Genomic DNA, 227,017 nt, shown 5'->3' with positions numbered 1-227,017 from the left:
GGGTATGCTTGGGAAGGAAAAAAATTTTTTTTCCTTCCCAACCAACCCTGTGTTGTTGAGTAAACACTGATCTCTACCCACACAGACAACAGAAATCCAGCTTTCTGCAGCCCCACAGCCTAGAAGCAGCAACCTGGGGAGTTGTTTGTTAGCAACCATTGCACAGAAGGACCCAGCACACGTTCCTGAGTGCAGGGGTGTTGTTACTCTTAGAAAAGTGTCTCGTAGTCCAAAGAGAGGAACTTCCCCACTGGTTAATTAGTAAAGCCTGTTGAAATTTACATGTCAATTACCTTTCATAGTCATGGTCTGAAAACAGCTAGAACAGCTGTAAATCTGGTACATTTTCCTTCCCTCCTCATCTACACGCACCCGCATCTTCACACACACTCATGCCCCTCTTTCACACGCAGTTTACTGCACACAGTGGGATTTAGCAGATAGAATGCATTCTCTTGTCCTGTGTAGTCCAATAAGACATTTATTGAACACCTGGTACTATCTATGCTAAATGCTCTGAATAGCTCTCGGTGCAGAGAGAAGAGTAAGGCATGGTAAAGTAAACTTAGCCTACCATCATCTCTAAAGGTTTTATAACATTTGCAAAAGTAATCCTTTCTCAGTAAATTCAAGTAATTGAAATGTATATGAAAAAAGTAAACTTGGTTCCTCACCAGTCCCACTGCGTGGAGCTAACTGCCATAAACAGTTTGCTTTATATGGTCCCAGCTTTTTCCACTCCTGGAGGATGTATCTATATAAATAGATTTAGAAGAACAAAGACAGGATGGCACTGACATAGGATTTTGTAACCTGCTTCTCCAAACGAACAAAATGGATCTCTTTGCATTTCAGCACTTACAGATTTGCCTCATTCTATTTAGAGGCAGAATATTGCATTGGATGCATGTCATCATGGACTCAGTACTTCTCCTATTTATGGACAGGAGGTTTTTTCCCAGTTTGCTGCTATTACAAACAATGCCACAGTGAATGATCTGAAACATAAAACTTTGTGTTGTGTGGTAGTATTTTGGGGAATAGATTCCTGGAAGTGCAATTTCAAGATCCAATAGTGGGAATGTTTTTAAAATTTGAATAAATATAGCCACATTTCCTTTTGTAAAAAAAAAAAAACTGCATCAGATACAAATAAGATATAATAGTACTTGCTTTCCTCTCCCTCATAACATTGTATTATCATTAAAATGTTTTTGGCAATGTAATGTGTGAAATATTTTGTTTTATATGCATTTATTAGTGAGATTGGACTGTTTTTCATATATTCAGGATTTATTTTATTTCTTCAGCGAATTGACATTCATGGCTGAGCTGTTTTTAGCACAACACTTTCTGACACCGAATGTTTGAGGTTTTATCTCACACCAGCTATTCTCTAACTCTTTCTTTGGACACCAACTGTGTGTCCTACAATTCAGTTCTATTCTGATACTACCCTGGAGTTAGCGTCAGACTCCATAGGTTTAAAGACTCCATCCCACAAGACTTCCCTCACTTCAGATGCCAGTTGGAAGGATCTCACTCGGTCACCCAGGCTGGAGTGCAGTGGCGTTATTTTTTTTGTTGTTTTTAGAGGTGGGGTCTTGCTATCTTGCCCAGGCTGGTCTCAAACTCCTGGCCTAAAGGGATCCTCCCACCTCAGCTTCCCAAAGTGCTGGAATTATAGGCATGAACCACCTTGCCTGGCTCCCAGGTTACCCAGTTTCTATCTGACTTGGCCACAAAGTCAGGGGGTTGCCACAATCCCCTCACCTTCATGTTCGGTAATTTGCCAGAATGGCTTATCAGAGTCCGGAAAACATTTTATTTCCTATTATTGGCTTATTATAAAGAATACGAATGAACAGGCAAATGAAGGGTACATAGGGCAAGGTCTGGAAGGGTCCCGGGTACAGGAACTTCCATCCTCATGGAGCTGGGATGTGACATCTTCCTGGCACATGGACGTGTACACCAACTTGGAAGCCCTCCAAACCCCATTGTAGGGGGTTTAAATCATTGATCATTTAATGACTTAAATGATCATTAGTCGTTTAATAAAATCATTAGCCGTTGATGACTAAGTCTGCAGCCCTTCTATCTTCCCCACAGGTTGGGGAGTTGAGGCTGAACATTCCAAGCTTCTAATTAAGGCTTGGTCTTGGGGGTCACCCCTCATCCTGAAGCTACCTGGAGGCCCACCAAGAGTTGCTGTATTAGAACAAAAGAGACTCCTGTCACTTAGGAAATGCCAAGGGTCTTAGGAGAAGCTGTGTCCCAGGAACTGAGGACAATGACCAAATAATCTTTCTATGACACTAAAGGACACCCTTGGTCTCTGACCACAGATTCCTCATTAAAAAGGATATTTACTGGCACATTTCTAGCTTCCCGTGTAGTCACTGACAATCCAGTCTATCATCCTACTGCATGAAAATGTCTCCCTAGCTGAGGCCACTCAGGCGTACAGGCTTCCATTTGATCTTGTCAGGTTCCACAGGCGAGAGTGATCTTGGCAATATGTCTTTACCCTTTCAGGCCTCTGGTATAATTGAGCTAAGAGACGACAATATCATCTCTTGTTCTGAGCCTTTTTCAAGATGTCAGCACGATACTGGATTTCCCCTATTACATAACTCATTTAATCATTCCTTTGCCCTCAGCTGCTATTTCTCCTCTCCATTTATCCCCTAACTTTGTTCATTCACCTTTGGAAGAGACATTAGGTTCCACCTCTGTGCTTGTCTAGGTTGCAGACAGCAATACTAGTCTAACAAAAATGACTCCCCTTCAGTCCACTCCCTTCAGGTAGGGTAGGATTCCATAGCTACAGAACTAATGGGCTGTTTCTGACACTAGGCAATAGAGCTACATTCACTGGTAACCCTGATTTTGCCAGATAGGATGAAGGCCTGACCTGCCCCATAAGGCCCTTAAGACTTCTGACATAAAAATTTAGAAACATAGTCCCAGTTTCTTGCTTAGAAATCATCCCTGCTTCCAGCACTGGTAGTTGCAGCCCTGGTCCTGGGACCACTGCATCAGGAAAAAGAAAGTTGAGATGATGTAGGGAAGGAAAAAAAAAAAAGTATGGTTATACCAGTATCTTTTCCTTGCGAAGAATGGTGGTCATACCAACACCCTTTCCCAACCCTTCTGCCCCAGGTTCACCAGGACACAGGACTCTCTCCAGTGGGGACACTCCCTTAGGCCCCCCTTATTTTATGTGAGCACACACTTGTGAAGGCATGGAAGCCAGCCCTTGCTGCCTTTATCTCCCCCCATTTTAGACAGTAAATATTTCAACTGCCTGTTCCAATTCTCTATTAAGCCATTTATCTGAGGGTAATAATGCAACACAAAGCCCCCATTTGCTGAGATATCTCTTCCCCCTGGAGGATGCGGTGGGCTGCAAAGTGTGTCCCTTGGTCTGGAATGGGTGCAATATCTTCTAGTTCTTTTGTAGCACTCTAAGCATACTTGCATCTACCACTGGGTAAGCAAATCCCGGTCCAGAGTCAGTGGTGATTTCTCTCAGGACCCAGTTGTAGCCTCCTGGGCCTACTGGCATTAGCCTGACTTGTGAGCTATGTTCAGGGCCCCCCACCCCACCCAAAACAGCCCTTACTGGCATTTTGTTTCTTAGAGGGTGCAACAGGAATATGTCTCGATTGAGTCCATCTCTGCATTATTGCAGCCTGTCCCTGCCATGTCCACTCATTTCATGGGCCTAGGTGGCCACCTAGGTGAGCACATGAGGGTATCTGCTGTTGATTCCATTTACCTTCGATGCCAGAAGGGTTTTCTTTTGATGGGCATCGATACGTCCTACTTTAATGCACTCTTCAAATTCCCATGGTGGTTCCCATCTGTGTGGCCCATCCCTTTAATGGGCCAGTTTTCCATTCCCCTTCTGCCTGGCCATATTCAACGGCACCAGTGAGCTGGTAAAAACCAAAACGTGGTGGCAAACAGCAAGCAGTTCAGTCCACCAAGCTGACTTTTACCCTTCTCTGATCAGAGTAGTGACCTTCCAGTCCATTCACTTTGCAACCGTAGGCCATAAACCAAGCAGTTCTTTGTTGGTTAGTGAAGGGCTGTTTCTGGGCACCGTCCAAGTGACAATAGATCCGACAGCTTCTCATGCAGTACCAGTCAGTCCTAGGACAAAACAGCTTCCTGTTTGTGAATATGTCCTTGCATTCCTCAGGTAACAAGATCCTGTATAAACCATTTCATTCTATGATGGAACTCTTCTGGGCACTGCCATCCACATTAGAGTGCTTCTCCAACATCATCTAAGGCATTCTGGGTATTTCAGGTTTCAAGATTATTTTATGCCCTTCAGTCATAGGAGTATTTTCAATTAATGTCTGATGAGATGAATTGCTTCTCAAATGGAAATTTTCTAGCCCACAGTCCCAGTAGTCATCGCTGGGAGGTGCTCACAGGCTTTTGCCATAAGTCCCAGCCTGTGTTCCACGGAAAACTATCCCACAGAGATTTTGTGTATATCAGCCTCCAGCTTTTATTCTACACTGTGTGGGCTTGGGCAATCTTACTGGTTCCCATTTAGCATGTCCAATTAATATTGCTTGAAGATGACTTATACATCTTCTTTGCAGACACAGTTCCTCAGTTAAACCTAATGTCCTTCCGCATAATACATTCAGATGCAACTTTTTGTACAAATTTTCACCTGCATCTCATCAACCCTTATAGTCCTAACTGTAGCCACCATCGGACATCATCAACAAGTTTTAGTTTTACAATATTAGGTAAAGAAAGTGTTCCCCAAGATGACATAATATCCATTTCCACAAAACATTCAAGTAAAGGAGACACTATTTTACAAAAAGCCTGTTTAAACATTCTAACTTGCATAATCCTGTCAACTCTTCTGTATTCCCTCAACCTAATTCTAGCTTATGTTAGAGCTTCACCAGTGGGTTTGGATACCACAGTCCATGGAGCCCCCATGTAAAGGAGTTCCAGAAATTTCTCCACCCCCTGATCACTTAACCCATTCATGTACATAAAGCTTTGGGTCCCCAGCAGGGGGTTGAAGCAAAGAACTCTGACCTTTTTGTCAATCTTTGTCTTGGTTAATCTTACTATTGTTCTGTGATTTCAGGTCAGGTTTCTCATTGTAATCTTTGCCTTCTGGCTTTTAAAATTTCTCCAAACTGGAGTAAATAGAGTGGACTCCTTTGGGACCCATTAATGTTGGGTGACTGATATGTTTTTGCTGTGTCCCCACCCAAATCTCATTTTGAATTGTAGCTCCCATAATTCCCATGTGTTGTGGGAGGGACCTGGTGGGACATAATTGAATCGTGGGGGCGGTTTCCCCCATACTGTTCTCGTGGTAGTGAGTAAGTCTCACGAGATCTGATGGTTTTATAAGGGGAAACCTCTTTCCCTTTGGCTTTCATTCTCTCTTATCTGCTGCCATGTAAGACGTGCCTTTTGCCTTCTGCCATGATTGGGAGGCCACCCCAGCCACATGGAAGTGTGAGTCCGTTAAACTTCTTTTTCTTTATACCCAGTCTGATAAAGTCATACCCGAAACTGGGTATGACTTTATCAGCAGTGTGAAAATGGACTAATAACATTATGAGACACTTTGGTCCACCCAAACTTTAATAGTGCTGTATTAAGACCTTTATTTTAACCCCGTCAATGTCTGTCTTATTCATACCTTTTTTTGTTTGTTTTTTTGAGATGAAGTCTCACTGTGTCGCCCAGGCTGGAGTGCAATGGCATGATTTCAGCTTGCTGCAACCTCCGCCTCCCAGGTTCAAGCGATTCTCCTGCCTCAGCCTCCCAAGTAGCTGGGATTACAGGTGTGCACCACCATGCCCAGCTAATTTTTTTATTTTTAGTAGATATGGGGTTTCACCATGTTGGCCAGGCTAGTCTCAAACTCCTAACCTCAGGTGATCCACCCACCTTGGCCTCCCAAAGTGCTGAGGTTACAGGTGTGAGCCACCGCACCTGGCCTCATCCCATTTTTTAATAACCATTCAAGGTTTTCACCCTGCTGGGACAAGTCTCTTGACTCTTTCCCTTTCTTTTTGCTTTTTGTTTTGCCACTATCAATGTTTTCTTTATTCACTCCATTTCTTAACCATTTAAAAATTTCTACCCTCTTAGGATGAATCCCTGGACTCATCCCTCTACCTTTCACACCTATGCCTAATTCATATTTTCCTGTGAATTAGTCTAGTGTTTTAATTAGCATCAGTAAGAACCATGAGAGGAAGCAAAGACAGCAAATTTGATAGGGCTTCTAAGACTGTTGCTCAATTTTGTAGCAGTAAAGTTATATGCGACACCCATGCAAAAGGTGCCCATGCCTCTTAATCATAACATTGACCATGATCTTGGCAATGGGCATATTCAATGGGTGAGTGTCCCAATTACCAAAAAGCCAGTCCCACATGACTTGCAAACACAGTTTATCAGGTGCTTCATCAGAGTGTTGCTTTTAACATTTATAGGGGGAGTTGGACAGCCTCACTTCTCAGAGTAAACATACCTCATAGTGCCTTTTATCCAGTCCATCAGGCTGGTTGTCCCTTCAGGAATACCTGTGTGTGTCTCTGTCAGATATAGCCATCTGCGATTGTTCCACAGTGAGCAGTGAGTCCTCTGTCAACCCAGACATGCTCTTCTATTCTGCAGCATTCAAAACCAAAGATACTGTCTCTAAATCAGTTACTCTCAGAATCCACTTAAGTAAGGGTTTTTCAGGAAGCTGATGATATTGATCTACAAATGCAACAACTTTTCCACACTATCCCCCCTGGTTTCAATAGTTTATTGGTTGTACCTTCCCCCTACACCCACCACCTTCTTAGTGACCAGAGGTCTTAGAGATACCCTTTGCTGTCTCCACATAATTCTACCCTTTGAGGGCAGCTTCAAGGCTAGTGGCCAAAGTTCAGACTGACCAAAATCTGAGTTTGGTTTAGCATCGAAGTCCATCCAGCACTCTTTTAATTTCACTTTAGCTATTACAGACATAACAAAAACCAAGGAGTTATATGTTCTGCTCTTTTCCTATTCATTTACATTTCCTTATCCATCCAATGAACCAATTCCTCAGCAGTTAGATCCACTTCCAAATTCCATTTGTAACTTAATTTTAGTCACTGGTAACAGCACAGCTGTCATGCTGGTCCATATCATGGGTGACCACATGACCACCCAGGAATCAAAGTTTCTGCATCTCCCACCCTTTCATCCTTTTTCTTCCCAAACCACTTTTCCATTAGCTAGGACCATTCTAGTGAATCCTAAATTTTCTGACACTAAATAATCAGGGTCTTTCTAATCCCACTTCTGACACCAATATGAGCTGTTTTGACTCACAACAGTTCTGAAACCAAATGTGTGGTGTTTTTGTTTTTATGCCCCACAGCAACCATTCTCTAACTCTTCAGACACCAACTGTGTGTCCTACAATTCAATTCAACTCTGACACTACCAAGAGTTAGTGTCAGACTACACTGGTTTAAGGGCTCAGTCCCGCAAGACTGCCCTCACTTCAGATGCCAATCACAAGTTATCAGGTTTCCAGGTTAACCATACTTCTGTCTGACTTGGCTACAAAGTCAAGGGGTTCCCACAACACCTCCTCCCTTATGTTCATTAATTTGCTAGAATGGCTCACAAAACCCTAGAAAACACTTTACTTTCTATTACTGGTTTATTATAAAAAAGACATACGAATAGGCCAATGAAGAGGGTGAACATAGGGTGAAGTCCAGAAGGATCCTGAGAGAAGCTTCTGTTCCCACGGAGTTGTGGTATGCCACACTCCTGGCAAGTGGATGTATTCACCAACTCAGCTCTCTGAATGCTATTGGTCAGGGGGTTTTATGGCAGTTCCATTACATAAGCATGATTGATTAATTAACCATTGAAATTGACTCAATCTCCAGGATCTCTTTCTTTCCAGAGGTTGGGGATGGGGCTGAAAGTTCTAAGCTCCTAATCAAGTCTTAGTCTTTCTGAAGACCCGCCCCCATCCTGAAGCTACCTAGGGGACTACTAAGAATTGTCTCACTATGGCCGGGCGCGGTGGCTCACGCCTGTAATGCCAGCACTTTGGGAGGCTGAGGCGGGTGGATCACAAGGTCAGGAGATTGAGACCATCCCGGCTAACATGGTGAAACCCCGTCTCTAAGAAAAATACAAAAAATTAGCCAGGCTTGGTGGCGGGCACCTGTAGTCCCAGCTACTCAGGAGGCTGAGGCAGGAGAATGGTGTGAACCCAGGAGGCGAAGCTTTCAGTGAGCCGAGATCGCACCACTTCACTCCAGCCTGGGTGACAGAGCGAGACTGCGTCTCAAAAAAAAAAAAAAAAAAAAAATTGTCTCACTAAAACAAAAGAGGCTCCTATCACCCTTGATATGAAATTCCAAAATTTTCTGTGATACCACATGGCCATTGCTTGTTTCGCTATTTGTTAATGTCTTTCATAATAACTTCTGAGCTCTGTATATATTGGGGTATTAGCTCCTTGTCATATATTAAAAATATTTTTACTCTAGTTGTCCATTAACTTTATTTTTCATGACCCTTGCTGTACAAAAGCAGATTGTTTTCATCTTTAAGTGAAGAAAACTATTACTGGTTTATTGTAAAAAGTAATATTAATTTTTATTTAAATCTTTGATCTAGCTAGAATTTTTTTTTTTTTTTTTTGAGACCGAATCTTGCTCTGTCGCTCAGGCTGGAGTACAACAGCACAATCTCGGCTCACTACAACCTCCGCCTCCCGGGTTCAAGCGATTCTCCTGTCTCAGCCTCCTAAGTAGCTGGGATTACAGGCACGCGCCACCACGCCCAGCTAATTTTTGTATTTTTAGTAGAGACAGGGTTTCACCACGTTGGTCAGGCTGGTCCCAAACTCCTGACCTCGTGATCCACCTGCCTCGGCCTCCCGAAGTGCTGGGATTATAGGCGTGAGCCACCACGCCTGGCAGAATTGTTTAATAAGATATACAGGCCAAGCATGGTGGCTCACGTGTGTAATCCCAGCACTCTGGGAGTCCGAGGTGGACTGATCACTTGAGCCCAGAAGTTCAGGATGAGCCTGTGCAACATGGCAAAACCCCATCTCTGTAATAAATACAAAAATTAGCTGGGCATGGTGGTGCATGCCATAGTCCCAGCTACTCGGGAGGCTGAGGTGGGAGGATCACCTGCACCCAGGAGGCACAGGGTTCAGTAAGCCAAGATCGTGCCACTGCACTCCAGCCTGGGCGACAGAGCGAGACCCAGTCTCAAATAAATAAAAATAATATCCCATGGTATTCCTTAATAAATTTTAATTTTCATTTATTGAATTACTTGTTGAATTATTATTTTCCCATGCTGATTTGGAAGGGTACCATTATCATTTCTCTAAGACTTTGGTTTATTTCTGCAGTATTTCATTCTATTGATCTATTCTTGTGCCAGTAAAAGACTCTTTTATATTGTTGCACTGCAAAACTTTTAGTATGTACTAGGGCTAATCCTTCTGGGTTCCCTTGAATTTTTCTGGTGGTGTTGTGATTTTTTTATTGGACTTGCACTAGAGTCAGTGATATACAGAGAACTGGCCTCTTCATGAGTCTTCCTATTCAAGAATGTGGTAAGTTTATCAATTTGTCTAAGTTTTGCCTCAGAAGGAGTTTTGCTGTGTTTATAAAAGTCTCATTTATTCTTTTTGTTAGATGTTTGTTTTCTTTAGCTGAGTTTTTTTTCCCCCATTATGTTTCTTAACTAGTAAATCTGGCGAGTTTTTCCCATTTATTTTCATTAAATAAAATAAGAGGTAAAATCACACAAAATAGCCATATTTGGTTCTGGTATTGTCATCTTACTGCATATTTGTGTGTGCACGTTGCTGTTTCTTATATTTATCTTTAGTCTTGTGGGGAATTATTCTGTTTCTCTCTTTTTAAAAATTTTCTTCCCCAGCTCTGCTAACAGTATATTTGGAGACAAATACGTCTACTAGGTTACTGTTTTCTCTCTCAATTATCTAACGAACCTCTACTTTTTCTGTTTATCAACCAAAGAAAAGAAACTGGTTCTATTTGCTCAGCTCACAAAAGAGAAAACGAATTAGTGTATCTGTTCTCCTGCCATTCTACCTGATTTATCTCCATTTTCATTGGCCTATTTTGTCTATTATCATCTTTTTTAACATTATGTAGCCTTTCTTTCAATAATTATAATTGCTTTGTTGCCACAGTCGCCATAGAGAATTAAGTGTATGTTTAATGAGATTTGCTTGCCATATCCTCTCACCCCAGAGTGGCTTACAGTATTCTCATTTTTTTTATGTGAAACTAGTTGGGATCTCTGGTAGTTCCATGACCGCTTGTATAGTCATGGGGTTGTCAATGCATTACTGGGAGAAGTTGTTAAACTTTTCTGTTACTTACCAAGGATACATAAAGCATCTACCCACATACGAGGGGTTCACCGTGTATGTGCTACGGTGGTTACTGGCTGAAAGTCTGCGACAGGACGGCCACCTTTAAACCTAGAGACCAGTTGAGCTGTTATAAAGCTGAAAGGCAAAAGCAAGAATTTAAATTTTCTACAGCAGCCTGGTTGGTGCCTGCCTTTTCCACATCAACAGTTTGGTACCTGAGTAACTGACAGTGAAGGAGGAGTGAGGAGGGGCTTGGAGCTTAATGAGGCTTATTGCTGCATTTGTGAGAAAGACCCATTTCTATCTATTCTTCACTCCACTTGCCTAGTGATCACCCCTTTCAGGTTTCTTCTAACAGTGACAACCTTGGGAATTTCAAACTAAATCTTCAGTATGATAAGGTTATGCAGGACTAAAAAGTGGGTAGCAATAAATGGGCTTTAGAAAACAAAGCATGCAGGTTTTCCCAGGCACTTTCAACTAATGCAAACATATACAGTACAGAAAAGAGAAGATGTAACTGTTTTCTCTGAAAAAAAGGTTTATTGCATATGGAAATCAATAGATATCTTTTACAAAAAAAGGTTAGAATAAAGATCTCATATTTGTAAAGGCACATATGAAACATTTTATAGCAAGCACAAGGGCAGTGAGAACATCAACAAGGTCCAATATCTAAATAAGACTTTATAAAAACATAGGAAACAGTGCAAAAAATACTGTCAAAGTCAGTTCTATACACCTCGTAACTGTGTATACAACTGGCAAGCATAAGCTTATTTACTGATATAAAATAGCACATAGAATAGCATGCATAGTTTTATTTTAGGCTTTTCATATTATTGATAGGGAGTCTATACCAAAGTACAGTTGACATGAATCTTGATAAAAATCACTCCCCAGCTTAGGGAATGTCCTATAAACATCTCACCCCTCCCTCTGCTTACAACTACAGTTTGGTAGTAAGGAGACTGGGCTTCCATCTTGCAAGGTGGCAGGCGGCCACCACAGGGGGAGAATGTGCTCTCAGGATCCCAAGTCCCAACCTGGAATGCATTTCTTATGGCAACAACGTAAGAGATGGTGATTAAATGTCTGTGTCAGCCCACAAAAGCCAACCAGATCTGGCTATCACAGCCCTCCATTTGGGCTGTGGTGGAGGTCAGTGGGCTTCTATGGGCTGACCCAAGAACCTTAAGAACAAACCAGTTTCTAAGTTGGGGACTTGTCTGTACATCGTTTCAAAATGAAACCTAATAAAGGTCATTTGTTTTGAATGATACCAAAATTCACAACAGTTTGTGAAACAAAGATCAAGGAAAGCATCAAAATACTGAAGTAGGGAGCACAAGCCTAGTCCAGTGAAACAAACTAGATTAGCTTGTTACTTGATGTAACACAAGTTACATAAGGTTGCACGTTTATTAGTAATCTGTATATTTAAACCTTTTTTTCCACTGAAGTATCCTCAAGCACATTAATTAGCTATTGAAGGAACAAAGGACATACATAGGAACTCATCTCTGATGAAGAGTAACTCAGAAAGGAGAAGGCTAATGAATTTTTAAGATTCCAAACAGTGGCAAGAAAGTTCAAAGGAAATTGCAGTAAAATTGTACAATGTTCAAGTTGAAAAAAAAATGGCTCTGAATTACAGCATTCAGTTCTATGCTCAAGGTATGTATTAGCTAACACTGCAGTTGTCAGAGGTGGGAGGCCCCTGAGAAATGCTGAGAACGCCAGGTACCCCAGCTCTGAGAGCCACCCTAGCTAAACTCAAAGCAGCATTCTTGAGATTTTAGCAAAAGGCTCTGCCCCAAGCCACAAAAAGATCCCAATCCAATCTTTTCAGCTTTATCCTCTAAAACCTTTTGTCAGATGAGATAGCATTTGTGTTTCCTACGAGGAGAAGGTTGGGGAAGAAAATGAAGATAGCTTACATACAGATTTTGGATGACCAGCTAATCTTACCCCTTCCTAGATAAGTGAAAACAGATAAAATGTTTCTGGGCAGCCCAAAGGTTTACCACCTGTTTCACTAGAATGGCCAGTCTGTGTAAAGAGGCTATAATGAAGAAAGCATTCTCCCTGCAGGGAGAAGCTAGAAACAAATGGTTCTTCCTACACATCAGTCTGCCAAATGTAGCCTCTCTCAATCTATATAAGTTCACCTCGAAATAAATATTAAGTACTGCTGTCATCACTATTTTAAACAGAGCGTCTTTCATTTCTTCTAATAGTAAGTGACTGATTCTATCAGCAAGGGAGCAAAAGGGTGAGAAAGGGAGCTTCCTGCTTGCTGAGTTTTCCAGCTATTTTCATTCTGGTTATTTTCATCCGTCAGATTTTTTTTTTTTTTTTTTTTTTTTTTTTGAGACAAAGTCTCACTCTGTTGCCCAGGCTGGAGTGCAGTGCCATGATCTCGGCTCATTGCAACCTCCACCTCCCGGGTTTAAGCAATTCTCCTGCCTCAGCCTCCTGAGTAGCTGGGATTACAGGCATGTGCCACCATGCCTGGCTATTTTTTTTTTATTTTTTTATTTTTAGTAGAGATGGGATTTCACCATGTTGGCCAGGCTGGTCTTGAACCCCTGACCTCAGGTGATCTGCCTGCCTCAGCCTCCCAAAGTGCTGGTTTGACTACGGGTGTGAGCCACTGCATCTGGCCATTTGCCAGATCTTATTCTTTGAAACTATACAAGCAATTTTAAAAAAATTAAAATTAGATTTCCTAATTACATATTTTGGAGAGGTTTAAGGCAATGATTCTCTGACGAGGTTTAACTCTTTCATCTGGGTTGCACTCATAGGGTAGGTAAAGAAAAAGTGTACTGTTGAGAGTTGATCCATAAAGCAGATGGGGAAATATGAAAAGGCAGCAGAGGCTGGGTGTGATGGCTCACACCTGTAATCCCAGCACTTTGGGAGGCCGAGGCAGGTCATCACGAGGTCAGGAGTTTGAGACCAGTCTGGCCAACATGGCGAAACCCCATCTCTACTAAAAATATAAAAATTAGCCGGGTGTGGTGGTGCACGCCTATAATCCCATCTACTCGGGAGGCTGCACTCCAGCCTGCGCAACAGGAGTGAGACACGATCTCAAAAATTAAAAAAAAAAAAAAGAAAAAAGAAAAAGAAAAAAAAAAGAAAAGGCAGCAGACCCTAAGTGAACAAGGTGCTCATGGAATGAAGAGGGTGACAGCACACAACAGTCCCACCTGTTCCCCTGAACAAGACAAGGAACACCAAAGTCACTGCATGTACATCCCAGTTTTGTGGCCTGAATATAAACATGACTTGCTCTAAAGGGGAATGTGCTCTGCAGCACCTCTGAGATCACAGGGGAGAAGAATCAAGAAATGCAAGAGCCGGGGCTGCTAACTCTGGGAGCCACCTGGGTAAGCAGAATGCTCTGCTAACAAGCAAGGCAAGGAAAGGCTGCCAGCAGCAGGCGAGGGAAGATGGTGCTTTTGATCAGCAAATCCAGGCAAATATGATACACCACACATCATAATCCATGACATTCATCAAGCTCCACCTCAACAGTGAAGACAGTTTAAAACTATGAGCTAGGGTGAAACAGACTCCAACACTGCTGCAGGCTTTCCCTAGCATGCCACTTGGTGGTTTCCATCACTCTGACATTACAGAAAGAGAGGCAGGGAGTAGGAGAGGCATTCCAGAGTTCAGAAAATTATTTGTGAAACAGAGAACTTTTGGATAGCAACTTCAGGACTGATGCAAAAATCCTTCCTCTCCCTCTTCCCATTTATAGAAACTCTTGGGCAAGTTTATGGCACTTCTGGGAAAGAATGATCCTGATGGCCCAAAGTGTGGCAGAAGGAGCAATGACTTTCTACACAAATGTTTGTCATATTCAGGCTGCCCAGTAGCTCCAGCCCTCCTGCCTTGTAACTCAATGTCCTTGAATTTTTAAAATGAGAAGGCTAAACAAAGCTCCAAACGGTAGGAACTGATGCACATCCTCCTCTTTACTGTACCAAACAACAATCATTTTCTAGTCTATGAAATTGATGGATGCCAGACACTCAATGCTAGGCTCATGGACATTTTAATAGGGAATATCTTAGTTTGGCCTCGAGAAAGAAGATGCAGCTATATTAAGCTGGAAAGATAAGAAAGGTAGTCTGCTGAATAAAAATACTTACCTATCTGAGTTTCTAACAGAAACACAAAAGCTGACAGCAGGCTGGATAAAGGCTGAGTGTTGATGGGGCAAGCTGGTGGTCAAGTTTCATAGGGCCCCCTGAATACCACTGACTTCTGGACAACACATTTGAGGTGGCAGAATTTGATGAGATTTCCCCAATGTTTCTCCCTGGCATGTTGCTGTTACTTTCAACAGACACCATCTGTAAGGTCCTTTGCCCCAAAATGTCTTAGAAGCTTAAGTAAAGACAAGAACTATTTTGCTTCCTTGCTCAGCATTCAAGAGAAGTATCAAACGCAGTTTAACATCTTACAGCTTTATTTCCACCCTATAGGGCCAACTAGTTTGCCAACCATAAAGCTGTAGACCACTGGAAAATTTGTGTGGTTTCCATGGAAGACCCAAATTTCTCCATTTGGAAACCATGCTGGATGAGCTGTTGCTCTGCTCACGAAAAGAAATCACTAAATAAGAGCATGATGAGTGTCTCAAAACCATTGGCAATACAATAAAACACAGCAGCAGAATAATTGTTGGTAAAACATGGGAATGCTCAATTCCCTAAAAGGGCTACCCTAAGAGCCCAACAGTAATTATGTGGTGCTTCCGGAAATTTCTTACTCTAGGAGCTCCATAGAGTTATTTCTGACACTGAGTAAGAACACAGGTCTGACCCAATCCCATCCCTTGAATCTGTGCTCCCTGGCACACATCCTAGAATGCCCTGTACCCTCCATCCCCCCCAGCCCCCCCACCTCAAGGGATTGACAGATCTTCCCCAAACGAAAATCGGTAACAAAACAGTTGTCCTTTACCAAAGGGGGCAATCAAGGACCCTCTGCGAATACCAGAATCCATGGATGTTCAAGTCTTTTATATAAAATAGCATAGTATTTGCATATAACCTATGCACATCTCTTGTATACTTTAAATCATCTCTAGATTATTTACAATACCTAACTCAATGCCTACACATCGCTTCATTTGCGTGAATTCAATGTAGTATTCAGCACGTGGCAAATGCAACTTTTGGTTTTTGGAACTTTGTAGGTTTCCCCTCTTTCCCAAATATTTTTCAATCTGTGCTTGGTCGAATATAGGGATGTGGAACCCACAGATAGGGGTGGTCAACTGTACTCATCTTCACCATCGAATACACCATTAGATGAGGAAAGACAGACTAGAAGGCACATTCTGCTTTTTGACAAAGGACACTTTTGGGACCCATACGTCATGTAACAAGTAGGCTGAGGTCAGCTAATACAGACTGCTCATCGGGAAAGGACAGCAGCTAAAAACCCCAAGGTGATATGCCTGATGGCCAATCCGGCTTAAGAGAAGCTGCAGTACACTATCTACCTCTGCGACTTCCATGTCCCAGGAGACGGCCCATTCACCAAGTGATGCAAGGATCACTATGAGCAGGGCAGCAGGTTCACGAAAAGAGCTGGGCCACCCAGGGTACACCTTTTGTGTTCATGAGCACTGCTCTGGAGAAATGACATCTGGTGTTGGGACCCACAGTGTATCAGGGGGAAGATATAGGTGATCCACGCGAATACTGTCTATTCATAGAAAATATGGTCCATTATTGGAAATTTCATATGGGTCAATCTATATTAAGCTGGAAAAATAATCAGCTGGATGAAAAGGCCAGCCTGCTGTACCCACTGGAGTTTATAACTGAAAAGCACAAGCTGAAAGAAGGCAGGATAAAGGTTAAGTAGGTGTAAGCCGTGGTCAAGTCCTACAAGGCCCACCCTCAGCAGTCTACAAAGACCCTCTCTTCAGGCTGATGAAAGAGGGGGCCAGAGATAGCCAAGTGACTCTTAGGAAAACAATGGCAGTTTAGTTATAATTTTAAAAAGTGGTTCCTCTTTTCAATCTACGAAATTAAAAGTAAAATTCTCTCAATTTGAGCTCCTCAAAAGCTTATGATTCGAAATATTCCATATAGGTGTTTTTAACTTCCCTGATCTTATTGTTTAGCTCCGACTGAATAGAGCAGCTCATTCATCTTTACTCCTATGTAATCAATGTTTAACATCCTTTTTTCATGCAACTAAATCCTCCTTTACTTCCTATCTGGGGAAAGAAGTGCATACCAATGTCTATGCTATCTGTAAATGCTACCAGAGACTCTTGCTAAAAGATGGTATATCCAGTATATCCTTAGAACCCAAGGAAACCAAAGAAACCTCAGCAGGACATTCCTCAGCTAAGCCAGCAGGCTCATCTCAAGGATGAAGACATCAAATTCAGCCCCCATGATTCAGGGACCACAGTAAACAAGGATGAATACCTCGGGTCAATGTATTCAAATGAGTGTGGATGAAAGAAACCAAACAGTTCAATTGGAAAACCTCGAAAACAGCGGCTGGAAAATGTTTGATGGCTTTGTTGTGAGATGGTAACCTTTTTTTCCTCCATTTTAAATTTTCTCCCTTCAAATCCAAACTGCAGCAATAGACACTGACAGCTCCAGCTTCAGACTTGATACATCATCAGGAAATCATTCCAAAAGCTCTAACTAGATAACTAATTTAATATACTTTGCTTCAAGGTTTATTCCTTGGCTTGCTTCCCAGATATAAAGCATCTCTGGGCAATTATTATGCAGATGCCACTGAAAGGACTTTAAATGGCTGCTGCTAATTTAACAGGAGATATGTTGGCATTTACTGGAGATGTGAAAAGGAATGCAAAATGTGCTAAAGAACCAAAGGCATTTGTTTTTAAAAGTGAAATATGTGGAACAACTCTTAAATGCTTTCTTTTGGATTTCAATATAAACTTTGGCTAGAAAGTTGAATATTAAACCTACTTCCTCCCTGCATTTTGTACACTAATGAATATTCCCGTAGCATACAGCAGGGACAGTGGATGAATTTCAAGGAAGCCCATGAGCTCTGATGACCTCAACGACACACCAGATCTATATGCTGTTCACATGAGACATTCTAACAGTGCCCACCTTGGGGCTTAGAGATAAAAGATAAATACTGATGTTGTTCATCATGCAATAAACCAGTAACTGAGACCACTTGCTAAAACATCCCTAACAGTAGAATATCCCAAGGATGGAAAAACCTCCAAGGAAACGAAACGAATACCTTTTTGCTTATTGATGAGCTTCTTATAACAAGGGTTTTAAGCTCTCTTCACTGAAAATACATGTAATACTAATGGTTTTCTTTCCAGGACAGACAACAAAACTCCAGAATCTACAAAGATCAGCAGATTACACTCCTTCACTGAGTCTTCAGACCTTGAAGTAGAAGACAGAGGGGAAGCCCTCCATCCCCAGATATTCTGAGTCTAACTTAGAGTACAGCCACCACAACACCTGGCCAGGTTGAAACAGAGGATTCCTATTCCGAAGAACTTAATGGGGAATACGCACCTGTTGGCATGTGGTGATGGGAAAGGTGTACTTTTTCTGGTTGATTTGATGTCACTCCTTCATCTTTTTAGCTCAGGGGGGGACAAAAGCAGCAATGAAGAAAGGCATATGGAAATCTCACAGCAGTCACTTCTAAGAAAAAAAACTGCAATTAAATTTTCCTTTCTCCTACATCTAGTTTTTCTTGACAACCTTTTTTCCCTTTTTTTTTTTTTTTTTTGGAGGCAGGGTCTCTCCATAGCCCAGCCTGGACTGCAGTGGCAAGATCACGGCTCACTGCAGTCTCGAATTCTTAGAATCAGGTGATCCTCCCGCCTCAGCCTCCTGAGCAGCTGGGACTACCAGGGCATACCACCACGCCTGGCTAATTTTTGTACTTTTTGTAGAGACGGGGTTTCATCATGTTGCTCAGGCTGGTCTCGAACTCCTTAGCTCAAGCAATCTGCCCGCCTTGGCCTTTCAAAGTGCTGGGATTACAGGTGTGAACCACTGTGCCTGGCTGACTACAGTTTTTTAATTGCACATTTGTTCTTTGAACTGACCACTGTGGGCATTCCATGCCTTCCTCCACGGCCGCCTTTTTCCCAAGCTGAAAAGACAAGGAAGATGTGGCATCAAATTAACTAGAAAGAGCACGCCCTGTGACTTCCCATCACCACGTAACAACAGGTGCATATCAAAGCTGTACTCAAGAAAAGGTAGACATACAATGATAAATCCCCCAAAATGCAGTAAGAGGAAAAAAGTACAAAACATGATTTATTGTGTACCAACCTTGGAAATTCAGAAGGACACTGACCCATGAAGCCACAGGAAGAAACTAAGAACTGGGCTTCAAAGTGAAGATAACTGACCAGAGAGTGGATTTTATGAAGAACAGGAAAGAAGCACAGGGCTTTGCCAATGACAATTCTACCATCGTTCATCAAGTGGCCCCAAGTTTGGACTATGGGGTCCTGAGTGGGATTAATTCTGATCTTGCAGGCCAAAGCCTGAAGATGATACCAGCACAGTGGGGGTCACATTTGATGTGTTTCCTGGCCAGGACCCCTGTTATGTAGCTAAATGCCATACAGCTCCCATAAATCAGCTTCCCCATCTGTTTCCTTGATGACCTTTCCAATGACTTAGTGACCTCAACTTTCAGCTCTCTGTCCAACACACACATCTTATTTAAATAAAAAACAATGATCATCAAGGCCCTGCCTGAAAAACACAATCCTCAAAGGCCCTGCCCAACTCCTTTCTCTTTCTAGGTCTGCTATCCTCTCTCAATCAGGGTAGAGCCTTAACTGCACAGATGGCCTGGTCCAGAGCCTCAATGCCACCAGACAGGGTCCTACTGAGCAGACGGGAGAGGTAGCAACAAATACCCAAAGTACAGTTGCCAGCAGGGAAACACAAGCTCCAGAGCCCAGAATAAGGGGTTGGTCAAGAAAAGCACAACACAGAGCTTGTCTTTCGGCCCCAAAGATGGCAATTACTGCACTGTAAAGGCAGCACTGTCTTTAGCTATTCTGTCTTTAACTCAAGCTTGAGGGGGAAGTTGGGGTGGGGTGTGGGGGAGAGGAGACTACTGAGGATGAGGGGCGGAAATGAAGAAGAGAGGAAACTGTCTATCAAGGCTCATGAGCCCCAAAATATGAGATAATCGTGTTTGTTCCTTCAGACCCTTTTCTTTATATTTCAGGACGAATTCATTTTCTTACCGTCTTTGCTTTGGATATAAGCAATGAATGATGAACGAATCAAGCTGATAAATGAATTAAGCTGATGAATTTCAGCTGGTTGGTTACAAATCTGGCTGCAACTTCACAAGAGGTGTGCTCCCTCATGCCTCTGTCCCCAAAATGATCCAGCAGGCAACCTTACCTGCTGACATATATTACAATACAGATTAGTCAAGATGTGGTTCAAATGAAAAGTACTATATTACCAGGAAAACTGCATTATAATAATTCACAAAAGTTATTCCAAAGGGGAAAAAAATAAATTATCTCATATAAAATAATACATGGTATTTGTGAATAATCTCGGCTACTGTCTTCAGAGAGCCTGTTTGCTGCCAGCCACCTGCACCCCTGCGGGGGGAGCAGGTGTTGTCTGGAGGTGACTCTCCTCCAGCACGATGGAGCTGGGTCCCTCCTCCAGGAGCTGGATTGGGGGGATTAAATGAGTCTGGAGTTTTGGAGGAACTGGATGAGGACTTGGTAGACAAACTTGTACTGAGCGATGGTCTGGATCATGAACATCCTCTGCTCCCTGAGGAGCCTTAGCATCATGGGCACTTCCACCTTCTGCAAGAAAAGAGAGAAAGCACAAGGTCCTGAGACAGGAGGCTTCCCTTTGAGCATTCCTCATTCCCTCATTCAGGAAGCACTCACCCACTGCCCATGTCCAGGTACAAGAGAAAGCAAGGGACTCTGCCCTGGCTGGGTTTTATACATCAAACAGTTTATACCAGTAACTGGAGAACCTGGTCATCATGTGTCACTGGTGGGATATTTTATTTTTATTTAATTTCAAATTTTCTGAGAGGGTCTTGCTGTGTCACCCAGGCTGGAGTACAGTGGCACAGTCATAGTTCACTGCAGCCTTCAATTCCTGGGCTCAAGCAATCCTCCTACCTGAGTCTCCCAAAGTGCTAGGGTTACAGGCGTGGGCCACCACACCTGTCCTGGTGTATTATTTTAAATACAGACTAGTCTGCTGGATAAAACATAAAGGCTGGAGTTAGACCTGAATGGTACTCTCAACTCCCCCACAACCCAATGACAGGATTTAAGACATCTCAGGGTCTTAGTTTCCTCATCTGTAAAATCAGGATAATAATGCTTTCCTCTAACAGCAGTGTGGCCTTGCCCTAGTTAGTTACATTTCCTCAGCAATAACATGGGGTATGAAATAACATTTGCCTCATGGGATCAAATGATGAAACACATATCAAGCATTTAGTGCACAGTGAGTGCTTAATAAATATTACTCATCATTCCTTTTTTTTTCTTTTTTTTTTTTTTTTGAGACAGAGTTTCACTCTTGTTGCCCAGGCTGGAGTGTAGTGGTGTGATCTCGGCTCACTGCAACCTCTGCCTCCCAGGTTCAAGAGATTCTCCTGCCTGAGCCTCTGGAGTAGCTGGGATTACAGGTGCGCACCACCACGCCCGGCTAGTTTTTTGTATTTTTAGTAGAGACAGGGTTTCATCCTGTTGGCCAGGGTGGTCTCAAACTCCTGACCTCTGTGGTGATACGCCCACTTCGGCCTCCCAAAGTGCTGGGATTACAGGTGTGAGCCATCACGCCTGGCCTCATTATTCCTTTATTAACATTAATAAATGTTACTAATGCAATTATAATCTCACAGGACTGTGGTCATGATCAAGTGAGATAATTTAAGTGTGAACCTTTAAAATGTCAAAGTGCCATCTCTGAACACCGGTCCTACTTGGAGTAAAAGCCTTTAACTGAGAACACTTTTTTTTTTTTTTTTTTTTTGAGATGGAGTCTCCCTCTGTTTCCCAGGCTGGAGTGCAGTGGCTCAATCTCTGCTCACTGTAACCTCCACCTCCCAGGTTGTAGCAATTCTCTTGCCTCAGCCTCCTGAGTAGCTGGGATTATAGGCACGCACCACCATGCCTGCCTAATTTTTTTTTTTTTTATTTTTAGTAGAGACGGGGTTTCAGCATGTTGGTCAGGCTGGTCTTGAACTCCTGACCTAGTGATCTGCCCACCTCGGTCTCCCAAAGTGCTGGGATTACAAGCGTGAGCCACTGCGCCTGGCCGAGAACACCTATTTTGAGACAAGGTCTTGCTCTGTCACCCAGGCTAGAGTGCAGTGGTGCGATCATAACTCATTGCAACATCGACCTCCTAGGCTCAAGCAATCCTCCCACTTCAGCCTCCTGAGTAGCTGGAACTACAGATGCACAACACCACACCCGGCTAACTTTTAAAATTTTGTGTAAAGGTGAGGTCTCACTCTGTTGCCCAGGCTGGTCTCAAACTCCTGAGCTCAAGCAATCCTCCAGCCTCGGCCTCTAAAAGTCTTAGCATATGGGCATGAGCCACTGTGCCTAGCCTTGAGTCTTAAATGAGAACATTTTGAGTATTAAATGAGATTGCCTATGTGTGAATTCTTTGAGAATATATACGATGATATATACTATCATTAATGAAGGGAAATTAATAAAGTGTCATGGGTACTTGAGCAGACCAGAGGCTGTCACAGTGTCCTCTCCCCTCACCTTCACCATGTCCATCCTTCTGGACTAGTCAGGACACATAAGGCTGGAGCACCCCTGAGCTGTGGAGGCCATGGTGGCCTCAGCACATTCACTCTGCTCTGGGAGCTCTTAACCCCGGGCAAATGATGGCACCCAGGAAGTTTTCAAGGGCTAAGCAAGTGTTTAAAAGAAAATAATAAAAACTCAGCTGTATGCCTGACTTTGTAACCTTTGAACCTTAAAAAATAATTTTAGCTATTTCCAAACCGTGTATAGTTATGACATGACACGTGCCATCAGTCACTCTTGTTCAACACCAACTAAGGAATGCACATCACAAACTTGTGATGTTGCCTGGGCTACAGTGCAGTGGTGCAATCACAGTGGTGCAAAGGGACAAAGTCAAGTCCCTGCCTAATAAGAAAGGAAAAAAAAGGCATGTGAATCTTCGAACTATGAATCAAAATACAGAGCCTAGGTTATAAGCTTCTGGTGGTAACAAGTAGGTCTCTGCCTAAATTATATTGCAAAGTGACCAGTATCATGAGATGTGACCTAGAGCCACCTAATAATGAACTTAATTTCATGTTTGATGAGGATTACTCTGTGGCACTGAAGATAAAAGAATAGAGAGAATAAAGCTGTTCCTCTCCCCTACCCACCAAAGGTTTTAGCCAGGAGGCAGGATCACACTGGTGTTCAGAGCATAGGCTCTGAGTAAGGCTTCATCTGCTGAATTTCAGCTCTACCACTTCTTGGCTGTGGGCAGTGGGCACATTACTTCATTTACCTATGACTCAGTTTCTCTTCTGTTATGTGAGGATACTGATATGGTCTTGGCTCTGTGTCTCCATCCAAATCTCATGTTGAATGGTAATCCCCAGTGTTGGGGGAGGGACCTGGTGGGAGGTGATTGGAACATGGGGGCAGATTTCCCTCTTGCTGTTCTTGTGACAGTGAATTCTCATGAGATCTGGTTGTTTAAAAGTATGTTGCACTTCCCCCTTTGCTCTCTCTCTCCTGCTGCCATGTGAAGACGTGCTTAATTCCCCTTTATCCTTCCACCATGATTGTAAGTTTCCTGAGGCCTTCCAGCCATGCTTCCTGTATAGCCTGCAGAATTACGAGTCAACTAAACCTCTTTCCTTCATAAATTACCCAGTCTCAGGTAGTTCTTTATAGCAGTGTGAGAATAGACTAATATAGGTACTAACAGGACTTAGCTCACAGTGTCACTGCAAAGGCTACTTGTGTTAATACTATCAGGCTCTTAGAATAGTGTGTATACATGGTAAACACTAGACACAAGTTAGCTGTTACGATATTATTTTCAATGTTGTCACCATCACCACCTCCTCCTCCTCTACCATCATCCCCATCTCAATTACCTGTAGGACTGAGCCTAAATGATAGTATATTGTCTGATATGGACAAGTCTGGGGGCATGACAAAGCAAGTTCTCCTGGTCTTCAATGAAAGGGTCCCAGCTGGCTTAAAGATTCATTCACTCCCACAGGCTGTGCTCTTAACTGCCCCTGAGCCAAGGAAGCACAAAGCAGTTGACACTTGCTCAATCTTGTCTAGAAGACATTTTCTCCTCCTCACTTTATGAAGGAGGTATAACTTAGTCAGAAAAGCGGCAAGATCAAGACATCTGCCCTTTGGCTACTGAGATCCTGACCTTTTGTAATTAGCTGTAGCTGGAGACAGCTACATCCAGGGGACTGAGTGTCCTGCAGACCATAACACGAGTGCTTTCTCAAAAACTCTATGCACCTTAAAAAGTCTCAGCTAACACTCAGTGACCAAAAGCACTGGGCCACAGGGAGGCTTCCCAGAGCAGCCTGGGACAGCCGTCCCCACTCCCCACCATACAGCTACCAACCTCATTGTAAGTGTCTGCGTTTCATTGTTTCTGCTCAAATTTTCTGTATTTAGAATGAGACTGAGAGGGACAAGTCCAGGAAAAAGAAAGGCCATTTCATTGACAGAATTAAAACTGCATGAATTATGACTAAAATATAAAGTATGCTAAATCCACAAGCTGTGGAAAGAAGGCAGGGAGTTTGGACAGGAGAAAAATGGGACCCATAATTTAATATATATTTGTTAAAATCTTTGCTTGAAACACAAAATAAACTAAACATGGTCTACTCTTCTCCTGAAATAGGGGCTTGGATCTTACTAGCCAGGCCTGAAACAGTACCAGAACAAAAGGAGAGCATTTTTCCCCCCTAACCATCTACCAATAGCAACCATGGGAAATAGGACAGATAAGACTGGCTATATTTGTGCTAGGGGAAGAGAAGTGAAAAATATGAGTCATCTTGCTATCTTTGAATATCAATGGGAACAGAAGTTCTTTTTGGGTTGACCACGTCCCAGCAAAGAATGTTCTGGCATGCAGTTGGGCACTGAGGAAATCCGCTATGTTTGGACACACCATAGAGCATTTAACCACCCTGAGCCTTCACCAAGTCCACAGGAGGCCACACTGGCCGAATCCCTCACTCCAAACTGTTCCGGATTTGATATGCCTTGTCTGTGTTCTGCCAGACCAATAACATCTGGTGTTCAGTGAGCCCCCATGTCATTGTCTCACTGAGGCTCAGCCTTTGATGGGTCTCCAAAGAGCTCAGAACAGAATAGTCTTTCATGTCAGACAAGACAGAATGGCTTCTTGAGTTGAAAGGGGAAGTGGGGAGCGGAGCACAGGGAGTGGGGAAAGAAGTGGAGTGGCCAGGCTCACGCCTGTAATCCCATTAACTCAGGAGACCGAGGTGGAAGGACTACTTGAGCCCAGGACTTTGAGACCAGCCTGGGCAACATAGCAAAACCCTGTCTCAAAAAAAAGAAAAAAAAAAAGAAAAGAAACAAGGGGGGAATTTGGTGACAAAAGTGATATGAAGAGAAGGAAAGGACAATTAGGTGGGGGAGGTGATGATGAGGCCCTCAAGCCATGCACACACTGATTCTACCTCATCTTATTTTGTCTTCCTAGCAATGGATGGATTGAGACTCAGTGGCAGGTTACTCATTGTTCTAGAGATTTCTAGAGACCTCTAGTAGTGACAGGAATAGAGAGGCAAATAATAAAAAAATCCTATGTGGGACAAAATGGTAAAACCTCAGAGGGCAGTGACATTTCTGTTATGTAGTTTCAACTGATTCCATGATGAGCATTTCGCTCAAGCTTTGTTTTATGTTTTTCTAACATTAGGCTACAGTTGGGATTGCCCCTTTTCCAATTTTTAGCAGCACAAACATTCATTCCCATGGACAGCCTAGAAGATTCTCAAAATTATCTTTTCATAGGCAGAGAGTTTAATGTCTAAGCTTAGCATTTGTTGTTTTCCTGGATGATTCAATATGACAAACTTCATGTAGCAATATTTAATCTGATTTTCCAACAATTCATGCTATTGAATAAATAGGTATATTATCATATAAATTCCTCCACAGAGTTGCAACAAATCATTCTGTAATTTTAAAACTACCAAACCACAAGTTTCCTTTAATTTTTCAAGCCATATAGTTTGAAAACTGAGTAAGAACCAAATCTTATTCAGAGTTTGGAGGCACAGTGAAGACAGGAAATAACTCTGGACCCAGACACAGAAGACCTTGCTTCTGGCTTCAGTACCACAGTGTAAGAGCCACATGGCACTAGACAATGTAATTATTTCCGTGCCTCAGTTTCCTCTTCTGTGAAATAGGAAGAGTGACATGTTCATGGCTCCTCTACTTGGCTGATATGGCAGGCAAAAGCCCCTTAAAACTTCTAGTGTCCCACATAGCTAGAAGGTAGAACTATTCCTTAGCTTTTGACTGCTGTTTGTCTCACCTACACAAAATCGAAAGTCTCTCAGTGTAACTCCCTAATCCTAAAGCAGCAAAGGAATGCCACGTACCTTGTGTGCACAGGCTCAGCAGCACCCCACTTCTGCAGGGAGAAGGGGTAGGGTGACCCGCTGATGCAAAGACGGGGATGTTTGCATGCTCAAAGTATCTACTCTGCTCCGCTACACCACACAACAACCAGACTAGACAAGCAAACAACCCCCCAAACCTCACTCTGAAGAATGAAAAACATTTTCCAAGTAGACACATTTTCGCCTAGGATTTAGGCCAGAACACATCCTAGAAATGTAAGACGCATCGAAACTCTATGGGGTCAAATAACTCACCATGGAAAATTACCCACAATAAAACCAGGCTATCTACAAAATGCCTAAGACTTCTGGAAGTAGATGCCGACTAAGATCACATTTTCTAAGTGTTTTCTATTGCACACCCTCATTTCTCCTCCTTTATCTAGGTATCTACACGGAGCAGTGGGAGGGCAAAAAGATAAGGAGGGCTGTAAATGTCAGTCAAACTAGGAACCAGGAGCCTGGAAAACTCTGGTCGGGAGAGAGGAAATTAACCACTGAAAATGCAAGGGCGCAGGCAAAGGTTTGGCCAGGGTGTAGACTTGTCCCCAAGGTGGAGTATCCGGAGAGAAGCCCAAAATGACTCACTTCGTTATGCTCCAAGCAGTAGATCATCAGCTCAGAAAGAATGAGCACGCCGGTCCTTCCCACCCCAGCACTACAGTGGACCACGATGGGCGGGTGCCGGTTCTTGGTACCTTCCAGCATGCTGTTGGTATGGCGACGGACCGACTGGATCTCCTCCAAGTAGGCTGCAGGACAAAATGCAAATTCTGTCACCAAAGTCCTCCATGGCTTCGCATATAAGTTGGGGAGGGGGGAGCGGAAGAGAACTGATGGTGAATGTGTGTGTGTGTGTGTGTTTTTTTTAAGTGACAATAATTTACAGTTCTTACAAGACACTAATTATTTGGCTGGTACCCAACGTACAGTCCTGGATCCAGAAAGGACCAGCTGGGAGTCAATTAGTTCATGGGAGAATTTGTTCTTTAAATTAAATAGTTCTTTTTTAAAAATTAAATTCTGTTTTCCCCTCTGCAAATCCCTAAGTCCCTCAAGCAGATGATTCTAGACATTACTTACAGCAATTCCTGCTATTAACAGACTGGGATCAGAACAACTGCTAAGTCCCCTTGAAATGCCCGCCTGTCAGAGCCAATTTCTGGTGGGGAGAGAGCATCCATCTGCCCCTTCTTCCTTCCCCTCACTGATGAGTGAATGTCAACTGAGGCTTGACTTCATTTTTGGATTTTAAAGTAGACTTCGGGGAGTCTGCTTTTCAGCATAAATTCCACGGGGCTATATGAGTAGCCCAAGATGAACCCCCTTTCTGGAGGCAACATGTGTGTGAGGTGGAGGGGGTCATGATACCCCCCATGCCTTCTAGCATCTGCTTGGCTCAGCAGGGCTGTGCAGGGAGGGGTGTGTTCATGACTCCAACTGGACAACAGAAAAATCACAAGATTCCAAGCCTTAATGACTTTTTTCACAACCATGACAAAAGAGAAAAGTATAGAAATGTAATCCTCAGACACTCCAAAAACCCCCAAAATTTAATTAATAATTTAGATTTTGTAGTAGCTCAGGACAGAAACAGGTTTAAAGGTTCTTGATACTCAGTGAACCTCATCCTAAGGCAAAAGTGTAAACCAGACTATAGGAGAAATGTTTACATTGTTGAAGAGAAAAAAGTAGGTTTGAACCATTCAAATAATTTCAAAGCACCTGTTTACAGACATATATAAATAATCCATAATTTCCTTTATAAACTTATCTAATTACAAAATAATCTGAAGTGGTTTACCAAAAAAGCAAACTATTATTATCACTACTACTACTACTACTATGATGATGATGACTAGTAGTAGTTATTAGTACTAGTCATAGCAGTACTACTAGTAGTAGTAATGTACAATGAGATACGATAAAACAAAAAAGAAAGAATGGCCGGGCACGGTGGCTCATGCCTGTAATCCCAGCACTTTAGGAGGCTGAGGCGGGTGGATCACCTGAGGTCAGGAGTTCAAGACCAGCCTGACCAAGATGATGAAACCCTGTCTCTACTAAAAATACAAAAATCAGTCGCACGTGGTGGCATGAGCCTGTAATCCCAGTTAGTAATTCCAGCTACTCGGGAGGCTGAGACAGGAGAATTGCTTAAAACTGGGAGGCGGAGGTTGCAGTGAGCCAAGATCCTACCATTGCACCCCAGCCTGGGCAACGAGAGCAAAACTCCATCTCAATTAAAAAAAGAAGAAAAGGAGATGTCGTGAGATGAATAGAGGGAATAGTTACTATTAGGTACCAATACAAGCTAGATACTGTGTGTGGAATCTTCTTTACAATTTTTCTGCGAGGGGGAAAAGACGGCAACTGAGTATTCTATCTGACCAAAGGCAATATTTACATACAAGAGACAAAGCTTTACTTGAGCTAAATTTAAGAAGAAAAATAAAAGGAATGTTGGGTAATACAGTAGATCCCACTTTCAAATAGAGCTTTTCATGTAATGGAGAGAAGGTGGATTCAAAGGATGTTTCCTCTGTCAGTCATATTAATAAAGTTCCTTATGCTGTAACTCAATAAAGACTTCTGGAGAGCAGTAAACAATTTGGCTCAGATACTCTGCATCCAGGTAATCCAATTTAAACATGGGCAAAAATCTTTTACAACCTAGGAGAAATACATTCAACATTTCTAATGCCCTGCACAGAATACGTGTATTGACTTTCCTAAAAGTATAATACATACATTTACATTCTTTAAAAATACTATGTATTTTTTGGTAATTTAGACAAGATTTCCTTAATTGGTTCTGATTTAGAAGACTATACTTTAAAGTGCCTTATAAGCTCACTCTTTCATCAGAACTATTGGCCAATCAACAAACTGATCTATTTATATTATTTCCCTCTTCTGCTTCTTGGAGAAAATTTTAATAAGTCAATTAGCATGTGATAGGCTGAAAGAAATACAATGAGCACCGTTAGGAGGAAGGGAAGTTCTACAAAGGTCACTGCCCTTATTTCAAGCTACAGATAACAAGCCATTTGACTTTAGGCAAATCACGAGTCCTCTCTGGATCTTACTCTAGATTCTCTGACTCCAGTTATCCTTCTACTCTCTGCTTTCAGTGCCAAAATCCTCAAGTACCATCGTCACTTTCATGGAAATGAAATGCTTGTATTGCTGGATAAGTACACATCAGAATATTTATTGGAACTTGTAAATCAGTATTTTTAGGTCTTGAGAACCTGTTCTCTCCCTCTCTCATTCCCTTTTCTCCCATTCTAAATGAATACCAAAATAAAATCAAGGTTTTGACATTATCCAACATCCGGATCATGGTCCCTCCGTGGTAGTCACAGGTCTTCCACTAGCTGGAGAGTCAACAACAGAGCAGGCACAAGGCTACAGGGAGCATCTGGGGCTCCTTTCCAGTTGGGTGAGTAAGGAATGGGGTTTCCCGACAAGCACAGGACAGTTAGGCAAGCATGTGGAAAGAGGGAGAGCTCCAGCCACCACTGAAAAGCAGAAGAGGGTATCAGATCTCATCTTTGGACGATGATGATTAGCCTGTCTTTCCCATTAGGCTCTGAGTACCTTGAAAGCGAAGACTGAACTCAGTGTCATCTCTGCACTCTCAGAGCCCAATCCAGTGCCTGGCATGTAGTGGGTACATGCCCAATTTTGGGCCTTTCAAATAAAAATATTGCACATAATCTGGTGAATTAGTTTCTAATATAACCACATTCTAAAAACACACATACACAGAAATTAATGAATTTGCCATTGAGCAAATTTCAGTTTTAAAAACTACAAGAGGGTTTCAATACTTCTTAGTGTCTTCATAAAAATATGAGAAAGTATGAGAAAGTACTGAGATTTATGACTATAGGAAAATATAGGGCTTGTGAGATGCAAACCTTCATGAAAAAATTTTTTAATGTTATTCATTTATTTTTATTTATTTATTTATTTATTTATTTTTTAGATGGAGTTTTGCTCTTGTTGCCCAGGCTAGAGTGCAATGATGCAATCTCGGTTCACTGCAACCTCCACCTCCCAGGTTCAAGCAATTTTCCTGCCTCAGCCTCCCCAGTAGCTGGGATTACAGAGATGCGCCACCACACCTGGCTAATTTTGTATTTTTAGTAGAGATGGGGTTTCACCATGTTGGTCATGCTGGTCTCCTCACCTCGGGTGATCTGCCAACCTCAGCCTCCCAAAGTGCTGGGATTATAGGTGTGAGCCACCATGCCTGGCCTATTTTTAAATTTTATTTCTCCTTTTTTTTAAATGTGCTAAAGCGGACACAACATAAAATTTACCAGTTTAACCATTTTTAAGTACACAGTTCAGTGGCATTAAGCATATTCATAGTTGTGCAACCATCACCATCATCCATGTCCAGTACTTTTTCACTGTCCCAAACAGAAATGTTGCACCCATCAAATGGTAATTCCTGGCTGGGCACGGTGGCTCGCACCTGTAATCCCTGCAATTTGGGAGGCTGACATGGGCAGATCACTTGAGGCCAGGAGTTCAAGACTAGCCTGGATACATGGTGAAACCCTATCTCTACTAAAAATACAAACATTAGCTAGACGTGGTGGCTGTGCCTGTAGTCCCAGCTACTTGGGAGGCTGAGGCAGCAGAATTGCTTGAACCTGAGAGGCGGAGGTTGCAGTGAGCTGAGATCGTGCCACTGCACTCCAGCCTGGGTGAAAGAGTGAGACTTCACCTCAAAAAAAAAAAATTGTAATTTCCCAATCCTCCTTTGCCCCAGCCCCTGGTAACCTCTCACCTACTTTCTATCTCTGACCTTGCCTATTCTAGGTACCTCATATAAGTGGAATCACACAGTTTTTGTCCTTTTGTGACTGGATTATTTCCACTCAGCATCATTCCTCAAGGTTCATCCTTGTTGTAACATGTGTCAGAATAGTTACTGATTAAATGAGTAGCTAAAGGTCTGAATCAAGGTAGAGCCAATATGTTGATCACAGTCTTAGCTTACGTGCATGAAAGGTAAACAGAATAAGTGACATGTATTATTACACTCTGTTCTACATAAGAAAGGAATAAATATTTCAATATTATAGTACTTTTGCCATTTAAGAAAAAGCATCCTGTTTTTCCATTTCATCTCCAACGGATGGATTATTGACACAGATCGTAAAAGTCAGTCAGGTAGCAGACTGGGAAGAAAAACACTTACATAAAAATCCTTGGACATCCTCTGGACAGCCGTGATCTGGCCAGTCAGTATATTGTAAATGCCACACTGTCCTTTCTTGCCCAGACAAAAGGTGCTTGACCTTCAAGCCCGTGGTTGCATAGCAAACAGAATCTGTTCGAAACTTCGTGGTGACCTTGAACTTGCCATAGGTGGCTGAGCTGTGCTTGGAACCCAGTTTGGGCCAGTATCGGTGGCTTTTGGTTCGTCCACCCTCCTAAATCACATATAAAAGCAAAATTGGAAATAGGTCAAGGGAAGCTCTCATCCTTTTAATCCTAAGGTATGAAGACAGAAGAAAATGCAAATAGCTTCTAAATCTCTAGTTCAGTAGCACTCTGCAGTGTCTACCACAGGGTAGATCCTATACATGCTAGTTAAGACCAATAACACAATTTACAATGACAGTTACATCAATGGAAAATTTAAAAGATTCACAACCGAGGTGCAGTAGAATGTTAGAGAGAAGTGCAAGTGCAAAGTCTAGAAGCAGGAACAAGCTTGGTGCATTCAAGAAACAAAGGTCGGCCAGGTGAGGTGGCTCATGCCTGTAATCCCAGCACTTTGGGAGGCCGAGTCGCGCAGATCAGAAGGTCAGGAGATCGAGACCATCCTGGCTAACACGGTGAAATCCCATCTCTACTAAAAATACAAAAAAATTAGCCAGGCGCGGTGGCGGGCGCCTCTAGTCCCAGCTGCTGGGGAGGCTGAGGCAGGAGAATGGCGTGAACCTGGAAGGCGGAGCTTGCAGTGAGCCAAGATCGCGCCACTGCACCCCAGCCTGGGCGACAGAGCAAGATTCCATGTCAAAAAAATAAAAATAAAAATAAAAATAAAGAAATGAAGGTCTTCGGGGTGGCTGGAGTGTGACATGTGAGGGGGCAGGCAGTTGGAGAGGAGACTGGAAAGGCCTCACAGTCCATGGTGGAAAGTTTGGATTTCACCCCATGGGCACGGGAAGTCATTCAAAGGTTTTAAACAAGGCGGGAAGGGGTTCCGACAATCGCTGTAGGTCACGCTACTCCTTTCGGATGTTCAGCGCAGAGCTCTTTCTGTTACAGCACACTGACTGCTGATGCTGTCTTTATCTAGTGTTGATCTCACATTTGTTTCAGCCTGACCAATGCGTTTTAGTTCAGTCTACAACTAGAACTGAGAACAGCTGGTTACATCACCATTCTTTCTCCCTTGATTTTATAATCTTTTCTGAGAATATGTACTCTCAACCATTTACACAAGGTCTACGTTTCAGCTTTGCACAGTTTTAAAATCCCTGGAGAAGGGGCGGAGTGCGGAGGAGGTGGTAGCTGAGGAGATTCAGGGCAAGGAGTAGGTGGTGAGAGAGAAGGAGCACTGAACACATAGAGCTGCAGTGGTGACAGGCTCTGGGAACCCCGATGGCTGTTTAGAGGAACATTAGCGTTCCTCTTGTAAAGCCCACTTGTAAAGCAACGCATCTTTGCGGAATATATAAATTACCTTGCCTGGCTTCATTTGGTTTAATTGAGTCTCCTTCAGTTGGAAGCATACCTTCCTCTTTTATTTACCAATCCTGTGAAAGCAGATTTATCTCGAATTTACATTTCTGCTCAGTGTCTAAATCAGTTATGGACTTTAAAAGACTATAAGTCCCCAGCGGTCCCACAGATTACTAGATGCTACTTTGTCTTGGCAAGGCTGGCCTCTTGTCACTCTGGTCTCACCTCCAATGCCACTTCCTCAGAGGGTCCTTGGCCACCCCCCTGATCTAAAGTAGCCCCCAGTTACTCTCTTTCTTAATCCTTTTTCAATTTTTAAAAATTTTCTCCCTCGAATTTATGCTTCTATTAAGAAGGTTTTTACTTCCAGCCTTCCAGCAAATGTGCAACATGATACAGAGCCTGGACCTCAGGGTTGCACATCGTGAAGCCATCGTTTAGTAGGAGTCCCCTAGTGTGAATGACAGTTTTGCAGCTGAAACCCACACAAAGAGGAGGAGGGATGAGGCAGGAGGACCTGTACTCACCCAGGCCCACTCTGGACTGTAGTTTTCCATTTCTGCCACGGCACTTACTGCTACCTGCACTGATTTTATTTGTTCACTTTTGAATGTCCCTCCCGCTAGGACATAAGCTCTATGGGGACAAGGATGGTGCCTGTCTCGTTTACCATGTACTCCTGAAATTAGCACAGATGGTACGCTGTATTTAGGTGAATGAATGCCTTGCAATGGTGTGATCTGATAAGGTGATAAATCTATTCTAGAAGCTTTAAGGAGGATTCATTCTCTTTGTGGGAAGGTCAAACAGGTCAGCCCAGGGAAGTACAACTGGCTTTAAAGAGCCTGATGTCCCTTTCATTATTTTCTTCTAATGGACTGTGCTGAAAAGCAAATGCTCAACACAGTCAATGAAGGAAAATATGACTTTTTCCTCCCCGATTTTCTTTGTTCCTGACGCCTTTAACATAGCTAGGAAAGGCCACTGCAATACCATGGATATTGGTAAACACACATGAAACTAGTCCCTTGAATGATTTCAAAACATAAACTGGAATTTAATGAAAGAAATAAAAGAAGGTGGTTAAAGAAATTTTGAGAATGTGACAAGAGAAGAAACACAACACTTCTCCCCGCAAAGACAGCAAGCTGAACACCGACTGGACTGACTGGCAGTGTAGGCTGGTTTTTTATAACATCACATAGAGTTCTCTAGTTACAGCAGAAAAACTATGTTTGGCTTGGCAAAAGAAGAAACAGATATTTTTTCTTCCCCCAAAGAACAGAGGCCTCTCCAGGAACAACAGCTTCTGGTCTCTTTTCAGCTGATAAGCATGATGGCATGTGGAACTGGGTGCCTGGAGTTGGGCATCTATGTCGATTTGCCCAGAGCAGCCTGAGACTCCCAAATTCCAGTGGAAAGATCACTGTTTTCGTTTGGCACAGAAAGTCAGAGGGTTGAACGAAAGTCTGTCATTTTTGGTTTTCTGTTGTTTTATTTTCAGTTTAGTGCATTACAATCCAAGGAAAAGAGTTAAAAGCCAGATGAAAATGGGAGGAGGAAAAGCTACAACAATCAATTATCTCTAGGGGAAAAAATGTCTATCTGGAAGTAAGAAAACAGACGTATACCAAAGAGAAAAGCATGTGCAGAGAAACAGCACTGCAGGAAGAAGGACAGGGTAGTAAAGTTGACAGCACAAAGCCCATCTCTGGCCACCCTTTCCCCTGGGGAAAAGGACGTGGAGTAGGCCATTCCCCTTACCTCCTCTGCAGTGACCATGGCAATCACATTCACTCCCTGCTCCCACACCATCTGCCAGAAGTCGTGGCACGTGTGTGGCAGGGGCCCCTGGGTGGCTATGTAGTGCCATTCTGCCCCGCCAACCACCACCTAAAAACCAAGAAAAGTATCAGTAAATAAACCCCAAGTCCGGACAACATTACCTGCTGATCACCTGTCCATCTGTATCCACCTTAAAACCTTGGATATATTTTTGGGGCCAAATGAATTAGTTCAATTAACAAAAACCCTGAGACTACAGAGGCTAGTGTAGTGACACATTCTCACATGAAAATACTTTTTGCCACTCAAGCCTATTAAAATATTTACCCAATCCTGGTTTTTGAGACTGAGTCTCGCTCTGTTGCCCAGGCGGGAGTGCAGTGGCACAATCTTGGCTCACTGCAACCTCCGCCTCCTGGGTTCAAGTAATTCTCCCATCTCAGACTCCCAAGGAGCTGGGATTACAGGCACTTGCCATCATGCCCGGCTAATTTTTGTATTTTTGTAGAGATGGGGTTTCACCATGTTGCCAGGCTGGTCTTGAACTCTTGACTTCAAATCTGCCCATCTCAGCCTCCCAAAATGCTGGGATTACAGGCCTGAGCCACCAGGCTTGGCCTTTACCTGATCTTTGTTTGCAACTCACAGTATATGCAAACTAGTGCCTATTAAAAACCATACACATACACACACACACACGTATATATGCATATATATGAACATGTATAACTTAGGATTGACTTGTTACAGAAATAATAGTTAATGCTTACTATGTGCAGTGTACTCTGACACTTTCCATTCTTTTCTCTTCTCTAGCCTATTTCATTAAAACACATACATACACACATACACACACACCTGGTCATGACCCCTAAACTGATTTCGCATTCTACCACTGTGTTGTAATCCAGTTTGAAAAACAGTGCTTCATGGCATCCAATTAAACAATTAAAAAAAAAAAAAAAAACGACCATGGAACAACATCCATTTTGGAGCACTGTCTTTCTCCTGTGGATCTGAGATGAGGTGCATCATAAACCTCTGCTGTCAACTGCTGCTCTGTGGTGCCATGCACGGCAGAGATGCTACGAATGCGCTTGTCAACAGCATATAATATTTTATCAATAACTTCACCTTGGTAGTACCACAGCATCCAACTGAACTACAGTCATTACATGACTTTGGATAATAAAATTATTACCCCTGCAGTTCAGGGTGATCGGGGAAGATAATTCTACAGCTATAAATACTAGCTGCAGAGAACCATAAATAAGAAGTTGTACCCAAAGTGTTAAAGGTCATGCTGTCAAGGTGAAATGGTGGCCTTTGGAGGAATTCTTTCTGTTCTCCCTTCCAGCTCTGTGCCTTGATATTGCAAAGTCAGGTCCCTTCTACATCTGTGCAATGCAGATCTCAGGAGAGTTCAAAAAGCAATGAAGTAATCATTGTTTGAAACTTTTTTCCCTCATTTATTTGATAAAACTGTATGTTAACTTGGTTCAAACAAAAACAATGTAAGTTATTGTCTCATTACACAAGACATGTTTAGGTCAAAGCTGGCAAGAAAAATCCATTTTCCAAATACCGGTGGGAGATAACATTCATATATTTGCTGGCTAGGAGTTTGTTTTATCCGTGGAATTGCGATTTTAAACATTAGCCTCTCTGGCACCCAACGTATAGGAAACATAAATACTTCCAGAGAATGCTGCTGCTGCCTGGGGCCTTTCAGTACATTCCAAGTATTGACAGGAGGGTATTAAAAACTGCATTAAAAACACAACAAACAGTGCTGCTGAGGTAGATTTCACAGATGTGATTCCACCTCTGGAGCAAATAAATTTCTGTTCTGTGTTAACGGCTGCTTGGAACCCAGGCGGGAAAACATTGGCAAAATATACACCTCTATTCCAAAACACAGGGGCAAGTTGTTGCAAGCTCCATGGGTCTATTAAATGCACCCATGTCTAACCCGGATCCACAGGATGAAATGTGGGCCACAGAGAATACCAAGGAAGGGAATGCTTCTCGGTTAACAATGCCCGATGGGCACAGTTTATACAAAGTGACAGCTTTTTTCAGAGAGCAGATGGAAAATAGTGGAAGAGATCTGGCCAAAAGAAGAAGATAATATAATATTGCTATGTAAGATTTTCATAGACACTCTATCAAGAAGCAGCTGTGTGATCTGCATCTTTGTTTGAATACATTACTTTGGTCATTGTTTCATAATCTAAACCAAGCCCATGAAACCCACCACTGACAGTTTATTTAAGAGTTTCCTAGAGTTCATTTTTTACTTCTCACTCTCAAAAATCCAAGTTAAAACTAGTAATATGATCTATGATAGTTACTCTTTTATATTTCTTTTGACAGTACTTTCTAATTATTAAAAACTATGGTTATCTGTGTATATTAATAAAAATAGTATATACCCAACCATACTATACTTTTCCCATTCTGTATCAAAACTAGTTATAATTGATACACAAACTAGATATCTAACTAGCCTTTTACAGCCTCAAAAAAACCTGCTATTAATTCTGCTACAGTTGAAAAGTCCAATGAAGAAAGCAAATAATTCTAGACAAGGCCGAAAACAGGTTTCTAAGGCTATTGATCACAGTGGACTATTAATTGAACCTTGTGTTATTTAACAACATCCTATAACAATGACTTTAACATTAATAGATGAACAAATCTCCCACTTCAGAGGTCAGAGCAAATGGTGACATTCTAAATAAGTGTCCTCTGTTAACAAGGCCTCTGAGGAAGGTAAGCTATTTAAAAAACATTTAACTACAGGTACACGTGTATCCATAAGTCAAAGTTTTAACTGCAGAAGTGCTAAACTATGTAATACTGACATATAAAGGTCTGAAGTATTTGAAATAACAAATTTAGTAACACAAATTCATTGACTAATGTGGCAAATCTTTCAAGATTCAATATTAACCACACTTTTATAGTGTAGGTGAAAATTACTCCACTCTTCTAAATATCATGCAATAATAGTGTGTCCGGAATTGGTGGGTTCTTGGTCTCACTGACTTTAAGAATGAAGCCGCGGACCCTCGTGGTGAGTGTTACAGCTCTTAAGGTGGCGCGTCTGGAGTTGTTCGTTCCTCCTGATGTTCGGATGTGTTGGCAGTTTCTTCCTTCTGGTGGGTTCGTGGTCTCGCTGGCTCAGGAGTGAAGCTGCAGACCTTCGTGGTGAGTGTTACAGCTCTTAAGGTGGCGCGTCTGGAGTTGTTCGTTCCTCCTGATGTTCGGATGCGTTCGGAGTTTCTTCCTTCTGGTGGGTTCGTGGTCTCGCTGGCTCAGGAGTGAAGCTGCAGACCTTCGCGGTGAGTGTTACAGCTCTTAAGGCGGCGCGTCTGGAGTTGTGCGTTCCTCCCGGTCGGCTTGTGGTCTCGCTGGCTTCAGGAGTGAAGCTGCAGACCTTCGCGGTGAGTGTTACAGCTCATAAAAGCAGCATGGACCCAAAGACTGAGCAGTAGCAAGATTTATTGCAAACGGCAAAAGAACAAAGCTTCCACAGTGTAGAAAGGGACCCGAGCGGGTTGCCACTGCTGGCTCGGGCAGCCTGCTTTTATTCTCTTATCTGGCCCCACCCACATCCTGCTGATTGGTAGAGCCGAGTGGTCTGTTTTGACAGGGTGCTGATTGGTGCGTTTAGCATCCCTGAGCTAGACATAAAAGTCCTCCACGTCCCCATCAGATCAGTTAGATACAGAGTATAGACACAAAGGTTCTCCAAGGCCCCACCAGGGCAGCCAGACACAGAGTGTCGATTGGTGCATCCAACAAACCTCGAGCCAGACACAGGGTGCTGACTGGTGTGCTCACAATCCCTGAGCTAGACACAAAGGTTCTCCACATCTCTACCAGACTCAGGAGCCCAGCTGGCTTCACCCAGTGGATCCCGCACTGGGGCTGCAGGTGGAGCTGCCCGCCAATCCCGCGCCGTGCGCTCGCACTCCTCAGCCCTTGGGTGGTCAATGGGACTGGGTGCTGTGGAGCAGGGGGTGGCACTCGTTGGGGAGGCTCGGGCCGCACAGGAGCCCATGGAGGGGGTGGGAGGCTCAGGCATGGCGGGCTACAGGTCCCGAGCCCTGCCCCGCGGGAAGGCAGCTAAGGTCTGGCGAGAAATCGAGCACAGTGCCGGTGGGTCGGCACTGCTGGGGGACCCAGTACACCCTCTGCAGCCGCTGGCCCGGGTGCTAAGTTCCTCATTGCCCGGGGCCGGCAGGGCCGGCTGGCTGCTCTGAGTGAGGGGCCAGCCAAGCCCACGCCCACCCGGAACTCCAGCTGGCCTGCAAGCGCCGTGCGCAGCCCCGGTTCCCGCTCGCGCCTCTCCCTCCACACCTCCCTGCAAGCTGAGGGAGCCGGCTCCCGCCTTGGCCAGCCCAGAAAGGGGCTCCCACAGTGCAGCGGTGGGCTGAAGGGCTCCTCAAGTGCGGCCAAAGTGGGAGCCCAGGCAGAGGAGGCACCGAGAGCAAGCGAGGGCTGTGAGGACTGCCAGCACACTGTCACCTCTCAATAGGGCCTGCGCTTTTATAAATTGCATAACCTGCGGTATTATAAGGGAGAAACAATAGTTTCTATTGTTATTGAACATACACTTTAATGTCAGTAATGTAATACCTGTAACTTCCAAAGTTTCCATCACCTGCTAATTACAAACTGAAAAGGATAATCTTCAGTTTTTCCTGTGAGTATAGAGAGTTATAGCCCACAGAGAGAAGGAAAAGTTAAAGCCTCTGTAATGAGCAAGCTTCAGAAATCGCTGACCTGAGGTTCTTCCTGAGGCTACTAGACTTCCTTCTCTCTGCAGTGATAGACATGCCCTTCCACTTGACTAAGAAAAGCACAGGAGTTCAAAAACAATCCCTGAGGGTCTGGGGACAAGCCAAAAGGTACAGTTGCAGCCCACACATTTTCTTCTCCCCGCATTTTTACCTTTAACCCAGCCATCTTTAACAAACCTTCTAACAGGCTTGCCTTCTTACCTTGATGTGGGAGGCGTTAATGTATCCTGTGTTATTTTCTTTGGTTGGTATCAGCTCTACTCGATTCTCCTCATAGGGGACAACTTCACGGATTCGGCTGCGCTCGGCGTTTTCTGGCAGAGCTGCTGTGCTGAAAATACCATTCGCCTTTTTCTTTGGAATTTGCTCATATTCTGTGAACACCATTCCCTCTTCTAGTTTCTTCTTCAGGGTTCTGAACTGCAACAGAAATTGATCTTCAGCTCTCTAAATTATCTGATCCAAAAACTCAATGCAACAACCAAATTTCTTTAAATATTTAGCGATTGTGTTAATAGGAGATTTCAACTTGTACAATCAATACTTGGTTTGTCTCATTATCAACCATATTGATATTTTCCCTTGTCTAATAACCATTTTCTTTCTTATTCATATTATAAGTAGAACAAATCTGCAAGAACTAGCAAGAGTTGAAATTCAAAAATCAATATTTTTGCTATTAACAACTCTGTTTAAAGTCCTAATGATAGCTGGGCGCGGTGGCTCAAGCCTGTAATCCCAGCACTTTGGGAGGCCGAGGTGGGCAGATCACGAGGTCAGGAGATCGAGACCATCCTGGCTAACACGGTGAAACCCCGTCTCTACTAAAAATACAAAAAATTAGCCGGACGTGTTGGCGGGCGCCTGTAGTCCCAGCTACTCGGGAGGCTGAGGCAGGAGAATGGCGTGAACCCGGGAGGCGGAGCTTGCAGTGAGCTGAGATCGCACCACTGCACCCCAGCCTGGGGGACAGAGCAAGACTCCGTCTCAAAAATAAAATAAAATAAAATAAAGTCCTAATGATAAAGAGACTGTTAATCTTAATTATCCAAACATCCTTTTCTCCACCTATATAGCTGTTTTTAAGATGATACTGGTCCACAGTTCCATAGCTCTGAGGACTAAATCTCTCTCTTTTTTCCTCCTCCCTGGCCAAACTACTAATTACAATAACATGGTATTAATTGGGTTAAATGATTCCTCTGAAGTCCCTTCTGGCTTTAAAAACATTCTAATTCTGGATACATACTAGCAGAAATCGAACACCCTGGTGTTATTAGTACTCTATTACATTTATACAACCTGTTTCTTAACCTTCTGACAGCAATTTCGGGAACTAAGGATACATTTTTCTTCACTTCTGAAACACTACCATGCAGCTGCTTTCTGCTTTTCAAAACCCATGTTCTCACAATGCATTATCCAGACAATTATAAATCAGCCTCATTTTATGGTCATAAGAGGGGACAGCATTTTTTTTTTTTTTTTTTTGAGACAGAGTCTCGCTCGCTCTGTTGCCCAGGCTGGAGTGTAGTGGCGCAATCTCGGCTCACTGCAAGCTCCGCCTCCCGGGTTCATGCCATTCTCCTGCCTCAGCCTCTCCGAGTAGCTGGGACTACAGGCACCCGCCACCACGCCCGGCTAATTTTTTTGTATTTTTAGTAGAGACGGGGTTTCACCGTGGTCTCGATCTCCTGACCTCGTGATCTGCCTGCCTCGGCCTCCCAAAGTGCTGGGATTACAAGCGTGAGCCACCGTGCCCAGCCGGGACAGCATTTTTAAAGAACTCCATAAATGCTTGGATACGAGGTCATGTCTTTTGCAGGAAACATGGATGGAGCTGGAGGCTATTATCCTTAGCAAACTAACGCAGAAACAGAAAACCAAATACTGTATGTTCTCACTTATAAGTGGGAGCTAAATGATAAGAATTTATGAACACAAAGAAGGAAACAACAGACACTGGGGCCTACTTGAGGGTGGAGGGTGGAAGGAGGGAGAGGAACAGAAATGATAACCATGGGGTACTGGGCTTAATACCTGGGTGATGAAATAATACGTACAACAAACCCCTGTGACATGTGTTTACCTATGTAATAAACCTTCACATGTGCCCCCAAAACTAAAAGTTTAAAAAAATTAAAAATAAAAATAAATGCTTGGATAAAATAATCACTTCCTAAGAAGTGGCAATTGCTCACAAAAATCATAGAAATTCAGAGCTACCGCAAGTGTTTAACTTGTGCATTTTACAAAACAGGAAGTGGGCCCAAAGAAATTGAGTGACTTGACCAAGTCATACAGTATGTTAGGGGCTGATGGTTTTAGTCAACCAATGATCCGCCAACCGGACAAAGCAGGAAGACCGGAACAGAGAAACATGAGATACTGGAAGGGACTGATTTAATGCAACACGGTTATACCTGATTTCCTAATCTCAGATTGAAGAAAGAATACATCACACAAATCTCAGTGCTGGCATATTCAGGCAAGGAGGGTGTTTTGGGATCCTAAGACTACAGAGAATGAATCACATTTGACAAGCCTGCCACTTACCCTCTCGTCCATGGGAACCCGGGTGGCATCAACTCGATTATCTTCCCGCCCTGAGACTCGAGCCACCGAGAGCCCGTTCAACGCTGCCAACATCAGCGGCCTCTTCTGTGCCTCCAGGCCTGCCATCTTCTGCTTCTCTAGATTCTTGCGGCAAGAAAAGGCATGTGCTCATTGTTTATAATACTAGTAGAATGTTGGAATGTGTTTTAATCTCCTCAAATCTGTAACTCCCCAGCCAAGGAATGCAGACAATCACCATCAGTAGGGCAAATTCAAACACAGCCTTCCCACTATTCCCACTGGGCCCCTGGAAGCCAGTTCCTACAGGACTCCTGAGCTTTTATTCTTAATTAACTCCTTAGCTAGATAGACCAATAAGTAAGAAAAAAGACTCCCTACAAATACACCCTGCCATAGGGCAAAACAAAACACAAAACAAAAACAAAATAGGGTACATGCGATACACTTTAGAAAGATAAGGATGACAGGACAAGGAAAAGAGAAACAGGATTATATGAATCATCTAATCCAATCACAGTGACAGACCTTTTGCACAGATGGAATGGAGCAAAACTTGTAAAACAGTTTGTTGTTGTTGATTGAGAGATCCACACCCGTAAACTGTAGAGAAAAATCTTCCTAAGTTTCCATCCTGAGGGGCTAATGCTGAGGATGTTAATTCTATAATTAATCTCTGGTCCTTGGAATACCTAAGGGTGGTGTCATCCCCAGAATTGAGAGCTGATGTGGTTTAGCGAACTCACTAACACCAAAGCCTGGCTGGGGTCATCTAAGATGATCCACAGGCATTACCCTTCAGGCTTCAACCAGAGGGCCCACAATAACAGAGACTGTGCCTCCCAACACAGATGGTGGGACATCACTGCATGCCACTGAGCTATGGGGGAACATGGACTCCGGAACTGAGCAGACCACTTAGGGAAAGGTTTTGATGTTTACACCTGGTCCTGGTTTGTGGCTTTTTGATTTCCATCCTCTCTGCCCTCACTTCTAAATTGAAATTGGACTGGGCAGGGCTGGTTTTTAGCCTCCTGCTGTGCTTCCTCAGGTCCTTGAAACTGACCGAGTATGAAAAAGCTCTCTTTATGCTCACTTCAAGCAAGCCACGAAGGGCCTTTCCTAAAATTAAGTGTGTCTTGGAAGTTAAGGGAAGAACACAGGCATTCCTCATAGAAGCAGATGAGTTTTGCAGGGTTTAGGATTTTGATTCACACTGAAGGGCAACCAATTTGCAGATTCATTTGACTGCCACAGATGAAGAGCCATTGAATCCTTGGTTTCTTTTCAAGCCTTGAGAGACTTTTTTCCTTATTCTATGATGTATAAATTCACTCCCCAGGAAGAGGTCTTGACGGAGCCATCCCACAGGGTTATGAATTATTCTAATTGCGGGTGGGAGGACTGCATGACGCCCTTCCATGTGTCTCCACAATGTCACCTACAATCAGAATGAAGCCTGTGTGAGTGACACTGACAACAGGATGCCTGTCCTGGTTGCAGCCGACTCATCAGACAAACCAAGGGAGTATCTCAGAGGAGGTTACTGGGAGAAAGTGAGAAAAGCACTGTGAAAGGAAAATATCTTGGGCTCCAAATCACTAAGCTGAAAGGAAAAGTCAAGCTGGGAACTGCTTGGGCAAACCTGCCTCCCATTCTATTCAAAGTCACCCCTCTGCTCACTGAGATAAATGCATATCTGATTGCCTCCTTTGGAGAGGCTAATCAGAAACAACAGAATGCAACCATTTGCCTCTCACCTACCTGTGACGTGGAAGCCCCCTCCCTACTTCAAGTCTTCCTGCCTTTGCTTCAAGTTGTCCCACCTTTCCAGACAGAACCAATATTGACTGATGTCTCACGTCTCCCTAAAATGTATAAAACCAAGCCATGCCCTGACCACCTTGGGCACATGTCATCAGGACCTCCTGAGGCTGTGTCACAGGTGTGTACCCTCAACCTTGGCAGAATAAACTTTCTACATTAACTGAGATCTGCCTCAGATTTTCTGGGTTTACAGTACCCAAGGACTTACCACCAAAAGATCTAATATTCTTACAAATGGCCCTGGTCTCTTAATTCTTGGGAACCCCCTGGGGGAAGATTCTGGATTAAAATTTTTAGGTCTTTGTTTGCTTGCTGCTAGTTTTGGGGAGAAAGAGTTCTTCTTTTTTTATTTCTGTCACCTCTTTCACTTGGGAATCTGTTTCCACTGCTCTCCAAAGTTTTGAGAAGGCAATAGTTCTGGAAAATGGGTCCTGAGCTCCTCTCAGCAGTCCTGCTTTCTTTCCACCTGCACTGTAAGGCGACCCTAACTGGGTCTAAGACAAAAAGTAATTAACTTTTCTTTCTTGGGAAAGGATTATTACTCAGTGATAAATCAAAGTATGTCTCTTTGATCCTTCTCACTCACCCTATCAGCTTGCTACCAGAGATAAAAAAAAATAATAATAATAATTCACAAGCTCTGATCTGTGATCAGAGGGCCTTTTCTTCTCAGTGCATCAACTTCTGGCTAGGGGACTACAAGCAGGGAAGTATCTTCAAGGAAGCAGCAGGAGCCAGAATGAGGAGCTACAAAAGCGGCTGAACCATCCATCAAATAGACAAGCAGCTCCAAGAGAGCTGGCCAGAGGGCAAATTCTCACCATACCTGCACACCCCGCCAGCCCCTGAGTTTTCTTTTGCTAAAAGTTTCTCATTGTGTTCTGATCAAGAGGGCCCTTAGAACGGCCATCACCTCTCATGAATTCCCATCAAGCTGGCAAAAGCTGCCCATAGTGAGAAGACCAGAGAAGTATCTGACCTGTGGGAATGCTGCTTAGGCTATGGGGTGAGTTTTTGCATTAAAAACAAAACAGATGGAGACTCATCTTGGGCTCAAAGCCACTGGCATTGTCACCACCTTGCCTGGCCTCCTGGCTCAGTGAAGAAGCTCCTAATCCACCTCTAAGGTCTGCTGGTGTCCTTGAGCTCCTGAGTGTAGCAGATTTGGGGAAAAAAGAAATCAACAGGGAAAATGAAGTAGAAAATGGGGTAATTATTTTCTTGAACTAAAGGTTAATGGCTAAAATTTGCTAGTCATTATTACCCACATGAATGGAATGGAAAAGCATCTGGAGAAAAAATAATAGTGAAAATCTCCTTGTTCCTTTGTGATAATGCAAGGAGCTCTAAGGAGGAGACCCGTGCCAAGATTTTGGCTACAGGCTATTTGTTTAATATGAGTAACAAGAGAAGAGGATGAATACAACCAAAATGAGGTTATAGGACCATGTGGACATCATTAAGTATCAAGTTGGCAGGGGAAATAGCTAAATTAAATGCTTAGACTGATAGGTTCTTGATGCTAACGTTGCTTTTAAGTGGTCTGGAAGAAGTATTGAAAAATCATTTTCCACCAATAAATTGCTTTCTTCCATGCTGGGAAAGCTCTCTCCCAATAGCACCCACCCACACATTTCTTCCATTCCAAGCCAAAGGTTTTCTTTGCTAGAGGCAAAGGTACACCTTGCACAATTTCCTTCTAGGTTTGCAAAAAGTCATGTCTGTATAAAAATCTCTTAGCACTACTCTAGTGGGGCTGGCCAGAACTGTGACGTTGAGAATGTTCTTAAGGTTTTCCAAAAGTAACAAGGTTGCTACAGATTCAATTTCCGACCCCGGGAACTTGGCTTCCTTAAATCTTTGGGGCTTGATTGTTCTTTTCGGGTTGAATCCCAGTGATGGGTTAGGAAGACCTGGAAATGAAGGTGGCCTAATGGAATCCATCAAAGCAAATTTTAAGTTACAACTGTTTCGGAGTTCCTAAAATTAGGCTTGGCTACCTTATGGTGCAGCCATGGTGAATGAAGAGAAGTCAATCTGGCTTTGATTAGTTCTAGTTAATAGGTTTTTTTTTTTAAGAAGTGAAAATGTTCATGGCAAGCAGCAATGGAGATTTTCTTTGTTTTTCTGAGACGAGGTCTTTCTCTGTCATCCAGGCTGGAGTGCAGTGGCGCCATCTCGGCTCACAGCAACCTCCGCCTCGTGGGTTCAAGTGATTCTCCTGCCTCCCTCCTGAGTAACTGGGATTACAGGTGCACGCCACCATACCCAGCTAATTTTTGTATTTTTAGTAGAGATGGGGTTTCACCATGTTGGTCAGGCTGGTCTTGAACTCCTGACCTGGTGATCTGCCCGCCTCGGCCTCCCAAAGTGCTGGGATTACAGGCGTGAGCCATAGCGCCCGGCCGAGATTTTTTAAAGTAGCTATAATCCAGGCATTTTCTCATTAGTAAGAACAGATTCACTTCGTTGTTCTACATGCACCTGCGTAGTCCTGTTCTGACAACTTAACTGTCTCCCCAAATTGTACAATATTTTTTTTTAAAGCGATGAGGTCTAGTCCTGTCATCCAGGCTGGAGTGCAGTGGCAAAATCATAGGTCACTAAAGCCTTGAATTCCTGGGCTCAAGCGATCCTGCCACCTCAGCCTCCTGATTAGCTAGGACTACAGGCTCCTGCCATCATGTGTGGCTGGTTCTTTTTTTTTTAATTATTTTATTTTAGAAATGAGATCTCATTATACTGCCCAGGCTGGCTTCATACTCCTGGCTTCAAGTGATCTTCCTACCTCAGCCTCCCAAGTAGCTGGGACACCTGGTGGGCGTCCCCCACCATACCTGGCTCTGTACATATTATGAAGAAGAGCTATTCATGTCTAATACTAGGATGGATCTTCAAGTGGTAATATGTATGTATATACATGTATGTGTGTATTCACATATGTGTGTGAATTTTTGATAGAATAAGTTCAATGGAGAATTATTTATCCAATTACTGAGTTATATATCCAATTACTATAATTTTCTTGAATCTGTGTGAAACATCTATTGAAAGAAAATCTGAATATAAAGCTAGACATATCATAGTCCAGACAATATTGGTGAGTCTTGACTTATGGATCTATACAGAAGGCGGTATAGGGATGTTGCTCTTTAATTTCTAACTGGATGTGGGAGACAGCTTTCCTTCAAGAAAACAAAACACTAAAAGACACAGCAAGGTGAGCTTCCCCAATACCAGCTTACCCAATTGGAAGTCGAGCCTTGAATAAACAGCAAAATGCTGGCTGAGGCACTGGCCTCAATAACGTACCAAGTACACCTGTTAGAAGCCACAAATGAGAATGGAAGATTTATCTGAAAGGGCAAAAACTCAACATTTTGTGTAATAAAGTACTACCTTTTAAATGCTCAATGATTCCTTAAAAACCTACCACGTTCCCTGCATAAGCCCTGCCCCTTGCTCAGTGCCTGAAGCATGTGCTTTCACACTGGAAAATGCCCCGGGAGAGGAGGACACTCACCCTGATCATCATCTCTCTCTCTATAATGCTGTCCTCCAGGGAAAACATTTCAGACACAGGTCTCTCCTTCACGGGCTCTTTTTTGACCCGCTCCTTCACACTAGTCAGGTCGGGTTCCGAGATGGATGGGCCAAGAGAGGCCCCGTTGACAGCTGGCGGGTCGGTCCGAGACACGCTGATGGCCTTGGCCGGCCCATGCCTCAGCACCCTGGCTCTGGCCATGGCGGAAGGAAGGCTGGCTTGGTCCTGCCTCAGAGCCCCATTGCTCACACTCTTCCTTGGGCCGGGGTACTCAGGCGGGGGCTTGTTGGGGATGCGGGCCAGGGCCGCCTGCAGCTGGGCACTGTACTCCATCTTCTCCCGGAGCATGGGGATCTGGGGCACCGATTCTGGAGCCTCCTCCTCCTCCTCCTCGCTCTCGCTGCTGTGGATCAGCATGGTGGCATCAGAGAAGGTCTTCTTGTGGTGATACTGAGGGAGCTGGGGGACCTCGTGGCTGCCTGACCCCTCCTCGGGCGGTCCCTGCTCCCGGAGCGTGTTGCGGCGAGCCATGGGGAGGTGGAGAGACTTGAGCGTCATGGCCTCCATGCCCCGCACCATGCTGTTCATCACCTCCAGGCTGTGGCGCTTGTTCACCGTGCCGTGGTGCTTGGTGGCCGTGAGGGGCTCGCTCACCTCCTGGAGAGACTGATGAACCACCGGAGAGCTGTCCTCTTGGAAGGTCTTCACCGAAAGCTGCACCTTACGGGTCACCAGGTCCGGGCTGCTGCCGCTGACATACTTGTGGCGGTGGCTGGCCAGGTCTGGGGTGCTGGTGGCAGGTCGTGGCCGTGGGTAGGGGGGCGGTGGCCTGAAGAGATAGTTCTTAAGCATGTGGGCCGTGCTGTAGTTATGGCTGCCCTGCAGCTGCATGTTGGCCAGCTCTGGGGTGCTCACTGTGTGCGAGATGGCGCTTGCCCCCGGCTTGCTTGGTACCACATTATTCTTTGGGTTCCTCTGGTCAGATGGACTGACAAGTTTGTTGCTGTAGACCCCCTGTGGCCCATAAGGGACAGTGTAGGGGTGCCTCTCCCGCATCTCCGGTTGGCTGTACACCAGATCCTCTGGCTGGTTGTAGGCATGGGTGTTGATGATGTTAAGGTTTCTCAGAGACTGGCTCTGGCTGTCTGTATGCAGGATCCCCCTCTTCATCTGGCGCATGACTGTCTCATAATCTGGGGTTGGCCTGTACGAGGGCACGATGATCGCGCTGTGCCGGTGGCTCGGGATGTAGTCGGCCCGCATGATGTCACTCCCAGGGATACTGAGGTTGGAGGATACAGGGGAGGCCTGGATGAAACTTTGCGAGCAGTTGAGGGAGTTGACGCTGTGAACGCTACACACGCTGCCATTGGTGACAGTGCCATTTAAATAATTTAAGTCCAGGCTGTTGTGAGAGTTGCAATACAAGGCTTCTTCATTCCCATGAAAAATGCTGTCTACAAGAAGTCAAACAAAGGCACGTGAACCTCCAAGCCATCCTGCCACAACAAAGTACATCCTCACACTCATGAGGTGACTTCTAATTTAAATAAGTCATAAAAAGTGAAATCCCATGGTCTCCACCCACATGTTCCATAGAATAACCGATACTATCTTGGATGAAATGCCAACATACAGAAAGAACACCTTAAGACATACTGAAAAGAAAAAGGGAACCTATTGGAAGAAGGCATGCACACATTTGGAGTAAGTGTTGCTTGAGGAAGTTTTCAATTTTGCCATAAGCTTTGAAATCAGGCACCAACAACGGCCCTCCAGTTGGGGAGACCTGTCCTCTTGTGCAGGGCTCGGCAATAGGACTGAATATTTAGACAAGACAGTCAAGAACTTTAAATAGGGCAATAGATTTCAATTACTAAGTACTCAGAGCTGCTCTTCCTGACGGCAATGGAAAAAGCCCCTTCACCCAGGGGACTGCTGGGCATTCTAAAGACACAAAACAAATGATGTAGCCAGGGTGTCAGCACAGCTAGTTCATCCTGAGCAGCAATAAAGGGCAAAATTAGAATCAAGAGTTCTTTTTGGTAATTCCCCAAATCCCCTCTAGATCTGGTTTCATCACTTAGGTCAATTCGAGTAAAAATTAATTATAGTTTAAAGAGGTACCTAAAGAGAGAAAAAGTAGATTTCTAAAATCAGGCCCATTCTAGGTGTCTGGTGTTCTTTCACACACACACCCCAAGGAAGGCAACCTCTTGCCTTTCTGTGGCCAAAATATATTCATTTTTACACTACAGATTTAAACATGAGCAAAACAGAGAAACAAAATCAGAGAAGGTGAAAAACAGAAAAGGTGACTGAAGACATTCAACTGTCTGAAGAGGAGGAATGTGGAAAGAGATCTGATCAGACAAGACAGGCACAAAAAACAGGGGGAACACAGAGACAAATGTGCCGCAATTTATCCGCCTCCCATAGGGTTTGGCGCCTTCCCATAGAAATGTGGTAACTTTGCCAGTCTCTTTATAAAAAGTACTATTTTTATTAAATTAAATAGTCCTGATTGTCTTGGTTTTCATGCTCACACTTTCAGACAGCAGAGGATTCAAAATAGCCAGGAGTTGATAACGCAGAAACTGTATTATCCATTTACTACATTTCCAACATCCAAGGTTTTCTACCATCTCTCTTTTTGAAATGCAGTTAGCATAATGATTATAAGTTACCGATTTTCATATATAAGTTCCATCATTAATCTCTCTGTATTCCAATTTCTATAACTGTAAAATAGAAATGATAATAGTACCTATAGGTTTATTTTAAGGATGACATAAGACAATATATAGCAAGTACTTACAGCAATACCACAATTGCTCTATGAATGTTAGTTGTTATCATGAAGTCATTACTAATAGAAGAAGCTTTTTCACACATTTTGCATGGGAGATGTTTTGGGAGAAAGAGAGGAATAAAATAGATTTACCTTACTCAGAGAAGAAAAAAGCAAGTGTACCAAGAAAGGGGCTGGAGAAAGAGATGAGAAAAACAGCTAAAAGAAAAGGCTGACTTTGTTTATTTCTTCCAATTATTCTGCATGCCTGTGTTCTATGTCACCATGAAAAGCTGAGTGACTGCCACGAGCTTTCTGATACTGGCAATGAAGGTGAAGTGCATTCACTTGGGCTGAGCTGTCACACTCTCTTCTCTAAGCTCCCTTAGGAAAGGGAGGAGAAAAGGACTTGCTGGCTGCCTTGGCCCCGACTCCCTGAGCAGCCAATACTGGGGAAATTTTTTGATCAGAGGTAACTGATAGTCTAGGCCTTCCACAAATTGAAGCTGTTAGCTACTGTCATTCAGACGATGACAAAGTTGAAAAGAAAGCATCCCTGTCATCTTTTTTTTAAAGCCTTCTTTACTGCTTACTGGTATTCAACTTTTTGTCTTAAGAAGGGAGAACGGCAAGCCAGAGTTACCTTGCGAGGTGTGTGTTTCCGAGTAGTGCTCACCACACTGGACATGAACGGGAGGCAGGATGTACGGCTGCTGCCTGGGCTGAAACAGAGAACACAGAGGAGGTGGGGAGGCCTGGGCAGACACGGCTGGTGACTCACACAGCCGACCCGGGCACACGGCAGTCCCGCCACGTCGTCACGGAGACTCACACAGCCGGCCTGGGCACACGGCAGTCCCGCCACGTCGTCAGGGAGGCTCGTGGCAGCTGCTGTCCCTGCCACCCCTTTGACTCAACCTTCTTCTACCCATCTGCACTCCCAACTCATCACTAAGTTTGGAACTGGAGAAACGGTAAGGGAGAAGTGAAGTTGGTTCAAGATCAGAAAGAGAAAGAGGTTACCATCAAAGACTAAATGTAACCATTTACTATCTATGTTCTAATATACTTGGAAAGTTCTCTATGCCTTCTTTCAAAATAATAACTTTTAGAAAAGATAAATTATTCAAGGCAGGCAGATTGACTGAGCTCAGGAGTTCAAGACCAGCCTGGGCAACACATTGAAACACCATTTCTATTAAAAATACAAAAATTAGCCAGGCATGGTGGCGCATGCCTGTAGTCCGAGCTACTCGCGAGCTGAGGCAGGAGAATCACTTGAACCTGGGAGGTGGAGGTTGCAGTGAGCCGCGATCGCGCCACTGCACTTCAGGTTGGGCAACAGATTGAGACTTCGTCTCTAAGAAAAAAAAAAAAATTATCTGGGCGTGGCAACGTGCACCTGTAGTCCCAGCTACTTGGGAGGCCGAGGCATGAGAGTTGTTGAACCTGGGCGGCGGAGGTTGCAGTAAGCCAAGATCATACTACTGCACTCCGGCCTGGTGACAGAGGAAGACTCGTCAAGACAGACAGACAGACAGAAAGAAAAGAAAAGAAAAGAAAAGAAAAGAAAAGAAAAGAAAGAAAGAAAGAAAGAAAGAAAGAAAGAAAGAGAAAGTAAATTATTATAACCCATCTCAGAAATGAGAATAAGGGGGACACCTGTTTTGTTCTCAAAATTACATTCACAAGCTCCTACACATCAGCATCGCTGTGCCTGAGACCCCAGTTCACAGCTCCACATCAACCTTAAATAGGAACAGGGTTAGTGTTAAGCTGAGCCCAGGTTGAATCTATTTAAATATCTAAAATGTGGCCCACAGCAATGAGTGTGTAGCTCTCAAGACCACTTGCTGACCTTCCCCATTGCAGAACCAAGTGTCAAAGGGCCCTGTCTACCCACCACCGCAGTGCAGAATCTTTTCCACAGTCTCTTAAAGATGGCTATTTAGACTGAACCTGAATAACTTCACGCTGCGGAAGAGGGACAAGTTTTCAGAGAAAAAAAATCAAAACAAAACAAAAAAACTTCAGTGGATTAAATATTTGGTGAACCAACAAAGGAAAGACGGTTATGCACTAATGTAATCTAGAGCAAGCTATTTAACCTCAGTCGGTCTCAGTTTCTTGTCAGTCAAATCAAGCTCCTCTCTCCCACTACCTCAAGCAATATCCACTTTATTTACGTATTGAGGTTCCAGGTAAGAATTTGTTTGAAATAAGAGTGTTGATTTGTGGGGGAAAAAACCCTCAAAACCCTTATGTTTGTAAGCCACCAAACAGGATAATCTCTCATATTTTTCTTTTTTCTTTTTATTTTCTGAGACATTGTCTCACTCTATTGCCCAGGCTGGAGTGCAGTGGCACAATCTCGGCTCACTGCAACCTCTGCCTCCCGGGTTCAAGAGATTCTCATGCCTCAGCATCCCTAGTAGCTGGGATTACAAGCGTGTGCCACCGCGCCCGGCCACCCTTCTAGTTTTTGTATTTTTAGTAGAGACAGGGTTTCACCATGTTGGCCAGGCTGGTCTTGAACTCTTGACCTCAAGTGATCCACCCGCCTTGGCCTCCCAAAGTGCTGGGATTACAAGTGTGAGCTACCGTGCCCAGCCAATCTCTTATATTTCTATTAGCCTTATAGATTTTAAAGGTTACTATTTTGAGAGAAGAATCTGAGATCAAACCAAGAAACCCAAATCCAGCAGAGGTCACACTTTCTCAGCATCCCTCAATGGAAGAAACACACTGGCCAAGAGCTTGAAGCTGGGTGAATAACTCACCTATCATTTTCTCTGCCACAAACAATGCTTCATCTTCAAAGGGGTAATAAAAAAAGGGATCCAAGAATTAAAAGGAATCAAGACAGAAGAAACGAAGAACTGAAATCAATCTAAGAAAGCAGTTCGGGCCTACCAAAGAAAAGGTGCTATATTCCCAAGTCTCTCTTTGGCTGATTTTTGAGTTGCAACTTAAAAATATTTTTCCTTTTCTTGGCAATACATAATTCAACTAAATTTTTCCATGGTAGCACAACCATTTTAAGGCTTTAAAGAAAAACACAGTGGAGAGGGATTTGTACAAGGGAATAGAAATACACGGCAAGGCAAAATTGGTTTACTGTCTTTTCTTGCCTTATTTAAAAAAAATCCAATAAGTAAGTTACGGTTTATGAACTGACATAAATGAGCAGACTTACGCCAGTTCACAAACAGCATTGTCAAAGGACAATAATAGCTAATCCCTCAAACAACATTTCAGGATTATATTATTTATTTCATCTCTTTATATATTCTAATACATTATTCCATTTCTTCCCAGACCTGCTAATAGAGAAACAAAGTTGACGCCAAAATATAGACAGAAGAGGGCAGGTGAAAAACAGCAATGAGAAGTCCTGGTTATCAGCAAGGAAGCCAAGAGACAATGTTATTTGGTCTTACTCACTCATTGTAAGAAACTCTTGGTGAAATGGCTTAAACCTAAAGGACAGGAGAAAGGGGGAAGCCATGAATTGGATCAGACTTCCTATAAACTGTCTTCATCCGAATAAAATAGGTAAGCCTCTGCATCCTCTCTGGATAATAAGGACAAGATAAGATCACAAGAGAGCTTTAAAACACTTTGCCTCCCATAGGGTTTCAAGGGTGTAAATGAAAAATTATTTTGCTAATAAAGACATCTATACTCTAAAGAAGGGAAAAGGAAGATAACATTCATAAAGGAGAAGAATAAATAAATCAGTGCCATGAACAAATCTATTGGTACTCGGGGGAAAGCCCAAGGTATCTCTTAGATCTCCAGGGCCCAGGACCACATGTGAGATATTGTGCATAATACTGAGAGAAATAATATTCACACAGGCACTCAGGAATTACTGCGATGATATAATGGCTCAACTCAAGAATTCAGAGTCCACATCTAAGCATTTTCCAGGAAATAAATTTTTCTCAAAACGTTCCCTTCAAAAGACAAGTTAAAGACATGCTATAGTGTATACATTGAATATGAAGAAAAATTCAATTGCATTCTATCAACTTGAAAGAATTGTTGATCTAGAGAAGTTAAAAGGTCATATGTTTATTTTGATTTTGTGTAAAAAAATCATAACCTAAAGTAAAAGAATTGTGAGTTAAAACAAGTGGAAAACATTACAGGAAACCAATTCTTAACATCTGTTATCCTTGAGTAATCCTCAAAATAAAACATAGCCTAAGACAGAACACATGCATTGAAATTAATTGTGTTTCCTTATTCACACGATGAGGAGAGCAGCTTAAAACAAACAAACAAAAAAACTGCAGCTAAAGCTAGGTCAATTCAAACTCTGGCTAATTAAAGCCTAAAATTATGGAAGTGCTTTGGAAATCTGATTTTTTTTAAAAGGCCTAAAATTAGGAAATATGCAATCAATTTTCCCCATCAGATACTCTGCCTGAGACCATCAACTAGATCCGTTCAATTTTAGCTCATTTAGAAGGCATTTTCTCACTAGTTTATTAAGCTCTCTGTACAGCAGTGAACACAAAGGAATTTGTGGAGCTCGTAACTGAAGATGTATCTTTACACAACAACCAGAACAGATGAGCGAGGGAATGAAAACACACCATGGGCTGTATGCTGATGGAACATGGTCCCATGGGCCTGGAGTAAGACCTACTCTCAGGGTAAACCCTCAGCCTCAGCCACACTTAGGGTAGTGGTGGGCATGGATGGGTCCAAGGGGGACAAAATGGGTGTGCATCGCACTTGCTTGACAGAATGACGCCTCTGTGTTCTCACAAAATTTCACCTCCCCTCATCATCCCCCCCACCTCAAATTAATAACAAAGAATGCTCAACAGTCAGATCACTTGATCACTGCAGCTTCTATACATACCAGAGAGGACCGGCTCCAGGTGGGCTGGCGTCTGATGGGGGGTGGAGAATTTGACTGTCTACATGAAGAGGTGAAAAAATGAAAGTGGTTATTATTACTGATATAAAAAGACCAGATAGACAAGGGAGGGAGAGGAAGAGAATTGGTAATCCTTACATCAAAACATAAACGTGGCTTATTTCTGGGTGGTAACACTAAGAACAATCTTGATTTCCTTTGTTTTTCTTTATTTTCAAAATGTTCGGATAGGATACTTTTAGAATAAATTTTACAAAGTAATATTAAACAAATGGAGGCTTATTTTTATAGAAAGACTGAGGGAAATAAGCCAGACTGAAAAATATCACCATTATTACATGGATTTTAAAAAATTGTACTCTTTCTACTGTTGCATATATGTAAAATCTTTCACAGCTTTTAAAAAAATGCAAGAAAAAATATTTTTAAAATACTTCCAGTCAAATGAAAATACAAAATAGATACAATATTTTTAGTGTGACCATATAAAGATACTTTTTATTAAGATGATACATTTTACAAACATTGATCAGATATTTCCCAGACTAAGAACCAACATATTTTTAAATGTAGAGATTAAAAAATGAATTGGAAGTATTAGCAAATTCTTGAGAGTTGAAATCAAAGACGCCTTCAAGCAACGGGTCCCAAATGCTATAGTATTTTCCCTCGTTCTCAGTGTTAACATAAAAAACAAAACAAAACAAAAAACAGGACATGTACAGTTTTTTATTAAGGTAAGTTCTTCAATTTAAGGACTCTCCTTATTCTGAGATTTCATCCTTCCTACTTTTTTGGTGAAAATATCTTTTATGAAATGATAGAGGTAATATAGCAATGGTGGATTTTTAAATGACTGGCTAAATAATACAATATTATCAGACCTATGTTATATATACTGCCCCCTAATTTTTCTCCCTATATCAAGAAATTGAGGAGCCACTCAATTGAGCTATACCTCCAGATGACAAGCAGCAGCTCTGCAGGAGCAGAAAAATCAATAACGATCTTTTAGAGGTCAGAGAGTATCGCCCTCTGGAGAAGGATGCTGCTGTGCATGCGTGGAGAAGGATGCTGTTAAGATTATGCCAGTTCACAAAACTCCAGAGGGATGCCCCAGGCCATAACATTGTGCTGGGACGCTGAACTGCATATGGAATTTAATGGAAGAGACAGAGAGAGAGGGCGGAGAGAGAGAGAGAGAGAGTGTGTGAGAGTGTGTGTGTGTGTGTGTGTGTGTGTGTATAATTTTGAGAGTGTGCCCCAGGTTTTAATCAGGTAAGAGGTTAGGAAACTCTTATACTTGGTTAGGAAGAAAAAAGGAATGGTTATTACAGAAGCAGAATTGAGAAACAGAATTTCTTCTTAGTTTTCAGACTAATATGTGATGTTCACTAATACTGGAGGAAAAGACCACAAAAGAAAAATAAACCCTCCGTAAATTTTACAGTAAAACCATTTGCTGAGCTGTGGTTAAATCAGAAGACAAGAGTAAAATCCAGTTCTCAGTTTTTAAATTCACCCTACAGAAGTCAAGCATAGCATTCTTGTTCATGTCAAAGACACCCCCAGAAGTCAAAGGCAACAGCAGAGTAGAAATACACAGAAGTGACCTACCAGGAACCTGCTCAAGAGAATGGTGTGGTGGGGCACATGCAAGAATGTGTCTAGAAGAAACTTACAGCCGCTTCACTTGCCACTCCCCGATCAGGCCTTCTTCTGATTTACATTTGCAAACCAAGCGAGTAGGCCTAATACTATCAGACATACTTTCAGACCCCGACAGTGACCAATTGCAGCGACTGGCTTGAAAGAGCCTCCACAGTGTGGAGAAAAAACTCTGCCATGACCTGGAGCTCCAGCTATAAAGCAGCCGCGTTCTTCAGCAGGAACTGCTCTAGGACAATACTCTACATACTCTCGGATGTGTCCACTGTGGAAGTGGAAAAGCAGTTCTTCTCTTGCATTTATAACCCTGACACTCTTTGAAACAAAATTAAACACATTGGGCGCCCAAACCGCTGAATGTATTCGGCTGAGGAACGTCTTTTGAAGGTAACCAAGAAAAAGACAACGATAGAGTGAGCCCCAGCACGCTCCATCTGAGGTCAGGCCACATTTAAGTGCCCTCATCACACGCCTCTTTATCATCTTTATTTCCAAATTAAATTTAAAAAATACACACGGATTTGTGACACCTATGAGTGTCTTCCACATCTTCCTCTAATTACCCTGGCCTCTCATTTACAGTCAGATGACATGACCCAGGAGCACACGCAGGGTTAGCCAACTGTGTAAGCGACACGGGGCTGAGGATGACAGGAGCGTCTTCTCTTTCAAGCTAGCTCGTCACTCTGTTACCCACTTCTGAACACACTCCGCGTCTGACACGAAGGGGCACCCTGGCAAATTGGGAACTGCTCCGCTTCTCCAAACTCCTAGCAGAGGGTTGGAAAGGCGCTAATGTGGGCCAACCCATCCAGGCAGCCAAGCATTCACAGTCAATTTGTGAATTATTCTCTCTCTGGGCATATGCACGACACTAGACAGTCTTCATCATTAAAGTTTTCATTCCTGCCCTGGTTTTAGCTTACTTCTTTAGCTTCTACAAGGAACAAGGAAAAAGAGTGAATAGGAAAAGAGATCTACAGCACCCCAAAAGGACATTAATTTAATCTGACAAAGCCATCCAGTCGGGGGGGACTAAATGTTTACTTACTCAGTGCAGATTTTGTTTTGTTTGTAAAACTTGTGTCGTGTGGCAAACAACCGAGAAATATACTTGGCATTTTCGATATCATCCTTGGAAAAGAAGAGACAGAGAAAAAAATAAACATTTGTTGAATTAGTTATACATTTCATTAAGATTCTTCTGAGGAGGGACACATCCCTTCCAACCTTCATCTCAAGCACAAAATAACACATGGGCCAGCAAAGTAAACCAGCCTGCTGAATTTCAGCAGCAGCTATGCCTACAAAGCCTGCCAAAGAGTGGCAGAACCTGCTGTCTGCTAAGGAATCCCTATGTCCAAAGCGCTGGGGTTACACTGATGAACTGGCATGTCTTTATGTAATTCCCGACCAAGTGCTTTCAAAATAAATAACTGAATCAAGGCACAGCATAGAATAAACACCAGACTTCATTAAATTGGAGGCAGTGAGATGCCTTGGCTCTCGAGGAGGCACTCAACAGAAGGTCAGTCCCTCAGCTACTTCAGATTAAGCTAAGGCTATGATGGGAAAGAAAACTCAGGTCCTCCAGCAAAAGCAAATGGAATGCAATAGAATCAGGGGTCACTAGATGAGGGCTGTAACTAGAGTGCTGAGGAAGGCAGCACGCCAGATAATGTGATCCATCACACATGAGGCAGTTGGAGGGACCAGAGTCCTAGAGTCAAAAGTCAGGTTGGAAACCTGGTATTTTATTTTATTTTATTATTTTATTTTGTGAGACGGAGTCTAGCTCTGTTGTCCAGGCCGGAGTGCAGTGGCGCGATCTCGGCTCATTGCAACCTCTGCCTCCTGGGTTCAAGCGATTCTCCTGCCTCAGCCTCCCGAGTAGCTGGGACTACAGGTGCCTGCCACCATGCTTGGGTAATTTTTGTATTTTTAGTAGAGATGGAGTTTTGCCATATTGGCCAGGCTAGTCTCAAACTCCTGACCTCAAGTGATCCACCAGCCTCAGCCTCCCAAAGTGCTGGGATTACAGGCATGAGCCACTGCGCCTGAACAGAAACCTGGTATTTTAAACATGGGTATTTCATCACCACTATCCTGGAATGAGTAATGATAGCATTGACCAAGTATTATAAAGCATCTCTTCAAGGGAGTATTTATTATCTCAAGATAGGGAGAGCAAGGAAAAGACATTAGGAGTTGGAAAGTCCAAAAGCCAGTGTCTTGTCAGACCCTGTCTCCGTTTGTCTGTTTTGCTTACCGTGTGAAAGAGGGCAGTCTCTTCTTTGTTGATGAGCTCCACTAGAATGGTCGACTTGTTATGAGTGATATTCCCCATGTCATTCCACCTGGTCAAAAGAAATGTCACTGTGTTTACCCAAAGATATTCCAGGCATTTATGATACAGCAGAGGAGGGCTGTTTGCTGCTATCGAGTGTCATTTTACAAACTATGATTTAACTATTTCTTAAGTGAAATGTTCTTTCAAAAGAGAAAAGAAAATGCAACACATATCCGTTCAAATCGCTAAAAATTCTACATAAAATATGTCTAGACATCGCTATTTATAAACTATAGTTTTCTTTGTGACTAGCAATGAGGAAAATCTGCAAGGGACTTTTGCTTCTCCCTCTCCCATTTTTTCACATTTCCAAAGTGACGAAACATTTCCCATGACCACCCCTTTTTAATGATGGAGGAGCACATATTATTAAAAAGTCATGTGTTTCCAGGAACCTAAACAGAAGAATCCACATATTCTATATTGCAATATGCATTACAGATCCATGCTGCCACTAAGAAAAAACGCCTGTTGAAGCAGGAATGACAAGAGAGATCTTTCAGGCTATAAACTTTTTGACTTTTGGACTTAGTGTCAGCTCCATACGTCTGCCACTAAGTATAAATTAATTGACTGTTTAATGCCGACACTTTTGGGATCACACACACACACACACACACACACACACACACACAGTTTCCTTTGACTTTTTGACTTAGTGTCAGCTCCATATGCCTGCCACTAAGTATAAATTAATTGACTCTTTAATGTGCCTACACTTTGGGACCCAACACACACACACACACACACAGTTTCCTTCCCTGTCTTCATGGAGACCTTATCTAAAAGGAGATACACCAAAATAAGCACCAGGTGAGGAAAGATAAGCTACTGCTTCCCATCCTACTTGGAACCAATTTCTAACCATCTTTTACCCTTCACCTGGTGCCCCAACCTATAATTCCCTGCCACCGCTTTTTCACTCATATGATGCATCTGCTCATTAATACTTCTACCATCCTCTGTTTGGATAATAATTTTGAGACTCAGCTCTGGGAGTCACCTTCTCTAGAAATCCCTTCATCATATCCCCCTACCCACACGTGAGGAGAAGAGGCTGCTGCAGCCCCTTACTGGTCACCACATTGCATTATAATTTTTACTTCTGTGACGAGATCTCTAATGAGACCAAGTAGACCACAGGCCCCATACCGGGTCCAGGGATTCTGCCTTCTTCGTTTATGTGTTCCAAGCACTGAATCAAGTACCTGGCACAGATCGCTCAATAAATGTTTGCTAGAAGAATAAAAAGCAATAATGTTGCCTCTCAGCTGTATAGAGTCCGATCCTTACATCAACTCTTTATGGCAGCTATTTTTGCTCCCACTTTAAAAATGAGGCAATATAGACACAAAGAAGTACCTGACTTAGCACGTTTACTCTCTATGTCAAGGATGGATGAGTTCTTTACCTGGGGTTTCCAGCCTTTCCTCCAGTCATCATTCCCTTATACCAGTACTAAATGTTTTTAGGTAGCTCTGCTGGGGCAATACTCTCTAATAGTGCTGCACCCAGCTTGCTTCGCAGCCTACAGTTCTATCAGATTACATCTACGTGGACTCATAGCTACATGTTCCTTAGTGAAGGTCTCTAGAGATAAGAGATATTTGGTTTCCTCTGGCTTCATTCCTTCAAATCAACTGCTGAAATCCTAGATATACTCGGAGCCCCACCACGTGACTTCATCTAGTGGTATAATTAACATGACACTACAGTAGATGTGAATTTTCCTCTTGTAGTGGTTTCAAGATAAATGAAAAGGTCTGGAAGCAGTTTCTAAGGAAACTAAGCAAAACCTGTGAGTGGCTTATGCTCATGAAATTTCCAAATTGCAATTTTCTTCTATTTCACTTCAATAGCTGGTGTGCAAGACTTGCTTACTTCTCTGCTGTGCTGTAGGTTCAAAGAGAAACTGAAACATTGATTTAACTATGAAGAACTGGTAGGACACAATGCCTGGATAGCTTTGAATGGGTATAAAAATTTATAGTTACAACTCTGCACATATTTATATATTTTCCTCAATTAACTTATACTTTGTGGCAGACATATGGAGCTGACACTAAGTCCAAAAGTCAAAAAGTTTATTCTATAGCCTGAAAGATCTCTCATGTCACTCCTGCTTCAATAATGTCTCTATTCAGAGAGCAAGAGAATATCATAAAAACAATCACAGACTGGGGATCTAGGAAAATAAAAGCCTACCAGGAAGCTTTTGGTTAGAAAACTGTCTCAAAATGACCTACTGTAGTTACTAATCCAGAGAGTACATGGCCAGTTAAGAGTCACTTCCAGAAGGTGGGCTATGCTTGCCTCCAAGAGCTATCTTTGATAGTGTGCCCTGGATACACAGATCTGCCTATCAGACACACATACAAGAAAGCTGTTCTTCCAATCATGGGCCATGTTGCCCTTGTAAATGAAAGCTAGAACACAGTTTTTCAGATTGTTGGCATTATGATAAAATCTATGGGCACCAATACAAAGCAAGCATACTGATGTGAAATGCAGGGGGGAGATGGCTGCATCTCTACACTGGTGCCATTCCTGATAAATGGAAAAGAGGACTGAAGTGTCAAAATAATTAAAAGTACCAAAGCCCCCTAATTCATCATAATAAATAGACTGCTTTTTCAAAACACACTTTTAAAAATAATCACCTTTTGTTCACATAAAAATCAGTTTGCATTCTTGTGGCACAGGTGGTTCAGAACAATGGAAAGAAGTGTTTAGATTTAATGACTGACTGGAGAGCCAGTTTTCAACCAGACTCACGAAGTTTAGTTTCACCCTTCTAACTCAATAGGGTTCAACAATGTAGTTCCTGGAATCAGGTGGGAAGGGTTCCTACGAAAAGTGAGATGAATTTAACTGCTTAAATCCTGCAGAGGGCTCACCTTATATGAGCTGAGAAAAGTCAAATCTTATCCACAGTTTGGCTCTTAACTCATTTGGATGTTAATGTAACATTAACATTACAGTCCCTCAAGGTGAAAAAGAAAAAAGAAAAACAAACAAACAAATAAGACTACCTGTATATTACTGCTTGTCTTCCAATTCTGTTCCTCACGAAAATCCCCATAAAGAAAATGCCAAGGTGTACACAGTTTCCATGATTGTCCTGGGTAAGACCAACAAAAGATACTTGTGATGACCCATGTTCACTGCAACATTATTCACAATAGCTAAGATATGGAATCAACCTGAGTGTCCATCCACAGATGAATGGATAAAGAAAATGTGGTACATGTGTACAAGGGAGTACCATTCAGCCTTAAAACAGAACAAAATTGGCATTTGCCACAATACAGATGGAACTGGAGAACACAATGCTAAATGAAATAAGCCAGTTACAGAAAGACAATAACACATGTTCTCACTTATACATGGAATCTAAAAAACTGAACTCATAGAAGCATAGAGTATAATGGTGGTTACCAGAGGGTGGAGAATGGGAGGAATGGGGAGATGATGGTCAAAGGAAATCCAGCCTTGTTAGACAGGAGGAGTAAGTTCAAGATATCATTGTGACCATAGCATAGTTAGTAACAGTATATTGGTGTTTGTTGTTTGTTTGTTTGTTTCAAAACAAGGTCTCACTGTTGCCCAGGGTGAAGAGCAGTGGCACGATTTTGGCTCACTGCAGCCTTGACCTCCCGGGCTCAGACAATCCTCCTACCTTAGTCTCCCAAGCAGCTGGGACTACAAGCATGCACCACCATGCCCTGCTAATTTTTTTTTTTTTTTTCACAGACAGGGTCTTGCTATGCTGCCCAGGCTAGTGATCCTCCATCCTTGGCCTCCCAAAGTGTTGGGATTACAGGCATGAGCCACTGTGCCCAGCAACAATGTATTGTATTCTTGAAATCACTAAAAGAGTAAATTTTTTTTCTTTTTTTTTTTTTTGTTGAGACGGACTCTCACTCTGTTACCAGGCTGGGGTGCAGTGGCGTGATCTTGGCTAACTGCAACCTCCACCTCCCAGCAGGTTCAAGCGATTCTCCTGCCTCAGCCTCCTGAGTGGCTGGGACTACAGGTGCATGCCACCACACCTGGCTAATTTTTGTATTTTTAGTAGAGACAGGGTTTCACCATGTTGGCCAGGATGGTCTCCATCTCTTGACCTTGTGATCAGCCTACCTCGGCCTCCCAAAGTGCTGGGATTACAGGTGTAAGCCACCGTACCCAGCCTAAAAGAGTAAATTTTAAGTGTTCTAACCACAAAGAAATATGTGAGATAATGCATATGTTAACTGGTTTGATTTAGCCACTCCACAATATACACATATTTCAAAACCCACAGGAATCACACCCCATTTCTCACCCATGAGTAGAATAAATCATAGACAACATCATAGCAATAAGGTGACCAGCTGTGTCGGCGGGGTCAGGTCCTACAGGAACTCACCCACCACAAATCCTAGTGGACTATATATAGAGATAGATTTTTTTTTTTCCCAATTTGTCACAACACATGTCCAGTTTAAGAGAGAATCTCTAGATTTTCTCAGATTCATTGGCATTTGGATTTTCCCTTTCATGAACATCTATTAATGTCTTTTATTTTTTAATCTTACCAAAGTTTTTGTTTTTTAAATCGTTATACATGCAATAGTTTGAAGAGGTGAATATTCTTCAGGGCTTGTTTAAAGGAAGCCAAGAGGAGACCTGGCCCTACCACTTCCTCTACCCAGAGGCCAAAACTTTCACTTCTTAAAGCTCTCAATGTGTCTCTTTGCAGCTACCATCTTTGGCCCTTTCAGTGCAGAACCTCCCATTCCTCAGTGCAGGGATATTTTCTCGAATAATTACCTTTTGTTTCCCTTGTTCACTCTTTTTAGAACTCCCATTATTCAAATACTGGACATCCTAGACAGGTCCTCTTATTCTTTTATCTCCTGTCCCCGACTTACCATTACTTTGTTTTTTGGTAAGACTTTCTCAGTTTTATCTTCTAACCTGTCTATTAAGTTGTACACTTCTGATATCACATTTTAAATTTCAGAGTTCATTTTTGTTTTCTAGATGCATCTTTTTAGTATCTTATTCCTTCAAGGAGGCAAAATTAAAAGAAAATATATCCTGAGGCTCACTGGATAGTATTTTGAGCAGGGGGTTCTTCTTCCTGTACAACATCTGCATCTGCCAGTCCACTGCTGTTCTACTCTTGAAAATTTTTGAAGAACCACTCACGGAAAAGTCCATGCTAAATTCAAGTATTTTTCCTAGGATATATCATGACATGCTTTTTATTTTGTCAATAAGAACCTGTACCAATCAAAAGAGACTCCAGTCCTACTCACAGTCTTTCCCTGCATATTTTCTTGTCTGCTTTTTCACTTATTGCAGAGCTGACCACATCACCACCCCCACTGGTACTGTTGCTCCCACCCTCATCCTTGGGTCACCAGGAATCATGCGGTCTATAGGTGGTCACCTTAGATATGCACACATATGTGGGGGGAAAGAGAGGAAAAAGAGGCAGTGCAGCTCAGTTACCCGAGCTTGGCAATGAGTCAGAAGCACCTATCTTCCAACTCAGAGGAAGGTATTATAACCCTGTTGGTCCCACTAAAGAAAGAACATACTAGAAAGCACATCAGAACCAACCACAGCAGATTTCAACATGACCTCAACTGCCCCTGTTTCCCGCAGTCCACATTAAAAAACAACACAAGCAAATTGCCACCACAAAACCTCTAACTTCCAGGGATTGAGAAGTCAGTTTTCTAGAAGCAGAGAAAAGTTTACTCTGATTTTTCAATGACCCAAAATATGACTATATATGGGCTGCAGAAATGTAAGTGGGATGCAGATGACTTCATAAGGCATTATTGCAAGGAAAATGGATTACAGCCCTATGAAGGGCAGCTATTAGAGAAGCAAAAGAAAATTAAACAAATCTAAAAAAGAGCCATTTAGCCCTTTCTGAAAGCTGCGGCCACCCTGCTCGATTCTACTTGATGCACATGGGCAGTTCTCATTAAGGCAAATTGCAAACGTGCAACAGAGGGGGAACTGAACACTTATAAAACAGCCAGTGGAGCCAGTCTGGAGTGAAATGTTCGTGCTGAAATTGCAGGCATCTCCCAAATTGCTGAAATGTGCTAGTTGCTTTAGTTTTCTGATAAATCTCCATTTTTTGTAAAGTTGGTCAGCAGAGAGCGGAAAATGAGTGGATGTGAGGCTCAGCTCTATAAATGACTATGGTCCATGACCCCCCCCCAACCACACCCACTTCAGGAGGTGGATGTGCTGCAAAGGATGTGATGTGCTATAGAAGTTTCCTAGGCATAGTTTCCATAAAACACCAAAGGGGCTGGGAACCCACAATGGAGGGCCCTATAAAGCTGGAGAAATAAAGCATGATTGTATACAAGAAATGTTTCATTCTACCTCACAATTATCCCTGTATTGGCTCAATGAAGAGAAAAAGAGAATAAGAAAACTACTGACTAGAGTCTTCATTAATGTGACACATGACATTGGCTACTTGTCCTGTTATAGGGCTGGATATCAGCCTTGATACCTCCAAGGTGCCGGATTGGCTGATGCTTGGTACTCACTTAGATGGACTGTCTTATTGAACTATTCTGCTGAGGACCATGACAAACTTCAAAATGTCTTGGTTAAGAAAAAGCATTTGTTTATCTATAATACATTGGACTTGCCAACTAATGCTGCATAGCAAAAAGAAGGTCAAGCCATTCTGGCCCACTGCTATCAACACTGATTTTCCAAATGCCAGTACCAGTCTGAGAAGGTTAAAGCCAGCACAGGGCACAGCATATTACCTTTACAGGGAAGATTTCCTGTCCAAATCCATCCAAACGTTCAACTTCATTGATGTACATCAGTTCAGCTTCTGCTGGCAGGATTCCACTAAAATCAAAATAGCATCGAAGGAAGAAATAGTTAAGGGCAGCCAGTGGAAGATCCCACTCTCCTGATGGCAAATTCCAGAGCTGTGGTTTAGCTCTAGTTTCTGGGAAGAGCAATCATTACCCAACTGTGAGGGTAGGGTGCATTACTAAGTAATTCATTAACATCTTTCCCAGTAGCCTTTTACTCAACAGGGAATAATAAGAGGAAGGTAAAGTATTTCATTAAGAGCCACAGCCCTATAAACATGAAATCATTATTCCAGACATCCCTTCGAATATGTTGCCTACTTTAAAAAGAAGTTATTTTTCTCCCGTCCGGGAGAAATCTTCATTATTAAAAAAAAAAAAAAGAAAGAAAAAGAAAAAAAGGAAAAAGTTTATCACGAGGATAATATTTTGGGAGTCAAATGGCCATGGCTCGTGCCTATAATCCCAGCACTTTGGGAGGCCAAGGAAGGCGGATCACTTGAGGTCAGGCATTCGAGATCAGCCTGGCCCACATGGTGAAACCCCATTTCCACGAAAAATACAAAAATTAGCTGGGTGTGGTGGTGCATGTGCCTGTAATCCCAGCTACTCGAGAGTCTGAGGCAGGAGAATTGCTTGAACCCTGGAGGTGGAGGTTGCAGTGGACTGAGATCGCACCACTGCACTCCAGTCTAGGTGACAGAGCGAGACTCTGTCAAAAAAAAAAAAAAAAAAAGCCATGATGAGAGAACTTAGAATCACTGCACAGGCCTTGATATCAAACTCTTGGTGCTTCCTTGAATTAAAGTTTTTCTCTTTTTGTTTCCTTCACCTGCCTACCACCCAACACAGCACTTTAGGTCTTCACTCTCTCAGCACAGGCTGTCTCAGGCTTCCCAGATTCTCTGAGGAAGAAAGGAAGGGAGGGAGGGAGGGAGGGAAGGAAGAAAGTGAGGGAGGGAGGGAGGGAAGGAAGAAAGGAAGGGAGGGAGGAGGGAGGGAGGGAGGGAAGGAAGAAAGGAAGGGAGGGAGGGAGGGAGGGAAGGAAGAAAGTAAGGGAGGGAGGGAGGGAAGGAAGAAAGGAAGGGAGGGAGGGAGGGAGGGTGGGAGGGAAGGAAGGAAGGACCAGAGCACAGTTTTCAAGTCGACATTCACCTTTTCAGAAAGGAAGTACAGAGCTGAGTCATGTGGTGGAAGAAATAGAAGTGTGTTGGCTCAAGCCCCGAGTTGCTGATAGGGAGATGGATGCCTCCTGCCCCATGGGCAGTAAACATCTGTTGTGCAGGCAGCCCCTTACCCTCTGCCTGCCTTACCTGTGGCCTTTGTGCTCTTGGGCTACCTTCTGGGTGAGCTCCTCCAGAACAGCCTCTTCCAGGGCCAAATCCTATAAGAATAGAAAGTGCTTAAGGTCACACAAGGGTGTGGGCATTTGCTATTTTGCTTGCAAATCTTAAAGCTCCCTTCCTCAGATGTTCCTGATTAGTCACATTTCCTCAATATCTCCTTTACTACTGTAGAATTAAAGGGCGTAATTTTTAGAACTGAGTTATTATTTCTACTGTTATAACATGGCTCTACATTATAACAGGTTATTTCCAGGTATATTTTGGGTTGCCGCGTAAGTTCTGTGGTGCCAGGGAATAGCTCTTTTCATTCATTCTTCCCTATCCGCCTGCCTCTCAGATGTACGTTTATAAAAAATGCTTTGCATGTGCTTACATATTTCTAACGATTGGGGTATAGGCCAATGAGTTTCCAGGCCATCATCCCTTCAAAAGTTGAGCCTAGGAAGGGACTGTGCCAGGCCTTTCTGTATACCAGGAAACGAACTCAAAACCACTGAAAGCAGAGTAGGCGCATTCTGATATTACTTGATGGTCACGGGGGCAGAGGAAGCCGTGATGGCCAAAACATCTCCAGAGAGCTCTGTAAGGCAACAGGTGTGTAGCTAACTAGTCAGCATCTCTACCAGCTGAACCCCAGGTCCCTGGAACCTGTGATGTGCTGACTACTGTGGGCTCAGAAGAACCGATTACACACATCTTTTCCCAGCTCCCTTTCCGTAACACCATGGTGGGAGGATTTACATCATGGAAATGGGCTTGCTAAACGCTGGCCAGGGAAGCACTGCTTAGGATGGTGAGACAGAATCAAGAGGAATAATCTAAAATGAGCAAACCAAAGCAATACATTCTTGAGAATTTGATAGAAGTAGAAATTCTAGAGTTTGTCTCATGCCTGTGGTGGCCTGGGGCTCAAGCCTGAAGCCAGCTGCCTCTAGCTTTCCCAGGCAGCAGATCCCACATATTCCAGGCTAGTAAGCACCAAGAGGGGCACAGATGGGCACCATTTTTCTGTGAGATCCAGAGGGGATGTCAGAAGGAACTCTGAGCTACCCCCTGATGCTTACCTGACGCTCATCCTACTAGGATGGGAGGTAGGGACTGATGTTTTGGCAGAAATCATACCAAATGCCCCATTCCCTTGATTCTAAAATACTATTTATATAAAGATTCATCTCCAACTTAACTTTTCATGGATGAAACACTACCCCTAAAAATGTACACCTGAAAACTGTGAAAAACATCCCATCTCAAATCATTAAAATGGGAAAAATCAATATATTTTAAAACTGGAAAGCAAAGACATAATTATATGCTAAAAATTCTATAGCTCTGCACGTCCTGCTAATTCTAGAGTTCACGAGAGACTTTAGAGCAGACAGGGAATTATGGCAGCTCTTACTTTTCATGTAACTGATTAATTTGTGGTTTCCTGTTTAGCCATCCATTGAAATAACTCAAGTCCATGATAGGAAATAAGCTCAACATTTTCAGTTTCATGTTGTGGAGCAACAAAGATATCATAAGGCTTAGAAAGTTAGCTATGTATGCGCATCTAGGTATTGAGTAAAAACCCCATTAATTTTGAAAAGCTAATGACGGGCATGTGGCGACAGAATATAAAATAAAGTGAAGATCAAAAAGTGTTCCATTAAATCTACGTTTCCTACTTATAAAAAAGAAGCCCAAAGGTACCCCCTCTGCTATTGTTCTCAACTTAACCGCCTCCATCTGCACCTGGGGCCTCCCTGAGGTATGCGCCCCGCCAGGGAGAGTGCGAGCATGGCCCTGTGGGAATGAAAAATGGCAGAATGCATGCCTGTACACAGCCACACACCTGTGGAGCGCCCTGTGTACTTGACTTTGTTCTTTTCTCTGCTGAAGAAATGCCATTTAACAAATTCAGTTACTTTATAAGATCAAACACAGCCATTCATCCTATCTTCCCTCCCCCACCAAAGGAATGCATTCTCTTTGAAAACTCCAGTGGAACCAAGGAGAAAGTTTACACCCTTCTAAGACTACCCCCAGCCTACTCAGCAAGGTCAACACCTGGGCCTGGCATGCAGACCATTCTTCAGTGTGACTCAGCTTCCCCTTCCAGACCTCCTTACCCAAGAGGTCAAGCCCCAGGCCGATGCCTCTTCTAACACACACTGCTTTTACATTTCCATTCGGAAAGGATGGGCCTTTACATTTCCATCCCCCCTGGGAGAACCATCCCATCACATCATGCAGTGGGAAATGTCACATCATCCTTATGTCCTGTCTCAGTTAGCACTTCCCTCAATAGGGCTCTCCTCTCTCCCGAGCTGGACATAAGCATTTTCGCCTTTTGACCTACCTCTTCCCCTTGTGCGTGTCTCTTCTCGTATTCTGCCTACTGCATTTCTTACACAGTTATGTGTATACTCGTCTTATCCTTGATCCTTGTCTCCCACCCTCTATGAGAGTACAGGCTCCTCGAGGGCAGCAATTCTTCTTCATATCACTTAAGGGGCCTATCATAGGGCTTTTGTGCAATGACAGCTTATAAGGGCTAAATATATAGTAAGTGATCAATACATGCTTCTTGAACTGAACTCACTATTTGACATGTAAATTTCATATTGTCAAACAAAAGTTTAATTACACGGAGTTGTTTAACAATCACTTGTACCTTCTGCCTGTGCTCTGTCTGCTCACATAACAAAATCCAAAAAAAAAAAAAAAAAAAAGCGTAGAGTGATGTTACCTGGAAAACACACTCTTCAACGGCCTTATATTTGCAAGACATAGAGACAGAATAATAGTGCTAATAACAATAATAATATGACAACTAAATAAACAGTTAACTGAGAATTTACCATGTGAAAACAACATGTATTATGTATTTCACACTAGGTATTTCACATGTATTATGTCTTTTAATGCTCACGACGAAATTAGGCTTGTTATTCTCATTTTTAAATGAGAAAACTGAGGGTTGGAACGGTTAAATAACTTGCCCAAAGTCATATAGCCAATAAGGGGCACAGCTAGGACAGGGTCACAGCACTGCCTAGCAAAGGTGCCATGAAATTGCCAACCACAGGTCACAGTGCACCCAGGATACAATGGGGCAGGGGCAGGGGCTGAAAGTGGACAGCTGATAACTAAAGCCTAGGAATATTCACAACTCAGATAAGCCTTCTGCCACATCATCTTCAGCATCCAACAGGACTTTTTGGGATGACGAAAGTGTTCCATATCTGAGCTTTCCAATACAGTAGCCTCCAGACACATGCGGCTATGGTGCACTAAAAATGTAGCCAAGGCCGTTGCAGTGGCTCAGCCTGTAATACCAGCACTTTGGGAGGCCAAGGAGGGCGGATTATTTGAGGCCAGGAGTTCAAGACCAGCCTAGCCAACATGGCGAAACCCCATCTCTACTAAAAATACAAAAATTAGCCAGGCGTGGTGGCACATGCCTGTTGTCACAGGAGGGACTTAAGGAAGCTGAGGCAGGAGAATCATGTGAACCCAGGAGGCAGAGGTTGCAGTGAGCTGAGATTGCGCCACTGTACTCCAGCCTGGGTGACAGAGCGAGATTGTCTTAAAAAAAAGTAGCCAATGCAATCAAGCAACTAAATTTTTAATTTTATTTAACTTGCATTAATTTAAATTTGAATGTAAATATCCACACACGGCTAGTGGCTACCACCCTGAAGAGAGCCATTTTAGATCCAAGAATAACAATGTCAATATTTGTCTGTCCGATGATGAGATTTATGAAGTTTATGCTGTTTACATATCTGATTTGCCTAGAGTTTAGTGGAAACACAGTCTCATTCTGAAAGAGGTATGATGCACAAAATAACTCCTTTACTACTTCATAGCACTTTAACCTGTCAGAGCATTTTACCATCTACAAACTCATAAATATCATGCTGGTAATCACCTTTGAAAACTCTGAGAAGCACCTAAACCTGGTCTCTTCCTAAAGGCAACGTAATAAAGGCCTTTAATGAGAGTAAGGCGAATAAAATGTAGGAAGTTATCAACCCTCCAATACCAACTACCCCATTTGACACAAACATGTACACACTCTAAAATTCTAAGGTTTGAGCCTCATTTTCCTCCCACCAAGCACATTGGGAAACACCCTGACTTTTGGGATGAGCTTCTGAGACAGTAGAAATGTTGACTCAAGCATATTGACATTAAGCCCTGTGAAGAACTTCTCTGTTAAGTAATATGTTGATCTCCTTGGAGTTTCATTTAATGAGTAGAATTAATAAGCAGGCACAGCAGATAATACCACTGTTTACTTGGAGGGAACTAAAATAAGAATGGAGGCTGGACACGGTGGCTCACGCCTGTAATCCCAGCACTTTGGGAGGCTAAGGCAGGTGGATCACCTGAGGTTAGGAGTTCAAGACCAGCCTGGCCAACATGGTGAAACCCCGTCTCTACTAAAAATACAAAAAATTAGCTGGGCATGGTGGCAGGCACCTGTAATCCCAGCTACTCGGGAGGCTGAGGCAGGAGGCGGAGGTTGTAGTGAGCTGAGATGGCGCCATTGCACTCTAGCCTGGGCAACAAGAGTGAAACTCCGTCTCAAAAAAAAAAAATGGAGTTATTCATGAAAAGTTAGAGATGTGCAATATTCCCTAACCATTAAGACCAAGATTAGCTTTGGACCAATTTAGATCGACCTCATGCACTAATATGGATAATTCCAGACTTACCTATCCCAGTCTCTCAAAACCTAAAACCTTTGTCACCAGACACTCTACTTTCTCCCATATGCCATCACTGATAAGTTGCCAGATTTTGCCTATTTTACTTCAAAATATCCCTTGCTTTGCTTTCTTGTTTTTCTTTCACTAACAGCTAAATTATATCCTTTGCCCAGAACACAACAACAGATTCCCAGCTGACCAGCTTGAATCCAGCAGTTCTCAAAGTGTGGGGTCTGCAGAACTCGAAGGAGCCCATGCATTCTAACTCCTCAGAAGTTTCCAGTCTCATCTGCCACTACTCCCCACCAGTAGCTACAGTCAAACCAGCCAGTGGATGCTTTCTGAACACCCAGGCCACACTGCCCCTGCTCCTTCTCTCTCTGTCCAAATCATTCCTTGCTCCCTATCTCTTTGCCTAATAGCTCACATGCCATTAGTCTTTCAGCCTTCCCTAATCCCCCAAAGGCATGTGACCTCTCCCCATATAAAATTTTGATCACACTTTATCACACTTGGCTTTTTATTCTGATTTTGCAAACTTCCTATTTAACCAACCACACTGTAGTCTCCTTGAAAACAAGCACCATTTCTTATATAATTTCATCCCCTGGGTGTTAGTCCCCCAGGTCAGTGCTTGGGGTGAAAGAGTTGACCGAAAAAATAAGTAGTGAATGATCATGATTTCTGAAACCAGAGCCAGAATGTTGATTGGTTATAGCTGTTCCCTAAAATGGCTTTCAAAAATTTTTAATCCCTCCTCATTAACACTCTTCTCTTTTACTCTGAAGCTACCCACCAACCAACCAACCAACCAACCAAAATTCCCCAGGGGTTAAAACCTAGTCTTTTCTGTACTTCAACCTAGGAATGGGCATTTTACTTTATTGATTCATTCTGAAATGTTTGTGAGCACAGGCTGTGTGCCAGATGGCAGTGAACAAGACAGGGTCCTGTTTAAAGACCACAGAACTGACCATCTACCTAACAATAATAAATACATACATATGTACATACATAAGAAGGAATAACGCCAGATACAGAAGTACACATACGAAAACTGATTTAACAGGAAGGATGGTGAGGGTGTATGAGACAGGTGGTCAAGGAAAGGAAGAGCTCTCTGGGAGGTAATATTTGAATTGAGACCTGAGTGTCATAAAGATCTGCAGCAGGGCATTCCAGGCAGAGGAAACCCACCTACAAAGGCTCTGGGGTGAGAAGAAGCTCAGTACGTTCAGAAAAAAAAAGAGCCAGCGTGCCAGAGGGTAGAGAGTAAATGAGAGAGAGGGAAGCAAAGCAGGGAAATGTCTTTTTTGTTAAAACAAAACAAAACTTTAATTCTATTGACAAATAATAATTGCATCTATTTATGGTACAATGTGATGTTGTGACACATGTATATATTGTGGAATTGGCAAGTTAGTCTAATTAACATATCCATCATCTCTTATAATTATCATTTCTTTGTGGTGAGAACATTTAAAATCTACTCTTTTGGCAATTTTGAAATACACATTATTATCAATGATAGTCACCTTGCTGTGCAACAGATCACCAGAACTTATTCCTAACTTTGTACCCTTTGATCAACATTTCCTCCTTCCACCCAACACTCAGCTTTGGTAACCACCATTCCACTCTACATCTGTAAGTTCAACCTCTTTTGATTCCACATACAAGTGAGATTGGGCAGTATTTGTCTTTCTGTGCCTGGATTTTTCACTTAGCATAATGTACTCTACATTCATCCATCTTATGGCAAATGACAAAATTCTGTTCTAAGGCCAAATAGTATTCCATTGTGTGTATACACCATTTTTACCCATTGATCTGCTGGTGAGAACTTAGGTTGTTTCCATATCTTGGCAATTATGAATAATGTGGCAATGATCATGGGAGTGTAGACATCTCTTTGACATACCATTTCATTTTCTTTAGCTATATACCCAGAAGTGAGACTGCTGGATTATATGGTAGTTCTATTTTTAATTTTTCAAGGAACCTCTAAACTGTTTTCCAAAATGGCTGGAAGTTATACCTCCTTTACTCCTCGTGCTCAATAACACTTGTTATCTTTTACTCCTCATGCTCAATACTCCTCATGCTCAGTAAGACTTTACTCCTCACGCTCAATACTCCTCATGCTCAGTAAGACTTTACTCCTCATACTCAATAACACTTGTTATTGTTCATCTTTTTGATAACAGCCAATCTAACAGGTATGAGGTGGTATTTTATTGTGGTTTCAATTTGCATTTCCCTGATGATTAGTGATGCTGGGCATTTTTCATATGTCTGTTGGCCTTCTGTATATTTCTTTTGAGAAATGTCTATTCAGGTCCCTTGACCATTTTTTTAATAGGGCTATTTGTTTTCTTGTTGAGTAGTTTGAGTTCCTTATATATTTTGAGCCCCCTATCTGATGTATAATTTCCAAATATTTTCTTTCAATGTGTGGGTTGTCTCTTTATCTCTGTTGTTTCCTTTGTTGTACAGAAGCTTTTTAGTTTGATGCAATCTCATTTATTTATTTTTACTTTTGTTGCCTATGTTTTTGGGGTCATACGCAAGAAATCGCTGCCCAGACCAACGTCATGTAGCTTTTCCCCCATGTTTTCTTCTAGTGTTTTATACTTTCAGGTCTTACATTTAAGTCTTTTTTTTTTTTTTTTTTTGAGACAAAGTCTTGCTTTGTCACCAGGCTGGAGGGCAGTGGCACAATCTCGGCTCACTGCAACCTCCGCCAGGGGTTCAAGCAATTCTCCTGCCTCAGCCTCCTAAGTAGCTGGGACTAGAGGTGTGCGCCACCAAGCCCAGATAATTTTTGTATTTTTAGTAGAGACGGGGTTTCACCATATTGTCCAGGATGGTCTCCATCTTTTGACCTTGTGATCCGGCCACCTAGGCCTCCCAAAGTGCTGGGATTACAGGCATGAGCCACCGCGCCTGGCCACATTTAAGTCTTTAATACATTTTGAATTTATTTTTGTATAAAGGGTGAGATAAGGATCCAAATTCAGTCCTCTGCATGTAGATGGCCAGTTTTCCCAGCACCAATTGCTGAAGATATTGCCCTTTCACCGGTGTGTTCTTGGCCCCTCTGTTGAAAAATCTATTGGTTTTAGATGTGTGTGATTTAATTCTGGGCATTCTATTCTTTTCCATTGGTCACTGTGTCTATTTTTTTGCTAGTCCCATATTGTTTTAATTACTATAGCTTTGAAATATAGTTTGAAATAAGGTAGTGTGGTATCTCCTGCTTAGTTCTTTTGCTCAAAATTACTTGGGCTATTTGGGGTCTTTGGTGATTCCATATGAATTTTAGGATTGTTTTCTATTTCCACAAAGAATGATGTTGGAATTTTGATAGGGATTGCATTAATTTGTAGATTACTTTTGGCAGACATTTTAACAATATTGATTCTTCCGATCCACGAAGATGGGGTATCTTTCCATTTGTGTCACCTTAAATTTCTTTCTTCAATGTTTTATAGTTTCCAGCATACAGGATTTTCACCTTCTCAGTTAAATTTACTCCTAGGTATTTTTTTTTAATGCCACTGTAAATGGGATTGTTTTCTGCCAACTCTCACTACTTCTGTTAAACATAGTACTGGAAGTCCTAGCCAGAGAAATTAGGCAAGAGAAATAAAAAGCAGCCAAATGGGAAAGGAAGAAGTAAAATTGTGCTTGATGATGACATGGTCTTATATGTAGAAAACCCTAAAGATTCCACAAAAAAACTGACAGAACTGAGAAACAAATTCAGTAAAGTTTCAGGTTACAAAATCAGCATAGAAAAATCAGTAGCATTTTTATATACTAATAAGAAACTATCTGAAAAAGAAATTAGGGAAGCGTCTTGAGGCAGAAGGAGGCATTTTTACCTTCTCAGTGTGTTTTATAAAACTTGCCCCTACTTTATAAACCCATCGACTTTTTCTCCAGAGAATATGCATATGTAAAATCCTGAAATTTTCAAAGGAAAGAACTAAATGTCCAAAGAAGGTAGAAAACTAATTAAGAGAAATGAAATTATACTTACCATAGGAAATAGCACATACTCTCTGAGGAAATCTTGAGAATCAAACTGATTATAGTCTCCAAAATCAGCTGAGAAGAAAAGAAGATGGAAGGGCAGAATTTATTATATGAAATTAAAGATGGAATAAAATAGGGCAAACTCATCACCACATTATTCTTCACATTTCATCCTATTTCTCACTATTATTAAATAAAAATAGTGCCAAGATATGTTTGACATAGTTACTTTTATCTAACAATATGGTAAATATCAGCATGTAAGCACCACTACATGAATTTTTAGAAATAATGAAGAAATTTGAAAACAATTCCTAAAGGCCATTTAAAAAAATTTAAACAAACCTATATCTATCTGTTTGTTAAATATGCATCAATACATATCTTAAGAATATCTGCCAAGAGGACTTTTTAACTCAAGGTTAATCTGGAGAACTGAAGAGCCAAACCCATCTGCACCTTTTCATATATATGCAGCTGGAAATTCCCACTGTAAATCACCCTTGGCAAGCAACCTCAAACATCTTTACACCTTCTAAATAACTTCACATGTTACAAGATGCCAAAAATTCTGTTTTCCCTGTTTTCATGTCACCGTGGTACAGTTTGAGCACATGCAAAATGAAATATATAAAGTCTTGCTTCTTATCTTGCTTGCTCTCCTAAAAACTAAACCTGCATGAAATTTTAATTTCATGTAAAATATTTAGCATCAGATAGAAATGGATCCAGGTATCTTCAAGGTAACAAGAGATACAGGATGAGAGAATACACATACGATGCACCAATGTTGAGAAGTTGCTAGAAGGTAAAAAATAAACATCAACCCACAAACTCAGCACGTAACAAACTACCAATTAGGTGCAGCATTCAAGAATAGCAAACATCACTCGCTCTGCCTATTTCCAAGTTCAATAATTGGTTATCACATTCCACCACAACTTATATTTCTGTTGATGTATCTTTCTAAAAATGCAATAAGCGTTCTCAAAAAAAAGTTATTTGAAAAAGATTAGAGGAGGTTTCATCAGACTGAACAGCTAGCTTCAAGGACCCAACAAAAAGGGAATCCGGAGTAAGTTCACCAAATTCCTCAAGGATCCTCCAATATCCAGGATGCCCACAATAAGCCTAATGATTGAGTAGTGAGGGGAAAGAGTACATGCAGTAAACAAAGCTTTTTATTTATTTATTTATTTATCTATTTTTAGAGACAGGGTCTTGCTTTGTCATCTGGGCTGGGGTGCAGTGAATTGATCATAGCCCACTGCAGCCTCAAACTCCTGGACTCAGGTGATCCTCCCACCTCAGTCTCCTGAGTAGCTGGGACTACAGGTGCACACCACCATGCTGGGCTAATTTTTTATTTTTACTTTTTTTCGTACAGACAGGATCTCGTTTTGTTGCCCAGGGTGGTCTCAAACTCCTGGTTTCAAGTAATCCTCTTGCCTTGGTCTCCCAAAGTGCTGGAATTATAGGCATGAGCCACCACACCCAGCCCAACGAAAGCTTTTTAAAAGAAGAAAGACCCAATTTCACAATGAGGGACATATTGATCTTCCCCATTATTTCAACAATGCTACCTCTGATTTCTCTATCATAACCGGCCATTGTTTCTTCCCCTCCAGTCTTTAAGCAGACAGAGGTGATACATCAGATTTTGCCTGTTTCCATCCACAGAATTACAACAGAAGCTAACTGTATAGAAACTACTTCTAACAGAAATTGTTAAATTGTTAATACTTCAGAAGGAAAGAGGTCAGGAGAAGGGCTGCCTCTTCAGACACTTAGATCTGAGATGATTCAATTCAGTCCAATGTTTGGGATGGGAAGTCAGTTCCCACCTTCTAAAACAACAGTCCATGCAGGAAGAACCCAGCTGCTGGCTGGCTCACACTTGCAGAGAAGCTGGTTTTCAAGAAAATGACTAAAAGGAAAAGTTTCTTTTCAAAAACTATATTACCATCTTCTTGCTTTTTTAAAAAAATGTTTTTAATTTTTACTTTTTGAGACAGAGTCTAGCTTTGTCACCCAGGCTGGTGTGTGGTGGTGTGATCTCAGCTCACTGTAACCTCCACCTCCCAGGTTCAAGTGATTCTCGTGCTCCAGCCTCCTGAGTAGCTGGAATTGCAGGCGTGCACCACCATGCTTGGCTAATTTTTGTATTTTTATTAGAGACAAGGTTTTACCATGTTGGCCAGGCTGGTCTCGAACTCCTGACCTCCAGTGATTCACCTGCCTCAACCTCCCAAAGTGCTGGGATTACAGGCGTGAGCCACCGCGCTGGCCTATCTTGCTTTCAATATAACTGAAGGCATTTAAGCCACCACTCGATAAACCATAATGTATAAAATATACATATAAAGTCTCACACATAACAACTTAGAGAAGGCAAAAAACAGCTATGTAATATAAACCTATATAGGATGGGTTGAAAGATAAATTCAGTCCAATACACATTTGTTGTTTCATGTTACAATCATGGATTTTAAATGTACCTCTTTAACTGCATTAGAACACATTATATTATAATGTTTAAAGCTATCACACTCAAAGAAGTTGTGATAGTAACACCTTTGCAGCATCAAGCCACAGAATATGACCACATTGTGCCTTGGAATAATTCTGCGAAAATGTTCCACAAACCCTGAAATGTAGCCTTAATTAAAGGCAGAATAAAAGCTGCTATTTCCTCAAATAAAACTGTAATTATACAAGCATGAGCAGTTTGCAAACGGCTTTGAGAAATCTACCACCCAGCCACCAAAAATCACTAACTTTGCATTTTTCACGTAAGATAACTTGAAATAAAAAGGGAGCATTACTAAGGGATCATTTAAGTAAATCTAACTTCTCACTCTGAGAGGCCGACAACACCATGATCAAACAGAAAATGGAATTTCACATGCTGCTCATAACTATGTCTTACCTTGCACAGCTAGGCCGGCTAGCCGAATCACCTGGTCCAATGTACATCGTAATCGCCCTTCAAGCACATCTTTTTTGACTTGCAGGTAATACTGGTATCTGTTCATGGGAATAGAGGAACAAACAACCTTAAAAACACATACTTGGAATATATTCCCACAACATAGATGCCTCTAGATGTAAAACCTTGTGTACGCAGCAGGACATGCCTGTGATGCTGATAAAGGTCATTTCTATAAAAGATGGAAAGTGACCTCTGCCTGTGTTTATCTTTGTTTGATGTAGCAGGTGCCACATCCTGTTCATTCTGAGCTTGAGAGGATTCTCATCACATCACTTATTTGTAGGCCAGCAGGATAAACTACTGATAAGGACCAGGTCCTCATAACAGAGTCCGAGAATGAAAATACTTTTGCACACCTGGAGACCCACAACAACACGACTGCCAAAGCTACATTCAACAGTGTGCATTCCTGAATGCATTCTAGAAACACATCACCTTTCAGACTCAAAAGTTTGGTAAGGCAGATCACAAACAGACCAAATAATTTGTAATTCCACTAAAAAATCAGATACAGTTTTCACCTTACACATCTGTGAATCAGAAAAATCTAATCTGATGCACCTTTCCAAACTGAAGTAAATTCTCAAACCAGCAAAGTACAGATGGACAGAATTGTGCCCAAACACATCAAGTCTCAGACTAGACAAGTGCCCTCAGGAGCTAATACAGTGTACTGTTTCCCTACCAATAAAATAGCACTCTTAGAATTACCTAAAACATTTAGAAAACTTCTCACTCAAGACGTTTATTTCCCAGGACTCCACTTCCTTTGACCATACTCTCAACACATAGTCACGACTACAACAATCACACTTCTCTAGCATTAATTCCTGGTAAATGCTAACAATCCTTTTGCTCCTGGTAACTGTAACTCTGTATTTTAACTTCACTTTGGCATCTCAATCAAGGGAACCCATAAGTGAACCAAAGCCCCACTTTCCTGGAGAGAGGCAATCGGCACTGAGAGGTAATTACTGCTGGCTCTACCATGTTGATGTCACAGGCATCATTACACATCAGTCAATCCAATGCCTGTTTGAGGGAAGGAACTGGGCTCCGTGCATGCTCCAGTAGAGTCCTTCTTCTCTCCTCTTGGGTGTACTAAACAGGATAAAGACAGCCATGCCACTCTTTGGTGGGAAAAACCTATACTCAAATCAGAAGGGCAAACACCGGGAGTTACTTAAAAATCCTTTCTAGTTAAACCTAATATGGGCTAGAAAAAAATCACAAAGCAAAACAAAAAGCAAAATCTCAAGGTAGGAAAGAATGGTAAATTTCACCGATTCCTACTAATTATAAAACGTTTGAATCTCATCTACATGTCATTCATTCCTTCTCATCTTTCTGGAGTGGTTTTGACTTATTTGCTGCTCTCCAAGCCAGAAAGACAAACAGATATTTTAACCCATAGCTATCATGGATGCATTTTCTATGGGTGTAAGTCTGCTAGATGCTGAGTAGTATCTTGGAGAGTGCTAAAACAGTCTCCACCTTACAAGGATGCATATATCTTTTTGATCACTGTGATCATGTTTTTGTCTACTGTACTATCTAAGGGTTCAGTGATTAAGAACCAAGGAGTAAAACATCTGAAAAGGTGTTAACCTGGCATCATCTGCCAGAGGTAGAGCTTTGTTACCTGCTACCTTGGAGATGAAAATGATCAGCTAAGATTATTTATTAGAGAATACCTTTGGGAGTAGACCAGTAACCAATTAATCTGCCACCAAAACAATAGCTCTAGTTTTTAAAAATCTGCTGCTTCCAACTTTCATCTACAGCTATCATTTCTATAATGTGTCAGCAAGTTCTATTACAGATCCATTCTAGGAAACAGTGACTCACAATCCACTAGCAAGGAACACCAAGAATGTTCCTAATCATGTAGGTTGGGTGTAGGATTTTGCTGGAATATAAAAATAAGGAGCTGAAGCAAGCAGGGCTCTCTCCTGGAAGCCATCCAAACTAGGAGAGAATCTAAACAGCAGCAATGATATGGTGCTATTACCACGAGATTGTGGGTACTACTGTGTAAGACTGCAGAAATGAGAATGAAATTCAAACCACTTTGGAAATTGTTTGGCTGGTACAATTTTGCACAAAAGGCAGTTTTATAAAATATTATAATTCTATCGAATATGATGACTAAATTTGACAACAGGAGCTGAAATTCTATTTCTAGAATGCTTGCTCTTTGCTTATTTCTCATTAGTGATTCAATTATAACAGTAGTAAAATATAACAGTGAATTCTATTTTGGAAGCATGCAATTTCATGGAAGTATACTCCACCCTGTCATATAGCTTTGGGTGGAGGGGAAAAGGAAAAAAAAAAAAAAAAAACAATTTTCATGCCAGGAAAGTATTTGCCAACTTTCCAAAGAGATCCTCTTTGAAAATCCAAGCTCACAAGGAAAACTTTTTAATATTTTTCATATTCAAAGACTTGGAAATAGTCCATCTGACTCTTGAGGCCCAATGAATGGTTTTAGGTTAGGATTCTGCTCTTCCTCTAAGAATTGGTGAACATAATTATGCTTCTTGAATAAAGGTAAAATTTTGTATTTTCAAATTTTTAAATTTTGTTTTTAAAGATAAACTTTTTATTAAATACAGATTTCTCGGGGTGAAACGAAAAAGGCATCCTAATAATCGGTGTTATCTATTGGGAACTAACATGCTATGACCTGGTCTCTGGGGGCCTCATCTATCTGGAATCTCCTCATCCGATGGTAAGAAAATAAGTGACTTTTCCAAGTCACTTCCTCCCGTAGGAGTTTGAAAAATCAAGTTTGGAAAACTGCCCTATTGGGCCAAATCAACAGAGCCTTCAGTAATTTTGACAGAGGTATCAAAGGATCCCTTCAAAATTATAGCCCATAACAATATCTTCAACATTTAGAGATGAATTGCTAAGATCGTTATGCTCTCTTTTAAATCCATGTATGAGGAATTTATCTCAGCACGTCTGCAACTGTGTTTTACTTGCAGTTCTGTTCATTCTTCTCAGAGTGGGCAGGTCCGTGTGGTGTTCTGAAAGGCATGGGTTGTATTACCACAGAACTACAAATAAGGCACCAGGAACTCAGAGGCCGGGTATGTGTTGCTTTTAAAATATTTCACCCACCCCTCCCCACAAGTGAAATCTTCACTCTAAGTCCAGTTCAGCAGATGTGCCCAAAACAGGAGACAGCCATGTAAAATGGTTAAAGCCTTGGCATCTGATTTTGGTCATACTACCACCCTAGGATGCAACATGCTCAGCATAAGTCACAGGATGGTGAAGACAGGACGAGCAGGGCCCTGGCCATGGTTCCAAATGTCTGCTGCCTTCCCAACAGGGTCATGCCTGCCTACCTCGTTACTCCTGGGACTAGCTTTGGGGCCAGTGAAATGGGAATGGAAGCGGGAAGTGATTGTTGCTCCCAAGCAAAAGTGTCTAGAGCCAGTGACCGGTTCTCCACCTCTGCTTCCCTTTGCTCTGAGACCTGCAGTGAGCAGGGAGGGCAGGCTGCTCAGTGAGCCTGAGCCCTGGGCAAAGACAGCTGGGAGCAGAGCCTCAGACGACCCACAGTGGAACTGTCAGGTGGGCAGCAAATAAACCTTTGTTTGTGAAAGCCACAGAGGCTTGGGGGCCATACATCACTGCAGCATGATGGAGCCTAAGCTATTTAATAAGGGAAGGATTTTTAAATTCCCAGTCCAATCCTTTCATTTTTTAGAGAAGGCAACTGTGTTGAGGGAGGAGAATGACTTGTCCAAGGTAATACTGCTTCCTTAAAGACATGGCCAGAACCAGATCTGAGCATGAACAACCAAAGTCATGAAGGCAGGATCTGATCCCTGCCCATTCTGGGCTAACTACCAATTTCATTGAAGTCTAAAAATAAAAGTGAAAATAAAACACCACTACCCGGTGATTTTTATGATGCTTCTAAAGAAGGGCTTCAATCACCAAGCTTTTCCCCACCCCTACTTAGTCTGTGCTACAGCATACGACGCAAATGTTGAAATGAGAAACTTTTCCATAAAAATCCTATTCCATGACATGTTTCATACTGTGGCCAGTGGTTATTCAGATCTGTTTTTTCTCCTGGCAGCAGCCTCTGAGATATTTCACTTTTCTGCCCCAGAGATAGAAGGAAGGGAAAGAAGACTGAGTTATACATTTTAACTACATGTTAATTTTCAAAGAAGGATGGAGGGATAGAAGTAAAATCTACAGACCAGAGTTTGTGATTGTAGGCTCCCACCTGGAAGGAGTGGCTGTGTCCAACAGCAGGTACAAACTGGGCCCTTATGTGTATATATTTCTAAATGCAGATTTTTAAAAAGTAAAATGCAATTCATCGGCAGTATCACACACAGATCTTTACTTGTTTGCACTGAGCAGCTTCTATATTATCGATCATAAAAAATGTTATCCAAATTTAATAGCACATATCAACTATTCATTACTCCTTCTCCCCCTACTGCTCAAGGAGGTCTGAGTAAGAAAGAAAACTTTCTTTCCTAGTTTGAAAAACAAGTTAGTGAAAGCACTCTGTAAGCCGTAACTACCAACCTGCAGAATCGTTATCATCACACACGGCTCCTGGTCTGCTCTTCCCTCCTCTACAGTTCAAATTTAGTTAAACCAACTTATCTCTCCCCATAGGCACGGTCAGTAGGGATGTGACAATTTGGAGACAGGGGCCATCCTTAAGTGCCTCACTTTTTGAAGCCTTTCCAGAAAACTACTGGAGTGGAGGACCAGACTGGGACCCGGAAGGACAAATTGTCCTGTCACTGTTATTAAGAGCAGGGTAAGTCTTAAAATGTGCTTTCCTCACTAGAAAACTTCCTTCATAACAGGCAGTATCAGAGAAATCTTGCTAGAATGTACTGGAACCCAGTTCTCCCAAGTGCAGCATGTACCAAAGTGCCAGACAGCATTGGTTTCTGGCTGATGTTATATTCTGCAAATGGAAACAAATGGAAACGTTTCTGTACTATAAAAGACAAAAAAAAGGGAAACGAGGACAGGTAGTCCTAGAGTCCTGCCGTACAGGAGAGCAAAGGGGAATAATTTAAAATCTTAGATTGACAGAGATACCCATAGGAGGGAACCAGCACATTCCATCCATTCCAGTGGGTGTTCACAGCTGTAAATCCAGATAAAGGACAGGGTGGCCCATGCTGTTCTCGGTCTGCCAGGACCAGATAAATACTATGTATGCAGGCATGCAACCAGATAAACCTGAATGCCTCCCTCCCTCCATCCCTGTATCCTCAAAACTCTTGAGAAGAATTTCAGTTTATGACTATTAAAGTCTAACAATGTGTTGGGCACGTGACCCATGAACTATCTAAAAGCTTTTACATTTAATGACTGTTCAAGCTGACAGTCAATTAAAAGTCTGCACTGTCTAACAAACTACAAAGCGAATACTCCTGCAACTATGCAAAACTGAAATAACCCCACAGGGAGGGGGAAAACACAAACAAACAAAAGGAAAAGCTAAAACTAAAACTCTAGCAAAGATACCCTTAAAAGGGAAAGTTTTTCTTCTAGGCTTTTTCATACTATAAGCTAATACGTGTACATGCATGAGAAGAAAAGCATGTGCATATACCCAAACACAGACAAGATTTTCTTGGCAAACGTTCAAGTCTAGAAGTTTTCAACATTCACTGATCAATAAATACCCTATTTTGCCAGAGACACCCAACTTCTTAATAGTTTCAATGAGCCAAAGGATTGCAATTATTTCCTAAAAAGGATAATATTTGTTTAAATGCATACAAAGACACACACAGGCCTTAACTAGTGAAAAAAGGCCAATGATAGCAAGGTGTTGCAAAAGAGAAAGACATGCCACGACCTGATCCTTGCTTTCTGCTCTTGAACTCTTGCATTAATTATAACAAATTACAGGGAATCCAAGTACTGTTTATAAGTATAATAAATTTCCTAATAGTAGCCTATCATCTAATCAGGGGTTCTGTTTAGAAAAGAAAAACTCATTTCTGAAATACATCACAGAGGGAGAGAGAATGTCCTGACACCACTTCTTTCTGTCCTATCCTATGCTATTGGGTACAGATTTCTTTATAGCAATTAATCCATAGGATTTAAAAGAGCCCTCCCTGCTGAGGGCTGTGATGCCCTGAATTAGGAAAACATGCCAACAGAAGTAGAAATAGCCTCAAAAGAAAGTACTGTGCTACAGTGTTTGATGTTAGAATGAAATTAGTCTGTTTTGATCTGTCTTAAAAATCTCCAATGACTTGGGAAAGCTTTGCAGTTCTTTCAAAAGTTAAACACAGAATTATCACATGATTCAGCAATTATGCTCTTCGGTATATAGCCACACAAACTGAGAACACATGTTCACACCAAAACTGATACATGAATGGCAATGTTATTCACAATAGCCAAAAAGAGGAAACAACCCAAAAGTCCAACACCTGATGGATGGATAAACAAAATGTGGTCTCTTCAAACAATGGAATATTATTCAGCCATAAAAAAGAATGATGTATCGATACATGCTGTAACATGGATGAACTTTGAGGCATTATGCTAAGTAAAAGATGCCAGACACAAACAGTCACATCTTGTGTGATTCCATTCATAAGAAATGTCCAGAATAGGCAAATTCATAGAGACAGAAAATAGATGAATGGTTGCCAGAGGTTGCGGGAAGAGGAGGCTGAGGACTGCCTGCTAACATTTTGAAATTAGACAGTGACAGTGGCTGCACAACTTTGTTAAAACACTAAAAGTCACTCAACTGTATACTTTAAAGTGGTTAAAATGATGGATTTACTCAGCACCATAAGACAGGGTGAGGAGAAAAAAACAATTTCATGGTGAATTTACATTATGTGGATTTTAGCTCAAAATAAACCAGAACAAAACACCCAATGATCCTAATCAGGAAAAAATCCAAACTCTTGACATAGCACCCAGGCTCTTCACCATCCAGTCAAAACTATTTTTTTTTCCAACTTCATGTCTCACCACACACCCCATACCTGAGCTGTCATAAGTGTGTGATGCTCCCCAACAGTTGCATGTTCTTTCCTGCCTCCTCGCCATTTCCTTGGTCTAACCGCCCTTGCCTATCCTCCTCCATTCGCCCAATCATCTGTCCATGCTCCAAGGCTCAGAGGAAATGTATCTCCTCTCCAAAAGCTTCCCAAACCCTCTCAACAAGTTAGTGAACCCTTTCACATCCGCCACTATACTTCCCCCAGGCCTCTCCTGCACTGGCATCAGCACCTCCCCAACTCTGTTGTAATCAGTACCTGGCACTAAGTAGATGCTCAATAAACATTTCTGAGTAGATGAAATACTGACAGAGAGACAAAGACAGACGAAAGGAGGGAGAAAGGGAGGAAGATTAATCACCTCCTAGTAAAGCTATTAGATGTTATTTCTATAATATGAAAGAGCGCCTAAAAATTCTAGAAATGGAACTCATCACACATCAAGCAGGAAGTCTTGGGAAACTTGTCTTTATGCAAAGAGAAAACTACTCCTTCAGTGTGAAATGTTTATTTATTTTTAAATGACTTAAACTGATCTCTGAGCTACCATGCAGTAAAGAAAGAACTCAAGGATGAATCACAGTCAGGGACCAACAGCATTAAACCAGGTGGGCAAAAGGAGCACAGATCAGGGAACACCAATGCTCCATGCTAATCAGCCAACCAAAACCACTCCTCTAAATTGCAGCTGTCAGCTACGGAGCCTCATCCCTCTTACATTAGCAACAAATATGTCTTGACTCATCAGCTCAAAATACACATCTGCCTGCCCTGAAAATCGTGTGTTCTTAATATTACCTACAACTCACTGTGGGAAAAGGGAGCTTAAATTACATCTGGAAGCTGGGTGAGTCAATTGCCCAAAGATTTGTCTTCCTGGTAAACAGCCACATTCCGGGCTAAGGATTCTGCATAACATCCTTGAAGCTTTGGTGAGCTACCAGGCGGAAGTACAGTGCTGTTATTACTGATATGCCTGGTCTGAAGGATAAAATACATAAAAATCAACAAATGAAAGGCAAGAAGATCATCTCCGTGAATGGGCTCGAGTTCTTCCCTAGAATCCCGAATTAAAGGTAGTCCCTACCTTTTCACAGGTAAGCAACTGCTAAAAGACGTCAATTCTCTGTCAATGAAGTAATGTCCCAGAAACGAGTAGGAAATACTATGTGCTTAATAAATGTCTGATGAACGAATGAGGCAATGGAAGTAAATACTTAATCCTATGTCCCTCGAGACTATGACAAAAATGGAAAGAATAGAATTTCCTGCCAAAAGCAGAGGCTCATGTCTGTCATCTCAGCACTTTGGGGTGCTAAGGTGAGGAGATCGCTTCAGCCCAGGCCAACCTGGGCAACATGGCGAAACCCAAAAAAACAAAACAAAACAAAAAACCAAAAAGGAAAGGGAAGGGAGGAAGGGAGGGAGGGAAGGGAGGAAGGGAGGGAGGGGAAGGAAAGTCAGCCAAACAGCTGGACGTGGTGGCATGCACCTATAGTCCCAGCTACTCAGGAGGTGGAGGTGGGAGAATCAATTGAGCCCAGGAGTTTGGAGGCTGCGGTGAGTTGTGATTGCACCACTGCACTCCAAGCAGAGCAACAGAATGAGACTGTCTTCCCGCAACACCCCCCTCCAAAGAAAGATAAAGAAATTCCCAGCCCATGCATGTTAAGTCATATGGCTAGGCACATTTCCAGTGAGCACAGCCTCTGTATGGATGGGAGTGCCATCTACATTCCTTATTCCAGCATCTCTGTCATTGTAACCATCAGCCCACTTTCCAAATTTTGTCCCTAAGAGCCAGCCAAGCCTAACTTTAAACTTTGGTTGATGCTTTGTTTACTGGCCAGTCTAAATTTAAAAAATTTCTAATTGCTGGCTTCCAGGCTTTGGTGCTTCATCACTGCAGGTGCCTCTACTCACCCCATGCTCTCTCAATCACTGAAGGCGCATTTTCTCATATTCACAGCTTAAAAATATCTGAGTATCTGCCGGGCGTTGTGGCTCATGCCTGTAATCCCAGCACTTTGGGAGGCCGAGGTGGGTGGATCATTTGAGGTCAGGAGTTCAAGACCAGCTTGGCCAACGTGGTGAAACCACGTCTCTACTAAAAATACAAAAATTAGCCAGGCATGGTGGCTCAGGCCTGTAATTCCAGCTACTAGGGAGGCTGAGGCAGAAAAATCGCTTGAACCTTGGAGGTGGAGGTTGCAGTGAGCAGAGATCGCGCCACTGCACTCCAACCTGGGTGACACGGTGAGACTCAGTTTCAAAACAAAACAGTAACAACAAAAAATCAGAGTACTGGCCGGGCACAGTGGCTCATGCCTGTAACCCCAGCACTTTGGGAGGCCGAGGCAAGTGGATCACGAGGTCAGGAGTTCAAGACCAGCCTGGCCAAGATGGTGAAACCCCGTCTCTACGAATAATATAAAAAGTAGCTGGGTGTGGTGGCGGGCACCTGTAATCCCAGCTACTTGGGAGGCTGAGGCAGAGAACTGCTTGAACTTGGGAGGTGGAGGTTGCAGTGAGCCGAGACTGCGCCACTGCACTCCAGCCTGGGCAACAGAGTGAGACTCTATAAAAAAAAAAAAAAATCAGAGTATCACACAAGTAACCCATATTAAAAGAACATTTGAAAACACAGACACAAAAAACAAACACAAAAGCTGGATGGAATGTTTATCAGAAATAGCAAAATAGGGGCTATCTGCTCAGAAGTCAGCAATATGAGAGATAATTCAGAGATCCTGCTGGATGACTTTAATTTCCATAGCATGGACCTGTGGTGAGACAATTGAGTGAGACACCCCACTTTCATTTATTTATTTATTTTATTTTATTTTATTTTATTTTTTTGACAGAGACTTGCTCTGTTGCCCAGGCTGGAGTGCAGTGGCGCAATCCTGGCTCACTGCAACCTCCATCTCCCGGGTTCAAGTGATTCTCCTGCCTCAGCCTCCCAAGTAGCTGGGACTAAAGTTATGTGCCACCACACCTGGCTAATTTTTTTTTTTTTTTTTTTGGTATTTTTAGTAGAGATGGAGTTTTGCCATTTTGGCAAGGCTGGTCTTGAACTCCTGACCTCAGACAATCTGCGTGCCTCGGCCTTCCAAAGTGCTGGGATTGCAGGTGTGAGACACCGTGTGCCCAGCCTGCCCACCCTACATTCCATGTGGCCAGTATGATCCATGTTCAGCCTCTCCCCAATCACAGCAATTTAATATTAAAGATTTTATGCATTTGTAATGATAACATGCCTATCCATCTCTTTTTTTTTTTAGTAGAGACAGGGGTTATGCCATGTTGGCCAGGCTGGTCTCGAATTCCTGGCCTCAAGTGATCCACCTGCCTCGGCCTCCCAAAGTGCTGGGATTACAGGCATGGGCCACCAGGTCCAGCCCATCAATCTCTATTTAGCACCCTACTAGCCCAGAAGTACCTTGAAGGCGGGAACCACCTCTCTCTATTCTATAATTCACAGACTCAGTAGATGATCCTAGACTTGGTAGTTGCACAAAAAGCATTATGATCATTTACTGACTCAGAGACACCCAGTAGGTAAAAAAGAATGCTTTTCTGGAAGTTAGCCACCCAAATAGTTGGCATAAAACAACACTGGACTCAGCAGAAAGAAAAAAACAAAATCACCTATACTCTAGGTATTACATAATATAAAGCCTTTCCCCAGTCAACAAATTGGAATAACTCATTCTGCCCTCTGTGTTCCCATTGATTTTGTAACTCTAACACGGTACTGATCAAACAACTTAATTATGTGCATCTATTTTGCCTCCTTTGCTGTTTTATAAGACTGCCTTGTTCATGTCTGTATTTCCCCCAACAGATCGCCTTACTATGCATTTACATTAAAGCAGGATATTATTATGGCCACATATTTAAAAGACGGTCAATTACATACTGGCTGAAAGAAACTTTATGTCGTTCCTAATGTACTATGAAAAAATAATAAAAACACACCACATGTCTATCAAAGGCTTTGGAAGAATTGAATTCTCCACAATTGGAATTTTTATCAATTTCTCTAGATATTAAGAAATCAGAGCCTTCAAATAGTTATTAACAATGATAGCCCTTTGCATTTGTGGAGTTGTTTTCCAAGAATTGTCATGTATAATAGTTCCTGTCATTTAATATTCGCAACAACCCTGCAAGATAGCCACTATGGGTCCCATTTATCCATGGGGAAATGGAGGCTCCCGGGGGTAGGTGACTTGCCAAGTCAAGTGCTGATTTTCTGATTTTACAGTCAAGTGCTCTTTTATTACAACATTGTGCCTGTGTAGTAGGTTAGTCTATAGTCTCTACAAGTCTGGAGCATAACTCTCAAAAGAAAAAGGAAGGAAGAAGAGAAAAAACTATAGAAGGCTATAAACAGATCACAACATGAATCCATTGACAATATAATGAATTTTTAATGTTAGAAATGAATAATTTTCTTCTGCAGAATCTTCAAAGCAGCTGAAGACATCAAATGTGGCAACAACTGCCAGAGATAAAATACCAAACCAGCAAACATCTCACTGCCCAAGAATCTAGTATCTTCCTCTGCTGTGATTTCTGCCAAAATCATGCTTGATATTTTCAAGCATGGAAATGTCTCTCTACAATTCTTCCTTTCAAACCCTTCTTGAGGCTCTAGGATTAAAGGAGGAGATATTTCATTTGTTAAATGCAATTTAAAAATCATTTTGAACATCCTTTCTTCTTTCAGAGTTTTAGTTTTCTAATTGCCTCAGTTTCTACAAGATCATCATTTATAACTCTTGCACATAGTAAACTTTAAGTTAGAAACTGTAACTTCCTAGAGAAAAAAAAAATGATGGCCAAAGTGACAAGTGACTACACATAAATATAGGAAACCCTTTGTTTAGGACATGGGTAGAGGGATGGGGGATTGCCAAGCAGAGAACTATAATTCCCAAATCAGAGAAATTCTCCAATTCTTTCATTTTATGAAAGAAGGCTGCCATAAACACATTCCTCCTTTTCATCCTAGACTTAACTTAAAACTGTCTCATTAGAAACCAGAATAGGAGTGCATTAAATGTCTCCTTAGGAACCAAAAATTCAGGGGCATGAAGCTCAGGGAGGATGCCGGTTTGGGGCAGTCAGTGGCTGTACGGGGCATGCCCTGCAGGCATCAGGCCATATTCAAATGAGAGCACTCTCCAGAAAAGAAGTACTAAGTAGGTATTCAAATTCTCTCTTTAAAAACAAAAATAAAATAAAATCTCAGCAAGCTTCTCCTAAAAAAAAATTATGATTACAGGCCAGGCGTGGTGGCTCACGCCTGTAATCCCAGCACTTTGGGGGGCCGAGGTGGGCGGACAAGGTCAAGAGATCAAGACCATCCTGGTCAACATGGTAAAACCCCATCTCTACTAAAAATACAAAAATTAGCCAGGCGTGGTGTGCGTGCCTATAGTCCCAGCTGCTCGGGAGGCTAAGGCAGGAGAAGCGCTTGAACCAGGGAGTTGGAGTTTGCAGTGAGCCAAGATCGTGCCACTGCACTCCAGCTTGGCAACAGAGTCTCCATCTCAAAAAAAAAAAAAAAAATTATGATTGCAGAAAATATAAGGCCTCCTATAATTTGTTAATATGTTCATGAAACCAGCACAAAATGTATTGAATAGAAATCATTATAAAAGCTGTCAGATTCTATTAACATTAGTATAATGATTTCTTATCCTTTTATAGTACTTTAAAAAGTAAACCAACTTAGTCTACTGGTAAAATATTAGAAGTACATACATACATATATTCCATTATTTATTCATTCATATTTGACAAAAGCTTAATGAGCACCTACTACATGCCAGGAGTTATTCTAGGCACTAGGGATACCACAGTGAACAAAACAAACCTATTCTCTGCCCTTGCTCATGGAGCTCACAGCCTAGTGGCGAAGACAAGCAAAAATCAAGTAAACAAACAATAGGTCCAACGAGAAAAAAGCAGGCAAGAGACACAGAGAGTAACAAGATAGGAGGTGGTCAAGAAAGGTTTCTCTGATAAAAGCAAACTCTGAGCAAAGATCTGAAAAAAAATGAGGAACTAGCCATGTGGATATTTGGGGGATGGAGGTTTTCACTTCAAACAAAGGGAATGGCAAGTAGAAAGGCTTTCAGGAGAGCTAGTGTCGTGCATTCGTGAATGTTCAAGAGGTCAATGTAGCAAAGAGTGAGCAAGAGGATGAATTGTTGGGCTGACAGAAAAGGCAGGAAGTAGTACAAACCACAAAAGGCCTCGCAGGGCATGGTAAGGGTTCTGACTACAGTAAGATGGCAAACCAGTGGAAGGTACTGAGCAAAGGAGCTGAATAAACGGGCACCCATTTAACAAGATGGTACTGGCTGCTTTGTAGACACTGGACTGTGAGGGGCAAGGGTGGAAACGGAAATGCCACTCAGAAAAAATGACAGCAGACTGGATTAGAGAGGTTGCAGTGGACGCAGCGGAAGTAGTCAGAATCTAGACATATTTTGAAGGCTGGATGTAGTGTATGGGAGAAAGAATTCAAGGATGACTGCAAGATTTTTGGCCTGAGCAACTAAACTAAACCTTTCAGATAAAGACTTCTCACTTTTTGAAAACTGACAGACAAAACAGATTTGGGGGAAATGGATTTGACTGTCTTTTAAAAATTATAACCACATAATCTTTCATTAAAACCTACACGTTCAAAATAGTCATCAAACCACGTCAGTCAAACATTTGATCTAATGATTTTAAAAGAGGAAGTATCTTTGATATAGTAATGGATTCTCCCTTTTTCTTTTTATCATCTTCTTCCTCTTCCTTGTCCCTCAAATCCTCTGCCTATTTTTGTAAAAGAACTATCTTTATAGAATGAAGTCCACACATATTTCCATCTGATTTCTATTATTTGACTTTTGAGTCCAGATTAAGAATGGCAAAGAGAGCATGTAGTAAATGTGCACTGAATAAGTGGACAGGTGGTAGGAATCGGGAAATGAAACACTGCTCTCACCCAGGGTTTCACAAAATCTCTGGAAGGCCCAAATAAAGGGTATTTCCTTTCTTCCCGCTTGAGCCCTATTATCGAATCACTACACTTTAAAAACATCATCATTTTTTGTAACATTAAAAATGGTCTTTGCAGTATAACTTGGTCAAAAGGCACGCACTAAAAAGATTGGGGAGAAAAAACAAGTTTGTGCAATTAATAATATAGTTACTAAGCCATGCATTTCTGCCATTTGAAGTTTCTTGTTTCTATGAAAACTCATCTAGAGCCACCACCGACTTTACATTGGTAAACTAAGTCCAGTACATTTTCCTCACAGAATGAAACCCCAAATATTGCCTCACTTTTTCATGTTAGCCCGTTCCGTATAATTTTCATGGATTCTTAAAGGCATGACCATGCTTATAGACAGGATGATTTCCTCATAAAAGTCATGATCACAGATTTAAGTCTAAAGAAGAATATGATCATAAGTATATGCAAATAAGAATAAACATAATGGACTCCTTTATAGTTTACCACCCAGAAATAGATATGTTCACATGACCATCTTCTATATGTTTATCATCTTCTCAATGAAGGAGATCTGTAATAACATCACATGAAAACAAGCTATTATTTAGGAATTAAAATACATTGTTTCACAATTGAGAGAATACAATACAATTTGGTAGCTGATTTTGATGATTCAGATAACTAGAGCACTATACGCTTTTATAATTCTTAATTTGAACTCTGTAAAAACATTGACAGAGTCATAAACTACTACAAATATTTGAAAAAAGGTGACCTTCAGGAGATCAAGGACTTCATCTGTTTTGTTCAGTGCTGTATTACCAGTAACCAGAAGTTTCCTTGTATATAACAGATGCTCAGTAAATATTTATTTTTTTATCCCCCAAATGGTTTTCAAGTAAATACTTATTGAATGCATGCACGAACAATGAATGAAAAATCCTTGATATTTTGCCCAAAATGGACTATCCAAGCCAACTAGAATATTAATTATGTAAAATTGTGTTAAGTTACACTACTTGCTTCATGCTAAGGATCAATATATGGTATTTGACAAAATAATTTTAGGAAGTACTAAAGGTAGATACATTTTTTCAAAACATACGGTTTTATGAGAAGAAAGAAAAGGAATTTATTTTATAATGAACATATTGGGAATTCTAGATTAAGAAAATATTTTTCCTTAATGACCTCGTCAGATTAAAATTCTAAAGAAGAAATTACATGACTTAGTTTCAAGATACAGAAGGAGATTTCATCCTGTGAACGTGTGACCCAACAGTAATAGGGAAACCTTGAACTTTTAAGAAATTCTTTAGCTGAAATATAAATCCAGGGCTATCTGTGCTACGATTATTTGCTTCCTACCACATTCTAGGTATCCTTGAGGACTGTGCACTGCAATTTTCCTCTCCTCTGACATAATTTCCTTGGCTCGAATGTTCTCCCTTCACGCTTTCTACTCATCCATCAGTGAGCCCTTGATACTGATGGGAGCTACTGCTTTGGGTATTTGGGGGAGAAAACAGGCTTATAGCCCCTGGTCCAGGCTGTTTTCCTGCCTAACAATTCTGACTCACCAAAATCCAATGTCTTCTTCAAAGCCCCAATTCCAAGGACATCTCTTGTCATGGTTAATTTTATGTGTCAATTTGGCTAGGCCACGATATCCATATATTTGGTCAAACATTTTTCTAGATGTTTCTGTGAAGGTATTTTTTGATGAGATTAACACATTTAAATCAGTAGACTTTGAGTAAAGCAGAATGCTTGTCACAATATGAATGGGCCTCGTCCAATCAGTTGAAGGTCTTACAGAGAAAAGATGGACCACCCAGAAGGAAGAATTTGTGTTTGGACTTGAACTGCAATCTTCCCTGGGTCTGCAGCCTGCTGGCCTGCCCTGCAGATTTTGCATTTGTCAAGTCTCCCCATTTATGTAAGCCAATTCCTTAAAATAAGTTTCTCTCCCTATTTACATATACATCTCATTAGTTCTGTTTCTCTGGAGATCACTGAATAATGTCCGTCTCCAAAGCTCCTCCTTATCATTCCACCCATGAAAGGTACCTTCAGCTGGCATCCAACACATACTAATACGTTGCTCAAATATTTTTATGTGACCATCTAATCTACCCAAATAGATTGAAAACCCCATTCAGGACAGGACTGACATCTTGTGCCACTCTATATCTTGCAGAATGCCTTATACTTTGGAAATAATTAATGTGTTGATGAATGCCCAGAGATGAGTTGGAAGGCAAAGGAGGCTTCTAAAGCAAGAAGGAAAGAGGAAAAGGGAGATACTTCAAGTACTGCAAAGAGGAGAGGAAGAAGTGAGAAACCCAGGGTGTCCAGAGACACTGAATGGCACAGACAAGTAAAATAGGGCTATGTAAGGAAGCAGAAGACAAAAAGGAAGATAGAGGCTTGCCATGCTTCAAATGCCTCTGAATGTCTGTCTTTATCTTCTAAGCAATGGTAAGACATTATGTATTTTTGACAAAGGAAGGAAAATGATGAAAGCAATCCTTTAGAAGGATGCTTTAAAGTTGGTATGTACACCACATGATATAAATGGGTGGTACAGATACAACTTAGGAGGTCAAATAATAATGATGATAGTGTTAGGTACTACAAAGTGTGCTTTTCTGTTTATTAACCAGTGTAATCTTCACAAGAGCTTCTGTTCATGGAGAAACTGAGTCTTAAGAAGGATAATTAACTCACCTGAGGTCATACAAAGAGTGAATGGCAGAGCAGAATTCAAATCCAAGTCTGCCTGACTGTAAAGCCTGTGCTCTTTACCATTTCATTGTATTTAAGGCTGGAGGTAAGAAGACATAAATTGGGGGCAGAGTGGACTAGAATGGATTTAACTGGAAAGGCACAGCCCACAGTGCTAAATGTGTGGATTCTGGAGCTACACTGTGTAGGCTTGGATCACAGCTCTGTCATGTACTCAAACTGTGCGGGCAAGTTACTCAACCTCTCTGTGCCTTAGTTTCCTATTCTGTGAAATCAGAATAATAGTACTAACTCAAAAAGTTGTTACGAGGGCTAAATGGGTTAATATGGATGAAGAGCTTAGAATTATGCTTGGCCATAAACACTCATGAAATGTCAGGAGTCATCATTGTTAATATTAAGAAAGATCAGCCAAGCGCAGTGGCTCACGCCTATAATCCCAGCACTTTGGGAGGCCAAGGCAGAAGGATTGCTTGAGCCCAGGAGTTCAAGACCAACCTGAGCAATACAGTGAGACCTTGTATCTACAAAAAAGTTTTTAAAAAATTAGCCAGGCATGGTGGCACATGCCTGTAGTCCCAGCTACACTCAGGCTGAGGTAGGAGGATCTCCTGGGCCAGGAACTATGGGCCAGGAGGCTGCAGTGAGCTATGATTGCAACACTGCACTACAGCCTGGATAAAAGAACGAGACCCTGTCTCAAGAAAAAAAAAAAAATCAATAGGATTTGCAACTAAATAAATGTCAGGATACTTGCTTTTATGATTACTGATATCCCTCGAGGGCCTCAAACATAAAAGATACTTAACATTTGTTTAATGAATAACAAATTGAATACAGAAAGAAAGAAAAAGGAAACATAAGACCAAGTATTTAAGATTTCTAAGCCTTACAATTTGCTTTTCATTTCGCTGGCAGTAATACAATTTTTGGAAAACTACTGACTTAAACTAGCATACGCATATTCAGCAGAAATAAGTACATTCATCAGAGCCTGTGTGAGACTGTCCATAAGACACGTACTAGAAATGTTCACAGCAACACAGTTCCATTTGTAATAGCTCCCAAATGTAAACAATTCAAATGTCCTTTGTAGAATGGGTAAATTGTAATGTATGTCTTCCTTTGATGGAATATTATGCAGCAATGAAAATGAATGATCTCTATACACAACGATATAGATGACTCACAAAATGTTGATCAATGAAGTAAGACATCAAAGAGCATATACTGTATTACTGTACCTAAAAAGTTTTTTTTTAAAAGAAAAGCAAAACTAATATATGGTATTAGAATTCAGGATCATGGTTATCCTGATCCATAGACACTGAGAGCGAGCACAAAGAAGGATTCTGAGTGGCTAGTGATGCTCTGATTCTTGATCTAGTGACTGACTGCATAGGTGTGCTCACTTTACAAAGATTCATTGAGATGTACACTTTTCTTAGAGTCTCACTCTGTCGCCCAGGCTGGAGTGCAGTGGCGTGATCTCAGTTCACTGCAAGCTCCGCCTCCCAGGTTCACACCATTCTTCTGCCTCAGCCTCCTGAGTAGCTGGGACTACAGGTGCCCACCACCACGCCCAGCTAATTTTTTTGTATTTTTAGTAGAGACAGGGTTTCACAGTGTTTGCCAGGATGGTCTTGATCTCCTGACCTCGTGATCCACCTGCCTCGGCCTCCCAAAGTGCTGGGATTACAGACATGAGCCACCGCGCCCAGACTCACTTTTCATTTTTGCACTTGTCTGTGCGTATGTTATATTTCACCAAAAAGCCTATCTTAAAAAATGACTACTAGCACAAAGACAACAATTTGACTCCAAGTATGGAAATGTCTACCAAGCAGAGGTGGAGCTTGAAGAAACTGGCAGGGTCTAGTGTAACAAATGACATGAGGAAGTGGGGGGCTCTGGTGACAGACTTTCAATTTGTGACAATGAAAGAATCTTGGAGCTACTCATAGAAAAATGGGATATTTAAGGGAGGATTTAAAGTCAAGAGAAGTCAGCAAGTAACTAACAGTTCATCACTGTCTACCTGTCTGGTTCCTACAAGGATTGATTGAGCCAGAGTATTGTGGGTAGAGATGATTGACAAATAGTCATCATCACCACTCTGAGGACACTGAAGCAAGAATGTAACAACAAGCAGAGGGGCCATAAATATATGCTTAAGAAAAATGTTGTATTCTGCTTATATGTCCAGTTCCCAGCACACAGCAGATATTCAATATATAAATGAATGAATGACTGTCTTCTGTCAGCAAGAAATCAAGAATAAGATGTGGGTAAATGGTACAAAGTTAGGCCACATCTGTCAAAAATTACTTCTAGAGCTGGGCGTGGTAGCTCATGCCTGTAGCTCTAGCACTTTGGAAGGCTGAGGCAGGAGGACTGCTTGAGCCGAGGGGTTCTAGACCAGCCTGGGCAACATAGTGAGACATTATTTCCACACACACACACACACACAAACACACACACACACACAAAACTCAAAAAATTTAGCCAGGCGTGGTGGTGCATGCCTGTGTTCCCAGTTACTCGGGAGGCTGAGGTGGGAGGTTCACTTGAGCCCAGGAGTTTAGGGCTACAGTGAGCTGTGATTGTGCCACTGTACTCCAGCCTGGGCGACAGAGTAAGACCCTGTCTCAAGAAAAACCCAAAAAAGTACTTCTAAAGGCTAAAGACAATTGAGCTGTATTGCACAGCAAATATAAAGAGAGAAAAATTTAGAAGAAGGACAGGGTTCCAGTAAACTGGAGATTGCAGGATGAAAATAAGCAGGTCAGAGATGAGATAAGGTGAAGGTCACCAAAAGCCAAGGGAAGAGAGGATTTTGGGGAGTGGACTCTCCATGTCTAACGTTGTCTAAAAGTGAGGAAAGGCCCCTGGCCCCGGGCTGGCAGTGTCCTCTGGTAACCTTCAAGAGGCAAATATAAGCAAAATCAACAATGGACATGCTTTTTCAAGGACTCAAGAAGGAACAGATAAAAACTGATGAAAGCAATGAGTAAGTTAACAGAAAGCAAATCAAAAGAATAAAAAAGAAAAGGAATCTAATGGTAGTAGAGATATTAAATAGTAATTAGGAAGTATAAAAGTGTGAAATATTTTGTGGTTAATTTTTAATATAGAAAAAGCAAAGTGTGGTTGGAAATCAAAAGCAAGGAATCTATCAGAAGCAGAGTCGCCCTGGATGAAGTGTTGAGGACCCAGAGAAAAGGTAGAAGAACGAGAGTGGAACAGGGAGTCGGTCTTTGGGCTGCACACAGGGTGGGAGAGGGATGCCATGGCTAAACATGTTTAGTAGAGGATGTGGAACAGGATGCCATTCCAAAAGCACATGCCTGGGCTTCTTTGCCCTCGTCAATAATCATGTGACTATGAGACTGGTTTCTTGAAAGAGGGATTCAATTTGATGATTTGTAACGCCCTTATCCTTACAAAATTATGTTTCTTAAGTGAAAGCCACAAGAGGAGAATCTGTACAATGCCCATGTGAATTTGTACTGGGCTGCATTCAAAGCCATCCTGGGCTGCATGTGGCCCGTGGGCTGCAGGTTGGACAATTATGTTTGGCCAATTGATCTAGACAATTAAAAATATAGGAGTACTTCATTCCCATGATCAAAAGTGAAACTGATTCCCCCTCACCTACTTTAACGCTCTCTAATCAATTATTTATATGTTGGGCCAGGATGAAAAGAAGTAAAATGGTTCAGTCCAGTAGTGTGTCTGTTTGTGTGTGTGTGTGTGTGTGTGTGTGTGTGTGTGTGTGTGTGTTGAGATAAAATGCAAGTATCACAGAGCAACAGGCAAGAATATCTGTAATTCAACCCACCATTCTTCTTCAGATGTTCAAAGCTTTAAATGAATTTCTAATCATATTCTAGTTATAATTATGTTACAATTATACAATGTCCTAAATTAGAAAATAATCACTTTAAACCAGAAAGGAAAAATGCCTGCTTTAGAGTATAATGGTTAAATAGTTCATGACACCCTTTTTAAAAAAAGTATTCAGTGAACTGGGTGTAAACAATACAGATTTTCAAATTAACAAGGAAAAAATAAACAATCCCATTAAAAAGTGGGCAAAGGACATGAACAGACACTTTTCAGAAGAACACATATATGTGGCCAACAAGCATAAGAAAAAATGCTCATCACCACTAATTATTACAGAAATGCAAATCAAAACCACAATGAGGTATATACCACCTTACATCAGTCAGAATGGCTATTATTAAAAAGTCAAAAAATAACTGAGAAAAGGGAATGCTTATACACTGCTGGTGGGAATGTAAATCAGCCATGGTAAATCAGCCATGGTAGAAAGCAGTTTGGCGATTTCTCAAAGAACTTAAGGCAGAATTTCCATTTGACCCAGCAATCTCATTATGGGGTATATACCCAAAGGAATATAAATCATTCTATTATAAAGACACATGCACATGTATGTTCACTGCAGCACCACTCACAATAGCAAAGACATGGAATCAACCTAAATATCCATCGGTGGTAGACTGGATAAAGAAAATGTGTTACATATACACCACGGAATACTATGCAGCCATAAAAAATGACAAGATCATGTCCTCTGCAGCAACATGGATGCAGGTGGACGTCATTATCCTAAGTGAGCTAACATAGGAACAGAAAACCAAATACTGCATGTTCTCACTTTTAAGTGGGAGCTAAATATTTAGTACACATGGACACAAAGAAGGGAATAACAAACACCAGGGCCTACCTGAAGATGGAGGGTGAGAGGAGGGTAAGGATTGAAAAACTACTTATCAGGTGCTATGCTTATTACCTGGGTGATGAAATAATCTGTACACTAAACTCCCATGACACACAATTTACCTATATAACAAACCCACACGTACATTCCTGTATCTAAAATAAAGTTAAAAAAAAAATACAGTTTTCTTTTACCTGGCATTTTCCAACTTGTGGTGGATAAAATATTTTCAAATCATATTTTTTAAAATAAGTGTGAGATTTTTGGTTAAAGACTGTTAGGGCTGGGTACAGTGGCTCATGCGTACAATCCCAGCACTTTGGGAGGCTGAGGCGGGCAGATCACCTGAGGTCAGGAGTTCGAGACCAGCTGGCCAACATGGTGAAACCCTGTCTCTAAAAAAATTAGCTGGGCATGGTGGTGGGTGCCTGTAATCCCAGCTACTGGGGAGGCTGAGGCAGGAGAATCACTTGAACCTGGGAGGCGGAGGTTGCAGTGAGCCGAGATCACACCATTGCACTCCAGCCTGGGTGACACAGAGAGACTCCGTCTCAAAAAAAAAAAAGTTTGTCAGAATATTAGCTCTCAGGATAATGCTTTCAGCTACTCTTAACAAGAGTCGGCACATCATAAAATCATGGGTGTGTTTGTATGCATGCAAATGCAACACACAAAATGTCTCAATGTATAGCAAGGAAGTAGTCGCAGATGTCTGGAAAATTAAGATAACTGCTATCTAGAACCAAGCCTCTCTGTATTTTTTTTTTTAACTTAAATATAGTGTACTTCTAGTTGGTAGTTGAAATCAAGTATTTCATGAACCAGTGCCAGAAATAATATTTGTTCAAAAAACTGATAATGGAAAGAAACAATGTTTTCACAACCTTGAATTTTATTTGGCTGAAATTATTTTATTGTTTTCTTAATTTACCTATCATTTCATCTTACACTTACCTAAATGCAGTAAAAATCAATAAATCAGACAGTGGCAAAAGAATTACTGAAATCCATGTGTAGAATTCTCAGTTTTGCAAAATTCTCACTTTAAAAATTAAAATTCAATCTGTAACTTCGAAGCCTGCAGAAACAGTGGGAAGTTGTGTTTAAGGTTTTAGGGTCCTAGAGTAGTATAATTCAGGCCAGTTATTATTATTCTTATAGGAATAATAAATTTAATAATAAATAAAGGATGCACAAAAGGCTAAATTCTTACGCAATAAATAGTATTTAATATATCCCCTAAACCTATTTAGGAGATGTATTACTCATTATATTATGCATAATCTATTGTGCATTATAGAAGTTTAACTACCTAGAAGGCTAAAATATTCTGAAAGAGAGGAAATACAATCAAACTGTACAAAACTACTGTAGAAGAACCTTGGATTCTCCATTCTGTTCCTTCTAGGATCCCCAGGAAGATGCCCACAATTTTTCCACTACATAAGACCACGCCATCTATTCTCTAAATTCCTCAGCCTGAACCAGAGGTTTTAAGCTTTGCCAACTCTTTAATTCCTTCCCAGTTCCCCAAAATCCGCCCCCCACCCCGAGATTCTCCAACATCCATCTACTAACAGAAAAGACCAGCTACAGCTGAAAAGTCATCAGGATACGGTTGTCTTCCATTTAACCAAACTTAAATGATAAGAATCACCCGTGGCAATGATCAAAAACAGATTTTGATTCAGGGAGTCAGGACTGGGGTACAATAACCTATATATTTTTTAAAATGCCATAGGCAATACTGATGCATGTAGTGTGAAGACCGCACTCAAAGAACCAACAGGCCCCCAATATCTTATTTTTATTTTTTAAATAACTGTCACTCATCAGGAGTCCATCATCTCCTTAAATAATCTTTCACTGGAATCTGTTTATCTTTTCAGACTACAGTCTCTTCAAGTTACAAGTACTGCGAGATTACCATTGGGTCAGCCTGGCCCGTCCTGTGGCAGCCAACCTGGCTTCCCTGTTCTGAACAGCTGCTCTGACCATCTGGGAAGCTGTGAGGCAAGGCCCGCTTTATCCTGTCTCCTTGCACGGTCCTGATAACCTTAGCCTTCCCACACTCGGCACAGAACACAGGACCAGCCCGCGTCCTCTGCAGCAGATCTGCTCCCTCATATGGGACTGGGATGAGGGTGGGGAACCTTCCTGGGAATATATGTCTGTGATAACAACACAAAATGTTTGCTTAAATTATTGTTTGCAATTCCACTTTTGGGAATTGCCTGAGGGAATTAGGGACAAATTTGAAGTTATCTTCAATAATATCAAATCGTTTGTTTTGGGGGAGTAATTTTGAATTTTGGAACTCGCGAGTCAGTACGAAATTTGTACTCAGTAGAGTTTCTAGTAGGGTATGGTTTACAGTGATTTGGGTTTTACTAATCATTAATAATGTACGAAGCCTCACAGTGGCATTGTAATGTCTCAATCTGACTAGGCTGCACTCCATTTCCCAGAATGTTCTTCCCCTATGTTTCTGGTTAGTGTGGGTCACAGAGAATCTTCTGCCAGGTGACTGATACCAGCACAGCTCTCTGAGGGATGCAGCAGTTTCCTGCTACCTTCTAGCATATCTTCTTTGTTTAAAAAAACAAATATTATTTGAAGACCCACTATATGCTGAGCACAATGGCAAGTGCTTTCTGAACTCATCCTTACAATAGCTATGCTAGCATCATCTCCTGATTCTAAACACAAGAACTTAATTTTAGAGAGTTTACAGAGCCTGACCAAGAAACAAACACCAGAGAGTGAGGTCTTCAAGTCTTTTCTCCTTCTTTTTTCTTTTTTTTCCCCTACTTCCCACATTAATGTATGTTCTCCTTTGTAGTGTTTTTTTTGTATTGTTTTATTTCCAGCTATTATTTTCCTTGAAGATTAAACCAAAATACTAGTTCTTTGCTGATTCCAACAATCATTCAAAACATACAGAGTTCTAGCAGATACATAACTTGCTTCAAATTTTCCATCGGTATCCTCATCAATAGCTATCTTTTCACAGATGGCCATTTTATTTCAAGCATCCAAATTACTGACCTTTTCATGTTTTCCTTAGACCTATGGGTTTCTCACATTAGTCACTGTCGTAAACATCTTTTCTACCTTCTTCAAAACATTTATGCTGGTCAAAAGCATTTGCTTCCAACATTGCTTCATCTCTGTGATTTTCTACTAAAGGACCATGTGTCTAACTCGCGTTTCAGTTAAACTTACGTCAAAGTTGCTGGGATTTGCTCTGAATAACGGTAACTCATTTTTATGCTGGCAGCAAACGTCAGGCGAAATGTCTACTCACTCTCCCCAGCTGCAAGCACAAGATTGACGAGCTGACCTTGAGAGTTAGGAGGCTGTAAACTGAAACATGTTGCAACATGTCACGCTATGATTACGCCTCCTCTGCTTTTACAAAGTACACCAGAAAGCAGTATCATTATTTGAGTCACACCTGGTAACTTGACACCTGCTGACACCTTTCTACTGTTTACTTGCAATGTCTCAATTTTCCACCCTTCTAAAGGACTTAGTGTCATCTGAAAGCTTGGCACTTTCACTATGTGCCCAGGGCTGGAGATGACTGATAAAGACGTTAAATAAAACCCATTTTAGTTCCACTCTCTACATAATGCTCGCTATTTAAAGGACTCACTCAAAGAAGTGCCTGTTTCCCTCTACCCTTTGTTTCTTCTGTCTAAACTACTTCCTTCTCTTTGACAAAACTCATCTCTTCCAATTCCACAGTGTGTCTTAGCTGTTACAGCTGAGGGGAGGGGAGGGAGGGGAGGGGAGGGGAGGGGAGGATTGGCAAAGACTTTCTGAACGTTTAAATAAATCCTATCTATGGACTCTCCCATGTCAGCATGCTTGGTTCACCTAAAACCATTCCAGAACCAGCTTCAGAGCCATGCTTGTCACTAAACAGCTGTGTGACTATGGGCAGAATCCCTTTATCTGTCTGTTTCTCAGTTTCTTCATCTGTAAAACAAAGCAACTGGTCTCTGTGATCTATTGATAAGTGGGGTTTCATATTTAGATGTAAAACTCTATCATTCTGGTCTGTCTTGATATAAGGCAAAGGGCTCTTTCTCAAATAGGCTGTGTTTGTTTAAGATTTGAATGATGTCTTTATTGGCCTATAAGACGCTTGGTACTCTTCCTATGCATGAACCTTTTATGGGTAATCAGAGAATGATACAGATATTGTGAGCAATAAAGAGAGGAAATCTGAATAATTTGAGCCATGGCCGTGCAGTAGAAAGTTGACAGGGACATATAATCTAGCCCTCCAGAGCGATCTTTACATAGAAATAAAGTTTTCAAATGAGCACTTAGGGAAGTTATACTCTCACACTCAGCTCAACCACCTACAGTCTCTTATAGGCAGCTAAAGTGTTAATACAGCTGGACACTGAATGACATAAAATCAGCTGGGTCAATGAAGAGATATGGGCTGACCCAAGTACTGAGATGCACTTCAAGTTATACAGAAAGTGCAAGTATCAGCAGTTGGACCTAAATACCTACAAGGCCGGACAGGTCACAAGAATGTGTAAATGCTGCTGACTATTAACTCCCTAGGGAGTGGAGAACTAGGCCCAGTTAGACAGCACATGCCTCTCTGCAAGGCGTCCCAATTCAGTTCTTTCGAAAATGATCCTGGTGAAACAAAACCCACCTGAAGACCAGAATCAGTCCTCGTAGTACTAGTTTATAATCTCTGATCTTACTGGCAGGTCAGCCCTCTGGATTTCTTTGTTGACTTTTTAATAGAACTAAACTCCCTGTTACTCTGATAAAGCCAGTGAAGAAAGGCATGAATGGATGTATTTCTCTGGCAAAGTAATGTAAAAGACTCCATTTATGTGACGACCTAAATCTACTCCACTTGTTAGAGAAAAAACTTCTGTTTTTTTTTTTGTTTTTTTTGTTTTTTTTTTTTGTTTTTTTTTTCTTTTTTATTTTTTATTATACTTTAGGGTTTTAGGGTACATGTGCACAATGTGCAGGTTTGTTACATATGTATCCATGTGCCATGTTAATTTCCTACACCCATTAACTCGTCATTTAGCATTAGGTGTATCTCCTAATGCTGTCCCTCCCCCCTCCCCCCACCCCACAACAGTCCCCGGAGTGTGATGATCCCCTTCCTGTGTCCATGAGTTCTCATTGTTCAATTCCCACCTATGAGTGAGAACATGCGGTGTTTGGTTTTTTGTCCTTGCGATAGTTTACTGAGAATGATGTTTTCCAGTTTCATCCATGTCCCTACAAAGGACATGAACTCATCATTTTTTATGGCTGCATAGTATTCCATGGTGTATATGTGCCACATTTTCTTAATCCAGTCTATCGTTGTTGGACATTTGGGTTGGTTCCAACTCTTTGCTATTGTGAATAGTGCCGCAATAAACATACGTGTGCATGTGTCTTTATAGCAGCATGATTTATAGTCCTTTGGGTATATACCCAGTAATGGGATGGCTGGGTCAAATGGTATTTCTAGTTCGAGATCCCTGAGGAATCGCCACACTGACTTCCACAATGGTTGAACTAGTTTACAGTCCCACCAACAGTGTAAAAGTGTTCCTATTTCTCCACATCCTCTCCAGCACCTGTTGTTTCCTGATTTTTTAATGATGGCCATTCTAACTGGTGTGAGATGGTATCTCACTGTGGTTTTGATTTGCATTTCTCTGATGGCCAGTGATGATGAGCATTTCTTCATGTGTTTTTTAAAACTTCTGTTATTTAAAAAACAAACAGTTCTTTTTCAGGGTGCCCACTTTATAGAGTTCTAGTGAAGACTGAAAAAGATAATAATCTGAGATACTTAGCATAGCATCTTGCACATAAATGTTAGCTGCTACCATGACTACTGTTACATTATATCCAGTGATGGAATGCAACTACATTTTTCCACAGAACCACATAGAACTATAATATCCTCAGGCTGGGGAAGTTTTGAGGTTTTGGATTCTTGTGCTTTCTAGATTCTGCTGCCGCTCAGACACTGTGAGTTTCTTTAACATGTGGATGTAGCACATCTGTCACTTCCCTCCTCTCTCTCCACCTACTCCACTCCAACTGAATGTCCCAATGCTGATATTCAGGAAAAAGGTAGAGCAAACAATTATAAAACATCTATTCTTTGCACCTCTTCCAACGTCAAGATTTTTTTTTAAATCCATTTTTGAAATTAACACACCATTCTCAATCCCACCCATTGTAATGACACCTCTACAATCTTGAGAATCCATTATGGGGAAGCAGATGTCTCTTAAAAATTCATAAGGCACAGCCTGCATGCTTCAACATGACAAAACACCTCTTCACATAGCTTCTGCTGTTTTTCCCCCTTCTTTTCACACCTTTGTTAAAGGTAAACACTACAATGTGGCATCATCATATTCTACTCAAGCTTTAGAAAAAGTAGACTATTTTAACATTTTAACTCATGCTCTATTACAAACCTTTATTTCATGCGTTGAATTGTTTAATCTTTCTCAGTCCTGCAATGTAACACTAATAAAGAACAATTTGGAATCAATGAATGAACAAAGAAATGAATGAATGTATCTTTGAAAATCAAGGAATTCACAAAGGATAAAAATCAATACCTCTGCTTAAGAACTTATTTTCAAAATAGCTCAATAGAAGCACATTATTTTTGTTTGCTTTTGAGAAAAGTTCCAAATAGACCAAATACTAATAAACACATTAACCATGTCATTTAAAGATGTAATAATAAAATCATCACTTCTTTGAAGTATACTAAACAGGTTGAGTATCCCTTATGCAAAATGTTAGGGACAAGAAGTGTTTGGGATTTCAGATTTTGAAATATTTGCTATGCTGACCCAGTAGAGCATCTCTCATCCAAAAATCAGAAATCCTAAATGCTTCAACGAACATTTCCTTTGAGCATCATGTCGGTACTCAAAAAGTTTTCAATTTTGGTGCATTGTAGATTTTGAATTTTTGAATTAGGGATGCTCAACCTATTTTTTTGGTAACTTTTGTTTTTCTAATGGTTAAAACATACATATAAGCATATCTTGCTTTATAAAGCATCTCAATCAAACATCTCAGATGCATTAAAGAACACAAACATTACGTGAAGACTCCTTTTGAAATATGAATAATGCCTCTGATTTATTTCCTTTTGAAATTCTGAGTTTCCTCATTATAGGACACCTACAATAAATAAAAAGTTATGCCAAGTGATATTACAAAATAACACTGATTTATTTTACTATTTGTTTTCCCTAAAGGGAAAGAACATCAGAGAAACAGCTAGATTATGTTTACGGCTAAATTAACTTCATCGTATTTGTCTATACTTCACTGTTCTAGTAGCAGTAGGTTGCCTCAATAGCTAACTACCTAACTGCATATCTTTCTTTCTTTTTTTTTTTTTTTTCTCTTTGAGATGGAGTTTCACTCTTGTTGCCCAGACTGGAGTGCTATGGTGTGATCTCGGCTCACCACAACCTCTTGCTCCCGGGTTCAAGCAATTCTCCTGCCTCCGCCTCCCGAGTAGCTGGGATTACAGGTATGCACCACCACACCCGGCTACTTTTGTATTTTCAGTAGAGACAGGGTTTCTCCACATTGGTCAGACTGGTCTCGAACTCCCGACCTCAGGTGGTCCACCCGCCTCAGCCTCCTGAAGTGCTGGGATTACAGGTGTGAACCACCGCGCCCAGCCTAAGTGCATATCTTTCACACCATAATCTTTTTCTTAAGAGCAAAGAAAGAAACAAGAAGCAACTTCATGTATTTGGACAACTTGTACTATGAAGTAGGCATCTACTGTATAGTCTTGATTTAATTAAGAAAAGTATAAACTTTCTTAAAAGTCATCTTCTTCACAGTAAAACATAAGAAAAACCTAGTTGAGGATCAAGACAAGCTAATCCAATCAGCTTTCCTAAAAGAAATCAAATTGACTTTACACCACCTCCCCAATTCTTGCCAGGATTTCCCAGTGCCTCAGATCCAGAAGCAGAAATGGTTACCAGTGCTACATTTCTATTTTCTTATTTGCAAAGACAGTGAAAATTCTAGTTTTGTTCCCCTGAGGGTTTATTAAATTTACTTTGTCTCTTTGATCATACCCATAACTGTAGATTCAAATCAGTAAATCCACCAATGCTTAAGAATAAATCGCAAGATAACAACAAAACAAGCAGAGGGGAATGAACAGAGATGCATGTATGAGGCACAGGAGGCTTGTCCTGGGAAGGGCTGGTTACTTAATTTGCAGAGTCTAGTGCAAAGTGAAAATGCAGGGTCCACTGTTCAAAAACCAAAAACTTCAGGACGGCAACAGCAGAGCACTAAACCGACTACAGGGCACTTCCGAGCATGGGATACTATGCAACTAACTGCACAGATCACAGACCCATGAAGCTGGTCCTGGTCCCGGGAGACATTTGCCCTGGGTTTCACCAAAGCAGTGGCATAGCCTTCTCCTGGAAGTAAATAGGGTCAGCAATGTAGACTTCAAAGACAAATTCAAATAAACGACTAGTAAATCAAATACACGGAAATGAAATAAAAGCTGCTTGGAGATACAGCTCTGTGGTGGGAGTGGGAGTGGGAGTGGGAGGGAGGTAGGGAGGTGGGGAGTTGAGACCTGTTCGTTATTACATTCCCACTAACTAGCAAAGTGTCTAACACAGAATAGGTACTTAATAAAGATTGAAATTAAAAACAATGCAAATGACAATCAACTTATCTCATTTTGGGAAGGTAATTCTTCTTCCCTCCAAGGTTGCACTGTTTATTACAGACAGCCATCTTCTGTCATCACACTGTACATTACATTAACCACACAGAATGTTTGAGATTAGATCCCAATATCAACTGCATCTTAAAATATCTAAAATATCTGGCAGAAATAATTCCATTCTCAATAGCCAACATAAAGAGAACAATTTCCCATTCACTAGCGGGAGCTGGCCAGGAGGAGAATTTGCTATTCTCAGCAAATTATATTATCCACAGGGAATTCATGCTGCATCTTAAGACTTGAAGGGAGTCCCTATATCCCAGCCCACGGGTAGACTTTAAATATCCATTAAAACGACATTTCAAAATAATAAAAGAACTAAAAGAACTGGAGGAACAAAATAAAGGGTGTTGTAAAAGGAAATGGAAATATTACCATAATTAGAGCTTTTAAAACAGACACTTTAAACACTGGTTGAACACTAACTTGTTTACAACAGCACACAAGGCAGATTGCAGGAGTCTAAGGGGGAAAAGTATTGGTATTTATAAGAAAGAAAATGTGAAGAAAGCTCCTGTAAGGTCACTTCCTGAAACCTAGTTTAAGCACACACATGCACACACACACGCACAGACACACAGAGAGAGAGACACACACACACACACACACACACACCAAAACACCATTTTAACCCTTATGAAGATATACAGCTTCACTTAGTCTGGCTTTCCCATCAATATGCCATGGGCCCAAATGTGTAACTGGAAAAAGGGGACCCCCATCATAGTTTAAAAATGCATTAACCTAACTCCCTTGTCACTCACTTCACACACAGAAATGCACTTACCCTCTTTCTGGTACCTAAACAGCACAGCTTTAAATGTGGGCATTTATTCTCAGTTGGTTGAAAGACAACTTGTCCACTTGGTTCTTCCCAGACAGGAACTATCTTTAACATTTAAGAATGCTCCATGCAAGCCCATGCAGAGATTAAGTATTTTAAAAATTCTCCGGGTGATAACTGCTAGGCAGTTTTACCTGGCTGACTAGAATACCCAGGACTTTGGAAGAACTGGGAGATGTACAATAGATCACTGATCCTAAGAGTAGGGGATACCCATAGCTGCTGAGAAGCACCGAAAACAGACATAGCACCCACCAGATAGAGGGTACTTGGAACAGGTCCTGTGGACCTGATGTCTCTGCCAGATGTATGAGAGTGTACTAAAATCTTCCTTGGCAAATGGAATGACTGGGCTGGCTACAGCAGTAGTTTCACTCTGTCAATTCTGTAGAGTGCTCACCATTAACAGGGTGGACAGCCCCACCCAAACAGGCAGGCTACTAAGATGTCCTGGAAAAGTAGGAAATGTTATCTGACCTCATTAGGACAATTAGAAGCTCCTGTGCACTGTGCAACCATAACATTCAACAGTGAGTAATGCAAAGACAAACATGTTTTGGTTAAAAAAAAAAAAAAAACTACACAAAATTAAAAATTTTAGAAACCATGCATGCACTCAGCAACTTAGAAGTTTGTAGCCTAAATACACTCTTCAAAAAATTAAGTTTTCTTTTAAAAGTTTTCTCCTTAGTATTGAAGAAATTAAAGAGGGAAGAAATTAAAGAGGGACTTCCTTGCTTGAGGAAGACTTGGAAAAACCCCAGACCTAAACTAAAAGCAGTGATCTTGGCCAGCAATTTTCTGGCTTCCCCTTGCTATTATTAAGTATCCTTCTGTTTGAGTAAGAATTTATCCACCTCTCAGAAGCCATCTTTTTTCTTTCCGTGTCCAGAAAAATGTGAAAACCATGTGTTTATAATGAGCCTGTTGCTACGCAAATCATTAAAACACATTACAAAAATCTTTCCTTTGAGTCAGGAGAACATGCTGGGGAAGATGAACTGCTCAAGAGCCCCTTTGCTGGACAGAAAAGCTGGCAAAAAGGAATCTGAGACGCAAAGCAAAATGGAAAAAATTACAGTGGTCCCATCCCTTGAGTCATTTTAACCAAAAGGGGAAAACTAACATTTTCAAAGCCCCAAGGTAATAAATCTTACAGTTTGGAGTGGGGTTAACAAACTCGGTGGTTCTTAATCTCTTTAAATCCTATGGTTTCATGACTCATCCCCCATCTGTCTACTAGAGTGTGTCTTTTTTTTCACTATTTTCTTTTAACACTTCTATAACAATATCAAGGGATTTCTTCTTTTTTCCTTTTATTTGTAGCCCTGTGTGTATTTTCCTTTTAATATATTTTGTTTTCTCATTCAATTAACACCTTAAAGTAGGGCCTGAGTTATCCATTTCTTATCCAACACAATCATAGTGTCTTGGCAGGTTTCCCTCACTTATGGAGGGACTTGCCCCTCAAAAGCCATATCTAGCAGATGAGACACAGTATGTCAAATTAATGTCAAAAAGTGCAGTGCTTCCTAATTTTCTAATTTAAACCAATTTGGACTTGATAATTTTAATAAAGCCAATCACTTTATTAAACAATTTGCAATCAATGTCATTCTCAAATTTTTGTTGTGTTGTTCTGAATATACTATTGACCTAAAAATATCCATGGGTGTGATTCTCTGGGGACAATAAATTAAATAAACAGCTTTTAAATATACCTTCCTTTGACTCCTATGTGTCTTGATATATATATGGGTTCATACACACAGAAAAAAAAAATGGAAAAACCAACCAGAGTATTAATCTAGACTCTTTGTCCTTGTTCAGAGAGAAGAGATGGCTGGTAATGACTAATGCTATAGAACCTGTTCTCAAACAGAAGTAGCCAAACCATTGCAAACATGTGTTGGGTGAAAACAAGTTTGGTTGGCTCCAGACAAAGGCTTATTTTTTCAGCACAGATGGCTGAATGGTTGCCTCCTCCAACGGGTTGCCCGCAAATGAAAGACAGATTTCTATTTCTAATCTATGCAAATATCTTACTCTGCAGGGCATCACAAAGACTAACTGTTTTGTGTCAGACACTGCAGATCCCAGGTGCTCTCAGAGATGCCAAAGCCCATCTCCACCTGAGATGCCTGGTAACTGGGATAACAGCGGATGACTGGAGAGTTAGTCATTAACCCGCTCCTAATGAATGTTGTTGGGGCCTTCTGTGAAACATTCCTCTGGAATCCTGCCCCACCACCACTGCTTCCCCTTGGCTGAGCTGCCTGGAAGGCAGTTTCAATATTCAGTTCGGACCTCAGATGCTGCTAAAACCTCCCAAGAAGGCTGAGATTCCCAAAGGCTCTTAAGGACTGCAGCATTTTTCACCTTGTGTTCAGCACATCTGTCCATCTCCAACACCGCACTGAGAAAACTCAAGCATTTAAAAATGTTATTCTGTCCAAACCAGATCTCCTTTATCATAAGCCTACAACCCATGGCATGTCTTGCTGAATCACACCTGATTGTTGTTGGTGGCCCTCAACCTTCCCAAATATATGTAATTCCTTTTTTCTTTTCTTCCTAACAACTTTTCTTTTATTTCTTACATTTTTTTTTCTCATGTTCCTCCATATTCCCAGCTTAAATCTTTTACTCACTCTGACACCCCTTGGCACATTCCAGTTTTAGGGCCCCTTGGGGGCAATAAAAATTTCTGCAGTGCTGCAAACATACACACATACTCACGCACAGACAAAATGTTGCATGCTAATCCAACTCCTAACTTTCAACATTCTTTGCCATAAAGAGTTGGTTAGACCTGAAATCTACATAATTTAGTTCCAGTGCTTAAATCTAAAAATACCTTTCAAAGTTTAAAATTTTTTGTTAGTTTTTCTGATCAAATGTCAGCAACACAGTTTGCTTCAAAATCCTGTGTTGGAAAACACTTCTTTCCCTCCTTATTAACCTTCATCTGAAATAAACCAGGCTAACTAAGCAAAAAGAAATTCTAAAGAAAAAAGAAAAGTCCTTCCTAAATCCCACAGTTAATAACCACCACTACCAAAACTTTTTACTCTATACCTCCCTCTTTGAAATTTAAATACCTTTTGTTTTAGTCTATGAATGCAAATATTGACAGTCAAACAATGCAGCATTAAGTTTACTTCCTTGGAAAATCTAAAACTGTAAAGAGTTTTAGAGGTTAACTGATTCATTGATTCCTGAGGCTGGGTGAGTGTCAGAAACACCAGAGGAGTACTATTCTTTTTTTTTTTTTTTTTTTTTTTTTGAGATGGAATCTCGCTCTGTCGCCCAGGCTGGAGTGCAGTGGCTCGATCTCGGCTCACTGAAAGCTCCACCTCCCAGGTTCACGCCATTCTCCTGCCTCAGCCTCCAGAGTAGCTGGGACCACAGGCACCCGCCACCACGCCCGGCTAATTTTTTGTATTTTTAGTAGAGACAAGGTTTCACCGTGTTAGCCAGGATGGTCTCGATCTTCTGACCTCGTGATCCACCCGCCTTGGTCTCCCAAAGTGCTGGGATTACAGGCGTGAGCCACCGTGTGTCAGACACTGCCTGGCCTATTCATTTTAAACAATGACATCCTCTTGATTCTCAGCTCCAGACATTACAACCAGACTTCTGGTACAGCTCTAGAATCATATTTATAATAAGTGCTCCAAGTAACTATGATATAGCAGGCCCTGGTCTTTTGAGAATCACTGATCTATTCCAACATCCTACCCAATATGGTGGCTCCCTCTACAGGATACCACATGGGCTACCTGGTCCATGTGACAAAATTCACAGAGACCAGTGCTCTCATCCTTTTGTAAGTCTTGTTCCATTTTTAGATGGCTTAGTTATTAGAAACTGTATTCCTACATTGAGCCAAATAGTCAAAGTTCTTTGGCTCCTTGGACTTCACTTACTTAGACCCTAATTTTGTGCTCCAGAGCTGACAAAGAATTCCCCCTCCTACAAGAGTCTGTAAATATCTAAAGGCAGCTACTACTGTGCCCTTGTAAGACTTAATCTTTCTGAGCTTAAACAACCTTTTTCTTTTAACTTCATAAAGCATAACTTCTGAGTCCCTCTTTATTTCAACTGCTCTTTCTCACCAATAGGTCTTACAGGATAGGTCTGTCTAGAGTAACAATACTTCATTTTTCTTACACATAGAACTTTTTTCAATATGCACTAATTTCTAGCCCATGTTTCACCCTCATCACTCATTATCTTGCACTTAATGGCCGAGAGCCAAGAATCAGCAAGTATTTATTAACTTAATGCTGTGTTCCTAGCACCGTGTAAAGTACTCAAGGAGGATTCAAAACCCAATGGAAATCATCACATTTTGAGGAGTTAATAATTTCTTGTACAGGAAGAACTTGGATATGTGAATCAACTTGAAAACAGGGAATAATGGTATGCAACAGAGTGCTTTAAATGTCTATCACATGAAAGACTGAACACTAGGTTTTTTGGATCAGGCTGTAAGCTAACTCATGGCCTCTGTTTGCAATTATGCCATCTATTTACAATAGCTTTTGATTTAAAAATAAAAATATTAAAAAAAAGGAAAGAACGAAACTGAAAAAAATAAGCACTTTGGGAGGCCAAGGTAGAAGGATCACCTGAGATCAGGTGTTCAAGATCAGCCTGGGAAATACAGCAAGACTTCATCTCTACAAAATTAGAAGAAAATTTAGCCAGGTTTGGTGGCACATGCCTGTAGTCCCAGCTACTCAGGAGGCTGACGCAGGAGGATTGCGGAAGCCCAGCAGTTTGTGGCTGCAGTGAACTATGATTGTGCCACTGCACTCCAGTGTAAGTGACAGAGCAAGACTCTGTCTCAAAATAAATAAATAAATAAATAAATAAATAAATAAATAAAAGCCAAATTAAAGAAAGCAAGCAGAGGCCGGGCACAGTGGCTTACGCCTGTCATCCTAGCACTTTGGAAGGCCAAGGCGGACAGATCATTTGAGGTCAGGAGTTCGAGACCAGCCTGGCCAACATGGTGAAACCCCGTCTCTACTACAAATACAAAAATTAGCCAGCCGTGGTGGCAGGTGCCTATAATCCCAGCCACTCGGGAGGCTGATGCACGAGAATCGCTTGAACCTGAGAGGTGGAAGCTGCAGTAAGCCAAGATCATGCCACTGCACTCCAGCCTGGGTAACAGAGCAAGACTCCGTTTCAAATTAAAAAAAAAAAAAAAAAAAAAAAAGCAAGCAAGCAGATCATTGCCTTAAAATATACTTAAAAATTTCAAGAGCATCCTTATATCAGAAATTTAAAATCTAAAAACTACACAAAAGTCAGGTAGAATACTCTTCCTTCTTCAAAGCATGTCCCCGCATTGCTTCCCAAGCATTCAGAATGACAAGGTCTGGGTAAAAGGCAAAAAGTAAAGGGTTTATGTGATTCCTTTTCCTACCAGAAATATCCATTTGATGAGGAGACTTCCTAGGTATTTTAATGGAAAACTCTCACCAATAAATGAACTATACCAACACCAAAAAAATGCACTTATTCCATTCACTGAACGTGCTTTATGAACTTACGCAAATCCCTCACTTTACAGATGAGAGGGGAAAACATCGTTTCAAAGGCAGCACATGGTTTCTCTGAGCTAAAGCAGACACTGAGTAGCTGGGTGGGACCAATACCTGGTTCTCCTCTTCTACTGCTGGCTTCTTGTCTCCTCTTATTTAGTAGGGACAATCATCAAAACTCTTGCTCTCGCAACATTTTCCTCCTTAACTTTACTCCCACTTTTAGTTACCTTTCCAATCTTCAAATTCGAAGTCTGATACTACATTTTGTTTGGGGATATTTTTAGGAAAAGGGTGGACAAAACAGAATTAGGTTTTTGTTTTTGTTTTTGAGACAGGGTCTCAGTCTGTTGCCCAGGCTGGAGTACAGTGGCATGATCACGGCTCACTGCAGCCTTGAACTTCTGGGCTCAAGTGATCTTCCAACCTCAGTGTCCCGAGGAGCTGGAACTAAAAGCACAAGACACCATGCCTAGCTCGTTTTTACATTTTTTTCTTTTTGTAGAGACAGGGTCTTGCTATGCTGCCCAGGCTGGTCTCGAACTCTTGGTCTCAAGCTCTCCTCCCACCTCAGCTTCCCAAAGTGTTGATATTACAGGTATGAGCCACTACGCCTGGCCAGGTCATTAATTTTTTATTAAATTCTTGCATGCCTATTTTACTCACAGTCTCCGATGAATATTTCCATGCTGCTAGAGACGAAATTCTGCCTGGCTCAGGATCCCTACTGCCTTACCAGCATTACAGAAAACTGCTGGGGTTAGCTACATGGATTCAACCAAAACTCTACAGCTGCAAAGCAATGAGTAAACAACCCCCAATTATTTTACCCTCTCCCCCGCCACACACCCGCACCCACACCCACACACCCCTAAATCAACCAGCTCATCTACTTCATTGGAAGCTTCACAGTTAGTCAACACCCTTATATGGCACACAGGGGGAAAATGCACCTACCTTGTGGCCTCTTGCTGAAGCCATGACACATTTGGCACATAGAACATGACTCCAAAGAAAAGCAGAGGCTCATTAGCGAATTTGTCCAGATGTTTCTTCAGAGGTTTCTCCAGCTCCACCCATCGTGCTTGCTGGCTCTTGCTGAGAAACCAAAGGCCAAAGTAGTGCGTCTAGATAAAAGGGTAAAATAGGATCAGTTCGTGCTCACCACAAGCATCCCAAGGCCACACAAGAAACAAGACTCCAGCATGCTGCATCCCACCCTGGGTTCCCCAGCCCATATACAAGATCCAGCTTTGACATCTAACTTTGGGACTAATTAAAAGAAACCACAACCACACACTACTGTAATGTACATAGAGTATCCAGATGCAGTATCCCTACTCATTACTACTGTTTGTGCTTGTAGATACCAATGCGCCCATGTGAGATAAGTGGAGTCGCGCAGGGAAGGGACAGTGCTGACTTTTCCCCTGATACCTGAAGACTGCCTTTTCTGTGTGCCTTCTGCATGCTTCATGATCTCACATGGAGCACACTGGCAAAGACCAACACCACTCTTGCACCTGCTGCAACGTAACTTATTACTCAATTCCTAAGACAAAACTGCCTGCCAACTGAAAGCTTCTGCACTGTAGAATATTTTCATGCAGTACCAGATTATAACGGAGAATTTATTCACTCTTTTCGTGTGCTTTAAAAAGTATCATCCTCTTCCACTTTATTATACACGAACTGCAGCAAATCTCTCCCCATATCAAGCTTTGAGAGAGGAAGGATCGCCTCTTCACAGCTGCTGCAGGAGCCCCTGGTGGCTGTTCTTGGCAGATTATGGTGGGATTTGTTAGATGAAAGTGAGGTTTTCGCCCTTAGACTCGAAGCCTAAACCAGTTTAGTTTTGAACAACATGCTAAATGATTAAAACAGGTACTTTTATGCACCCAATCCCATCTTTTATATTAATTCATGCTAGGATTTCAGGATTAGCACAACAACCACCAAAAAATAGATCACTGCTTTTGAAGATTCTTTTACATTTCAATTATAGCCTAGAATGGTTTACAGCACACCTGGAAATCTGCCTTCAAAAGAATGTTTTCATTACAGTGTTTAATTTCCAAAGGCATTCTTATGCCGATGTTCCCACTCCAGCTGGCTGCCCCCCCAACATTACCACATATCAATCCCTGCCACGACCCCACCAAATCTCTCATGAGACTTTGACTCTGACTTTACTAGAAAACCAGACGTGCCCTTGCCTACATAAAGCTGCAGACCCAGATGCTTTAAATATATTTTACATGGATTTACTTTGAGATGGGGGTAATGATTTGATCAGCTTTCCCCCATGATGTTCCAAAGGACAAGTTCACATCAGAAATCTATGCATTTCTTGAGCAACAAAATGCCAACCAGAGCCAAGGTTATATTCCTATCAACTTAGACAAACTTACTTGGATGAATTCTGACCCTATTATTCATTTCCTAGCTCCAATAAGTCCATTAGTTGTTTCAACCTGAGTGATGACATAGAGGAAATGAAATGTGGCTGAATAGAAAGAAAACAGACTTTGAAGTCAGTCCATCTCCTATCTTTTGCACTCACTGTCTCAGTAACTTTACACAAGTCATTGAGCCTTCTAGACTCTCAGAGTTTTCTCCTCTATAAGATGGGGATGATGGTTACAACTTTTGCCCACAGGCTCTGAGAGGTGTAAATGAGATAATGCCTGTCGATCACCTGCATGGCACATGGTAAGTAACTAGTTCATAAGTGGTACCTTCTATTGCTGCTGCGGCTGCACAACTACTACTCCTGTTACCACTGTTACCACCACCACCACCATCATCAGTAAATGAAAGCAGGTAAACCTCATGAATGTTTTTCATCAGCACTACTGACATCTCTGTGAACCAGAGAATTAGGAAACAGAGGTTATCTGGGAGTCAATGAGAAAAAGCAGGCAAAGATAGAAGCTGGAACATCTACAAATAACATAAATATTTAAAAGATGTAAGAAAAAAAATCACAAAGCTATACCTCCACTAAGATTTTGAGGATCTCATGATAGATGATAATGGGACACTGGAGCATCACTCTGATGCTGTCCTCTGAGATCTATGATGTAGGCTTAAGCTAACCTTAACATGAAGTCATTTGGGTATTCAATTCAAGAAACTTATCTGAAAAGGGTTCAAAGTAGTTCTGCATTATACTGAATTCCTGTATGGAACACAGGGCTGTATGAGGGTATTCCACGGTATTTTGGATGCCTAGGAGTGAGGAGTCTCCATATAATAAATAATGTAATGTATGTAATTAACGTGCTATGCAGCAATTATTAAAGTTGGAAAAGAGCCCTTTTATAAGCATGAGTGGAGAAACAGAGGGCAAGCTTCACAATTGCTTAACAGGCTAAGCATGATTTATCATCTTTCACTAAAAGTAGTTTTGACATTTGGGAGATATTTTTATGGTCCACACTTTATTCAAATTAGTAATATTCAAATTATAGAGGGCCACAGTAACTGCATAAATGTTCTACAATCGATTTTAAAAAACGGTTAAAATTTTTATTGCTTATATGCCTTGAAAGCTATTTTAAATTTCCTTTTCTCATTCTCATCCATCCAGATCATTAAACCAGACCTGACCTCCACCCCAGAAAACCCTCAGAGAAAGAATATTCCATGGAGTATACACACATGAACATGTATGTGCACACATACGACACACACAAAATGCACACTACAGCTGCACATACACACACTGCTGTGCATACACACATATGGATATGTTGAGGAGGATGATGAGGTACAAGAGAAATGATGGTAAGGCAATAATCTTGAGCCAGAGCTCTAAATAATAAAGTAAACCACTTCTAATAGAAAAACCTAATTCATGGCATAAATTTATCACTGCTGTTGTACAGCACCTTCCAGAGGACACAATATTTCAGGGTGACTCACCAAGTAATTATCCAGTGAAATAATTACATAACTACTGAAGAAATGGGGTGTCCAGTGCGGGGCAGAATTGGGGGAGGCAGGTAATCTGGAGGACAGAGTTTGTACCTACTCACAGCCAGAATGTCCTAACTTTAGAACTGTCAAATTCAGTTCTCTAGCAGGAAGAAAAGTCCATTTATGAGATCCCCATCCCCACCCTGATTTTTGAAGCTATGCCCAAAGTAACCTTTTCCATTCCCACCCTACTCCTCCCGTTCTTCCTCTAGCTATTTTCCTGCTCTGGAGTAGAAAGACCCTGCCTTGAAAGTACAATACAGCATATGTTTATTCTTCCACGTCTACACAGTGCCTCACAGGAAATGGAATCAGAGCCTAGGCTCTCATTTCAACTAGCATGTGCACCAGTCAACTTTCTGTGTATTATCCAAGGAACTACTAATCCTGTCAAGCCCAGCTGAGACCCCACCAGGATGGTTTGTGGTTGACTTGCCAATTTAAACTCTAGCTCAATTTTGAACGCTGAGCTTAGCTGCTAAACATTGCCACATGGTTGAAGAAAGCATGGTGGATGATTGCAAATAGAAACCACCTTCTCCATGACACCAAGAGGATCCCATCATATTACCTGAGTAAATGCCTGAAATATTTGTTCTGTTTATATCTCAGGCACCAAAAGTAAGCCGGACTCATTTAATCCTCATGATACCTCCTCTGGGTGAGGTATGAATCCCATTTTATTGCTCTAGTTTACTTAAGAAAACTAGAACACACAGCTCTGGTGCCATGAGTTCTGCAATAAGTTTACTGCAATGATGAGAAAAGAAGACAGAAGAGCCAGTCCTCAGAAACAGGAACCACACCTCCGAACCACTTAGAAAAAACGCACTACGATGAAACCAAGTAGGGAAAGCCATACTAAAATGTCATTTTTATCTGAGCAGCTTCCTCATTTATTTGGTTTGGGGTATTGCATTTTAACACAGGAAACATACATTTAAGCATATACTAAAAAATCGGCTAGTTTCTTCAGTGGCAGATTGGTGTGTGGATACTACAGTGTCAAAATGTCCATCTTTTGGTATTATGGAAAGATTCTAGGGAATAAGGGCCCTTAAACGTAGTTTTGGGGGCAGGGGGCATATGAGAACTCTCTGTACCTCCTGCTCAATCTTGCTGTGCTCTAAAGAAAGAAAATCTATTAAAAAATAGTTTGGTATGGTTTTGATTTGTTTGTTCATTTATTTGTAAAGAGATGGTATAATCCCCTACATTAGCTATTAAAAGGGAAATATTTTTTGAAGGTTTTGTTTTTCCAGTTTTGTGACAATGGCACAGACTTTAATGCTATTTTTAAGAGGTTTAGATGCAGTCTTGGCGATTACCAAGGATTAAAGCCATAATCTTATCTCAAGCATTTTGAAGAGTTACTCATCCAGAAGCAAAAGTTTAAAATACCTTGCATTAAGTTGTAATAGGTTGCCTATCTCTACCCAGTATTTCAGCTGTAAATTAAGAAACAGTTGGTGTGCTTCCACGTAAAACATATGAATTACATATTATACAAGCACGAACAGTTTCACTGAGGCATGGAAAATACTTCAAAAGATGACCATAAGCAGACTCTGAAATAGCACTTCATGCAATTACATTCCAACGGCTTTGGAAAATAAGCCACTGTACATCAGTTGGATAACGGTAGAAAAGAACTTGTGTGTAATCAACCTCTACTCTGGGTAGGTCTGAGATTTCTATAACTGACACATCTATAATTAACAACTGCACCCTCTTCATTTTCCTAGCCAATCTCTTTATAAAAGTACAGGAAAAGAAACTGCAGAGTAACACAGACCCAAGAAGCAAGTCCCACAGCCAAGAAAAACCACTCTTCTGAGACTGTACAACTCACCTAGAATACACAGAAAGATGAAGAGGTACAAGTTAAGACTGGCGAATAGTTCACCTACAATCTCTATACCTAGAAAATGGAGATGCCGGTGCCATTACATTCTAGGACTGATATTAAGCTAATACTGTTCGAGGAACTGAAAGACTTTGCTATTTTAACCCAATATAAGATCACAGTTTCATCTATATCTATATCTATATCTAGAGAGAGAGAAAGAGAGAGAGAGAGATTCGCTCTGTCACCCAGGCTGGAGTGCAGTGGTATGTTAATAGCTCACTGCAGCCTTGTTCTCCCAAGCTCAAAGGATCCTCCTGCCTCAGACTCCCAAGTAGCTGGGACTACAGGGCATGCATCACCATGCCTGGCTAATTTTTTATTTTTTTGTAGAGATGGATCTCACTATGTTGCTCAGGCTGGTCTTGAACCCCTGAGCTCATGTGACCCTCCATCTTGGCCTCCCAGTGTTAGGACTATAGTTGTGAGCTACCATGCCTGGCCCCAGTTTCTAATAATTAAAGTCATCTACAAATGGAACAAGCAGACTTACAAGAGGGTGACAGCCCAGTCTCTGGAAGTGTCATGGCAGAGGCTGGATGGCTTGTGTGGTGTCTTACAAACAAGGCAGCCATATTGAGTGCTTCCTATGCCAGGCAGTGTGATACTGTGGCAACTATGAAAAACTATTTGAATCCTCCCAACAATGTGTAGAGGTGGCTACTATTACCATTTCCATTTTACAGATGAGAAAACTGAGGCACTGGGTACTTCAGTAGCTATTTAAGGTTACACAGCTAGTAAATGGCAGAACCAGGATTCAAACTCAGGCAGTTTGGTCCAAGCTGACATTCCTAGCCACTAAACTCTGCTGTGTTTCCATGTACTTCTTTTTTAAACCGTGAGAATTAGTCATAAGGCACCATTGTTTTAGCTCTTTTTCCTTTTTCCCTTAACCTAGGCTAGCTATTTTCAAACTGAGATAGGGCCCCAGATATCCTATCTCCTCTATAAAAGGCCCAGCTCCATTTACACATCCATGTTCCACCAGAGATTTGGAGAAAAGGGTTAAACCCACTGATCCAGACATATTATAATGACATTATCAGAATTCTGATTTTCTGAGCTTCCTATATCTCTGGAATGTCTTTGTTAATAGAACTCCCAAGCAGCAACTTATCCCTGATTTTTTCCTCATCTTTAAAACAACGAAAACACACTTTTCCTAAGCAGTTCATCTCATGACCTCTTGCCAGGTTTACAGTTGTGCCACCGGCATCTCTGTTCCTCCCCTCTGATCCCCACACTTTTCTTTTTTGTTTTTTTGAAACAGAGTCTCGCTCTGTCACCCAGGCTGCAATGCAGTGGCACGATCTCAATCTCGCCTCACTGCAACCTCCACCTCCCAGATTCAAGCGATTCTCCTGCCTCAGCCTCCTGAGTGGCTGGGATTACAGGCATGCACCACCACACCCGGGTAATTTCTGTATTTTTAGTAGAGATGGGGTTTCACTATGTTGGCCAGGCTGGTCTCGAACTCCTGACTTCAGGCGATCCGCCCGCTTCAGCCTCCCAAAGTGCTGGGATTACAGGCTTGAGCCACTGTGCCCAGCTGATCCCCACTCTCTTCTTTTTTTTTTTTTTGAGACGGTATCTCACTCTGTCACCAAGCTGGAGTGCAGTGGCGCAATCTTGGTTCACTACAACCTCCAACTCCCTGGTTCAAGCGATTCTCCTGCCTTAGCCTCCCGAATAGCTGGGATTACAGGCATGTGCCACCACACCCACTAATTTTTCTATTTTAGTAGGGATGGGGTTTCACCATGTTGGCCAGGATGGACTCGATCTCCTGACCTCGTGATCCGCCTGCCTCAGCCTCCAAAAGTGCTGGGATTACAGGCGTGAGCCACCATGCCTGGCCGATCCCCACTCTTTTCTACTACTGAGTTCTTTACCTAACATGCAAGGTAACCATGTCATGCTCCTCCTTGGAGTCCCCTGATGACCTTAAACTTCACAGCAATGTTTTATTCCCCACATAGTTCAAAGGAGTATTTTCTGGAAGGCTAAGATAACTGTGAAACACTTACTGGAGCACCGTTTTCTTTCTTTTACTATAGAAGTGAGGAGACAGTGTTTCCCAAAGCATTTTACCCTACTCCCTGTTCCCCCACTACACGTCTCTGGGAACTGGAACAGTGGTGTCAGCTGCCAGGGTTTGAACCGGCCTCACAACTTGCCAGCCCAGTGACTGCGGGCAGGTCACCCTATGCTGCAGCTTCCCCATGTGTAAGATAGGAACAGCAAGAGTAGGGACGCATCACAGACTTGTTATGAGAACTACATGAGCTGATACATGGAAACTGCTCAGCAGAGTATATACAATCAAAAGGTGGTAATTATCCTTTGTGACTTATTTTAGAAATACTATCCTACAGATCTAGTTAAAACTCCCTATGCAGACACAGAAAACCCTTCAAAAGCAGACTGCATCCTGCCCCTTCCTCCTCTACCCTCCTTCCCTTCCATGACCTCTTTCATACACACACATACACAACACACACACACACACATCAGTGCAAACAAACTGAACCTGCCTTTCCCTGAAAATTCCCCTCCACACACACACACAGATCAGTGCAAGCTGAACTCTGCCTTTCCCTGAAAATTCCCCTCCACACATACAGATCAGTGCAAAGTGAACTCTGCCTTTCCCTGAAAATTCTAACACACACACACACACACACACACAATCAGTGCAGACTGAACTCTACCTTTCCCTGAAAATTCTAACACACACACACACACAATCAGTGCAAACTGAACTCTGCCTTTCCCTGAAAATTCTAACACACACACACACACACACACCAGTGCTAACTGAATTCTGCCTTTCCCTGAAAATTCCATGTTCTTTCCTGTTTCTGTACCGCAGCACAAGCCGTTCCCTTTGCTTTGTTTCTTGTTTGTCCTGTTCTCTAAACTCTAGGAGCAAAGGCCCTATCTGGTTTCTGGGAGCAGGGACCCTATCACATTCAGCTTTCCCAGAGCACAACTGCTGACAATAGGAACCAGGCCTGGATCCTTCTGAATGCCACGTTAAATAGCAGCATATCATACTTGTCCAAACCTATAGAATGTACAACACCAAAAGTAAGCCCTAATGTAAACTTCGGACTCTGGGTGATAATGATGTGTCAATGTAGGTTCAATAATCATAACAAATGTACCACTCGGGGGGTGATGTTGACAGTGGAGGAGGATGTACATGCACAGGGCCAGGAGTGTATGGAAATTCTCTGTACCTTCCTCTCAATTTTACTGTGAATCTAAAATTGCTCTAAGAAATCAAAGTCTTAAAAATAAAAATAAAGTCTATTAAAAATTATCTAATAAAATTTAGTGGCAAAACAATTAATGTAAATAAAAAATTTAATTAAAAAATTTTAATCTACCATACATCCTTTCCTAATATAAAGCTATTACAAAATTTATGATATACCTAAACTACTTCTAATGGCAAAGCCAAATATCCACCATAATCTGGTTTCCAAGACTTCATAAAGGCTAAACATATTGCCCTGGGCACAGTGTCTCACATCTATAATCCCAGCACTTTGGGAGGCTGAGGTGGGAGGATCGCTTGAGCCCAGGAGTTTGAGACCAGCCTGGGCAATATAGTGAGATTCCATCCGTACAAAAAATTTAAAAATTTGCTGGGCATGGTGGCATGTGCCTGTAGTCTCAGCTACTTGGGAGGCTGAGGTGGGAAGATCACTTGAGTCCAGGAGGTTGAGGCTGTAGTGAGTCATGATCATACCACTACACTCCAGTCTGGGCAATAGAGCAAGATCCTGTCTCAACTGGAAAAAAAAAAAATTAAATATATTTTGGCTGGGTGTGTGGCTCACACCTATAATCCCAGCACTTTGGGAGACCAAGGCAGGAAGATCACTTGAGCCAGGAGGTGGAGGCTGAATGAGCCATGATCATGCCACTGCCCTCCATCTTGTGCAATAGAGTTAGGCCCCAACACCCCTCCCAAAAAAGACTAACCTTTTTGTTGTATCTTAGATTGGTTGTCACCTTCTTCTTTAAAGCAGCATCGGCTCTATTTGAAAAATGACCCAAATACAAATTCAAGGTACGAGGAGCCCAGACCCTGTGTTCACCTCCTCTTACTTCTGCTTTTGGGTGGAGGATGCATTCTTCTTTAAGGTGTGTTTGTGCAAAAGAAGAACAAAGTATCAGATTACTCTATCTGATCCTTTAATTCAGGAGTATCTAGAGGATTGATTCGCAAAAGGGCACAACTTCAATGTTATCTGTCATGGAAGGAAAGCATAAAATTCAAAAAGAAAGTGATTTGGTCGAATGAGGATGCACCCATTAGGACGTGTCAAAATAAAGTCAGTATTAAACGCAAAACCCACCTCAGCAATGGAATGTCAATCACACTACGGCACACACTTGGCAATGCACTGCTTTATTCTTTGTGATAAGGTAGTTGTGGGATGATCCAGGGTTGACTTTTGCCTTCTCACTGAGAAAACCAACAGTCTTTTGAAAGCCATTATTACCATACACATCTCCAAACACCCCTCACCATTTGTTATAAACTCTAGCTTGACCTGGTGATTCAGAGGGATGCCTTCTCAGCCCCCAAAATGTTGGCTGCTGTTTCACATCCTTGGATCTTTGGTAATCCAGTCCCCCACACTAAAGATGACATGGCCTTCTTTTCTACCTGTTGGACTCATACATATCCTTCAAGTTTTGGTTCAGACTGAAGGCTTTGTTCATCTCCATCAACTCTTTCACTCTCACCAGCAAGACTGCAGTGTTCAGTGGGCTAGATTGCACACTGCACAACACTAAGGACAGCCATTGCCTTTTGGGCCTACCCCTGCATTCTATTTTAGCTCGGACCACATTCGGTATTAACTGTTTATTTAAAGGCTGGACTCCCCTATTGTTCTGTGCATGTCTTGAAGATAAAATTGTACCTGATTTATCTTCATTTCACCAAGTTCTAAAAAAGTGCCTGGACAAGATGGTTGTTCAATATTTTCTTTAACAAAAAATTTTTTTTAGTTGTTTATTAAGACTCTCAAATTTGAACAATTATAAATTATTAAACACAACACTGTACATTTTCCATACAGGAACTCTTTTAATATTTACAACAGCCCTGTGAAGTAAGCATTATTATTCCCATTTTATAGGTAGGAAACCTATGCCTCAAAAGATTCAGTAATTTTTCCATTGTCACCCAGCTAATAAATGACAGAAGAGTAAGCTGAACCCAAGACCAAGATTCCAATGTCTATACTTGTAACCACATGCTACACTGTCCCCCGATGCATATGAGGAATAATTAGTTGCTCTAATTTGAGTGACTGGAAGTACTTAAAAGTAAAAATACTAGTTTTCTATAAGGACTTAGACAAGTCTCTTCCCCAACCAGTATTTGTTTTTCCTTTATGCCCATGCATATATGCAAATGTGTGTTTAAATGTGTGTATCCTAATGTGTTACCAACGAGAAAAAGAGAGCCAGCTACCAATCAACAAGATGAGAACACTTCACACATTTATTCTACTGTGGCAGTTACCAAGCTACTAATACATATATCCATTGTCCAAGACAGTCTCCTGCACAGAAAAATATACCTAAAAGGAATACCTGATCACTGAAACCAAAGTATAAACACCAAGAACAGCAGGAGGCAGATGCATTTCAGGTGAAACAGTTTCCCCGAGAAAAACAGCCAGCCTGTGGAAGACGTCTTTAGAAGGGACTTTCAGAGCAGGAAAGGGGAGAGGAAGACCCTCCTGGGCCCCCATTCCTTTGCAAGCAGGTGGAGAAAGGCCACATGCAATCACTTCCAACAGTGATTTCCACCCCTCTTCTGTCATCAAGGTCCTGGGCAATGCTGTCACTTGGACTCTCCAAGAGCCCAGGGACCTAGGACAATTACACACAGCTTCTCCTTGCCCTCAGGAATGTCTCAGCCTCAGGGGCTTGCAGTCATTCAGTATTGGCAACCACTCAACCATACCACCTTCCCCACTGATCAATATGTCACACAGCCCTCAAGACACAGATGCTGAAGTGTGGATTGCTCACAAAAGTCTCTTGTCCTGAATGTCTGTATGACTGAAAAAAGAAGGGCTTGGCTGTCATAAACAATATACTGCTCTGAAAGTCCCTTCTAAAGAGTGATAGCATGACTTTCTAAGTGGTCAGCCCTGCTTTTGCTTAAAAGCCATCTCACAGACAGCGTGAAGGCAACGAGGGCTGTAAGGAATCTTAAAAGGAACAAAACCTCTGTTTTACAGGCTCCCACAAAAAGCCTCACTGGTTATGCTCACTCTAAATGCTTTTTCTCTTTATTTGGTGGGTTGTTTTTTTTTTTTTAGAGGAAAATATAGAAACAACCAAAAAAAAAAAAAAGGCAGCTGCATGCATCCGTATGTGGGCGTTTTTTCTCCTTAATGTGCAGCCAGAATGCCAAAATACCAGCTACCCACTCAATTGTTTTAAAGAGAGAAAATGACTTTGGTGGTGAGTCTCTCATTTTCAACTCCCCCAAAACCTCTTCCCCAGCTGAAATAAAAGGAAACCTGCCACGCCACGCAGCTCTAGGCGGTGTTCACATCAGCACAAGTCTCCCCATCCAATGATGGATAAGATCACAGCCGTGCTAAGAATAACAGGATTCTTATAAACACATCGTCGCTTAGGCCAAAAAACATGGCAGATGCCAAGAAACAGATGGCTGGTCCCTTTGGTGAGTTCTCCTTCACATACCCAACACGCATGCACGCGCACATGCGCACACAGACACACCCCTCTTACCTCTCGCAGCTCCAGCCTCTGGGCCACAGCCTCCAGGCATTCTTGTCCTGTGCTTTCCACCGACAGTGTGCACTCGATAACATTGCTGTCCAGCAGGCGAATCCGTGTAACAAAGCAGTTCTTGCTCAGGACGTTGTAGCGCCGTGTCCGGCGGAGCTTCAGACCAAAAGGCATGGCTATGTGGTCCTCGGACGCCGCCCTCCTATCCTGGCGCACACGCCCCTGAGATGGCCTTAGCAGTTTCGTGACTGGAAAATTACACTATCACCTGTGCTCCTCCAGGCAGGGAAAAGGGTGTCCATGCCCAGTGTGGCCCTCTGGAAGACAGCTGTAAATGCAAAAGAAACGCCATGGTCATGCTCCAGAAGGGACCTGGCAATGGTACCATATTCCACACACACAGAAGCACACACAGCGCCCCCTCCCGCCGCCAACAGATCAACATTCAAGTTTGATAAGTTCTGGAGCTCCTAAGTGTCTTGGCAGAGCCCATGCCCTATGCCTTATCTTACAAGGGTGATACAATAAAAGCTACTTTACAGTTGAAGAAATGAAGGTTCAAAGAGATTAAAGAATTCATTCACAGGTGCACAGTGTAAATGGCAAAGCCAGAATTTAAACCAATGTCGGTAACTTCAGTTCACATGCTTTTTTCACTATGCAATACTGTCCACTCAAGAAAGTGCTAGGAGGTTGGGCGTGGTTGCTCATGCCTATAATCCCAGCATTTTGGGAGGTTGAGGCGGAAGGGTTACTTAAGCCCAGGAGTCCAAGACCAGCCTGAACAACACAATGAGACCCTGTCTCTACCAAAAAAATAAATAAATAAATAAAAATTAGCCAGGCATGATGGCGTGTGCCTGTAGTCCCAGCTACTTGAGAGGCTGAGATGGGAGGATCTCTTGAGCCTGGGAGGCCAAGGCTGCAGTGACCCATGATCATGGCTGCACTCCAGCTTGGGCAACAGAGTAAGATTCTGTCTCAAATAAAAAAATAAAAATAAATTAAAAAGCCCACTAGGAGTGGAACTTGAACACTGGTGTTTTGTTTTTTAAATTTCTAAATATATTGTCTCATTCCAACTTCATGAACAACCCTATGGTGTCTATTTTACAGATGAAAAAAGTAAGGTTTAATGACTTAAGTGCCTCACTGAATTTAAAATTTGATCTTGTTCCTCCTCACTCTTTGTAACACTGCCTCTTTACGTTTATTAACATTATTTACTTTTATTTTCATGTCTTATGTTTTATTATTTACTTAGAATGAATGATAAAGTGGTGGGAATATGCATTTAATATAATCAGCTAGAATATGCATTTAATATAATCAGCTACTTCCTTTTTTTTTTTTTTTCGTGAAGACGGAGTCTCACCTTGTTGCCCAGGCTAGAGTGCAGTGGTGCAATCTTGACTCAGTGCAACATCCGCCTCCCAGGTTCAAGAGATTCTCCTGCCTCAGCTTCCCAAGTAGCTGGGATTACAGGCACCTGCCACCACACCTGGCTATTTTTTTTATTTTTATTTTTAGTAGTGACGGGGTTTCACCATATTGGCCAGGCTAGTCTTGAACTCCTGAACTCATGTGATCCACCCGCCTTGGCCTCCCAAAGTACTGGGGTTACAAGCGTGAGCCAACGCACCCGGCCAGCTACTTCCTTTTTTTTTTTAATGGAAAGATATGAATTATTCAAAGCACTTAAAAATCACAACTCTTTGTCCTTTTTTTAACAAATATTTAGACAGATGTGGGGAACCACCCTTCCATCATCTTGTTCCTTTACAAAATCTTGATGCAAAAGTCCTGTAACCAAATCACAGATAATTTAATTTACTATTATAGTAACAAGACTTACTGACACCCTGATGTCCCACCAAATGAAAATGATGACATTATTGCCATGGACAACACAAGAATAAAATAACAACAAAAGTGGCCTTATTGCTCCACCCTGAGCCAGCAATATTGCTGGGAGGCTCATTAAACTTGTCTTTCAAAGAAGCCAGAAATGTCCAGAAAGCTTTTCTGTCCAAATGTTCTGTTCTCCATTAAGCCCAACGGACTATCTCTTGCTCATCTGATTGTTTTGTTAACTTGATTCCCTAACTCAGGCAGATCCACTCAGGATTTACACTCTTCATCCATCTGCCGACATAGGATTACCCCCTGAGCCCCAAGACACTTGGATGTACAAATAGGAATAGCTACTACTTGTAGGAATTCTTAAAGTAATAAATAAAATGGCTTCAATATTTATAAACCACTCCCTGCCAGTACTCATGCCTCATGGAGGTTGTCAGGTTATAACCCTGCAACACAGCAAAACACACTCCTCAGCCTCCCACAGCAGGTCTTTGATACTTGCCGTGGGCACATTCCTTAACATGACAGGTATATGTTTTATGATGGCTTAAAATACATATGCTAGAAACTCTGGCTTGGTAAAATATATTAACATTTCTAAATCACTTCATGTTGGCAGAGTATCATGTTTACCTCCAAGGTAAGCCAATCTGATTTCTTGATAGGTACAGAAAAGAATATGAAATGACCCACCCACCCCCAACCCCAAGAAAAACAGCAGGGGGAAGCCAAAATGCAAATAGACAGCCCTTAGGTGTTTACTACTCATGAATTCCCCTCAACTTATTAAAGCACAGAACACAAGAGGCCAAGATTCAATTCCTGCATTAACCACAGAGCCTCAAACAGAGAAAAATATTTGCTCTGTGGGTACAAGCCACATTTCCAACTCTGAGCCAGGCACTTTACATTTGGGTGTGTCTCACTGTAAACACCTAGGAAAGAATGTGGCTGGCTTGGTACACATTTATCCCAGCAAAAACAATCTCTACTACATATTCTATGGGACATCATTTGCAATGCATAACTAGTGAAATAAAAAGCAAACTTTAAACAACATGTATAGATGATTGCAATTTTTATGATAAACAAAAGCACACAAACAGGAAAGAATGTAAGTTCGGCAAAATTATTATCTCAGAGCTACTTGATATTAAATAGAATTCTAACCTTATATATTTCTACATTGTTCTAGCATCTTACAGCTGCCTTATATTATTTTTGTAAATAAAGATTATTTTGTACATTATCTACTGAAAATGGTGTATCAGGAGCAATGGCTTTATATTCATGGCTAGCAGATAATCTGGTAATATATCTCTTAGAAAATACATATTTTGATTTCTAAAAGACTTTTAAAATCTCCCCTTGACAAAAATACTTGCAAGATACGGTATCAATAACATGTAAGAAAACTGGTCTGATCCTTTTAAAAGTCAATGTCATGAAACAAAAATTGGGCATGGGGAGGGGGAGGCAGTACAAGCTGCTGTAGAATAAAAGAGAGTCAGGAATTATGAAAACAAAATGTAGTGTGTGAACCCTGACTAAATCCAGGTGTGAAAAAAAATAGCTGTAAAAGATACAGATAATTAGGGAAGTTTGAAATAGAAAACAGAAATTAGATGATATTAATGTGTTTTTATTAATTTTCTTCAGATTTTGATAGAATCGTGGTTATTTAGGAGAATAGATAGAATTGTGTTAAGAGATGCCAGTGGATATATCAGGGGTAAAAAAGTCATGATGCCTGTAACTTACTTACCAATGGTTTTTTGAAAAACCAACACATGGCCGGGCGCGGTGGCTCACGCTTCTAATCCCAGCACTTTGGGAGGCCGAGGCGGGTGGATCACGAGGTCAGGAGATCGAGACCACGGTGAAACCCCGTCTCTACTAAAAATACAAAAAAATTAGCCAGGCGTGGTGGCGGGTGCCTGTAGTCCCAGCTACTCGGAGAGGCTGAGGCAGGAGAATGGCGTGAACCCGGGAGGCGGAGCTTGCAGTGAGCCGAGATTGCACCACTGCACTCCAGCCTGGGCGACAGAGTGACACTCTGTCTCAAAAAAAAAAAAAAAAAGAAAAACCAACACATACGGCTGGGTGCGGTGGCTCACGCCTGTAATCCTAGCACTTTGGGAGGCCAAGGCGGGTGGATCACCTGAGGTCAAGAGTTTGAGACCAGCCTGGCCAACATGGTGAAAGCCCGTCTCTACCAAAAATACAAAAATTAGCCAGGCATGGTGGTGTGTGCCTGTAATCCCAGCTACTCGGGAGGCTGAGGCAGGAGAATCGCTTGAACCCAGGAGGCAGAGGTTGCAGTGAGCTGAGATGGCGCTATTGCACTCCAGCCTGAGCAACAGAGCAAAAACTCTCAAAAAAAAAAAAAAAAAAAAAAAAAAAAAGAAAAGAAAAACCAACACATACACCATACACACATAAGCACATCTATAAATTCAAAGTTAAAACAAATATACAAAATGTTAACAGTTGTTGAATCTGTGAGTATACAGATTCTCTACTGTTCTTTTAGGTTTTCTATATACCTAAAAGTTTTCATAATCGAAAGTTAAAAAGAAGGCAATCCTCAATGCAGGTAGTAAACATGCTCATACTTAGTCACTGCTGAATTTAAATGATGCTGCCTCTTTCTATGGATTTCTCCGATCCTTAATATCACAGGTAATCTTTTCTGTCTGAATTCCCACAGCCATTGATGCTTATTTTAATATACTAATCTAGCTTATGTTAAAAATATCAGCACACTTTGACACTAAACTCCCTCAGAGATAGAAACACATTTTTTTCACCTCTAACACACACATCATTTACCTACATTAAAAGCTCATGACATTTTCACCCAGAACTTGCATAGCCACAGAGCTGGGCTTCTGGAAAGAACTTTCAGGCACTCATTTAAGACATCTCTTACCTTTAGGAAAGGCTACACCTAAATTATACCAGGTAAACAATCTGCTTGACACTAATCTATATATAACAATAGGATTAGAGAAGGATATCTCTTAGTCCCTTTCATTTCAACATTTTTATACTGTATGAATTTATCCACTACTTTTAAGCTCTCAAAAAAGCCATTGCACATATGTTAAAATTCCATCTTTTAACCATCCACACAGGCGTAGAGTTCCACTTCAAATATAACTCAGCTCCCTGCTATATTTTATGCCCAATAGGAATACCTCTGCTTTGTTATTAGAGCAGGGAGTAAAATATCCACTATAAAATGGACTTGATGTGAAATCCACTCTAAGCATCTCCTTTCTGTTAAATAATCTGGCTCCTGGAACCTTTCCAACTTTCCCCATGTGGCTCTCTGGGGCCCCATCATATTCATTTTATCACACATACATTATAAAACCTGGAACTAAATGCCATATGCTCATAGAAAGGTCACAGGTTTAGACACTTTAGATTTTCCTAATAAAAACTGTTTTTCAAGAGATAAAAGTATAGAGCCCTCATTCTATTTACTGTAAGTTTTTTTTTTTATTTTTTTAAGAGAAAGGTCCATTAAAAATAAAAAGTCAGAGTGAACCCTAATGGAAACTATGGACTTTGGGTGCTAGAGATGTGTAATTTAGGTTCAATAATGGTAACCAAGGAACCACTCTAGTGGGGGATGGTGATAATGGGGGAGCATGGGGAAAGGCGGGGATCTGTGGGAAATCCTTAAGACTTCCTTTCAATTTTGCTGTGAACCTAAAAATGCTCCCAAAAATCGAGTCTATTTTTTAAAATAAACAGAAGTAAGTCACTTAATATATAGTTTTATTGATCTATTCTTTAAGAACGTATCTAATAAATACTATTAAGCTGCAACTCTTGCTGAGACCCATTTATAGAAATTAAAGAAACTATACATATATGGGAGGCCAAAGTGGGAGGGTCACCTGAGTCCAGGAATTCAAGAAAAGCCTGGGCAAAATAGCGAGACTTTGACCCTACAAAATAAAAATAAAAACAACAGCTGGACATGGTTTTGTGCACCTGTAGTCTCAGCTACTCAGGAGGCTGAGACAGGAGGATCACTTGAGCCCAGGAATTTGAGGCTGCAGTGAGCTATAATCATGCCACTGCACTCCAGCTGGGCAATAAAGCAAGACTCTATTTCTAAGTAAAATATAGATCATAAAGCTAACAATGCTGACTCCTAATTTTTTTCAATACTGTGATTTTTTTCAATACTGTGATTTTTTTCTAATTTCAAAACAATCTTCTAATCCTCTTTTTCCTAGGAGCATCTTATAAAAAAAAGTAGCCTGGGACACTATTGGGGTAATGGTTACACTAAAAGCCCAGACTTCACCATTATGCAATATAGCCATGTAAAAACACTGCACTTGGCCAGGCACGGTGACTCAGGCCTGTTATCCCAACACTTCTGGAGGCCGGGGTGAGTGAATCACTTGAGATCAGGAGTTCACGACCAGCCTGGCCAATATGGTAAAACCCCATCTCTACTAAAAATACAAAAAATTAGCCGGGTGTGGTGACAGATGCCCGTAATCCCAGCTACTTGGGAGGCTGAGACAGGAGAGTCACTTGAACCCAGGAAGCAGAGGTTGCAGTGAGCCAAGATCATGCCACTGCACTCCAGCCTGGGCAACAAGAGTGAAACTCCATCTCAAAAAAAAAAAAAAACTGCACTTGAGTGACCAACCGGGCCAACACGGCGAAACCCGGAAACCCGTCTCTACTAAAAAAAAAAAAAAAAAAAAAATATAATATATATATATATATATATATATAAATTAGCCGGGCATGGTGGCAGGTGCCTGTAATCCCAGCTACTCGGGAGGCTGAGGCAGGAGAATCACTTGAACCTGGGAGACGGAGGTTTCAGTGAACCAAGATCACGCCACTGCACTCCAGCCTGGGTGGCAAGAGCAAAATTCCATCTCAAAAAAAAAAACAAAAAACTGCACTTGAACCCCCTAAATCTATTTTTTTTTTAAAGACTTAGACTTTCACCCTTCTGTGATGAAAGTAATTTGGAATACAAAGTACAAGGGGAATGACAGGGAAAGTGCAGTAAACTCTGAACTCTTGAGCTTCTAGGGTCTTTGTCTCAGTAAAGCAACTGGAAACTGAAAGCTAAAGACTAAAGAGAGGGAAAAACCCTCACTTGACTGAAGTTGAGCTGAGGGGTTCTAAGAACTAAGGTTTACTATTCGGGAGAGGAACACGCACAAACTTTCGTGCAAGTACTGGCTTTAACCAGAGAGGGGCAGAATGAATGGCAAAGTACTTACCCTCTTTTAGCCTCAGTCTACTCGCTTATGAAGTTAATACATACCCTACCTATTTGTGAGAAGTAAATGAGAAAAAAGTTCTAGTGAGCACTCAGGAAGTGTGGACAAGTTCCCTTCCTACTCTTCTCATAGTTTCAGAGTATGCTAGGTTTGCTTGAAGCATGGCCAAGCAGTTGTGCAAAGAGGAAATTGAGTACTTGACCACCTACTGTAGAGAAAGTCTTTTAAAAGGTTAAAAATGAAGGTGGGGGGTGGGATGGCAAAGCATAGAGTTTAACATGAAGCTATGACAATCCCATGGAAAAACTGACCGAGTAGAATGCTGGATCATGCATTCTCTTAGTCCAACCACTGCTACCTGGTTATCCCACAAACTCAGACACCTGAAGCACAAAGGAGAGAATCTTAGACTAAATGTCCTCTGAAGAGCCCATCCTGAGTGGGAAGAAGATTTCTTATTCTAGCCAACAGCATGTATATATCATCCAGTGTTGCCCATTGTTCTTTTTTTCCCCAGGGGAAATTGATATGAAATTCCCTTGGTCTTATAAAATCCATGAAGCCGTGTCTCTACAGCTCCTGGTGTATCACAGAGTCTCTCAGCCTACAATCACTCTCATGTGTGTCTCACCTCTGCAGTCAGAGTCCTGAAGGGAAAGACCTGTGTGGGCATCAGCTTTGTAACCTTCTATAATCATAATATGGAGCTTTATACATGGCAGGAAGTGAAATAAATGTTTGTCATTGATACGGTTTGAATATATGTCCTCACCAAATCACATGTTGAATTGTAATCCCCGATGTCAGAGGTGTTCAAGTCACAGGGGTGGATCCCTTCTGGCTTGGTGCTATCCTCAGGATACTGAGTTCTCCCGAGATCTAGTTGTTGTAAAGTCTGGCACCTCGCCCGACTCCGCTCACTCTCTTGCCCCCTCCTCTCCTGCTATATGCGACGCCTGCTCCCCTCCTTCACCTTCCACCATGATTGAAAGCTCCCTGAGGCCCTCACCAGAAGCAGAGCAGATGCTGGTGCCATGCTTCCTATAAAGCCTGCAGAAGCATGAGCCAATTCAACCTCTTTTCTTGTAAGTTACTGAGTCTCAGGTATTTCTTCATAGCCATGCAAGAAGACTAACACAGTCATTATGAAGAAAGAATGAATCCGGAGATCACTGGCTTTTTGACACTAAGGCAGGGCAGGAGTCTCCAGCATGACCTCAGTGACTCTTCAAATCATTTAAGGAATCTGGAACCTGAGATAGGTCTTAAGAGACCATCTGGCTTCTTAAGAGAGGGTTAAGCTACAGAGAAAAGGGATGACAGTCAAGTTATTCCACTGACTCATGCTTTTTCAGGGGAAAAAATTGAACTTGGGTTTCCAAAAGAACATTCCCACCACCCAAGTTTTCCTTTTCTAGCCCCTGATCTGTCTTGTACTGGGGGTATTCTCACAGACAGAGATTACACATCCAGACAAGTTCCTTGCAATAAATACAATGGGACTACTGAGATGATAAAAAGTGTTTTAGTGTGCCCATGCTTGCTGAAAGCAATTTGTTGAGATATTTGCTCTGTAAACATCACATTTTAAAGGTCTTTTATATAGAATAGGCTACATTGCAAGAGAACATACAGAAAACCTTCAGTCACTTCTAAAATTCACTTCTGAGTAGTCAATCAGCTTCCTAAGCTCTAAAGTGTAAGTTTCCATCCTTACCTATTAACTGTGGATTTCCAGTATTTTATTCTCTCATTTTTAATTAAAAAAATTTTTCAAAGTTAAAAACACAAAGCAAAGAAAGACAGCTTTCTCACAATTTAGCAAAGGTCATTCAGCAGAGCAAACAAATCTTTAAATATGATGGGTAAACAGAGGAGAGATCTTTCACAAATATCAACCAAATGCAGCGTATTCCTCTTTATTGAATTACCTGCACAGTCTGTATATTTAGTCTGTTATTGAATTACCTGCACAGGCAAATGAAAGACAGAAGTTCAAATCCAAATCCTAAACATGGTCACTGCACTTTCTTTTTAGTTCCCATGCTATGCTATGTATACTTAACTCTTTATTTTTTTTTCTTAAAGATAAGTTCTGAAATCACCAAAAGAAGCTAACTGCTATTCAATTGCATCCTATATTTACCAACAGCCTTTGGAATTTCTCCAGCATTCCATATTATTACAACTCCCAAGGACATCTCACAGAACTATGTAATCTTGGTGAGGGTGTAAGAAAGGAAAGACTGATGCAACTCGTCTGTGCTGTGTATAAACCTGCATAGGGCACAGCTCAGTTTTGATAGGACTAGGTCATTTTCCTAAGGAAAGGCTAAAAAAAGGGATGAGGTGGGAGGGGATGGGAAATAAAAGAATACTAAAAATGTCTACTCTTATTTGCCTTTAAAGGAAGGCAGAAAGGAAATTAGTTTTGTGCAGTGCAAATGAGATTATTAGTTTCTTCTATCAATCAGTTTTATAGCTGTACCGTACCCAAATCATATCCATACATCAAATTATTTTTAGCCAAGTAAAGCTTTTTCTGCAAGGTTTAAAACACAAGCCCCTGACTTTAGTTGCTAATGAAAATAACATCAACAACAAAAACTTTAAAAAGCACATTTTAAGATTCCATTATTTCCCTCCTAACTCACTTTTAGTCAGTGGTGAGATGGAAACTTGTCCTAAAACATATTTTCCATCTTTCTTACGCACTAACCACGTAAATGACCTTTCAAGCCTTTCTAAAGCTGTATGTGAAACTGGAAAAGAAAGATCCCTACTGTGTTATAATTCATTACAGTAATACCTCACCTATACGAAACATGGCTACACAGCAACCTGATCTATGCAGAACACAGCCAAAAACCAAGAAATGAAGCCAAAACATCCTTTGAGCAGTTAAATATCACCAAATCCTTAATTCCAACATCATACACTTTGCTCAGGAAACAAAAGAACACCCTCAGTTCATTTACTCTGACTTTAAGTACAGTTCTTTACAAGTTCCTTGACCTGACTTCTCAGCCCTTAACAGATTTCAAAGAGACAAGGGGCTGTTATTACAGACAAGCACATTGACATAGGATAAAAAATGGCAACAAGGGAGGTGACACGTAAATGATTAAAATACACACTCCACAGCATACAAATCGGTGTCCAAAACTCCCGGTAGTAAATAGGAACAATTAAATAGTACCCAGCATAATCTGTTTAAGAAGGAAGAAAATAAATACATTTTTAAGTAAGTCCCATTCATGGTGGTTAAAAAGCCTCCATAACCTGGAAGCACTTTCCCCAAAGAGGTGGTTCTCTATCTCGTACATCTCTAACACTTTCTGTGAACTCTTGGAGTAAGGGGGTGGCTTCAGGAGGCAATCTTCTAGGAGGACAAGTTAGTCTGAAAAAGCTCCCCCGGTTATTGTTTAAAAAGATCATTTCTCCACCACCTGCTTTAAGGATTACTGTCTTGAGATTTCCAGAGAGACACGATTTTCCCACAGGAAGCAACTTAGAACATGCAGGTTTTTATTTTTGACCTTACCAAAACTTTCCTCTGAAGGCATTCTAAGTACATCTTGAATACTTATGGATAAAATAATGATGCCTGGGATTTGCTTAAAAAATCACGGGGGTTTGGGAACTGGGTGGGGGTGCAGATGAGGCACCACTAGGAGTTGACAGTTCTTGAAGGTGGGAGACAGGTATGTCAGGGGTCTCACCATTCTCTACAGCTTTGTATGTGCCTAAAATTTCCATAATAATAAGTTTGTAAAATAAAAAAATTTACTAAATGATACTTTTTAAAGTAACTTGGTAAAACAGATAACAGTGCTCACTAAAAAGGGTCAGAATTTTCCCTCCAAACTAACTCCTTTGTCCTTTGGATTTCACTAGATAAAACCAAAAGCAATAGTTTTTCCCTTCATTATTAAAAGGCAGTAGGAAAAATTCTTTCTGTAAGTAAAATGACAAGTTCTTTAAAATGTAAAGAACCATCAATTTGGGCATAAAATAAAGGACTCTTCCTGGTCCAGCTTGCATAATCAATTCCATCAGAAGAATACCTGACTCTGGTTTACTCTCAAATGAGCTTTGTCTAGTCACGCCAGGAATGCTTTGTTGTAAGACACCCCACCCTTCTTTGAGAGACGTGCAATCTGCGGCTCTTCAATTCCAGTTCTTTTTGCTGTCAGTATCTATATCCACAATGATGCATGTCCTGGAATGTCAGAGCTTATTACACCTAAAAATCAGAATGGGAAATTCCCCACAAGTGTCAGAGCACTAAGAAGGTGATATTGAGCACCACCATTTGTGAAGCAGAGACATTAATGGGGGCACTCTGCTGAGCACAATCTCAACAGCCCTACGACAACAGGGCTACTCTTACTATATCACCCCATTTTACACACTAAGGACTGAAGCTAAAGAGAGGAAATAACTTCCCCCACAATCATTCAGTGACTAAAGACAATCAAGTTCAAACCCAGAGCTCCATCTGACCCCATGTTCTTACCCAATGAACCATGCTATGACGCAGAAAGAGGGTTATCAGCTATGACCTTATGATATAAAAGTAACAGTGACAATAGCAAGCACCCACATTCTACAAAAAACAACTGTGACATACCATCAGCAGTTTATCTTTGCTCACCCACAGCGGACATTATTCAGATATGCTGGAGGGGGCCCTGAGGCTGGGACCCAATTTCAGCCCAAGGAAGCTCTATCCAGAAGGCATGGTGGAAGAATCAGGGTCCCATTCCAGCCATAGCACCCTGCAAGAGCCTCTTACCTAGATGGCCTATTCTACTGTACCAGTGTTGTGGAGTGAGAGAACCTCAGCATGTCGCATAGAACCTCTTAAAAACCAATTTGAAAAACAGAATCACAAAAGCAAATGGAAAGGTTTTCCAGCCAGGGCATATGACTCACTCATCAAATCAAAAGAAACTCGCTGAGGATAAACACACCTTTAGCTTGCTTCACTCTTTTCCGGAGATGTGCGCCCTGCAGGGACAGAAGTAGCCAAGAAAGAAGGGCTCTCCTGGAAAGACAGTTTGCTTGTGACCTCCCTCAGCAAAGCTTTCCACGCCTTCCTTTCCCCCGTTTCCTTCCTCCCATGCCTGAGTGAGTTCCCTCAACTTCTCTCCCATGTCCAGGGTGTCACTTCCTATCCAAACAGCGAGCAGCAGCCAAGCCACTCTGCCGGCTCTCTCCATCCGGGTCTGAGCATCCAGCACTGAGCTTCCCTGGGAATGTCGCCTCATTTACCAGTTTCTCCAGCCCCACCAGCGAGCCTCACCCAGAAGCAGTCATTTCCATGCCTAAGCCACTTACACACTGCATAACCATGGGTCCGAAGCTGGCTCGCTCCCTGCATTTCTAACATGGGGATGAAAACAGTCCCCACCACCTAGAGTTGTTGGGAGGGTTATGAGTTAATGATCTATAAATTCCTGGCACATGGTAAGCATTGTTTATGTGTTTGCTATCACTGCCGTTATTATCCTTGCTACTTCACGGAATACTGCAGGAAGCCCAAGGAAACACACTGACTGCTAAATACCACAGCTGTAAAAATGTTTTCCCAACAAGCCAATTGTTACAGAGCAGAGAATTTTTAAAGTTAAGGCTGTTCATCACAAAGAGAAAAAATATGAAACCAAAACATGCAACTACAGGTCCCACTGACTGGGAACCGTGACAGGGTGCCCAGTGGGTTTCAGATATGTGACCACTCCAGTGAATCAGTACAACCAAGTGGATTCTAGTGTATAACACAATCACTTCTCCAGAGCCAAGAAGCTGAATCAGAGGGGAGAAAGAATGAAAACAGGTATGAACTAGCATCAGCTGTTAAAGAGTTGTATAATCCCAACTGATGTAACCAAACGTTAATTACTAACAGGGAAAAACAAAGCTTCTAAACAGACATGGTCCTGCTGCTCATTAAAGGTATACTGTGGTCACACATGCACGCACATGCAACACAAACCCATTACAATTGTTCTTTCTTCTCTCTGTCCCCTGCCTTGTAAAGACACACACAACACACACATACCCCACACTACTTAAGTGGACACTTGGAACAACTTATGTTGTACTAAGTAGCTCTCAGTGACATTACAAAGAAAAAGAACCTGTCTAATGCTAACACAGTAACTTTACTATTGTAAAAATAATTTGTTAGCATACTATCATTCCTGTTACCATCAGTGACCTCAAAACAAGATTTGTTCAGCTGCTTGCATCAGTGCTGAGCAAGCCTGGGCCTCTAGAGACGAGATACTGCATGTGGGGATGGCTCTTCCCCTGTCTGCAACCCTGTAGGGTGTAAGCACATTAAGTAACAAGAGGGCAAAAGTCAGGTGCTTCAGTTTTCAAGTGGGACTCTTAGCTCTTAAAAACTGCAAGACTTAACTATGTACAATTTCTAACAAATTTGTATCTAATAAATACAGCAAATACTATACAGAGTAAACCTAATTCAAGAGATTCCTTTTGCTCTTCTGATTTATGTTTCAGAATGCTAAGGATTTCAAACCTCCCTGGGAATAAACACCATTTACTAAAATTGTTGTACATAAGCAAAGAAATCCACAGAAAAATAAATGCCTACTTCTTCAATTAGATTATAAAAGGGCAGAAACCAACGAAGTTTTATATAGTATTTGCACCCCAAATCCCTTTGCACTATAATTAGCACTGACTCTGAACTCAGCAGTGTCACTCTGGGGAAACTTTCGTTGGAAATAAAAGCAATGAATCTTAAAAATTCTGTATAAGGATGCTGCATTCAAAGTCATTTGTAGTAGAGGGTGGCAATTCAGAACAACCTGAGTATCCCTAATATATAGTTCAAGTACATTTTGGCACATTTACATTATTTAGACTATTCTGCAGTTATTAAAAATTAGTTCAATCTATATTAGCTCTGAACAATGCTCATGATGTGTTACTAAGTAGGAAAAGCTGCAGAGTAATATATAAGGCAAAACCAAAGCAAATAAACCAGTTACCTTGTGTATGTTTAGGTTTATATGAGCTTGGAGAAAACCATGGAGTATTTCCATACTCAGAGGGATAAAAGGAGGAACAGAGAAGAAACATCTACTTTCTCTCATACAATCTTTGGATTATCACCACTGTATTTGGAAAAAAAAGAAAACAAAAAACAAAAAAACCTTAATCACCTAACATATGCCTCTCCTAAATACTATATATAAGAAAACTTGGAAGAAGGGTTCCTTCAGTAGAACACTCATGATTCATTGATCGTTTCACCTATAATAGCCTTTAAATGATTACTACGTGCCAAGAAGTGTGCTAAAGACTTTAACGTGTATTTTCTCATTTATCTTCACATGCCCAATTTACAGATAAGGAAACTGAGGCTACATAACCTGGCCAAAGTTCTGGAGCTAGCAGGTGGCAAAGGCTGGCTCCACAGCTCAATCTTTCACCATTAGGTTATACTGTAAGATGTACGTTTACATAATAAAATAAGTAACAATATTTAATTATTTATTAATAAATAATATTTAGAGCACTCTCCCATTATCACATGGCTTTCGGCACCATATACAATCATACATTGACTAAAAGCAAAATGTACAAAGTAGTACATTTTGCTTAAAAAAAACAGGATCAAGCATTCCTTTTTAAAATTAGAATTTTTTGGTCTGGCACAGTGGCTCATGCCTGTAATCCTGGCACTTTGGGAGATCGAGGTGGAATGATCACTAGACCAGCCTGGTCAACACAGCAAGACCTACATCTCTACAAAAAATTTAAAAACTAACTGAATGTGGTGGTACATGCATGTAGTCTCAGCTACTCAGGAGGCTGAGGCAGGAGGATTGCTTGAGCCTAGGAGTTCAAGGCTGCAGTGAGCTATTGCATTACTGCCCTCCAACTGGGGCAACAGAGCAAAATCCTGTTTTTTTTGTTTTTGTTTTTTTTTGTTTTTTGAGATGGAGTCTCGCTCTGTCACCCAGGCTGGAGTGCAATGGTGTGATCTCGGCTCACTGCAACCTCTGCTTCCCATGGCTCAAAGAGAAAATAAGAACTTCAAGTAAGATTTTTTTGAGTAAAGATTATATCCAATCTCACTTTATTTCACATAAATGCAACATTTGAAACAGAAACAATTGGAGAGTCAAACAAATGCAGCACAAGAATAAAAACTGCCGGGCGTGGTGGCTCACACCTATAATCCCCAGCACTTTGGGAGGCCAAGGTGGGCAGATCATCTGAGGTCAGGAGTTCGAGACCACCCTGGCCAACATGGTGAAACCCCATCTCTACAAAAATGCAAAAAAAATTTAACTGGGCATGGTGGCATGCGCCTGTAGTTCCAGCTACTTGGGAGGCTGAGGCAGGAGAATTGCTCGAACCTGGGAGGCTGAGGTTGCAGTGAGCCAAGATCGCACCACTGCACTCCAGGCTGGGCAACAAGAGTGAAACTCCAGCTCAAAAAAAAAAAAATGAAAATGAAAATCAAAATTAAAATTAAAATATTCTAGTTATCTATTACATATGATTTTTGAAAACTGTCTCATTTACGCAGACACTGGAGCCTTATGAAGTCATTAGTTTTCTCAAGAGTACTGCTGCTCTGAAGTCAGATTGGTAAACAATGATTCCAATACAGACATTAAAATAGGCAAGAATGAGCTGGGCGCGGTGGCTCACGCCTATAATTCCAACACTTTGGGAGGCCGAGGCGGGTGGATCATGAGGTCAGGAGATCGAGATCATCCTGGCTAACACAGTGAAACCCCATCTCTACTAAAAATACAAAAAAATTAGCTGGGCATGGTGGCGGGTACCTGTAGTCCCAGCTACTTGGGAGGCTGAGGCAGGAGAATGGCGTGAACCCAGGAGGCGGAGCTTGCAGTGAGCCCAGATTACGCCACTACACTCCAGCCTGGGTGACAGAGCAAGACTCCGTCTCAAAAAAAAAAAAAAAAAAAAAAGGCAAGAATGAAGACTTCTTTCTATTACCTGTGCATAGATACTCTCAAGACACTCAAGACAAAATGAACTGATTTGGACACACAAAAAAAGTAATGGTGCTTAGTCATTTATTAGCTAAATTAGAACCTGTAGGTGATGCTAAACACTATCAAACAAAAATTATTCAAGGTGACCATCTCTTGAGAGCTCATTCCAGTAACAACTTTCTTTTTTGTGTATGTGTCTATGTGTGATAAAATATACTTTTATTTACTTTGTTGAGTCAGCGGGTTGTAAAAAAAATTATTGCTAAAGTAGATATCAGGCAAACAGAAAGGTGCTTTAGAAGTCCAGTTACCTTGGAGTTTATTTAAACTAAGAGAAAAAAGTCATAATGTTTTCATGCAATACATACTTGGTTCTTTAAATAACAATTGTGTGACAAATAGTAGAAGGAATTAAGGAATGCTGCACTTGTGATCCATACAAAACACCAACATTTTAGGTTGTACATAATTAAAGAAATATCTGAAACACTTTTTAAAACACTGTAGTAGCCAATACATAGAGGCATGCCATAGGTGGACACCCGAATGCAGTTTAGAAAAGAAAAAAAAAATCATATAGGAACTACCCAATTTCTTTAAAATCACTGAGCAAGGAAAGCAACATTGAACTTTCATACTGATTTTACACAACTGCTATACAGTACCTTGATTTAAATCCAAGAGCAAAAGTTAAGACTCTCCTCCTTTATTTTTGGTAAACAACTGCATGGTAAACTTAGATGACTCTTCCCCCTGGATTTTACCTCGGAGTGACCTTTTTACATTTTTTATTTAAAAGAGGGCAGGTTTGGCACTTTTATACTGATGTCACCAATGTTAATATTTCTTGGGATCTCAGGAAGATTCATATTCTTTACAGCTGATACAGCACGGGCTGGAGCTCCCACTAAGCCAGCCTCAGATTTTTCCAGCTTATTTTGTGCATCAATTTGTGTAACAATCTCATTCATGTTTGTCTCCAATACCATTCCCCCCATCACTATTTCTGCAAGAATACTGTGAACCTTGTCTACATGGAAAATCAAATCCAGTTCGCAGACATTTTCAAAACATTTGTCTAATGTTTCCACAAATACTTGAATTAGATCTAAAATGCCAAGTTCACTTTCTGAAGAATCCACACAGAAGACAAAATATATCGTTGCGTAATGTCTATAAATCAGTTTGTTGTCAGATCCCCCAATTAATAATCCCCCTTCTAGGAAATTACAAACATTTTCATCTCTCTTAGATACCAAATGGAAAGTCTCCCTGATGATTTTGCTGTTGTGTATCTTCACTGTAGGGCTGGTAGAACTTGGAGAGCCGTGACTTCCTGTGGTTGTTACAGATTAGGATCACCTTGATCATGGCTGTGCTGGGCCGACCGGGTGGGCACTGAGGACCAGGGCGGGAGCGGGCACACAAGCCTCGCCTAGTAAGCTCGCCGGCGACCCTTCCCCACCTGCCTCCAGTAACAACTTTCACTGTCGAAGTTTCTTCTCTGTAAAATATACTTACTCTACCGCTATTTTTATACTCTGTTATGCTACTTACAGACTCTACTGCTAATTTAATCTACTTCCTCTTGAAGTCTTTCATTTTAAAAGGGCAACTGGGTGCCATCTTCCCTACACTGCACCTTTATATATTTAACTCTCATTATGACAATCACTCCCTCATATTCTCCAATATAAATAATCCTACCTTTCTTACCTTTTCTTTTTAGGTATTATTTCTTCACATTTTAATTATCTCAGTGGTTCTCCATTAACTCTAAATTCTCCTTGTCTTCTTAAGTTATAGTACTAAAATAAAACAAATTACCTTTACCACCTAACTCATAGAGATGGGCTTATTTAACAGAAAACACAGAGCAGGCCAGTTGGATTTTCCCATAAAATCTGCATTTGAAAGAAGAGTTCTCACTAGAGAAAGACCCTTTCACCTCCAAAAGATAAGCATGCTATCATTTGTATCCAATAATAAAGAATAGGACAAAAGGAAAAAGAAATCGTAGAATGGGTCTAGAAAATATAGGTGTATTTAGTTCCTTGCCTGGCATGGTTATTTTAATCTAGTCAATCATTAGGAATTTGGTGTTGGATGTGGTGGCTCATGCCTGTAATCCCAGCACTTCAGGAAGCCAAGGCATGAGGATCTCTTGAGCCCAGGAGTTCGAGACCAGCCTGATCAACACAGTATCACCTCGTCTCTACAAAAAATTAAAAAATTAGCCAGGCATGGCAGCACACACCTGTGGTTCTAGCTCCTCGGGAAGCTGGGGCAGGAGAATAACTTGTATCTGGGAGATGAAGGCTGCAATGAGCTATGATCCTATGATTGCATTACTGCACTAAGCCTAGGTGACAGAGTGAGACCCCATCTCTTTAAAAAATAATAAATAAATATGAATTTGGAACTAGAAGTTAGGAGATGGCTGAGTTAAAGTGGTAAAATGCAGGTGTTCCCATTTTTTCCCCAACTGAAAAATCGCTTCAAATCAATGAGAAAACAAGACACAGATGTAAAGAGTTCCATGTTTGATGAAATAAGGGGGTTTCAGAAACCCCCCCAACACAAAATATAAATACAGAAGGTAAAAACCTGGCAGAGAAAGCTAAACTTGCTGTCAGTACACTTAACTTTAGTGACACAAGGTACCAGGTGTTTTGTTTTGTGAAACAAATGGGTAGGTTATGGGTAGGGAAGGACTTGAAAATAGGAGACTTGTTTGAATGTCTTTATTCCTCTCCATGCAGATGGGAACAGAAAGTCATTAAAGGTCTCCAAGAGGGACGTCTTCAGGGGAAGCAAAAGTGCGAGGTGCTGAGATTATCTAAAAAGGTTGGACAATGTGGAAAGTTATACAAGAGGCGTTTGTTTCACAAAGCAGTTGGAGGTGTGCAGGAAGACTTAGATGTTCAAAGAAAACCAAGCGAATGAAAAGGTTAGGCATTTACTCAAGGAAAAACAAAAATGTGTTCAACAAAGAAAATGCCATCTAAACACCACGCTTGTCTTAGCAGTAAACAATACTCACTTATTCACATGGAATAGAAAGCATTGAGCTGAGTCTAACCAGATTATTAGTGCTGCTAATTATCCTGGAAGGATGGTGGAGGAGAAGATGGAGCATAAATGAGATTAAATCATTTATCACCCACCACCACCACCATCCTAGCTAACGTTATTGAGCACTTACTGTGTTTTGTATTTTTATTCTGAGCACTTATAAGTGAGCCTCGTATCCCTCCCAGGAAGCTGCCACAAGACAAAAAGCACCATGAAGCCTTCTAGACTGAAAACAGAGGAATGCTTCTAGGGGAAGGAAGGATCCCCTTGACTGCCTTGAAGGAAGCTTTGGAATTCTTTCAGAAAGCGGAACAAGAGGAGCATTTCATTCAATTTTGGGAATTCTGTGATAACCACCAGGATCAAGGCCTCATTAGATCAATGGTATGAAATTCTCCTTCCTGTAATTGCTGAGAACAGATGAATATGCAAGAGCTAATGGACTCTGAGCTGGCAGAAGTGGACCTACAGATAAATTCAAAGTACGACTGACCTAGACTTCCAACTCCTCACCTCCACCCACCGAGTAATACAGAAGCGAATGTAACCACAGACATGGAGAGTTTCTGTACTGCGCCTAAATGCATGAAGAGGAACCACCACATGGCTGAAGACATCTAGTCTTTTATATTTCTTTTTTTTTTTTTTTTGAGATGGAGTCTTGCTGTGTCGCCCAGGCTGGAGTGCAGTGGCACAATCTCGGCTCACTGCAAGCTCTGCCTCCCGGGTTCACACCATTCTCCTGCCTCAGCCTCCCGAGTAGCTGGGACTACAGGCGCCTGCCGCCACACCCAGCTAATTTTTTGTATTTTTTAGTACAGACGGGGTTTCACCATGTTAGCCAGGATGGTCTCGATCTCCTGACCTCATGATCCGCCCACCTTGGCCTCTCAAAGTGCTGGGATTACAGGCGTGAGCCACCGCACGCGGCCTAGTCTTTTATATTTCATTGGTGAGTCCTTATTCACAGATGTCCACAGGTGCTGGCACTTACAATGACCAGAATTACTCTGCAGGCAGGGGTAGAGGGAGGGGTGTTAATAAATTATCATCAATAAATGTTCATGTCCCAAAACCATACCCTAATTTAACCAAAAATCATAGTTACCATCTATGGAGCACTTCCTCCATACTAAACTGTACATATGTTATCTCTCATACTCATGTCATCAACTCTGTAGAGGCATTATCCTCAGTCTACAGAACAGTAAATCAAACTTTACAGAGTCTAAGTAACTTACCTGAGATACACTAGCTAGTGGTGGAGCTCATATTGTCTCCATTAGGCTACGTGGTCTCCCATCTTCCAGAATGTCTTAAAGTATGAGCCTTTATTGTGATTCTTCCTTAGATTCTAGTGGGGTACAGGAAAGTAAGTCTCTACCAATGGAAATATAACTTACAGCTCACCGCCTGCTGACAATGTTGTATAAAACTACTTATCACATTAGAGAAATAGATTCTTCAGAGTACTTAGGGTTGGGACAATAGGAACAAAGTTGCTAGACCACCTAGGGCCCAGAATAAAAAGGAAAAAGAACTGAGATGAGAGGCAATGGGAGGCTAGAAATCAGGGTCTTTACCCAATGTATGTGTTTGCTGGAGGCACACACCCAAGGGCATTTGCTAAGTATTGTTCCCCTTCTGTTTGAAAAACAAAAACAACCTCCCTGAACCCCCTCCCATTCCCCCTAGTAGTGAACATAGGCCAATCTCAATACTGAAGTGAAAAAAATAAATCAAAACATGCCAAAGTTCTCAGATGTTTACATGACAAACTGGCATATCCCATGTTTTAACTCTGGTACATCTCCGTAAATCTGGAAAAGTTGACCCCATGTCACCCACATGCATAACCTTCAGCTATTCATATTAATTTACACACTTTGATCAGACTCTCCAAAGCATCTATGTTTTTTTTTTCATTCTACCACAAAATAATAAATAACTGGAAAAAATCCATATGCTTTGCTATTTTCACAGGTTAGTGCAGAAATGAACACAAACCGCATTGCATCCACTTCTTTTAACCCAATTCCTGTACTAAAACAAATTCAAGTAAAATATGCTTATTTTTCAAAGCACAATCCTAACGTCACTAATTCATGGGCAGTTCACATATGACTAGAGAAAGAAAAGGAGAAGGAAAGACAGGAATTAAAGTGAAGGAAGGAGGAGGAGGCAGGGAACACCTTATGAGAGGTCCCCCGAACTTAGCCAGACTAGAATTAAAGAAGGTGCATCAAAGACTATTACATCCAGCTGGGTGCGGTGGCTCATGCCTGTAATCCCAGCACTTTGGGAGGCTGAGGTGGGCAGATCAGCTGAGGTCAGGAGTTCGAGACCAGCCTGGCCAACATGGTGAAACCCCATCTCTGCTAAAAATACAAAAGTTAGCCAGGCATAGTGGCATGTGCCTGTAATCCCAGCTGCTCAGGAGGCCGAGGCAGGAGAATCACTTGAACCCTTGAACCTGGGAGGCAGAGGTTGCAATGAGCAGAGATCACGCCACTGCACTCCAGCCTGGGAGACAGAGCAAGACTCCGTCTCAAAAAAAAACGACTGTTACATCCAATTAGAAGAGCAACAGGGCAAAAAAGCTCCATCAACATATACTTTGCAAATAGTCTGTGAAGAAGGTTTGAAAGCACTTTGTTGAGAGCTAACATGTTAAGCAGTGACCTAAAAGATGAAAGATAAGCTGGCTGGGTTGAAGGGGCCCTTCTCTAACATGCCTGGGAAGAAGAGGTAGATGCTGTCCATATGATCTTGGGCCAATGGCAACATAAATAGCTGTGTTTGAGAGAGAACAAGGACCAAGCATTACAGGATCACTTTCCTAGAGATGCTATGACATTCCTCCAACGTTGCAGTTGTGTTAGCAAGAGCAGACAGATGCAGTGCAGAGTTGGGGCCTAAAGTCGACACCTAAAACACTGTACCCATTCAGCCCAAAGACCTTACCCTATAACAACAGTGAATGACACAAGGGAGAAAGCAAGGGCCCTATACACCATACAACATAGAAGCCAACCTTTTACACATTAAGAGCATCTCCACCCAAACTTGATTGAAATTTTGTACTGAGCACAGATAATCCTCTACTTCTACTTATCGGCCAAGAAAAGTAAGTTAAATTTGTTAAATTAAGATTATGTTTCGGCCTGGCGCAGTGGCTCACGCTTGTAATCCCAGCACTTTGGGAGGCCAAGGCAGGTGGATCATGAGGTCAGGTGATCGAGACCACGATGAAACCCCATCTCTACTAAAAACACAAAAAATTAGCTGGGCATGGTGGCAGGCGCCTGTAGTCCCAGCTACTCGGAGAGGCTGAGGCAGGAGAATGGCGTGAACCCGGGAGGTGGAGCTTGCAGTGAGCTGAGATTGCGCCACTGCACTCCAGCCTGGACAACAGAGCGAGACTCTGTCTCAAAAAAAAAAAAAAAAAAAAAAAAAAGATTGCGTTTCAGAGTAATTTGACGCACATTTTTAATAGAAATTTATTATTACAAATATTTATCACGTACCTTGTAGGGGCCAGGCACTACACTAGACAATAGGGATAAAACTGTTTAAGACAGACACAGCTGTGCTGCTCTCACAAAGCCCACCTACCATAAAACACTTTAATCATCTCCAAAACAACTCTCTGTACAGGCATACAAAAGAATCAAAATCACTAAAGCATCTAAGCAGGGCAATATCAGAGCTGAGCACATAAAAACCATGTAAAAGGAACCAAATAGCATGCTGTCATAAGTCTTATCTTTTTCTTAACAATATCTGCCCTTTGTAAAATGCCAAATACCAGAACATTGAGGAGCATCATTAACTTTCACCAAGCAACTGAAAGGTGTCAGACACTGTGGATCTAAAGATGAGTACAACCTGGCTTTTGTCTTCAGAAAGCTCATAATCTAGTGGGGATGAATTCTTCAGGATCACAGAGGGCAAATGGCCTTCTCTGGAAAGAGGTTTTTGACAGCTGTGCTTAAGAAGATTTTTGCAAAAGTGACACTGTAATATTATTGCCTTTTCCTCAATACAAATTTTCCCATCACAAGCACAGACATCAGAAAAGGCTCTTGACCTCTCTGCTATGTTGCAATACATTTCATCAAAATGAACTTGTTACCGCTTCTCGAAATAGGAAATTCTCTCTATCCTTCCACCCAGCATTCAAAGACATCAGAATTTCCCCTAGTTCATGGTGTGGCTAAGGCTGCATCGAAAGACAACATAAGGTGGTTTGAGAAAGGCCCTTTAAGATCTGGGCCTTGCCTACCTAAGTAATGAGGAAAAGGAAGATAGTAACAATAATAATGGTGATTAGTAACCGCAGCTTCAACGGACTGAGCATTTATGATGTGTCAAGCATGGTGTTAAGCACTTTCAGTCTGTTATATCATTCAGCCCTCATAACAGTCCTGAGGTAAGTATATTATTTATCCTCATGTTATGGGTGACGAAACTGAGGCTTGAGGAGGTTGAGATTTTGCTCAAGGACACAAAGCTAGGAAGTGGCAGAGCCAAACCCAAAACTGTATCCATCTGTACCATGCCCCCTCCCCTTGCCCACCCTTTTCCCATAGCGCGAGTCACCTGCAAAGAGCAGGAACCATGGAACCACCATACTGTTTCTAATCTCCAAGCCTTTGAGTATTATTGCTTCTGAGAGGCCACACTTCCCAATTTTCATCCAGTCGACTCCTATTTGTCTTTCAGAATGCATTTGGAGTCAACTTTCCAGGAAAGTTCTCTAAATTGCCCCTCTCTAAGGTTTGATGCCTCATCTCTGGATTTGCTTAGCCCCTGAACACGGACTCCCTCTCTCCCAGCACTTGTCCCACTGTGTCATGCAGTTATGAGCTGCTCAAGGTCATGGATCATTTTATATTCAACTCTGCAGCTCCAGAGCCTCATAGGGTACTTACTAGCAGCAGGCATCACATCACTGTGTTGGCTGACTGAACAAATGCATGAGAAAGAGAACTGAAGTTAAGGACTTATTCTAGGATGGTCTCTCTGGAGCTAGAGATGTCTGAATTCAAGTCCTGACTCTACCTCTTATCAACTGGCCAATTTATTTAACCTCTCTAAGCCTCAGTGTCTTGTCTATAAAATAAAGGCTAACAGTAGCATCTAGCTCTAAAGTCTCTTCTGAGAGTTTAGATTTTGCCGCTCAGCTCAGTAAGTGACATATATGTTAATAAATGTTAGTTATTAGTAATAAAGTATAGGCCAAAGCCAATCCTCTTATAATAAACAACTTTGCCCTTGGTTCCCAGCTTTCCTTTTTCCTCCAATCCCAAGGCTTTGAGCAAGTAAAAAGTCACTCCTCTTACAATGAGGCAATGGGGTGGTGGAATCACTTCATCAAACCAACCCAGGTCCCTTCCAGAGCTAGATATTTAAGGATCCTTTAGGTTTTTCCACAAAGTTACAAGGGGGAAATGTTTCACATATAACCTTGAAGTAAATCTTTTCTCCCAAAATAAGCATTTCCCTGGGAATTGATACCCCAGCTGAGAATAAAGCAGCTGTTGCTGTTAACATTTACCTTTGACAGAGCACTATTAATTGTATCATGTTGATCATCAGATCACAGTAAAACTGTACATTAAAAATCATATTGTTTCATGCCATATTCAACAAAGCATCTTTGGCTATAAATAGGACAAAAGAGTGTCTCCTGTTGTGTATGCATAAATGAGAATACTATGGAAGATGTTAGAATTCAGTTATATTTGTGTTCCTTTAAGAAACACAAATCGTGGCTCACACCTGTAATCCCAATACTTTGGGAGGCCAAGGCTGGCAGATCATTTGAGGGCAGAAGTTCAGGACCAGCCTAGCCAACATGGTGAAACCATGTCTCTAATAAAAATACAAAAGTTAGCCAGGCATGGTGGTGCACGCCTGTAATCCCAGCTACTTTGGAGGCTACAGCAGAAGAATCACTTGAACCCGGGGGCAGAAGTTCACAACCAGCCTAGCCAACATGGTGAAACCCCGTCTCTAATAAAAATACAAAAGTTAGCCAGGCGTGGTGGTGCACACCTGTAATCCCAGCTACTTCGGAGGCTACAGCAGAAGAATCACTTGAACCCGGGAGGTGGAGGTTGCAGTGAGCTGAGATTGCGCCACTGCACTCCAGCCTGGGTGACAGAGTGAGACCTTGTCTCAAAAGGAAGAAAGAAAGAAAAGAAAAGAAAAGAAAAGAAAGAAAGAAAGAAAGAAAGAAAGAAAGAAAGAAAGAAAGAAAGAAAGAGAGAAAGAAAGGAAGGAAGGAAGGAAAGAGAGGAAAGAGAGGAAAGAAAGGAAAGAGAAAGGAAAGAAAAAGAAAGAAAGAAAGAAAAAGAAAGAAAAGAAAGAAAGAAAGAAAGAAAGACAGACAGACAGACAGACACATTGCTTAATATGGCATAACCCCCTACCCAGTGGCATGGGCAAGGTTTTTTAAATTGTATTTTCTTTAATATGATTTTTAAATCCATAGATGATAGTAATGATGTAGGACTGAGAATGGCCTGGTAAAACTCTAAAACCAAACTTCATTTTATATGCTCTCACAATGCTGCAATGTAATGTTAGTTCACAGATAAAACTGCTGTGTATGAGCTCTATCTACAGTGGCTGCGGGCTGCCTGTGCTGCCAGGGTATTCCAACTTTTATTCACTGGTCGATAAAGCAGAGGTCCCCAACCTTTTTGACACTAGGGACTGGTTTCAAGGAAGACAATCTTTCCACAAATGGGAGTGAGGAGCGATGGTTTTGGAATAAAACCATTGCACCTCAGATCATCAGGCATGAGTTAAATTCTCATAAGGAGTGTGCAACCTAGATCCCTGGCTTGAGCTGTTCACAATAGGGTTCCTGCTCCTATGAGAATCAACTGCTGCTGTGGATCCAACAGGAGGCGGAGCTCAGGCGGTACTCACCTCCTGCTGTGAGGCCAGTTCCCAACAGGCCACGGACTAGTACTGGTCTGGGACCCCTGTGATAAAGCACAACTGGATGGCCCTCTAGGCTTACAATGAAAAACTTCAGCACTTAGAAAGCTGGATTTGGGGCCAGGCGTGGTGGCTCACGCCTGTAATCCTAGCACTTTGGGAGGCCGAGGCGGGTGGATCACCTGAGGTCAGGAGTTCGAGACCAGCCTGACCAACATGGAGAAACCCCATCTCTACTAAAAAAAAAATACAAAAAAAATTAGCCGGGCGTGGAGGCGCATGCCTGTAATCCCAGTTACTCGGGAGGCTGAGGCAGGAGAATCGCTTGAACCCAGGAGGCGGAGGTTGTGGTGAGCCAAGATTGCACCATTGCACTCCAGCCTGGGCAACAAGAGTGAAAACTCTGTCTCAAAAAAAAAGAAAGCTGGATTTGGAAGGAGACTAAAGGACAAGACAGGAATACGAGACAGATTTCCCCAAGTCTAGTTCACCTGGGTCACCTGCCAGAGCAAACATCCACCTGCCTCCTTCCATTCTTTTCTTTTCTATCCTCCCCCTCAAAAGCAGTTTAGTTACTACACTCGATCTTGGTTTAAAGACCCAGGTGTCATACCTCACAAATACAGCACTTACAGTCACATCTAGATTACTCAGTCTATTCTTAAACCCTGACTTGTCACTTCCATTTTCGGGCTGCCCATCCTCATTTCAAATAGAGGACTTTCTTTTTCTACTCCATTCTCTGCTTATTTCCATTTTGGGATGAGAATTTATTTTAAAATATGATATTCATTAATTCACTTACTGAAGACACATTTACTAAAGTAACCTATCAAATGCAGGATACTGTGTTAAAAAAAAAAAAAAACTTTGGGAGAATATAATAATGAGTAAAAGATCATCCCTGCCCCCCAAAAGGCAGAAGAAATAAGAAGACATGTCCACACCATGTAGCTATCACTTAGGAGATAGATGGCCCCTAGGAAAATCAATTTGGGCCTCTGGCATCTGCAGATTCAGCATCTGTACATTCAACCCCAAAGGTCCATAACATAATGAGTTACAAACCTGTAGAGACACACATATAACACTGATTTAATTTTAATGGCACAATTCATTTAAATGCCTTTATAAATGATTTTAGCTTTGCGTGACCCTAAGGAGAATCAGATTACAGTTTTGTGTATATGTTGGGACATTTGATGATGACAGAGTGTAACCATGGTATTATCAAATGAGGCATTCCTTGCTGGTGCCGCATGCCTGGCTACAAAGAATGTGTTGTTGGCCAGGCATGGTGGCTCACACCTGTAATCCAAGCCCTTTGGGAGGCCATGGCAGGTGGATCACTTGAGGCCAGGAGTTTGATACCAGCCTGGCTAACATGGCAAAACCCCGTCTCAATTAAAGATACAAAAATTAGCTGGAGGTGATGGTGCATGCCTGTAATCCTAGCTACTCAGGAGGCTGAGGCACGAGAACTGCAAGGCAGAGGTTGCAGTGAGCCAAGATCACACTACAGCATTCCAGCCCGGGCAACAGAGCAAGAATCTGTCTCAAAAAAAAAAAAAGAATGCGGCAGAATTCACACCATGTAGCAGGAGGGTATGAGGGTATGAGAAAGGTGCCATTAAGGAAACTGAGCTAAGGCTTTATTTATGTCTAGCAGGATTCCAACAGGCAGTGGTGGTGACTGTTTTCAGAGGGGGGATGATCATTCCCAGTGTTTCTGATTCCTAAGTGGGAAAGCAAGACATGTTTGGAGGTCAGAAGGCACAAATCGGGCTGGCTGCAGGGCAGAGGGGTCCTGGGTGCGAGGAAGCCTCAGAAGGGACTGCCTACGAGGTTCTGACTGGGGACAGCAGCAAGTGAAGCCAATGGTCAGAGTGATGGCCTGGGCGATGTGTTGGAAACAGGAACTTCTGATCAAGAACCTGCAGGTGGAAGGGCTCAAGAGATGAGAAAGAAGTGAATCCGTTTCTTGGGGAACCTCCAAGCTGTTCCTCCATGGTGGTTGTACTAATTTACATTCCCACCAACCATGTACAAGACAACACAAAGGATAAATCCTTGAGGGGATGGGTACCCCATTTTCCATGATGTGATTATTATGTATTATATGCCTGTATCAAAATAGCTCATGTGCTCCATAAGTATATATACTTACTATGTACCTACAAAAATTAAAAATAAAAAAGTATTAAAAAAAGAAATGAATTAGGCAATCAATAAAGAGTCATCACATTCCAATGAATTAGGAGAGATGGCGAGAGAGCAAAACAGGAAATTGATCTTTTATACATAACTGTAATCTATTCAGAGACACAGTGGGATCAGTGACAATGATACATGCTAACATACTGACCCAGGTTAAATATACTTTATATGCAAGACTCGTATATATAATGGCACAAATATATAGTCAAGATTTCAAATGTGAAATGACAGAATGATTACACTAGTAAGATCTTTCACAGAACATATTCTTGTTGGCATCTATCAAAAAAAAGTAAGAACAACTTCTGCACCTGTACCCCAGAACTTAAACTTTAAAAAATTTAAAAATACAAATACAAATAGTTTTTTAAAAAGAACCACTTCTAAAGGTGTAGCACTCAATTTACATGGACACATCAAAGAAAGAGAACCAAAGAAATCACTGGCAGCACTCCACCAGTGTCCTCTCCCGTCGTTAGTGCCTTCCTTTTCCGCTTCTCTCTTTCTTTTTTTTTTGAGACGGGGTCTCACACTGTTGCCCAGGCTGGAGTGCATAGGCGCTATCTCAGCTCACTGCAAGCTCCGCCTCCCAGGTTCACGCCATTCTCCTGCCTCAGCCTCCCGAGTAGCTGGGACTACAGGCACCCGCCACCACGCCCAGCTAATTTTTTGTGTTTTTAGTAGAGACGGGGTTTCACCATGTTAGCCAGGATGGTCTCTCTCGATCTCCTGACCTCGTGATCCGCCCGCCTTGGCTTCCCAAAGTGCTGGGATTACAGGTGTGAGCCACAGCGCCTGGCCCCTCTTCTCTCTTTCTTACCTTACTCCTTGTACCAGTCATCTTGTTGTCAGCCCTATTACACAGGCTAATGTTCCCCAACCTTGGAGAGGTTAGTGATTTCTGCCATATAAGCATATACTTTAATGCTTTTTGGTCAAAATAAGAACAAGCCCTGGATGTACTTTTTACCCTGCCAAGTTAGCCAACTTTAACTTTATGCTCTATTGTGTTGCACTGTTATCTAACATTAAGCTCTTTTTTTGCAAGGGTAGAAAGAGATGACACTAGGGAATTGGTCATATAAATGAAGCTTTACATGAACAAAGCAGGGAGAACTAAAGCTAACAAAATGTTTGCACGTCTAAAGGAAGAGTGACCTCTCATGCTGTTTCTAAGACTGAGTTACCACTACACTACTGAATGGAAGGGAGGGAAGGGGGAAGGGCAGTTCTGTTCCTTGACAATATTCAAGGAAAAGGAAGACCAAAGTATAATTAGAAACACTGACCATGTGTCATCTTCACCACAAGTGAACCTGACGGAAGGAGATGCCTGAAAGACCTGGAATTCTTCTTGCTTGACTCATGAAACTCAACAGGTCTTAGAGATGACTGCACATTAAAATCACTTTGGACCAAGAAGCAACTGTCTGAGAACTGGGACCAGCATTAGTGGTGAGATGTATTTTCTCTTCTCTCAGCATCATCCCAGAAAGGGACACACAGAGTTACTCATTAAGGTGAAAAAATCTAAAGACACTATACTAGTGAAAAGCTTGGGATCTGAAGAAAGAGCCCTGAATTTCAATGCTATGTTTGAATTTCAGCCAACTGTAAAATCTTTGGCATACTATTTAAACTCTCTGAGCCTCAGTTTCCTCATCTGTAAGATGAAAACAGTAACTACATGTCACAGCGTCAGTGAAAACATTAAATAAGATAATGTATATAAAGCACTATCAGAGTCCCTGGCCCAGATAACAATGCCTAATAATTACCTATTACTGTAGCTATTACAAGTAGGGGGACAGTGGTTTAAAAATCAACATGGAAGGAATAAAAAGGAGATGTAAAAGATGACACCAAAACCAAAATTTAATTCAAATCTTCTGAAGCAAACTAAGTACCATTAAGGAGAGGAATAACAATTGGTCAGAAAATCTGCAGTAATTCAAGAGTCTAAAAAAATAGTGTTCCATTAATCCACTCCAGGAGAAAAGGTACTTAGACAAGACTGATGTTATCAAATTAAGATGGGGGAAGAAAAGTGCTTCTTAGAATAGTTATCATGTGCTATTTTATTTTATTTATTTGTTATTTATTTATTTACTTTGTGATGGGAATTCACTCTTGTTGCCCAGGCTGGAGTGCAATCGTGCGATCTCAGCTCACCGCAACCTCCGCCTCCCGGGTTAAAGCGATGCTCCTGCCTCAGCCTCCCGAGTAGCTGGGATTATAGGCACATGCCACCATGCCCAGCTAATTTTGTATTTTTAGTAGAGACGGGGTTTCACCATGTTGATCAGGCTGGTCTCGAACTCCCGACCTCCGGTGATCCGCCCTGCCTCGGCCTCCCAAAGTGCTGGGATTATAGGCATGAGCCACCACACTTGGCCTCATGTGCTATTTTAATACATTTTTCACACCCACAGATAAACAACACTTCATGTTTCTTTTCTAAACAAAAAAAAACTCTCCTGGCATTCTTGGTCCTGAGCTTATAATTTGCTCAGTAATTTTCCATTTCAGTTTTCTGCTCACAGATTTAGAAACGTACTTCATTTCCTAACAAAAATACTTACGCTCTGCCGTATGTATTGCTTCTGCATAACTAGATCCCAGTGAACAGATGAGAGAGGTATCCAAGAGGAAATGTGGAATAATAGTGTGCCAAGTGTTCTAGAGCAGAAGGTCACACTACGGAACATACTTTATAACTGTAACAGGATATGGCTTAGCCCAGTGTTAGGCTTAGCCCAGGATAGGGCTCAGCCCAGCCCTGTCAGGGGAGCTCAGCCAAGGTCCTCAGGGGCAAGGAATTCTAGTTACTGCACACTGACCTCCTACATGATCCATACCAACTCACTGAAACCCCTCAGGGAAAATGAGTTACTAGTACCTGCCCTGCTCTCCAAACTTCCAATGGAATAGCAAATTATGGGTTTTCTGTTTCTTGTTTTCAGCAGCATCTTTATTTTCAAATGAAATATTACAGATAAAAGCAGAACTGATTTGATGACACCTGATATTCTTTTTAAACCCTCCTTACCCCCTACCCAAGTGCTGGGATCCCTAAGGGACCAGAGAACACTATTAGAAACTAAATGACAGCTGCAGAGAGATTTTTAAAGTCCTAAAGAACAATTTATCCATAATCCGAATTTCTATGATTCAGTTTTAACTTAATATCTAACTTGATCTATATTCCACAGAACTGCTTTGGTAAGTCATAAAAATCCTATATAAAAATATATCAATTTTCATGATTAAACTACAGAGGAAAAGAAATAAAGTTCAATCATTCCTTCATTCTAGCTCAGTCTTTGTAAGAAAACAAAATCATAAAAGTGCTAGAAAAAAAAAAACATAAGAAAATACATTTTTAAATTGGAGAGTCTTTGTAAATAAGATCCAAAACTGAGAGACCATACAGATTTTATTATATAAATTAAAACTCCTTTATGGCTAACGACAACAAGAAATAAGTTAGCAAACAACAACCTGGTCTCCAGAAATTGAGCTCTATTGAGGGGTGCGGCGGGGGGGAAGAAAGAAAGAAAGAAAACAACAACCTGGAGGAAAATACTTGCAATATATGTAACAGACCAAAAGGTTAATATCAAAGAAATCTCAATAATCGATCAGAAACTAGAAAAATGGAAAATTTATAGCTGAAAGACACACAGCTAAGAAGCATATGAAAACATTCAACCTTACCATCAGGAAAATGTAAATTAAACATGCACAAGAGGCAATGTTTTTAATCTATCAAGTTAAAAAAAACTAAAAGAGATCATTTTCAGAGATGATGAGGATAGTGAGACTATTTATTGGAATACACACAGGTGAAACATTTTTAAGCAGAAATTTGGCATTATCCATCAAAATTTAAGTGTGTATAGCATTTAACCCAGTCATTCCACTTTTAATCTATGTTACAAGGTTCTACATACATCTATGAAAAAGGATGTCACTTTTCCATTATTTATAATACGGAAACATGATATCACTGGAAGCCTATGGGACCTGGTGCAAAGGTACAAACATTTATAAGAACTAGAATGATCTATACTTACTCCTGAGACAGGCAGCTTACCACATATTACTGAGTAGCAAAAGCAAATGCAGCATTATGCATAGTATAATTTTGTTTCTAATCTCTTTTTTCAAAACTTTCTCTACATTTCATATTATGTATATATACATGCATAGGAAAAGTTCTTTGAGGAAATACCCCAAGCCATCAGCTATTCTTAAGGTTAAAAAAAAAAAAAAAGGAAAATATAAAACTATATCAGCATGTTGCTGTCAACTTCATTAGAAACACACATAAGAGAGAGAGAAACATACAATGAGAGAGAAAAGGACAAAAGAAATGATGGCCATGAGTACTCATAGCTGATAGGGTTCTGGGTGATTTTTATTTTCTGCTTTATAAAATGTTTTATATTTCTTATATTTTCTATGATGATCATTATTACTTTTATATTCAGAAAAATAATACAAGTTATGCTTAAAATATTATAACAAAGTACTGGGGGAAGTATTTCTTATTTAAAACTAAGAAAATAGTATCTACTGAATGTTATTGTTTCTGTCCCTAGAGCTAGATAAAAATCACAGGGCAAAGCCAAGAGATAAGCTCCTCCTTGCTCTTTCCCTTCTAATGCTGTGAGTCTCCTAACATGGCACACAAACATGATACTGTACAGATTCATTCTAATAAAAGCATATCACTGAGTACAGGCTCTGCTATCTCAGGTAAATAAGAGCTGGAATAATTGTGGAAGGTTTCATGGAAGAAGGCAAGACTCAGTTGGATCTTAAATAATTCAGAGGGATGTAAGAGAGAAAGGGCAAGAAACTGAAAGTTCCTCAGATTACCTTATTATCCATATTTTTTCAACCTAATAGCTCTCAATGTTTGAAAACTGCCACATAAACTTACCTAGCCTCCAAAAAGAGAATCAAACATGATTACTCAATAATGAAATACATGGAAACATTATCTAAATATACACATATACTTAACATATTATACATCTAAAGATGCATATTTAAAAATTCTCAATTTCCCATCCACAAGAAAATGTGTTCAAAGCCAATAGTCTACACGGCACCACAATATATTGCTGATAATTTGGTATAATTTCCATGGCAAACACTTTGGCCATATAAATTAAAATTTAAAATGCCCATATGCCCATACCCTTTAAAAACTTTTTTTTTCCTGTGAGATCCTTGTTCTGATTTAAGAGATAGGGTCTCACTCTGTTGCCCAAGCTGGAGTACAATGGTGTGATCATAGCTTATAACAGCTTTGACCTCCTGGACTCAAGTGATCCTCCCACTTCAGCCTCCTGAAAAGCTATGACTACAGGTATGCGCCACCACCCTTGGCTAATTTTTTTATTTTACACGGACAGTCTCACTATGTTGTCCAGGCTGGCCTCAAACTCCTGGACTCAAGTCATCCTCCCACCTCTGCCTCCCAAAGTACTGGGATAACAGATGGTAGCCACCACACCCGGCGGCCCACACCCTTTGACCTAGCATTACACTGACAGGAATTTATTCTAAGACTCATACTTGTGTGAGAAAATTCTTCGTTCACTGCAAAATCTGGAAGCAACCTAGAAACTGCACCACAGAGAGGTTATGTGGACAGTGTGTGCATGTAACAGAAAAAAATGAATGAGGAGGCTTGCTATATACTAGAATTAATGCCTGTCAAAATAAGAGACAATAGTGATACAGAACCCTAGAGAGACTGATCAATAGAATGAGTGTGTGGAAAAAGAGGGTAGGCATATATATATATATATGCTGGTATACATACAAAGTATCTCTGAAGAATATATTAATAATTATCAACTATTGGCCTCTGGAAGGTGGACCAGGAGGCTGCCGAACAGGAGTGGAACGAAAACTTTTTACTGTATGCCAAAAAGATTTGTAGTTTTAAGATTTGCATCATGTTCATCTTTCAGCCATTCAAACAAAAACAAACATAATTTAATTTTAACGCATTTTATCTCTTCCCTCAAAAGAAAACTTCAAAGCTAACACTTTAAATGGTAAAAACTATCCATTTATGTGAATTCAGAAAGTTTGCCAAAGTTCACGTAACTGCAGTTTTTTAAATGGTTAGGCTATCAAATGCCCCATAAATTTGTTATATTATTTCTAATTTAAGCATTCTTTTTTTTTAGATTGCCTATGAGACAACTCTTAAGAAGAAAATAATACTCAGTTTTGTTTTATGTCTCAAATACAGAAAGCCTCTTCACATTACAGGAAACTCAACTTCAAAAGCCATTACATTTCCTACAGGAACTCTTACCCTCCTGACACTTCCGTGCCAGCAGGCTTGAGGAAGGTAAAGAGCAAATGGTTCTACCTTCCAGAGCGTTTCAGTAACACTCCTGAAGCAACATCATCTAGAATAGAAAATGTCACACATTGTCCACAAATGTCCACAAATGTGTGACGTTTTCTCATTCTAGATGATGAATCACAATTCCAGTTTATGGCATTTTTGCTTTGTATTTTATTCTAATGTATCAATAAGGATATGCCCAAGAATCAAAGTTTCCAGAAAAATATTCCCCCAAATATGTAAGACATACCCACATGTGTCCATATTCTTGTATATTTGTGGCAATTGAAAGACACTGGAAAAATAATCTTAGCAGCCTGGGACAAAGGCAGACTCTGGACACAAACTCTTAATTAGAAAGAGCCAGAGATCTACCCCCTTCCCTTCCTAAATAAGCTGCAATCTCAACAACATCCCATGTCAACTCAAACTTTGTTTAAACACCCAGATTTTCCTAGTTCTTTGGATTCAACTCTCTACTTGAGAGGCTTCTTATAATCAGATCCATCTTTCCGGCAACAAAGAAAGCCACCAACACCCTCCTCCTTCAACTGGGTGAACTGACAGCTCTTTTATGGTTCCAAATACAAGTGGCTCGAGGCATCGGTTCACTGAGTGAAGTGCTGAGATTTCTCTCAAGGACAACCTCCTAATGTTTCAGAACCACTGAGGGGCAGACAGAAGCAATCAATTCACCACAGGTCTCACCAGATTTTAACCGATATAAGGCACCTTGGCTCTTACGGAAGGGGAAAAGGGGATAATCTGTTACAGCCTATCTAAGGTCTTCATTTAAAAAGAAAAAAAAATTATTGAAAGAAATCTGAAGCCAGCAAATGACTGCCCTGACTACCCTGGAATGACAACATCTGTGGGGCATGTGGAGCCTCAGGTCCCTCATCATTAACATGAAGAAAAGGCAGATTAGCTTGGAAGGATGGCTGTGAGCATTAGAGGAAAGGTTTAAAAACATCTGGTCCTTGGTAATTATTCATTACCGCTAGAAACTATGTAAAACACTAACAATGAAAAGATTCACCATGCCCAAGAGCAGCTTGAGAAAACTAAATATAGCAGAGATAAAAATGTATTCTTCATTGATAGGCTGTACAATTTTAAGGCAACACCAAAGTTCAAGGCATAATGTGACAAATAGTGCAATTCGTCTCGTGGAGCTGGGTAAAATGCCAAATTCGTCTTTTCATATTTTAATAATGTTACAGTGTGACTGTTATTAAGCCATATGAGAGCTGCTTAAACACAGAAAACTTAATCCATGAAAACGGAGTAACAGAGTAAGTATTCTTTTTTTTTTTTTTTTTTTTTTTTGGAGACTGGAGTTTCGCTCTTTTCGCCCAGACTGCAGTCCAGTGGCGCTCTCAGCTCAGTGCAACCTCCGCCTCCCAGGTTCAAGCGATTCTCCTGCCTCAGCCTCCCAAGTAGCTAGGACTACAGGTGCCCACCACCACGCCCAGCTAATTTTTTGTATTTTTTAGTAGAGACGGGGTTTCGCCATGTTGGGCAGGCTGGTCTTGAACTCCTGACCTCAAGTGATCCACCCTCCTCAGCCTCCCAAAGTGCTGGGATTACAGGCGTGAACCACCATGCCCAGCCCAAAACAGAGTAAGTATTCTATGAACAATTAGGCTATAAACTCCTTCAGAGGTAACCCTATGCCTCTCTTTTTCCTGTTGAACTCCCACCTAACACTGTGCCTGGAACAATAAACAATATTTAGTGGCTCAATAAACACTAATTAAGGAAATGAATTGGGATCACCAGGTGTAGTATAGAGAAAAACCAAGTTAAATCCATTTTTCATGGCACATAACTTCAAAAGTTATTTTTTAGGCCAGGCGCAGTGGCTCACGCCTGTAATCCCAGCACTTTGGGAGGCCAAGGTGGGCGGATCACTAGTTCAGGAGATCCAGACCATCCTGGCTAACACGGTGAAACCCTGTCTCTATAAAAAATACAAAAAATAAGCCGGGTGTGGTGGCGGGCGCCTGTAGTCCCAGCTACTTGGGAGGCTGAGGCAGGAGAATGGCGTGAACCCGGAAGGCGGAGCTTGCAGTGAGACGAGACTGCGCCACTGCCCTCCAACCTGGGCGACAGTGCAAGGCACTGTCTCAAAAAAAAAAAAAAAGTTATTTTTCAAATCACTTTATAAGGTATGATTGACATACAAAAAGTCGCACATATTTAATGCATAGAACTGAATTTGGGGGCTCTCATAAAGCTTTTTCATCCCTGGAGGGTTGTTAAATAGGTGCTTCTATGGGGGGGAAGAGGGCTGGACCCCCTATTCCACCATCCTGCTGATGGTGGTAGGGTCATTTTGAAAAAGTTTTACCATGATAATTAAGAGCCTGAGATTAACAGAGAGAGATCTGTGTTCAACCCAACTCTGTTCTTTACTAGCTAAACAATGATGTGCATTTTATAAACCTGTTTTCCTATATGCAAAATAGCTTCATTGTCCTGTAATACAATACAGCTCAGAGTGGTAAACAAGAAAAACATATGCAAATAGTGTCCAACACACAGCAGGTCTTGAAAAATATTTGTAATATTCATTCAACTTATTTTTTATTTATTTATTTTTAGAGACAGGATCTCACTATGTTGCCCAGGCTGGTCTCATACTCTTGGTATCAAGTAACCCTCCCATCTCAGCCTCCCAAAGTGCTGGGATTACAGGTAGAAGCCACTGTGCGGGGCCAACTAAACAGTTTTAGCATTTAAACGTTAAGAAAAAATGTTGAACACTTGGAACAAATGATCAAAATAAAGACAGAGTGATTTAGTTGTGTAAAAAAGTGTTCCATAATAAAATATAGCACAATGATGTTAAAAATAACAATATCACAGAAAAAAATAGGGAAAACATAACCGAAACTGTGTTATCCTTATGTCAATTATTTGCATAGGATGTATTCAGGCTTCCCTCAGTTTTTACAGAAGATCTTAGAAAAATTAAGTGAAAAGTTGCTCAAATCTGTCATTTTAAAAACCTATTAGTATTGATTATTGAAAATACATATTACCAGCCTAACTCTACAAAAGTTGACAAAGTATCTCAAAAGGAAATTCCAACCAAAAGGATAAAATCCAATTAACTGAGAGATTCAGAGTTTTAAATTCACACTGTGAAAATTACATTAGCATATACTTGGAGAAACATGTCATTAAAAGCAAATTTAAATATAATTTTTGTTAAAAATGAGCAATAACAATAATAAAATGGCAAACACTACACAGTGTTTATTATGAAAGGCACTATTCTAAGTACTTTACAGGAACTCATTCAATCTTCAAAACTAATATCTAATGACAAGTAAGAGACAATCTGTCCTAACTATATGTGAGCACTGAAGATGAAGTAGGGAAAGATGTTGACTCCTTTTTTAGATATGGCATCTTTGACACAGCTCAGTAATCAGAAGGACTGAATCTTAGAAGAGACTGCAGCCAGAATTTAACGGCAGCTGCCTCGCTTCCATTTTTATGTCTAATACGTAGACGTACATTTGTAAGACAAAATAAACATTTAAAATAGTTTAAGAAATAGAAAAATCAAAATTGGCGTTCTATTTTCACTTCAAATCTCAGTACAGAATTATTACATTTCAGTCAGCTCTCCTCAGGTTCATTCTTCCCTTTCCTCTCTCAAAGCAAAGTGCAGCACTGTCATATGTGGTCTTGTGATCCCACTAGGGTGATGTTGGTCAATGAACAATTAGTCGGCGTAATTCGGTAAAACCCTATGATGTATTTAGCTGCAGGAAGAACACAGACTAATGTCAGCAATGTTGTGAGTCATTTTATTTTATCTGCATATAAAGTGTTTGTATGTGTTCAGCAGCAAACACACCCGACATCACCTACTTCAATAAGGTTTGCCTTATGGCTTTTTGTTTATTTATTTTAGATCAAAGGTGAGTCTCTGAGCTTCCACAGTAAGGACAAGCCTAGAGCAAATGATGCTTCTTGGGACTCTCACCATTTTGTACATAGAGCTTTCTTGTGATGGAGAAGTGTGAGAAATAGTCAGGAAACTTGGGTGCCTTCCTCAAACATACCTCTTCTGTAGAACTAGAGAATGGTCATTAGAATGCTGTGAATAATGTCACCACTTCCCAATTCCTCCCCAACTAGTAGTGAGAATGTGGAAAACTCAGCTTAAAACTAAAGAAAAATCTTTCAATTTACATTATAGAACATTGAACAACTGCCACTAACTCTCCATTAGCCCTACCTCTGCGAAGACCTTTATACTACACTCGAGGAGTCAGAAATACATAGGAAGGCGACCCACAGTCAATCACCACATAGCCAGATAGGAAACCTTTTAGCCATGGTTGCATCCAAGCACATGGCAAGCACCTGGCAATGGGCAGCTGCCTCAAACACACCATTCCTGAGAACAGACTCAGCATCAGGTACTTCTGATGCATTATTCTCTCCCGATCTTACAGCAAAGCCCTGGAAGCCTGTGCTCTTCCTTTCGCACCAAAACTGCCTTCTGCCCTCAATCATTTTCCCATAGCTGTCATCTCCAACTTGACGCAAGCAAATGGCAGGCACCCAGGAACAGGGCTCTTAGGACCACAATGTCCACAGAGTGATGTCCCAGCCCCATCTATGAATGGCAAGAGTAGCACACCCATTAGCCATGGAATCCTACTAAGACACTTCCACTAATTACATTATTTCCAAGGCACCACCCTGCTAGGCCCTGGGGAAATGATGGTGAATGAGGCAAGGCACCAGCCTGAATGAGCTTAATTGAGGGGAGACCAATCCCAGGATAAGGGCTGAGTACAGAATGCTGGGGAATTTTCCTGCAGGAGGTAAGGTAACATACTGAATCTGCAGACAAGTAGGATTGGCTTGGACTAGGAAAAAGGAACTACCTTAGAGTAACGGCAAAGACTTGGTACGTACTGCATAAAGAGGGTGAAGGAAAATGAGTTTAGGTTGATCCAAACCCCCAGTGTGTTTAACTTCATCAGAGGTGACACCCTCACCAAGGTAGGGAATATAGGAGAAAAGACAGGTTTGAGGAAAAAGCAGATGAATTCTGTCTAAGAATTCTCTGTTTAAGATACTTGTGGCCAGTCTCATGGAAAGATCCTGACAAGCAGTTGAAATTTGGGGGCCCCCAAAGAGAGAGGTCTGAGTTACCGATGAGTTCAATGTGGCGGTCATGTGAACAAACCCAGCTGTGCACACCCGCCAGGGAAAAAAAAAAAAAGTGTGACAGGAGGACATGGGATCCAATGCTAGATGACACCTGACACCTACGTTCAATGGGTGACCAGCAGGAGGAGAACCTTCAACAGACGGTGAAAGGGAACACCCAGGGAAGCAGGAGAAACATCCTAAGCAAGGGACTACTCGAGATGGTAACGCTTCAAGGAGAAGGATCTGATCAATGTCCAATTTCAAAGGGAGGTCAGATAAGGACTGAAAAACATTCACCATGGCCAACAGGAGATGGCTGGTCCCTTTGGGAGAGGGGTGGTCAGTGCCCACACAGTGGTGGAGCTGCCAGCTGCGATGCAAGGAGCTGAGGACAGAATGGGAGATGCAGCAGCCTCAGAACTTTCTCAAGAGGCTTAGATACAAAGAAAAGAGCTCAGCCTTTCATTACTTTTTCTTAATAGTTTGCAGCTGAGTGCAGTGTCTCATGCCTGTAACCCCAGAACTTTGAGAGGCCAAAGCTGGAGGATTGCTTGAACTCAGAAATTTGAGACATGCCTGGGCAACACAGCAAGACCTCACCTCTCCCAAAACTTTTTAAAATTAGCCGATGTGGTGGCATGTATCTGTAGTCCCAGCTACTGGGGAGGCTGAGGCAGGAGGATCACTTGAGTCTGGGAGTTTGAGGCTGCAGTAAGTTATGATTGTGCCACTGGACTCCTGCCTGGACAACAGAGTTAGACGTTGTCTCAAAAAAATCAAGCTTGTAATAAGCAAAAAATATTCTAACTCAGAGCGAATAGTCAGTTCAGCACATATTTACAATGAACTCTCTCAGGGTAAACCTAAGCCCAGACACAGAGACAGAGAGACACTGGCCACGTAACCATGCATCCACTGCTTAGGCAGCAGTGAGATTACTACAAAGAAGGGAAGCCAAGGACAATTCCTTCGATTACTAAGGAAAGGAAACTAAGACTCTGACAACAAGTTAGGAATCATCAATAGCATTAATCGAAAGACCTCTCAGAACTGGGAAGAGCCAATTTCCGCTAGCTTTTTTCCTAAATATAAAAACTGGCCAGGCACGGTGGCTGACACCCTGTAACCTCAATGCTGTGGGAGGCCACAGTGGGAGGATTGCTTGAGGTCAGGAATTCGAGACCAGATTGGGCAACACAGGAGGCCCCGTCTCTTAATTTTTTTTTTCTTTTTTAAATGAGCTGGGTGTTGGTGGCATGTGCCTATAATTCCAGCTACTCCCGAGGCTGAGACGGGAGGACCACCTGAGTTGCAGAGTTCAGGGCCACAGTAAGTTGTGATGGTGCCACTGCACTCCAACCTGGAAGACAGAGACCCTGCGTCTAAAAGAAGAAAATAAATAAATAAATATAAAATCTATTTCTAATGTTTACAGAATGTTTTTTAAGTAGACAAGAATGCCAAAACCTTTAATTGGATGTGACAAATGGTGAAAGCGAAACTGCATCTTCGTAGTAGTGGGGTTCTGCCAGGTGGCCAATGCTCATTAACCAGGGATACAGGTGGCTCTCTCCCTGGAGTCAGCCAGCAGAGAACTGACGCTGCACCCAGCCCAAAACAGCCTCTGTGAGGGGAGGGAGACCTTGAATTTTTCTTCGCTCCCTTTATTTTCTTTTAAAAGTCTTTTTCCAGTCCAGATGACTGGTCTTCATAAATAAGAATGTCTTGGTGGCATGTGCAGCATAACACACTAACATCTGCTAACAAGAGCTAGGGTTGTTTTTTTTTTTTCATGTTTTGTACTGAGGAAAGGACCACTTTATATTGCCTCTACACAGCTGTGTTCAAGTTAAATGAGAATTCGATAGCAATCATTCTACTAGTCTCTAAAAGATGACAAACTCTTCATGGATATCACCTGCTTTCTTTGCCAGGAATGAGTCATAAAACTTCTGTGATATGTAAATGTTATTTGCAAAAGAAAAAAAACTTCACAGTTCCACATACTTTAAAAAACAAACTATGAAAGGTATATGGTCTTAGTCAAAGGTAAGGAATGGTTAACTATTATTCATTCTGAGCAGTAGGTCTCATCAAAGATTAGGTGTATCTCTGGCATGTTGCAGGGGTTAACCATTAACCCACTGGCTAACAATCTCCACTACCATGCCCCACCCCCATCCTTTTCAGCCCTCCACGTCTGCAAACCAGAAAGGCAGGAATGCCTCCTGTCTCTAAGGCTACAGATATGATTAATCCTGCATCAATGCTCTATCAGTAAAGGACATCTCAGAAGTCAAGACACAGCATATATACCTTTTTATAATTAATCCTGAGTCAGTATAGCTCATCCTAGAATAACATTTTCAAGACATATATAGAACACCTTTTAACAATGAAACTACAAATGAGCTGTCACAGAGTTAAATTTATTCTTCTCTAGGATTTGGGGACAGTAGACATGACCACTATTTGCACCAAACTGATGTAATCAACTTTCTTTTGTTCCAGTCAATATCAATTACAGGCATGTCTTGGAGACATTGTGGGTTTGATTCCATACCACCGCGATAAAACGAATCTCACAATAAAGCAAGTTACACAAACTTTTTGCTTTCCCAGTGCATATAAAAGTTATGTTTGTTTTACACTATTAGTCTATAAAGTGTGCAACAGCATCGTGTCTAAAAAGCCAATGTACCTTAATTTTAAAATGCTTTATTGTAGTCCCCACTACTCAGGAGGCTGAGACGGAAGGATCCATTGAGCCCAGGAGTTCCAGGCTGCAGTGAGCTGTGATTGAACCTGTCAATAGTCACAGCACACCAGCCTGCGCAACATAATGAGACTCTATCTCTAAGAAAAACAAAAAAATACTTTATTGCTAAAAAAGGCTAAGGATCGTCTAAGCCCTCAGCAAGTCCTAATGATTTGCTGGTGGAGGGTCTTGCCTTGATGTTGATGGCTGCTGATCAGCATGGTGGCTGCTGGAAGTTGGGTGGCTATGGCCATTTCTTAAAATAAGGACAATGAAGTTTGCCACATCAGTTGAGTCTTCCTTTCATGAAAGATTTCTCTGGAGAACCCAATGCTGTTTGACAGCATTTTACCCACAGTAGAATATCTTTCAAAATTGGAGTTAATCCTCTCACACTCTGCCACTGCTTTATCAACTAAGTATATGTTATATTCTAAATCCTTTCTTGTCATTTTAACAATGTTCACAGCATCATCACCAGGAGTAGATTCCATCTCAGGAAACCACTTTTTTTGCTCATCCATAAAAAGTAACTTCTCATCCTTTCAAGTTTTACCATGAGATTGCAGCAATTCAGTCCCATATTCAGGCTCCACTTCTAATTCTAGTTCTCTTGCTATTTCCACCACCTCTGCAGGTACTTCCTCTGCTAAAGTTTGAACCCCTCAAAATCATTCATGAGAGTTGGAATCAACGTCTTCCAAACTCCTGTTATTATTATTTTAACCTCCTCTCATGAATTGGGAATATTGTTAATGGCACTGAGAATGGTAAATCCGTTCCAGGCTTGCAATTTACTCTGCCCAGATCCATCACAGGAAACACTATCTATGGCAGCTATAGCCTTTAAAAATGTATCTCTTAAATAATAAGAGTTGAAAGTCGAAATTACTCCTTGATCCATGGGCTGCTGAATGGATGCCGTGTTAGCAGGCATGAAAGCAACGTTCATCTTCTTATACATCTCCATCAGAACTCTTGGGTGAGAAGATGCATTGTCAATGAGCAATAATATTTTGAAAGAAATTTTGTTTGAGCTGTAGGTCTCAACAGTGAGCTTAAAATATTCAGTAAACCATGCTGAAAACAGATGTGCTATTGTCCAGGCTTTGTTGTTCCAGTTATAGAGCACAGGTAGAGTAGATTTAGCATAATTCTTAAAGACTCTAGGATTTGGGGAATGATCAATGAGCGCTTACTTCAACTTAAAGTCATCAGCTGCAATAGCCCCTAAGAAGAAAATCAGTCTGTCCCTTGAAGTTTTGAAGCCAGGCACTGACTTCTCCCTAGCTATGAAATTTCTAGAAAAGGCTGTTTCATCCACATTGAAAATCTGTTATTTAGTGTAGCCACCTTCATCAGTGATCTTAGCTAGATCTTCTGGATAACTTGCTGCAGTTTCTACATCAGCACTTGCTGCTTAAACTTGCACTTTCATGTTATGGAAACAGCTTCTTTCCTTAAACTTCATCAATCAACCTCTGCTAGCTCCAGCTTTGCTTCTGCAGCTTCCTCACCTCTCTCAGTCTTCACAGAATTGAAGAGAGTTAGGGCTTAGCTCGGGATTAGGCTTTAGCTTAAGCAAAGTTTGTGGTTGGTTCAATCTATCCAGACCACTCAATTTTTCTCCCTATTAGCAATAAGGCTGTTTTGCTGTCTTATCATTCATGTGGTTCACTGGAGTAGCAATTTTTATCTCTTTCAAGAACTTTTCCTTTCATTCACAACTTGGCAAACTGGTACAAGAGGATTATAAATCATGCTACTATAAAGACACATGCACACATATGTTTATTGCAGCACTATTCACAATAGCAAAGACTTGGAACCAACCCAAATGTCCATCAATGATAAACTGGGTTAAGAAAATGTGGCACATATACACCATGGAATACTATGCAGCCATAAAAAAGGATGAGTTCATGTCCTTTGTAGGGACATGGATGAAGCTGGAAACCATCATTCTGAGCAAACTATCGCAAGGACAGAAAACCAAACACCGCATGTTCTCACTCATAGGTGGGAATTGAATAATGTGAACACTTGGACACAGGGCAGGGAACATCACACACCGGGGCCTTTCAGGTAGCTTTCAGGCTATCTTGGCTTTCAATACGTCTCCCTCACTAAATTTAATCATTCCTAGATGTTGCTGAGGTAACTGTAGGGTTCTTAATTGGCCTAACTTCAATATTGTTGTGTCTCAGGGAATAGGGAGGCAGGAGGAAAGGGAGCGATAAGGGAGGGAGTGGCTGGGCCACAGAACAGTCAAAACACACACAACTTTTATCAATTTAGTTTGCCATCTTATGTGGCACAGTTCGTGACACCCCAAAACAACTACAACATTAAAATCAAAGATCCCTGATCACAGATCGCTTTAACAGATATAATGATAATGAAAGCATCTGAAATATTGTGAGAAATGCCAGGATGTGACACAGAGACTTGAAGTAAGCACATGCTATTGGAAAAACAGACTTGCTCAATGCATGGTTGTCACAAAACTTCCATCTATAGAAGAAAACAGCAATATGTGTGAAACACAATAAAATGGTGTATGCCTGTAATGACATTGTAATGAAATATAAAGATCACTTATTTACTTTTCCTATAGGTCCACTTTAGTTTTTCAATCCTTTCTGAATACACTAAACTCTGCCATTATCAGATGGTTCAGCTTTCTGAAAAAAAAAACTCACACTCAGTTCTACTTCTCCTTCACCTGATTTGCCCTCCCAATCTCACCCCAAAAAGTTTAGTCAGCTTCCATAGAGAAGTGCTCTCAGGATGTAAGGCAAACCCTCTACTTTGGAGACATAGCTGGAGACCGTCTCCATATGTTTGGACTTGCTCTGGGCAGTTCTATGCCTTGGCTACCACACAGTAGGTCCTCTGTGAATGAATGATCTGTCCTCCAAGTGCTTAAAGCCAGAGGCCAGAGTCCCCAGCTATAGTTACCAATTTTTTTTTTTTTTTTTTAAGAGATGAAGTCTTGCTCTGTCACCCAGGCTGCAGTGCAGTGGCACAATCGCAGCTCACTGCAGCCTCAAACTGCTAGGCTCAAGCAAGTCTCCCACCTCGGCTCCTGAGTATCTGCGACTACAGGCACACATGCCACCAGGCCAAACTAAGTTTTTGTTGTTGTTTTTTTTATTTTTAAAACCACATCTCGCTGTGTTGCCCAAGCTGATCTCAAACTCCTGGCCTCAAGCAATCCTCCTGCTTTCCAAGTCACTAGGATTACAAGGCATAAGCCACTGCTAGTTTCTGATTCTTTAACAGCTTCTGAAGTTAGGCTGAACGGATAACCTTTTGCCTCTCTGTGCAAAAAGGCAATCACCTGAGAAGATGTTCCTGTGCTACAAAAGGTACTAATAAAAAATACGTTTTTTATAACTCTTCAAAACTCACACTTAAATTGTGTGACTCAATTTAAAACCACAGACTACCAAATTGTAAAATACAAGAGCATCACTAATAAGCACATGAAAAGATGCTTAGCATCACTAATCATCAGTAGAAATCAAAGCCACAGTGAGACAATGAGGTATCACCTCACAGGATGGCCCTTATCAAAAAAAAAAAAAAAAAAGAAAGTAACAAGTGTTGGCAAGGATGTGGGAAAAATTGGAACTCTTGTGCACTGTTGGTGGGAATACAGAATGGTGCAGCTGCTACAGAAAACAGTTCAGCAGTACCTTCAAAAAATTAAAAACAAAATTATCTTAGGATCCATGGATTCTCTTTCTGGGTAGAGACCCAAAAGAATTTAAAACAGAGTCTTGAAGAGATATTTGCACACCCATGTCATAGCAGCATTATTCATGGCAGGCAAAAGGTGGAAGCAACCCAAGTGTCCATCAACACATGAATGGATGGATAAACAACTTGTGATCTATACATACAATGGAAGGAAATCCTGATACATGCTACAACATGGATGAACCTTGAGGATATTATGCTGAGTGGATTAAGTGTTCTGTCTTTTTTTAGATTCTATAATTCTCTGTTTGGCATCCATCACAGGGCCAATTGCTATAAACTACATTGTATTATTTTCTGCCTTCTTGGATTTGTGGCCTTGCTGACTGGGGAAAGACTGCATCTCCCAGGGCTAGTCAATTCTTAGAGGGCTAGTAAATTCTGAGGCCCCTGCCCCAGCACATCTTCCACAGGCAAACTCACCAACTCAGTGCCCACACCCCCAGCCATCTCCTTTATCAAACTCTCACACACCAAGCCAGTGTTCCACCTTGCCTTAAATCCACCCAGGGCCACCCACCAGACTGCTGGACCCCAGAGCCTACCAGATTTACTCAAACTTGCCAGTTCTTAGCTGCTTACCCTGTCCTACCTCACCTGTCCTAAAGAAAACAAAATAAGGGTTTGGCCTAGGCTGTCCCCTCACTCCTTCTGCCTCCTAACCAATCCTGCTGCTTCTCCATGTGGCCCTATAGGGTCTGGCATGCTCCTTCTTCTTGGGAAATTTAATAAAATTAAAATCCCTTGGGTACAACTGACACAATCAGTCAGTCACAAAAAGCCAAATTCTGTATGATTCCATTTATATGAACTATCTAAAGTAGTCAAGTTCATGGAAACAGAGCAGAATGGGGGTTACCAGGGGCTGAGGGCAGGAGAAAATGGAGAGGTGTTATTTAATGGGTAGACTTTCAGTTTTGCAAGATGAAAATTTCTGGAGATCTGCAGCACAACTAATGAATTGCATACTTAAAAAATTTTATGTGTTTTTCACTACAATGTTTTTAGATGTTAAAAAATAAATATCATTTTTTGAGACAGCATCTCGCTCTGTTGCCCAGGCTGGAGTGCAGTAATGCAATCTTGGCTCACTGCGACCTCTGTCTCCAGGCTCAAGCAATCCTCCCATCTCAACCTCTCAAGTAGCTGGGACCACAGGTGCACATCATCATGCCTGGTTAATTTTTGTGTTTTTTTTTTTTGTAGAGATAAGTTTTCACCATGTTGGCCAGGCTGGTCTTGAACTCCTAGACTCATGCGATCTGCCCACCTCAGCCTCCCAAAATACTGAGATTACAGGCATAAGCTACCACACCCAACCAAAAAATAAGTTTTTAAATCAATTTTAAAATCCCCACCAAGAATCCTGGTCCAAACACCAATTCAAACTAGAAGGATTTAACCTTTGAAGTACATATGGTCTACATACTTAGCTGAAAAATGAAAAATAATCTGGTCTGTGATAGGAAGCAGCAAAAAAACCTAAAAGGTAGTTGGGGGAAGCAGTAGAGAAGTTGAAAACTGGCTGCCTGTAAGTGTAACGCAGTCCACAAATATTCATTCAATCATCTGTTCAACAAACATGTACTTAGTACCTACTGTGTGCCAAGCACCGTTCTAGATGCTGTGCAAGCGGCAGTAAACAAAACAGATTTAAGACCCTGCTTACAATCTGATGTTTGTTTGTTTGGCTTAGTGTTCTTTAAAAATTTGAACATGTTGCCACCATTTAAACATCAAAATATCTCACATAAAAATACTGATTTCCATTAGCTCTTCAAAAAAAAAAAAAATCTGATAGCACTGGCCTGAATTTCAGCCTAGGCACAATTATCTAGGACTTAACTGACTACCCTCATTGACAGGGCAAGCATTCTCTTCTTGGCCACAGTCCCACCACTCTCTGTGTGCTACGGGTGTGCTTTACTCATTTACTCTTCCTGCCTAGCCCCGTAGGCATTTGGATTTTTAACCTGTATTCCATCTTGTGCCTGGGCTTCCAAGTCAGATTTCACAAAGTTCAAATCCCGCATCTGCTACTACTAGCTATGTCAGTTGAGCTATATTTGTTCTGTCTCAGTTTCTCGATCAGTAAATTGGGGGCAATAATAATGGCACCTATTTCATAGCGTCATCGTAAAGATTAAATGAGATAATGTGTGCAAGGTGTGTAGCACAGTGCTTGGCAAAAGTCGATTCTCATTAAATTCCTGATATTTTTATTGTTTTTGGTTGCTGTATTATTACTCTTGTTCACCATCACCATCATTAGAACCAGCGGCAGCATTTCAAGAAAAATACTTAAAATAGGGACAGAATTTCAGGACCTGCCCAATTGTGAAAGGTCCCCTTCTTGTACCATTCCTCCCCCCTCCCTCAATTTTTCTTTTTTCTCTCCTTGTCTTTTTTTTAATCCAGGATAATTTTGAAAGTTGACTCAGTAACTCCAGGGGGTCTTTTACCATCCAGATGCTCCCAGGCTACAAATTCCAGAGCAGCGGGCAGAGTCACCATACAACCTCAGGGGGCAAAATTAACAGTCTGAGGTAGTCCTCAAACAGGATAAAACACCCTATTTTAAAAGGCAATAAACCTAGTGCTTGAAAGCCCTCAAACGCTCTACAGAGATATCATGAAGCGACGACTATGATTTTAAGACATGCCGCATGTATGGGTCCTACTGATGCATAAGAATTGCTCTGGGCCACTCACCCACTATCCCGTAGATGCAGCATTTGAGGGAAGATTTTCCAAATTTGCCATATAGACTTAGAGCAGTCCTCTATGGATAGGAAAGTATGAACCAGTGGTTTTACAACTGAAAAGGCACCAGGGAATTTGTAAAGGTGCAGAATCCCAGCAGATTCCCAGACTCTCTCTACTAGACAGTCTGATTCCCTGAGCCTGGGGTCCCCCTCGATGGTGCTGGTGCCTGAGTTTTAATGTGCTCCCAGGTAGGCAGGCGGGGCTGACTTGGGCAGTCCCCACACTACCGAAAATAATACTGATGATGTGTGCCAACTCCTCCATCATCCGAACAAGCCTTCACCCCATGACCCCAGCTCAAACCACTTTGTGCAACACCACACATTTAAGGCTGCAAAAGAGACTTGCAGTGTGCCCTCCAGTCCTTCCTCTTTAGAAGGGAAATAAGAACTGTTGAGAGAATTGAACAAAGCAGAGAATCTGAGAGCCCCTAAACCCAGCGTGTGGATCAGAGCAGGCACTGGAGGCATCGGTACAAGTCACATACTAAGCAGAACTTTGTTCGGTCGCCTGGCAGCTCCCCTCCTGTAGCCAATAATAAACAAGCATCCATCTCTCTCCATCATCCACTGCCGTGACTGAGCAGGACTAACAGCAAGAACAGAAATTCTTCCTCCTATTACATCTTCTAAATAAATCAAATGGCAACAGAGCCCAGGGAATGGCACCTTTTCCATGCCTTTTGACCAGTCAACTATCAATAAATCAGGAGAAAAACCCCTCTGTAAGCAGAAAAAAGCCTTATTTCAGTGATTAAAAGACAATGAAAAATTTACACATTAGTTAATGGAGTTTTTAACAACTGAGTTCAGCATTTGGGAGAAAAAATACTCTAAGATGTAAAAGAATCCACTAGTCACTTTTTTTTTTAAATGATAATATGTCTATCTTCCTGCCAGCACCACACTCTTTTGTTTATTGGAGATTTGTAGTGAGTTTTGAAATTAGAAAATGTGAGTCTTCCTATTTTTTTTCAAGATTGTTTGACTATTAAGGGTCTATTGTAATTCTATATATATTTTAGGATCAGCTTCTCTATTTAAGAAAAAAAATAAGCCAGTAGGGTTTTAGTAAAGATTGCACTGAATCTATATATTGCTTTGTATAGTGCTATCATGTTAATAATAGCTTCCAATTCATAAGTAGGGAATATCTTTTCATTTACTTAAATCTAATATTTCTGTCATTGATGTTTTGTGGTTTTTCAGTGTGCCTCCTTGGAGAAATTTGTTTCTAAATATTTCAACATTTTTAGTGCTATTGCAACAGGAATTGTTTTCTGAACTTCTTCTTAGCATTCTTTATTGCTAGCATAAAAACAAATGATTCTCAAATGTGAAAAAAAGAAAAAAAAACTGAGTTCAGGATACTTACTGAATTTTTAATCCCATAAAAGGGATGTTCCTTTTTACTTCCTTCTCTTGAGAAATATCTTGCTATTTCACTGACCCTGGAAAAGTTACCTTTGGCAAAGTACAATTTTCCTGGAAAAACTGCAGTTGGGCTGATATTCTCAGTTAGGCCTCCTATATCTGATAAAGAGCTTTGTACTCAACTTTTCAAAGCTCTTAATACCTAGGTATAATTTCCTGCACTCCTCTTTCAAAAACATAAAAGCAGGAAGTACACCTCCACCTCACCCCAGAGGAGCTAGATTAACCCTGCCACTGCCAGGTTCTCAAGAAAATTTCTCTGTATTGGCACCTGCATAGCTGATGAGCCCAATATTAAAATAATAACAAATTTTTGCTTCTACAGTGTCTTCACCCTTCCTTTTTTCACAATTGAAGCCACACTATCGAAGGGGTAGGAACAATTTCTCTATGTCTTTTGTGTTTTGGTTTTGTTTTCAATGCCAACAATGCAAGAGGCCAAGGTACCATATACGAATTGAAAAGTAATTCAAAGCCCTTCAGAGTATCCTTTGCAAGGATGGCAGTGACCAGTGAGAGACGTTGCTGTCCCCACTGAAATATATTTAAAAGAGTCATCACTGTGCAATGTATGCTGGGCTGATATGACATCTGCCAGAAAGCTAGCATTCCTACAAAAGCGGACAGTTTATTAAGATATGTTGACTTTCCTGCTGGACATCATTCTTGCCAGATTAGCACCAGAGCAAAACAAACACAAAATGTGGTTGGTAAAGTTTGTTTGAAGTTACGTACTACTAAAAGCTTACCGCGGCAATACATAGTACTACCAGTACTGTAAATATTTATTTTCCTTGGGAATAGATTCAAAGGAAATAGAAAGGCAGTGTTTGTTTGAAAACACTGGATTAATTTTGATATTAAAAAAAAAAAAAAAAACTCAGAGAGGCAGGCAGGTGCTAAGTGTCCCATCTAGGGAAATTCTAATCTTTACAAACAGAAAAGGCACACACATTCCTTTGTTACTATCATATCCCCACTTGATAGGAATTCCTGTTCCCCACCCCACCCCACTCCACCCACGCTACACACCAGGCATACTCCTCCCGGCTTCTGGAATATGCCTTAAACTTTAAGGCATCTGCTCTCCTCTCTCACAGTTCATGTTCCCTCTTTCCTCCTGGAGAAATTCTTTCTCATCTTCCCACCAAATATGTCCTATCCATCCTTCCAGGCCCAGCTATCTCCTCCTCTCCTAAGGCTGTCACCTGCCATCTAGGCAAATGTAATCAGTCCCGCCTCTAAGCCTTTACAATGTCATGCCCACATCCTTCACAGGGCAATCGCCAGCCCTGCACAGCTACCTCCTTCTGCCTCAAGGACACGGTCACCTCCATTTCTGTGAAGGCATGGTCAGTGTAGTATAAAATTTTCCCCATAAACAAACTTTAGGTATGTATGACAAAATGTATGATATTTCTTCCTTTCTGAAATAATTACTGCATCAAAACTTAAGGATCCTAAATGGAGAAGGGAAAAGCCTTCAAGTATGTCTCCTTGGCACACTAACCACCAAGGTTAAGATTAACTCAAGACAAAGTGCACATTGAATCTAAAGAAGCTTGAGACGCTACTGCTAGGTCAACTCACCAAATTTAATGAGCATAATATTAAAAAAAAAAAAAACTAAAGTAAGAAATATCCAAAAATCTAATCATAGCACTAGCCAGAGGCCATAAATGAAAATATGCAGAAACACATCAGCAAAGTGAAACTTACCTTTTTGTGAGATGACATGAAAAGAAAAATATAATTGGAGGCAGGGGGAGTAGGGAGGGAAAGGGACCCTTCCCTAGTCCCTTTAGACTATAGAAAGCTTTATATTCGTGATCCGAGGCAGGCGGATTGCTTGAGCTCAGGAGTTTGAGACCAGCCTGGCCAATATAGCGAAACTGTGTCTCTATAAAACATACAAAAATTATCCAGGAGTGGTGGCACGTGCCTGTAATCCCAGCTACTCTAGAGGCTAAGGTGGGAGGATCACTTGAGCCTGGGAGGTGAGGGTTGCAGTGAGCCAAGATCGTGCCACTGCACTCCAGCCTGCGTGACACAGAGACTCAATCTCTAAAAACAAAATAAAATATAGAAAGTTGATAATATAAAGACCTCTAAAGAAGGTACTTAAAATATAAAAAACTTATAAAATCCCCCCCAGAGGGAACAATGCGTTGGTATCTTTTCATAACCCCTCAGCTACCATATTTATTTCACCTAGCACATGGTAAACAATAAATGTTTGTCAAAAGATTGAACTGGGTACTGTATCCGAAAATCCATCATGGATGGGATAGATTTCTCTTCCCGAGGATGAAATTATTGTTTTGGAGAGGATGGAAAAACACATCATGTAAAAATGTCAGAGATATTTCTACCCAACTAAAATATGACACCAATATATCCAAACCACTACTCTCTATTCACCACTACTAATAAAAGAAACTCCCTAACCAGATTCAGAAACAGCCCTTTTAGAATCTGATGAATGATATCCCCAGAACGACAATACTTTATTTCACATCTTCATTTCATTAAGGTCATTAAGCATATTAAATATGGTATATTACATAAACTATTCCAAATATAGGCTTTTGTCTTGGATAGTATTATCCTCTATTATCCACTGTGGTAGATGATCTATTTCACAAAGAATGAAAAACAGTAGATAATGACCAAGGAATTTATTCATACAGAGAGGATGAGTCTTCAAAAATGAACTTCCTCTGGGTTCTCTTGAGCCCAAGGACTGAAACCATCTAAAATCCCACTGGGCAGATGGGCCGGCTGGGTGCAAGTGGGACAGAACAAGGAAGGGGTACAGTTACCCTATTATTTGTGCTACCTGTAAATACAATAGCTATTCACTTTATTTTAGATAAAGTTATATTCAGCTAAACTGAAACAAAAAAAAAGAGGTAAAATTAAGTAACTACGCTACCCCAAAAAAAGTCTTTACATTCAGGCAGCAAGATAAATAAATGTTAGTTTGAGGAAAATGTCCTAAGAATATCTGCCTTGTGTTCTGTTTTATATTTCAGGTATGTTGACTTTAAACTAATTTCCTAGATAATTTGATCATTGCCTTTAATTAAAAAGAACAAAACAAAACAGGCCAGGCACAAACGCCTGTAACCCTAGCACTTTGGGAGTCCAAGGCAAGCAGATCACCTGAGGTCAGGAGTTCAAGACCAGCCTGGCCAACATGGTGAAACCCCACCTCTACTAAAAATACAAAAATCAGCCAGGTGTGGTGGTGGGCACCTGTAATCCCAGCTACCTGGGAGGCTGAGGCAGGAGAATCGCTTGAACCTGGGAGGTTGCAATGAGCTGAGATCATGCCACTGCACTCCAGCCTGGGCGACAGAGCAAGACTCTGTCTCAAAAAACAAAACAAAACAAAACAAAACAAAACTCAAGAATCAAGAGGGAAGCACCTTTATATAGCATTGCATTCCTGTATTAAAGCCCTCACCACTCCAAAAATGATCTGATTGAGTCTGTTCCCCCATCCCCATCTCCAACTGGAAGCACCTTATTTATTTTCATAGTTCCTGCCCCATACTTGCAACACAGTGAGTTCTCAATAATGCTTGCTGGTCCATAATATACTGAAGTAATTTCCTAATATACATTGATATATTCCAGGGACAGTTTCAGATACTGAAGCACTCTTATTTGTATAGCAGGCTAACACTAAATTATTCTTATTTACTTGTTAAACCAATCCTGCCTAGCCTTCTGCTAGGTGATAGAGATAATTGCTTGTATATACTGTTTTTTGAGTAGCATATTACATGAAAGTTCTTTCAAATTAATCTGGATTATTAATATTCATAAAATTTTAACCCTCCCACCCCATGAAATCTTTTATTCAAAATATAAGCAAGCAGGCTGGGTGCTGTGGCTCATGCTTGTCATCCTAGCACTTTGTGAGGCCAAGGGGGGCGGATGGCTTTAGCACAGGAGTTCGAAACTACCTGGGCAACAAAGAAAGTTCTGTCTCTACAAAAAATAAAAAATTAGCTGGGCATGGTGGCTAGTGCCTATAGTACCAGCTACTTGGGAGGGTGAGGTGGGAGGATCCCTTGAGCCTGCGGGGTTCAAGGCTGCAGTAAGCTATGATGGTGCCACTGCACTCCAGCCTGAGTGACAGAGCAAAACCCGTCTCAAAAATATGTATATATATATATACACATATACATATATATGTGCAGAACAGCCAGGTATGAATCAAAGTCTGTCTGCCCATCTGCCCATCATTTAGTAGAGATGCAATGAGAAAATGAACAACAGCTAAGCTGGCAATGACTACTGACCCCAGAGCTTACTATGTGGCAGGCTTTCTTAAGGAGAAAATGTTATGAACGTCTTATCCAAAGAAACTGTCCTCTTTTCTTTCTTTGATTCTCTGTAAACTACATCTAAACCAATAAATATATAGTAACAATAAAAATGACGAAACTGAGAAGGTTTTAGAATGCTTTTGTTTTAAATTAGACTGTGGTAAGCAATGGAATCAAGCCATCAACTCCAGCATAACAGATACAATACTAAGAATGGTGGAACAGAAGTTTTGATTCAAGAAAGTTACACAAAAAGAATGAAGAATTTTCCGCAAAACAGAATTTAAATACTTCAGGATGCCTGGAATCTAAAAGAAAATGTCAAGTAGTTCAGCAGCAGGTGGGAACAGAAAGGGCCTCATTACATTCCTCATCAAACTCACCCATGACCACTGCACTGATGGCCATCTCTCCACGGTGGGAAGAGAGGAGCAGGCTAAATGCAATCTACAGGGCCCCCTCCAGTCCCCGCTTTTACTGTTCTGCATGCCCCATATACTTTCCTCCATCACTCTGACTTGTTGAGTTTATTGGGATCAGTCTTGTGATTAAGTGCCTTGTAAATAAATACAAAACATTTCACCAGTTCACTCAAATGTTTTACTGCCTGACCTCCTGCTTGGAGGTTACACATGGAGCTGATGAAAAAAATGTCTTAAGCATTCTTTTCTACCCACCTGGACTAAATTGTTATTTACCCCAGGCCAGTGACTCTTTAAAGAAGCTAAAATTGCCTGCCTTCTTTCTGTAACACTGGGGTAAATAAAACAGATTCACAATGCCTAACAGTTCCACATGTCATTTCACAGAAGGCATCTGAGGGAAAAAGAGTCATCTGTTTTCCTAAGTAGAAAATGAAATTTATCTTTGGAGAAATAACAGTTTTTTTAAAGGAAGCTCAATGCAATTTAAAAAATAAAAACATGTTTTCTTGAAAACACATGAATCAGTGAGAGATCCATGGCCCACATGGCATGTTAATCGCTTTATAAAAATATTTCTCATATAAATGCATACACGAGTATGTTGTTTTCATAAAGTACTTGACAGCCCCTTAGTTAATGGCAAAAAGGACTTCTCAGCTACCTGCTCTAGCCAAGGTATAGAAAAGAGCCTTCTGATATAATCATCCAATTAAAACGGCAGATCCCTTCCTTGAGAGAAAAAGATGTATAAATACTAAATATGACAGTATAAACAAACAGAAACAAGAAAGAACGGCCGGACATGGTGGCTCACACCTGTAATCCCAGTACTTTGGGAGGCCAAAACGGGTGGATCACCTGAGGTTAGGAGTTTGAAACCAGCCTGGCTAACATGGTGAAACCCCATTTCTACTAAAAAATACAAAAAATTAGGTGGGCGTGGTGACGTGCACCTGTAATCCCAGCTACTCAGGAGGCTGAGGCAGGAGAACCGCTTGAACCTGGGAGGCGGAGGTTGCAGTGAGCCAAGATAGCGCCACTGCACTCCAGCTTGGGCAACAAGAGCGAAGCTCCATCTCAAAACACACACACACACACACACGAACGAAAGAACTAGAAGAGTTCAATAAGAAAAACGACTAAAGGTAGGAAAATAATGCAGTTAGGAAAAGTGTGGGCACAACTGATGCAGCACGTCCCCCAGTTGTTTGTCAGAAGGTACCTAAAACCATGTTTCATGAGGTCTTTTTTGTACTTAATCCACAACAAAATATAAATCTGAAGCTTCTTTTTTTTTGAGATGGAGTCTCACTCTGTTGTCCAGGCTAGAATGCGGTGGCACGATCTCAGCTCACTGCAACCTCTGCTTCCCAGGTTCAAGCAGTTCTCCTGCCTCAGCATCCCTAGTAGCTGGAATTAGAGGCATGCACCATCACACCCGGCTAATTTTTGTATTTTTAGTAGAGACAGAGTTTCGCCATGTTGGCCAGGCTGGTCTTGAACTACTGGCCTCAAGTGATCTGTCTGCCTCAGCCTCCAAAAGTGCTGAGATTACAGGTGTGAGCCACTATGCCTGGTCTGAAGCTCCTTATATCATCTTTTCCCCCACAACTATGAGAGATTTCATACCAGTAATGTAGGATCTTAAGGATCAAAAGTAGCTTCAGTGGAATATGGAAACCTACGGCAAGTTTGGAAGTTGGTACAATCACTACCAAAGTAAGCTTCGATTAAATTAATATCTCGTTTTCAAAAGCAGTAACTTGCAAAATGGCCAGTCAACAAATAGCTAATTCAACTCAAATAACTATCTGTGTTCAGAAAAGGAACAAGCAGGATAGAAACATCCAAGCCTGCAGAACGTAACTACTAAATATATATGCAATACGTGTTTTCTATCAGATTCTGAAACAAATTCACTGTCCTAATTATATTCAGTTTAAACCAGCATAAAAAACAGTTAACATTCATTGAGCCTACATCAAATGGTGGTTAAGTGGAGGAGGTTGCTGAGAAGTGCAGTTAACCAATTCAAGGCCATTTTAAATAAAGGACAAGAAAAGTGAAAATGAAGACCACCATAGGGAAAAAATAAAGACCGCAAGCAGTAAAAGCTTTACTTATAAACAAAAGACAACCAATTGTGAAAATAAATGCCATGGTGTTTTAAATGACTTAATGTGGGCAACTCCTTAAGACTTATAAAATAAAATAAAAAAAAAAAAAAAAAAAAAAAAAAAAAAGATCTTATAATGAAAATAAATATGGCAGGAGGAATCAATCGGATGTGAGACATTAGGATACATAATGCTAAATGACAGTAATGGGAGAAAAAACAAAAAAAAAAAAAAAAAAAAAAAAAAAAAAAAAAAAAAAAAAAAAAAAAACAATTACATTTAAAATGCTGGCAAGATAAGACTGAGGAGAAAGAAGGCAGTCACCCGACCTATTCAGAAGCAGGGAAACACTAAATCGAGATCTTTTGAAATTGCAGTGGTGATCAGAAGCTGACTACAGACCAAAATAATGAAAATTATTCTCACTCCTAAGACTCAGTCATACTTAGTGAGGCACCTAAGGTTATGGGAGATTAATGTGCTTATTCATCCTTGGACAATCCTTACATTGTCACAATATAGGACCTACAAGGACAGGCCAGATCCATCTTCATAGAGGCAGTGCCCTTGAACCTGGCACCCCAAGGTCAACACAGTCTCTCACAGAAACACATCCACTTCCCCACATATCCCCATATCATCCCATTTTTCTTATACATCTCTTATTGGAAGTCCTTCCTAACCAGGAATGAACCCAGAGCAATCTGTCATGCACTGCATGACAACATCTCAATTAATGACGGATCACATACACGACAGTGGCCCCAGAAGATTATAATACCGTATTTTTACTGTGCCCTTTCTATGTTTTGATACACAGATACTTACCATTATGTTACAACTGTCTACAGTATTCAGTACAGTAACATGCTATACAGGTCTGTAGCCTAGGAGCAATAGGCTACACCACCTAGCCTAGGTGTGTAGTAGGCTCTACCATCTAGGTTTGTGTAAATATATTCTATAATGTTTGCTCAACGACTAAATTGCCTAATGAGTCAATTCTCAGAACATACCCCCTTGTTAAGCAACCACAGATTTGACAACTAGGGGCCCTGAGTGCAGTTTCAGTGACCCCACTTCCAGGGGTATCCGGGCTGCTGGCCCCAGGAGTACTGGCCACCGCCACAAAGCCTGGAGTCCCTCTTCCTCCTCCTGCTGTGGCTGACCAGGATCCTTGAGTTCCTGTCACTGAACACCGGGGCTGGGAATCTATTTTTGCACTGAAATAGTATTTGAGAGTAACCAGAATTTTTTTTTTTTTTTTTTTTTTTTGAGATGGAGTCTTGCTCTGTCACCCAGGCTGGAGTGCAGTGGCGCAATCTCAGCTTACTGCAACCTCTGCCTCCTGGGTTCAAGTGATCCTCCTGCCTCAGCCTCCCAAGTAGCTGGAATGATAGGCATGCACCAACACGCCTGGCTAATTTTTGTATTTTTAGCAGAGACGGGGTTTCACCAGGTTGGCCAAGCTGGTCTCAAACTTCTCACCTTGGGTGATCTACCTGCCTCAGCCTCCCAAAGTGCTGGGATTACAGGCATGAGCCACCATGTCCGGCTGACAAGATTCTATAGTATGCTACATAAGAGGCAAGAAGGCTTTTGCCAGACAGCTGAGAACTAAAGCACCAATTTTCACATCGTTCTATAAGAAAATCAATTCCTCATTGCAAGCTGATTTACAAGTTTTTGAAACCACTTCTATATGAAGTGGGCCTAGAAGAGGAAACAGTATGCATGTATCAAGGCAGTAAAAGTGAAGAGGGCTGGGCGTGGTGGCTCATGCCTGTAATCCCAGCTACTTGGGAGGCTGAGGCAGTAGGATTGCTTGAGTCCAGGAGTTCAAGACTAGCCTGGGCAACAAAACAAAGACTCTGTCTCTAACAAAAATGTAAAAATTAGCTAGGCAGGATGCTGCACACCTGTAGTCCCAGCTCCTTGGAAGGCTGAGGCAAGAGGATCCCTTGAGCCCAGGAGGTCAAGGCTGCAGTGGGCTATGATGGTGCCACTGCATTCCAGCCTAGACAACAAAGAGAGACCCTATCTCTTAAAAAAAGGGGGGAGGGGGCGGGTGGAGAAGGATTCAAAATATAATAGGATCAATGGAAGGACAACATATCTCCTGTGAAATTTATTTTTTCAGACTATGCTCCTCTCCAGCAACCTCTAACATATCAGCTATGGCTTCCTATTTCAAAATCCTTCACCCACCTCCCAATCTTCTCTTTTCTCTCTTGTCTGTCACATCCTGTTCTCTAGAGATTTCCAGCCCAGAATTTGAAACACCCCAAGTGTCTCAAATTATTTCAAAATAAGTTATGAAACTTTCAAAACAAATTAATGTAGTAAGTGTACACTATAAAGGAATCTGCCATGGAGGGTGTCAGGAAACCCAAAACCCTGGAGATCATGTTGCAATTCCCAAAAGGAAGCAAACCACAGCTCAGGAGAGGCCAAGGAGGTATATATGTAACATACAGCAGTCCCACAAACACTTTAAAGAACTACGCAGAATCAGCACTAAATCTCTGCGAAGATTCAGAAGTCGGTGCCAGCACTGTGACAGAAGGCAACGTTTTGCAGAGGGCAGTGGAGGTACAACAGAATATGTATCTTTTTCCACGGTGGAGCAAAACTTCAGCTAAATTCTACTAAACCTCTTACCCCAACCACTTCCAACCTCTGACGGGACACTTTTCTAAAATGATCCCAACAATCCTGGTGAACCTCTGAAAATATATCCAAACAAAATTAATTGTAATGTAAACAAATGTAAAAACAAGTATACTGCATACGTTATAGTCCCATTTCTCATGGGAAGGGTCAGCTGCGAATGCTAAGATCGTTCAAATAACATGAATTATCACTGCAAAACAAAAGTTTAAATTAACTACTTAAATTTGCTACTTGAATCTTTCCTGGACAAAAACAAACCTGGCAACTAGTTTCTTATGAAAAGTAAACAGCACAGAAGTTTCCTCTTTCACTCTGACCGCAAATTCAACCACAGAGTTAAAACAAAAAGTTTTCTAGAATTCATGAATCTGTACAGAGGTGTTCAGCTGGGAACCTTGGGAATCATATTCTACTAGATCAACTAAGTCAACAAAGAAAAAGAAACTGAGTCATGAGTGGCTAAGTAACTTGCCTAAAACCAAAATAGCTAATTAGTGACTTGGGACTCAGGTTTCTGAAATTCCACAGGCATGCACTTTCCACTAGACCACATGGGTGAGGATGGGGGATGGTAGGAGGAGGTGCAAAAATTCAAAATGGACTTGGCCCGTTACACATCTGCCCAGAGTAGTTTCATCTTACATGGCCTAAGGGACTCTCAAGGAACAAGCTAGAGTCAACTTTTTTTTTTTTTAAGACGGAGTCTTGCGCTGTCGCCCAGGCTGGAGTGCAGTGGCATGATCTCGGCTCGCTGCAGCCCCTGCCTCCTGGGTTCCAGTGATTCTCCTGCCTCAGCCTCCTGGGTAGCTGGGATTACAGGTGCACACCACCACGCCCAGCTAATTTTTGTATTTTTAGTAGGCACAGGTTTTCACCATGTTGGCCAGGCTGGTCTCGAACTCCTAACTTCAGGTGATCCACCTGCTTCCACCTCCCAAAGTGCTGGGATTACAGGCGTGAGCCACCACGCCTGGCCAAGCTAGAGTCACTTCTAATGGTGCCTGGGTAGCGTTTTTAGACAATAAAGTGACTAAAATTAATTTGGAGTCAGAGTATACACATACCAACAGCAATTCAAATACCATTCCAAAAGTCACTATTTGATTTTCTAAAGGTCAGATAGGAATTAAAGGAAAAATGCCATTTGAATGTATTCAATTGCCAATAAAATATACACTCCAAGGAGACTGACTACCCTTAGAATCTGTTAAGTAAGGACTCAAGGTCCCCAGATAGTTAAAAGAAAAAAAAAAAGTAGAAAAAGAGAGATAGCTCTGGTAGAAAAAAAAAAAAAAAAACACACAGTTCTTAGAGCACCACAACCACAGCAATGAAAGTGAGAGGTGACAGCGTGCTGGCAGTCCTCACAGCGCTGGCTCTCTCTCGACGCCTCCTCTGCCCGGGCTCCCACTTTGGTGGCACTTGAGGAGCCCTTCAGCCCACCGCTGTGGGAGCCCCTTTCTGGGCTGGCCAAGGCCAGAGCTGGCTCCCTCAGCTTGCAGGGAGGTGTGGAGGGAGAGGCGAGAGTGGGAACCGGGGCTGCATGCGGCGCTTGCGGGCCAGCTGGAGTTCCGGGTGGGCGTGGGCTTGGCGGGCCCTGCATTCGGAGCAGCCAGCCGGCCCTGCTGGCCCCGGGCAATGAGGGGCTTAGCACCCAGGCCAGCAGCTGCGGAGGGTGTACTGGGTCCCCCAGCAGTGCCAGCCCACCAGCGCTGCGCTCAATTTCTTACCGGGCCTTAGCTGCCTTCCCGCGGGGCAGGGCTCGGGACTTGCAGCCCGCCAATGCCTGAGCCGCCCACCCACTCCATGGGATCCTGTGCGGCCCGAGCCTCCCCGACGAGTGCCACAACCTGCTCCACGCGCCCAGTCCCATCGACTACCCAAGGGCTGAGGAGTGCGAGCGCACAGCGCGGGACTGGCAGGCAGCTCCACCTGCAGCCCCGGTGCAGGATCCACTGGGTGAAGCCAGCTGGGCTCCTGAGTCTGGTGGAGATGTGGAGAACCTTTGTGTCTAGCTCAGGGATGCTAAACGCACCAATCAGTGCCCTGTCAAAACAGACCACTGGGCTCTACCAATCAGCAGGACGTGGGGTGGGGCCAGATAAGAAAATAAAAGCAGGCTGCCCGGGCCAGCAGTGGCAACCCGCTGGGGTCCCCTTCCACACCGTGGAAGCTTTGTTCTTTCGCTTTTTGCAATAAATCTTGCTACTGCTCACTCTTTGGGTCCATGCTGCTTTTATGAGCTGTAACACTCACTGCGAAGGTCTGCAGCTTCACTCCTGAAGCCAGCAAGACCACAAGCCCACCGGGAGGAACGAACAACTCCAGACGTGCCTTCTTAAGAGCTGTAACACTCACCGCGAAGGTCTGCAGCTTCACTCCTGAGCCAGCGAGACCACGAACCCACCAGAAGGAAGAAACTCCCAACACATCGGAACATCAGAAGGAAAAAACTCCAGACGCTCCACCTTAAGAGCTGTAACACTCACCACGAGGGTCCACGGCTTCATTCTTGAAGTCAGTGAGACCAAGAACCCACCAATTCTGGACACAAAAGGAACCCAAGATTATATCCAAGTACTGACTGGCCCAAACACAGCAAAGAGGAGGCATTCTGATTATCATGATAAAGTGTTTGAAAAATCCAGGTTTAGTTTAGGTTTGAGATGTGTGGAAGAAGTGATGAGACAGAAAAGAGGAAAAAATAGAAAACCAGAGGAGAGGAAAGAAAGTCATGAAGTGGTAAAGAGAGCAGGTGGGCCGGGCGCGGTGGCTCATGCCTGTAATCCCAGCACTTTGGGAGGCCAACGCGGGCGGATCACCTGAGGTTGGTAGTTTGAGACCAGCCTGACCAACATTGAGAAACCCTGTCTCTACTAAAAATATAAAATTAGCTGGGCGTGGTGGCACATGCCTGTAATCCCGGCTACTGGGGAGGCTGAGTCAGGAGAATCACTTGAACCCGGGAGACAGAGGTGGGGATGAGCCGAGATCACGTCATTGCACTCCAGCCTGGGCAACAAAAGCAAAACTCCGTCTCCAAAAAAAAAAAAAGAGCAGGTGATAAGGCGAGAAGGTGCGGATCTCAGAGCCTTGGCAGGAAAGCCCCCACCTTCAGCAGAGGAAAGCTCCGGTCAAGGCATACACATTAGACCAGATGGTAAAGGACATTTGTAGGTTTCTGTCTGCGTGCAGGAGAGGTTTCTATAGAATATATTGGGTCTATACTTTTGCTCTCCCTGTTCCAGAACTTGATCTTATGCATTCGATCAGGAGTGACCAATGCCAACTTAGAAATTTATACTGCGAAGCCCTAATTCTCAAGGCGACTCAGCTCATTCTTAACCCAAAATGCCTACTATCTGGGGAAATCACTTCAGAATTCAAAAATTCTGAATAAAGGGATTTAATCACCCCTAACCATTATAATGGAGGATAGCCTTGAAGCATGCATCAATAATTCCACTGCCATTTCAGAATCTTCTCTAAAAATTAATTATATATTTTTTAACAATTTCTTTTTTAGCATTCCTTTCTATTAACCAAAAACTTCTATTGACATAACAGTGTTTCCTCTTACTTCCAAGATTCTGAACAGTCATTTGGCTAAAACATGGACTGGATCTCGGACTAAGGCAGAAATGCATGCTGAGGAACACATGCCTAGTCAAACACAACGAAGTAGAAAAATCTATAAGGTGGTGGGGACAGTAGGTAAGCTGAACTTGCAGACTATCAGCCAAATGCAGTCTGGTGGTTTTAAAATGTTTTTCTCTTCATAGCTTTTTTACTAAAAGTCTGTAAGGAACCTTTAAGCATCAGTAAGATACACAGAAAGAAGAATGGTTACAATATTGAAAATAGTAACACTGATAAGCACTTCTCTTGACAGCTTCTCTCTAAAGTCACTTCTCTCTAAAGGCAAAAGTTACTGAGCACCTACCAAGGATCAATAATGCAATAAGACACTCTAAGTCATCTATGAATATTTAATATTCATGTATAAAACAAAACAGTGACTAAATACAGCCTTACAAATTATAAAATCTGGCAGTATGTAAACTGGGCAATCCTTGGAAGAGAAGTTTTGGCAACAAAGAACATAAAAATGTATATGTTATTTTATTTCATGCATTAAACCTACTCCCGGGAATTCAACCCAAAGGAATAACTGGAAAGAAAAAAAGACACTATATGTACTAAGACATTAATGGTATTTTATTTATAGTAGCCAAACAAACACCTGGAAATAACCCAAATAGTCAACAAATGGAAATTGTTAATTATAATGTACTACTCAATGAGCTATACATCCATTAACATTATAAGTATATTAGGAATACGTAGCAACAGAGAAAAGTGTGACTAAAAAGATAAATGGGAAGAAAAGCAGAAAAAGTATTCTCACAATATATTGCTCTATGTGACTATTATTCTAAATATATGACGTGATTACAGTTATATAATAAAAGTTTAGAAATAATATATAAAAACGCAGTGGATATACTTGAGCGGTAGGGTAATTGGTTTTAATATTCTTGAGATACTTTAAGAACTGAGGTATGGGGGCTGGGCGTGGTGGCTCACACCTCTAATGCCAGCACTTTGGGAGGCCGAGGTGGGCGGATCACTGGAGATCAGGAGTTCAAGACCAGCTTGGTCAATATGGTGAAACCCCATCTCTACTAAAAACACAAAAATTAGCCAGGCGTGGTGGTATATGCCTATAATCCTAGCTACTCAGGAGACTGAGGCACAAGAATCATTTAAATCTGGGAGGTGGAGGTTGCAGTGAGCCGAGATCGTGCCACTGCACTCCAGCCTGGGTGACAGAGCAAGACTCCATCTCAAAAAAAAAAAAAAAAAAAAAAGAATTGAGGTATGGTTGTTTTAAAAAACGGGCTTTAGCTTGATGATACCCACAGCCTACGTAAGTCAAGAAGATAGGGCCGGGTATGGTGGCTCACACCTATAGTTCTAAGACTTTGGGAGGCCAAGGTGCGAAAATTACTTAAAGCCAGGAGTTTGAGACCAGCCTGGGGAATATAGCAAGATCCTCATCTCTACCAAAAAAGAAATTAAAAATTAAAAAATTTAGCTGTGTGTGGTGGCGGACGCCTGTAGCCCCAGCTACACAGGAAGCTGAGGTGGGAGGATCACTTCAGCCCAGGAGTTCGAGGCTGCAGTGAACTATGATCACACCACTATACTCTAGCCTTGGCATGACAGAGTGAGACCCTGTCTCTCTGCCAGAAAAAGTCAAGAAGATGGGTCCTAATCCCTGTGGTCACAGATACCTGCCCAATAGTATGTGTTTCAGAGACCAAGGTCTTCAAAGCAGCAGAGTGAAGGAGAAAAGACGATTGGTCACACACAAGTCGGCTATCTATTTGACAACTGAGTACACTCGCAAAATACAGCATGCAGCACAGGTTTTCCTTCTACAGAGACATGGGAGACATTAACACAGTTTTGGCTACCATCCTCCTTATAAACAACCTCTAACAACTTGTGGACATCAACAAACATGTGCTGGGGACGGTGGCTCATGCCTGTAGTCCCAGCACTTTGGGAGACTGAGGCGGGCAGATCACTTGACACCAGGAGTTTAAGACCAGCCTGGCCAACATGGCAAAACCCCATCTCTACTAAGAATACAAAAATTAGCCGGGCGTGGTGGCACATGCCTGTAGTCTCAACTACTTGGAAGGCTGAAGCATGAGAATCGCTTGAACCTGGGAGGTGGAGATTGCAGTGAGCTGAAGTGGCACCACTGCACTCCAGCCTGGGCAAAAGAGCGTGTCTCAAAAAAAAAAACTAACCACTATATGACAATGGATTCTAAAGAACCACAAATTTGCCATTTGTTTTAAAAAGCTATTCCTTGCATTGAACATTCACTGTTGGTAATGGATAAACCTCTACTTAAGAAAAACAGAGCTGACTACAGATACCTCATAGATGCAGGTATGTTAAAACAGACTAATAGTCACAGGCCTTCACAGGTCAACAATTACAACATATTGTCTGTTAATTACCCATCAGGTTAGGCCATAAGCAGATTTCACTGGTAGGCCAACGTTCAGGCTAGGAGGGAAGAAAAAAGGAATGGAAGGAAAATGCAAGAGAAAGGAGAAAGTATTAGGGAGTGAACATGGTAACAGTAACTCTTTGGGGGCAACACAGTGCAGGGTCCCATAAGTGATCAACCCCTAACCAAAAAGCTCTATAAATCTACAATACTTTCTTGTTGTTTTTTTTTTTTTTTTTTTTTTTTTTTTTTTTTTTTGAGACAGGGTCTCCTTCGGTCCACCCAGGCTGGTGTTCTCAGCTTACAGCAATCTCTGCCTCCAAGGCTCAAGCAATCCTCCCACCTCAGTCTCCAGAGAAGCTGGGACTACAGGGGTGCACTACCATGCCTGGCTACTTTTTGTATTTTTTGTAGAGACGGGGTTTCACCATGTTGCCCAGGCCGGTCTCGAACTCCTGGGCTCAAGCAATCCACCCACATTGACCTCCCAAAGTGTTGGGATCACAGGCGTGCACCATGACAACTGGCCCTATAATATATTTTACACCCTTAGCCTCAATTCTTCCAAAATAAATAATTCAGTGAAGGAGAATATATTCCAAAGATAAGCACTCCTTTTGTTGTCAAAACTATTAGCAGTTTACGAAAATATTTACAACGAGCATGATAACCTTTAAGAGTTCAGTAGTAACCTTCTTTTTATAAATTCAGCCAAGATATCTAACAATTCAATACAAACAAGCACCCTATTTTACTGCACTAATTTTTAAAAGCTTTTATTCTGTAATTACTTAACTTCTATATTAATATAAAACATCATCATTCCCATTTACTCTGAACCTCAGTATCAACTTTTCCCCAAATATTTACCTCTTAAAAAATCAAAACTTCATAAACCAACGGGTCCTTACCTTTCAAAAGAAATTTGCAATGAATTCCAGGGAGACTCATATAAAATGAACTGAAATTGAAATAAAATCCATTCCAGGAAAAAAAATCCAAAGACTTTCATAGCAAATCTATTCAAGTTCACATTTCTTCAACACTAATCCAAGTCTTAATAGTCACATCATTAATACTCTTAATACTCACATTTTTAACATTCTGCCGCCAGCAACTACTACTGTTCAAATAAACTCTGGTTCACACACTGATGTCTGCTTCACACATCAGCTTGCTTGTCCCACACTTGCACTTGCTTCCCACAGAGCTGTAATAATTTCTTACACGTTTTACCAGGCTGTGTCCCAAAATAAAGAGAATGGATTCTTCCGTTCTGAGGATTTTTGACATTTCTCCGCCAAATGAGGGAGGAGGCATTTGCACTCCAGTAGTAGTTTCAAGACCCAACTATCATTTTCAAAACCCATCTCTACATCCCAGCCTAAAACACAAACACACACACCACACACACACACACACACACACACACACATTCTCTGCCTATTCTGCCAAGGAACTCTGAATTGAGTGGCCTGAAGATTTCTCGTATCTGCCCTGCAAGTCTTCTTGCCCCTGCTGTGAAGTCTCAGAGCCTTAAATGAGGAACTATAACCCAGGATATTTATGGGTCTGTCTAGACACCATTATTTCTGAGCAGACGCCAAAGACAAGTGTAACAGCACGCAACATGACACTTGTAAGTTAAACCAAATGAGAGGATACAGTCAGTAATTAAAAGTTTTCATTTACAGTTTGTGGGGGGAAAGCTGTAGGAAAGACCAGTTCTTATGTTTCAGGTGGTATTTTGTATGTAAACCATATGGCAATAGGCAATTCTGAAAACCATGGAATTAAAGCCATCCAATATTAGGCAACAAGGCAATAAATAAATTCCATCCTAAGACTTTAAAATATGAAACAAAACTCAGCAATCTGAGCAGGTTTGACCACTTGTTCAATTCTGTAGTGATAATTACTATGATTTGATTGAGATAAAAGTTATAAAACCTTGTATCAAGTATGTTTCGTTTTTACTTTTCCACTGTCTTATTTTAATGTCAGAATAAATATGTATTGAAGTAGTAGTATACTGAGGTCGTCAGCAAAGCCTGGGTCCTGTCCTCTCGCTCTCCTCCCCAGACAGCCTGAGTTTCACCACTTGCTCCACCTTCTCCACCAATTACTGGTTCCTGGGCTCCATCCAGCCGCCCAGCTGGTCAACAGCATGACCAGAGTCTATGCAAGTGCCAGGGGCTCTGGTTTCCAGATCTCCGTGTCCTGCTCCACCAGCTTCTGGGATGGCTTGGGGTCCCGGGGCCTGGCCACAGGGATGGCTGGGGGTCTGGCAGGAATAGGAGGCATCCAGAACGAGAAGGAGACCATGCAAAGCCTGAAAGACTGCCTGGCCTCCTACCTGGACAGACTGAGGAGCCTGGAGATCTAGAACCGGAGGCTGGAGAGCAAAATCTGGGAGCACCTGGAGAAGATGGGACCCCAGGTCAGAGACTGGGGGCCATTACTTCAAGACCATCGAGGACCTGAGGGCTCGGATCTTAGCAAATACTGTGGACAATGCCTGCATCATTCTGCAGACTGACAATGCCCATCTTGCTGCTGATGACTTTAGAGTCAAGTATGAGACAGACTCTCACGCGCCAGTCTGTGGAGAGCAACATTACGGGCTCTGCAAGGTCACTGATGACACCAATGTCCTTGGCCGCAGCTGGAGACAGAGATCGAGGCTCTCAAGGAGGAGCTGCTCTTCATGAAGAACCATGAAGATGAACTAAAAGGCCTACAAGCCCAGATTGCCAGCTCTGGGTTGACCATGGAGGTAGATGCCCCCAAATCTCAGGATCTCACCAAGATCATGGCAGACACCTGAGCCCAATACGACGAGCTGGCTCCGAAGAACCAAGAGGAGCTGGACAAGTGCTGGTCTCAGCGGATTGAGGAGAGCACCACAGTGGTCACCACGCAGTCCGCCAAGGTTGGAGCTGCTGAGATGACGCTCACAGAGCTGAGACGTACAGTCCAGTCCTTGGAGATCGACCTGGACTCCATGAAAAATCTGAAGGCCAGCTTGGAGAACAGCCTGAGGGAGGTGGAGGTCCGCTACACCCTGCAGTTGGAGCAGCTCAACCTGATCCTGCTGCACCTGGCATCGGAGCTGGCCCAGACCCAGGAAGAGGGGCGACACCAGGCCCAGGAGAACATCAAGGTCAAGCTGGAGGCTAGGATCACCACCTACCGCTGCCTGCTGGAAAGACGGTGAGGACTTCCATCTTCAATCTTGGTAATGGACAGCAGCAACTCCATGTAAACCATTCAAAAGACCACCACCTGCCGCAAAGTAAGTGGCAAAGTGGTGTCTCAGACCAACACACTAAAGTTCTGAGACATTAAGCCAGCAGAAGCAAGGTACCCTTTGGGGAGCAGGAGGCCAATAAAAAGTTCAGCGGTTTAAGAAAAAAAAAAAAAAGGCCGGGCGCGGTGGCTCACACCTGTAATCCCAGCACTTTGGGAGGCCAAGGCGGGCGGATCACGAGGTCAGGAGATCGAGACCACCCTGGCTAACACGGTGAAACCCCATCTCTACTAAAAATACAAAAACAAAAAATTAGCGGGGTGTGGTGGCGGGCGCCTGTAGTCCCAACTACTCCGGTGACTGAGGCGGGAGAATGGCGTGAACCCGGGAGGCGGAGCTTGCAGTGAGCCGAGATCGCGCCACTGCACTCCAGCCTGGGAGACAGAGTGAGACTCCGTCTCAAAAAAACAAAAAAAACAAAAAAAAAAACCGAAAAGAAAAAAGAAAAAAAGTAGTATACTGAGAAAAATATGGGGCCAAGAAAACAAGGAGGATGATAATGAGTTGTTGTTCTTTTGTATTTTTTAATGACTTTCAAAACAAGGTAAGAAAATTTTAAGTGGCTCTTGTTTTACTCAATGTAATAGATCAATAACAATATAATTAGCTCTAAATTTTTTTTAAATACCATCATTCGTAATTACAAAAATTAAATGGTAAGCAATTATGGAATTAACAAAATGAAAATTTCAAAACCCAGCACTAGCAGGATGTGAGGAAAGTTGTAAACTTAAAGATTGATGATGGTGCTATAAGCTGATAGTTTTTCCAGGGAGCAATCTGGCCATATGTAACAAGATCTACAAGCAATTCATGCCTCTAACCCACAGAACCTACCTTGGAAACTAAACCCTAATGAAATAGTCTCCAAGTAAAATAAATGTAATTTGTTCATCAATGTTTATAGTGATGCTTTTTGTAATAGTTAAAATTGGGGAAAATCTGAGTATCAAGCCACAAGAGAATGGTTAAATAACCAATCGTGGTATAATAAAAGACGAAACTGGCCCAGCGCAGTGGCTCAACCCTGTAATCCCAACACTTTGGGAGGCCGAGGCAAGCGGATCACGAGGTCAGGAGATCGAGACCATCCTGGCTAACACGGTGAAACCCGGTCTCTACTAAAAATACAAAAAATTAGCTGGGCGTGGTGGCGGGTGCCTGTGGTCCCTGCTACTCGGGAGGCTGAGGCAGGAGAATGGCGTGAACCTGGGAGGCGGAGCTTGCAGTGAGCCGAGCTCGCGCCACTGCACTCCAGCCTGGGCGACAAAGCAAGACTCCATCTCAAAAAAATAAATAAATAAATAAAAGACGGAATTACTGATCCCGAATCTTTGCTCCGTTCCTATAAGCTATCCCATCTAGTTCCCTGTGACTTGCCTGGGAATCATGTGGGATGAGTGGAAGTCCTCAACCCAGTGATTCTTGGCTTGGTCATGTGGTATACTTTGGCCAATGGGATGTGAAGAGACAACCTATTCACCATCCCCTCGCACAACCACTCTTTGATGACAATAACTTGTCATCAAAACATGACAGGTTATATAGTAGCGGATATAGCAAACATATATTTGAAAAAAGCTCATGAAAAAGTAAATAAAAAATAGGTAGACACAAAAGATATTGACATAAGGCAAGCCAATGAATACCAGAAATTAATTGAAAATGATATAATCATTTATAATTATTTTTGTCAATGAAGTATGTGCTTATACTTCATCTGCACCTACATCTATATCGCCACATCTTTTCATTCTCATTTAGATGCTACCTCTTTATTAATATATTTTTCAACAATTCTGTACTTACCATATTCATAACAAAAATATTTCTGTCCAACACACTTTGTCTGCTTCAATGACATAAAGATTAGTGAACACTTATCGCAAAAGTAAATCTAATGCAAATGTTATTATTCAACCTTTCACATGTACGATTTAGGTCAACAATTCTTTTGTCAAATTATAAAGAAGGCAACTGTAAAAAACAGACAAAAGCAAGAGTTAGAAGAAAGTATTTGCTGGACTGGGCATGGTGGCTCATGTCTGTAATCCCAGCACTTTGGGAGGCTGAGGAGGGCAGATCACCTGACGTCAGAAATTGGAGACCAGCCTGGCCAATACAGTGAAACCCCATCTCTACTAAAAAATACAAAAACAAGCCGGGCCTGGTGGCACATGCCAGTAATCCCAGCTACTCAGGAGGCTGAGGCAGGAGAATTGCTTGAACCTGGGAAGCAGAGGTTGCAGTGAGCCAAGATCATGCCATTGCACTCCAGCCTGGGCAACAGAGCAAGACTCCATCTCAAAAAAAAAAGGATTTGCTGGGATAATCCACTTCCTTCTCATCAAACATTGTGTGAAAGCAAGATCTCAAAGACCCTCACCTATCTGAGGGTAAAGCTGTGTTACCACTGAATTTATCTTTATGACCTACGTTAGAAATTCCATTGCATCTGTATGATTCAAGAATCACAAAAATGTTCACTATATCAATCTCACTCATAATTAATCCTAAAATAAATTCAACAGCAAAAAAATTATTAATGTGAATCATTTTCGCTATCATCTTCTATGCGATAGCTAGAAATGTAAAATGTGTATACTTTCAATAATAACAACAACAAAAAAAGGCCAGGTACAGTGGCTCACACCTATAATCCCAGCATTTTGGAAGGTCAAGGCGGGGGTGGGGTGGGGGTGGGGGAGATCACTTGGGGCCAGGAGTTCGAGACCAGCCTGGGCAACATGATGAAACCCGTCACTACGAAAAATAAAAAAATTTGGCACAGGATGTTGGCATACACCTATGGTCTTAGCTACTCAGGAGGCTGAGGTGGAAGGATTGCTTGAGCCCAGGAATTCAAGGTTGCAGTGAGCTATAATCACACCACTACACTCCAGCCTGGGCAACAGAGCAAGACCTCATCTTTAAAAAATTAATTAATTAGTTTTTTTAAAAATATTAAGAGGATTTATAGTATATCAATTGTAAAGATACTACAAATATTAGTTATTAAGACTACAAGTTAGCTGGGCATGGTGGCTCACACCTATAATCCCAGCACTTTGGGAGGCTGAGGCGGGAGGATCACTTGAGCCCAACAGTTCGAGACCAGCCTGCATAACCTAGTGATACCCTGTCTCCACAAAAAAATAAAAAATTAGCTGGGCATGGTAGCACATGCCTGTATTCCTAGCTACTCAGGAGGCTGAGGTAGGAGGATCTCAAGATCTTCTCTCAAAAAAATAAAAAATACAGAAATTATGCATATATTATGAAGGAGTATATAAAATTACAACTATGAAATTATGTCTACATATGAACATCAAAGTAATTGTGGGTTTTGCCATTACTTTTAATAGCAAAAACTGTGATTATTTTTGCACTAACCTATAAAAAACATCAAAAAATTTTTTAATAGCTGGTCATAGGTTTGTGGCTAAGTTTATACCAATTTTTCAAACATGCTGATACACTGAGAGAAAAAATGTCTAATATTTGTATTTACAAAATCTATACTTGCTATGAAATACACCCACGTCTCTCAGTTACAAAAGAATCTGGTATGCTTCAAGTTTCTAAAAACAATTTCTGTTAAATATCTTTCTAATTAGGACAACCTTGAGTTAGTAAACGAAGCACATTCAGTTTGATTTTTATCATTTCCTGATAACTTGAGCTCATTCCTGGAACATCAATGGTTATTACTATATTCCCTAATTTAAAGATGATACCTTTCACTGCTAGGGAAAATAATAGGTACCCCCAGTAGATGCTAATGAGCAGAAGGGCTGCTGCAGATCAGGTCTAGGTAATGTTTTCCTTTTTGCCTTTGAGAAGTGGTGATGAAGAGTGGATACAAGCACAAGCTCTGGATTCATGCCCAGATTTGACAGTAGGCTCCATCATTCACTAGTATTTGCATGCCATGATGTTACATAGTAAACCAGTATTTATTTACTAGCTGTAGGATCTTGTGCAAGTTACTTAGCCTTTCTAAGCCCAAGTTGTCTCATCTATAATAGGCCAACGATAGTGCTTACTTCACAGGGTTGCCATAAGGATCAAGAAAGATAACCCACTTCAAGTGCTGGACAAAGCACTTGCACATGGTAAGTACTATACTAACTAAATGCCAATTAATATCAGCCTCTCTCTGCTGGTTACCTAAGGTGTCATCAGGCTTACATCTTACCATCACCTATAACTACTTTTACTTTCTGTCTCTACTTTTCCTCCAGTCCTCTTAGGCATCACTGAAGAACTAGGGCTCGTAAGAGTAGTTTGATAACCATCTATGACGGTGCTGTCCGAAAGAAATATAATGTGATCCATAAATGCAAGCTACCTATGTAATTGTCGATTCCCTTGTAGTCACATATAAAAGTAAATCAAGACAGGTGAAATTAATTTTGACAACAGCTTTATCTCAATATACACAAAATATTATGTCAACATGTAATAAATAAAAAATTATGAGATATTTTACTTTTTTTTTTGATAACAAGTCTTCAAGGTCCCATGTGTATTTGACACTGACAGCAATATCCCAACTCAGACTAGCCACATTTCAAATGCTAAACACCACATGGGGCTAAAGGCTATGTTATTAGTTGCTGATTCTTTTCAAGATTATGACCACAGAAAAACATCTCCACTTTTGAAAACATCAGAATGCATTTATTAAACAAGCTGATGAATAGACAAATGGAAAGAATGAATGGAAGGAGGAAGGAACACATCTACTTGACCTACACAGACTTCTGAGCCTAACGTGGTGGCTAAGAACTTGGGCTGTGGAATTAGAGAGAACGGGTTCACGTGCCACTTATTCCACTTACTAGCTGTGAGAGCTGAGCAAATAACTTCTTTAATTCTCACATTTCTCAAGGATAAACTATAGATAAAAATAACATCTCTTTCATAATGTTGTTACAAGTTTAAAGGTTATAGCAGAAAGGGGGTTTCTATACATAAAGCTCTGCTGTATAAAAGGCCAAAGATAGGAGTGGGGAAAACTGATGAAGAGAATACTGAGCAAATTAGCTTGACATAAGTAAAGAGGCCATGGTGGAGAAAAGCTGTTCATATTATTTATATTCACAATGCCTGTTACGTGCCCAATTACACAAAACAATTTGAACAGAGGCAGCTATTAATAAAATAATTGCAATGGCATTTCTAAAGTTCTCAGTGGCTTACAACTCTCTAGCCTGCTTGCTTGTTTGCTTCTTGGCAGTATTCTAAGTAAGTGGGGGAGACGGAGGGCTGAAGGCCAGAATTCGCAGAATCAAGATTTTTCCGTAGTGTATATATTAATATTAACCACATTTTCTAGCCTCCATAAGCCAGACAAATGGATGTATCTGAATTTTTCTTTGAAGGATGAGATTCTCACAGTGTCTCAAATTTAAACTGAACATTACTCTTCAATGTACTATAAAGACATAAAATTAAACTAAACGCCTACTGCTCTGTAAACTTTTCTTGAAAATTGGTTTTGTGAATAATTCCTGATATTTTGCTTTGAATTTGCTCTTGTTATGTGCTACAAAACACAAAAGTCTAGATATTTAAAAAATTAAAGTTAGTTCTGGTCTGCTAACAATGACTTTAAATGTTTAATCATTTTAATGATCCAAGTCACTACATGGTCTAAATTAGATGCTGAGTTTCTTAAAGACCACAAACATGTCTTCTCTATTCCAGGTACCTTCTAAACCAAGATTTCTCTGGTAGGTATTCCATTTACTATCAGTGCCCTTCCATATTACAGGTGTTCCATAACATAGATTTTTTTTTAAAAGATTCTTACTAAAATGAATTTAGCTTTGAAACATTTTCATTTACTGCAGGACTTCTCAGAGCCTTTAATGTCAACACACACAGATTTCAAAGTACTGAGCTCAGTCACTATTATAGTTTTATCATCTACAAATGAGAAAAAATGCAAACCAAGAACCAAACAATAAGGAGATAGCCTAATTGCCCCATGGAAATAGGTGGTCTTTGCATTTCTGGCCTGATGTGCTGCTCACTGTGCATTTCTCTCTTTTATCATACCCCAAAAGATATTAATGTTGAATATATATATGGTAATTAATCTATCAGAATCCTCCAAACTAATTTATTCCAAAGGAATAATTTACTATTATTTGAGCTAATTTATTCCAAAGGAAGGAAGGGAAGAAGGAAGAGGAGGGAGGAGTGAGAAAGGGAATAAAGAAGAAGGGAGGAGGGAAGAGGGGCGGAGGGAGGAAACCAGTTTGAATAACTACTAAATATTAGTGCATATTCACGGGCAAAGCTAAAATTCCTAAACACATTCATAAGGATGAAGGGGCACAAAGTACACACTAACCTGGCACTCAGAAAACATGCCTCATTTTAGGAACAACCAAACAGCTGCTCAGCAGAAGCACTGCACAAATCATCCTCCCCAGCCTTTATTTTTAGACACTTCTTAAGTAAAACAGTAATTTTCTAAAGAATATAATTAAGACTGGTAGATGTCATTTCATTATTTTGGAGTTTTAATTTGTTTCACATCAGTCCCATTTTTCCCTTCATAAATCACATAATTATATAATATTCCATATGAAATTCCTTACCTTTGAATAAAAGAATGTATATGATCTTTTAAAAATGTACTGATTTAAAAAGCACAACCCACCCAGGATGTTAGTCATTATAACCCACGGATTTAAACACACAGGGAGTCTAAAAGTCAGCCCCATTTTTCAAGTGACAAATTGAAGACTTGCTTATGTGTCAAAAAATGTGTACCTTCATCATTTAAAGCACATTTTACAAAATGTATAATGCAAAAGAATAGGCCTAATAGATCACAGTATTTCCTGGGCAGAAGGGAATGCTAATTGCCTCCTGGAGTCTTAAATGAAACCTAATTGCTGGCTTGAGCTGTCACCACTGACCCTGGTAACAGATTGGTGCACCCTTCATAAACCTAATACGGCATAATCCTCCTTTATTATGGTTATTACAGTTCTTCAGTGGGACACATCTGCCACAAAAATAAACTCTGCAGCTTCTCCTCTAAATGGAGGTGTCACTTCTCCACTCCAGAGCAAGCAGCGCTGATGGCAGAAATGACTCTGTACAAGTGGTACCACTTCGCAGCCTAGAGCTACTTCCCAAGTGGGACTCACACACATCCACAGATACTACTACAGAAACCATGAAGCCACTCCATGGTGACGGGGGAAAAGAGAGGATGAGGAGCGTGAACAGCTATTTATTTATTTAAAAAAAAAAATCCACCACCATAAAGCAAATGGGAAAAGCAGAAGAAGAGTATCTAATACAGATCATGGGTTTGAGCTAGGAAATCCATGTGTAAATCCATTAGATTTACAAACAGAATTTCAGATATTGAACCCAAGAAATATTCCTTTCAATTTGTTTTGAAGTTTTTTTGGACATACTCTTAAAAAAATTACTTCAATTAAAAACATTTCTCTTACATCTACTACTCATCAATTCCCTAAACATTTATTGAACACGTACTCTGCATCAGATGCCATAAACCCAAGGATAGATAAATTACAAAATATGTCTCCAAAGGTGTGAAAATAAGCAAACAGTACAGTACTATAGGAAGGCAGAGAAGATGACAATGATAATATAACTATTACTAGGGATATTATTATCCCTAATAATAAAAAGGGAACATCAGATAAAACCTCCAAAAAGGACACAAAAATCATACAAACATTAAAGAATCAGAAAGAGATTATCATGTGATCAGATGTAAAAAAGAATTGCAGTGGGGGCAGGAAGTAACAATAACAGCATAAGTCAAAGCAACAAGGTTGCTGAGACATGTTTGGAGAAGGTTCACAGGGAGCCAAGAGATGTTTAGGGGAGAGGCCAGACAAGGCTAGGAAGTTAGGTGCAATCAAGAGCTAAAGTCAGGTGCGATCAAGAGCTATGCAGAGCCCTGACTGTGTTCACACCTGATCTCACCTGCCCTTCCCTCCCACATCCCTGAGTGTGAGAGACTGAGAGTTAAGGGGTTAGTTTCTTGATCTTGTCCAAATTTAGTGAAATGTGGACGTCAACCAGGCCAGTGATGGAACTAAATGTAAACTCCAAGAGGGCTTTCACAGGCCACAGGGTTCCAGTGACTTGGGTAACAGATGTTATTCTTAGCTCATCTGTTACGCGATGGTGATTTACCTGTCCATTTCCTACCCAAAAGCCCATCAGAAAGCATTATTTAGAGAAAACCACTTTACATTGTTGTTAAACTCCTGATTGCTGCTCTTAAGAATATATACATATGTATTCATGGGAACATTTTTTCCTCAGTATTTGTATGATTCGCTTATTGTATTGTGCTGAGTGAGCTCCTGTGTGCTTCAGACAAAAAAAAAATGAGACTTTTAAAAAAAGAGCTATGCAGAGCCTTGAGTGCTCTGCTAGAGAGTGTGTACTTTAATCATAAGCAGTTTTTAAAATGAAATATTTTAGAAGGGGGAATGTAATAAACACGTTTCCATCACTCAGCTTAGGAAACAAAACAGTATCACATGTCTGTCCTCACCTCCACCCCTGCTCACCATACCCTGTATTTTGTGTTTATCCTTCTGGTATTTCCTTATACCTTTACTACATACACACACCTATATATGTATGTATGTTATATGTACACACACATATATGTATGCATGTATGTTATATATGTAGTAAAGGTATAAAGAAAATGTGTGTGTGTGTAAACAATATATAGTGGCAAGAAAGATTTTAAGCAGGAGAGTGAAAATATCAGACGTATCTTAGAAAAGACTCTAGCATAGAAGGTAGACTGGTGCCCGCACCAAGAGAGTGGACAGCTTACACGAAGTGGTGCCACAATGGATGTCTGTCATAATGACGCAGGGGGGGGGCAGCCTCAGCCTCACAGGGCATTCTTGGGCAAGGGGCAGGCAGACCTGCATGGACAGTTACAGGCAGGGACGTGGGGGAGTGAAGCAGTGGCAGTTCCCAGGCAGCTGACAGGCCAATGAGGGGGTGAGGCAGGTTAACCAGGACACAGAGCACAGTGAGGTCAATGCCAAGGCCAGAATGGCAAGAGGGTCTGACCCTGAGAGAGATTAGGGAAAGCTGCCCAGAGAAAGTGGTATTGAAGGAGGGCTCGGAGGGATGGTTTCGATAGGCAATGATGAGTGTTAGGATTCTTAGGCAAGGAAACAGCACAACATTAGGAGGAAAATGACCGGGCCTATTCAGGAAACACCTGCAGTTTGGCATAACCCTAGGAATAGTGGGACATAAATCTGAAGAAATCAGACGCCCACCTGGGAATCATTTGTGGAGAACCATAAACATCAAGCTGAAGTATATACGTAATTCATGACAAATTCACTTTCATGACCATGAAATTTGCCTTAATCCCTTTGACTTAGGAACTAAAATAATGGTGAGAGCCAAGCTTGTGATTTGGGGGGGAAATATCAATGCTATCACTCCTGCTTATTATAGTTCTATAAGTAGAACAGGCTGTCTTGGATATGAGCGGGCTGGCAAATCTGCCTTGACGTGGTGTCATAGGGTCTCTCCATCTTTCTCTCACTGTAAAAACTAGTAACTTTGAGTTTGAATAATGGAGGATTCTGCCTTTTTCTCTTTTCTATATGATACAAAAGACAATAATGCATAGGAAGGAAATGAAGCATATTCTAATCAGTAAATCCAAACCTGAAAGGTTTAGATCTTAACCCTGAGATGTTCCTCCTTCCTAACCCTGAGATGTTCCTCCTTCCTAACCCTTCAGTGATATTTATTCTCCCATGATCTACAACATTTCCTAGACTTGAAAATGAGAGGAAAAATTACCATGTTTTTAAGTGTCCAAGTATAGCAAAACAATATTAAGAACCATAGTATGAGTAACTTCAGAAAATAGCTTAAAAATGGAATTTGTCTCCTCAAATGAACAAAGATAATAAGATATGTATAATACATACTGATATCTGTTTAATTTTTTAAAATCACATATAGTCATTAACAAGATGTAATTTTCCCAGAGCCTAGTAATTATTTATCAAAGAATAAATAATAAATTACGAACTAGGCTGGGCTCTTGTCCCTCAGGTCAGCATTTCAGAAATGCATTCATTCACTGATTCTATAACACTTTTTTTTTTTTGAGATGGAGTCTCGCTCTGTCTCCCAGGCTGGAGTGCAGTGGTGCCATCTCGGCTCACTGCAACCTCTGCCTCCTGGGTTCAAGTGGGATTCTCCTGAGTAGCTGGGACTACAGGTGCACGCCACCATGCCCAGCTAATTTTTGTATTTTTAGTAGAGACGGGGGTTTTACTATGTTGGCCAGGATGATCTCGATCTCTTGACCTCATGATCCGCTTGCCTCAGCCTCCCAAAATGCTGGGATTACAGGCGCGAGCCACTGTGCCCAGCCACGCTTTTTAAAAATAATCAACTCCAATGGATTATCTGCAAAATGGCAACATCATCATCATCACGGCTATGGCTACCCAACCTCCACATAAGATGAACTGAATAAGATCCCTACCAGAGAGGCTTGTAACTTAGTAGAGGAGATGGGAAGGTAAACAAGCATAATATGGTAAACTTACTAATGTTGGTAATTTCAAAGTGCTATGGGACTATAAAGAAAGGAATGGGCTGGGCACAAGGGCCCACGCCTGGAATCCCAATACTTTGGGAAGCTGAAGTAGGATGATCGCTTGAGCCCAGGAGTTCAGGACCAGCCTGGGTTTGAACATAGGGAGACTCCATCTGTACAAAAATTTTTTAAAAATTAGCCAGGCAAGGTGTCTGGCACCTGTGGTCCCAGCTACTTGAGAGGCTGAGGTAGGAAGATCACTTAAATCCAGGAGGTCAAGGTACAGTGAGCCATGATCACTCCACTGCACTCTAGCCTTGGTGACAAGGCAAAACCCTGTCAAAAAAGAAAGAAAAGAAGAAAAAGAAAGAGAAAGAAAAGAAAGGCTGGGTTCAGTGGCTCACACCTGTAATCCCAACCCTTTGGGAGGCCAAGGTGGGAGGATCACCTGAGGTCAGGAGTTCGAGACCAGCCTGGCCAACACAGCAAAACCCCATCTCTACTAAAAATAAAAAAAATTAGCCAGGTGTGGTGGCTGTGTGCTTGTAATCCCAGCTACTCAGGAGGCTGAGGTAGGAGAATCGCTTGAACCTGGGAGGTGGAGGTTGCAGTAAGCCGAGATAGCACCACTGCACTCCAGCCTGGGATACAGAGTGAGACTCCATCTCAAAAAGAGAAAGAAAAAAAAGAAAGGAACGGAAGAAAGAGAAAGAGAGACAGAGAGAGAGAGAAAAGAGGAGGGAAGGAGAGGTGAGAGAGAAAAAAGAAAGGAAAGGAAAGGAAAGGAAGGCTTCAGTGGGGAGGAGCAGAGTGAAGGTGGAGCCTTAGCTGACCACAAAGAGGTTAAGCAGGCAGGAAGGGGTAAGACTACTCTGGGTCTGAATGTAACAAAGGAGAAGAGAATTAAACACCACTAAGTGTTAGGGGCGCTAGCACAGATAGAGAGAAAGAGCAGCAGATGGGTATGAGAAGATAGTCAGGAATCCATATCATAAGGGGAAAAACAAGTGAAAGACTTTAAATAGTACTCAAAAAAGTAAAATCTTCAAAAATTTGTGATCAAAAACCCTTTCTGCGGCGCTGAAAGAGTAAAAATAATTTTCTGCTGCTATAATAGAATATCACAGATTAGGTAATTTATAAAGAGCAGAAGTTTATTTGGCTCACAGTTCTGGAGGCTGGAAAAGTCCAAAAGCGTGGTGCTGGTATTTGGCCAGGGTCACCCTATGGTGCAAAGGTGGAAGGCAGAGGCAAGCACAGAACATGGAGAAAGGCACCAGGGGCCAGACTCCCTTTATCACAATCTACTCTTGAGATAACAAATCTGACATTAATCCCTTCATGAAGTCTCCTCCTAATCACCTCTTAAAGGTCCCACCTTTTAACACTGTTTACAATGGCAATCAAATTTTACCATGAGTTTTGGAGGGGACATTCAAACCACAGCAATGCTCTTGGAACAATCTCAAGAGGCCACTAAGGATGGAGGGCAAGGAGCAAATGGAAAATACTTTTACAGACTCAAACTCGAAAGGACCTAATGACTGATGGGATCTGTTACTGGGGTTTGAGAAAAGGGATTGAGGGTGCTAAGAATGACAGGTTGAAGAAAACTCCAAATGCCTGGCTTGAGCAGCTAACTCAGTAGATAGCAATATCACTGAGATAGGTAATTTGGAAGCAGCACATTTTGTGACAAGAAACTGGAGAGTTCAAGTTGAGACAGGTAGGATTTGGCGTGTATAGCAGACACTCAGATGGATCCAAGCACCAGATAAACCCAACTGTTTGGTAGCAAGCAGAGAGGTCTGGACTGGAGATGATAGCCAAGGAGATCCAGTAACATGGAAACATCTAATTAGTGCTTTACATGAACCTGGCTAGGGATACGAGGCCATTAACCGAGCCTCTCTGCAGCTCTAAAGCAACTAGGAACGGAATCATTCAAACTGGTGCAGTGAAAAAGTGACCACCATACCAAGCCTGAGGAACAGGGGTGGGTGAACCAAGCAAGACTTCTTAGCTCAGTGCTTCTCAAAATGCAGTTGGTCAGGACCAAGAGCATCACCCAGGAGCTCTTTGGAAATGGAAATTCTCAGGCCTACCTTAAATGTGCTGAATCGAGAAACCGAGGTAGGCATGGGGAACGGCAACCTTTGTTTAACAAGCCCTGCAGGTGATGCTCACTGGAGGTTGACAATCTACTGCCTTGGCTAATGCCCCAATTACTTGAGGAATGTAGTGTGAACAAATTAACCCCCAAGAGATGAATTTCCAAAGACACAAGGAAATAAAGTAGAAGTAAAGTACACATTTCATACGAAAATATGCGTTAGGAATTTTGGCTAATTTTCAACTGTAAGTAATTTTTCCCTGTGAACGCAAAACTTGTGAGGCAAAGTAGATCAAGTCAGTGGCCCACATGGTACGGCTTCCTAACTTAGGAATACAGTTCAGCACTAAAATCTCAAACAATCTAAATGTGAAGAGGATATTTTTCTACTTAGAGATGATGCTACATCACCAAAGGATCCCTTTCTCATTTTCTCACCAGACTCCTCCCTATGGACCAACATAAAGCATTTATGGGATGGCCAGCTAGGGTTACAGCTCTCTGGATATGCAGTAGTCCTCTGGGTCAAACTAATTGACCAGGCTCAGGATGAAACTCTTGACCTGGGCCTAATTTAGCCCCTAAGGAAACTAAGCTAAATCAACCACATATCAAATTTTACATGTAAGGTTGATCTAAGAATGGCTATGAAACGTTTTTTCCAATTGCAAGGATCCTGAAGAAAATCAAACAAAAGCTTGAGAGGGGAAGAAAAGTCAAGAAACACAGAACCAACAGGAAAAAGGAAAGGAAAGTAAAACAATGTTCATATGCCATTTATAACCCAACTTAGAGCCAGAACTACCCTTATCACACAAAAAGGCACTTAGTCACTATTACCTTTTACACAGCTACTCTGTGTCCTTCATCCACAAGCATTGCATCATATCCTTTAATTCAGAATTATAAATAATTATAAGATTATTTATTTTCATAATCAGCATGCATGCAATATATGGCAAAGGCACTGCTGGTCTGGGCAAGATACATTTCCTCTCCCCTCCTATTGCAAAAATCCAGGTCAGGCCTGCATTTCCCTGGGCTCTCTCCCCCTGATTCCCCAAAGGGGTAGGATACCTTCATATGATCTCCAGGCCTGCACGCAATCCTGCAGAAAAGATTTAACCAATTCTTTGCCATCCTGTTTCAAGAACACATGCTGCATACCTGCCCTTTCTTCTAACATTGTTCTAACATTGTTCATTTCTTCTAACATTCCCTCCCGCTTTGAAGTTGATATGAAGATCAATGATTTAATGTTTGTCAAATACTCTGGGCTTCTCAGATGAAAGACATCATTAAAGTTCAAATAACCAGTGGCTGGCATTACACTAGAAGTGTTGCAGTTTACTCTTTATATTTGGGCTTCAAAAAGGGAAATCAAGGCTGCAAAGATACAGCAGCTAGCTTTTGTACTCTTGTTAAAGGCAGACAGAGTTATCCTAACATTCTTTAATTAACTAGATTTCAACAATAGAAATACAAGGATCCTTATATAAAACACTGGACCGTCATTACAGTAAGAAGCATACAAGGAAAAGGATCTTTTTCTCTGCCCTTCTAATCTCTCAGTGGCTTTCCCTCCTCAAACTTCTCTACTGCCTGGTCCCCCACCTCTCAATTTCCTCTTGTAGGAGGAGCCACATGGCAGCTGCCAGACAACATGTTTGTTTTGAGCCAATAGACTGGAAAAAAAAAAAAAAAGTCAAAAACAAAGCTTTATGTGTATGTTGGCACACATGTGAATTCAGGCTGCTGAAAAAAATAACACACAAAGAGCACATTCATGGCCACATACAAGTCCTTGAACATATAAATAGCCATCCTTGACCTATTATTCTGTGTGAGGTACTGTTATACAGCATGACACTGAATTCTCCATACATATCCTGACAGGCCAAATGTTACCAGATCCATTTTGCAGATGAAGAAACTGAGTCTCAGAAGGGCTATGACATTCATCCAACATCACACAGCTAAAAAATGGCAGAGCTAGAATTCCAACCTAGCTATATTTCAAACTCCCAAACCTGGACCGCCTGCTCCAGCACACTGACAGCCAGGAAAAGCTACAGAACTTGCCACACATACCCCTTGGACCACTCAATAAGCCCTCCATGGGATGCATACAGAGGAAGCGTAAATTAAATCAATTTAAATCCGTAAGGGGAGATCCAAAAGCATATTTTAACATTAACTTGAACCTCCTCCCTACTAAAGCTTTAGTGTTTGTTTTCCCTCATTCCTTAATTGGCTAATTAATTATTTCATCTTCTCTCTTTCTCATGCCTTATCTCTAACAAAGCTCACAGCACTGTTTTGAGGCTTAAAATGAATTTGTTAAACACACAGCATTTGGTGACTAAGTAATGAAGCTCAAATGCAAGAATTTGGTGAAACCCTTGTTCAAAAATGACAAGAATATGGAACCCAGGAGGGCTATAATATGCAATCAAAGGGTTGATGTTTGCTTCCCTGGAGCAAATTTAAACCTCTAATAAGGAAAGAAGGCACTGGAAAATAAGAAATCCTCATAGTTCTTGACACTTAGCCCGTCCGTTCAGGGCAAGTAAGAATTATTCTAAAAATTCTGATTTTTCTCTGAGTTCCTTATGGTGCTTCCCTATTAAAAGTCTAACTGTCCTTTCTATTACAGCTACCAGTGTGACATAGTATGCACAAACCTGAATAACTCAAGTGTTAATAATAATTACATGTTTAAGCCAATGATGGAAACCGGGCAAACGCCTGGGATTAGCAGGAATGGGCTTCTCTTCAGCCATTTCTCTCATGCAGGTCCCTACACCTTCAGGAAAACTTCTGTGAAGGGGCTGTTCTTGAGATAAGAAAAGATGCTGGTAGAGGGGCTTTAACTTTGGATAAACACCCAAAGTTGCAGGAAGTCAGTGTGTTCTTCCCACTCTGATGTACTGGCCTGAGGTCACCAAAAGCTGGATGTCTGCCACCTCAGCCAGGACTCAGCCACTATGAACAATACTACAACACCACTTCAGTCCAGTGAAGAGACACCCTTGAAAGGCAAACCACGTACAGAATGCTACTGCATTGTAAGAAACTTTTCTAGGCAGGATTTGCTGAATCCTGGGCCATTAGGCTACAAAAATCTGCAAGAAGATAGTGTTTTCTATTTTCGTAAAGTTTCAGAGAAAAGAACGACTTTAGCACAACTGTGCTAAAGCAGTAGTAATGACTTAAAAGCAGAGAAAAGTATAACAAACTTAGTGACATACAGATGAACTAATTTTGCACCTCATGGCCACCCATTCAGACTGGGCAAAAAGGGCATCATGCCATTCAGCTCCCGCTCATTAAGGCTGTCATTTCTATGGCACAAGCGTCAACCCCATCACCAATCAATTAGGTAACTTTATAATACAAGGTCCGTAATGCTGCTGTATTACCACACCTACGGCTGTCAAACAGCCTTTTTAAAAAAGGAATCATTGCTTGAATGTGGGGGACAAAAAAGAAGAAGAATCAATACCATTTTAATGAAACCCAGCATGGGCCAATTAAAATTTAGATGATCATACAACAGCTGCTTGTGGTAAAACAGCAGCAGGCATGGAGGTATATCCAAAGAGGGCGGCCTTGGCTCCTCTGTAAGCTACTTGTGGTTCCCATAAGTGGCTAACGTGCTTCTAGATTAATTTCTGATATTGGGGGTGGAGAGATTGCTATCCCAGCAACACTGCACCAACATGGCCATAAATGCCCCTCGGGCCCCCAGATGGCTAGGGAAACTTTCTATCCTTCTTGTGTTCACTCTGCACGAGCTGTTTCCTCTGCCTGGAATACACCCTCCAGATGAGCACAACCTCCATCCTCTAAGTGCAGTGCACGCCTCACCAGGACCAAGCTCGCCTCAGACTCTCACAGAACCCCTCTTCCATGCATTATCATTCTTCACCGGCCTTCAAGTTTCCTCCACTAGGCTGCAGACTCCTGCCCTGTAATCTCATTTAGCATCTTTCTATCCTCTGTTCCTAGCAGAGTAGAAGCTAGGTTTGTTGGATGAATGAGTAAACTAATCCATTTCAAGAAGTTTACACATTGGTGGAAACTCTGTAACTGCCCGCACCTGCAATCTAGAGATTCCTCACCTTCACAAAGAACCTGCGACAGCCAGTTCCTAGACTTAAGCGGAAACCCCACAATCTCTGAAATTGTAGGTGGGGATGAGAAGGTTGGAGAACAGGAACCGAAGGAAGTGAGAGGGAAAGGGAGATAGGGGCAGCGTTACCTCACTGCTCTCTCCAAACGAAAAGCTGTAAACCCCATTTACAAGTATTCAAACCTGAGATCTGGGGGTCACGTGGGGAAGGAGAGGCTGTTAATACCTACAACTCTGAAAGTTTGAGGTGGAGACCTGATCTGATATTGTTTGGCCACAGCTTTTTTCTAAGAGCCAGCCCGACCACCCAAGTAGGAGCCTCGACGCCCAGGAGTTCGGTGGCACTACTGGGGCCTAGTGAGAGGGCAGGAAAACTCCGCTCCCCTCAAGATTCCTTCCCGGTGGTGGTGGGGGGTGGTTGGGGGCGTCGGGCAGCTGCATCCCCCTACCGCTGCAGCGACCGCGACGTCGTTCGTCTTTCATCCTCTAGCCCCCAAGGTCTAGGTATCTCCAGTTGCCCTTCCGAGGCCCTCTCTCGTTCCCAAAACGCAGAAGGGAACGGGAGAGAGGGGACCAGGGTGTAGGTTTAACCACAAACTCCCCAGACGGCGCTCACCTTCCAGCTCGCTCCCGGGACAAGCTTTGCGCCTCACCGCGGGCAGCTCCCACCGCGGGATAACACCCCTGCGGCCCGGCCACCCCGCGCCCCCGGCTGCCCTGCCAGGCGTCCCGGGCCGCCAATCGCAAGTTGGCGTTGCCAGCGTCTGCCCAAGTCATCTGCAGGGCGCCCGGAGCGCCGAGGCGGCCTCCAACCTCGGGCCCGACTCCCGGCTTGGACGGGGCTTACCTGTTTACATGGCCCCCGTGGCGCCCAGGAGTCCCGCGCGGAAAGGCTGTCCTTCGCCGCGGCAGAGCCCCGATTCCCCACGGAATTGATTCCAGTGGCTGGCGGAGGAGGGGCGAAGGGAAGGAGCCGCAGGAGGCGAAAGGGGAGGGAGGTTTCCGCCGCGATCCCAGCGCGAGACTCGGAGCAGAGGCGCACCGGGGTAGAAAAGGAGAAAAACCTAAACACGGGGCTGTCCCGCCCGAGGAGGCCGGGGAGGATAGCTCAGCTGGGAGGGGAAGGAGCGCCAGTGGCCACTTGATGTCTGTCTAGGGCTCCCCTCAGCCAGGAGAGCAGGCGGCTGAGCCAGGAGAGCAGGCGGCTGAGCCCGGAGGAGCACAGCAACCTGCCCCCGAGTCTGCGTCCGCTGCGCTCACTCCGCGGAGAAAAAGTTGGAAAGAACTTTGAGGGGCCGGGAGAGCCAGAGCGGCAGGAAATGCGAGCGGCCGGGAGAGGAGGGAGGAAGGGGCCGTGCGAGTGGGAGGGGACGGAGCAGGCGCCGGCGGCCACGGCTCCCCCACCCCAGAGCCGGGCTCGGCGGCGCTGGGGGCCAGGAGGCGGAGGGAGCGCGGGGCGCGCGGCCGGGGGCGGGGAGGAATGCTGCCCGGGAGGGCGCGCGCCGGGGGCGCCGCGGGCGCGCGCTGAAACGTGGAGCCCCAGCTCCCGAGCTCCCGAGCTGGAGGCGCGCGGTCCTTGGGGACGTCACAGCGCTGGAATCCGAGGAATGCCGGGCTGCAGGAGCTCCTTCTGCAGGCCCGGAGAAGTCGCACACTTTTAATGGGGTAGTTTTGGAAAATGTTTTAAAAGGTGGGGGCCGAGGACGGAGGACGGGATGAAACTCCCTGGAGTAAGAGACGTGGAAGTGGAGAGGGCAAGGCGACTGCAGCCACCCCAACCCTGGGCTGCTCCCGCCGTTGGGCAGAAAGAGGCAAGGAAAGGAAGAGCCCACCTAGACTTCCGAGGACCGCAGAGACGGGGCGGCGGCAGGAACTTGCCCACCCCGACCTGCATTCAGGATAGTCTACCTTATATTGGGGAACCCTCCAAGCAGGACGCTTCATGCAGCCACCCCACAGGGGAAAACAGACCAGGAGAAAGTAAGGTGGCTTCACCAAGTAGGCAATCTCAGAGATCTCTCCCTAGAACCTCTGGGTACTGGACCCGGTGTCTTAGCCTTCTCTCCCTGCCCCCTCCTGCCCCGTAGGAATGATAAAAAGCAGCCTGTGTGCTGAGAGTTGGAAAATGTCGTTTTCCCGGTTTGTTCCATGCCACAGAATCGCCCCACCCTGCTTGGGTAGGCATTGGGAGGGAACTTCCTTAGCACTTTCGGAGGTGGAGTTAATGAGACGCAGCTGGTATGATGGAAAAAGCTCGGAGCCGGGCGACTGAACCTGGGTTTTAGGCCCTGCCCGATTGGATAACTGAGGAGTATCCCAGCCCCTGAGATCCTAGGTTTCTGTGGCTGCAAAATTAAAGAATTTGTCTAGATTTCTGTGGTCCTTTGCATTGCTACAAACATGTCTTGGGATTTATCTCTTTAAGATTCCAGTCCTTTGTTGAAAAGGGACCTTGAAGTCGTTGTCACAGAATGTATTGTCCCAAATCACTTCAGTGTCCGGCAACTCATGCAAAAATTCCTGGCCTCTTGGGGAAGAGAACTGGAAACCAAAAAGCGCGGTGGCTCACACCTGTAATCCCAGCACTTTGGAAAGCCAAGGCGGGCGGATTGGCTGAGCTCAGAAGTTCGACACCAGCCTGGGCAACACGGTGAAACCCCGTCTCTACTAAAATTCAAAAAATTTTTCGGGCGTGGCGGCGTGCGCCTGTAGTCCCAGCTACTCGGGGGCTGAGGCAGGAGAATTGCTTGAACCTGGGAGGCGGAGGTTGCAGTGAGCCGAGATCGCGCCACTGCACTCCAGCCTGGGCTACAGGGCCAGACTCCATCTCAAAAAAATAAAATAAAATAAATAAATCCGTAGTGACTCTGATTTTCTTCGAGCATCTGCCAATCTCTAGAACTATAAAGAATTAGAGAAAACGCCGAGTGCAATGCAAAAGTGATGGAAAGAAAAGGTTGAAGGGAAATCAACTTTCTCACAGTTTAAAGGAAATAGCTGTACAGACGTGCTGGGTTTCCAAAGAAAACATTAGGCAGTGCCTGACTGTGTTCCAGAAAGTGTGGAAAGCACTCCCCCATTCCTAGATGAGGAAAGTGAGGCATGAAGAAATTACCTGTCTCACTGAGGGTCATACAATTGGGAAGATATGATCAGGGCCCTAGTCTGTCAGGCCTAAAGTGCATGCTCTTAATCTCTTTGAAATTGGACCCAAACAGGATTAGGATTAAAGATAAGAAAATGCCTTCAGGCTCTCAATGTAAAACTCTGGCTTTTGCTCTTTCCTGGGAGATGGGAGGCCTCTTGCTTGGTGTCTTTTCTAGTGAAAAGACACTAGGAAATATATTTTGTTGCTCTAACATCACTGTGCTACCAAACTGAGCACCGCACCCTGAGGCTGTTGTAGCATAAAAAAGAAGCAAAGGACTTGTTGTCCTTCTTGGGCAGACACAAGGGTTCCAGTTCTGCCTCTGACCAGCCTTGGGACCCTGATCAAGCCACTTCACCTCTAGGCCTGCATTTATTTTCTAAGTGGAGTGTGGCAAAGAGGGCAGAGCTGCTTGGTTGGAATAGTTCACCTCTGAGGTCTTTCCCAGGACTAAACTTGTGTCAAAGTACGCTTCTCCAGACAGATGGCATGCCTGTGGAGGAAGCTAAGCAATAAAGCCAGTGGATAAAGCCAGCGGATAAAGCCAGTGTCTGGGGACAGGACTGTTTTCACACCGCCTTCGGATGAAAATGAATGTTGAGACTCCAATGAATGTGGCTGAGTGTTCAATGATAAGTAAAGCTAAGATTTAGTATTAACCCTGTGGACGCATTTTAAAAATTTAGATAATTTTACTTACAGAAAGACAGTCTGGGCAACATGGCAAAACCCCGACTCTACACAAAATACAAAAATTAGTCAGGCATAGTAGCTTGAGGCTTGTAGTCCCAGCTACTAGAGAGGCTGAGGTGGGAGGATGGCATGAGCCCGGGAGACCGAGGCTGCAGTGAGCTGAGATCACACCACTGCACTCCAGCCTGGGTGACAGAGTGAGATCCTCTCTTGAAAAAGAAAAAAAAATATGCGTTATTAACTTAAAAGCCTATAAAGTGTATCTGACCAGCCATATTTCTTTTTCTTTAGAATAGATCTCAGAAAGGCAATACAAATAAGAATATTTTCTAAGGCCGGGTGTGGTGGCTCGTGCCTATAATCCCAGCACTTTGGGAGGCCGAGGCGGGTTGATCACGAGGTCAGGAGATCAAGACCATGGTGAAACCCCGTCTCTACTAAAAATACAAAAATTAGCCGGGCGTGGTGGCGGCCGCCTGTAGTCCCAGCTACTCGGGAGGCTGAGGCAGGGGAATGGCATGAACCCGGGAGGTGGAGCTTGCAGGGAGCCAAGATCACGCCACTGCACTCCAGCCTGGGTGACAGAGCAAGGCTCCATCTCAAAAAAAAAAAGAATATTTTCTAAATAGAAAGTACAGCTTGAAATGACAAAAACCTTTCATTCTCAGGATAAATATATAAAAGCTAGTCACAAGCTCCTTTCAAAAAAGAAAAAAGAAACCCATTTCCTAAATCTATGTCACACTCAAGTCTCCTTATACTACATCAGGGTGAAAGGAATTTGACTCATGGAATAGGTCCTGAACACATCACTACATGTTTGCTTTAAAGCTTTGCAATTGTAAGAACTTATCAATATTACATTTCTCAAAGCAATTATCAACTTCTTATAAGCCCAATTCAAACTACAAATACAAAGAAGAATCCTGTGGGCTTCCACGATTTCTCCCAGGCCCAATATGTTCCTCTCATTAATGCATTCATTTTACACCTTCAAAGACGCTGGAGCCACTGAAAGCAGAACAAGTTCCCCAAATCAAAGCCAACTAGAAAGTGAGCCTGCTTTGTTAAGAAAACTCTGATGATCTCCAGGGGCCTTTTACAAATTTTTAAGTTTTATATGTACATGTATGTATATATTCCAGCTTAATTCAATTCCTAAAAGGATGTTTGGCAACTTGGAGTAATGGAGAGAAGTGGGAAGCTTTTTCAAATATACCTCCTCTCTGAATCCTCTGCTTCTGTATCTTATGCCCTGGGTCTAGGGTACAGATGGGTTATGGTTGGAGTTGGGAGGAGTGTAATATTTTTAGACAGTGTTTTATGAAGATAAAATTCACATTCAATAAAAAGCACAACTCTTAAGTGTAGATGCAGCTTAAAGACCTTTTCATATGTATACATGCATGGGACCACCACCCAGATCAAGATACAGAAAACGTCCATCTCCTCAGGAAATTCCCTTGTGTGACTTTTTAGTCAGTATCACCCTTCTACCACCATAGATTTGTTTTGCTGGTTATTAAACTTCATATAAATGGAATCATATTGTGTGTGTGTGTGTGTGTGTGTAATACATACAAATTTGGAGGAGGAGGAGACACCAGAGCTCCTCCTCTCTGCACATGTGAGGACACAATGAGAAGCCTGCAAGCCAAGGAGAGAGATGTCACCAGAAACCAACCTTGACAGCACCTAATCTTGGACTTTCAGCCTCCAGAAGTGTGAGAAAATGAATTTCTGCTGTGTAAGCTACATAGCCTGTGGTATTTTGTTACTGTTTTGTTATTGCAGCTCAGTCAGACTAATACACCGAGGTAAGTGGTTGGGGTGTGTGTGTGTGTGTGTGTGTGTGTGTGTGTGTGTGTGTGTTTTAACATGGAAATAAACTTGAGACTTCAAGTGCCCTGTATGTATATGTGTACCAGGCCATGCAGTACCTAAGTACATGATAGAGCCAAGATTTAAACCTGGACCTTTCTCATTCCAGTTTGTGTTCTTTCTATTCCACCTTGTTGCTGTACAGATTATTCAGCACTGCTGTATGTCAGGAATAGCATTAGGAGGTAGCAGAAAGTATATGGTGAAAACAGAAAATAAAAGCATTAGCAGGATAGTGTGTGTGTTTAAAATTCTCCATCACCAAAGTTTACCAGGGGACAACTGGTACTTCGCTGATATCAAATGGGCTAATGGGAAAAGCCATGTCTGGGGTACGTGTCTCCAGTTGTTTTAAATCCTTCTTTTTACACGTTCTTCTGAGTGTAGCCATTACAAAGGGGAATGGAAGCTGCTACCGTAAGATCAGAGAACAGGTCCTTTTGAAGGACTTTGATACCTAGGTACTATTTATTTCGTTAGTTTCCAAGATTCCTATGAGTTAATGTCCTCACCTATTAGCCACGTGGAGTCCAAGAAGTGGCAAGTTGGGTGAAGGGTCCTTCTAGCACACAGGAGGCTGCCTCTGGCTGGCCTGAAGTCACATTTTCTTGACTTTCTCAGAGTGTGGAGTAGTTTTTGTTCGTGACATCAATCTCCAAAAGTCAGAAATACCCTAATTTCTAAGAATAGTTAGTTATTAATTTCTCATTCATGAACTGGGCTAAACTGTTCTTCGTGCTGTTTATATCTCTACCTGGGCCAACTCCTAGGAAGGCACACAGCTATAGAATTCACTGTGACTGGCCAAGGAGCCATCAACACCTTCACGGAGTTGAAGCAGGTAAAAGATATCTGTAATTAGCCCCATTTAGTACTCTCCAAAATATCTACTTGCTGCCATTTTGTGGCATGATAGTGAGAATAGATGTCGGGTGAAATCATTGTTCACAGGAGTTAAAGTGATGGTGTTGTAAAAAGTCAAGTCAGCCAGGACATTCTGACTTGGTCAACAGATACCTCTCCTCCAATATGTACATGTTTTTAGTCCTTTCCCACCAAACTCGGAAGAAAATTATTTGAAGCTGGGTCTTTCCCTTCTCATAATGATGATGTTTAGATCAAAGGGGTCAGTCCAGATGTATCTCTCTTGCTGACATTGTCTCTGGTAATATTTGTAGCTGCACTGACTTTCTGAAACTGTATCTTATTTGAAGGAAAAGCCCGAGAAAGCTGAATTTAAGTCTTTTTTTTTTTTTTTTTTTTTTGAGACAGAGTCTCAGTCTGTCACCAGGCCGGAGTGCAGTGGCGCAATCTCGGCTCACTGCAACCTCTGCCTCTGGGGTTCAAGCAATTGTCCTGCCTCAGCCTCCCGAGTAGCTGGGACTACAGGCACCTGCCACCACGCCAGGCTAATTTTTTGTATTTTTAGAAGAGACGGGGTTTCACCGTGTTAGCCAGGATGGTCTCCATCTCCTGACCTCGTGATCCGCCCACCTCGGCCTCCCAAAGTGCTGAGATTACAGATGTGAGCCACCACGGCCGGCCAGATTTAAGTCTTATGGGCCACTGACTCTTCTCCTTATAGTAGTCCTAGATGCTAAATTTAAATAAAGCCCTAAATAGGTGGCAATTCATTCATTTTTCTTTTATATCCCTAGTTCTGGGCTTTTTAAAAAAATTTTATATGTGGACCATGAGACTTAATGTTTTTTTTTTTAATGTACTTCAAACACCTAGATAAAGCTGTCAACAAATAATAATGCAAACCAGATTCATGAAGATGAAAACTGGATAGGCTTCCAGACTGGTTACAAATTCAGAGGTGTCCAGAAAGTCAAATAAGAACAGGGATGCATTTGTTTCTGATATCAGCAGCTGTGACCAGAACACCTCTCTGAGAGGTATGGGACCTGAATGGAATCTTCTGCTGTGATTAGTGACAAGGAACAACCTTCACCAGGAGAGGAAGGATCGAGTTGTGTTTGGGATGCCTTTCTAAAGAACATGGCCACCCCAGTCTGAAGGGGTGAGATAGGGTTACCCACGGGGTATGGGCAGGGTTGTGTAAGAGAATCCAACAGCACTAAATCAAAACCTCCCCCAAGACCGGCTGCTTCCTGGCTGCCTCCCCTAGAATGAGGGGGTGACTCAGAGTGTGACTGACTCTGGTACTTCAAACATGTCTGAGTAACTCCCACAGACTTGGACAAGGGCAATTAGAGGACTGGTTTGGAATGACCACTGAGGATTGAAAGATACTTCCTGTGGCCAGCAGAGAAAAGGCAAATTGTCTGGGAAACTCAGTTTTGAGATGTCTTCTGCTTCAACTGTGAGGCAGATGTGTCTTCTAAAATAATACATCTTAGAAGCCAGAAAAAGCAGATTAACATATGAAGGCAAACGCTGGACTTCACTCCATGATGGACACCTCTGATTTCATGTGATGTGCAAGACAAAAATTTTCAAATGGTGAAAGAGGAACTGACTTTTATTTATTTATTTTTTTGAAATGGAGTCTTGCTCTGTTGCCCAGGCTGGAGTGCACTGGTGCAATCTTGGCTCACTGCAGCCTCTGCTTCCTGGCTTCTAGCAATTCTCCTGCCTCAGCCTCCCAAGTAGCTGGGATTACAGGTGTGCACCACCGCACCTGGCTAATTTTCATAATTTTAGTAGAGACTGGGTTTCACCATGTTGGCCAGGCTGGTCTCAAACTCCTGAGCTCAAGTGATCCACTTGCCTCGGACCCCCAAAATGCTGGGATTGCAGGTGTGTGCCACCACACCTGACCCAACAAATATTTATTAAATGAAAAAATAAAATTTTTATTATTTTTATTAGAGTCTCTTCTCACATAAAAATAACTGCCAGTTATTTTCCTGTGCTCCGAATTCTACATCTATTCTGTTATTTAATCTTTATAACAACCCTAGGAGATAGGTGTTACAATCGCTTCCGTTTATAGATAAGGAAACTAAGGATTGAAGAGATGAAGTAACTTATCTCTTTTTATTGCTATTTTTAGATTGTGGCTTTCCGTATTTTCAGGATTTTGGTATTTCTTTGTTTGTTTGTTTAGGATCTCGTCACATAGAGTTGAGACACCCACACTTTATCCTCATTCCTAACACATTCTCTTACTCACTTCAAGCACTGCCTCTCTTCCGTTCATTTTATAATTCTTCCCCTTTTATTTCCTATTCCTAACCAAATTCTCCCCCTGCAGCCCGGCTTCTGAGGTAGTGTATCTAAGGCAGTAAATAGCAGTTAATTGTATACAGTATACTCAAGCTAGACTGCCTGGGCTGACCTCCTTGCTTTGCAGTTTACTAGCTGTGTGACATTAGGAAGTTCTCTGTCATTATTACTTGAACCATTTGCTTCCCACCATTTTGTTTTTTCTTCCGGTATTTCTAATAGACTTGGACACCTGATTATCAAATTTCTTCATTTTCTCTCTCTCTCTTTTTTTTTTTTTTCCATTCTCTATCCTTATCTTTTCCTAATGCATCCCAGGGTAACTCCTTGACCTCATCTTCCAGATCATGTCTTTACTAGATACCTTCAATATTGAAGCAATCCATCAAATTCTTTATTCAGTAACTGCAGGATTCATTCTCAATATTTCTAATTCTTTTACTGAACTGCCTATTCTCACTTCATGTTTCTAGTATCTTCTCTCAACTTTTCAAGCATATTTATTCTTTTCTTAAATGTTATTTTTAATTGATACATAATAAATGTACATATTTTCATGGCACTTGTGATAATTTAATATATTCATATAATTTGTAAAGATCAAATCAGTTAAATTGAAATATTCATCACCTTAAATCAATCTTTCTTTCTTTCTTTTTTTTTTTTTTTGAGACAGTCTTGCTCTGTCACCCAGGCTGGAGTGCAGTGGCACAATCTCAGCCCACTGCAACCTCCACCTCCCGAGTTGAAGCAGTTCTCCTGCCTCAGCCTCCTGAGTAGCTGGGACAACAGACACATACCATCACAGCCAGCTAATTTTTTTTTTTTTTTTTTGATAGAAACAAGGTTTCACCATCTTGGCCAGGCTGGTCTCGAACTCCTGGCCTCAAGTGATCTGCTCGCCTCGGCCTCCCAAAGTGCTGGGCGGGATTACAGGCATGAGTCACTGCACCCAGCCAAATATTTCTTTTCTTTATGCTAGAAATTATTTTCTTCCAGATATTTTGAAATATACGACAGATTATTGTTATTATTTTTGTTTGAAATTCTTTTTCTGTTTTCCACTAGTTCTACTTTCTCTGGCGTAAGCTGTTTCATTGGTTTGTTGTTTCTCAAACTTGTAGTTCTCAGAATTTTCCCTCTGAGCTCATCCTTGTTCCTTTGGGACCATTTGCTGCTTTACTAGTAAAATGCATCCATGGAAAGGGGCACAAGTCTAGCCAAGCGTGTGCTTCTCCAGGTGAATTGGTGTCTATGTTGTTGTGTGTGATTATGTGAGGGGCATAGCATTGTGCTCAACTGGTCTCCAAGCAACCTCTGAATAATCTTTTATTGGACACAGCCACTCTATCATAAGTCGATTCCCACAGGATAGTGAGAGCAGGGACGTATGTGTGTGTGCGGTGGTGAAGGGGTTAATTCTCAGGGGCTGGTCAAACCAACTACATGCATTGCCATCTGCTCATAAGCACACTAATCTATGGCACTGCCTTGCAGCTACCATGCTGCCACTAGCCTGTACTGCTAATGTCCTGCCTCTGCAGTACCAAGTTGGGGGTGGCACAGGGAATCTGCCTAGGGGATGAGGAAAGGGCAAAACTAAAACAAAATTTTTCCCAAACCCGTTCCCTGTTTGTGACCTCAGACCCTCTTCACCTGCTAACCAGTGGACCAAATCAACTTCTATCCACCCCAAGGATTTCTGCGGTTTGTTGCTGAGCACAGCCTGAAGATCCATCATCTCCTCTATCTTCCTGCGGCATCTCCTCCAGGAGACAACTCTCAGTCTGTGCTGCTGTGCTGCTTGTCTTTTCTTCCTTTTTTTTTTTTTTTTTTTTTTTCAGATGGAATCTCGCTCTGTTATCAGGCAGGAGTGTGGTGGCGCAATCTCGGCTCACTGCAACCTCTGCCTCCCAGGTTCAAGCAATTCTTCTGCCTCAGCCTCCTGAGTAGCTGGGACTATAGGTGCGCGCTATCAGGCCCAGCTAATTTTTGTATTTTTAGTAGAGATGGGGTTTCACCATGTTGGCCAGGATCGTCTTCATCTCCTGACCTTGTGATATGCTCCCCTTGGCCTCCCAAAGTACTGGGATTACAGGCTTGAGCCACCGCACCCGGCCTGTGCTACTTTTCCGTCTTGTCCCAAACCAGAAGCCTTATAAGTTTTCCAAGATCACCAAGCTGGTCAGTGATAGAGCTGGGACTCAAACTCTAATCTTTTTGACTCTAAACCTTTGTGCTTTTAACCCCAGCACTACACTCAGGGTTTTCTGAGACTTTAAAGATGATCAGGTCAAATTATCCATTCAGCTAAAAATTTTATTTTACTCTAAATATTTCCTACTAAAGGAAACCTGGGCTCCTTGGAGAAATGGCAAACTCTTGGTCTCAGGGTGAAAAATATACAAGAAAACTTACAAAAGAACATGGGTTTTGGTGTGATTTTTATCCTTCACTGTGTTAATGTGGTATATCACATTACTGGATTGCATATGTTGAACTGTCCCTGCATCCAAGGGATAAATCCCACTTGGTCATGGTGTATGGTCCTTTTACTGTGCTGTTGAATTTGTTTTTTTGCTAGCATTTTGTTGAGTATTTTTATATTTATACTCAAAAGGAATATTGGCCTGTAATTTTCTCTTCTTGTGGTGTCCTTGTCTGGCTTTGGTATCAAGGTTTCAAAATATATTGCAAAGCCATAGTATTTAAAACAGTATGCTACTGGCATAAAGACAGGCATATAGGCCTATGAAATCAAACAGAGGTCCCAGAAAAAAATCCACACATATGTGGTCAATTGATCTTCAACAAGAGTGCCAAGAATACATAATGAGGAAAGGACAGTTTCTTCAACAGATTGTGTTGGGAAAACTGGATATCCCCATGCAAAAGAAGGAAATTGGACCCATATCTTACACCGTATGCAAAAACCAACTCAAAACACACTAAATACTGAAATGTAAGTCGTGAAACTATAAAAGTTCTAGAAGAAAACATAGGGGAAAACTTCATGATACTGGTCTTGGCAACGATTTCATGCATATGATCCCAAAAGCACAGGTAACAAAAGCAAAAACAGACAAGTGAGACTAAATCAAACTAAAAAGCCTCTGCACAGCAAAATAATCAACAGAGTGAAAAGGTAACCTA

General features: G+C 41.7%; 1 protein-coding gene and 2 pseudogenes across 2 annotated transcripts; 1 reads left to right on the top strand and 2 right to left on the bottom strand.

The window, feature by feature from the left end:
• Positions 1-10,964: 10,964 nt before the first annotated feature.
• PTPN14 (protein tyrosine phosphatase non-receptor type 14) lies at positions 10,965-216,236 on the bottom strand. Its single transcript, XM_030812879.1, has 19 exons — positions 215,795-216,236; positions 128,511-128,838; positions 116,780-116,949; positions 78,996-79,093; positions 76,071-76,138; positions 67,293-67,363; positions 65,923-66,010; positions 62,161-62,249; positions 59,048-59,135; positions 57,830-57,912; positions 55,093-55,150; positions 50,860-50,938; positions 47,405-48,882; positions 42,037-42,180; positions 39,682-39,900; positions 34,649-34,777; positions 31,389-31,623; positions 26,756-26,919; positions 10,965-20,312 (listed from the first exon to the last, which is right to left on the bottom strand). Exons 2-19 carry the CDS (start codon positions 128,682-128,684, stop codon positions 20,184-20,186), a joined length of 3,564 nt encoding a protein of 1,187 aa, XP_030668739.1. The 5' UTR covers positions 128,685-128,838; positions 215,795-216,236; the 3' UTR covers positions 10,965-20,183.
• Positions 145,381-146,080, bottom strand: LOC101175782 (annotated as a pseudogene). Its single transcript, XR_004030092.1, has one exon. The product of XR_004030092.1 is annotated as an AP-3 complex subunit sigma-1 pseudogene (transcript).
• Positions 194,656-198,117, top strand: LOC105739718 (annotated as a pseudogene).
• Positions 216,237-227,017: the final 10,781 nt, after the last annotated feature.

Source organism: Nomascus leucogenys, chromosome 5, assembly GCF_006542625.1.
Source record: "Nomascus leucogenys isolate Asia chromosome 5, Asia_NLE_v1, whole genome shotgun sequence".
NCBI lineage: Eukaryota > Metazoa > Chordata > Mammalia > Primates > Hylobatidae > Nomascus > Nomascus leucogenys.
Note: the sequence above shows the minus strand (reverse complement) of the source record. Positions and strands in the feature narration are given on the sequence as shown.

Excerpts from the sequence above, each read along its gene's own strand:
- PTPN14 (XM_030812879.1), bottom strand. The coding sequence starts at position 128,684 with ATGCCTTTTGGTCTGAAGCTCCGCCGGACACGGCGCTACAACGTCCTG. Across the intron at positions 62,250-65,922 it reads AGGAAATCTTCCCTGTAAAG|GACAATCATGGAAACTGTGT; the intron begins GTAATATGCTGT and ends GGTCTTACCCAG. Across the intron at positions 20,313-26,755 it reads ACTGCTTGGAGCATAACGAA|AAGGTGGAAGTGCCCATGAT; the intron begins GTGAGTCATTTT and ends CTTTTCTTGCAG.